The following is a 218,247-nucleotide window of genomic DNA, read 5'->3' on the forward strand; positions in this document are numbered from 1 at the left end:
AATTATGTATTCACATCCTTAATTGTTTTTTCAGGGCCATTTGTCTTTTTTACAGCTGATGATTTTAAGTCTCTTGAGTAGTAGGACTATTAATATTACACTCTTTATGAAGTGTCAATATTTTCTCATTGGCTCTTCATCTTTTGTCATACATGGTTTTCATTTTTGGTTAGTCAAACTTGTTAACGTTTTTCCTGGTGGTTTCTGGGTTTCAACTTGTTTAGGTCTTTCCAAGCCAGAAATATACAGATATTTTTTCTATGCTATTTCTTAGTATTTTTAATTCCTCCATTGTTAAGAGTTATACTTTTTACGGTGAAGAATTTACATGGTGTAATGATCTAACTTTGTTACTTTTCTAAATGGTTAGTCATTGTCCCAATATCATGTAGTAAAAATATCCATTCTTTATGTGTGGAATTGAAATGTGTCTTTATTGTATTTTAAATTTCCATATATGCTTGCACATACTTTGAACTCTCAGTTTTGTTCCATCAATTTATTTATTTACTCATGTGCCAGTATCATATTTTGATTGTAGTAGCTTTAGTGCAAGTTTTAATATGCAGTAAGGTAAGCGTCATACTCACTATTTTTCTAAGTTTTCTTGGTGACTTTTGTAATTTACCCTCCTTCACAAAATTGAAAAATGTTTTGTCTATTTCCAAAAGTAAAAATAAAATATTAGGGTTCTGTTTATATGACATAAAATACTTTTATTAATTTGAGAAAGATTGGCATTTTATTGCTTTGAAGTTTTCCCATTTAGGGTGTAATATTTCTCTTTCTTTATTCAAATCTTACTTTATGTCCTTTGATTAACATTTGCATTTTGCTTCATATATCTTTCACTTTTCTTATTAAAATTTATTCCTACGCATATCATTACTTTTGAAACTATTGTGAACAGAGTATTTTTCATTGGTAATCTGAAGTGATTTTTAGTAATTAATATATACCTGTGGTTTTTGCACATTTATCTTCTATTTGGCCATATTCCAAATTTCTCTTATTAATTTGTAAGACTCTTTGATATAGAATATCATCTGCCAGTAGTAATGCTTCCCTGAATCCATGCTTCTTATTTTGAGTTATTGGAGCACGTACCTTCAAAGCATTGTTGAACAATTAGTTCAGAACAATTATTCAATAGTTCTGAATAATGTTAAATAGTTGGTCCGGCCCATTTGATTTGAGGTTCAGTCACTGCAATTGATGAGGTCTTAAAAAATTCAAGAGTAAATTTCTGGTGAATACCTTGCAACTAAATCTGGATGAAGCATCTGGTGGCATGTTTCAGTTATAAATAATAATAATATTTATTAGGGACAAATGATACATTTTATCTACTGATCTGGCTGCTTACAAGGCTCAGTACATTTTGTAAAGTCTTATCTTGTCATATAGTGGGACTCTCGATTTTCCCCTTTGAACTAAGGAGTGGCTAGGAATGGATCACGCTCTCGGGAAGTCTGTGTTGTGGACATGCTGCTTATATAACTCAAGGCTACTCACAGCCTGAACCATGTGTAGCGAGGACAGCATTTTGTAAGGGGTCTCTGCTGACCTTGTCTCACCTACTACAGGCACCAGGATCTTCACATAGCTGAGGAAATTGTGCTCAGGTTAAGTACATACACACACCTAAATATAAAATTTAAGATGATAATGATGGGTTTATTTAGCATGACTGCAAGCAAATGAGAACCATGAATCTGTTGGCCTGTAGGATGTACAGACTTATATATATATATATACGTATACACAGCGTAGAAGTGAAGCGCAAGCCTTTAGCGTTTTCCTACATGCAGATGCTCGGAACAAATGCTGTAGTGGCTCTCACAGCTTACCACCTATCTGCGGGCTCACTTCATTTGCTGAAGGAACATCTGGACCTTCAACTGCTCTGCCCTTCCCTGGCTCCTCCTTTTGCTTTTTCCACACCTGCGACAGGTGTGTTTAGCTCTGAGAGGAAGAGCACCAGCTTCTCCTACAGGACACTCACATCATCAAGGTTGGAGGCACTGAGCACACTGCAGGGTTCTAGTCCCTTCTCATGGGTTTTAGCTCATCCTTGTGGGTCCCAGTTTGTCCTTGCTCTCCCCCACTTCACACCCACCCATGCTTTCTGAAGACACACCTTGCTGTCCTTAAGCTCCAGCATCAGAGTGATACAGAAATCCTGCAATTGGTTCCCACATAGTATTGGATCAAATCCCTGTAACAATTCCTTGACTATATGAACCTTTGGTGGCTTCACGTCTCTGATTGAACCCTGAATGGTGAGTGGTGGGGCTGTGGGAGAGTGATGCCTTGTACACTCCTTGATTTGAAATGCTAGGTGGATGGAAATATCATTACTGAGATGGAGAGCCTGGAAGAGAAAGAAGAACCCTGGAGGCAAATCAAGAGTTGCGTTTCAGATATACTAAATTTCAGTTCACTCTGCTCTGTGTGTACATACATATGTAAGCATTGAAAAAATAAATATATGTTAATGCATTTCAAATTTTGATATATAATTATTAAACATTTTTATTGCGACTGCAACTTTTAATGAGTAAGGTGAATAGTGGGTACCTTGACTCAGATTGTGACTCGTTGAAAGGGTTTTATGTTTCGATACATGCCCTAGAATAAAAAGGAGAGAGAGATGCTTGTCTTTGGTAAAGTGGGAGGAAGGGCAATTGGATTGGGCAAGGGGACACTTCCCCTCAAATGCTTTCTCAGGCCGATGGGTTCTAGAAGAGAGCAAACGGGAGATTGGGAAATGAAAATCCATCCACTTAGGACTGATGCTTCCCAAGGCTCAGTCTGGGGGAGAGGGGCACAGACCTCTCACACATCAATGCATCACCTAGGGAGCTTATTCTCATGCAGACTCTGAATCAGGGGGTTTGGTCTGGGACTCTACATTCTGCATTCCTGACAAAACCTCAGGTTATGCCTACACTGCTAGTCTCAGGAGCCCTCTGAGTTGCCATGGGCCAGGCCTGTGCTTTCTCCAGGGCAGCAGCCACTGGGTAGGTACTTGTGGTTATGGGCACTTGAAATGTGGCTCGTCCTGAGATGCACTGTAGTGTAAAATTCAGACCGCGTTTGGAAGACTTAGTATGAAAAAAGGAACGTGAAACATCTCATTTCTATTTGATCTCATGTTGAAATGATCACGTATTGCATAGATTGGGTTAAATAAAATATACTATTAAGTTAATTATACCTGTTTCTTTTGTTTTTTTACATGTGGCTAGTAAAAAACTTTAAACTATTTATGTAACTCCTGTTGTATATCTAGAGGACAATGCTGGATAGATGGTCGTACCCAGGGCTTTTGCATAGAACCTACTTATATGGTGATAGTTCTGACCCTTAACTGGTGTTGTTAGGGAAGGGACAGGCAGGGGCCCATGTCTGATTTTTATTTCACAGATCGGGGAACACCAGATTGATTGATTTACTGTCCAACCCCAAGATTCCTGATTCTGTGTTTGGGTGGATGTTTCTCTTCCTTTTGGGTGCTGCCCACAGGGAGTCTTCAGGAGGGCCTCCTGTCATGCAGAATGACACCTGTTGATGACCCCACACCCAGGGGCCGACATGAGCCAGAGACCTCACAGATGCAGTAATAGAGGTAAGCAGTAAAAACCTCACCAGAAAATAAAAACTATAAGCCATTCAGGAAGTACAGTTTCTTTTCTCCTGGGTGAATACCTAGGAATGGGAAGCCTTGGGCTGTGTGGCAGGTGTAGGTTTATGTTTGTAAGGAACTGCCAAACCACGGTAGGGTCTCACCAGCAGCAAATGAGTGCCCAGTCCTTCCAGAGAGTCACCCACGATGGGTGTGGTCTGTCTTTCACAATCAGCCATTCTAAGATGTGTGCTAATTAAATTGTAATTTTAACTTGACGTCTCTATGGAGCAATGATGTGGAGCACCTTGCACCTTTCCATGTGCCTGTTTCCCATCTCTGTTATCTTGAGGTGAAATGTCTGTTCAAGTCTTTAGTACTTAAGAAGTTTTTTCCCGGGATCCCTGGGTGGTGCAGCGGTTTGGCGCCTGCCTTTGGCCCAGGGCGTGATCCTGGAGACCCGGGATCAAATCCCACGTCAGGCTCCCGGTGCATGGAGCCTGCTTCTCCCTCTGTCTATGTCTCTCCCTCTCTCTCTCTCTCTCTCTCTCTCTCTCTGTGACTATCATAAATAAAAAAAAAAAAAGAAGTTTTTTCCCTTATTATTGAGATTCAAGAGTTCTTTAAATATTCTGTGCATGAGTTCTTTATCAGGTATATGCTGTAGAAATATTTCCTCACAGTCTGTAGATTCTTCTTTCTTTCTTTTTTTCTTTTCTTTCTTTTCTTTTCTTTTCTTTTCTTTTCTTTTCTTTTCTTTCTTCCTTCCTTCTTTCTTTTCTTTTCTTTTTTTCTTTTCTTTCTCTTTCATTGGGGTTTCTACAGAGATGATCACGTTATCTATGAATAAGGCAGTTAGAGTTTTCTTTCCAAACTGGATGCCTTTTATTTTTTCTGACTGACTGCATTGGTTAGAATTTCCAGAACTTCTATGAATAGGAGTGGTAGGATGGTCATCCTTGACTTGTATGTGATTAGGAGGAAGGCATTCAGTCATTCCTCATTAAGTATGTTGTTAGTTATGGGTTTTCATAGATACTTTTATTAGGTAGAGAGTGTTCCCTTCTTACCTTGTTTTCTGACAATTTTGATCAGGAATGGATGTTGGATTTTGTGAAATACTTTTTCTGTGCCTATGGAGATGATTATAGGGTTGTACTTTTTCAGTTTATTTTTATGGTGAATGCCCTTGATTGATTTTCTAATGTTAAATCATCCTTGTATTTGTGGGATAAGTTCCACTATCTTTTTGTTTATTATTATTATTATTATTATTATTATTATTATTATTATATACCTTTTATATTTTTACATACATTTATATTACTGAATTTGATTTGCTAAAATTCGATATAGAATTTTTGCATTATATTTATGGGGGGTATTGGTCTATAAATTTTTCTCTCTCTCTTATGATGTCTTTATCTAGTTTTGGTATGTGGCAATGCTGGTCTCATAGACAAATTCGGTTGTCTCATTGGAAGATTAGGAATTTCTCTGTTATTCAGTTCTCTGGAAATGACATTTCCTCGTTTTAGGATATATACTGGAATAATAATTGGTTTTATTTCCTCCAATGTTTGGTAGCTTGTATCAGTGACGTCATCTGGGTTTAAAGTTTTGTTTGTGAGAAAGCTGAATTCAAACTTCAACTTAAAACATACAAGGTATTTTTATTCAATGTATATTTCTTTACTGTTAAACTCTAGTAGTCTGCATCTTTTGAGGAATTTGTCCATTTCATCTAAGTCGTAGAATATATTGGCATACATTCGTTCTTGATATTCTTTATTATCCCTTTATCATCTGTGGGGTCTGTAGTGATGCCACCTTTCTTATTCCTGACATTGGTATTTTTTTCTTCTCTCTCTCTCTTTTTAAAAAATATTTTATTTATTTATTCATAATAGACCCAGAGAAAGAGGCAGAGACGTAGGCATAGGGAGAAGCCAGCTTCCCACCGGGAGCCTGATGTGGCACTCGATCCCAGGACCCTGGGATTATGACCTGAGCCAAAGGCAGATGCTCAACCATTGAGCCACCCAGGTCCCGTCTTCTCTATCTCTCTCTCTCTCTTTTTTTTTTCTGATCAGATTGGTTAGAGTTTATATGGTTAATTAATCTTTTCAAGAAACCAGCTTTTGGGTTCATTGATTTTCTCTATTGTTCTTCTACTTTCTATTTTATTGATATCTATTCTGAAGGATCCTCCTGGAAAGGTAGATCATTTGCCACCATTTTATTTTTTACACATTCATCTGAATGTCTCTCAGTCACTGAGGTAAATGATGATGACGCAAATGTCTAGTAATAGTTCAGATATCTCAGAAGGAGCCATGTAGGTTCCTAACAAATATTATGCCCCAAGGTGGCTATAGAATCCCTCACTAAATGATTCTTAGGTGTTATCTGACTGCACAACTGAGCTCACCCATAAAGGTGTCAATAAAACTTCTGTACTGCAATTCAGTCCAATGCATCAAAGGGTCCTTGTGTGCTTTCTCTGTGTGAGGCATAGCATGGATCCTGTAGAAGGAAAGTGCAACTATGGAGAAAATATATCTTCTGGCCTCAACAAGTGTGTGGTAGAGTTTGGGAAACAGATAAAGAGATTTCTGAAGGTGGGTAGCAGGCCCACTGAGGTTAGCCCACAGCAGAGAGGTCTAGATAGAGGAATGCAGAAGCCCAGAGGAAAGAGAGAGGATGCCTAGCAGAGTGCTTTTGGCAAGCTTCAGACAAGTGACCACCCACTGCATGTGATGCGTGTAGGGAAAGTGACTGAATATAGAGGACAGTCCTATTCCATCTGTCAATCCCTAGAATGGTCCATGGAGGCAGGATTTGGCACTCTTAACCTTTTGTAGCCCACAAAGGGTTTGGAAATGGAATAAACTGGTGGCAATGCCAGGCTTTTTAGAGGCTCTTGTGAATACAGTTCCATTGTCAATGAGGACGCTAGTGGTAGGTGACTTCATGTCCTCCTTGGAAACTGGGATGCCAATCTCTTTCTGGGCAAAATTGTCTTATGTATCCTGAAGATAACCCAAGCTTTCCTTGGAAAAAATTGGAAAAAATCACTTTAATTGATATTTACTTTCCTTTTTATCACTCTGAGTCCTCAAAACATTGCCTAATAATTCTGTTTCCAAAAGAGCATTGACATGCCATACAGTGCATGATCTTTGTCCAAGGCAAAGATCAAACGGTACTGCTGTCTGGAAAATTTACAAGCATGTTTGTCAGCAAATGCTACCCATTCATTATCGTTCTTAGGAGTGCATCACTGGCAATGAGTGTAGTTTTTTTTTTTTCATGACTGTGTAAATACACTCCCTCTGCTGGGGCGGGCTTTGTGCCTATACTTCTTCCACGGACTGACTCTATTACACCAGCTCAGAACCCAAGCAACTGGATTGCCCTGGGCTGCAGGTTTCCAATGGCTGCCACAATTTTGACCGGCTTTCCTCTGTTGTGTGTGTGTCTCCTGCTGACATCTGGCTTTGCTGAGGCAGGCAAGCTGCTGGTAGTACCCATGGATGGGAGCCACTGGTTTACCATGCGTTTGGTTGTGGAGCAACTCATCCAAAGAGGGCATGAGTTGGTTTTAATCATACCAGAGGTGAGTTGGCAACTGGGAAAATCCTCCAATTTTACGGTGAAGACTTATTCCACAACTTACAATCTGGAGGAGTTGAATCAGATGTTCAAGAATTTCTCTTATTCTCAGTGGAAAACTCAGCAGCAAAGCTCACTTTTTTTGGTCTTAAGTCCATTAAAAGACAGTCTTGAACACCTTTTTTTACATTGTAAGAATTTGTTTAGTGATCCAAAATTAGTAGAATACATAAAGGAGAGTTCTTTTGATGCAGTGTTTCTGGATCCTTTTGATGTGTGTGGCTTAATTGTAGCCAAGTATTTTTCACTCCCATCCGTGGGCTTCACAAGGAGATTGTATTGCCATTATCTTGAAGAAGCCACACAGTGCCCCAGTTCTCCTTCTTATGTTCCTAGACCTTTCTCCATATTGTCAGATGTCATGAGTTTCAGAGAGAGAGTGAGGAATCACATCTTCCACCTGGAGGAACATTTATTTTGCCACTATTTTTTAAAAACCGCTTTGGAAGTTGCATCTGAGATCCTCCAAAAGGCTGTCACACCTTATGATCTCTATAGCCATATGTCGATTTGGCTGTTAAGAACTGACTTTGTTTTTGACTATCCCAAACCTGTGATGCCCAACATGGTCTTCATTGGAGGCATCAACTGCCAGGAGGGAAAGCCATTGCCAAAGGTAAGTTACCTCTTTTTTGCCTAGTAAGAATAACCTGGTTTTGGACACACACACACACACACACACACACACACAAAAGGAAAAGAAAAAAAAGATTCCTACTAAACTCCAGATTTGACATTTACATTTCCCACATTTGGAAATTTTTCCTGGTAGAAAGAATTCTTTTTGTGCCAATTCATTGATTCGTGCTGTAGCAAATTATAAAGCTGCTCTGTTTGATACGTATATGTACACAATTGATATAATCGTATATAATTTCTAGGCTGGTTTTGTAGTACTATCCTTTGGAAACTACTGAAAAACACACTAAAACTGAAATTTCACTTTTTAAAATAACTAATGCCATCCTTTGAGGAAAAGGCCCTTAGAAGTTTCGTATGGTAGTTCTCCCATTTTTCTGAAATTATTTTTTCTATATGCATATATCTAATGTATATTCTCTCACATGTTTTATTAAAATAAAATCTAGTAATGGATTGGACTTAATGTTCTTTACCTTGCTTTTTTCATTTACTAATAAATAATGAATATCTTTATAGTCAATCCATAAAAATCTGTGGCCTTTTTTTTTTTTCAGATTTTATTTATTTACTTGAGTCAGAGAGAGAGAGAGAGAGAGAGAGAGAGAGAGAATAAGTACCAGGAGAGGGCAGCAGAAGGAGAGGGTGAAGCAGGCTCCTTGCTGAGCAGAAAGCCCAATGCAGGGCTACATCCCAGGACCCTGGGATTATGACCTGAGCCCAAGGCATAAAATTAACTGACCCAGAGATCCAGGCCCCCGTCACATTCTTTATAATAGTTGCATAAAATTCTTTACTTGGATGCACCATAGTTCTTTCAACTAAGCCATAGTGATAGATTTTTAAAGCTTTATCCCACTGTGTGCTTTATAAGCAAGACTTCACTAAATCTACTTAAATAATTGCTTTAGATTCTCACATTTCCACATTCTTGCTCTTCTCTCTGTAGGCTGAATGTCCTTGGGAGTAGGGGTTGTTTGGCCAAATGCATGCCCATGTTACCTTTTAAGTTAATTCAACAAGTTGCTTTCAAAAGATCAAACAATCTGGATGTTTCTGATTAGGGTAGGTCTCAGGTATTTTTGTCATATCATTTTTGAAATGATAGTGTAGAAGTGAAGCACAGCCATTAGTGTTTTCTTACACGCAGATGCTCAGGACAGATGATTTAGTTGGCTCAGACACATCGTCCCCTATCTGCAGGCTCAATTCACTTGCCTGAAATAGCATTTGGACCTTCAACTGCTCTGCCCTTCGCTGGCTCCTCCTTCAGCTTTCCCCACACCTGGGACATGTGTGTTTAGCTCTGAGAGGAAGAGCACCAGCTTCTCCTACAGGACACTCACATCATCAAGGTTGGAGGCATTGAGCACAACTGCAGGGGTCTAGTCCCTTCTCATGGGTTTTAGCTCATCCTTGTGGGTCCCAGCTTGTCCTTGCTCTCCCCCACTTCACACCCACCCATGCTTTCTGAAGACACACCTTGCTGTCCTTAAGCTCCAGCATCACACTGTTTCTAGAAATTGTGCAATCAGCTCCCACATAGTGTTGGATCAAATCCCTGTAACACGTCCTTGACTAAGGACACCTGGATGGCTCAGCAGTTGAGTGTCGGCCTTCAGCTCAGGATGTGATTTCGGGGTCCTGGGATTGAGTCCCACAGTGGGCATCCTGCACGGAGCCTGATTCTCCCTCTGCCTCTGTGTGTGTGTGTGTGTGTGTGTGTCTCATGAATAAATAAATAAAATCTTAACGAAAAAACCCCCAAATCCTTGAGTACATGAATCTTTGGTGGCCTCATGTCTCTGATTGAACCCTGAATAGTAAATGATGGGCTGTGGGAGCGTGATGCCTCGTACACTTTGTGACCTGAAATGCTAAGTAGATGGAAGTATCATTACCACATGGAAAGCCTAGAAGAGAAGGTGAGCTTCTGGAGGGAATTCAAGAGTTGTGTTTCAGATATATGAAATTTTAGAAGCTAGTAAGTTGGGATCCGAATGCCATTAGAATCCATTCTGTACTGTCAGAGTAAATAAATCAGGACCAGGGAGCAGCCGTTGAGTCGTTTTTATAAGAAAGAGCTTCCTCACAGTCTGGGATGTCTACAGATTGAACAGGTTGTCTCCAGGACAGGTTGAAGAGTGGGTGTGTTTGTTCGGTTTGCTCATTCTGACATTCAACCATCACTCCTTTATCTCTTTGAGCTTGTATTTCTATTCCACAATGCCATAGGTTTTTAACCTGCTTTTATGCCTGAATCTTTCATTGATCATCCTGTTGTGTGTGTGTGTATGCATACATATGCAAACATTGAAAATATTTCTTCCTGTTCCAGTTTTGGTAGTTTGTGGTTTTCCAGAAATGCGTCCATTTTTTTTCTAGATTGCCTAATTTATTGGCATATAGCTGATCATAATACGTTTTTAAAATTGTATTTCCTTGGTATTGGTTGTGATCTCTCCTTTTTCATTTGTGATTTTATTAATTAGAGTCTTTTCGCTTTTGTTTTTAAGAAGGCTGGCTAATAGTTTATCTATCTTAGTAATTCTTTCAAAGAACCAACTCCTGGTTTTGTTGATCTGTTCTATAGTTCTTCTGGTCTCTATTTCATTGAGTTCTGCTTGAATCTTTATTAACTCTCTTCTTCTGCTTGGTGTAGGTTTTATTTGCTGTTCTTTCTCCAGTTCCTTTAGGTGCAAGGTTAGCTTGTGTATTTGAGTTTTTTCCAATTTTTTGAGGGATGCTTGTATTGCAATGTATTTCCCTCTTAGGACTGCTTTTGCTGTATCCCAAAGATTTTGAATGGTTGTATCTTCATTCTCATTAGTTTCCATGAATCTTTTTAACTCTTCTCTAATTTCCTGGTTGACCTTTTCATCTTTTAGCAGGATGCTCTTTAACCTCCACATGTTTGAGTTTCTTCCAAATTCCTTCTTGTGATTGAGTTCAAGTTTCAAAGCATTGTGGTCTGAAAATATGCAGGGGACAATCCCAATCTTTTGGTATCGGTTGAGACCTGATTTGTGACCCAGTATGTGGTCTATTCTGGAGAAAGTTCCATGTGCACTTGAGAAGAATGTGTATTCAGTTGTGTTTGGATGTAAAGTTCTGTAAATATCTGTGAAATCCATCTGGTCCAGTGTATTATTTAAAGCTCTTGTTTCTTTGGAGATGTTGTGCTTAGAAAATCTGTCATTTGCAGAAAGTGCAGTGCTGAGGTCTCCCAGTGTTAGTGTATTATTATCTAAGTATGTCCGTACTTTGGTTATTAATTGATTGATATACTTGGCAGCTCCCACATTAGGGGCATAAATATTCATGATTGTTAGGTCCTCTTGTTGGATAGATCCTTTAAGTATGATATAGTGTCCCTCTTCATCTCTTACTACAGTCTTTGGGATAAACTTTAATTTATCTGATATGAGGATTGCTACCCCTGCTTTCTTTTGAGGACAATTTGAATGGTAAATGGTTCTTTAACCTTTCATTTTCAGGCTGTAGGTGTCCTTAGATCTAAAATGAGTCTCTTGTAAACAGCAAATAGATGGGTCTTGCTTTTTTATCCAGTCTGAACCCCTGTGTCTTTTGATGGGATCATCAAGCCCATTCACGTTCAGAGTTACTATTGAAAGATATGAATTTATTTTTTATTTTTTATTTTTTTAAAGATTTTATTTATTTATTCATGATAGTCACACAGAGAGAGAGAGAGAGAGGCAGAGACACAGGCAGAGGGAGAAGCAGTCTCCATGCACCGGGAGCCTGATGTGGGATTCGATCCCGGGTCTCCAGGATCGCGCCCTGGGCCAAAGGCAGGCGCCAAACCGCTGCGCCACCCAGGGATCCCGAAAGATATGAATTTAGTGTCATCATAATACCTATTCAGTCTCTGTTTTTGTGGGTTATTTCTTTGGGCTTCCTCTTTCTTTTACAGAGTCCCCTTAATATTTCTTGCAGAGCTGGTTTGGTGGTCACATATTCTTTCAGTTTCTGCCTATCTTGGAAGCTCTTTATCTCTCCTATTTTGAATGAGAGCCTTGCTGGATAGAGTATTCTTGGCTGCATGTTCTTCTCATCTAGGACCCTGAATATATCCTGCCAGCCATTTTTGGCCTGCCAGGTCTCTGTGGAGAGGTCTGCTGTTAATCTAATATTTCTCCCCATGTAAGTTAGGGATTTCTTGTCTCTTGCTGCTTTAAGGATCTTCTCTTTATCTTTGGAATTTGCAAGTTTCACTATTAAATGTCAAGCTGTTGAACGGTTCTTATTGATTTTAGGGGGGGACCTCTCTATCTCCTGGATCTGAATGTCTGCTTCCCTCCCCAAATTAGGGAAGTTCTCAGCTATGATTTGTTCAAATATGCTTTTTGGTCCTCTGTCCCTCTCTGCACCCTCTGGAACCCCAATTAAACAGATTTTTCCTTCTGAAGCTGTCATTTATTTCCCTTAACCTTTCCTCATGGTCTTTTGTTTTTCTCTTTTTTCCTCAGCTTCCTTCCTTGCCATCAACTTGTCTTCTATGTCACTCACTCTTTCTTCTATCTCATTAACCCTCGTCATTAGGACATCCAGTTTGGATTGCATCTCATGTAGTTGATTTTTAATTTTGGCCTGATTAGATCTACATTCCGCACTCATGAAGTCTCTTGAATCCTTTATGCTTTTTTCCAGAGCCACCAGTAGCTTTATAATTGTGCTTTGGAATTGGCTTTCTGACATTGAATTGTAATCCAAAATCTGTAACTCTGTGGCAGAGAGGACTGTTTCTGATTCTTACTTTTGTAGTGAGTTCTTCTTTCTCATTATTTTGCTCAGTGCACAGTGGCTAAAAACAAGTTGTACTGGAAAAAGGAAGAAAAAAAAAAGAAAAAAAAAAAAAAGGAGAGGTACCCTTTGGTTCTATATACTGTAATTCCCTCGACTTCCCCTGGAACTTTCCAGTGCTGCTCAGTCAAGAACTTGCTCTTCCCCTGTCCTTCCAGCTGGTCTTCTGGGGGAGGGGCCTGCTGTGCTGAAGCTCAGGTGTGTGCACCTGAGGGAGCTGCCCGGCCCCCTGCCAGGTGCACGGCTCAGTGGGAGCTGTTTACCCCATGAGGCCCCTGTCCCCGGGAAGCCCGCTCTGTCCCAGGCACAGGGTGACACCAGGAGGAACAACACCACTGGAGGCGGCCAGATCTCCAGCCCTGGAGTCAGCTCCTGCAGTGACTCCCACAGTCTCCCAGTCCACAAGGGCCTGGATGCTCCAGGGGGCAGGGGGCGCTGACCTGCACAGCTCGGGGCCATCCGGCAGCAGGAGCATCCTCACTGTCCTGTGCCCTCCCTGCCTCTGCCTGTGCCAAGGGCAGCGCAGGGTCCAGGGCTGTGTCCCCCGGTGCCCTGGGCTCCGGGCCCTGCGCTGCTGGGATCCTACTGCCGGCCGGCTGGCCCCTTCCACAGGGAGCCACCCCCTGAGCTGCTCCCGAGGCTCCACCGGGTGCGCACTCCAGGCCTTTACAGAGCTCAGCCCGCGTGGTGCAGCACTCTAACCAGGGTGCCCCTCCTCTTTAGTGACCCCAGGTACCTGGAGGCCCCAATGCCCCTCCTGCGGTTCTGCCCGGGTTCCCTGCTAAGCACCTTTCTGTCGGGGAAGAATCCGGTGCGGATTTTTAAAGTTCCCGCTTCTCCGGGGCAGGGCTCTCCTGCCCTGAGGCTGTCCCTGCCCCTCTTAGCCTGGCTTTTTGGGGAGGCCCTCCCCCACTTGATTCTTTTTTATCCCCACCCCACCACCTTCCTACCTTGTTAGAAACAAAACCTCTTCTCTCTGTAGCGTTCCAGCTATTCTCTCTTTAAATCTCAGGCCGAATTCATAGGTTTTCAGGATGATTTGAAGTTATCTGGGTAAGTTGGTGGGGACAGGTGACATGGGAACCCTACTCTTCTGCCATCTTGCCTCGCCCCCCCCCAGGGGTTTTATCTTCTGATATATCACCCCAGATTCACATCTCCAGCCTCCTATTTTGCAAAAAGTGGTCACTTTTCTATTTGTAGAGTTGCAGCTATTCTTTTCTTAGATCCGTGGTTGAGTTTGTGGGAGTTCAGGATGATTTAGGACTCTCTAGCTGAATTCCTGGGAGCAGATGAAACTAAGGCCTCCTTATCATCTGTCTTCTTGGACCCTCTCTTGATTGTTTTTTTATAAATGTGTACTTATTTAATTATTTTAGAGAGAGAAATAGAGAACATTAGCAATCAGGGGGAAGGGGGGCAGAAGAAGAAAGACCATCCTGAAGCAGACTCCCCATGATGAGCACAGAGCCTGACTTGGGGCTCCATCCCAGGACACTGAGATCAGGACTTGGGCTGAGATCAAGAGCTGATTGCTTAACCAACTGAGCCACCAGATGCCCTGAAATATGATTGATTATTGAGTATTTATCTTGTATCCTGCAACAATGCTAAACTAACTTATTTGTTCTAGGATATTTTGTAGATTACATTGGAATTTCTGCAGAGATGATCACGTTATCTGTGAGTAGCGCAGTTAGAGTTTTCTTTCCAAAGTGGAGGCCTTTTATTTTTCTTGACTGACTGCACTGGTTAGAATCTCCAGAACAAAAAAAAAGAAAAAAAAAAAAAAAAAAGAATCTCCAGAACAATAGGAAGAGAAGTGGTAGGATGGTCATCCTTGACTTGTATGTGATTAGGAATAAAGCATTCAGTCATTCATCATTAAGTATGTTGTTAGTTATGGGTTTTTCACAGATGCTCTTTATTAGGTTTAGTCCTTTCTCTTCCTATCCTAGAATTGTGAAAATTTTGATCAGGAATGGATGTTGGATTTTGTCAGATACCTTTTCAGTGCCTATGGAAATTATTATAAGCCATATAATCATTTTCATAGGAATGATTTATTTATATGGTTAATTACCTTGATTGATTTTCTAAAGATAAAACAGTCTTGTATTCCTGGAATAAGACCCACCACCTTTTGTATATTATTATTATATATATTTTATATACCATATATATATGGTATATATATATGCAAATATATAATTTTTTCTAAACCATATAATCATTTCTATAGGCATGATTTATTTCTATGGTGAATTGCCTTGATTGATTTTCTTTTTTTTTTTAGATTTTATTTATTCATGAGACACACACACACACACACACACACACACAGAAGCAGAGACACAGGCAGAGGGAGAAGCAGGTTCCATGCAGGGATCCCGATGTAGGACTCGATCCCAGGTCTCCAAGATCATGCCCTGCCCAAAGGCAGGCGCTAAACTGCTGAGCCACCCAGGGATTCCCCACCTTGATTGATTTTCTAAATATAAAACAGCCTTGTATTCCTGGGGTATAAAATATATTTTATATACATTTGTCATTTTAAATTTAGTTTGCTAAATCTGGTGTTGAATTTTTGCATTACATTTATGAGGTGTATTGGTCTTTGCATTTTTCTTTTTTTTTTTTTTTTGATGTCTTTATCTAGTTTTGGTATGTGGCAATGCTGTTCTCATAGACAAACTCTGTGGCCTCATAGAAAGGTTAGGAAGTTCTCTTTGGTATTGTTCTCTAGAATATATAATTTCCTGTTTTCAGGGTATATTCTGAATAATAATTTATTTATTTCTTCCTCCAATGTTTGGTAACTTGTATCAAGGAAGTTAGCTTGAAATTCTATTTGTAGGAACTTTGAATTCAAACTTAAATCAACTTATTTTTACTTAATTTATGTAATATTTCTCTGTTAAACTATAATAGTTTGCATCCTTGAGGAATTTATCCATTTCATCTAATTTGTAGATATACTGACATAAATTTGTTCTTGGTATTCTTTCTTATTATCCTTTTAACATCGGTGGAATCTGGAGTGATGCCACCTCTCTCATTCCTGATGTTGGTAATTTTTTCTTCTCTCTTTTTTTCTGATCAGTTTGGCTAGAGATTCATCAGGTTAATTCATCTTCTCAAAGAACCAGCTTTTGGGTTCATTGATTTTCTGCTATTTTATATCTTATTGATATCTATTCTGAAGTAAGCCATCCAGAAAGATTGATCATGTGCCTTCATTTTTGTTTCTTAGACATTCATCGGAAAGTCCATCAGTCCCTGATATAAATGGTGACTAAGCAAATATTATTATTTGTCTAGTATTAGTTTGGGCAACTCAGAAGAAGCCATGTTGGCCCCTAACAAAGATTATGCCCCCAGGTTGGCTTTAGAATCCCTCAGTAAATGTTTCTCAGGGTCTTATCTGACATGCACCACTTAAGCCACCCATAATTGCACTCACACAGTGCATCCAGTCCAGTGGAACAAAAAGTTTTGTGTGCTTTCCATGTGTGAGGCATAGCATGGGTCCTGTAGAAGGAAAGTGCAAATATGAAGAAGATATACCCTCTGGCGTCAACAAGTGCTCAGTAGAGTTTGGGAGACAGATACAAAGATTCCTGCAGGTGGGTAGCAGGCCAAATTAGGTCAGCCTTCAGCAGAGAGGTCTAGACAGAGGAATGCAGAAGCCCAGAGGAAAGAGAGAGGATGCCTAGCAGAGTGCTTCTGGCAAGCTTCAGGCAAGTGACCACCCACTGCATGTGATGTGTGTAGGGAAAGTGACTGAATATAGAGGACAGTCCTATTCCATCTATCAATCCCTAGAATGGTCCATGGAGGCAGGATTTGGCACTCTTAACCTTTTGTAGCCCACAAAGGGTTTGGAAGTGGAAAAACCGGTGGCAATGCCAGGCTTTTTAGAGGCTCTTGTGAATACAGTTCCATTGTCCATGAGGACGCTAGTGGTAAGTGACTTCATGTCCCCCTTGGAAACTGGGATGCCAATCTCTTTCTGGGCAAAATTGTCTTATGTATCCTGAGGATAACCCAAGCTTTCCTTGGAAAAAATTGGAAAAAATCACTTTAATTGATATTTACTTTCCTTTTTATCACTCTGAGTCCTCAACACGTTGTCTAATAATTCTGTTTCCAGAAGAGCATTGACATGCCATACAATGCATGATCTTTGTCCAAGGCAAAGATCAAATGGTACTGCTGTCTGGAAAATTTAGAAGCATGTTTGTCAGCAAATGCTACCCATTCATTATCGTTCTTAGGAGTGCATCACTGGCAATGAGTGTAGTTTTTTTTTTTCATGAATGTGTAAATACACGCCCTCTGCTGGGGCGGGCTTTGTGCCTGTACTTCTTCCACGGACTGACTCTATTACACCAGCTCAGAACCCAAGCAGCTGGATTGCCCTGGACTGCAGGTTTCCAATGGCTGCCACAATTTTGACCGGCTTTCCTCTGTTGTGTGTGTGTCTCCTGCTGACATCTGGCTTTGCTGAGGCAGGCAAGCTGCTGGTAGTACCCATGGATGGGAGCCACTGGTTTACCATGCGTTTGGTTGTGGAGCAACTCATCCAAAGAGGGCATGAGTTGGTTTTAATCATACCAGAGGTGAGTTGGCAACTGGGAAAATCCTCCAATTTTACGGTGAAGACTTATTCCGCTGCTTACAATCTGGAGGAGTTGAATCAGATGTTCAAGACTTTCTCTGACTCTCACTGGAATATCCGGCAACAAAGTTTACTTACTATGTTCTTCGATTCATCCAGTGACATTTTTGAACACCTTTTTTTACATTGTAAGAATTTGTTTAGGGACACAACATTAATAGAATACATAAAGGAGAGTTCTTTTGATGCAGTGTTTCTCGATCCTTTTGATATGTGTGGCTTAATTGTAGCCAAGTATTTTTCACTTCCATCTGTGGTCTTCACCAGGGGATTATTTTGCCATTTTCTTGAAGAAAGCACACAGTGCCCCAGTCCTCCTTCTTATGTTCCTAGAATTTTTTTAGGGTTTCCAGATGCCATGAGTTTCAGAGAGAGAGTGTGGAATCACATCTCCCACTTGGAGGAACATTTATTTTGCCACTATTTTTTTAAAACTCCTTTAGAAGTTGCATCTGAGATTCTCCAAACAGCTGTCACGCCTTATGATCTCTATAGCCATACGTCAATTTGGTTGTTAAGAGCTGACTTTGTTTTTGACTATCCCAAACCTGTGATGCCCAACATGGTCTTCATTGGAGGCATCAACTGCCAGGAGGGAAAGCCATTGCCAAAGGTAAGTTACCTCCTCTTTTGTGTAGTAAGAATAATCTGGCTTTGGACATTAAAAAAAAGATTCCTTATTGAACTGTCATTTCTCATTTACAATCATCACATCTGGAAATCTTTTTCTAATTAAATGAATTATATTTTGCCAATTCATTGCATCATGCGTCAAAATCTTATAAAGCTGTGCTCTTATATGCATATGTATATAATGGTATAACTTAATTACATAATTTCCAGCCTACGTTTTGTAGTACTATCCTTGGGAAACTCCCAAAGAACACAGTAGGAAATGAAATTTCCCTCTTTGTTAATCTAATGCCATCTTTTATAGGAAAATGCCCTTAGACGTTTAGTATGGTAATTGTCCCTTTTTTCTGAAATTATTTTATATATATGCATATATCTAATGTAAATTCTCACGTCTGTTTTATTAAAATAAAATCTAATAACGATTGGACCGTTGTTTTTTACCTTAGTTTTACACTTACTAATAAATTATGAGCATCTTTATCGTCAAGCCATAGAAATCTGTTGCATTTCTTTTTTTTAAGATGTTATTTATTTATTTATTCATTTGGGAGAGAGAGAGAGAGTGTGCAAGCACAAGCAGGGAGACAGCAGAGGGAGAGTGAGAAGCAGACTCTTCACTCAGCAGGGAGCTCAATGCAGGGCTAGATCCCAGGATGCACCACAATTCACTCAACTAAGCCATGCTGACATTGCAGCTTTTCCCCACTGTGTCCTTTATGAGCAAGACTGTAGTAAACATTCCTAAATAATTTGTTTGCATTCTCACATTTCCTCATTCTTGTTCTTCTCTCTGTAGGCTGAATGTCCTTAGGAGTAGGGGTTGCTGGGCCAAATGGTACACGCATATTACCTTTTAATTAATTTGATAAATTGCTTTCAAAACATTGAACAATCTGATACTTTGGTCAACAATAAATGAGAGCTCTAGTTTTTCCATACCCTCTCCAGCTTCAGATGTTGTCAGATTTTTAAAATTCTTTTAGCAAAAAGAAATTCTATATAGCCGCTTCAATTTTCAAAGATTGTCCACTTAATTTCATCTTATGGGAATTATGTATTCACATCCTTTAATCGTTTTTCTAGGGCCATTTGTCTTTTTTACGGCTAATGATTTTAAGTCTTTTGAGTAGAAGGACTATTATTATTACACTTTTTATGAAGTGTAAATATTTTTTCATTGGCTCTTCTTCATCTTTTGTCATATATGGTTTTCATTTTTGATTAGTCAAACTTGTTAACGTTTTTCCTGGTGGTTTCTGGGTTTCAACTTGTCTGGATCTTTCCAAGCCAGAAATATACAAATATCTTTCCATACTATTTCTTAGTATTTTTAATTCCTCCATTGTTAAGAGTTATACTTTTTACGGTGAAGAATTTACATGGTATAATGATCTAACTTTGTTACTTTTCTAAATGGTTAGTCATTGACCCAATATCATGTAATAAAAATATCCATTCTTTATGTGTGTAATAGATATGCGTCTTTATTGTATTTTAAATTTCCATATGTTTGCACGTACTTTGAACTCTCAGTTTTGTTCCATCAATTTATTTATTTACTCATGTGCCAGTATCATATTTTGATTGTAGTAGCTTTAGTGCAAGTTTTAATATGTAGTAAGGTAAGCGTCATACTCACTATTTTTCTAGTTTTTCTTGGTGACTTTTGTAATTTACCCTCCTTCACAAAATTGAAAAATGTTTTGTCTATTTCCAAAAGTAAAAATAAAATATTAGGGTTCTGTTTATATGACGTAAAATACTTTTATTAATTTGAGTCAGATTGGCATTCTTTTTTGCTTTGAAGTTTTCCCATTTAGGGTATAATATTTCTCTTTATTTATTCAGATCTTGCTTATGTCCTTTGATAAAAGATAGCATTTTACTTCATATATCTTTCACTTTTTTAATTGAAATTTTTTCCTGGGCATGTCATTACTTTTGAAATGTTGTGAACAGGGCATTTTTCATTGGTATTTTGAACTGATTATTAGTAATTAATGTATAGCTTTGGTTTTTTGCACATTTATCTTTTATCTAGCCACATTCCTAATTTCTGTCCTTAGTTCCAAGATTGTTATGTACACAATATCATCTGCCAGTAGTAATTCCTCCCCATATTCATGCCTCTTATTTTGTGTTATTGGAGCATGTACCTCTTAAACATTGCTGAACAATTAGTTCAGAACAATTTTTCAATAGTTCCTGAATAATGTTAAATAGTTGGTCCAGGCAGTTTGATTGGGGTTCAGTCATTGGGATTGATAAGCTCTTGAAAAGTTGAAGAGTAAGATTCCCAGGGAATGCATTGCATCCAATTCCAAATTAAGAACCTGGCGTCATGTTTCAGTTAATTACTTTATTGGGATGTATTATACATTTTATCTACTGATCAGGCATCTTAAGGCTAATTACGTTTTGTGAAGTCTTATCTTCTCATACACTGGGAGCCTGATTTTCCTCTTTGAACTAAGGAGTGGCTGGGAATGGATCATGCCCTCAGTGAGTCTGTGTTGTGGACATGTTGCTTATATAACTCAGACTACCCAGAGCTTGAACCACTTCTGGCTGGGATAGCATTTTGTAACGGGGGTCTGTTCACCATGTCTGGACTATTGCAGGCACCAAGGTCTTCACATAGCTGAGAAAATTGTGCTCAGATTATGTACACACACCCATGTATGAAACCTAAGAAGATAATGATGGGTTTATTTAGCATAACTGCAAGCAAATGAGAACCAAGGCATCTGTTGGCCTGTAGGATGTACAGACTTATATAATGCATGCCATTAGGTATCAGGATTTTGGGGAGGGGTATAAGAATAATTAAGCACTCCCATCATCCTTACATTAAAAGTGAATATAAGTGTTGTAAGAGGGAACATGTTAGTTTGTTTGTGTAAATTAACGATGCTGCACCAGAGATTGGCAAAGTTTTTTTTTTTTTTTTTTTTAAAGGGCAAGAGGGCAAATATTTTAGCTTTTGCAGGGTCACATACAATCTCTGTCTTGTAACTTTTTTGTTCATTGCTTTGTTTGTTTATAGTTCTTAAAAATTGTAAGCTCCATTCTTAGCTCATGAGCCATACAAAAATAGGTTGTTCAGATTTTTCCATCCCTTTGGAGATGGAGTACAAGTTCTCTGGGTTCCCCTAGGGGAAGGTCAGTAATAAGATGATTGAGGAAGAAGAGGGATAGTAAGAAAAGGTAAGTTTTAGAAATATGGTAATACACTACTCACCCTAAAAAAAGCCATTGCATCACCAGGTCATGAGAAGTTTTAATAAATGAGTGCTACTGGTACAAGACAGAGTTACTTAAAAGAGTAATACATTTGAATTTAAAACATTCGAGAGGTAACCAAAGTCCTGATTCACAATGGGCCCGTGGTTTGTGGTGCATTTAATTTTATGAAAAGTACTGTGATTGGACACAAAGGTCTTGTTTTCTGCTTCTGTATTTGGAATTCCAACGTCATCATCCATCCATCTTCACATCAATAACAAGAGCATTGGATGCAGGAAGGGCTACTTTTGTAATGCTCCTGACCCCCAGGCACCCCTATTTTAGGATTTGCACATGTCCCTGAACCCTTGTGGCTGATGGGGTCTCAGTCTTGGGCCATCTGAATCCCATTCTCCTGGCTTTTCCCTGGGCAGAGGCATAGAACTTGTCCCTCACTTCCAAAGGGATGGGACATTTCCTGGGTCACATCCCTGGTCTTGCTCTCCCCTGCACATCCCTGCAGGGCTTCCACTAGTGCTTTGCAAAGACAGACAACAAAAGGTTTTTCTTTCTTCCTGAAGACACTTCTTTCCATAGACTTTGTTGGGAAGCTATCAGGCATGTTACTAAGAGATGTTGCAGTGTGGTGATCCTACACTGACATTTTCCCGACAGACTTGCATTGAGGATACAATGGAACTAGGTCTGTGCTACAGCTGGGAGGGCCAGAGGAGCTCTGGTCCAGGGCACAGAGTCGGGAAGTAGAAGTGCCCATACAGTGCATGGATGTGCACAGAAAGGGGAACATGGAACCCCATGGCCAGGGAAATCTGGGAGGGCTCCAGAGATGAGATGATTCAGAGCTGGGATGGGAAGCCTATCTGGAAAAGTGGAAGGAGTGTCTGACCTTACAGATAGGCCTGCCTTACCCTTTTATGGTCTCTTGGACATAGGCCAATGGCCCCTTGAACACTCAGTCTCAGCCCAGCCTGGCCTCTCTTCAAGCTAGATCAGAACTGGGGCACACAGTAGCCTTGGAGAGGTGGGAAGAAGTAAGAGCTAACCTTTCTTTAGAGTGGCCGTCAGGTACCTGGGCCTGGAAACAGAGGGAGTCTGAGCACAGCCCAGGGGTGTCAGTGATGTCCTGAGTTGAGCTCATATTAACTTGGAATTGCTGCTGGTACACCCAGGCTGGTAGAAGCCAGGTAAAGGCTGCCCAGAGGCACCTGTTTGTGGCTGTTGTATGGTAATGGGGCTGCAGGCAGCTCTAAATCCTGCTGCCAGGCTCCTGAGGCAGTTGTTAGTAAGCCAGCTGGCAGAGCAGCGCTGCCCTCATCCTGTCTGGCATCATTTGCCTATCTGTCTTCTCTGCTGGAAGAGCTCTCCTGGAGGCCAGGGTTGAGCCTCCATCTTTTTGTTTTTTCCTTAATCTGTTTCCTTTTTAAAGAAGGTTTAGATTCACAGCAAAGTTGAGTGAAGAGGCAAACACATACCATATATCCTGGATCCTTATTGGTCCCTAGAGTCTAGTCCTGTGTTCTCGCTCCAGCACATTCTCAGCAGATGGTTGGTATATAAGTGACTTGTCAGCCACCAATGGGAAAGTGAAATCATGTTCTTTGTGAAATCTGGGTAATTAGACCTGTCAACTAATTAGCATGGTTTTCTGCTCTTGGAAGAACAGGCTATGGTTCTCTTGATGGCAAGGAGATCAAGTTGCATAATTCTGAGGCTGAGCCTTCCAGGTTTGCTCTGTGTTAGCAGAAGTGCCTGGTACCACCCGGTTACCACCTACCCTCTACCCAGGTGATATGTAGTAAAAAATCAGTGATAGCTACAATTGGGTGGTGCATGTACTATTCCAAGCACAGATTATTTCTAATTAAGAATTAATTCATAACTGTGTGGAGGTTCCTCAAACAGTTAAAAATATACCTGCCCTACGACCCAGCAATTGCACTGTTGGGGATTTACCCCAAAGATACAAATGCAATGAAACGCCGGGACACCTGCACCCCGATGTTTATAGCAGCAATGGCCACGATAGCCAAACTGTGGAAGGAGCCTCGGTGTCCAACGAAAGATGAATGGATAAAGAAGATGTGGTTTATGTATACAATGGAATATTACTCAGCCATTAGAAATGACAAATACCCACCATTTGCTTCAACGTGGATGGAACTGGAGGGTATTATGCTGAGTGAAGTAAGTCAGTCGGTGAAGGACAAACATTATATGTTCTCATTCATTTGGGAAATATAAATAATAGTGAAAGGGAATATAAGGGAAGGGAGAAGAAATGTGTGGGAAATATCAGAAAGGGAGACAGAACGTAAAGACTGCTAACTCTGGGAAACGAACTAGGGGTGGTGGAAGGGGAGAAGGGCGGGGGGTGGGAGTGAATGGGTGACGGGCACCGGGGGTTATTCTGTATGTTAGTAAATTGAACACCAATAAAAAATAAATAAAAAAAAAGAATTAATTCATATATCTTAAAGGTTGCCCTTAAAAAATATGTAGTTCAGCAGTGGTTAGTATTTTAAGAGATGAGAAACCATTAATTGTCTAATTCCAGGCCATTTGCTTGCCCCCAGAGGAGAGTCCCTGCCAGTTGGTCATCACTTCCATCCCTCCAGCACCTGGCAACCACTCACCTAATTCTGTCTCTATGTCTTTGCTGCTGCTGGACATTTCATAGAAATGGAATCACCCAATGTATGGTCCTTTGTAATAGGCTTCTTTCACTTTGGTTTCAAGGTTCGTCTATTTTGTGACACGAACATTTCAAGGCTTAAATATTCCATTGCTCAGACCTCACATCTTGTCCATTTATCAGTGGCTGGACCTTTGGTTGTTTCTACTTGATGGCTGTGATGAGTGCTGCTGCTGTGAACATTCGTGTACAATGAATCTGAGCCCAGATCTTCTGTGTTGGAGCCCACGAGCCTAACCTTGCTCAACTGCCTCCCTGTGCAGGCTGGAGACTTCTCAGGGCACATCGTGCCCCTAGTCTCTGGGGAACATTAGAGGAAGTTTAATTTGCTGAAGGTGGTCTTGACTTAAATTACACGGCTTCTAATCACTCAGTGGACATGACATTTGTTGGCTTTGTGGAGCTTTTGTTTGGCGGTGGGGAGATGGCTGAGTGTGTGGATGGGCTTAGGTTTTCATTCAGAATCACTGGGTCTTCTTCTGCTTTCCTAGGTTCCAGCATGCCTCCTGAGCCAACAGGCATAGGTTATGGCAAGACCTTGTGTGATAGTTCAGGTGTGCATGACTAGCTGTGGGCGAGTCTGTTCTAGCCACGCCAAGAACCACCTTTCACTTGCACAGCCCTGTATCCACACCCATAACCCTCTTTAACCTCCCTCAGTCATGTGGTATATCAGGCAGGAGAAACGTGATCTTCCATCTCTGGGTCTCAGTTGAGAAGCCTGAGAGTCAGGAGATGGGTCATGCCCCAGGCTGACAGGTGGCAGGGCTGGAAGGGGACTCCAGGCTGCTCCAGGGCTCTCACCACCTTCTGACTCCACTTAAACTTCTCAAATCTTAATTTCCTAAAGGGAAGTGATCAATCACATGCTCATAATGTCATTGATAAATTTCTTCTCAAAATAGAGCACCTGGTTCTTTAATTTCATATGTGCATTCTCACAACTTGGAAAGAAGCAGGCAGGTGAAATGTAGGAGAGGTGCCTGGGTGACTCGGTACGTTAAGCATCTAACCTGTGGTTTCAGCTCAGGTCTTCATCTCAGGCTTGTATTTTCAAGCTCCATGATGGGCTCCACACTGGGCAGGGAGCCTCTGTTAATAAAAGAAGGAAAGAAAATTCAATTAAGTGTAGGAATAAAACAGGCAAAACAAGGGCTTGTTCATTAGTCAGCAAACATTTTTGGAGAGCCTACTGTATGCTCAGCATTATTCTAGACACTGGGCATATAGCAGAGAACAAAATAAATATTGTCCCTGTCCATAGGGTGTCCCATTCTAGTGCAAGCGAGGAAGTGTTCTGCAGGTATCGGGGATGTGGATGTTAGAGCTTCCTTTTTGTTCTGAGTACTGGCTGGTCAGTTGCTGCCATCAAATGCTTGTCACGTGAATCCTTCGTATTGTTTGATATTTCTACAGTTCCTTCCCCTTTAATTTTTCCACCTCTTTTTCTGTCCCCCTTTATTCCTCCTATACTCTTGTGTTCACGGTGCAGAGCTGATTCTTTCACTCATTGAGAGATTTTAGGGTTTACTTTCTGACCACCAGGGTGCCCCTTAGTTCATATCACATAGGACCTAGCTTCCTGATGACAGCCAGAGGAAGCCCCTCCGTGGGACCTGTCCTGGGCATCCACAGATTACAGATTGACTCACTAATCTCACAGCCCCCTGAGGGAGGTACAGATGCAAGCCCCATTTGAGGGAATGAGAATCAGGCACAGAGGGTGGGGTTGTACAGCTTGGAAGGGATAGGCTGACTCCAAAATTTTTGCTTTTAATGGCAGTCAATGGGAATTGTGGTGTTAGAGCATATATTTTCAGGATTAGAGTCTGTGTTTTTTTTTTTTTTTGTTGTTGTTGTTTTGTTTTGTTTTGTTTTAGAGTCTGTCTTCTGATGGGACAGAAAATCCTAGTAACAGGAGTTCATCCATGAAAAGGGAGGGAACTAGATATTTTTTAAAAGGCGAGACTAATGAGAATGGAAAGACAACCTGCCTAAATACATGGGATGCAGCAAAGGTTGTCCTAAGAGGGAAGTTCATAACAATACACACTCACATTATGAAAAGAAATATCTTAAATAAACTATTTAACTTATACCTCAAGTAACTAGAAAAAGAACAAAGACCGACATTTGTAAAAAGAAGGAAATGATCAGACCAGAAAATAGGGGAAATTGAGGTTACAGAGGCAATTGTAAAGATTAATGAAACTTGAGTTGGTTTTTTAAAAAATAAATAAATTGACAAACTTTCAGCTGGATTTTTTTTTTAATTATTTATTTATTTATTTATTTATTTATTTATTTATTTATTTATTTATTTATTTATGATAGGCACACAGTGAGAGAGAGAGAGGCAGAGACACAGGCAGAGGGAGAAGCAGGCTCCATGCACCGGGAGCCCGATGTGGGATTCGATCCCGGGTCTCCAGGATCGCGCCCTGGGCCAAAGGCAGGCGCCAAACCCCTGCGCCACCCAGGGATCCCCTTTCAGCTGGATTAAGGAAGCAAACAGAGAAGGCTCAATTGAACAAAATAAAAAATGAAAGTGGAGATATCACAAGGGATGGCACAGAAATACAACAGTCCATAGGAGACTCCTATTCACCATTCCATACCAACACTACTGAACAACCTACAAGAAATTGATAAATTCCTAGGAACTTGCAACCTACCAAGACTGAATTATGAAGAAATATGAAATCTAAACAGCCAGTAATGAGTAAGGAGATTGAATCATTAAAAATATGACTAATTTGATTATTATTCAATCATTAATCAAATGAATCATTAATCAAAAATCTCCTAACAAGAGTGCCTTTTTGGCTTAGGTTTTAAGTATCCGACAATTGATGTCAGCTCAGGTTTTGATCTCAGGGTCACAGGCTTGAGCACGACATAACCCCAGGTTATGCCTACACTGCTAGTCTCAAGAGTCCTATGAATTGCCAGGGGCTGGGCCTGTGCTTTCTCCAGGGCAGCAGCCACTGGGTAGGTACTTGTGACCACGGGCACTTGAAATGTGGCTCATCCTGAGATGTACTGTAGTGTAAAATAGACCAGTTTTGGAAGACTTAGTATGAAAAAAGGAACCTGAAAATCTCATTTCTATTTGATTTCATGTTGAAATGATCACGTATTGCAAAGACTGGGTTACATAAAATATACTATTAAAATTAATTATAGCTGTTTATTTTGGTTTTTACATGTGGCTACCAAAATTTTTTAAAACGATGTATGTAACTCCTATTGTATATCTAGAGGACAATGCTGGATAAATGGTCGTACCCAGGGCTTTTGCATAGAACCTATTGATAAGTAATAGAGCTGACCCTTCACTGGTGTTATTAGGGAAAGGACAGGCAGAGACCCCTGTGTGATTCTTAATTCATGTATCAGGAACACCAGGTTAGTAGACTTGCATACCAACCCCAAATTACAGATTCTGGGCCTGGGTGGATGTTTCTCTTCCACTGGTTGCTCCCCAGAGGGATGCTCCAGAAGGGCCACCTGGATGCAGCCTCCTTTCGTGCAGAATGACACCTGTCATGCACCTGTTATGCAGAATGACATCTGTTAAAGACACCTGCCATGCAGAATGACACCACACCCAGAGGCCCACCTGAGCCAGAGACCCCACAGATGCAGTAATAGATGTAAGCAAGAATTGCTTAAGGCCAACTCTTCCAAGGCCTATAGTTTCTTTTTAAATATTCTGGGATTTTTGCCTCTATTGGCTTGGATGAGTTAAAAAAACCAAGACCCTGACCTGAAAAACTTGCAGTTAGTTTCCTTTGTACACTGTATCACTTATTATGCAATGTATGTGTTATGCAAAGCTCTGAATAAGAATCTTTCCAACTGAAGGTCCTGTCCTATTAAAGTGGGTTATAAAATGTATTCACAGGGGGGTTGGAATAAACATTTAGAGAGAGACAGAGAATAAAAGACAAGCAATAGCGTAGGATTGGATTGGGTGGAAAAAAGCAGAGTTGTGAAGACAAAGGCTGTCATGTGGAGTTTTGTTTCAGATACGTAGATCTATATTTGTGTATTGATTCAATGTTATATGTAAATTATCGCTACAAGGCCTCGGCCAAATTGTTTGAAAGCCACTCTCTTTGATCATTTATTGACCTTGTGCCAGCCTCTGCAAACCCATTTGTGCAAACTTTATACAGCGTGGGCCAGTGGTCGCCAATGTGCAGAACACTAGAATCAAAGAGAAGAACTTCTATTGATATACGTATTTAAGTAATGTGTAACAACGTCATTGATGTAAAGGGTATGTGATAAAGTGCACAGATCTGACATATAGGATTTAATGTGTTCTCACATATGTAAAGTCCAGCGAAATCATCACGACAATCAGGAGAATGATCAGCAGTATCAATATCCCGGGGCTACCGTGACAAAGTACCACCAACTCTGTGGCTTACGACAGTAGGCAATGGCCATCTTCTTAGGGGGACACCAGGAATATGCCATGAGGAGTGTGTTACACCTCAGGATGACCTCATCTTAACGAATTGTATCTGCCATGATCCCATTTCCAAATAAGACCATCTTCTAATTCTTCGGTTTAGGACATCAGTACATCTGTTCTGGGGAGGACACGATTTGACCCCTAACAACCTGCAAATGTTTCCTTGTGCCCATTTTTTTTTTTTTTAAGATTTTACGTATTTATTCAGGAGAGACACAGAAAGAGAGAGGCAGAGACACAGGCTAACAGAGAAGCATGCTCCATGCAGGGAGCCCGATGTGGGACTTGATCCCGGGACTCCGGGTTCTTGTCCTGAGCCAAAGGCAGACCAACTGCTGAGCCACTCAGGTGTCCCTCCCTGTGCCCATTTTTAATTCTCCCAGCTCCATCCCTCCCTGAAGCCTCCCCTTCTCAACCCGCCTCCCTGGACAACCAACCACTGATGTCCTTTATGTCACTGTAGAACTTATTGCATTTTCTTAATTTTGCATACATGAAATTATGCAATATGGACTCTCTTGTTTGACATAGCTTCTTTAGCAAAATTATTTTGAGATTCATCCTTGTTGTTTCATGTGTAGTAAGTAGTTCATTTCTATTTATTGTAGAGAAGCATTGTATTTGTGGATAACGCGCACTTTATCCAGTCACATGTTGATAAGTCTTTGTGCTGTTCCCAGTTTTCTGTGGCTCAAATAAAGTGGCTCTGAATATTCGTATCCCATACAAATGGTTTTTGGATGGAAGCATTCTGTGTCCTTTTATATGATGGTCCCTTAGGTGCGGCCATAAGAGGAGACACAGGAGAGGCTCAGGGAAACAAAGTTTATATTACTCACAAGTCCTAGAGAAAGGGGCTGCCACGCAGGGCTACATGGGGAAGCACCAGGGTTGGTCAGGAGGCAGAAGCAGCAGGAGCCAGGACAGGGCCTGGGTCACTGACTTCATTGGTGTTTTCATGGAAAGGCAAGTCAGGGCAGGGCAAATGGCCTAGGACTGGCTAGTGTGAAGAACTCTGGTGGGTTCTAAGCTATAGGGGTGTTCCCTGGTTGCCTGGTCCCTAGGCCTGGGATGATTAAGGCAGAGGAATATTGTCTCCTATGGCTCTGGATTGGTAGTTTGCATCTCAAAGGCTTACAGTGGGCTGGGCTTCTTGGGATCTCTAAGAATCAGGGCTGGGGAAGCATGTGTGTGTGTTGGTGTCTCCCCAGCCAGAAGGTTTTGTAAGATGTCAGAACTTCACCAGAAAATGAAAAGTATCAGCCACTCAGGAAGTGTACTTTCTTTTCTCCGGTGTGAATACCTAGGAATGGGAAGCCTTGGGCTGTATGGCAGGTGTAGGTTTCTAAGAAACTGCTGATCCAAAAAATAAATAAATAAATAAATAAATAAATAAATAAATAAAATAAAATAAAATAAAATAAAATAAAATAAAAAAGAAACTGCTGATCCACTGTAGGGTCTCACCAGCAGCAAATGAGTGCCCAGCCCTTCCAGAGAGTCACCAACAATGGGTGTGGTCTCTCTTTCACATTTCAGCCATTCTAAGATGTGTGCAAATTAAATTGTAGCTATAACTTGACGTCTCTATTGAGCAATGATGTGGAGCACCTTTCCATGTGCCTGTTTCCCATCTCTATTGTCTTGTGGTGAAATGTCTGTTCAAATCTTTGTGTATATAAAAAAAATGTTGGGCAGCCCCTGTGGCGCGGCAGTTTAGCGCCGCCTGCAGCCTGGGGTGTGATCCTGGAGGCCCGGGATCTAGTCCCGCGTCGGGCTCCCTGTATGGAGCCTGCTTCTCCCTCTGCCTGTGTCTCTGCCCCTCTCTCTCTGTCTCTATGAATAAATAAAATCTTAAAAAAAAATGTTTCCCTATTAATGAGATTCAAGAGTTCTTTATAGAGTCAGTACATAAGTTCTTAATCAGGTATATGCTGTACAAATATTTCCACCCAGTCTGTAGATTTTCTGTCTTTATATTCTTTTTCTATTCTATTGTTTTCTTTTCTTCTTTCTTTTCTTCTTTCTTTCTTTCTTTCTTTCTTTCTTTCTTTCTTTCTTTCTTTCTTTCTTTCTTGTCCTGAGCCAAATTTTCCACCCATTGGATTGGATTTTCTTTTTTAAGGATTTTATTTCTTTATTTAGAGAGAAAGTGTGAGTGTGGAGAAGAAGCAGAGGGGGAGGGACAAGCAAAGGGGAGAGGATCTCAAGGAGATTCCCTGCAGAGCATGGAGCCTGACTTGGGACTCCATCTCACCACCTCATGATCTGAGCAGAAACCAAGAGTTGGATGCTTACCTAAGTGAGCCATCTAGTTGCCCTGGATTCTCCTTTTTTAAAAGTAAAATTTTAATTTTAGAATAAACTTAGATTTACAGAAATGTTGCAAAATGCAGTTGAAAATATTCCCGTATACTCTGTACCTACCTTCCCCTATTGTTAACAGCTTATTTTACTACAGTGCCTTTGTCACTACTAATGAACAAATATTGATATGATCAAAGTCTATATTTTACTCAGATTTCATTTATTTTTACTTAATGTCCTTTTTCATTTCCTGGTTCCCATCCAGAATATCATATTATAGTGTCTCCTCTAAATTGTGATGGTTTCTCAGGCTTTCCTTGATTTCGATGATATTGGGAGTTCTGGGAAATATTGTTTGGGAATTTTGTAGAATGCCCCTTGATTTCAATTTGTTCTTTTTTTTTTAAAAAAAAAAAATCATGATGAAACCAGACTTCAGCTATTTTGGGAGGAAGACCACAGAGGTGATGTTTTTTCTTGCTTTCTGGCTGATAGATATTTGATTGTTGAAAAGGCTATTGTTTTCTGTACTGAATGGCCTTTGCATCTCCATAAAAGATCAGTTGTCCATATATCTATGGATTTATTCTGGACTTTCTAATCTGTTTCAACAATCTGTTTATGAAACACTTGATTACTCTAGCTTTACAAGAAGTCTTGAAATGTGTTAGGAAGTGTTAGTCCTCTGTCTCAGTCAATTGTTGGATAGACTCTTTAATTATGACATAGTATCTTTCCTCATCTCTTATTAGTGTCTTTAGTTTAAAATCTAGTTAGTCTGATGTAAGGCTTGCCACACCAGCTTTCTTTTGACATCCATTAGCATGATAAATATTTTCCACACCCTCATTTTAAATCTGGAGGTGTCTTTGGGTCTATAGTGAGTCCCTAGCAGACAGCATATAAATGGCTATTGGTTTTTTCTTCAATATGATACCCTGTGTCTTGATTGGGGCATCTAGCCCATTTACATTCAGAGTGATTATTGAAAGATATGGGTTTAGTGGCATTGTATTACCTGTAAAGTCACTGTTTCTGTAGATTGTCTCTGTTCCTTTCTGCTGTGTGTTACTTTTTGCTCTCACTTTGCTAAATGTTCCCTTTTAATATTTCTTGTAGGGCTATTTTGGTGATCCAAATTCTTTTAGTTCTATTTGTTCTGGAAGCTTTTTATCTCTCTTTCTATTTAGAATGACATCCTAGCTGGATAAAGTATGCTTAGCTGCATATTTTTTTCATTTATCACCCTGAATATATCGTCCCAGCCCTTTCTGGCCTGCCAGGTCGCTGTGGTTAGGTCTGCTGCCAGCCTAATGTTTCTACCTTGCAGGATATGGACTTCTCTTGAGCTGCATTCAAGATTTTCTCTTTGTCTCTGAGATTTGCAAGTTTCACAATGATATGTTGGGGTGTGATGGATCTTTATAAATTTTGAAGGGGGTTCTCTGTGCCTGGTGGACTTGGATGCCTCTTTCCTTCCCCAAATTAGGGAAGTTCTATGTAGAATTTGCTCCAATATACCTTCTGCACCCCTCTCTTCCTTTTTCTGGGATCCCATATTCTAATATTGTTTCCCTTTATGGTATCATTTATCTCTTGAATTCTCCTTTGGTGATCCAGTTTTGTTTTTCTCTCTTTTTCTCAACTTTATTCTCCATCATTCTGCCTTCTATATCACTAATTTCCTCTTGTACTTCATTTATCCTAGCAGTTAGAGCCTCCGTTTTTTATTGCATTTCATTAATCATCTTTTTGATTCTGACTTATTTAGATTTTTGTTCTTTTATTTCTCAGAAAGGGATTCTGTAGTCTTCTATGCTCTTTTTGAAGCCCAGCTAGTATCTTTATAATTGTTATTCTGAATTCTAGTTCTGACATATTACTTATGTACATACTGATTAGGTCCCTAGCAGCCAGTACTGCCTCTTGTTCTCTTTTTGGAAGTGAGTTTTTCCATCTTGTCATTTTCTCCTGAGAAGAATTGACGAATAGAACAAAATACTAAAATGGCAACAAGGACCCCAGAGAAATATACACTAAACAAATAAGAAGAGTCTTGAGACAACAAAAAACAAACAAGCAAACAAAAAAGGAATATAATCAGACAGGTGAACAGAATAGAGCAGTACCAGGATCTTGTGTGAATTTTAGTCTGTTTGTTAGAAAACGAGATCCCAAAATTGTGACCAAAGAAAAACTGATCAATGTACAAAAAATACAATGAAAAGATAGAATGTAACTGTAAAAATGAACATTAAAAGACAAAAAAAAAAATAAAGAGAAGGAATATAAACAGACAGGTGAACAGAACAGAGCAATACACTATATCCTGAATGTATTTTGGTTGGTTTGTTAGAAGAAACTACATCTCAAAATTGTAAAGAAACACACACACACACACACACAAATAAAATTAAAGACAAAGATGAAAATTAAAAAAGACTTTAATAAACAGAAAAGAACCAAAAAGAATGAAGAAAATCATAGCAAATATGATCAGACAGGTGACGAGAACAGAACAGAATAATCTATATACTAGATTCTGGGTGTATTTTGGTGCGTTAGAAGAAACTGCATCTGAAATTGTAAGAGAAATAAAAATTAGATATATACAAAAATAAAAGCAAATATAATGACAATAACTGTAAACATGAATATTAAAAAAGATTTTATAAAAAGACTTGATAAAATAAGATATGGAAAAAGGAAATAGAAAAATAGGGCAGCCCCGGTGGCGCAGAGGTTTAGCGGGGTGTGATCCTGGTTATCCGGAATCGAGTCCCACGTGGGGTTCCCTGCATGGAGCCTGCTTCTCCCTCTGCCTGTGTCTCTGCCTCTCTCTCTCTCTTTCTCTCTCTCTCTCTGTGTCTCAATAAATAAATAAAATCTTAAGAAAGAAAGAAAAAAAGAAAATGGAAAGACAAAGAATAATGGGATAAAACCCATGAATTCTATGTCTTATATTCCCTCAGCGCTGGGTGTTTGCAGTTCTCAGTGTTCAGTAATCAAAGTCTTGGCTGGATGTTCTTGCTGTTGTTCTGGGGGAGGGGCCTGTTGTGTTCATACTCAAGTGTCTGCCCTGGGGGGTGGGGGGGGATTGCAGCTCCCTTGCCAGGGGGCCAGGCTAAGTAACCAGCTCCCAATTGCTCCCTGTGGCTTTTGTTCCCTGAGGTCTTACCTCACCCTTGTAGAGGATGAGAGGTAAAAAGGCGGCCTTCTAATCTCCAGCAGACTTCTAAAAGTTCAGATTTTGTGCTCCACTGCTCTAGCACTTTCTGGTAGCCAGCTTATGGAGTCTCCCTCCTCCCAGGGTTTATCTTCTGATATATTGCCCCAGATTCACATCTCCAGCCTCCTGTTTTGTAAAAAGTGGTCACTTTTCTATTTGTAGAGTTGCAGCTATTCTTTTCTTAGATCCGTGATTGAGTTTGCAGGAGTTCAGGATGATTTAGGACTCTCTAGCTGAATTCCTGGGAGCAGTGAAACTAAGGTCTCCTTCTCATCTGTCTTCTTGGACTCTCTCCTGATTGTTTTTTAAAATTTTTATTTATTTATTTATTTTAGAGAGAGAAATAGAGAACATGAGCAATGAGGGGGAAGGGGGGCAGAAGAAGAAAGAGCATCCTGAAGCAGACTCCCCATGATGAGCACAGAGCCTGACTTGGGGCTCCATCCCAGGACACTGAGATCAGGACTTGGGCTGAGATCAAGAGCTGATTGCTTAACCAACTGAGCCACCAGATGCCCTGAAATATGATTGATTATTGAGTATTTATCTTGTATCCTGCAACAATGCTAAACTTATTTGTTCTAGGATATTTTGTAGATTCCCTTGGAATTTCTACAGAGATGATTATGTTGTCTGTGGAGAAGGCAGTTAGAGTTTTCTTTCCAAAGTGGAGGCCTTTTATTTTTCTTGACTGACTGCACTGGTTAGAATCTTCAGAACAATAGTAGAAGTGGTAGGATGGTCATCCTTGACTTGTATGTGATTAGGAGTAAAGCATTCAGTCATTCATCGTTAAGTGCGTTGTTAGTTATGGGTTTTTCCACAGATGCTCTTTATTAGGTATAGTACTTTCTCTTCTGATCCTAGTTTTCTGACAATTTTTATCAGGAATGGATGTTAGCTTTTGTCAAATACCTTTTCAATGCCTATGGAAATGATTATAAGCCATATAATCATTTTCATAAGGATGATTTATTTATATGATGAATTACCTTGGTTGATTTCTAGTGATAAAAGAGCCTTGTGTTTCTGAGATAAGACCCACTACTTTTTGTATATTATTATTATATATCTTTATATACCATATACATGGTATATATATGTGTGTATATATATATTTTTCTAAACCATATAATCATTTCTATAGGCATGATATATTTATATGGTGAATTGCCTTGACTGATTTTCTATTGATAAAACAACTTTGTATTCCTGGGATAAAATATATTTTATATAAGTTTATATTATTTAATTTGGTTTGCTAAATTTTGTGTCAAATTTTTGATTTATATTTATGAGGAGTACTGGTCTTTACATTTTTCTTTTTTTGATGTCTTTATCTAGTTTTAGTATGTGGCAATGCTGGTCTCATAGACAAACTCAGTGGCCTCCTAGAAAGATTAGGAAGTTCTCTTTGCTTCTGTTCTCTAGAATATATTATTTCTCTTTTCAGGATATATTCTGAATAATAATTTATTTCTTCCTCCAATGTTTGGTACCTTGTATCAATGAAGCCATCTGAGTTTGAAATTCTATTTGTAGGAACGTTTGGATTCAAAGTTAATTCAACTTAAAATATACAAATTATTTTTACTCAATTTATGTAATATTTCTCCGTTAAACTAATAGTTTGCATCTTTGGGGAATTTGTCCATTTCATCTAACTTGTAGATATACTGACATAAATTTGTTCTTGGTATTCTTTCTTATTATCCTTTTAACATCTGTGGAATATGTAGTGATGCCAACTCTCTCATCCCTGATATTGATAATTTTTTCTTCTCTTTTTTTTTTCTGATCAGTTTGGCTAGAGCTTCATCAGGTTAATTCATCTTCTCAAAGAACCAGCTTTTGGGTTCATTGATTTTCTGCTATTTTATATCTTATTGATATCTATTCTGAAGTAAGCCATCCAGAAAGATTGATCATGTGCCTTCATTTTTGTTTTTTAGACATTCATCTGAAAGTCCATCAGTCCCTGATATAAATGGTGACTAAGCAAATATTATTATTTGTCTAGTATTAGTTTGGGCAACTCAGAAGAAGCCATGTTGGCCCCTAACAAAGATTATGCCCCCAGGTTGGCTTTAGAATCCCTCAGTAAATGTTTCTCAGGGTCTTATCTGACATACACCACTTAAGCCACCCATAATTGCACTCACACAGTGCAATCCAGTCCAGTGGAACAAAAAGTTTTGTGTGCTTTCCATGTGTGAGGCATAGCATGGGTCCTGTAGAAGGAAAGTGCAAATATGAAGAAGATATACCCTCTGGCGTCAACAAGCGCTCAGTAGAGTTTGGGAGACAGATACAAAGATTCCTGCAGGTGAGTAGCAGGCCAAATTAGGTCAGCCTTCAGCAGAGAGGTCTAGACAGAGGAATGCAGAAGCCCAGAGGAAAGAGAGAGGATGCCTAGCAGAGTGCTTCTGGCAAGCTTCAGGCAAGTGACCACCCACTGCATGTAATGTGTGTAGGGAAAGTGACTGAATATAGAGGACAGTCCTATTCCATCTATCAATTCCTAGAATGGTCCATGGAGGCAGGATTTGGCACTCTTAACCTTTTGTAGCCCACAAAGGGTTTGGAAGTGGAAAAACCGGTGGCAATGCCAGGCTTTTTAGAGGCTCTTGTGAATACAGTTCCATTGTCAATGAGGACGCTAGTGGTAAGTGACTTCATGTCCTCCTTGGAAACTGGGATGCCAATCTCTTTCTGGGCAAAATTGTCTTATGTATCCTGAAGATAACCCAAGCTTTCCTTGGAAAAAATTGGAAAAAATCACTTTAATTGATATTTACTTTCCTTTTTATCACTCTGAGTCCTCAAAACATTGCCTAATAATTCTGTTTCCAAAAGAGCATTGACATGCCATACAGTGCATGATCTTTGTCCAAGGCAAAGATCAAACGGTACTGCTGTCTGGAAAATTTACAAGCATGTTTGTCAGCAAATGCTACCCATTCATTATCGTTCTTAGGAGTGCATCACTGGCAATGAGTGTAGTTTTTTTTTTTTTTCATGACTGTGTAAATACACGCCCTCTGCTGGGGCGGGCTTTGTGCCTGTACTTCTTCCACGGACTGACTCTATTACACCAGCTCAGAACCCAAGCAACTGATTGCCCTGGGCTGCAGTTTTCCAATGGCTGCCACAATTTTGACCGGCTTTCCTCTGTTGTGTGTGTGTCTCCTGCTGACATCTGGCTTTGCTGAGGCAGGCAAGCTGCTGGTAGTACCCATGGATGGGAGCCACTGGTTTACCATGCGTTTGGTTGTGGAGCAACTCATCCAAAGAGGGCATGAGTTGGTTTTAATCATACCAGAGGTGAGTTGGCAACTGGGAAAATCCTCCAATTTTACGGTGAAGACTTATTCCGCTGCTTACAATCTGGAGGAGTTGAATCAGATGTTCAAGAATTTCTCTTATTCTCAGTGGAAAACTCAGCAGCAAAGCTCACTTTTTTTGGTCTTAAGTCCATTAAAAGACAGTCTTGAACACCATTTTTTACATTGTAAGAATTTGTTTAGTGATCCAAAATTAGTAGAATACATAAAGGAGAGTTCTTTTGATGCAGTGTTTCTGGATCCTTTTGATGTGTGTGGCTTAATTGTAGCCAAGTATTTTTCACTCCCATCCGTGGTCTTCACCAGGGGATTATTTTGCCATTTTTTTGAGGAAAGCACACAATGCCCCAGTCCCCTTTCTTATGTTCCTAGACCTTTCTCCATGTTGTCAGATGCCATGAGTTTCAGAGAGAGAGTGAGGAATCACATCTTCCACCTGGAGGAACATTTATTTTGCCACTATTTTTTAAAAACTCCTTTAGAAGTTGCATCTGAGATTCTCCAAACAGCTGTCACGCCTTATGATCTCTATAGCCATACGTCAATTTGGTTGTTAAGAGCTGACTTTGTTTTGGACTATCCCAAACCTGTGATGCCCAACATGGTCTTCATTGGAGGCATCAACTGCCAGGAGGGAAAGCCATTGCCAAAGGTAAGTTACCTCGTCTTTTGTGTAGTAAGAATAATCTGGCTTTGGACATTAGAAAAAAAATAAGATTCCCACTGAACTCCAGATTTGACATTTACACTCCTGAACCCCAGATTTGACATTTACATTTGGAGATTTTTTTTCCTGGTTGAAAGAATTCTTTTGTGCCAATTCATTGATTCATGCATTAGCAAGTCTTATAAAGCTGCCCTCTTTGACATGTATTTGTATACAATTGATACAATTGTATATAATTTCTAGGGTGCATTTTGTAGTACTATCCTTTGGCAACTACTGAAAAACACACTAAGAATTGAAATTTCAGTTTTTTTAAAAAGAGATCTAATGCCATAGATTTTGCCATACAGGAATAATCCTTTTTTTTTTTTTTAAAGATTTTATTTATTTATTTATTTATTTATTTATTTATTTATTTATTTATGAGAGACAGAGAGAGAGAGAGGCAGAGACATAGGCAGAGGGAGAAACAGGTTCAGTGCAGGGAGTCCAATATTGGACTCGATCCTGGGACTCTGTGATCAGGCCCTGAGCCAAAGGCAGATAGTCAACTGCTGAGTACCCAGTTGTCCCATATAGGAATAATCGTATTGCCTTATAGAATTGCCCTTAGATATTTTGTATGGTATTTCTCCCATTTTTCTGAAATTATTTTATGTATATGCATATATTTAATGTAAATTGTCACACCTATTTTATTAAAATAAAATCTATAATGGATTGTACCTATTGTTCTTTACCTTGGTTTCTTCACTAACTAATAAATTATGAACATCTTTACAGTCAATCCATAAGAATCTGTTGCATCCCTTTTTTAAAAGATTTAATTTATTCATTTGAGACAGAGAGGGAGAGAGAGCACAAGGAGGGGGACAGCAGAGGGAAAAATAGAAGCAGTCTCCTCGCTGAGCAGGGATCCCAATGCAGGCCTACATCTCAGGACCCCGGGATCATGACTTGAGCCCAAGGCAGAGAGTTAACTGACTGAGACACCCAGGTGCCCCTGTTGCATTCTTTTTAATAGTTACATAAAATTCTTTACTTTGGATACACCATGGTTCATTCAACTCATCCATACCGATAGATTTTTAATCTTTTTCCCCACTGTGTCCTTTATAAGCAAGACTATACTACACATTTTTAAATAATTTGTTTGCATTCTCACATTTCAACAGTCTTGCTGTTCTGTCTGTATAGGCTGCATATCCTTAGGAGTAGGGGTTGTTGGGCCAAATGGTACACCCATATTATCTTATAACCAATTCAACAAATTGCTTTCAAAAGATTGAACAATCTGACACTTTGGTCAACAGTACATGAGAGCTCTAGTTTTTCCATACCCTCTCCAGCTTCAAATGTTGTCAGACTTCTAAAACTCTTTTAACCAAAAAAAAAAAAAAAAAAAAAAAAAAAGAAGAAGAAGAAAGAAAAGAAAAAAAAATATTCTACATAGATAAATTGGCCATTTGATTTCATCTTTTGGGAATTATGTATTCACCTTCTTTAGTCCTTTTTCTAGGGCCATTTGTCTTTTTTAGAGAAATGAGTGTAAGTCTTTTGAGTAGTAGGACTACTAATATTAACACTTTTTATGTACTGCAAATATTTTTTGACTATTCTTTATCTTCTGTCATATAGAGTTTTCATTTTTGGTTGGCGAAACTTGTTACCGTTTTTCCTGGTGATTTCTGGATTTCACCTTGTTTAGGTCTTTCCAAGCCTGAGATATATAAACACTTTTTCCATACTATGTCTTAGTATTTTTAATTCCTCCAGGGTTAATACATTTTTTACAGTGAAGAATTTATATGGTACAAGGATCCAACATCATGTAATGAAGAAACCATTCTTTATCTGTTGAAATGCATCTTTATCATATTTTAAATTTCCAGATTTATTTACTCTTTTGAACTCTATTTGTGAACTCTCAGTTTTGTTCCATCGATTTATTTATTTACTCATGTGCCAGTATCATATTTTTATTGTAGTAGCTCTATAGTCTGTTTTAATATGTCGGAAGGTAATGCTCATACTCACTGTTTTTCTAAATTTTCTTGGTGATTCTTGTTTTTGACTCTCCTTCACAAAATTGTGAATTGTTTTATCTAGTTTTAAATAAAATAAAGCAATAGGGTTCTGATTATATGACAAATGCTTTTATTAAATTGAGAGAGAATGACATCATTTTGCTTGGAACTTTTCCTATTTAGGATTGTAGTATTTCTCTTTATTTATTCAGATCTTACTTTATATGTATCAATAAACTTTTGCATTTTACTTTATATGCCTTTCACTTTTCTTGTAACATTTATTCCTAGGCATATTACTATTTTTGAAACTATTGTGAACAGGGCATTTTTCATTGCTATTTTGAAGTGATTATTAGTAATTAATGTATAGCTTTGGTTTTTGCACATTTATCTTCTATCTAGCCACATTCCTAATTTCTCTTCTTAGTTTCTAAGACTCTTAGGTATACAATATCATCTGCCAGTAATAATCCCTCCCCAAATTCATACATCTTATTTGCCTTATTGGAACATGTCCTTCAGAAACATTGTTGAACAATTAGTTCAGAACAATTATTCAATAGTTCTTATTGAATAATGTTAAATAGTTGGTCCAGCCAGTTTGATTTGGGGTTCAATCACTGGGATTGACATGGTCTTGAAAAATTCAAGAGTAAGATTTCTGATGAGTACATTGCATCCAAATCCAAATTAAGAACCTGGTGGCATGTTTCAGTTAATTATTTTATTAGAGACTTACTGAAGGCTCAGTAAATTTTGCAAAAGTCATGTTTTCTCATATAGTGGGAACCTGATTTTTCCCTTTGAATTAAGTAGTGGCTAGAAATGGATCATGCCCTCAGTGAATCAGTGTTGTGGGCATGCTGTTTATGTAACTCAGACTACCCACAGCCTGAAGCATATCTGGGAAGGATAGCATTTTGTAAGGGGGCTCTGCTCACCTTGAAATGAGCAGAGCCACCAGAATCTTCACATAGCTGAAGAAACTGCACTCATACTAGGTACACGTGCCCATATATGAAACTTAAGATAATGATGGGTTTATTTAGCATGACTGCAAGTAAATGAGAACCAAGGTATCTGTTGGCTTGTAGGATGTATAGACTTTTATAATACATGCCAGTGATATCAGGAAATTTGGGGGGGGGGATAAGAATAATTAAACTCTTTCCATCATCCTTACATTAAAAGTGAATTTTAGTGTTGTAAGAGGGAACATGTTAGTTTGTGTAAATTAACAATGCTGCCTCAGAGATTGGCAAACCTTTTTAAAGGGCAAATATTTTAGCCTTTGCAGGGTTATATATGATCTCTGTTTAATAACCTTTTTGTTTGTTGCTTTGTTTGTTTATAGTTCTTTAAAATTGTAAGTTCCATTCTTAGCTCATGAGCCATAAAAAAATAGTTTGTTCAGATTTTCCCATCCCTTTGGAGATGGAGTACAAGTTTTCTGGGTTCCCCTAGGGGATGGTCAGTAATAAGATGCTGAGGGAGAAGAGGGATCTAGTAAGAAAAGGTAAGTTTTAGGTATATGGTAATACAACACTCACCCTAAAAAAAGCCACCACTGCTCTCTTTTTTGTCACTCTATTTAATTTGCATTTTCTAGAATTTTGCATAATGGAATTATGCAATATGGACTCTCTTGTTTGACATAGCTTCTTTAGCAAAATTATTTTGAGATTCATCCTTGTTGTTTCATGTGTAGTAGTTCATTCCTATTTATTGTAGAGAAGCATTGTATTTGTGGATAACGCGCACTTTATCCAGTCACATGTTGATAAGTCTTTGTGCTGTTCCCAGTTTTCTGTGGCTCAAATAAAGTGGCTCTGAATATTCGTATCCCATACAAATGGTTTTTGGATGGAAACATTCTGTGTCCTTTTATATGATGGTCCCTTAGGTGCGGCCATAAGAGGAGACACAGGAGAGGCTCAGGGAAACAAAGTTTATATTACTCACAAGTCCTAGAGAAAGGGGCTGCCACGCAGGGCTACATGGGGAAGCACCAGGGTTGGTCAGGAGGCAGAAGCAGCAGGAGCCAGGACAGGGCCTGGGTCACTGACTTCATTGGTGTTTTCATGGAAAGGCAAGTCAGGGCAGGGCAAATGGCCTAGGACTGGCTAGTGTGAAGAACTCTGGTGGGTTCTAAGCTATAGGGGTGTTCCCTGGTTGCCTGGTCCCTAGGCCTGGGATGATTAAGGCAGAGGAATATTGTCTCCTATGGCTCTGGATTGGTAGTTTGCATCTCAAAGGCTTACAGTGGGCTGGGCTTCTTGGGATCTCTAAGAATCAGGGCTGGGGAAGCATGTGTGTGTGTGTTGGTGTCTCCCCAGTCAGAAGGTTTTGTAAGATGTCAGAACTTCACCAGAAAATGAAAAGTATCAGCCACTCAGGAAGTGTACTTTCTTTTCTCCGGTGTGAATACCTAGGAATGGGAAGCCTTGGGCTGTATGACAGGTGTAGGTTTCTAAGAAACTGCTGATCCACTGTAGGGTCTCACCAGCAGCAAATGAGTGCCCAGCCCTTCCAGAGAGTCACTAACAATGGGTGTGGTCTCTCTTTCACATTTCAGCCATTCTAAGATGTGTGCAAATTAAATTGTAGCTATAACTTGACATCTCTATTGAGCAATGATGTGAAGCACCTTTCCATGTGCCTGTTTCCCATCTCTATTGTCTTGTGGTGAAATGTCTGTTCAAATCTTTGTGTATATAAATAAATGTTTCCCTATTCATGAGATTCAAGAGTTCTTAATAGATTCAGTACATAAGTTCTTAATCAGGTATATGCTGTACAAATATTCCCTCCCAGTCTGTGGATTCTGTCTTTATTGTCTTCTTTCTTTCTTTCTTTCTTTCTTTCTTTCTTTCTTTCTTTCTTTCTTTCTTTCTTTCTTCTTTCGTTCTTCTTCTTTCTTCTTTCTTTTTCTTTCCCCTCTTTCTCTCTTTCATTCTCTTTCTTTTCTCCTTTTAAAGATTTTATTTCTTTATTTTAGAGAAAGAAAGAGAGAGTGTGTGTGAGTGTGGAGGAGAAGCAGAGGGGGAGGGACAAGCAAAGGGGAGAGGATCTCAAGGAGACTCCCTGCTGAGCATGGTGCTGGTCTTGGGACTCCTCACCACCCTGTTTTCATGATCTGAGCTTAACCACGAGTTGGCTGCTTACCTAAGTGAGCCATCTAGTTGCCCTGGATTCTCCTTTTTAAAAAATAAAATTTTAATTTAGAACAGACTTAGATTTACAGAAATATTGTAAAATGCAGTTGGAAATGTTCCCATATACTATGTACCTACCTTCCCTTATAGTTAACAGCTTATTTTACTACAGTGCCTTTGTCACATGAATGAACCAATATGATATGATTAAAGTCTATGTTTTACTCAGATTTCATTGATTTTTACCTAATGTCCTTTTTCATTTCCTGGATCCCATCCAGAATATCATATTATAGTGAGTGTCTCTTCTAAATTGTGATGATTTCTCAGACTTTCCTTGATTTTGATGACATTTGCAGTTCTGAGAATTATTGTTTAGGTATTTTGTGGAATGCCCCCAATTTCAGTTTGTCCTTTTTTTTATTTTTTATTTTTATTTTTATTTATGATAGTCACAGAGAGAGAGAGAGAGAGAGAGGCAGAGACATAGGCAGAGGGAGAAGCAGGCTCCATGCACTGGGAGCCCGATGTGGGATTCGATCCCGGGTCTCCAGGATCGTGCCCTGGGCCAAAGGCAGGCGCCAAACCACTGAGCCACCCAGGGATCCCCGGTTTGTCCTTTTTTAAAAAAAATCATGATGAAACCAGACTTCAGCTATTTTGGGAGGAAGACCACAGAGGTGATGTCTTTTCTTGCTTTCTGGCTGATGGATATCTGATTGTTGAAAAGGCTATTGTTTCCTCTACTGAATGGCCTTTGCATCTCCATAAAAGATCAGTTGTACATATATCTATGGATTTATTCTGGACTTTCTAATCTGTCTCAATGATCTGTTTATGAAACACTTGATTACTCTAGCTTTACAAGAAGTCTTGAAATGAAAAGTGTTAGCTTTCTGTCTCAGTCGGTTCAGCTGCTGTCACAGAATACTATAGAGAAGTTCGGAAGTTTGAAGTCCAAGATCAGGTTGGTTGCATTCTGGTGAGAGCCCTTTTCTGGGTTGCAGTCTGGTGACTTCTTGTATACTCACATGACAGAGAGAGAGAGAGAGAGAGAGAGAAAACATGGTCTCTGTTGACCCATAAAAGCACTGATCCCATTCATGGGGGCCCCACTACCTTATCTAAATCCTAATTAACCCCCAAAGCTCCACTTCCTTATACCATCATATCAGTATAGAGTTTCAAATATGAATGTTAGGGAGATATAAGTATACAGTGTATGCCATTTCCAAGTTTTTTAAAGTTATTTTGGTCATTTTAGATCTTTTACAGTCCCATATACATTTTTAAATCAGTTTTCCAATTTCTGCAAAAATGCCTGCTGGGATTTTGGTTGAGATTATATTGTATCTACAGATCAATTTGGGAGAGAATTGTCATCTTAACAACTCTGGATCTCCCAGTTCATGAACATGATTTATCCCTTCAGTTATTTATATTTTCTTTAATTTCTCTCACTAATGTTTTGTGGTTTTCAGGGTACAGTGTTTCACATCTTTTGTCAGAGTTATCCCATAAGTATTTCAAAATTTTGATGCTATTTAAATGGTATTTTGAAATTTTCATTTCTGATTGTTCATTGCTTGTATATAGAAATACAATTGTTTTTTTAGCTCCCTAGAACATTTTATTTATTTACTTTAATTTTTAAATTTTTCTTTAAATTCAATTAATTAATATAGAATATATTATTGGTTTCAGAGGTAGAAATCATTGATTCATCAGTCTTACATAATACCCAGTGCTCATTACATTCTGTGCCCTACTTAATGTCCATCATTCAGATGCCCCATCTCCCACCCCTCTCCTCTCCAGCAACCCTCAGTTTTTTCCCTAGGATTAAAAGTCTTTTATGGTTTGTCTCCCACTCTGATTTCATCCTGTTTTATTTTTTCCTCTCTTTCCCCATGATCCTCTGTTTTGTTTCTTAAATTGCACATATGAGCAAGATGACATATTATTGCCTTTCTCTGATTGAAATATTCCTCATAGCGTAATATCCTCTAGTTCCATCCATGACATTGCAAATGGCAGGATTTCATTGTTTTGATGGCCGAGTAGTATTCCATTGTATATATATCCCAAATCTTTATTCATTCATCTCTCGATGGACATCTGGGCTCCTTCCGTAGTTCACCTAATGTGGACAATGTTGCTATAAACATTGGGGTGCAGGTGCCCCTTTGGATCACTACATTTGTATCTTTGGAGTAAATACACCATAGTGCAATTGCCGTGTTGTAGGGTAGCTCTATTTTCAACTTTTTGAGGAACCTCCATACTGTTTTCCAGAATGGCTGTACCAGCTTGCATTCCCACCAACATTGACGAGGGTGCCCCCCTCTCTGCATCCTCACCAACATCTGCTGTTTCCTGACTTGTTAACTTTGTTGAATTGCTGTATGAGTTCTAGCAATGTTGGGGTGGAGTCTTTTGAGTTTTCCACATATAGTATCATGTCATGTGCAGAGTGAGATTTTAACTTATTTGCAGATTCTGATGCCTTCTATTTGTTTTTCTGACTTTTGATGCTAGGACTTCTAGTACTATGCTGAATAGCAGGGGTGAGATTAGACATCTCTGCATATTACTAACCTTAGGGGAAAAGCTCTCAGTTTTTCCCCATTGAGAATGATATTGACTGTGGGCTTTTCATAGATAGCTTTTATGATATTGAGGTATGTTCCCTCTATCCCTACCTGGAGAAGCGTTTTAATCAAGAAAGGATGTTATACTTTCTCAAATGCTTTTTCTGCATCTATTGAAAGGATCATATGGTTCTTCTCCTTTCTTTTATTAATGTAGTGTATCCCATTGATTGGTTTGTGGATGTTGAACCACCTTTGCAGCTCAGGGATAACTCCCACTTTGTTGTGGTGAATAATCCTTTCAATGTACTGTTAGATCCTATTGGCTAGCATTTTGCATTCATGTTCATCAGGGATAATGGTGTGTAATTTTCCTTTTGGGGGAATATTTGTCTGGTTTTAGGATCAAGGTAATGCTGTGCTCCTAGAAAGAGTTTGGAAGTTTTCAATCCGTTTTTTTTTCTTTTTTTTTTTTATGTTTTGAAACCGCTTCAGGAGTATAGGTATTAATTCTTCTTTAAATGTTTGGTAGAATTCCCCTGGGAAGCCATCCTGCTGTGGACTCTTGTTTGTTGGGAGGTTTTTGTTTACTGCTTCAATTTCCTTCCTGTTCAGGTTGTCTGTCTCTTCCTGTTTCAGTTTTGGTAGTTTACACATCTCTAGGAATGCATCTATTTCCTTCAGATTGCCTAATTTGTTGGCATACAGTTGTTCATAATATGTTCTTATAATTGTATGTATTTCTTTAGTGTTGGTTGTGATCTACCTTTTTCATTCATATTTTTATTTTTTGGGTCCTTTCTCTTCTTGATATGTCTGGCCAGGGGCTTATCAATCTTATTAATCCTTTTAAAGAGCCAGGCCAGGTCTTAGTGTTGTTGATCTGTTCTACTGTTCTTTTGGTTTCTATTTCATTGATTTCTGCTCTCATCTTAATTTTTGCTCCTCTCCTGCTGGGTTTAGGTTTTATTGGCTTCTATCATTGGCTGCTCCCATATTAAGGGCCTAAATATTTACAATTGTTAGATCTTCTTGTTGGATAGACCCTTTAATTATGACATAGTGTCCTTCCTCATCTCTTATTACAGTCTTTGGTTTAAATCTTATTTGTTTGATGTAAGGCTTGCCACCCCAGATTTCTTTTGACATCCATTAGCATGATAAATATTTTCCACACCCTCACTTTAAATCTAGATGTATCTCTGGGTCTATAGTGAGTCCCTAGCAGACAGCATATCAATAGCTATTGTTTTTTCTTCAATCTGATCACAGTGTCTTTTGATTGGAGCATTTAGTCTATTTACATTCAGAGTGATTATTGAAAGATATGGGTTTAGTGGCATTGTATTACCTGTAAAGTCACTGTTTCTGTAGATTGTCTCTGTTCCTTTCTGCTGTGTGTTACTATTGTGCTCTCTCTTTGCTTAAAGGGTCCCTTTTAATATTTCTTGTAGGGCTATTTTGGTGATCCAAATTCTTTTAGTTTCTATTTGTCCTGAAAGCTTTTTATCTCTCTTTCTATTTTGAATGACATCCTAGCTGGATAAAGTATGCTTGGCTGCATATTTTTTTTTTCATTTATCACCCTGAATATATCGTTCCAGCCCTTTCTGGCCTGCCAGGTCGCTGTGGTTTGGTATGCTGCCAACCTAATGTTTCTATCTTGTAGGATATGGACTTATTCTCCTGAGCTGCATTCAAGATTTTCTCTTTGTCTCTGAGATTTGCAAGTTTCACTATTATGTGTTGTGGTGTGATCTAATTAATTGATTTTGAAGGGGGTTCTCTGTGCCTGGTGGACTTGAATGCCTCTTTCCTTCCCCGGGTTAGGATAATTTTCTGCTTTAATTTGCTCCAATATACCTTCTGCACCCCTCCTTTCTCTTATTCTGGGATCCTAATTATTCTAATATTGTTTTCCTTTATGTTATCACTTGTCTCTCGAATTCTCCCCTTGTGATCCAGTATTTGTTTTTCTCTCTTTTTCTCAGCTTCTTTTTTCTCCATCATTTTATCTGCTATATCACTTATTTTTTCTTCTGCCTCATTATCCTAGCCTTCAGAGCCTCCATTTTTTATTGCATTTAATCATCAGATTTTGTGCTCCACTGCTCTAGCACTTCCTGGTAGCCAGCTTATGGAGTCTCCCTCCTCCCAGGGTTTATCTTCTGTTATATTGCCCCAGATTCACATCTCCAGCCTCCTATTTTGCAAAAAGTGGTCACTTTTCTATTTGTAGAGTTGCAGCTATTCTTTTCTTAGATCAGTGGTTGTTGAGTTTGCAGGAGTTCAGGATGATTAATACTATCTAGCTGAATTCCTGGGAGCAGATGAAACTAAGGTCTCCTTCTCATCTGCCTTCTTGGACTTCTCCTGATTGGTTTTTAAATATTTATTTATTTATTTATTTATTTACTTATTTATTTTAGAGAGAGAAATAGAGAACATGAGCAATCAGGGGGAAGTGGGGCAGAAGAAGAAAGAGCATCCTGAAGCAGACTCCCTGCAATGAGCACAGAGCCTGACTTGGGGCTCCATCCCAGGACACTGAGATCAGGACTTGGGCTGAAATCAAGAGCTGATTGTTTAACCAACTGAACCACCCAGATGCCCTGAAATATGATTGATTATTAAGTATTTATCTTGTATTCTGCAACAATGCTAAACTAACTTATTTGTTCTAGGATATTTTGTAGATTACATTGGAATTTCTACAGAGATGATCACGTTATCTGTGAGTAACGCAGTTAGAGTTTTCTTTCCAAAGTGGAGGCCTTTTATTTTTCTTGACTGATTGGATTGGTTAGAATCTCCAGAACAATAGGAATGGAAGTGGTAGGATGGTCAACCTTGACTTGTATGTGATTAGGAGTAAAGCATTCAGTCATTCATCGTTAAGTATTTTGTTAGTTATGGGTTTTCGTAGATATTTTCTATTAGGTAGAGAGCATTCCCTTCTTACCTTGTTTTCTGACAATTTTTATCACTAATGGATGTTGGATTTTGTCAAATACTTTTTCTGTGCCTATGGAGATGATCATATGGTTGTATTTTTCAGTCTATTTTTATGGTGAATTACCTTGAGTGATTCTCTAATGTTAAAAGAGCCTTTTTTGGTGTAAGTCCCACTATCTTTTTGTATATAATTATTATATAGATCTCATATTTTATATAGATTATATTATTGAATTTGATTTGCTAAAATTTGGGATAGAATTTTTGCATAATATTTATGAGGGTATTGGTCTATAAATTTTTCTTCCTTTCTTATGATGTCTTTATCTAGTTTTGGTATGTGGCAATGCTGGTCTCAGAGACAAATTCTGTGGTCTCATAGAAAGATTAGGAATTTCTCTATTTTTCTGTTCTCTTGAAATAATATTTGCTCATTTCGGGATGTATACTGGAATAATAAATGGTTTTATTTCTTCCTCCAATATTTGGTAGTTTGTATTAGTGAAGCCACCTGGGCTTGAAGTTTTATTAGTTGGAAAGTTTGAATTCAAACTTAATTCAACTTAAAACATACAAGGTACTTTTATTCAGCTTATGTATTATTTCTCTGTTAAACTCTAGTAGTTTGCATCTTTTGAGGAATTTGTTCATTTCATCTAAGTTGTAGAATATATTGGCATAAACTTGTTCTTGATAGTCTTTCTTATTATCCCTTTAGCATCTGTTGAATCTGTAGTGATGCCACCTTTCTCATTCCTGATATTGGTAATTTTTTTCTTCTCTCTTTTTTTCTGATCAGTTTGGTTAGAGCTTTATAAGTTTAGTTCATCTTTTTAATGCACAAATTTTTGGGTTCATTGATTTTTTTCTATTTTTCTTCTATTTTCTACTTTATTGATGTATATTCTAAAGGATCCTCCTGGAAAGGAAGATCATTTGCTACCATATTATTTTTCAGACATTAATCTCAAAGTTCCTCAGTCACCGAGGAAAAAGGTGACTAAACAAATATCTAGTAACCTAGTTCAGTCATCTCCGAAGGAACATGCTGGCTCCTAACAAAGATTATGCCCCCAACTTGACTGTAGAATTCCTCACTAAGACTCAGGGTCTTATCTGACATACACCACTGAGCTCACTGATAAAGGTGTGTAGAAAACTCACATAATGCAATTCAGTCCAATCCAACAAAGGGTCCTTGTGTGCTTTTTCTGTGTGAGACATAGCATGGGTCCTGTGGGAGGAGGGTGCAAATATGAAGAAAATACATCCTCTGGCCTCAATGAGTGCTTGGTAGAGTGTGGGAGACAGATACAAAGATTCCTGAAGGTAGGTAGCAGGCCGAGTGGGGCAGCCATCACAGAGAGGTCTATAGAGGAATGCAGAGAGGAATGCAGAAGCCCAGAGAAAAGAGAGAGAATGCCTAGCAGAGTGCTTTTGGTAAGCATTAGGCAGGTGATCACCCACTGCATGTGATGTGTCTAGGGAAAGTGACTGAATATAGATGACAGTCACATTCCATCAATCAATCCCTAGAATGGTCCATGGAGGCGGGATTTGACAGTCTTAGCATTTTGGAGCCTCAGAGAGTTTGGATATGGAACAAACACGTGGCAATGCGAGGCATCTAAGGGACTCATGTGAATACAGTTCCACTGCCCACGAGGAAGGTAGTGGTAGGTGACTTCAGGTCTTTCCTAGGAAACTTGGATGCCAATATCTTTCTGGGCAAAATTGTCTTATGTATCCTGAGAGTAAAAACCAAAATTTCCTTGGAACAAATTGCAAAGATATCACCTTTTTGAAGTTTATTTTTCTTTTGATCGCTCTGAGTCCTCAAAGGCATTGCTTAATAATTCTGTTTCCAAATGAGTTTTGCGTGACATACAGTGCATGATCTTTGTCCAAGGCAAAGATCAAAAGGTATTCTTATTTGGAAAGTGTACAAGTATGTGTGTCAGCAAATGCTACTCATTCATTATTGTTCTTACCAGTGCATTACTGGCAATGAGTGTAATTTCTTTTTTTTACGAATGTGTGGTTACATCCCCTTTCCTGGGACAGGCTTTGTGTCTGTACTTCTTCCCCCAATTCTATCACACCAACTCAGAACCCAAGCAACTGGATTGCCCTAGGCTGCATATTTCCAACGGCTGCCACAATTTTGACCGGCTTTCCTCTGTTGTGTGTGTGTCTCCTGCTGACATCTGCTTTGCTGAGGCAGGCAAGCTGCTGGTAGTACCCATGGATGGGAGCCACTGGTTTACCATGCGTTTGGTTGTGGAGCAACTCATCCAAAGAGGGCATGAGTTGGTTTTAATCATATCAGAGGTGAGTTGGCAACTGGGAAAATCCTCCAATTTTACGGTGAAGACTTATTCCACAACTTACACTATGGAGGAGTTGACTCAGATGTTCAAGACTTTCTCTGATTCTCAATGGAAAAACTCTGCAGCAAAGCTCACTTTTTTTCGTCTTAAGTCCATTAAAAGACAGTCTTCAATACCTTTTTTTGTTGTGCCCAAGATTACGTATCTGAGAAACCACCAAGGAGCCGACACCGATGCAAACACATGAGGGTTTATTTACAAGCTCGAGCTTGGGTCCAAGTATACCCAACACAGCGGAGCAGGGACTTGGACCCTGAGGGGGGTTCCAGCTTAGTTTTATGGGCTGGTCTAGGGGACCTCCAGAAGTAGGGGAGGAATTTCTCAAGTTCTGTTTATATTCTGATATGGGGCTTTCGAGGGCATTAAGCTCTGTTCTCATTCTGATATGGAGCTTTCTAGGGCGTTAAGCTGTAAGCTGTTTTTTCCTGTAACTGAAGCAAGGTAAATGTCAGCTCTTCTTCACAGGGGCCTGAGATGGCTGTACTTGTGCTAACGCTGAATTTAAGGTGGAATGGCCTAATTTTCTTGGCCTCCACATTTCCCCCTCTCAGAGGAACCTAAGGAAGGACCCTATCATGGGTCCAGGCTGCTCTCAGAGTGAGCCAGGGGGAATGATTAAACCACGATTTGAACCAACCTTGTTGCTCTTCTCGTTCCCATTTACATCTCAGCGAAGAAGCAACCTCCTATGTTTAAGGCAGCACATAACCCTACCCGCACCCCCTCCCCCCGTTGTAAGAAGACTAAGTCTAATCCCCTTCTATTTTGAAGGACAACCTCAGACTAGGGAGTCTTGGAGGTGGGAAAGAGGTGAGAACGGCGCAGTCTTAACTTTAGGGGATTGTCCTTGTCTGGTTGGCTTTTCCAGTCTGGAACAAAGTCCTTGAGAATGGCATGTGGATCAGCTGGTCGGATGTGGGTGTAGCAGACCCAGGGAGTAATCCTGTCGACCTTGAGAGTGGTGGGAGTGGTCAGGATCATGATGTAGAAGTGTTACTATTACTAAGCCTTGCAAGCTCTTCCCTCCCAGTCTCTCTACTCTTTGCAATTTCTTTTTAATGTCCGGAGCAGCCTGGTTAACAAAGGCCATGATAATTGCGGCCTTTGTTTCCGGGGTTTCTGGGCTCATAAGGGTGCACTGCCTAAAAGCCTCCATGACTCTCTCTAAGAAGGCTGCTGGACTGTCGTCCTTGCCCTGTCTCACATCATAGACCTTGACCAGATGGGTAGGCTTGTGCACGGCAGCCTGGTGACCTGCCAGCAGAGTCTGGTGGTAGAGCCGGAGCCTCTCATTACCTTCAGCCAAGTTGTGGTCCCAGGTGGGGCAGGATAAGGGGAAGACCGAGTTTAAGAGGTCTGGGTTTTGGGTGGGCTGTCTGTCTTCTCCCAGGACAGACTTCTGGGCTTCCACCTGAACTCATTCTCTCTCTTCCGTGGTGAAGAGAACCTACAAGAGCTGTTGGCAGTCCTCCCAAGTAGGCTGGTGGGTAAAGAGAACAGTATCTAAGAGCCCCGTTAGATCTCTCAGATTATCAGAGAATTTTGCACAGACAGTTATGACAGTTAACAAGGACACAGTAACGCAGACAAACGTTCCAGTGCGGCTGCGGAGACAAAGCAAAAAGTAAACTGAAGAGCTGCCAGCCGGCCCTCCTTACAGACGAGGACCCCGTCCTTCTTACAGACGAGGACCCCGTCCCCCTTACAGATGAGGACCTAAGTCCCCCTTATAGATGAGGACCTCTGCCTCTTACAGATGAGGACCCTGTCCTCCTTACAGATGAGGATCCAGTCCTCCCTACAGATGAGGACCTCCGTCCTCCTTACAGACGAGGACCCCGTCCTTCTTACAGACGAGGACCCCGTCCCCCTTACAGATGAGGACCTAACTCCCCCTTATAGATGAGGACCTCTGCCTCTTACAGATGAGGACCCTGTCCTCCTTACAGATGAGGATCCAGTCCTCCCTACAGACGAGGACCTCCGTCCTCCTTACAGACGAGGACCCTGTCCTCCCGGCAGGGTCAAGGGACGTCTCCTCAAGACCCCCGGTTGACAGCCCACCAGTGCGTCCACCTAAGCCAATGTCGACCCAATACAGATTGGAATTCCTACAGGTAAAAGTACAATTTAGAGCTCTCAGAGAATATGCACGCAAAAGGTGGAAAAAGTTGAGTGCGCTCACCATGCATGAAACCCTCCGGATGGGGTCCTGGGGGTCTCTCGGATCCCGGACAAGTCCCCAAATGTTGTGCCCAAGATTACATATCTGAGAAAACACCAAGGAGCCGACACCGATGCAAACACATGAGGGTTTATTAGCAAGCTCGAGCTTGGGTCCAAGTGGAACAGGGACTTGGACCCGGAGGGGGGGTTCCAGCTTAGTTTTATGGGCTGGTCCAGAAGTGGGGGAGGAATTTCTCAAGTTCTGTTTACATTCTGATATGGGGCTTTCGAGGGCATTAAGCTCTATTCTCATTCTGATATGGAGCTTTCTAGAGCATTAAGCTGTAAGTTGTTTTTTCCTGTAACCGAAGCAAGGTAAATGTCAGCTCTTCTTCGCAGGGGCCTGAGATGGCTGTACTTGTGCTAACGCTGAACTTAAAGTGGAATGGCCTTAATTTTCTCGGCTGCCACATTTTTAACATTGTAAGAATTTGTTTAGTGATACAAATTTTTTAAAAAAGATTTTATTTATTTATTCATGAGAGACAGAGAGAGAGAGAGGCGCAGAGACACAGGCAGAGGGAGAAGCAGGCTCCATGCAGGGAGCCGGATGTAGGACTCAATCCCAGGACTCCAGGATCATGCCCTGGGCTGAAGGCTGCCGTAAACGCTGAGCCACCGGGGCTGCCCTAGTGATACAAATAGAATTCCTAAAGGAGAGTTCTTTTGATGCAGTGTTTCTGGATCCTTTCGATGTGTGTGGCTTAATTGTAGCCAAGTATTTTTCACTCCCATCCGTGGTCTTCACCAGGGGATTATTTTGCCATTTTCTTGAAGAAAGCACACAGTACCCCAGTCCCCTTTCTTATGTTCCTAGACCTTTCTCCATGTTGTCAGATGCCATGAGTTTCAGAGAGAGAGAGAGTGAGGAATCATATCTCCCACTTGGAGGAACATTTATTTTCCCAGTATTTTTTAAAAACTCAAGAAGTTGCATCTGAGATTCTCCAAACAGCTGTCATACCTTATGATCTCTATAGCCTTACGTCAATTTGGTTAAGAACTGACTTTGTTTTGGACTATCCCAAACCTGTGATGCCCAACATGGTCTTCATTGCAGGCATCAACTGCCAGGAGGGAAAGACATTGCCAAAGGTAAGTTACCTCTTCTTTTGTGTAGTAAGAATAATCTGGCTTTGGACATTAGAAAAAAAATAAGATTCCCACTGAACTCCAGATTTGACATTTACACTCCTGAACCCCAGATTTGACATTTACATTTGGAGATTTTTTTTCCTGGTTGAAAGAATTCTTTTGTGCCAATTCATTGATTCATGCATTAGCAAGTCTTATAAAGCTGCCCTCTTTGACATGTATTTGTATACAATTGATATAATTGTATATAATTTCTAGGGTGCATTTTGTAGTACTATCCTTTGGCAACTACTGAAAAACACACTAAGAATTGAAATTTCAGTTTTTTATTTTTTTTATTTTTTTTTTTTTTTTTTTTTTTTTTTTTTTTTTTTTTTTTTTTTTTTTTTTTTTTTAAATTTCAGTTTTTTAAAAAGAGATCTAATGCCATAGATTTTGCCATACAGGAATAATCCTTTTTTTTTTTTTAAAGATTTTATTTATTTATATTTATTTATTTATTTATTTATTTATTTATTCATGAGAGACAGAGAGAGAGAGAGGCAGAGACATAGGCAGAGGGAGAAACAGGTTCAGTGCAGGGAGTCCAATATTGGACTCGATCCTGGGACTCTGTGATCAGGCCCTGAGCCAAAGGCAGATAGTCAACTGCTGAGTACCCAGTTGTCCCATATAGGAATAATCGTATTGCCTTATAGAATTGCCCTTAGATATTTTGTATGGTATTTCTCCCATTTTTCTGAAATTATTTTATGTATATGCATATATTTAATGTAAATTGTCACACCTATTTTATTAAAATAAAATCTATAATGGATTGTACCTATTGTTCTTTACCTTGGTTTCTTCACTAACTAATAAATTATGAACATCTTTACAGTCAATCCATAAGAATCTGTTGCATCCCTTTTTTAAAAGATTTAATTTATTCATTTGAGACAGAGAGAGAGAGAGAGAGCACAAGGAGGGGGACAGCAGAGGGAAAAATAGAAGCAGTCTCCTCGCTGAGCAGGGATCCCAATGCAGGCCTACATCTCAGGACCCCGGGATCATGACTTGAGCCCAAGGTAGAGAGTTAACTGACTGAGACACCCAGGTGCCCCTGTTGCATTCTTTTTAATAGTTACATAAAATTCTTTACTTTGGATACACCATGGTTCATTCAACTCATCCATACCGATAGATTTTTAATCTTTTTCCCCACTGTGTCCTTTATAAGCAAGACTATACTACACATTTTTAAATAATTTGTTTGCATTCTCACATTTCAACAGTCTTGCTGTTCTGTCTGTATAGGCTGCATATCCTTAGGAGTAGGGGTTGTTGGGCCAAATGGTACACCCATATTATCTTATAACCAATTCAACAAATTGCTTTCAAAAGATTGAACAATCTGACACTTTGGTCAACAGTACATGAGAGCTCTAGTTTTTCCATACCCTCTCCAGCTTCAAATGTTGTCAGACTTCTAAAACTCTTTTAACCAAAAAAAAAAAAAAAAAAAAAAAAAAAAGAAGAAGAAGAAGAAGAAGAAAGAAAAGAAAAAAAAATATTCTACATAGATAAATTGGCCATTTGATTTCATCTTTTGGGAATTATGTATTCACCTTCTTTAGTCCTTTTTCTAGGGCCATTTGTCTTTTTTAGAGAAATGAGTGTAAGTCTTTTGAGTAGTAGGACTACTAATATTGACACTTTTTATGTACTGCAAATATTTTTTGACTATTCTTTATCTTCTGTCATATAGAGTTTTCATTTTTGGTTGGCGAAACTTGTTACCGTTTTTCCTGGTGATTTCTGGATTTCACCTTGTTTAGGTCTTTCCAAGCCTGAGATATATAAACACTTTTTCCATACTATGTCTTAGTATTTTTAATTCCTCCAGGGTTAATACATTTTTTACAGTGAAGAATTTATATGGTACAAGGATCCAACATCATGTAATGAAGAAACCATTCTTTATCTGTTGAAATGCATCTTTATCATATTTTAAATTTCCAGATTTATTTACTCTTTTGAACTCTATTTGTGAACTCTCAGTTTTGTTCCATCGATTTATTTATTTACTCATGTGCCAGTATCATATTTTTATTGTAGTAGCTCTATAGTCTGTTTTAATATGTCGGAAGGTAATGCTCATACTCACTGTTTTTCTAAATTTTTTGGTGATTCTTGTTTTTGACTCTCCTTCACAAAATTGTGAATTGTTTTATCTAGTTTTAAATAAAATAAAGCAATAGGGTTCTGATTATATGACAAAATGCTTTTATTAAATTGAGAGAGAATGACATCATTTTGCTTGGAACTTTTCCTATTTAGGATTGTAGTATTTCTCTTTATTTATTCAGATCTTACTTTATATGTATCAATAAACTTTTGCATTTTACTTTATATGCCTTTCACTTTTCTTGTAACATTTATTCCTAGGCATATTACTATTTTTGAAACTATTGTGAACAGGGCATTTTTCATTGCTATTTTGAAGTGATTATTAGTAATTAATGTATAGCTTTGGTTTTTGCACATTTATCTTCTATCTAGCCACATTCCTAATTTCTCTTCTTAGTTTCTAAGACTCTTAGGTATACAATATCATCTGCCAGTAATAATCCCTCCCCAAATTCATACATCTTATTTGCCTTATTGGAGCATGTCCTTCAGAAACATTGTTGAACAATTAGTTCAGAACAATTATTCAATAGTTCTTATTGAATAATGTTAAATAGTTGGTCCAGCCAGTTTGATTTGGGGTTCAATCACTGGGATTGACATGGTCTTGAAAAATTCAAGAGTAAGATTTCTGATGAGTACATTGCATCCAAATCCAAATTAAGAACCTGGTGGCATGTTTCAGTTAATTATTTTATTAGAGACTTACTGAAGACTCAGTAAATTTTGCAAAAGTCATGTTTTCTCATATAGTGGGAACCTGATTTTTCCCTTTGAATTAAGTAGTGGCTAGAAATGGATCATGCCCTCAGTGAATCAGTGTTGTGGGCATGCTGTTTATGTAACTCAGACTACCCACAGCCTGAAGCATATCTGGGAAGGATAGCATTTTGTAAGGGGGCTCTGCTCACCTTGAAATGAGCAGAGCCACCAGAATCTTCACATAGAGAACCCGATGCAGGACTCGATCCCGGGTCTCCAGGATCACGCCCTGGGCTGCAGGCAGCGCTAAACCACTGCGCCACCGGGGCTGCCCTTATTTACTTTTTTGAACTCTACTTTTGAACTCTCAGTTTTGTTCTATCAATTTATTTATTTACTCATGTGGCAGTATCATATTTTTATTGTAGTAGCTCTATAGTCTGTTTTAATATATAATAAGGAAATCCCCATAGTCACTATTTTTTTCTATATTTTCTTGGTGATTCTTGTTTTTGCTTCTCTTTCACAAAATTGCAAATTCCTTTGTCTAGTTTCAAAAATAATAGGGTTGTGTTTATATGACAAAAAGGTCTTTGTTAATTTGAGAAAGATTGACATCTTTTTGCTTTGATGTTTTCCTACTTAGAGTTGTAATATTTGTCTTTATTCAGATCTTACTTTATGTGTATTAATAAAAGTTTGCAGTTTACTTTATATGCCTTTCACTTTTCTTGTAACGTTTATTCCTAGGCATATTACTATTTTTGAAACTATTGTGAATAGGGCATTTTTTCATTGCTATTTTGAAGTGATTTTTAGTAATCAATTTTTAGCATAAAAATTTTTAGTAATTTTTAGTATAAAGTAATGTATAGCTTTGGTTTTTGCACATTTATCTTCTATCTAACCACATTCTTAATTTCTCTTCTTAGTTTCTAAGACTCTTAGGTATACAATATCATCTGCCTGTAGTAATCCTTCCCCGTATTCATGCTTCTTATTTTGCTTTATTGGAGCATGTACCTTCAAAACATTGTTGAACAATTAGTTCAGAACAATTATTTGATAGTTCCTGAATAATGTTAAATAGTTGGTCTGGCCAGTTTGATTTGGGATTCAGTCCCTACAATTGACAAGGTCTTGACAAATACAAGAGTAAGATTCCTCGTGAATACATTGCAACTAAATCCAGATGAAATATCTTATGGTTAATTATTTTATTAGGGACGTATTGTACATTTTATCTACTGATCTGGCTATTGAAGGCTCAGCAAATTGTAAAAGTCATATTTTCCCATATAGTGGGAACCTGATTTTCCCTGTTGAACTAAACAGTGGCTAGGATTGGACCATGCCCTCCATGAATCTGTACTGTGGGCATGCTGTGTATGTAACTCAGACTACCCACAGCCTGAACCACTTCTGGAAAGACAGCATTTTGTAAGGGGACTCTGCTCACCTTGTCTTGCATACCACAGGCACCAGAATTTTCACATAGCTGGAGAAATTGTGCTCAGATTACACACACACACACACACACACACACATACATATATGAAAACTAAGATGATAATGATGGGTTTATTTAGCATGACTGCAGGCAAATGAGAATGAAGGTATCTGTTGACCTGTAGGATATGCAGACTTATGTAATGCATGACATTTACCTCAAGAAATTTGGGGGGGGGGCAAAATAATCATTAAGCAATTTCATCATCCATACATTAAGAGTGAATTTAAGTGTTGTAATAGGGATCATGTTAATTTGTGTAAATTAAAGATGTTGCATCAGAGATTGGTAAACTTTTTAAAAAATTTATTTTATTTATTTATTTTTTTAATTTTTAATTTTTTTATTTTTAAATTTATGATAGTCACACACAGAGAGAGAGAGAGAGAGAGGCAGAGACATAGGCAGAGGGAGAAGCAGGCTCCATGCACCGGGAGCCCGACATGGGATTTGATCCCGGGTCTCCCGGATCGCGCCCTGGGCCAAAGGCAGGCGCCAAACTGCTGCACCACCCAGGGATCCCCTAAAATTTATTTTATTTTTTTATTGGAGTTCAGTTTGCCAACATATAGCATATCACCCAGTGCTCATCCCATCAAGTGCCCCCCTCAGTGGTAAACTTTTTTGTAAAGGGCATGAAGGTAAATATTTTAGACTTTGTAGCATCATATTCCATCTGTGTCTTGTAAACTGTTTGTCTGTTTGTTGGCTTGTTTGTTTACTGCTCTTTAAAAATATAAAATCCATTCTTAGCTCATGAGCCATACAAAAATAGGTTGCTCAGATTTTTCTATCCCTTTGGAAGTGGAGAACAAGATTTCTGGGCTCCTTCGGGGAAAAGTCAGAAATGCGATGACTGAAGAAGGGGGATCTGATAAGAAAACATAAGTTTTAGATAAATGGTAATACTTTATTATCCCTGAAAAAAGTCATTGCACCACCAGGTCATGAAAATTTATTAGTAAATGAATGCTACTGATACAACGCAGGGTTACTGAATTTGAATTTAGAGCACTCAAGAGGTAACCGAAGTGCTTCTGATCAGCTGTGGGATCATGACTGGTGTTCGCAGTTTTTTTTTTTTAAGATTTTATTTATTTATTCATGAGAGACACACAGAGAGAGAGGCAGAGACACAGGCTCCATGCAGGGAGCCTGATGCAGGACTTGATCCCAAATCCTGGGATCATGCCCTGGGCCCAAGGCAGGCGCTTCACCACTGAGCCACCCAGGCGTCCTTGTGTTTGCAGTTATTTTTAAAGAAAAGTACTGTGATTGGATGCAGAGGTCATGTTTCTCCTAATACAATTGGGGTTGCAACATCCCCATTCATACATCTTTCCATCAATAACAAATACATGGAAGTAGGATAATTTTGTAATGCTCTTGACTCCCAGGTACCCCTATTTTAGGATTTGCACATGTCCCTGAACCCTTGTGGTTAATGGGGTCTTTGACTGGCTCATTTGACTCCCCTTCTCTTTGGTTTTTTACTTCTGGCTTTTCCCTGGGGGCAGGGACAGAGACCTTGTCCCTCACTCCAAAAGGATGGGACATTTCCTGGGTCACATCATTGGGCTTTCTGTCTGCTGCACATCCCAGCAGTGCTTCAACTAGTGCTTCCTGAAGGTAGAAAACAAAAGGCTTTTCTTTCTTCCTGAAAAGACACTCGTTTCCATAGACTTTGTTGGGAAGCTATCAGGCATGTTACTAAGAGATGTTGCAGTGTGATGATCCTACACTGACATTTTCCAGACAGACTTGCATTGGGGATGCAATGGAACTAGGTCTGTGCTACAGCTGGGAGGGCCAGAGGAGCTCTGGTCCAGGGCACAGAGTCGGGAAGTGGAAGTGCCCATACAGTGCGTGGATGTGCACAGAAAGGGGAACATGGAACCCCATGGCCAGGGAAATCTGGGAGGGCTCCAGAGACGAGATGATTCAGAGCTGCAACAGGAAGCCTATCTGGAAAAGTGGAAGGAGTGTCTGACCTTACAGATAGGCCTGCCTTACCCTTTTATGGTCTCTTGGACATAGGCCAGTGGCCCCTTGAACACTCAGTTTCAGCCCAGCCCGGCCCCTCTTCAGGCTAGATCAGAACTGGGGCACACAGTAGCCTTGGAGAGGTGGGAAGAAGTAAGAGCTAACCTTTCTTTAGAGTGGCTGTCAGGTACCTGGGCCTAGAAGCAGAGGGAGTCTGAGCACAGGGGTGTCAGTGGTGTCCTGAGTTGAGCTCATATTAACTTGGAATTGCTGCTGATACACTCAGGCTGGTAGAAGCCAGGTAAAGGCTGCTCAGAGGCACCTGTTTGTGGCTGTTGTACGGTAATGGGGCTGCAGGCGGCTCTAAATCCTGCTGCCATGGCTCCTTAGGCAGTTGTTAGTAAGCCAGCTGGCAGAGCAGCGCTGCCCTCATCCTGTCTGGCATCATTTGCCTATCTGTCTTCTCTACTGGAAGAGCTCTCCTGGAGGCCAGGGTTGAGCCTCCATCTTTTTGTTTTTCCCTTAATCTATTTCATTTTTAGGAGAAGTTTTAGATTCACAGCAAAGTTGAGTTGAAGAGGCAAAGGCACACCATATACCCTGGATCCTTATTGGCCCCTAAAGTCTAGTCCTATGCTCTCAACCCTACACATTCTCAGCAGATGGTTGGTATATAAGTGACTTGTCAGCCACCAATGGGAAAGGGAAATCATGCTCTTTAGGCCTGTCAACATTAGGCTTGGCTTTCTGCTCTTGGTAAGAACAGGCTGTGGTTCTCTTGATGGCAAGGAGATCAAGTTGCAGGATTCTGAGAGGCTGAGCCTCCCTGTTTGCTCTGTATCAGTGAAAGTGCCAAGCACCACCTGTTTACTACCTGCACCCTTCCCCTCTACCCTGGGGTAAGATCCCAAATGCTTCCCAAACCAGTCTATACTGGATCACTCAGAGGATTTTAGAGATGTGGAAAGCCATATATGATTTCATAGCTACCTACTATATAGAGATCCATAAAATATATTGAACCATATACAGTTTTGTATGTTTGGTTATTCATATCTTCAAATATTTTAAAATTTTATGGTTTTATATATCTATTAAAGGGTGTATATGTATGAAAGTCTTTAATATATGTAAAAGGTTATATATTTATAAATGTGCTTCTATTTTTGCAACATATATTTATAAATATAATTTTAAAGTAAGTATATTCTTTCTTTATACCCAATGTGGATTTTGAACCCATGACCCTGAGATCGAGTCACATGCTAAAAAAAAAAAAAAAAAAAAGAGTCACATGCTTTCCTGACAGAGCCAGCCAGGTGTCCCAAAGTAAGCATAATTATTTATGAGGAATTCTGATCCTAAAGAGGAATTCTGAAATTAAATAGACCTCCTTAACAAAAAACATTGGATACAGCATAACTGCAAAAGTACATTTCCATCAAAAGACCTATGGACATTGCATATTTCTCCTGCCTTGTTTCAGATGGGCAGGATGTCTCTTGGAAAAAGCACATAGTTTGTTGTACCGTGCTTGAGAACAGGAGTCATAGTCTGAATCTCATCTGTCTGATAGAAGAAAACATAGCCTGATAATAGTGTGTTTTGCTCATGTGCATTTTAGTGTGTGCATGTGTGTGTTTGTAGTCCTGTGTATCAAGTGCCATGAGGGAGATTTTCCTAAGAGTCTCCTACAACAAAATCTCCTTTAATCTGTCCAGGGGAGTTATATTCAGGGATGTAATTAAATACTTTCACATGGATGGCAGATTATCATTCAGGAAAACACTAAAGTAGTTTTAGTGGGGAAAAAAAAATCATTTCCAGAATTTTTCAATTTTTAGTGAGTTCTAACAGAATTGATTACTGGGTCCAGCTAGAAAGAATTCAGTCTGAGTCTATACAATTCAGGGCAGTTGCTCTAGCTCTGGAGAAATGGAAACAGGAAGAGTTTATGCATGCTTCTTCGTTTCTCTCAGCTTCTGGCGTCATCCCAAAAGTCAAATTCAAATTCAAATGTATCTGTTAGTGGGGAAACCCAGCACCTCTCACTAAGATTATTTATTTCAACTTTTTATTATCAAAGTCTTCAAACATGCACAAAAGGAGAGACTGTAGAATAATTAACACCCATATATTGATCCCTAGGTTAAATAATTTTCAATATTTTAAGTATTTTGCTGTACTAATTCATCTATCCCATTGTCTCTTTCTTAAATTTTTTGACTTCTTTACTTTTTAAATTAAATTTTTGTTTTATTTTTTAAAGTTTTATTTATTTGAGAGATAGAGAACAGGGTGGGGGGAGAAGGGCAGAGGGAGAGAGAGAATCTCAAGCAGACGCCCCACTGAGTGTGGAGCCCAATGCAGGGCTCCAGCTCATCATCCTTAGATCACGACCTGAGCTGAAATCAAGAGTTGGATACTTAACCAACTCAGCCACCCAGGAATCCCTCCTTGACTGTTATTTTTTAAAGGAAGTTCTTGACGTGTCATTCCATCCCCAGACTTCACTAAATATAAAAAATAAGGAAAACTTGTTATTACATAGCTGCAGTATATTGATCACACGTAACAAAATCAATAATTCTTTAACATTATCTAATTTCTAGACTATTTATTAAATTTCCCCCAGTTATCTCTGTATCTTTTAAATACAGATAAATGGAATAGAGTTACAAATTTAGAAATAAACCTATACATCTGTGGCCAATTGATTTTGACAAAATGTCAAAATTGTGCAGCAGTGGAAGAATAGTCTCTTCAACAAATGGTGCTGAGACAGCTGGATATCCACATACAAAGAAATGAATTTCAACCCTCACCTGACACCATATATAAAAATTAAAATGGATCAAAGACCTAAATATAAAAGGTAAAACTATTAAACTTTTAGAAGGAAATATTGAACTAAATCTTCATGACCTTACATTTGGCAATGGTTTCTTAAGTATAACACCAAAAGTACAAGAAACAGACAAGGAAATTGATAAACTGGACTTTATCAAGATGAATGACTTTTATGCATACACAATTAAGAGCATGAAAAGACGACCCATAGAATGGGAGAAAATATTCACAAGTCACATATTTGATAAGATTCTGGTATCCAAAATAGGTAAAGAGCTCTAATGAGCATAAAAACAAAGACTTGGAATATAGACATTTTTCCAAAGAGGATGTATGAATGGCCAAAAAGTACAGGAAAAGATGCTCATCATTAGGTACTAGAGAAATGCAAATCAATATCGCAATGAGATACCAATTCATGCCTGATATGAATATATTTAAAAAAAAGGGGGGGGGGTGGAATAAGAATTGACAAGAATGTGGAGAAGCTAGAACCCTCATCCATTGTTGGTGGGAACATAAAACGATGTAGCTCCTGTAGAAAACAGTTTGGTAGTTCCTCCAAAAGTTAAACATAGAACTACCGTATGACCCAGCAATTCTGCTCCCAGGTATGTATCTAAAGAATTGAAAACAGGTACTGATACCAAAGCTTCTATAGGCATGTTCGTAGCAGCACTGTTCATAATAGTCAAAAGGCAGAAACAACCCAAATGTCTTTTGAGTGGTGAATGGATAAACATAATGCTGTCTATTCATATAGTGGAATATCACTCAGCTGTAAGAGTGGATGAAGACCTGATATCTGCTATGTAATATGAATAAACACTGAAAATGCAACGCTCAGTGAAGGAACCCAGACACGAAGGGCCATATGTGCTGTGATTCCATTTTGGTGAAGTACCCAGAATAGACAAGCCCACAGATAGAACACAGATGAAGGGTCGCCAAAGGCTCAGGAGAGGGGGAAATGGGGAACGGCTGCTTAATGGGGAACAGATTTCCTTTAGGGCGATGAAAACGTCCTGGAACTAAACAGTGGTGATGGTTACATGGCGCTGTGGCTGAACTAAATGCTACCAAATTGTATGCTTCAAAATGATTATGATGAATTTCATGTCATGTGAATTTGACCACAATTTTCTTAAAAAGGGAAATGATGTCTTTCAGCAGCTGGTTTGTTTGAACAGAATACAAACACGCTTCCCATGTTGCATCATTTCTTCTAACACTCCATTAATCTGTAACAGTTCCCTCCCCTTTCATAACGGCTGTACCTTTTTGTAGTTAACTGGGTCAGGTGTCCTGGAGGATACTCCCTCTTCCAGTCTGTGTCATTGCTCTCTGGCGGCAGTGTGGAAGCTGTTCTTGGAAACTGGAAGGCGGTGTGGGTTTGACGGATCCAGGTTCCACTGTTTGACAGGCACACTTCATCCACAGTGCGGTGTACTTCGTATTGCATCATGCCGGAAGGTACCTGGCTCTTCGAGTGGAGAGTCACATTGTCGTGTGTCTGCTTAGGCTTCCTGGCGGTCCTGAGGGACCCAAGACCGGGTGACCAAGCCTGGGTCAGACTGGACAAGTGTGAGCCAATGATCTTTTGGTTTGGACTTGGGCCCCCAGGGCATGGTTGGCACAGTTGACGAAGCTTTGTGCCATCTAGCCTCCGCCCACCCCTCCATTGCGTCTTTTCCCCTGTTCCTGTTCCAGCCACACTGCGTGCTTCTGGTCTCTCACCCACCACGTTCCGCCGGGCCTCAGGCCTGCTATCACCTTTCCTTCCAGCACTTACCACAATGGCAATTAATGAAGTCTTCAACAACACTGTGTGGTGTCTGTTATACTCCTGTGTGCTATCAGCTCCACGAGGGCAGGAACCACATCTGGCTTTTCCGTTGCCCTGTCCCTCGGTGCTGGTGCTGAAGGATCGAGGCCTTGGGAGATTGTTGAAAGAGGAAGAAAGGCAGGTGTCCCGAGTCAGACTCCTTAGCCTGTGGATTTTACCCTCCTGTTAGGAGCACAAAGCACCTTGCAGGACAGAACAGGTGGAAATGCTGGCCTGTGTTTTATGTTTCTGTCAAACCGCTTTCCAAAAATTCGCATCTACTCTTCGAGGCCTCCCATTGTGAGGGAGGAGGGCAGAGCAGATTGGTCACCTCGGGGAGCCACCTGGTAAGTGAGAAATTGCCAGTGGCTGGGAGGACTTTTAGGAACAAGAGAGTCTACCTGTGCTTGTAAGTTGTTATCTCTGTGCTGCATTGATACAGCTCCCTCCTTAGGGACCCTTGACCTTCATGAAAGTTTTGCTTTGAGAAACAGCCTGGCATTGAGAATTGCTTTGGGGGTGGCATCAAGGGGCTGGGTCCTTTGATTTGAAATAAAAGGATATTTGGAAGACAGAGAAGAGAAGACCAGGAATCAGCAAGAGCTTCACTCAGGAGTCAGAAGTTTAGGGGGAGAGCCTGGGACTCTTGGCAGGGTGTGTCATCTAGACCATGAGGAGCAAGATGATCTCAGCTGATAAGCGCATAGAACCGACTCTGGATTTCAGAAAATCCCTCTGCATAACATTTCTCCTTTGCCATCTCCTCCACCCTTTTTACTTTTCCTCTCTATTCTGTTCCTCTTCTCCATCTTCTTTCCCACCCACGTCTTTCCTCTCTGTGTCATCTCCTCACCTTGAGCCCTGCCACCAGGGCTCCGAAAGGAAGGATGTGCATGGGCCGGCTCATGCCTGGAGGCTGTGGGGGGTTAATAAGGAAGCAGTAAAGCTGAACCTCCAGTCCTGGTTTAGACGCCGGAGGACTTGGAGGACGTATATTATAGGGTTTGAGCATGAGCTCTGGAGCCATCCCAGCCTGGGTTCATAAACACACCAGCTCTTTCACGTAGCAGCAACCGGAGTTCCTAAGTGGGTGAAATAGGGATAACGTAGTACCACCACGCAGAGCTCTTTTCCAGACTAAATGCAACAGTGCATGGGATGCGGTAAAGAATTGGTGATAGCCATAATTGGCTGGGGCACAGATCATTTCCAACCTCCATGATATTAGGCACGTGATCAGATATCAATAATCCCCTCTTGTTGGGAGGCTTTCATGAATTAACTTAACCCTCTGATGGGTGGACTATCCCCTTAGGGAGAGTTTGCAAATTAAATATACCAAAAGCTAAGGAATGTTAATATTACTAGCAGCCCCATTCCACACACAGATAATGAAACTGAGGCAGAGAGAGGTTAAGAGGCCTGCCCGTGGTCACATCTCTAAAATGCAAGGAAGCCAGGACTTGAACACAGACAGATGTTCTTTTTCTCTTTTAATTGAGATACAATTCATGTATCATAAAGTTTGTGAGTTTAAAAAAGGTGCAGTTAGGTGGTCTTTAGTATTTTCAAGGTATGAGCAACCATCATCATTCATTCCAGGCCATTTCGTTGCCCTCAAATGAAAGCCCCTGCCCACTGGCAGTCACTGCCATCCCTCCAGCCCCTAGAAACCACTCACCTGCCTTCTGTCTTCATGGATTTGCCTATTCTGAACATTTCATGGAAACAGAATCACCCAGTATGTGGACCTCTGTGATTGGCTTCTTTCACTTTGTTTTCAAGATTCATCTGTTTTATAGCACAAAAGCAGTACTTCGTTTCTTTTTATGGCCGAATACTATTCCCTTGTATGGACCTCACATTTTGCTCATTCATCAGTGTCTGGACATTTGGGTTGTTTCTATTTGATGGCCATGATGAGCAATGCTGCTGTGAACATTCAGGTACACACGAACCTGAGCCCGGACCTTCTGATGTTGGAGCCCAGGTGCCTAACCTTGCTCGACTGCCTCCCTGTGTAGACTTGAAACTTCTCAGAGAACATCATGCCCCTGGTCTCTAGGGAATATTAGATGCAGGGAAATTTACTGAGGGTGATCTTGACTTACATCACATGGTTTCTAATCACTCAGTGGACATGGCATTTGTTTGCTTTGTGTTGTTACAGACAAACAGGCAGGTGCCTCCTTCCTTCTTTTTTGATTATTTAACTATCACAAAAGGTCTGTCATTGAACAAATATCTGTGTGTGAGCCTTGCTGTCCAGTAGGGGAGGCAGATGTTCATCAATTACAAATCATGAAACATACTTTGAAGGAAAAGGAAGGTTTTTTTTTAAGGATTTATTTATTTACTTAAGAGAAAGAGAGAGAGAGAAAGAGTTAGGATGAGTGGGAGAGGCAAAGGGAGAGAGAGAGAGAGAGAGAGAGAGAGAGAGAGAGAGAGAGACACTTTCAAGCAGACTCCCCACTGAGCATAAAGCCTGATCCTGAGGCCTCATGACCCTGAGATCTTGACCAGAGCTGAAATCAAGAGTTGGATGCTCAACCAACTGCACCACCCAGGTACCCCCAAAAGTAAAGGGTTTATTTATTTATTTATTTATTTATTTATTTATTTATTCATGAGAGACAGACAGAGAGAGAGAGAGAGAGAGAGAGAGGCAGAGACACAGGCAGAGGGAGAAGGAGGCTCCATGGAGGCAAATTTGGGACTCAATCCCAGGACCCCAGCATCACAACCTGAGTCAAAGGCAGATGCTCAATCACTGAGCCACTCAGGCATCCCAAGGAAAGAGTTTAAGGAGAACTGATAATAGCAGACTTGCAGGCTGAGGAGGAGCAATCTTGGGTGAAGTTGGGGAAGGGTGTGCCAAGCAGAGGAGCAGGTGAGACACGAAGCCTCATAGCGCAAGGTCTTTAATGTTTGGAACCCGGGCATGTTCTTCCCCCTTTACCCCGTGTTTGTGGGTCTCTTTACTCTAGTAAATACAAGCAAGTGGAAATCTTATTGACTACGTCCTTTAAGTAGTCCCTTTGTCATGGCTAGTGGCCATGACACTCCTCACTGCTCCAGGCTTCTGGAACCACCACCCATGTCAATGCAAACCTCCCTGAGTGGGGATAGACACAGTCCTTACAGTAGGACAAGTGCCCATTGGGGATGTCTGGCCAGGTAAGCCATCCTTCTCTGGACTGCCATGTCCCAGCCATGGATGATCCAGACTTGACCATGTTGGACTTGCACTAGGACCTGGGCCCAGAGCACAGAGCACAGAGCACTGATTTCTGCAGCCTACCCAATGGATTAAACTGCCCCAGGATCCCACATTACATACGCCGTTGCATCACTTGATGAGCTGAACCATAGCGGACCATTCAGACATAGACATATTTGTGTAGTTATTTAATAAAACATTTATTAATTTGATTGTGCCATTTTTGGTACTCTGCATTTAGCAAATGTCCTTTATTCAGGTCCCAAGCACTTCTCAGATGCTTTTAAATCTTGTAGGTCCAGGCTCCATTATCATAGGTTGTGGGTGATTGGAGGGCCAACCTTTCTAAACACCTCCTGCTCCTATTATGTCATCACCTCCATTCACACCTATGATTCCCCCTCTATGCAAAATGCCAGGTGTCCTCCACTGACTTTTTGGGAAATCCCAGGATCTACCTCCTTCTCCCCACTAATACATGGCCATGTCCCAAGGGGGTCTGCAGGAATCCCCGAGAAGAGACTGGCCTTTGCCCAGACTCTTCATGATGCCTGAAGACAGGTCAAGCTCCACATGCCCAGGGCAGGTCCTAACAGCTTATGTTTAGGATCTCTGCAACCACTGGGACTGACAGACCCACTGGATTCACACACACACACACACACACACACACACACACACACACACACACACCATTCTTAGGAATAGCCCAAATAGCCCAATCTCAGGAGGAGGATTAGAAATGTTTTCTCTTTTTTTTAAGATTTTATTTATTCATGAGACACACACACACACACACACACACACAGAGAGAGAGAGAGAGAGAGAGAGAGAGGCAGAAGGAGAAGCAGGCTCCATGCAGGGAGCCAGGATCATGCCCTGGGCCGAAGGCAGGCGCTAAACTGCTGAGCCACCCAGGGATCCCCTAGAAATGTTTTCTAAAGCTCTCTTAATTTGCAAGACATCTCTCTAGTGATGTTTTGCAAAGTGAGGTTAGTTCCTTTCCTTCATCTCCTTTCCCCAATGTATTGTGGGCCTGCTAGGAATGAGAATGGACCACCCGCCCCCCCCATCCCCTGGAAGTCATGTGCTTCTCCCAGGCTTCTTGTTTAACAACACAAAGACCAGAGCAAGGCTTTGCTAGGAAGAGCCCAGGCCAAGGTCCTCAGCAGAATGGGGGTCTGGTGTGAAGCAGTTGAGGTTTATAGCACATCTGGCTTCTCCTATGTCTACATATTTGTGTAAGTCTTTCTGCCTCCCCATGTACTGCTCTTAGAAAGGACCTGTTTAATTCATCCCTGCCCTGGAGGGATGGATCTGCTCTGTGCTCACTTTGTAACCATCTTGGGGTCTTATTGCGATCTAGATGGACTCAAACCAGAATGCTGCCCTCCTCTTGGCTCTGATCATTGTGAATGGAAATCCTGCTGGTGTCCCTCCCTGTAGGAGGTTGCAATGAATTTGCATCTTGGCTGCAAATTCCCGGGGCCAGCCCTGTGCTTGAGATAATCCCTTCCATGCCACTCCTCAGGCTCCTCCTGCTTTCCAAGATCCCAGCATGCCTCCAGAGTCATTGGGCATGGGTTATGACAAGACCTTGTGTGACAGTTCAGTTGTGAGTGACTAGCTGTGGGCGAGTCTGTTCTAGCCAGGAACCACCTTTCACTTGCACAGCCCCATATCCACATCTATCACCCTCTTGGACCTCCCTCAATCATGTGGTATATCAGGCAGGAGAAACGTGATCTTCTCTCTGGATCTCAGTTGAGTAACCTGAGAGTCAGGAGATGGGTCATGTCCCAGGCTGACAGGTGGCAGGGCTGGAAGGGGACTCCAGGCCCATTTGTTTAGTCTTCTATCTGGGCGCTCACTGGCACAATTGCCTTTGAAAAAAAAAAATCCCCTGATCTAGAACAGTGATTCTCAAAGTGTAAAAATGGGGGGATTCCTGAGGGCCTTTCAGGGGATCCCTGAAGTCAAACGATTTCATAATACTGCTGAGATGTTACTTGCTTTTTCTACTTCATCTTCTCACCATGGTACTGTGGAGTCTTCCAAAGGCACCGTGACACATGGTATTGCAAAGGCATAGTGCGGAGGTGGGTAGCAGAGTCCCTCCGTCATGGACAAAGTCAGACATTAAAGGGGCTTGCTTGCAGAACGTGTAAAACAGTGTTCCGCCTCCGACTAATTTTTTGTTTGTTTGGGGAAATATAGTACTTTTTCCCTTAAGTTGTCAGTCATGTTAACTTGTCTTGGGTTTAGTCTTGTTACCGTAAATGTATGAGGAAGTTCCTTTTTATATGTGTTGATTTCAGTTTCTAAAACGGTTCATCTGAGTAGACATGACCCACACAAACAAAAGTTTTCTAGGGTCTTCTATCATTGCTAAGAGTGTTAAGGAGGCCTGAGACGGTAAAGGTTTGGGAATGGCGGATCTAGAAGGGGCCAATTCTGTACTTCCTTTTGAGCTGCGGAAGTTCCCTAAAAATGCCCTTTCCATAGGTGGCAAGCTCAGTTTCTCCCCGTGCAAGGATAATCAGACCTGTACTTTGGGGTTTGAATTGGGTGAGATGATAGATGGGTGCTATGGGTTAACTCGTGTCCCTGGAAAGACATACACAGGGCGAAGGGTGAACGTGAAGGTAGAGCTGAAGTGATGCCTGTCTACCCCCTGTAATGCCAAAGATCACCGGCAAACCACCAGAAGCTAGGAGAGAGGAACAGATGCTGCCTCAGAACCTCCAGAATGATTCAACTCTGCTGATGTCTTGGCCTCAGACTCTGGCCTCCAGAGCTATGGGAAGAAATTTCCCTTGTTGGGCCAGCCACTGTGTGATACTTTGTTGCAGAGACCCTAGGACCGAGACAATGGGAAACTGTTCTGCAAACCAGAAAGTGTTCTGTAGGTGTCAGAGGTCCTGATGTTAGAGCCTCCTTTTTGTTCTGGGTACAGGCTGGTCAGTTGCTACCGTTAAATGCTTTGGCATCTGAAGCCTTCGCATTGTTTGATGTTTCTACATTTCCTTCCCTTTTGATTTTTCCACCTCCTCTTCTCTCGCACTTTATTCCTCCTATACTCTTGTGTTTACAGTGCAGAATTGGTTCTTTCACTTGTTGAGACTTCTTAGGGGCTACTTTCCAATCACCAGGGTGCCTCTTAGTCTGTAGCATATAGATCCCGGCTGCCTGATGACAGCCAGAGGGAGCCTCTTGGTGGGACCTGTCCCGGGCACCCACAGGTTACAGATTGACTCACTAATCTCACACCCTCCCCTCCCACCCCGGGCAGGGGGAGGTACAGACGCGACCCCTGTTTGAGGGATGGGGAGTTCAGGTAGAGAGCGGTGGGGGTTGCACAGCTTGGAAGGGCTAGGCTGACTCCAGAATCTTTGCTTTTAATTACAGTCAATGTGGGAATTTGGTGTTAGAGTGACTATCTTCAGGATTAGAGTCTGGCTTCTGATGGAACAGGAAACTCCCAGTAACAGTGGTTGACCCAAGAGAAGCGGGGAGCTAGATCGGACTCCCCTCTGCCCCTTCAGCTTCATGCTGCCCACCTTTTAATCCAGCTATCGCTGTGGTAACCAGATCACCGGAGTGTGGAGTCGCCAGCTCCATCGTGTTGTTTCAAGTCTTGAATTTGGCATCTGTTGACACATGCTTTCTGAGATACGTCGAGGAAGTGGCGACGTGCTAAGAGCTATTCGTCTGCGGGCATCGTGACCATGCAGGGGATCCAGGAAGCTCAGGGCAGGGGACTGCCGCCAGCCTCCAGGGGCCTCCCAAGCTGTCCTCAAAATGTGACTGAGTTTGGGGTGGAGAGACAGAACGGTGGAGAAAAAGAGAAAGATAAACCCAAAAGCTCAGCCGAAAGCTGATAAGGGACCTCATTGGCTCGAGATGGCTATGTGTATAAAAATGGTTAAATATTAATTTAGGTTCTTTTAAAACAAAGGGCAAAATTCAGAGCAAGGTGAGGTAGGCAGGGGCTGTGAAGAGAACTAGTTAGTTTAGGGAAAATAGCCAGGAGTCCCGAGAATTATTTAGAGAGAGAAACTGTTGATTCTCGCGGCTACCTGTCCTCTCCCCCAGATGGCTCGCCTCCTTCATTTGTTTCAAAAGGTGTTCTTCCTAATGCTCTGGGGGGAGGCTGTAGGTGACAAGCTTCTGGTGGTCCCTCAGGACGGAAGCCACTGGCTCAGTATGGAGAACATAGTTGAGCTCCTCAGTGAGAAGGGGCATGACATTGTGGTGCTGGTGCCAGAAGTCAATTTGCTTCTGAAGGAATCCAAACACTACACGAGACAAATCTACTCAGTGCCATTTGGCCAGGAAGAGTTGGAGAACCGTTACCGCTCTTTTGGAAAGAATCACTTTGCTGAGAGATGGCTCCTGAACGCTGCTCAGATGGAGTACAGAAATAGCATGATTGTTATTGACATGTACTTCACCAACTGCCAGAGCCTTCTGGAGGACTCGGCCACGCTCAGTGTCCTCAGGCAGAGCAAGTTCGATGCCCTTTTCACAGACCCAGCTCTGCCCTGTGGGGTGATCCTGGCCGAGTACCTGGGCCTGCCCTCCGTGTACCTCTTCAGGGGCTTCCCATGCTCCCTGGAGCATACTATCAGCAGGAGCCCAAACCCTGTGTCCTACATTCCCAGGTGCTATACTCAGTTCTCAGACAAGATGACATTTCCCCAACGGGTGGGCAACTACCTCGTTAATTACCTGGAGACCTACCTGTTCTACTGTCTGTATTCAAAGTACGAAGACCTTGCATCCAATATCCTCAAGAGAGATGTGCACTTACCCACCTTGTATCGGAACGGCTCCATTTGGCTGTTAAGATATGACTTTGTGTTTGAGTATCCCAGACCAGTCATGCCCAACATGGTTTTCATTGGAGGGACCAACTGCAAGATGAAGGGAGTCCTGCCTCAGGTTAGTGGTTTTTTTTTTTTTTTTTTTTTGGTTGCTCTGTTTCTTCATGGGCAGATATTATTCTGATGTGCTCAGTCTTCTCTCATCACTTGGCTCTTTGAGCCAACTCTCACTTGGGAGGGCTTCCTCAATGAGGAGATGCCAGGATCAGAGTAGAGGGGCGTGGTGGGGGTATGAGGTCGAGGTTCTTTTTCTTTTCTTCTTTTTAAAGATTTTATTTATTTATTTATTTATTTATTTATTTATTTATTTATTCATTCATTCATTCATTCATTCATGAGAGACACTGAGAGGAGGCAGAGACACAGGCAGAGGGAGAAGCAGGCTCCCTAGGGAAGCCTGATATGGGACTCAATCCCAGGAACCCAAGATCACGACCTGAACCAAAGGCAGGTACTCAACCACTGAGCCACCCAGGTGCCCCAAGGCTGAGGTTCTGAATGAAGCTGAGGCTTTGGGGGAAGACAGGGTGTATGCCTGACAACAAGAGGAGGTACCTTTAGCTGGGTCATCTGAGGACAGTCATGGAGCATAGAAGGAGCCTTGGAAATTTCCAATCTAATCCTACACCCACCCATTGAGGAAACAGGTGAGGGCTTGACTAGGAGGACACAGAGCTGTAAGGACAGTCCAGGTGGAAACCCATTCTCCCACTTAGGTACCATGCTTTTTCCCGGGGTCCTGAACCAGAGATCAGCAAACAATAGCCAGTGGACCAAATCTGCCCAGAGCTAAGAATGGTTTTTATTTATTTTATTTTTTTTTTAAGTTTTTTTTAAAATATTTTATTTTTTTATTTATGAGAGACATGCACACAGAGAGAGACAGAGACAGAGACATAGACAGAGGGAGAAGCAGGTTCCATGCAGGGAGCCTGATGTGGGACTCGATCCCTGGTCTCCAGGATCAGGCCCTGGGCCAAAGGCAGGCATTAAACCACTGAGCCATCCAGGGATCCCCCTGGTTTTTATATTTTTAAAGGAATGTTAAAAACAGCAACCACAAAGAATACGGGATGGAGATGTATGTGACTCACTACCTGACCCTTTACAGAAAAAGTATGTTGACCTCTGAACTAAGGCAAATGGTTTTAGATGCCTTCCTGACATATGGGAAGAGAGCCCAGAGTTCCTTTGGAAATTAAAAACTTGTGAGGTTTTTGTATTTGTATTTATACCTCTGAAAGGCTTCAGATCACACTTTCCCAGCAGAATTCTCTTTTTCAATGCATTTTTCATCAGAAAGAAAATCCCAAGCAGGTCCCAAAGACCCTTATCCCTCTTCTTGAATATCTGCCAATTTCTTTGTTGGCACGTTGCACAATTGGCCATGCCTATAGGAGCTGGTAGGAGCAGGGGCAATGGGCATAATCAGACTGGTTCCAGGAAGCATGGGGCACAGAATGCAAATCCCACATGCCAGGGACTTTTAACCCAGTAGTCAGTCAATAAGCAAAAATATCATAAGAAATATATGGCATAAGAAGGAAACAATCGCATTTTTGCAAAAAGAATTGCATGTAGTCATATTGAAAACCAGACTGTAGGGAATGTGTTTTTTGAGCATCATGAATTTACATGGGATTCTCAGCTATTACCCAAATATTACCACAGAGAACATTCTGTATTACACAGTATATAATTATCAACTTGTATTTGTATATTGAAAATTAAAGTGATCAAAATCAGAGTTTTTTTTTGGCTTAAATGATCTAACCATTTCAACACTCTGGGAAAAAAAAGTGTATTTTGCAATGATGGAAATGTTTTGGAATCATGTAGATGTGGTGGTTGCACCACATGGTGAGTGTACTAAATGCCTCTGAACTGTTCGCTTTAATATCGTTGATGATGTTATGTGACTTCATCGAAAAAAATTGCTTAAAAAAAAGAAGATACATCATAGATCAGGAAAAACAAAGGCCTAATTTATAGCTGAAAACAAACCACCATCAACAAAAAACCCCGCATACTCCTTAGTAGGCAAATAACTTTATCAGGTAATACTAACCACAATACAAGTGTCCATTTAAGTTTGGAGACATATTTGGCTTCAGAAATAATCCAAGAAATTCAGACTATAAGCAATGAAATTCAATTTTGCTGAGCAAGTCAGCAAGCACGTTTTATAAGTAGCTATGGGCTTAATTATAAAACCAGTATAATTAAGTTTCTTATTATGCTTCTGCTACTGTGCAGAGCCTTTTGAAAACCAGAGCTTTGTGAACACTCTGCATAAATAATGCTATGATTCACCATCTGGGGAGGTGTGCTTATTCTCAGGGTAACTTGTGTGCTCCCAGGCTTGCATGTATGACAGAGCATAAGATCACTCCCCAATGCCCAAGGTAGCGTGACTGACTACGGCTCCTCCTGCCTCCTCTGCCTAGGAAAGGACTGGGGACCTCAGAGGGTTCCCTGGTTGGTTTGGCCCAAGATGCTCTTGGAGAAGCTGCTCAGGTGCCTGGTTCCCAATGGGAGACCCCAGATGTCCTGAACCCAAGGCCTCCTCTCCAACCCTGAGTTGAGACTCATCTGTCCCATGGCTAACTTCTTTTCCTTAGGTTTCCAATATCTCCATTAAATTAAAAAAAAAAGTTTTATTAATTTAAGAGATCTCTACACTCAATATGGAGCTCAGACTCAAGCCCCTGAGATCAAAAGTAGGATGCTCTACTGACTGAGCCACCCAGGTGCCCTCCAACATCTCCATTTTAGAAGAGAGTTTGGTGTTACATTTCACTATTAGAAGGGCCATTGAAGTGTTTTTCTTAGAACAAAGGATTTCAGGGGTAAATCCCAGTCTCTTCCAATTGCAAAGCAGAGAACTGCTCAAAGCTTCAGGAACAGGTTTCCAATCTCCCTTTTAGGGGCTACACAAACCCAGGGAGCTCAGGCTCCCATAACAGCACCACCTCTCTGCCCAGGCTGCTCTGTGGGAGGGAATGCATCAGAGCCCAGCCCTAGCTTATACCTGGGTGGAAAAGGGCTAGCTTTCCCTCCCCATTGGCTCCAGAGATTCCACCCTCGTCCCCCTTATGTTGGTGGAGTAAAAGTGATAAGACTTGGATTCAAGCCCAGCTTTGTGGCTGAGGCAGGTGGCTTATCTCTGGCATTGTTCATGTCTCCATCTGTGAAATGGGAACACTCTAAAGGTCAGGGTTTGGGGCAGGCAAGATGGAGTTCATTGGAGAATTTTGAAAACCACAAATGCAACACACGTAGGACAGGCTTCTTTAGGCTGGAATAACAGGACAGAGCCCCCCCCATGCAAGAGAGAGTCCTATTCTCCTGTACACGAGCAAACCAAAGTTACCAGGCAAGACAGATGAGCTGCCTAAGGCCACGGGGTGCAGCGAGGAGATGAGGCAGGATGAGAACCCACCTCCTTGTCACTCTCCCATCCCAAGGCCACATGTTTGCCCAGCACTCATTTTCCAAAGATATAAGACCTGGAGCGTAGCAGACTCATGAAGGGAAGAAATGAGGTTGGACAATGAGTCAGCAGATTTGAAGAGCTTCCTCCTGGCCAAGTGACCTTAGATTTCAGTCTTCTTATCTCAGAATGGGGTGGAGATCATGTGCCTTGCTCCTCACAGGGCTGTTTGAGGATGACTTGGGCAGCATGTGGAGGTGCCTGCCTGATAGACTAGTAGGGAAGCCATGGTCTCTGGCCCTCCCTTCTCTGGACCTTTGTGCAATGCTGACTGAGCTGATACAAACAGCTTGGCTTTCTTGCAGCATCTTAGGGGGAATGTTTTCGCAGAAAGCTAGATCCCAATTCCCAAGGACTAGCTCTTTTGTTCCCGGGTGTCCCCTTCTGGAATCATCTAGATAGCATTTCTCAAACGGGAAATTTTGCACCCCTAGAGGGCAACTTTTGGAGACATTTTTGGTGTCACAATTAGGGGGTGAAACTGACATGTAGTAGATAGAAGCCAGGGATGCTGGTAAAAGTCCTACAAAGCACAAGACATAGCGACCCACCCACTCCTAACAAAGAATTAATTATCTGTTCCCCAATAGTGCTGAAGTTGAGAAATACTGGTGATCTAAATCAGTTCCATGTGAGTATCAGTGACTTCTACCCAGGACCATAGCTGAGTGATGGGGGGCCACAAGAATCCTCTGCCCATTCCCTGAGCCATGTGGTCTCCCTTCAGGGGTCTCTACAAGCAATAGTCACCCAAGCTGGGGCTTCCACGTTTTTTGGTTGATCTGAGGACTGAATTCCAGTCAAGTCAAAGCAACAAAACGCCAAAATGCCAAGTCATTCTTAATAGGTACTTTTTAAAGTACATAATTAAGGTCAATGTCTACAATACTTTTTGTGGTTTGCTTTTCTTTCAAAAAGGATTTTGAAATGTGTTTGTATTTATGACTGATTGGACATGTAGAACATTTTGATAGTATTTTTTCTGTTAATAATTATCCAGAGTAGCACAATGCTAGCATGAGTCAGCCTTTTTAAAAAAGTATCCTACATGAGTATCTGAAAAATTTCAACCTTGGTTGATTGATTTGTGTAATTCTAAGAGAATGAGATTAAACGGGTTTAAAAAACAAACAACATTCCTGAGATATAAGTCATAGATCATACAATTCATTCTAGGAAGGTTTACAGTTCGATGGTTTTTAGCATATTCTGAGCAACCATCACCACAATTGGTTTTGAAATGTTTGCAATCACCCCTAAAAAACCCCTGCCCAGTGAGTAGTCACTCTACAGCCCCTGCCAACCACTGAAATACTCTTCGGTCTTTATGGATTTCCCTATTCAGATCATCTCAAACAAATGGGATCACAGAATATGTGGCTGGCCTTTGTATTTTTATTTAATTATTTATTTAAAAAGATTTTATTTATTCATGAGAGATGCAAGGAGAGAGGCAGAGATATAGGCAGAGGGAGGAGCAGCATACCAGTAGGAGCGTGATGCAAACTCAATCCCAGGACCCCAGAAACATGATCAGAGCCGAAGTCAGACACTCAGCCACTGAGCCACCCAGGTGGCTGAGCACCCAGGTGCCCCTCGACAGGCTTTTTAAATATAGCAGAATATTTTCAGGATTCATCCAGATTGTGGTATTGTTTTTTTATTGCTGAATAATATTTCCTTCTATAGATATACCACACTTCATGTACCTACTCATCAGTTGAGGACTTTTGTGTTTTTTCTATTTCTTGGCCGTTATGAATACTGCAGCTGTGAACATTCCTGTACAAGTTTTATGCGGACATATGTTCCAATCTCTTGCATATGTACTGAGGAGCGGAATTGCTGGGTTCTGTGATAAACCTTTGAGGAACGGCTGCATTGTTGTTCAGAGTGCCTGCTCCTTTGTTTTATTGTGATAAAATACACATAAAGTAAAACTGACCATTTAATTTATTTATTATTTATTTATTTATTTATTTATTTATTTATTTATTTATATTAATTCTTTAAATTTATTTATGATAGGCACACAGTGAGAGAGAGAGGCAGAGACACAGGCAGAGGGAGAAGCAGGCTCCATGCACCGGGAGCCTGACGTGGGATTCGATCCCGTGTCTCCAGGATCCCGCCCTGGGACAAAGGCAGGCGCTAAACCGCTGCGCCACCCAGGGATCCCACTGACTATTTTAAAGTGTGCTCTCCAGCGGTGATTGATACACCCGTGATGTACATCATCACCATTATCTAGTTTCAGAACATTCTTATCACACCAAAAGGACATGCACGTGCCTTTCTAAGTAGTCACTCTGATTCTACCCTCCCCAGCCCCTGGCAACCACGAATCTGTTTTCTGTCTATAGATTTGCCTATTCTGGCGATTTGATGGAAATGAAATCATACAGGATGTGGCCTTTTGTATCTGGCTCCTTTACTTAGCTTAATGTTCAAGGTTCTCCATATAATAACACATGTTGGTACTTAATTTATTTTTTAAAGATTTATCTATTTGTGGAGGGAGGGATAGAAGGAAAGAGTGAGAGAGAGAGTAGAGTCGTTAAGCAGACTCTTCACTGAGTACGGAGCCTGAAGCGAGGTTCGATCCTGGGACCCGAGACCAGGACCTGAGCCAAAATGGAGTGAGATGCTTAAGTGACTGAGCCATGCAGGTGCCCTGATACCTCATGTCTTTATGGCTAAATAATATTCCTTTCTGTTGATGGACCACTGTTTGTACATTTATCAGTTGACAGACATTTTCTTTAAAGTCTTATTGAAGTAATCTCTGCACTCGATGTGGGGCTCAAACTCACGACCCTGAGCTAAGAGTCGCATGTTCTTCTGACGGATTGAGCCAGGCACCCCTGCTGATGGACAACATTTCTATTACCAGTTGATGGGTTTCTACTCTTTGCCGTTGTCTATCCTCCTGCTATGAGCATTTCTGTAAAGGTTTTGTTTAACAGTTGTTTTCAGTTACTTTTTATTATAGCCACCCTAGGTGGCAAGAAGTGATATCTTATTTTTATTTGCATTTCCTTAGTGACTATTGATGTTGAGTATATTTTCATAGGCTTGTTGACTGTTCTTCTATCTTCTTCAACAGTAATCTATTCTGATCCCTTGTGTATTTTAAAAAACTATTTCTGTTGATGTTGTTGAGTGTTGGAGGGAGTTATTGTGAGGATGTTGATGCAGGTTTACAAGGGGGCTGGTTCCAGGCATTTGGAGGCTTCTCAACTCCTCCTCGGAAGGAGGAGTCCTCGGAATGTATGTTTTGCCCACCATTCTTTCAGTTGGACTGGTTTCCAAGATGTGGCCTTGAGAGAGTCAGGTGTTGTGGACAGTATACTATCCAGATGGTATACATAAGCGAACCCAGTTAATGTGTCTATATAGCCTTCTAGATTTGGCAGGCAGGGGCAGAGATCTACTGGTCTTGTGGCCATTCAAGACAAGCCTTGTGAGGAACATCCCTTGCTTCTGACCCCTGCCACCACCCATCCAGATCAGCCTGCCTTGTTTTCAGTGTGCCCTTGCCTCCATATCCAGTGGCCAGTTTGTGAGCCAACAATTGGTGAACTAGCCATTTTTATAGGATGAGGGGCACCTATATCAGATGCTTATGGACTGCCATGTGAGTATGGGGACACATGAAAACACTGGCTGGTTCGATGGGCGTGTTGGCGGGGCTGCTCAGGGCAGCCTGTGGCAGAGAGTGGAAACAGATGTCTGTGTGCTGGGCCAGCTGCTGTGGGGGGCAGGTCAGCAGACCACTGAAATTCAACTAGAGGCTAAAGCCTGAATGACAAGGTTGGAAGAGGGCTGAGGTTGCAGAAGGATGTGCGATGCCCACTGGTCTGGTGGCTTCAAGGCGGATCAACAAGGTATGGGTTGGACCCCATGATAGAGACCACAGAAGGAGAATGCCCCTTGAACTTTGGTCCAAGCTCTGGAAGGGGGTGAAACCCGATGATGAGTAGTGGATTGACTGAGGTGCTGGCCATTTCCTGGCCACGTGGGTACAATGGCATTAAGACAATCTCCCTGTTAATAGGGAGAAGCTGTGCAGTGGGTGGGGCTAGAGGTAGGAGAGGTGGCTGCTAAGAAGTGTAAGGAACCTCTACCCTCCCTCCTGGTTACCCTTGAGGTCCTGTGCCATCATCCTGTCCCCTTTGTCTCTTCCATTTCTGCCCTCATTTGTTTGCTGCCCAAGGCCTTCAGACAGCATTATTTAGAAAAACATTTTGCAAGAGTTTATAATCATTATCTGTGGGACCAGCGACTGAGAGGAGCTACTCCTGTATTAGCAGAAGCCCCAAAGGCTTCTAGGTGATTTTGAAAACGTTGTTTGGTCATGTTAAAAATCCCAGTGAGATTTTGTTTGGCTTTCATGCTTATGAAATGAATCTATTGCTTCACTGGGGACAAAATCAGGAGCATTACAAAGTGAAATCTTCCCATCCAGCATGTTGCAGTCTCTTTATTTATTCTATCTAGATTGATATCTTAGTGTTGTTAAAGAACGAAAGTCCAACCTGTAAATTTGCAGATCAAGTGGCCTTATTAGGGATTCATGAACTGAGCAGCATCCCATCTAGGAAGCAGAGGGGAGCTCTGAGGCCTTGTATGAAATGGGTGGTTTTCATGGGAAGGAGGGCCAGGAAGTTATTAGTGAAAGACCCCAGTCCCTAAACAAGGTAGCAGGAGACAGGAGAAGAGGAGTGGAGTCAGGGCCTGATTGGAGGCTTTGTGACAGCTCTCCTTGTTCCAAGGTGACCAGGCTCCGGGGGGAGGGTGCTCTCTGGTCCCTTATGTCATCCATAAGGGTTATCTTGCCCATATATGCTTTAGATAACAAAAGATCTTATTCTGAGAAGTAAGTATGGAATGCTCAACAACTCTTGCAGTGTGTTCACATGTGCACTGCAGGATCCTTCACGGTATTTCCTTATTTGACAGGCGCTTCAAGTAGATTCTTTCCTGACCATTGCAAGAGATGTCCTGGTGTGGAAAAGGAGCAAAACCTAAGAGCTAGTGTCCCCCTCCCTGTTTAGAGAAAGCTGCCTTAGCAGTGTTATATATTTTTCTGGGTGTGTTCCATGTTCCCCACAAACGAGAGGAAAGCGCTTCAACAGTTTGCAGCTAAGTTTCCATCCCACAGAGAGGTTATGCTTGAGGCTGGGGCATTGGTGACTCCCCAGAGCTCAGTCACAGCTCTTGGCACAGGACAAACCAGGAACTAGGAGGAGATCCAGTGAATTGGGCATCCACAGCCCTGTTTTGGGAATTGGATAGAAGGCAACAGAGTCAATTAGAATGTTCTCTGGAGAGAGCACAGAGGCAGGTGAGATGTTTCCTAGATAAGGGGGATTGATTTCTCCTTGTGTGGAAGCAGAGAGTGGGGCCAGTGGTGGAAGAGTGGGACAGGTCTAGTCTGTAATGATTAACACAAGGAGGGCATGCTGCCTGCCAGTTACCTGCCCTGCGAAGTGGCTCAGTGATAAGGTAAAGTCAAAGAAAATAAATGTAGGAGGCATAGCCTGATCTGCAAAGCCGGCTGCTTTGGGCTTCTACAGACATGGCTGCAGGGTTCCTGGCTCCCCTGCCAGTGCTCACGGGGCTGTTGCTCATCCTGTGTGTTGGACGCTGGGTTGAAGGTGGGAAGGTACTGGTGGTGCCTATGGATGGCAGCCACTGGCTTAGCATGAAGAAGGCTGTGCAGAAGCTCCATGCCAGAGGCCACCAGATGGTGGTGGTTTCCCCAGAGTCGAATATGCATATCAAAGAAGAGGATTTTTTCACCCTGACAACCTATGCCACACCTTACACCCAGGAAGAATTTGATCGCATCCTGTTGGGCCAGAGTTACCTGGTTTTTGAAAGAATGCCTTTTCTAAAAACATTTTTGAAAACTATGGAAGCTTTAAAAGCTGCTGCTTTGATTTTTCAAAGATCTTGTGAGTCGCTGATGCATAACAAGAACCTGATCAGGCACCTGAATGCCAGTTCCTTTGATGTGCTTTTAACTGATCCTGTTTATCCCTGTGGGGCAATACTGGCTAGGTACCTGTCCCTTCCCTCTGTGTTTTTTTTGCGGAACATTCCATGTGATTTAGATTCTGAGGGCACACAGTGCCCAAACCCTTCCTCATATATTCCCAGATTATTAACAAGGAATTCAGACCACATGACGTTCCTGCAAAGGGTCAAGAACATGCTCTACCCCCTGGCTCTGAAGTACATTTGCCACGTTTCTTTCACTCCTTATGCAAGCCTTGCCTCTGAGCTTCTTCAGCGAGAGGTATCCCTGGTGGACATCCTCAGCTCGGGATCTGTGTGGCTGTTCAGAGGGGACTTTGTTCTGGACTACCCCAGGCCAATCATGCCCAACATGTTCTTCATTGGAGGCATAAACTGTGCCAACAGGAAGCCATTGTCTCAGGTCTGTATTGCATCCTATGTGCGATTAGTGTTCCAGGTGGAACACTTATGTTTTTTTAAAGCTTACTTCCAGGTGCTTACTTATCTGCCAGTCTTTCTGAGATGTCTTCTACCTCTTGTTCTCCTGTGAGTTCTGTGAAATAAGTGTTAAAGTACTTCCACTCATGCATTAAAGGTTTGCAATGGTCACAAAGAGAATTGAGAGGCAGGGGTGCAGGTCTGTGATGAGATCAACAAGCGTCAGCATGGTCAAACAAGACTTTCCTTTCTTTCTTTTTTTAAATTTATTTATTCATGAGAGACACAGAGAGAGGCAGAGATATAGGCAGAGGGAGTAGCAGGGTCCGTGCAGGGAGCCCAACGTGGGACTCGATCCCGGGACTCCAGGATCAGGCCCTGGGCTGACAGCAGTGAAACCGCTGAGCCACCCGGGCTGCCCTAACAGGCTTTTTAAATATAGCATGATACTTCCGGATTCATCCAGGTTGTAGTATTGTTTTTATTGCTTAATAATATTTCCTTCTATGGATATACCACACTTCATGTACCTACTCATCAGTCGATCGACTTTTGTGTTTTTACTGTTTCTTAGCCATTGTGAATACTGCAGCTGTGAACATTCCTGTGCAAGTTTTATGCGGACATATGTTCCAATCTCTTGCATATGTACTGAGGAGTGGAATATCTGGGTTGTGTGATAAACCTTTGAGGAATGGCCAGATTGTTGTTCAGAGTGCCTGCTCCCTTTGTTTTATTGTGATAAAATACACATAAAGTAAAACTGACCATTTTAAAGTGTGCTCTCCAGTGGTGATTGATACACCCGTGATGTACATCATCACCATTATCTAGTTTCAGAACATTCTTATCACCCCAAAAGGACATGCACGTGCTTTTCTAAGTAGTCACTCTGATTCTAACCTCCCCAACTCCTGGCAACCACGAATCTGTTTTCTGTCTATAGATTTGCCTATTCTGGCGATTTGATGGAAATGAAATCATACAGGATGTGGCCTTTTGTATCTGGCTCCTTTACTTAGTTTAATGTTCAAGTTCATCCATATAATAACACATGTTGGTACTTAATTTCTTTTTTAAAGATTTATTTATTTGTGGAACGAGGGACAGAGGGAAAGAGTGAGAGAGAGAGTAGAGTCCTTGAGCAGACTCTTCACTGAGTACGGAGCCTGAAGCGAGGTTCGATCCTGGGACCTGAGACCAGGACCTGAGCCAAAATGGAGTGAGATGCTTAAGTGACTGAGCCATGCAGGTGCCCTGATACCTCATGTCTTTATGGCTAAATAATATTCCTTTCTGTGGATGGACCACTGTTTGTACATTTATCAGTTGACAGACATTTTCTTTAAAGTCTTATTGAAGTAAACTCTGCACTCGATGTGGGGCTCAAACTCACGACCCTGAGCTAAGAGTCGCATGTTCTTCTGACGGATTGAGCCAGGCACCCCTGCTGATGGACAACATTTCTATTACCAGTTGATGGGTTTCTACTCTTTGCCGTTGTCTATCCTCCTGCTATGAGCATTTCTGTAAAGGTTTTGTTTAACAGTTGTTTTCAGTTACTTTTTATTATAGCCACCCTAGGTGGCAAGAAGTGATATCTTATTTTTATTTGCATTTCCTTAGTGACTATTGATGTTGAGTATATTTTCATAGGCTTGTTGACTGTTCTTCTATCTTCTTCAACAGTAATCTATTCTGATCCCTTGTGTATTTTAAAAAACTATTTCTGTTGATGTTGTTGAGTGTTGGAGGGAGTTATTGTGAGGATGTTGATGCAGGTTTACAAGGGGGCTGGTTCCAGGCATTTGGAGGCTTCTCAACTCCTCCTCGGAAGGAGGAGTCCTCGGAATGTATGTTTTGCCCACCATTCTTTCAGTTGGACTGGTTTCCAAGATGTGGCCTTGAGAGAGTCAGGTGTTGTGGACAGTATACTATCCAGATGGTATACATAAGCGAACCCAGTTAATGTGTCTATATAGCCTTCTAGATTTGGCAGGCAGGGGCAGAGATCTACTGGTCTTGTGGCCATTCAAGACAAGCCTTGTGAGGAACATCCCTTGCTTCTGACCCCTGCCACCACCCATCCAGATCAGCCTGCCTTGTTTTCAGTGTGCCCTTGCCTCCATATCCAGTGGCCAGTTTGTGAGCCAACAATTGGTGAACTAGCCATTTTTATAGGATGAGGGGCACCTATATCAGATGCTTATGGACTGCCATGTGAGTATGGGGACACATGAAAACACTGGCTGGTTCGATGGGCGTGTTGGCGGGGCTGCTCAGGGCAGCCTGTGGCAGAGAGTGGAAACAGATGTCTGTGTGCTGGGCCAGCTGCTGTGGGGGGCAGGTCAGCAGACCACTGAAATTCAACTAGAGGCTAAAGCCTGAATGACAAGGTTGGAAGAGGGCTGAGGTTGCAGAAGGATGTGCGATGCCCACTGGTCTGGTGGCTTCAAGGCGGATCAACAAGGTATGGGTTGGACCCCATGATAGAGACCACAGAAGGAGAATGCCCCTTGAACTTTGGTCCAAGCTCTGGAAGGGGGTGAAACCCGATGATGAGTAGTGGATTGACTGAGGTGCTGGCCATTTCCTGGCCACGTGGGTACAATGGCATTAAGACAATCTCCCTGTTAATAGGGAGAAGCTGTGCAGTGGGTGGGGCTAGAGGTAGGAGAGGTGGCTGCTAAGAAGTGTAAGGAACCTCTACCCTCCCTCCTGGTTACCCTTGAGGTCCTGTGCCATCATCCTGTCCCCTTTGTCTCTTCCATTTCTGCCCTCATTTGTTTGCTGCCCAAGGCCTTCAGACAGCATTATTTAGAAAAACATTTTGCAAGAGTTTATAATCATTATCTGTGGGACCAGCGACTGAGAGGAGCTACTCCTGTATTAGCAGAAGCCCCAAAGGCTTCTAGGTGATTTTGAAAACGTTGTTTGGTCATGTTAAAAATCCCAGTGAGATTTTGTTTGGCTTTCATGCTTATGAAATGAATCTATTGCTTCACTGGGGACAAAATCAGGAGCATTACAAAGTGAAATCTTCCCATCCAGCATGTTGCAGTCTCTTTATTTATTCTATCTAGATTGATATCTTAGTGTTGTTAAAGAACGAAAGTCCAACCTGTAAATTTGCAGATCAAGTGGCCTTATTAGGGATTCATGAACTGAGCAGCATCCCATCTAGGAAGCAGAGGGGAGCTCTGAGGCCTTGTATGAAATGGGTGGTTTTCATGGGAAGGAGGGCCAGGAAGTTATTAGTGAAAGACCCCAGTCCCTAAACAAGGTAGCAGGAGACAGGAGAAGAGGAGTGGAGTCAGGGCCTGATTGGAGGCTTTGTGACAGCTCTCCTTGTTCCAAGGTGACCAGGCTCCGGGGGGAGGGTGCTCTCTGGTCCCTTATGTCATCCATAAGGGTTATCTTGCCCATATATGCTTTAGATAACAAAAGATCTTATTCTGAGAAGTAAGTATGGAATGCTCAACAACTCTTGCAGTGTGTTCACATGTGCACTGCAGGATCCTTCACGGTATTTCCTTATTTGACAGGCGCTTCAAGTAGATTCTTTCCTGACCATTGCAAGAGATGTCCTGGTGTGGAAAAGGAGCAAAACCTAAGAGCTAGTGTCCCCCTCCCTGTTTAGAGAAAGCTGCCTTAGCAGTGTTATATATTTTTCTGGGTGTGTTCCATGTTCCCCACAAACGAGAGGAAAGCGCTTCAACAGTTTGCAGCTAAGTTTCCATCCCACAGAGAGGTTATGCTTGAGGCTGGGGCATTGGTGACTCCCCAGAGCTCAGTCACAGCTCTTGGCACAGGACAAACCAGGAACTAGGAGGAGATCCAGTGAATTGGGCATCCACAGCCCTGTTTTGGGAATTGGATAGAAGGCAACAGAGTCAATTAGAATGTTCTCTGGAGAGAGCACAGAGGCAGGTGAGATGTTTCCTAGATAAGGGGGATTGATTTCTCCTTGTGTGGAAGCAGAGAGTGGGGCCAGTGGTGGAAGAGTGGGACAGGTCTAGTCTGTAATGATTAACACAAGGAGGGCATGCTGCCTGCCAGTTACCTGCCCTGCGAAGTGGCTCAGTGATAAGGTAAAGTCAAAGAAAATAAATGTAGGAGGCATAGCCTGATCTGCAAAGCCGGCTGCTTTGGGCTTCTACAGACATGGCTGCAGGGTTCCTGGCTCCCCTGCCAGTGCTCACGGGGCTGTTGCTCATCCTGTGTGTTGGACGCTGGGTTGAAGGTGGGAAGGTACTGGTGGTGCCTATGGATGGCAGCCACTGGCTTAGCATGAAGAAGGCTGTGCAGAAGCTCCATGCCAGAGGCCACCAGATGGTGGTGGTTTCCCCAGAGTCGAATATGCATATCAAAGAAGAGGATTTTTTCACCCTGACAACCTATGCCACACCTTACACCCAGGAAGAATTTGATCGCATCCTGTTGGGCCAGAGTTACCTGGTTTTTGAAAGAATGCCTTTTCTAAAAACATTTTTGAAAACTATGGAAGCTTTAAAAGCTGCTGCTTTGATTTTTCAAAGATCTTGTGAGTCGCTGATGCATAACAAGAACCTGATCAGGCACCTGAATGCCAGTTCCTTTGATGTGCTTTTAACTGATCCTGTTTATCCCTGTGGGGCAATACTGGCTAGGTACCTGTCCCTTCCCTCTGTGTTTTTTTTGCGGAACATTCCATGTGATTTAGATTCTGAGGGCACACAGTGCCCAAACCCTTCCTCATATATTCCCAGATTATTAACAAGGAATTCAGACCACATGACGTTCCTGCAAAGGGTCAAGAACATGCTCTACCCCCTGGCTCTGAAGTACATTTGCCACGTTTCTTTCACTCCTTATGCAAGCCTTGCCTCTGAGCTTCTTCAGCGAGAGGTATCCCTGGTGGACATCCTCAGCTCGGGATCTGTGTGGCTGTTCAGAGGGGACTTTGTTCTGGACTACCCCAGGCCAATCATGCCCAACATGTTCTTCATTGGAGGCATAAACTGTGCCAACAGGAAGCCATTGTCTCAGGTCTGTATTGCATCCTATGTGCGATTAGTGTTCCAGGTGGAACACTTATGTTTTTTTAAAGCTTACTTCCAGGTGCTTACTTATCTGCCAGTCTTTCTGAGATGTCTTCTACCTCTTGTTCTCCTGTGAGTTCTGTGAAATAAGTGTTAAAGTACTTCCACTCATGCATTAAAGGTTTGCAATGGTCACAAAGAGAATTGAGAGGCAGGGGTGCAGGTCTGTGATGAGATCAACAAGCGTCAGCATGGTCAAACAAGACTTTCCTTTCTTTCTTTTTTTAAATTTATTTATTCATGAGAGACACAGAGAGAGGCAGAGATATAGGCAGAGGGAGTAGCAGGGTCCGTGCAGGGAGCCCAACGTGGGACTCGATCCCGGGACTCCAGGATCAGGCCCTGGGCTGACAGCAGTGAAACCGCTGAGCCACCCGGGCTGCCCTAACAGGCTTTTTAAATATAGCATGATACTTCCGGATTCATCCAGGTTGTAGTATTGTTTTTATTGCTTAATAATATTTCCTTCTATGGATATACCACACTTCATGTACCTACTCATCAGTCGATCGACTTTTGTGTTTTTACTGTTTCTTAGCCATTGTGAATACTGCAGCTGTGAACATTCCTGTGCAAGTTTTATGCGGACATATGTTCCAATCTCTTGCATATGTACTGAGGAGTGGAATATCTGGGTTGTGTGATAAACCTTTGAGGAATGGCCAGATTGTTGTTCAGAGTGCCTGCTCCCTTTGTTTTATTGTGATAAAATACACATAAAGTAAAACTGACCATTTTAAAGTGTGCTCTCCAGTGGTGATTGATACACCCGTGATGTACATCATCACCATTATCTAGTTTCAGAACATTCTTATCACCCCAAAAGGACATGCACGTGCTTTTCTAAGTAGTCACTCTGATTCTAACCTCCCCAACTCCTGGCAACCACGAATCTGTTTTCTGTCTATAGATTTGCCTATTCTGGCGATTTGATGGAAATGAAATCATACAGGATGTGGCCTTTTGTATCTGGCTCCTTTACTTAGTTTAATGTTCAAGTTCATCCATATAATAACACATGTTGGTACTTAATTTCTTTTTTAAAGATTTATTTATTTGTGGAACGAGGGACAGAGGGAAAGAGTGAGAGAGAGAGTAGAGTCCTTGAGCAGACTCTTCACTGAGTACGGAGCCTGAAGCGAGGTTCGATCCTGGGACCTGAGACCAGGACCTGAGCCAAAATGGAGTGAGATGCTTAAGTGACTGAGCCATGCAGGTGCCCTGATACCTCATGTCTTTATGGCTAAATAATATTCCTTTCTGTGGATGGACCACTGTTTGTACATTTATCAGTTGACAGACATTTTCTTTAAAGTCTTATTGAAGTAAACTCTGCACTCGATGTGGGGCTCAAACTCACGACCCTGAGCTAAGAGTCGCATGTTCTTCTGACGGATTGAGCCAGGCACCCCTGCTGATGGACAACATTTCTATTACCAGTTGATGGGTTTCTACTCTTTGCCGTTGTCTATCCTCCTGCTATGAGCATTTCTGTAAAGGTTTTGTTTAACAGTTGTTTTCAGTTACTTTTTATTATAGCCACCCTAGGTGGCAAGAAGTGATATCTTATTTTTATTTGCATTTCCTTAGTGACTATTGATGTTGAGTATATTTTCATAGGCTTGTTGACTGTTCTTCTATCTTCTTCAACAGTAATCTATTCTGATCCCTTGTGTATTTTAAAAAACTATTTCTGTTGATGTTGTTGAGTGTTGGAGGGAGTTATTGTGAGGATGTTGATGCAGGTTTACAAGGGGGCTGGTTCCAGGCATTTGGAGGCTTCTCAACTCCTCCTCGGAAGGAGGAGTCCTCGGAATGTATGTTTTGCCCACCATTCTTTCAGTTGGACTGGTTTCCAAGATGTGGCCTTGAGAGAGTCAGGTGTTGTGGACAGTATACTATCCAGATGGTATACATAAGCGAACCCAGTTAATGTGTCTATATAGCCTTCTAGATTTGGCAGGCAGGGGCAGAGATCTACTGGTCTTGTGGCCATTCAAGACAAGCCTTGTGAGGAACATCCCTTGCTTCTGACCCCTGCCACCACCCATCCAGATCAGCCTGCCTTGTTTTCAGTGTGCCCTTGCCTCCATATCCAGTGGCCAGTTTGTGAGCCAACAATTGGTGAACTAGCCATTTTTATAGGATGAGGGGCACCTATATCAGATGCTTATGGACTGCCATGTGAGTATGGGGACACATGAAAACACTGGCTGGTTCGATGGGCGTGTTGGCGGGGCTGCTCAGGGCAGCCTGTGGCAGAGAGTGGAAACAGATGTCTGTGTGCTGGGCCAGCTGCTGTGGGGGGCAGGTCAGCAGACCACTGAAATTCAACTAGAGGCTAAAGCCTGAATGACAAGGTTGGAAGAGGGCTGAGGTTGCAGAAGGATGTGCGATGCCCACTGGTCTGGTGGCTTCAAGGCGGATCAACAAGGTATGGGTTGGACCCCATGATAGAGACCACAGAAGGAGAATGCCCCTTGAACTTTGGTCCAAGCTCTGGAAGGGGGTGAAACCCGATGATGAGTAGTGGATTGACTGAGGTGCTGGCCATTTCCTGGCCACGTGGGTACAATGGCATTAAGACAATCTCCCTGTTAATAGGGAGAAGCTGTGCAGTGGGTGGGGCTAGAGGTAGGAGAGGTGGCTGCTAAGAAGTGTAAGGAACCTCTACCCTCCCTCCTGGTTACCCTTGAGGTCCTGTGCCATCATCCTGTCCCCTTTGTCTCTTCCATTTCTGCCCTCATTTGTTTGCTGCCCAAGGCCTTCAGACAGCATTATTTAGAAAAACATTTTGCAAGAGTTTATAATCATTATCTGTGGGACCAGCGACTGAGAGGAGCTACTCCTGTATTAGCAGAAGCCCCAAAGGCTTCTAGGTGATTTTGAAAACGTTGTTTGGTCATGTTAAAAATCCCAGTGAGATTTTGTTTGGCTTTCATGCTTATGAAATGAATCTATTGCTTCACTGGGGACAAAATCAGGAGCATTACAAAGTGAAATCTTCCCATCCAGCATGTTGCAGTCTCTTTATTTATTCTATCTAGATTGATATCTTAGTGTTGTTAAAGAACGAAAGTCCAACCTGTAAATTTGCAGATCAAGTGGCCTTATTAGGGATTCATGAACTGAGCAGCATCCCATCTAGGAAGCAGAGGGGAGCTCTGAGGCCTTGTATGAAATGGGTGGTTTTCATGGGAAGGAGGGCCAGGAAGTTATTAGTGAAAGACCCCAGTCCCTAAACAAGGTAGCAGGAGACAGGAGAAGAGGAGTGGAGTCAGGGCCTGATTGGAGGCTTTGTGACAGCTCTCCTTGTTCCAAGGTGACCAGGCTCCGGGGGGAGGGTGCTCTCTGGTCCCTTATGTCATCCATAAGGGTTATCTTGCCCATATATGCTTTAGATAACAAAAGATCTTATTCTGAGAAGTAAGTATGGAATGCTCAACAACTCTTGCAGTGTGTTCACATGTGCACTGCAGGATCCTTCACGGTATTTCCTTATTTGACAGGCGCTTCAAGTAGATTCTTTCCTGACCATTGCAAGAGATGTCCTGGTGTGGAAAAGGAGCAAAACCTAAGAGCTAGTGTCCCCCTCCCTGTTTAGAGAAAGCTGCCTTAGCAGTGTTATATATTTTTCTGGGTGTGTTCCATGTTCCCCACAAACGAGAGGAAAGCGCTTCAACAGTTTGCAGCTAAGTTTCCATCCCACAGAGAGGTTATGCTTGAGGCTGGGGCATTGGTGACTCCCCAGAGCTCAGTCACAGCTCTTGGCACAGGACAAACCAGGAACTAGGAGGAGATCCAGTGAATTGGGCATCCACAGCCCTGTTTTGGGAATTGGATAGAAGGCAACAGAGTCAATTAGAATGTTCCCTGGAGAGAGCATAGAGGCAGGTGAGATATTTCCTAGATAAGGGGGATTGATTTCTCCTTGCGTGGAAGCAGAAGAGTGGGGCCAGTGGTGGAAGAGTGGGACAGGTCTAGTCTAATGATTAACACAAGGAGGGCATGCTGCCTGCCAGTTACCTGCCCTGCGAAGTGGCTTAGTGATAAGATAAAGTCAAAGAAAATAAATGTAGGAGAAATAGCCTGATCTGCAAAGCCGGTGCTTTGGGCTTCTACAGACATGGCTGCAGGGTTCCTGGCTCCCCTGCCAGTGCTCACGGGGCTGTTGCTCATCCTGTGTGATGGACGCTGGGTTGAAGGTGGGAGGGTACTGGTGGTGCCTATGGATGGCAGCCACTGGCTTAGCATGAAGAAGGCTGTGCAGAAGCTCCATGCCAGAGGCCACCAGATGGTGGTGGTTTCCCCAGAGTCGAATATGCATATCAAAGAAGAGGATTTTTTCACCCTGACAACCTATGCCACACCTTACACCCAGGAAGAATTTGATAACTTTATGTTGGGCCAGAGTTACCTGGTTTTTCAAAGGATGTCTTTTCTAAAAACATTTTTGAAAACTATGGAAGGTTTGAAAACTGCTACTTTGATTTTTCAAAGATCTTGTGAGTCGCTGATGCATAACAAGAACCTGATCAGGCACCTGAATGCCAGTTCCTTTGATGTGCTTTTAACTGATCCTGTTTATCCCTGTGGGGCAATACTGGCTAGGTACCTGTCCCTTCCCTCTGTGTTTTTTTTGCGGAACATTCCATGTGATTTAGAATCTGAGAGCACGCAGTGCCCAAACCCTTCCTCATATATTCCCAGATTATTAACAAGGAATTCAGACCACATGACGTTCCTGCAAAGGGTCAAGAACATGCTCTACCCCCTGGCCCTGAAGTACTTTTGCCACTTTTCTTTCACTCCTTATGCAAGCCTTGCCTCTGAGCTTCTTCAGCGAGAGGTATCCCTGGTGGACATCCTCAGCTCTGGATCTGTGTGGCTGTTCAGAGGGGACTTTGTTCTGGACTACCCCAGGCCAATCATGCCCAACATGTTCTTCATTGGAGGCATAAACTGTGCCAACAGGAAGCCATTGTCTCAGGTTTGTATTGGATCCTATGTGCGATCAGTTTTACAGGTGGAAGTTTACTTCCAGCTCCTTTTTTGTCTACCAGTCGTTCTGTGATTTCTTCATCTCCTTCTGCTGACAGTTTGGTAAGATAAATATTAAAGTACTTCCACTAGTGTTGTAAATGTTTGCAATCGTCACCAAGAGAAATGAGAGGTAGAGGTGAGAGTCTGTGCTGGGCTGAACCAGCTCTGGCATGAGCAACCAACACTGTCCTTTTGGAAATGCACTGTCTTCATGTTTGTGCAAGTTTCTTTGTGCAGGAACAGGGATGCTGATTTGTGAGCCGATCTATCAGGAATTGTTGTGTGTGTGTGTGTGTGTGTATGTTTTTTAAGATTGTATTTATCTACTTGAGAGAGAGAGCGAGAGAGAGCGATTATGAGTATGGTAAGGGGCAGAGGGAGAAACAGGCTCCTTGCTGAGCAGGGAGCCCGATGCAGGGCTGGATCCCAGGACCCTGTGATTTCGACCTGAGCGGAAGGCAAATGTTTAACCACTTAACCCATGATCTGCTCAGGTGACTCCCGTCAGGAGTTTTTGCTTATTCAATAGAAGGAAAAAGGAACTGCAGATTGAGTTTGTTAACATGATAGCTTTTAGTGGCCCTGTCTTGGAAAGAATTAGAGTGTGATCTGATCACAGGGGACCTAACCTCCACAAGGAAGTAGAAGTGTCAGAGAACTTGAGTAAATAATGTGGGAGCGAGACAATGCAGATAAGAGAAGAAGGGGTCCGTGCGATCCATAAGAAAAAGAAAGGAGTTCAGCTTTTCAGAGGTGGAGCTGTGCTGACTAGTTTTCTGACCCGGGGTTGAGATCTGGTGTATGGCATGGGCACAATCAGAGTTGGACTGCAGGTTGGCTAGGTCTTTTACTTGTGATGCTGAAGTCATTAGAGGACGGTGGGAGGGACTAGGATGGAGATCAAGCTTTGAGGGCATAAACCCAGTGAAGGGGGTGGGCAGTGATGAACATCTAAAAGGGGAAGGGGATGTTCAGAGGGGTGACTGCATCACCAAGCCCACCCCACCCCACATTTCCATGTTAGGAACTACTGCTTTACTAATAGTTTCACAGGCAACTTACATTAATCCTAGATATTTGGGTTTAATTGAAGTAGGACTCATGGGAGCTATTTGTTTCTTAGTTCACTGAGTTAGCCTTTTTTTTTTTTTTTTTTTTTTTTTACCATTTATGCCATATTCACTTCGTTTATGTTAACTTCCATGACTTTAGATCTTTTCATAGTTTTTGTATTCTTATTCCTGCAGCTCTTTTTATGTATATATTATTGCACAGGACTCTAATGTCATTTCTGTTTTTGCCGATACCAAAAGGGATTTATCCTACTTGGCTTTCTTTTTCCCTCACATAATGCATTTATTCACTTATAAAAAATATATATATACTTAATAGATTTTTAAAAGTTGAAAAATAGAAAGGCATTTAAGAAGTCATTGTTGGGGAATCCCTGGGTGGCACAGCGGTTTGGCGCCTGCCTTTGGCCCAGGGCACGATCCTGGAGACCCGGGATCGAATCCCACATCGGGCTCCCAGTGCATGGAGCCTGCTTCTCCCTCTGCCTATGTCTTTGCCTCTTTCTCTCTCTCTATCATAAAAAAAAACAACAAAAACCAAACAATCCAACATTTGTTGCTTTGCATATACACCACACAAAACAAGAAAAAAAAAAAAAAGAAGTCATTGTTGGTTTTTTGCTTTAAAATTTTTTTTAGGGCAGCCTGGGTGGCTCAGTGATTTAGTTGCCCTTGGCCCAGGGTGTGATCCTGGCAACCTGGGATCGAGTCCCATGTCGAGCTCCCTGCATGGAGCCTGCTTCTCCCTCTGCCTGTGTCTCTGCCCCTCCCCCTCTCTCTCTTACTGTCTCTCATGAATAAATAAATAAAATCTTAAAAAAATATTTTAAAAAAATTTTTAAATTCCAGTTAATTAACATATAGTATAATATTAGTTTCAGGTGTAGAATTTAGTGGTTCAGGACTTCCATAAAACACCTGGTGCTCATCCCCAACAAGTGGGCTCCTTCATCCCCATCTCCTAGTTCTCCCATCCCTCCACCCACCACCCCTCACATAACCACCAGTTTGTTCTCTGTATTGAGTATGTTTCTTGATTTTTCTTTTTCTTCCCCCATGTTTGTTTTGTTTCTTAAATTCCACATACAAGTAAGATCATATGGTATGTGTCTTTCTTTGACTGACTTATTTAACTAGCATTATAGCTAAATAAGTCAGCTCCATCCATATGTTGCAAATGGCAAGATTTCATTCCTTCCTATGACTGAGCAAAATTCCATTATATATCTAAATATATATTGCATTTTTTTTTTTTTTTTGAGAGAGAGAGGGACAGAGAGAGTGTCTGCAGGGGTGGGGAGGAGGAGAGGTGCAGAAAGAAGGTAAGAGAACCTCAAGCAGGCTCCATGCCCAGCATGGAACCCTATGTGGGGCTCAATTCCATGCCCCTGAGATCATGACCTTAGCCGGAATTAAGAGTTGGATGCTTAACTGACTGAGCCACCCAGCTGTTCCTATACCACATCTTTATCCATTAACTTATTATTTTTTTTTAACCACCCATTCTTTTGATGGACATTTGGGCTCTTTCCATAATTTGGCTATTGTAGATGCTGCTGCTATAAACAGGGTGTGTGTATCCCTTCCAACTAGTACTTTTGTATTCTTTGGGTAAATATCTAGTAGTGCAATTGCTATATCATAAAGTATTTCTATTTTTAACTTTTTGAGAAACCACCATACTATTTTCCGTAGTGACTACATCTTTTAGTTTTTCTGTGAATATATTCTTTGGAGTTAAGCACACTGGTTCAAATTTTTCCTCCCATTTTTCTAGCTGAATGGGCTGGTGGACAGCCTCACTATTGTCACAATGAGCACACAATAAATATTTTCTATTATCATTATTTAAAAGGTGCCCAGCAGGACAAAGTATGTCATCTGAAGACCTTTAGATGTTTGTGCCAATTTCTTTGGTACATGAAAGATAATTTACACTGAAATTCTCAAGTGTTTTATGTGATAGGTGCACTGTTCCCACTTTTGTTCCACTAAATTTCTTTTTTACTTTGAGATCTTGTCACTCTTGTTTGGTTTGGTTTACCCTGAGATGTGACTTCTTTAACTAGTTTATGGAAACTTTTTCCAAGTATGAAAGATCAATATATAAGTCTTTCATATTTTTGCTCCTTTCTTCTTTAAGATTTATGATGGGTGAGGGGCACAGGGGTGGCTCAGTCAGTTAAGCACTCGACTTTTTTTTTTAAGATTTTATTTATTTATTTGACAGAGAGAGAGAGTACAAGCAGGGGGAGCAGTAGGCAGAGGGAGAGAGAGAAGCAGGCTCCTTGCTGAGCAGAGAGCCCAATGTGGGGCTCCTAGGGTCCTGGGATCATGACCTGAGCTGAAGGCAGACAATTAACTGATTGAGCCACCCAGGTGGCCAAGCACCCAACTCTTGAGCTCAGCTCAGGTCTTGATGTCAGGGTTCTGAGTTCAGGCCCCACATTGGGCTCTACGCTGGGCATGGAGTCTACTTAAAAAGACTTAAGATGGGTGAACTTATTTTATTGGTTTTCTCAAAGAAATAATTTTGGGAATTGCTTATTATTATTTTTTTACTATTTTTTTTCTATTTCATTAATGCCAGCTTGCTTTTTATTAATAATGGTCAGTCTTGTCTTTTGGTTTATTTTATAGTTATTTTTCTAATTTTCCTTAGGTAAACATTAAGTTCCTTTCTGTTAGCATTTTCTTAATGATGAAGCATTGAAGGTAACAGAACATATTCTAGGTCTCGTAGGTTTTGGCATAAATCGTTCATACGTTTTGTTTTGTTTTTGCTCGTTTAATTTTCTGGTTTGAGTTTCCTCTTTAAGTCCATGGCTATCTTCAAAGCTGTTTATTCCCATATAGTTAAGATTTATTTTAACTATCTTTCTCTTATTTTTTTCTAATCATTTTAGATATTAATTAGATAATATTTCTTATGAAGTCCCTACATTAAATAATTTGATAGGTTTTCTTTATGGTCAGAATTGCCTAATGGAAGAATAATGCAGGCCACATACATAATTTAAAAAAATTAGTAGGCATGCTATGAAAAAGGCAAAATGAGGGTTAAAATTATACTTCATTTCATCAAATATGTATAAACATACTTTCAACATACTAAATATAAAATTATTAATGAGATATTTTACATTCTTTTGCCTTCATACTAAGTCTTCAAAATCTGGTATTTTACACTTATAGCGTATCTCAATTTGGACTGGCCACATTTCAAGTGCTCAGTAGTCACATGTAGCTAGTGGCTATTATTTTGGGCAAGATGTGATTAACATTTGTAAATGTTCCAAAGATACACTTAAAAATGTGTGTTTAAAATTTTTCTATTTAAAAAACCTCAATATGCCCAATTATTAAAATGTCTTAAAGTACTTCCTTATTTAATTGGTGTGCTCCATGGGATGGTGCTTGTGAGTCCTTGTAGAGAATCCACTACAGGGTCCTTGAGATGGTCATCTCTGTACCAGACAAAGTGCTGTTTTCTCTACCGTGTTTTCCCTACTCTGGTCTTTCCATAGATAAGGAATACTGAGTGGTATACAGGACAGTGATTTTGGCGCTGACATTTTTTAAAAGAGGTTTTCAGTTTTGAAAATTCTTTAAATATTTTACATTTATGTAAAAGGGAAACTTTCCACTTAGCAGCACTAATCCAGATCTATAACTAAATGTTGTGTGCCTTCAACAAATGCTGTTAAAACCCCTGGCAACCACCATTCTACTTTGTCTTCATGAACTTGACCACTCTAGGTACCTTATATAAATGGAATCATATAGTATTTGTCTTTTTTCAACTGACTTATTTCACTTCACCTAATATCCTCAAGGCGCATTCATGTTGCAGCGTGTCAGAATTTCCTTACTTTTTAAGGCTGAATAATATTCCATCATACGGATTGAGCACATTTTGCTTATACAGTCATCCACTGACTTGTGGGTTGCTTCCACTAGAGCCGTTAAATCCATGACCTGTGTGTAGCCCGATTGCCACTCTTACTGGACCCAACTAAAGACTTTTCTGACCAATGGAGACATGCTAACTGATTGTATAGGCACAAATGCACTTGGTCTGTCCTATACAAAGTGGCATTTTTTAACCCTTAATTGGCATAACCATCATGAAAACGTGCACCCTTTTCTATGACTTCAAAACTCTTGACATCTCTTCTCTCCCTGCTCCTCCTTCCCTCTCCACCAACAACTCTTGAGTATCTTCACTGGTATAAGTTCCCTAGCCTGGCAAGCAAATGAACTCATTTTTTAAAAGCCCTGGTGTAGTCTGTTTTATTGTTACTTCTTGTACAGTTAGTGGGCGAGAAGCACTGCCTGGGTACCTCAGTGACCATTTGATTTAGTTTTAACAGACTGTGTACCCTGTGGGACAGTAGTGGCTGAATCCTACGTTCCTGCTGTGAATTGTTCACATGCCATTCCATGGGGACTGGGCTCTACTGGGACCAAACTCAACATCATACATTCCTAGTTACTGCTGTGCTCAGGTCACATGACCTTCCTGTAAAGAATTACAACTATGCTGCATTTTTAGTCTGTTCAGTTCAGTTGCTTTTTTGCTCCCATGCCTCATGCAAACTTCTCCTTAGACATGACCAAGGAGGATGGCACACTTTGTGATGGACTATCCCAAGGCAACCATGGCCAAAATGGTTTTCACTGTGGGTATAAACTGTGCCAACAGAAATTTACTCTTTCAGACGTATATTGCCTCACCCAATCAGTAATCCAAGCTTTCCAATATTCTTAGCTTTTGTCAACTTAATTTGAGACAAGAAACATCCTGTGCATGGCGATGGGATAGTTTCGTGTAGCCTCAGGGAAACACTTCCCACACTTCCATCAATAGTCATACAACTAAGTTGGGTATGGGCTAGCAACTGGATTTGTATTGTTTTGAGTCATCACTACCACTGTTTGTTTCTTAAGTGACCTGAATAAAATCCTCAGGATGCTATTAACTAATCGTGTAACCGTGAGGGATTCACTTAAGCATTTTGCCTAAGCCTTTAGAGGAAACATGTTCCTGCTTACACCGACTTCAGTCCACTGGATGGGGATTTCAGACTTCTGACGTCCAGATCATCAAGAGAATAAATCTGCATTGATTTAAGCCACCGAATCTGTGGTAATTCGTTACAGGAGCCATAGGAAATGAATACACCCACTTTGCCAGGTTTCCCTGTTTTTAAAAAAGGTGTAGGCTTAATATTATATTTCAACGGAAAACTCTCAGTAGTCACCAGCATTTATGTGGGGCTAAAAACCATCCTGAAGCCAGAAATATTACTATATTCATACCTTTTACCACCATGTGTTGGAGAAGAAAAACTGAAGTAAGACCATTTATCTTGGCAATGTTACCTTCAGAGCAAATTACCTGGCTCTCATTTCAAACACGATGGAAAGACAAGGTTCAAGGTGCTGGAAACATTCTGTCCTAATACTAGGAAACAGTCACCGTCTGCCTCGGGATTATGTTTAATATATAGCAAAGTGCCTACAGGTATTTGCAACCGTCTTAGAGACAAACAAACGGAGGTCCTATTCGTGTGGTCCCAACAATAATGACAAATAGGCACTGGCACGAACTGTTTATAAATTCTTGAGTACAGCTGTTCTGAAAGTAGAGTTCACTTGAAATCTTCCAGAAAAAAAAAAAAAAAGCCAACAAAACAAAACCGAACCAAACAAAAAACCAAAGTCCTGCTATTCCACACAACGTGCTCTAAAATGAAACGTGGACTGGAAATCACTTGGTGTCAAGGCGCAGCAACTGCTCTTTGCCATTTATCACCAGGGACTTCAACTCTCCGTCTTCCTCCACCTCCACCCGTTCTTGGCCATTCTCGACGGTTCTCTTGGTGGTGATCTTCTTGCCATTAACGATTTCGGTGGAAGTCGACACGGATTTGAAGTTGCCCGTCCCGCCGCTACCGTAGGACATGGAGAAGGAAGACAGGCCTCCGTTCCCCAGGGAACTGAATCCCGTATCCAAAGAGGAAAAACCTCCCCCGAATGCTGGAAATTCACTGAAGGCGGAGAAGAAGGGGACGGTCCCCCTGCCGCCGCCACCGCCCCGGGAGCTCCTCCGCCCGCCCACGACGCTCTCCAGCGGGTCTCCGAAGAAGTCGAAGGCAGAAAACGGGTCTTGGCCCCCGAAGAACTCCCTGAAGACCTCGGCCGGGTCGCGGAAGGTGAAGACGTACTCGAAGGGGTCGTGGCAGGGCCCGCTGCCGCCGCCGCCCTCCACTCCCGCCTCGCCGTACCGGTCGTACACGTCCCTCTTCCGGGCGTCCGACAGCACCTCGTAGGCCTGGGCCACTTGCTTGAACCGCCTCTCCGCCTCCTCCTTGTTCTCAGGGTTTTTGTCGGGGTGCCACCTGAGCGCCAGCTTGCGGTACGCCTTCTTGATGGCCTCGGCCGACGCCCGGCGGGGCACGCCCAGCACCTCGTAGTAGTCCACCATGTCGGACGGCCCCCGGCTCGGCCCGCGGGCCACCCGCACGACACGCGGCGCCCCCGGTGGCTCCTCCGTGGCGCGGGCCCGACTGCGGGGCGACACCCGGAGCGGGCGCCTTTGTGACGTAGCTCGCATCTCATTGGTCGACGCCTTACCCAGAATGCACTGCGGGCGAGGCTCGCCGCTCCTCTGGGCTCTCTGTCACGTGTCTCGCACGGCCGCGGACGCCCCGCCCACTGAGGCCCCGCCTTCTCTCTGGCCCCGCCCACCCGGCCCTCGCGCGCTGTGGGGAATGGGGGGGGTGGGCTGCGATCTGCAAATCCCCCGCAGAAAAAAGAGGAAATTAGCAGGGACTAGGGCCCCGCTCCCGCGCTGGGCCCTGGCATGGAGGGAGACCGATTTTGCTAAAGCAGGCTTTCCTCAGGCTCACCCTCAGCCCGTGGGGCAGAGTGATGGGGCGCGTTTCTTCTGGACAGCCCACCCCATCATTTGTCCAGAACAGCAGTTCTCTGGGTTTTTGGCTTCAGGACCCTTTTGCTTTTTTTTTTTTTTTTTTTTTTTTAAGATTATTTATTTATTAGAGATACAGAGAGACAGAGAGAGAAGCAGTCTCCATGCGGGGAGCCTGATGTGGGACTCGATCCCGAGTGTCCAGGATCACACCCTGGGCTGAAGGTGGCGCTAAACCGCTAAGCCACCGGGGCTGCCCTTTCTTTTTTTTTCTTTTTCTTTTTTTTTTAGTGTAGGTTGTATCTGTCAGTACTTCTTATTCCATTAGAAATGAAAGCAATCGAAAAATCCATAAGTTTAAAAGCAATGAAGCCATTAGATGCTAACAGGACTCCTATTTTTATGGGAAAATAACTTTTTCCAAAAAAAAAAAAAAAGATTTATTTATTTATTTTAGAGAGCGTGCATGTGCAAGGGAGCAAGGGATGGGGAAGAGTATACGATGAGGGAGAGGGAAAGAATCCCAAGCAGACTCCTCTCTGATTGTGGAGCCTGCATGGGGCTAGGTCTCAGGCCTCTGACCTCATGACCCCAGCAGGAATCAAGAATCCTGTGCTTCGTTGACTAAGCCACACAGGTGCCCCCAAATCACTTTTCCAAAACAAAAAAATCGGTGAAGGATGGCATCATATTACGTTTTTTCTTCCTCATCTCTGTGGTTTAAGACAAGAGAACGGGATTCTTCTCTTTGCTTCTGCAGTCAATCTATCATGGGTGATGAGGCCACTGAGAAACTCCACTGCACCTGTAAGAGAGCATGTGAGTGAAAAAGCCAAATATCATTATGGAAATAGTTTTGACTTTGCAAAATTCCCCTAAAAAATTTCTTGGGTATACCAAGGGTGTCCTGGCCCAGAGTTTGAGAACTCCTGGTCTAGTGTATCAAAATGACCAAGACTTGATGGCCATGTTTATAGTGCTGTGGGTCAACCTGGGTGCAGTGATTATTTCCACTAAAACTGCTATACCATGATCTTTCTTTTTGGTGTGTTTGGACATCTGACCTCTCTCTACTTTCTTCTTATTCTCTGACACTATATTTTTTGCTTTGGTATATGGCAAGGCAATACCAATAAAGGTCATTTAGTTCTAGGAGGAAAATGATTAACCAGTGAACTCTGTAATATTTCATCATAAAGGGTAGTAGATTTAGTAAGGCACTCTATGTCACCAGAGCGAACTTTATGTTACCTTGAGGGACGGAGTTCAATCCTGGAGCTGGCACCTTATAATCACGCAATAAACAGTAATAGGGAGTAGATTGGGAGTAGGGTCTAGCGTGAATAAAGCAACGTGGGAAGGGCATGTTTGGGGAAGGTCAAGTGATTCAGAATGAGTGGAGGGAAAGTTGGAAGCATGGGTCGCGGTGAAAGGACTGAAGAGGAGGAATGAGCTCAGACAGGTGGGCCGAAAGTCCATCCTAAGGAATTTTGCGGGCAAGGCTACGTCTTATTCTGGGTCCTAGGAAGCTGTTGACCAATGCTTCATGGATGGTGATGGGGTGGGATAGTGCAGGGCGCAGCTGATGCTGGAACTTAGCAAGGATAGATGGGAGTTGGAGGCCCTGGGAGTCTGAGGCCCGGAAACAAGACTATGGCAGCTGGGTTTCAGAGACAGTGGATTAAGCACTCGCTTGCCTGGATATGGGGTCCACAGCAAAGGAGAAGGGAAGTCATATAGATACAAAAACATTTACTGAGTGCTTACTGTCTTCAAAACCATGGACTGGCATCTGTGCTGAAAGCCTGCTTTGTAAGGGCAGAGTCGTGTCCCAAACCGTCCAGGTATGCAGAAGCCTCATAAAGTCCTGAGGCTCTATGTGATACAGGAAAATAAAAAAAAATCATCGTGGTGGTGATTGTCTGTGTTTACCGCCCTTTTGCTCTGGGTAATTTACAGATGAACTCTTATGACATTGAGAGTTCAGAAGAATTATTGCCCTTAATGTTTAAACTGGACTATGAATTTCAGAATTGCAGATAGGGGCATACCAGTGAGTCAAAGCATTGCTGCCTCCTTTTCTACCCACCCAGAATCTTAGTCCAGGAGAATGGAACATGCTTAGAGTGGAGAGGGGGTGCTGTGGGTGGGGAGCTTCAGAGTGCATGTGTGTTTGACCATGTGTGTGTGCGTGCACCCATATATAAGCACATACAAGACTGGAGGTCTGTGGAGGAAGGGGTGGTATGGGGAAAAGGGACTGTCAGTACCAGAATGAAGGAGGCCCTGTGAACATGCGTCACAGGACATTAAAACCTTAAAGTTAGCAGTTTCTCCATGATCTTCCTAACAGGTCCCCAAATATGGGTGGCCAGCGATGTCCATGATCAAAATCTTGGGATCTGTGCTCTCATCTGTCTATGCTCACATTTGCCTTTTCTTTGGGAGGGGTATTCCTGTTTGTGACTACCATACTCGCTCCCTGGCCCTTCACTTGATCTTTTGGGGCACCAGCCAGGGCTGGGTATTACTGTGTGAGCACATTCTACTTGGTCCCAAAGTCCCACCATCTCTCCCCATTTAGTTTGGGTAGTGACTGTGAGGGTCACTGTTTTACTTCTGGTTCCTAGTTGGCTGTAAATTTCAAACCTGGCCATAAGAGCTGGATACTGCTAGAGGCCATGGGGAATTGTGGTCAAGAGCAGGGTCATCACGCTCTGACACTTAGGGCCTGCATCTTGGCTCTGTCACTTAGTAAATGCAGGACTCTGGCAGGTCGTATTGTCTCTCTCAGCCTCAGTGTCTTCCTTTGTAATGTGGGAATAACGTTATCTGCCTTTAGGGGATTCCATAAGATGTGTTGTAAAGCGCTTAGCACCATGCTTGGCTCCTAGGACATACTCAAGACATATATGTTCTTATTGGTTTTGTTCAATTTTCCCCTTTGCTTCAACCGGGTCATCAGAATTTCTCAGTGTCTGCTCTCTCTGTTGCCGGTCTGAGAGAATGCACCTGTTCTGCTAGAGGCCTTCTGTGCATGCGCGCTCAAGTGGGGTTCCCTTCCCGCAATTTACTAGCCAGCAGCGTTCATCTCCTTCTTGGCATGTTCCACAGCCTCTGACACGCCTTTATCTGTTTACATTGTCAGTCTGTCTCTTCTGATGGAGCTTGAGTTCTGGGGAGGCGGGAGGCTCATCTGTGGCAGTCTTTGTTGGCATCCCCAGGGCCGGCGCCATCTCAATAAGTATTTTGTTGGATGAATGCATCAAAATGATGCAGCGTTGGGCAGAGTCCTTGGTGGCGACCGGTGGAGAAGGACATCCTGCAAGGCTGCCATGGGCCAAAAGTAGGCTTACAGCGGCATGTTGTTCTCTTTCTAAACGGTATATTCTGCTTTCTATTTCATATCCTGAAAAAGAAGTTGAATTTATCACCACATAGCTTTTTTTCTCCCCTCTTGGTCCATGGAAATACTCATTTCATGCATTCAAAGGTGCTAGAGCTGTTTTCCCTTCTCTGGCCCATCAAGAATGTGATTTCAGTGGTTGGTAAAGAATTCCCCCAGTTAAACTGTGGTTGCCTGTCAAGAACGCTAGTACGCTTGTCGGGATGCGCACCAAGTGATGTACGGGAGTGGTGAATCATCATACTGTACACTTGCAACTAATATTACACTGTGTGTTAAACTAACTGGAGTTAAAAACTTCAGAGTAAATAAATAAAACATAAAAATACTTGGGGGACAAAAAAAGGAACCTAGTAAAGCTCTGCCCTGGTTAGCTAGCTCTAAAGGTGAACTTCCTACTTATCTTCAGCTGGCGAATAACTATGGTCATGTGACACGATCAACCATTAACTTTGAGTATGGATTGGTTCTTGCAACACGAAGTAGGAGAGGGCAAACTCTTGGTAGGAGAGAGTCTTGGTAGCAAAGACAAGGGCACCATGGCAGCAGGGGCCCCGGGGCCACGTCCGCTGGTCCTGGGCCTGCTGCTGTGCGCCTTGAGTGCCCCCGTGTCCCAGGGTGGGAAGCTGCTGTTGATCCCCGTGGATGGCAGCCACTGGCTGAGCATGCTCGGGGTCGTCAAGCAGTTGCACCAGAGGGGACATGAGGTAGTGGTGATAGCTTCCGAGGCTTCTGTGTACATCAAAGGAGCAGCATTTTACACCCTGAAGAGGTACCCTGTGCCATTCCGAAGGGAGGACGTGGAAGCCACTTTTACCAGCCTCGGGCGCGGTGTTTTTGAGAATGTGCCTTTGCTGCGGCGTGTGATCAAAACGTACAAGAAGGTCAAGGAGGACTCGGCTCTGCTTTTGTCTGCTTGCTCCCATTTACTGCATAACAAGGAGCTGATGGCCTCGCTGGCAGAGAGCAGCTTCGATGCTGTGTTGACGGACCCCTTCCTTCCTTGCGGTCCCATCGTGGCCCTGTACCTGGCCCTCCCTGCTGTGTTCTTCTTGCACGCACTGCCATGCAGCCTAGATTTTCAAGGTACCCAGTGCCCCAACCCACCATCCTATGTGCCCAGGGCTCTGTCCCTTAACTCAGATCACATGACCTTCCTACAGCGGGTGAAGAACATGCTCATTTTCTTGTCCGAGAGCTTTTTGTGCAATGTTGTTTACTCCCCATATGAACCACTTGCCTCGGAAGTCCTTCAGAAAGATGTGACAGTCCAGGAACTTATGGGCTCTGCATCCATCTGGCTTCTCAAAGGTGACTTTGTCAAGGATTACTCCAGGCCCATCATGCCCAGCATGGTTTTTGTTGGTGGGATCAACTGTGCCAGCAAAAACCCACTATCCAAGGTGTGTATTTGAGGGGGAACTTTACAAGCCTATATCCTCGCAAGTACTTTGGATGGATGAACTTGCCCCCGATACATGCTGAACTAGTCTCAAATGCCCTCTTTCGTTAGTTTCTACATTACAAATCTCCTGAGTCTGGGTTGTAATTTATATCCTTTTTTTTAAAAAAAGATTTTATTTATTTATTCATGAGACATACAGAGAGAGAGACAGAGACATAGGCAGAGGGAGAACCAGGCTCCTCACAGGGAGCCCGATGTAGGACTCAATCCCGGGATTCTGGGATCACGCCCTGAACCGAAGACAGACGCTCAACCACTGAGCCACCTAAGTGTTCCTATATCTGTCTTTGGCATCCTCTTCTGGGTTTATTTCTTTGTATAGGACACTTTAGGAAAGTATACTTTGGGCATTTTATTCTGTGTGTTCCAGTGAATAGTAATCAGTTAGATGAAGCAAAGGATAATTGCCATAAGCACAGAACAATGATTGTAGGGATCCTTGCAGAGAACACAAATCTGTAGTATGCACCTTACGCTTGATTGGGTCAGGCACACAAGGGTCAAGATTGCTGAAATAAAAAAAAAAAAAAAAAAGATTGCTGAAATAATTCTTCGACATCTATGGGTCCTGGTGGGGAAAGTAACCTTTATGTTTCTGGTTAAAGATACAGTTGCTAGATATTCTGATAGGAAGCTGGCTTCTACGGTCTTTTCTCTTCTAATAAGCAAACATTAGACAGTCAGATTCTGGCATTGGGCAGAAAGGTCCTGAGTTTCATTCCCTGCAATGCTTTTAAGTTAAGTTTTTCCCATACAGAATTTGAGATATGCAAAAAAGTAGCATTCACATCCTTTTCCGAGTCGCAATGGAGGGAATAGAGAATAACAGGAGGATCTCTGTCAGATGGGGAGTTGGAAAGGATTCTCCAAGGAGGTGACATATCAGTGGGCATTCATTCATTTATTTTTCAAATATCAGTTGAGGATCCACTGGTAGCCTAGGCACTTTGCAGGTGCTGAGTCTGGCTCCTAATAAGGGATTGTCATCACCCTCAGAGAGTACTGAATCTTATTCCCAGAGTGACTCCAATGTGATTCACATTTTATTTTATTTTTTATTTTTTATTTTTTTCACATTTTAAATGATCACGTCATTGCCATGGCAAGGAGAAACTTTGAAGGGCAGGAAAAACACCCTGTGAGAAATCCAGTGTTGTGTGGGTGCTTCCACCCCATTACCGCATGACTAGATCCCCTTTGTGGGGCTCTGATTCCTCCCTCATAATGTGAAGAGAGATCTAGTGACCCCAGCAGATCTCCCACCAATAAGATTCTGATAATCCATGGCCTGTTGGAGAAGTATATGTCTGATGGAGAGATCAGGTTAAGAAAGGAGATGGTGTTGATTTTTTAGAAAGCCAAATGAGAGAACCTCACGTTATAGAATACCAGTAATAATCAACTTTCCAATGTAGGAGAAGGTGAAATATTACCAAACCAGTGATCACATCATAGATCAAAGGAAAGAGAGCTAGTCAGCATGTCCCAGTTAGAGCGGAATTAAAGAGAAATACTTTTTGGCATCATTATTATAGGATCCAAGTGAAAACAATTGTGTTTCATATTTACTTTGAAATTTAAAACTTTGGAGATGTGCATGCATGATAGAAATTCCATTCGAAATAGGAGGGCTTGCTTATAAATCTGCACGATACCCTCGGCGACACTGGCCTTGTTTCTATTCCTGGGACATTCCAAACTGTTTCCCAGTTCAGGACCCTTGATGTTCCATCCTTCTGAGATGCTGTGCCTGAATTTGTGAGGTGGCTATCTTCTTATTTTCCAGATCAGCTGCAATGTCACTTCCTCAGGGAGTCCTCTCTAAGATAGGATCCTGTGCTCTTTCCTTCCTAGCACATCAAGTACTGTGATCATCTCATTTAAAAGATCATTGTTTATTGACCGTCTCTTTCATAGATGTGGGGGCAGGGACCACTGCTGCCTGTTGCTTCACCCTTAAGGCCCGGCGATGGGTCTGCTCGTGATTGGTGCCTCGTAAACGTCAGCGTCTTGGGCATATAATCGGTACTTACCAAATATTTGTTAAAGGAATGAACAAAAACCACAAAAGGGTATGAACTGAGGGCTAGTCACCAGATAGGCGGTAACCACCTTTTACAATTACAATCGCCTTATACTTTTACAACATGTAATTGTATAGAAGTTTTTGCTGTCTGCTTTACAAAAAAAGGTAATAATGTATCCCCATTGCTCACCTATCAATATGTCATGGATGTGGTTTCGGTTCTAAATATTATATCTATTTTTTTAACTGTTCCATGTTGCATGGCATTTATGTGCCACAGGGCATTCTGTTAGCCACATGATCTAGTTCCCTGGGAAGAACACTGAAGTTTGTGTACCGGGTCTTGCTCTTTTTGTTGTTACTTCAAATATTACCTTATCAGAGGTTAAGTCCTTTGTAGTTTTCTTCATATTTGTTCTGTTCCTTTCTTGTTTGGTTTTTCTTAAGTATTTTACACTTTTTTTCTTTTTGTTACTAATGTGAATGTGATAGATTTCCATTTCTGTTCGTAGCTGGTTATCTTCTCCCTATTCAGTCCCAAATCAAAATTCGGCCTAATCAAAATATTGATTTCATCCTTTAAAAAAAACCAAATTAACATGTAGACTTTCATCCATAAAGAAAATATGGTTTCTTCTGTTCTAAACTCCATGCCAGGTATTGGTCTTATTGAAGTCACTGGAATCTCTAAAAACAATTGAATAATTTTGGCAGTCGCAAGGATTCTTGTCTTGCTCCTGATTGTAATGAAGATTGATTTTTGGGACACCTGGGTAGCTCAGTAGTTGAGCATCTACCTTCAGCTCAGGGTGTGATCCTGGGTCCGTGTCGGGCTCCCTGAGAGGAGCCTGCTTCTCCCTCTGCCTGTGTCTCTGCCTCTCTCTCTGTCTCTCATGAATAAATAAATAAAATCTTTAAAAAAAAGATTGATTTTCATTTCATCATTTTGTATTATGTTTGCCATTGTTTTTTGGCAAGTAGTCTTCATTTATTTCCATGATTTTCTTCTTTATTTTAGTTTACTTACTGGGAGGGACTACAGAACTTTATCAATGGTCTTCCTCAATTTTATAGTTTTGGCATGATTTATTAATATATTTCCCCCCCCCTGGAATTTGTCTAAGTGGTGAGTTGTCATGATTATGTATTGGTTGCTGCCTTACTTGGTGCAAGCAAGCCTGGGAGTGGGAATGTCTTTATAAACCTTACTGGACAATAACCCTCTTTGCCCTACTTAATATTTTTAATTTGAAATTCCAGTTTTTTTTATATTAACATTACCATTCCTGCACTATCTTGTTTACATTTCTCTAGTGCCTCTTTGGTACCCCTTTGTCTTCAAGCTTTTTTTTTTTTTTTTCTTTTTAAACAACATGGAGTTGATATTTTTAACCTTGGGAGAATTTTGCCTGTTTGCAATTAATTTAACAATTCAGAGATTTGATTCTAACTTTTCCAGTTTATTTTTATTTTACTTGGCCATTTTCCCTTTTCCTAATTTTTGCTGTTTTGGCTAGTTGTTGATTATCTTTTTTCCCCTTTTTGAAATGCATGAGAGACTCCTAACTCTGGGAAACGAACCAGGGGTCATGGAAGGGGAGGTGGACGGGGGTTGGGGGTGACTGGGTGACGGGCACTGACGGGGGCACTTGATGGGATGAGCACTGGGTGTTATTCTATATGTTGGCAAATTGAACACCAACAAAAAAAATAAATTTATTAAAAAAAATAAATAAATGCTCTTCTATACTTCCATTCCTCTAGTGGAGACCAGCCTGGTCCCAATGCTTTTGGTCAAAATCCTGAACTTCAAGAATAGAGATACAATAGTTAGTTAATAAGGAGAGTCCATATGGAAAGCACACCTGGTGTGGGGCATGTCTGGGATGCCTGACAGACAAAAGATAGAATAACACTGAGAGCAAAGGAATGAAACTCGGGAACTCCAAGATGTCCTTCCCTGCTCAGGGTGAGAGACCAGCTTGGTGGACATGCTGGGATTTGGAGATGGATATCATCTTGACTTGACGATGGTGAGGAGAAGAAAGACTGGTGAGCAGGGAAGCTTGCAGTCTTTGTTGGTGGCTCTAAATGTGTAGTAATAAAGCAATAGTTTTCCAACATGCTAAGTGCTTACCAAGGATTTTGAAAAACAAAAGACATTTGGGAAGAGAAAATCTAATAAAAGCCTGGAACTCAAAATACTAAATTCTCAGCAAAAGTTAGGACCTGTGTTAAAGGTTTCAATGGGGTGGGCAAGTGATTTCACTTCAGAGGGGAGGCCTTGTTCTTTTTGGAAGGGGGTAAGAGGTGGGGGAATTGAGGGCATTAACCTATCGCTTCACTCTTTGGCTACTCTAGAGTCTGTGAAGTCAGGGCCAGGCTTAGGGACATTGTGCCAAGTATAGTGTGGACTTCGCTGTTATTGAATACCAGAAGAGGCGTTGGCTATGACAACACAGTCTCTGCAGTTTGCCCTCCTGTAATCTGTAGATGAACTTTCATGACATTTAAACTTTAATCTTGCCATGTAACTTTGGGTATTTATTGACCTGTGGTTTCCATTTTATGATAATCACACCCTGCTGGGTGCTGACTAGGTGTGGGAGAGTGTGCAAGGAGGGGAAATCAGACGTGATGCTTTGTAGACATGGTAAAAGTAAGAGTGGGTTTCATGAAGGAGGGAAGGTCCTAGGAAGTGAGGTAAGCTGTTTACCTTCACTCAGGAGAAAGAACTCAAAAGGTACTTGGAGATGAGCTGTCCTTTCGCAGGAGAGAAGGATGTGGTATGGAATCCCAGGGAGGAAGGACTTCAGAAAAACCATCCTTAGGATATTTTTGCCATAGACCAAAAATGCAGTGTGGTGATGGGGAGGATGATGCTGGCTGCCCTGACCTTTCAGACGAGCCCAGTGGAGAAGGCTGGGACACAGCTGCTGGGAGCCAGAAGGCCTCGAAGAGAGCTGGTGGGAGTGGACCAGGCAGGGCACTCATTCCTGAAGAGGGCTGGGCAGTATTTGGGCTCTGATGGTCATGCTCTGAACCAAACTTAAAAGAAGTCTCTTAAAATCATGCGTGCTGAGCCCTGGGGGAAGTCCTCTGCATCTCACACCTGGGGTGGCCAGCGTTCTGGTTTGAACAGGACTGAAAGTCTCATATCTCAGGAAACTGCTCCGTTCTGGGCAAACCCCACCACATCCCACAGTCCCATGAATGTCCTTGGCATTCTTGGGAAACGTATAAAACCATTTGGGAGACTCTAGGGGAGTTAATTAGATCATTAATAACCTACAGTTGGGGGAAAATGGCCACACTCACACCATGCTCTATTTCCTCTGCGTGGAATTGCCACTCTGTGTGTGCATGCCAGCGTGTGCCTGTGTGTGTATGTGTGAGTGTGTATGTATGTTTCCTGAAGACCATAGTATTCTGGAGTTGGCTTTGAAGGCCAGATCAGGCTGGGCTGAGATTATTGCTGAGGGTTGAGTCTGGCGGCTTCCTTCCTCTCTTCCTGGGGACACAGCCACCACTTTTGCCTTCAGATTCTCCTGTTTCTACACTGCAGCTAATGCTGCTGTTCTTCTAATTGCATTATCTTTTTGTTGCTTCCTCTCAGAGCTTTTGTCCGACATCCATCTCTAACGTCTCTTCCTCATTACTTTAGGGGTAGAGGCTTGATAGGTCATAATCTGTGATCTGTACTTACTAGTGGGGTCCCTGCCATCACTATCTCTCAGCCTTTATATACAGACACTTCCAAAGATCCCATCCTCCTGCTTCATCCGAGGGAAACACGGGTTGTCCATTTTCTAGTAGTTGTTTCATTATTGAGTAGAAAAGCACTCACAGTTCGTTCCTTATTTCTTGGGTCATCTGGCCCAGAAGTTTCTTCAGAAACAAGCCCCATTGCTTTGTCTTGAGCTTACCTAGCCAAAGCTATAATGCCCAGTGGTGGTCTTGGTTGGAGGAGTCAGAGTGGCCTCATACTTGCAGTCTTCCTTTGGTGATGCTGATGGGTATATTGCTAGAGGGGATCAGCTTCTGGAATGGGACAGGAATATTCTGTGGGGATCATGTGCTGGGTGGGTTGAGACTCACTGCTTGCGTTTATCCTTCCCGCTGGTGGCTTTGGTACTCAGGGTTTGCTGGCGTGCCCTTTGTCCCCTCTCTGAGCTCTGCAGAAGGGGCTCAGATCCTGGAGCACCCTTGGCAAGGTTTTCGGTCCAGTTTTATATCTCTCATACCTAGGGAGAAATATTTTGCTTTTTGCAGTGCATTATGAAGCCAGCAAAGAAAGATTCAGTTATCTTTCTGCATGTTCTTGCTAAGGCAGGCAAGTTGACGTACACTCTTCAGAAAGCTCTTCTCCAGGCAAGGTAGGCAATTTCCAGGTTGACTGGTTAAGTTTCAGCACTGAGTTGAGATGAATATGATCCCTAATCACCCCAATGTATTGGCTGCCATATGGAAGACTCTGCTATAGGCTGTGGGGAAGCAAGAATTGTTACAGGCTGTCTTGGCTATTTTGAGGTTTCTCCTTTTTTGTTGTTGTTGTTGTTGTTTTTTTTTTTTTTTTTTTTTTTGAGGTTCCTCCTTAACCATGAGCCTCATCCACAACATTATTTGCAGCTTTCTGCTTAGGCTCCATCTGTTCTTTCCACATAAAAGGAATATTCCAGAAGCCTTGGAAAGTAATACACATCTTTACTATAGATTTTCCTAAATGGGCAGTGCAAGAGTTTTAGAGTCTGCAGAAAGCTTTCTGAAATCCTCCTTGGACACCTTTCCTCCCTCTCAGGGTCTCTCTTCATCGATCTGCTAAATAGCACTCTCCCTTCTCTGTGATGCTCATTCATCTTTCCCCCTTCCTTCTGTACTACCTTCTGCTCTCTCCTTTAGTCTCCCCGAAAGCCTGCTTTATCCCAAGACCCTCCCAGCAGCTTGAAGCCCCTGAGAAGTGGATCTGGTTTTATCTCTGCTTTTCCTTGGAAAATTAGCCTGCTACCTGGATTCTGAGTCTCAAAAAAGGACCCAGGAGACAACCCAATATGCAAGAAGCCTTCCCCCTTTGGAAGGAAGTAAGGAAGGGTGTAATATGAACTAATATTTTATGCCTCTAACACACACACACACACACACACACACACACACACACCTTTAATCACATTCTTAAGATGAAGAGATCTGATTTATAGCTGAATGTATGCAGTTCCCAAAGAAGAGGAGAAAAAACTTAACTGGAAATTTCTCTTATGGTTCTAGGAATTTGAAGCCTATGTTAATGCTTCTGGAGAACATGGAATTGTGGTTTTCTCTTTGGGCTCCATGGTATCAGATATTCCTGAGAAGAAAGCTGTGGAGATTGCTGATGCTTTGGGCAAAATACCTCAGACGGTAAGAAGCTTCCATATGATTCTATCTTCACAAGGGTTGGAACACCAGACTTCTAGTATCAATGCTAAATCCTACTAGTTGGACTTTAGGTTTCCCTGCCACTTCTCAATTATTAATCTAAAGTTCTGTTTGCCATGTCACTCTCAACTACTCTGTGAAACTTGTCTACTTCACTTGGAGGTCTTATTTTCTCTAAGAAATTCAAAAGTGTACTAAGGAGAATTAATTTCATTTCATTTCATTGATTTATTTTTAAAGATTTTATTTTTTTAAGCTGTCTCTGTACCCAGTCTGGAGCTTGAATTTACAATCCTGAGATCAAGAGCTGCATGCTCTACTGACTGAGCTAGCCAGGCCCCTCCAAGGGGAATTTATTTTAAAGATAAAATGAATAGGATAGTGAACAGGATAGTGTTTCTTTGTATTACATAGGAGTACTTCTGCAAAAAGCTACTGGTCAGGACACTGGATTCATTTCTTATATTTCTGCTTCTGTAATTCTACATTCATTCACTTTATTAAGTAAACTTCCCCTTGAAGTGCAGAAAATCACAAAAATCATAAATGTACAGTTTGATGAATTTGCACAAATACACAGAATGTTACCAGTCCCCAGAGGCCTTCCCAGCTGCTACACTTTCCACCCTTGCCCAGTTTATGTTCATTCAGAGGACTCCACATTCTAGCTATCACTATCACGGCAGATGTTTTTGAATTATTGTGTTCTTTAAATTCTGTTTTTGTCTCTTCAAGGTCCTGTGGCGTTATACTGGCACTCCACCACCGAATCTTTCAAAGAATACAATACTTGTCAAGTGGCTGCCCCAGAATGATCTGCTTGGTATGTGGGCAGGATTTGGTGCATAGGTCAAACCCAAGTGAAATTAAGAAAGTGGCTTGCGTATGGCTGTTCTCAAGGACTGTTTAGCTGGAAACTATTATGGCCAAAGTATCCTACATAGCTTTTTACCCAGTGGGGCATCTCAGCCCACAGTCTCCTCTGCAGACTTCTGCAGGAGCCACGCGTGGGTGGCACTGGGTCCTTAGAGTGCTTTCAGAACCTAGATGGTGTCAGACTGTGAAACTCGGTGGCTTGACCACTCTCATCCCTCCCTGCTTTGCCTCTCAGGTCACCCGAAGGCTCGCGCCTTTATCACACATTCTGGCTCCCATGGCATATATGAGGGAATATGCAACGGCGTTCCAATGGTGATGCTGCCCTTGTTTGGTGATCAGATGGACAATGCGAAGCGCATGGAGACTCGGGGGGCTGGAGTGACCTTGAATGTCCTGGAAATGACTTCTGAAGATTTAGCAAATGCCCTAAAAGCTGTCATCAATGACAAAAGGTAAGAGAAAAGATACAGAGGAATACTACCCATATTTTGCCCATCTCATTCGCAACAAATATTCAAATGTGAAAACAAGTACATAAAAACCGAATTTATAAGTAAGATGATTTGGGGATTATTATTGTTCAGTTTATAAAAGGATATTTTAATTCCTATGGGACTTATCAGTGAAATGATTTTAAATACTATTTCCCTTGGTAGGATTAAAACTTCAATTTATTAAGAAAATATTGTCACCAGATAGACATCTGATCTATAAGTTCCTGCAAAGAGAGAAATATTTCCTTACAAGAAGCATAGTGTCCATAAGATAAAAAATAAACCAGGTGCTTTGAAGTGCAGCTCTGCCTACCACTGAAGCCCGTGAGAAATTTTGTTCATGGGGATTTCTAAATCGGGATGGGGTCTTGTGGATATCACAGACAAAGCCTTATAATAAAAGTAAAGATAAGTTTGCTCAAATGTGACTCTGAAAACAATTCAAGAGGCAAAAGCCATCAGATCAAATGATCTCTGCACATGAAATTTATCACATTGCTGTCAAGTTCACTAGTAAGAGGCTGGCCAAGACCTTCCGGGAAGAAGTGATGGCCCGGGCTAGACTTCGTCCAACAATTAATAATGTGTGTACACGCATGAGTGTGCATGCACGTGTGAATGCCTGTGCATGTGTGTGTGTCTACGAGAGTGTCAGGAGTCTTCACCCATAGTTGCTTCATTTTGAAAGAGACATCAATCAGAAGGACAGATGTGAAAAGGCTGCAGTGTTTTCAGATGGGAGGAGACATTGCACAGGGTGACACAGTGAACCTGGGCAAGGAGAAATGGGGGGGACATGGGGTGCTCACGGATGTGGTGCCAATGGATGAGAAAGAAAAGTCCACAGAACCCCTGGGGTAAATGCCCAGCGCGCCCAGAGCAGCGGGTGGCATCCCTCCATTCTGATGGGCGTCTCCTGGCAGCCCAGGTTGGCGTCAGGCCACGCTGCTCCAAAGTCCATGCAGTGAAAACCTGACTTGTCTCCAACTGCTGACAAAACTCCTTCTGGAGGTTCATATTAGTAGCACAATTTTGACCTTCTGTCGAGTGGTATTGATGACTACCTGGAACCTAAAAATGACCTGGTAAAAGTTCTCTTATTTTTTTTAAAAAACATTCATCAACCAGCTTACATTACCAGCAAACTTCATTTATTTACCTGGGAGTCATCTCTGCCTAGTTATGAATCTCCATGTTCCCAACACTCCAAACTGGGGCATAAAACGAAGACAAAAGGAAAGATTTCGAACATCAGGTGATGCAACCAGGCCATAACAGGTGCTCAATGAATAGTGGATGAAGGAATGAAAGTTCTAGAAAATCTCTCTTGTTTAAGAGAAGATTTCTATGAAAGGAAGATGTTTAATGTGACTTATGGCCAAATATTATTATCACATAAAATAATGTCTTGAACTATAATGACAGGTTTGTTTAAAGACAGCAGTTATAATTACTCCTGAATAAGAGTGTCTTACTCTGGTCTTTCTTCTCCTTTTCCTTTTAATCCCTCTCCCCCTCCTTCTGTTTCTTTTCCTAGCGCGCCCCCACTAAGAGTCAAAGCATCCAATCCAGTTTGGATTTGGATGTTCCGATGCAGCTGTCAACACTGTCCAAAATCAACAAAAATCTGTTTTGTTGAACAGGCTGCGTAGACACAGCCTCCCACTAACGTTAGTACTTGGATAGTGTGAGGTGTCACCAAAGCCACGTATGCCACCACCTTGGAGATGGCACTTAGAAATCGCTTTTGCTTTGACTAGATGTGAGTGTTTAAAATCCTGAAAGGAAAACACACTAATTTCTGACACAACCTTTTCTTTTATTTCTATCTCTTACTGTAAAGAAAGTATCTAATTTCCTACAAAAATACCAAGAAAAAAGAAAGAAGAGGAAAGGAAGCAAGGTTCAAATAATTTAATATTATAATTTTGGCTTCTAGTTTTCTTTCTACATTTTTTTTTTAAATTTCAGAGGTGAAGACCATTTAGCATGTGTGTGTGTGTACATGCATGTGTGTGTGTTTCTTTTCTGTCTATAATGGAAACACATTTCCTCTACCAAGTTTGCAAAATCTGGTAGCCTGCTTAACTACAGCAAGCCTAAAGGGAGAGTGTTCCGCTGAGACCACCATTCCAGACATTCACACAACTGTCTTTGTGTTTAGCTATAAGGAGAACATCATGCACCTCTCCAGGCTGCACAAGGACCGCCCCATCGAGCCCCTGGACCTGGCTGTGTTCTGGGTGGAGTTCGTCATGAGGCACAAGGGGGCTCCCCACCTGCGTCCCGCAGCCCACGACCTCACCTGGTACCAGTACCACTCTTTGGACGTGATCGGCTTCCTCCTGGCCGTGGTGCTGGGGGTTGTCTTCATCACTTACAAATGTTGTGCCTTTGGCTGCCGGAAGTGCTTTGGGAAAAAAGGACGGGTTAAGAAACCTCACAAATCCAAGGCACACTGACAAGTGGGTGGGAAATGACGTGGCCTGAGGTTGCAACCAGAGGCGATGTTAAATTCCTGTTCTGCTTATTAGAGAACACTTAACTCTGAGTGAGATGCCCCAGAGTGTTTTTTTTTTTTTTTTTTTTTAATAAAAACAATCTAATTGCTGATCACGCCCTAACAGGTAGAGACACTGGAATGTTTTCTGGCCCCTCTAGTGTGTTTAATCTGGACTACAGTTGTCATCCTTCAAAGGACTTGCCAAGAGGGTTGGACGGGTCCGTCTTGCACTTTGCATTACTTTTTTTTACTTGGAAGTGAGGCCTGTTTGGGGGCACAGGTTTCAGAGGTGCTCCACCCCAAGCCCCCACCTGGAAGCATGGTTCTAACATCATCATCTGGCTTCTGTAGACTTGTGATCAATTCCCTCACCAGAGACGGCAGGTCCTAACGTATGCTTCACAGATGTCACTTTGTGAATTTAAAGAAGGAGATGTTTATTCCCTTAGGGCATAGTGCCTTGTACATGAAATAAATGAATGACAGAGGGTCTTTTGAGAACAGTGATTTCTGACTTTAGGGAAAAAGAATGATGTACAGAATTGATGAGTGATGTGTTCAAGAGGATAATCGTGGCTTGTGCCAAATGGATCTCAATTTGAGAAAAGCCCAGACTGTCTCACAAGTGTATTTTCTCTGATGTTTTTCACAACTGGAAACATTAATAAATTCATACAAATCATATTGCTTAGGTGTTCTTCTCTTCATTGTTGTTGCATTTATTGGTTGTTAAACGATGTGTGCTAATTACAAAAATAATACATGCTTATGACAGAAATTAGAAAAATACAGAGGTGCACACACACACACAGGAATATAAAAGTCTGGTAGTCATATTCCCCAGAAATAACCACAGTTACTATTTTGGAAAATGCATATACTTAGAAAATACTGCATCTATACTAAATATATATGGTATATTTTAACACTCTTTTTCACATCACTTTGCCAGGACTGTCCTCCCCCACTTTTCTTCTTCTTCTTTTTTTTTTTTTTTGTTAAGATTTTATTTACTCCTTCATGAAAGACACAGAGAGAGGCAGAGACAGAGGCAGAGGGAGAAGCAGGCTCCCTGCAAGGAGCCTGATGCAGGCCTCGATCCCGGGACCCCGGGATCATGAGCTGAGCCAAAGGCAGATGTTCAACCGCTGAGCCACCCAGGTGCCCCATCTCCACACTTTTCTATAACATTTAATTTGTTTTTAGTGGCCAGGAAGTAATCATTGCATGGATATGGAAGGATTTGTTTAACCAAGACTTCTGGGTGGATTCACTTTTATTTTCTCCTATAAAAGAGCCCAAATGGACCAGCTCAATAGCTAGATCTTTGCACGTCTTCATGACTGTTTCCATCAACTCCATGGTTGTCTAAGCTTGGGTTCCCTTGAGGCAAGGATTCCAGGGCAAGTAGCTTATTTGGTAAGTGAAGGAAGCCCTGACATGGGGTTGGGGAGTGGGACCTGGAGTGAGGGCCTCCAAGAAGCTGTTGTCCTGTGAGAGGCTGGAGCTGAATCTCTACATTGATGCTGGGAGACAATGTAAGATGCCAGACTTATCCCACCTTAGTGAGAAGCAAAGTCCTGGCCTCTCTGAGCACTTGCCCTGTCCATGACCGGCTGCTCCCAGGTCGTGTTAATATCCCTTTGCCTCCAGACAACCACAAAGACAGGCAAGGGGACCCTAAAAGCCAGAGAGAGCCCCCAGGGAGAGAAACTGCGGTGTAGTGTTGGAGGTGGGCCCTTGGGTACTCATACAGAAGGACAGGGATCTGGGTGGGGCACCACAGCTTTGCTCCCCTGGGGAAATGTAGATCAAAGGGGAATCTTGTTTCAAAATTTTTAAAAAATTATTTATTTTAGAGTGAGCACGTGCACGCGCGCGCAAGAGAGAGTGCAAGAGCGGAGGGTAGGGTAGGGGAGAGGGAGAGAGAGAATCACAAACAGACTCCCCACTGAGTGCAGAGCCTGATGCAGGACTCAGTCTCACAACTCTGAGATCATGACCTGAGCCGAAACCAAGAGTTGGACACTCAATGACCTGAGCCACCCAGGCGCCGTGGGATCTTGTTTTAAATGTGCTTTTATTACTATTTATTACTTTGAAGGTTGATTTTTTTTTAAGCTTATGAGCCATTTGTGTTTCCTTTTTGGAGAATATCCTCAGCCTGTTTTCCTATGGGGTGTTGAACAATTCTGAGGATTTGTTTGGAGAGTTTACTGCATCAATGAGAAAATCTTTCTGGCCTATTTATTCCTTCCCCTGGCTGCTTTTGGCACACAAGCTGTTCATGCCAGATCCCTCCCCACATCTTTGAGCCCTGCAGTGACTCATGGACTACGTTCGCCATCCTTCAAGACCCTCTAAGTCCATCCAGGGATCATCTCCCGGCCTCACTGCCCCTGGCTCCCTACCCCCACCTCTTAGGACCTGAGCTGCTTTGCCCTCCACCAGCTCATGCTCCTTCATACTTTCATTTTTCTGGCCTTAACGTCCTCTTGTTGGGATATCCTAAGCACAAAAGGGGTCTTTTTTGTAAGGAGGAGGCTTCCTAAGGACATGGGGCTCATGTCCCGGCCTCGGTGCTGCCTGGTAGAGCCTCTTTTGTCCTGCCCAGTCCCTACGTGCTCTGGGTGCTAGCGCTAGCTACGCTTCCTTCTCCTCTTGGCCTTATCTGCTTCTCAATCCCCAAGATCCCATAGGCCCATGGAAAACTTGACCAGATTCTCTCTTACCCAGAGTCTGAAATTCCAGGGAGGAAGAAACTGACTGGTCCAATCAAGTGTCCACTCCTGGTCATCCAATCAGAAGTGTTGAGGGAGGGATTGCACAGGGAAAACATGGCCACGGGGAACCATAACTGACCCCAAGGGTCAAGGAAGAGGGAGTCTAGTGAGCTGGGGAGATGCTCCCAAACATGTCCACTACCCATGTATGTTGTGTCCATTTTTTCTACTCCGGGCCTTGGCACTTCCATGCATTTAAGCTCACAGGTTTCTACAATTCAGTGCTCTCTTATTTTCAAGTTAATTCCCATAGAAGCAGAGGTGGGAAGCTCAGTGGAGTGACAGCACATAAGAGTGACTGATTTCGTCAATGAATTGTATGGGAGTCAAATATTATTGTCCTAATCTGAAGAAAAAAAAAACCCTGAAAAATATTTTTGTTTCAGAAAACCAAGGAGAGCCCACTTCTTTCTCCTTGATCTCATTGTCTTAGTGTCCTCTCTGGAGAGTGTGTTCAGGGCCATCCCAGTTTTCGCCATGGCTTACACACTCATTGGGTGTGCAACAAAAAAATGGCCCCTTTGTCTACCCCTCCTGATAGCCATGCCCTTCACAATGTGGCTTTGCAGCTCTTCCCATGGAGAGGAGGGACCGATTTCCCACTGCCTTGAGATTGGCTGGCCTGTGACTTACTTTGGCTGGTAGCATGTAGAAGAGGGAGCTGGAACCAGTTCCAAGTCTAGGCCCCAAGAGGCCTTCATGTTCCTGCCCACTCTCTCAGAAGCCCGCCTACCTGCTGTGAGAATGGCTTGGGCTAGCCCTGTCGTGTGAGAGACAGGTGTCCCAATCTCCCTAACTGCTTCAGCCCATAGCTAGCCAACCACCAGACTTAACAATCTGTGGGAGGCTGTCCTAGACCAGCCAGCCCTCACCGAGCCCACCAGCTGACTGCAGATGTCTGAGTGACTCCATGGTTGGATTGGCCCAGATCAACAAAACTGCCCAGCTGACCTGTAGGTTTATGAAGAATAATAAATGGTTGTTCTCAATCGTTAAGCTTTGAGGTGGTTTGTTATACAGCACTGGCTAACTGATACATTCAGTCCTAGCCCTAAATCCCTGATCTTTCATGTATTAGGTCTTTAGACTGTCAGAGAACAAAGGTATCCTACCCATCTCTATATTCACTGCTACATGGAGAACCATGTTAGCTGCACACAACAGGCAGGCAGGTATGGTCTGCATAATGGAATGGCAACCACGTCACCTTATTTTACTAGCATGTAAAGACTGGAGAAGTCTCCATCCACCCCCATCTCCCACACACTGTAATCTCCTCCCCAACCTCTAACTCATCCTAACTGCCCCCTGATCCTAGCAATTAAAGCAAAGTCTCGGGAAGGAATTATTGATCACCTGAGGGATCTTTGGAGGAGGAGAGCAGGCCCAGAGGGAGTGGGAGGAGGTAGGGCAGAGGTAGCTATGAAAGAGCAGCAGGTGATAACTGTCTTCTTATGCCTGTTCGATATTGGTCAGGATGTCATCAAGGGCAGAGCGAGGAACAGTGCATGAATTTTACGGGAAAGAAGTGCTTGGTGCTATGCTGGGGAAGCTTGTTTTCCAAGCATCCAGCTTCAGTGGGCTAGGAAGGGTAATGAGCACCCTGGTATCAGAGGTGTCCAAGCAGAGATTGAGGAACTTACTCTAGGGAGGGTGGGCGAACTTTGAGTGGGAATTTTAACTAAGCAGGCTTGGACCTACGTGGCTCTGAGTCTGTTTGTTTGTTTCTTTTTTTTTAAAGATTATTTATTTATTTATTCATGAGAGACAGAGAGAGAGAGAGAGAGAGAGGCAGAGACACAGGCAGAGGGAGAAGCAGGCTCCATGCAGGGAGCCTGACGTGGGACTCGATCCCAGGTCTCCAGGATCAGGCCCTGGGCTGAAGGCGGTGCTAAACCACTGAGCCACCTGGGCTGCCCTCTGAGTCTGTTTTTGTTGCCCTTTAATGCACAGAAAGGTTTCCAAAGGCCAATATTTTATTGCTCAAACTCTTGATCTGGCCGGTCACACAGCTACAACTGACAGGGAAATCCTTGGACCTCACTTTTGGTTCAGGGAAACTGGGTCTTTCCTTCTAAGTATTCCGTAATCTGTCCAGTCCTTGGGGTGGAAAGGTCCTCTTCCTAGGTCTCTTCCATCATCCACCCCACTCCAGCAGGCCTGATCATACCTTTCCACCCTGAGGCCCTATGACCGCATGTTGGAAGAGGTCACTGAAAAGATGCGTCTGCCAGTTGACTCATGAGCTGGACCTGGGAAATTGGAGGCTCCCCAGCCCCTCTCCTATCCTTGGAATGAGGGCTCTGCTTGCCTTTCCCAATCTCAGGGGGCTGCTACAGGGGCCAGTTTCAGATTTCATCCAGGAAACTCCTGCAGAGCTTGCAAACCAACAGTGCATCCCCAAGGGACATGGTAGTGAATTGCACCCACTAACACCATGTCCCTTTCCCAAACAGGCCACCGTACATTGCCACACATGTTGGTAACAGAAATGTTTAGTGACAACATAATGTGGCATTTTGATCACAGGGCCCTGTGCACTCCTCAAAGCCCTCACTTGATAAAGACTCAGGAAGTCAGTTAGATCTCAAAGTTCCAAGGGTCTGCGGCCTAACGGTGTTGATTCTCATGAAACCCTTCCACCCGCCAAGGGACCCATTTCTCATCCACATTACGACTGAGAAGCCAACTATCCCATTGCTTTGACAACCCATCCTGCTATTGTCCACCTTACCGTTGATGTGTATTAGGCAAAGAACGGGGCCTTTTCTTGTGGTATATTTTTGTTCCATCCAGGAGAGGACTCTGCGGAAAGGTCAGTATTTGGGTCCCAGAGTAGCTCTTTAAGGATTCCCAGGAGGGAAAGAGCACAGGATGGATCTGGGAGTGTTCAGCCCTCCATTTTGACATCTGTGTTGTTTGCCAACCCTTAGGAAGCTGCTGATGTTGCATGAGACCCTTGAGAAGAGGAATGAAGGCAGTTGAGGTAGATTTCTCATTAATCTTTAGTTTCAGTATCAAGAGACGGGAGAGGAGGGCCCTTCTTAATGAAGTGTATTAGCTACTGCTGTGTAATAAATGACATTGACTTAGTGGCTTAAAACAACACCCATCTATTGTCACACAGTTTCTATGGGCCAGGATTCGGGGTAGGGGGGCATCTCACAGGCTGCATTCAAGGTAATGGTGCGGCCGCATCCTTTCTGGAGTTTGGTCTCTTCTAAGCTTATGCGGTTGTTGGCAGGATCCAGTTCCTTGTGGTTGTAGGCCTGGAGCCCCCACTTCTTTGCCAGGTGGCCCCTTCCATAGGCGGCTTACACTGTTTCCATTTCAAGGCTAGTATGAGAATCCCCTTCCAGTCTGCTAAGACAGAGACTGTGTGATCATGCAAGTGGCTTCCCATCATCTACAACATGGTCTAATGGCTAGAACGCGGGTCTAACCAAGTCGCAGTTCTGCCCACACTCAAGGGGAGAGGATTATACAGGCCATGACTCACTGGGGGTCATCTTAGGATGTGTTGACACTAACTCATAAGTCTTGTTTATCTTAGAGGAGCTTGAGGAAGAGATGACAGAAGCAGCCGCAGACTCAAATGAGGACCCGTTGGAGGAAACGGAGGACCTGGAACCTCTGGAGCCAGACGATGGGGGTAAGAAAGCTGGCCCCACCCCTGCACTGCATTCCTGCCCCTGCCTCTCCGTCCTGACCACCAACTCCTTGGGGCGGGTCCCAGCCTCGGTCTCAGTGTCTCCTTCCACACGGTGGTCAGGGAGGCCCGGCTCAATCATGGTGCAGGGGGAGCTGCCGCTGTGCCGTGTTGGGAAGGCCTGGCCACGGGAGCACCTCCCGTGGTGGCCCCCTCAGCACCACACCTGTGCCACCTTGTCTCAGGTACATTCCAACAAGTCACAAACCTCCTCAACATCATGGACAGTGGGGCAGCAAAGACGGATGCTGCCGGGGCAGGTCCTGACATGCGGAAGACGCTGGCCTCGGTGATAATCACAGAGAAGGCCACCAGCGAGCCGTCCGTGGTGATGAACGCCCTCATCCGCTGCCTGCAGGTGCCCAAGGTAGGGCCTGCTCACCCTCGGCTGCCCCTCTGAGCTCAGCCTGTGGCTGCTTGGGGGTCCAGCCGCCGCTCAGCACACATTACTGACTGTGGCGGGCCCGGGGCCAGGTGCTGGGGCCCAGGGGTGGGCAAGAAGACAGTGAGGTCCTTAACTCTGACGACCAACGGGGGCCTGGGGCTTTCATAACTTTCAAAAGCTGCCTTATTCGGACACAGTGGGTTTGGGAACCGTTGTCCTAGGGCACATGAACTTGGTTACAAAGATGTTGAGCAGGATTGAAGCAGGTGGACGCAGGGCAGCGAAGACACACCAGACGTGGATGCAGGGACGCCTGGCCAGTGGGGAGACCGTGTAGCTGGAGTCGGGGCTGGGATGGGGGATGTTGGGGGAACTGATGGGATGTGTGATGGGCAATCGTGGTAGGCCTCTAACACAGGACAGAGTGGATCCAGAGTGCCGGAAGCCCCTGGAGAGCTTGTTAAAAACCTAGATTATTGAGCCCCAGCCTGAGATTTACTGATTCAGTAAGGTCCGTGGGCATGGCCCGAGAACCAGCATTTCTAACGCCTTCCCCCATGACGCTGAGGCTGCTGGTCTGGAGACCACACTTTGAGAACTGCTGGATTTTAGACTCTCCTGTAGCCTTTGGGGGTGGGAAGCACATGAGTTCTTTGTAGAGGTTCTTTATGGAAAGCCTCATTTTATAGAAAGATGTGTTGCAGCTGAGAAGGTGTGCCAGAGTCCGGGAGCATGGGCAGAGGGTTTCTATAACAGACTTCTAAAATGTAGGTTTTATTATTACGCCGATGCCAACACTCAGGAGATGAGGGCAGGCCATATGGTGCCGGGCCATGGGAGCAAGCACCGGGGTTGGCCAGGAGGCAGAGGGAGCGAGGAGAAAATGTGGAAAAGAGTCTGTATTGTGGTCTCTGTCGGGGAGGATGGGGCAATTTGAATAACTGAATAATAATGGCTCTAGGTATGGGGATCCCCATTGTCTGGCACCTGGTCCCCGAGTTAGAGCCTGATACAAAAGGTGGTTGGGGTGCAGGCCCTGGATTGGTTGCCTGGCATTTGAAAAGCATAGCTCCAAGCTGAGTTATTTGCTCTCTGTAGCAATAATTGCGTCGCCCTTGGAGGGGCCGTCTCCCCCGGGTCAGTGAGGCCCCAAGATGTCAGGAAATATAAACAAATTTAAGAACATGATTAATCCCCGGGCCATCAGGAGTGATAAGTGGCAATAAATAGACAATAAGCAAGCAGGCATGTTTTAAAAATTGACGTGTTTCAAAGATTTCAGTTATTCATCAAACAGTGAGGGAACCAGCAAAATGTTAGCAACTGTTAAGATGAAAAATTTTACTTCTAGAGATTTATATTCTTTACCAGGCAAAACTCATTTACATTGCCACGCAGAGGAATAATTTTTGTCGCTATGGGGGAAACATTGTCTGCGTTGTTATCAGTTTCCTACAAATGAGCTTCTATGCCCATGGAGCCGTAACCTAGCCTAGACCATCACCATCAGGAGGTCAAGGACACGCTTTCCTTGAGGTCTGATAAACCCGTGAGCGGCTGCAGACGGCACCCACACCTCCTCTGGTGCCTGTTCTATACTAGTGTCCAAGTCTTGGACAGTTTTTGTCTTGTGACCATAAATACTCTCCAGAGATTCCTCTTGATCACAAACAAAGCTGGTCTTATAATTTACCTGGCTGTTTATGCAGGTGCTGCAAGAGCACTAATTGCAGCTCTCTTGGAACTGCCTCCTTGAGTTCTCTTGGAAAATCTAGAGCACGTATTGTCAATGGGGGTGATACCATCCTGAGGTGGGTAAATTGGGTTCTCGGGGTGGGGGCTGAAAAAACCTTACTTTTTTATGTATAAAGCTCAGAGATGCCTATAGCACATAAATAGATGGTATTAAGGTTTCATGGTTGGGGGGGGATTAGGAAAAATGTGTAAGAAAGCTCTTTTGGGGGGTGCCTGGGTGGCTCAGTTGGTTAAGTGTCTGCCTTCGGCTCAGGTCACGTGCCTGCGGTCCTGGGATCAAGCCCTGGTCAGGCTCCCTACTTGGCAGGGAGCCTGCTTCTCCCTCTTCCTCTGTCTCTCCCCCCTCCCTATGCCCTTTCTCTCTCTCTCTCAAATAAGCAAATAAAAACTTAAAAAAAATAAGAAGGCTCTTTACGGACCAGTAAAAAATAAGATTGAGGGACGTTGGTCCAGGCCAGGCGGTATTGGATAGCCAAGGTCCCACAATTTTCTTTCTTCCTGGGATTTTCATGAGGAACCTTCAATTAGAGTTTAGAAACTTTAGTTATAGGCTATGCTAAGACCAGGCAAGCAAAGCCAAAACTTTCTGGAACAGATTTCACTAGGAAAACATAGAAATTTGGGTGAATTCTTTTCTTCTTGAGGTGCCCAAATTTTCCAAGGTCTCTGAGCCACTGGGGAGTGACCACCCTACTACCTGAGGGAGGAGGCCTTTGCCCAGGGCTTTGCAGGCCATGGCGCACACTCATTCTTCAAGAGCGGCTCCTCAGACCTGATCAAATCTGATTCTCGAATGTGGCCTTTCCAGGCGTGGTCTGGGTTGTACCATTTATCCGTCCAATTCTATCCTAAACCAGGCCATTTAGAAATGGTGATAAGGTGATATAGGAACCAAAGTACAGTAAGAGGCACACCTGCTGGCCTCGGGTGCTCCGTCACCAGGGCAGACTGATTTCTTGGACTTTCAAGTGGGGCAATGCCAAGTTCCTGGAGGAGCTTGCGTGCTGACCGTTTGACACTTGCCTTGCTGAATATGCCAGCCTGGACACAGAGAAGAGAGGACAGACTTGCAGGCCACACCGACAGGGCCAGTTGGATGAGTTGAATGGGGAAGGGCAGGGAAAGGTGTTGGAGGTGGAAGAGTAGGGCCTGACTCTTGGGCAGTTTGAGGATGGTGGGCACAGCTGCCGGATGGGAGATTAATCATCCTGCAACCAGGCCCAGCGTTGGGCGGGGAGGCTTTCCCCACACCACCAAGCAATTCTCAAACGCCAGCTGGGTGTCCTACAGTTCCACTCAATTCCGACGTCTCCACCTGGAGACAGCATGAGATCCCACAAGTTAAGGGCTGAGTCCCACAAGACTGTCTCCGCGCCCTACCCCCGTGCTTGTCACCTGTGCCTCTGATCAATTGGCTACAGAACCCACTCCTGGGGTTCAATTAATTCGCTAGAGTGGCTCACGGAACTCAGGGGAATAGGCTCCTTACTAGAGTACTAGTTTGTTATAAAAGGATATAACGGGATCCCTGGGTGGCGCAGCGGTTTGGCGCCTGCCTTTGGCCCAGGGCGCGATCCTGGAGACCCGGGATCGAATCCCACATCGGGCTCCCGGTGCATGGAGCCTGCTTCTCCCTCTGCCTATGTCTCTGCCTCTCTCTCTCTCTCTCTCTCTCTCTCTGTGACTATCATAAATAAATAAAAAAAATTGAAAAAAAAAAATAAAAGGATATAACTCGGGAAGACCCAGACGGAGGAGATGCAGAGAGGAAGAGGCTGGGGAGAGGGTGTGGAGTGTATGTGCTTTCTTGGGAATCTCGCCCAGAATCTCCACGTGGTCACCAGCCCAGAAGCTCCCTGAGCCCCGTCCTACAGAGGCCTCCTACAGAGGCGCGGTTGATGAAGCCATTGGCTACGGTTCCTCCATTCAGATTCTAGCTCCCCTTCCCTCCGAAGACTGAAAGGTCCAACCCTCCCATTGAAGGGTTGGTTCTCCAGGCAACCAGCTCCCATCTTTAGGTGCTAGCTAGGTCACCTCGTTAACATAACAGAGGACACTTTAAATCGCTCTCCTCACTTAGGAAACTCCAAGAGTTTTAGGAGCTCTGTGCCAGAAGTGGGACAGAGATCCAATACATGCATCTTATAAATCACAGGTGCATTGCAGGAGGGAGATGATGGCAGACTGTACTGGGCGGGTGGGGGCTGGGTCTGTCCCTGGTGCCACGGCCCAGCCCAGGATCTTCCCTCTTGCACTACTTGTTTCCCAGATTTCTACCCAGCGCAAAGTCAACATTTACAACATCCTCCAGGAGATCATCCAGCAGGAGGGGGAACTGGAGGAGCAGGGAGTCCAGAGGTTGGTCGCCATCGCCTCCAAAGAGATGAGGGAGACCCTGGAGGTAGGAGAGCCCCGTCCCCCATCCCCTTCCAACCAACCCAGGGGCTGGGCCATTGGTAGGCATGGCGTGGTGTGCACAAGGCTCTTGTCCGGTGACCTCGGTGGAAGGGGTTGGGGGGATAAGAAGAGGCTGAGCCCAAGAAACACATGGGCTGGAGCAGATGTGGGGCAGGAGGGTTTGCATGAGGGTCCAGCGGATGGTGGGGCCCCACATCCCTCTCCCGTCCCCTGCAGGCAGAGGGCTATGTGAAGGCTGAGGTGGCCAGTGACACGCTGGCGGCTCTGTCCCGAAACCACTTCAGCTTGGTGATGTACGAGCTGCAGCACCACCTCAAGCCCCTCAACCTCACGGATGAGTTTGTCATCATCACCTTGGCGAAGCTGGCCAATGGCAATGGTAGGTTCCCCACGCGGGTCCCCAGCCTGGCATCTGGTCCTGCAGGCCAGCCTGGCGCCCCCTCCTGGTCTCTGCCTCTCTCTTCTCTGACCACCCCCGTCCCTTTCTTTTCTACTTTTAAAATTTTTATTACATTTTATTTTTTTAAAAGATTTTATTTATTTATTCATTAGAGACAGAGAAGTAGAGACATAGGCAGAGGGGAAGCAGGCTCCCCACAGGGACTCGGTCCCAGGACCCCAGGATCATGACCTGAGCTGAAGGCAGATGCTCAAACATGGAGCCACCCAGTTGCCCCCCTTACATTCTTATTTTAATTCCAGTTAGTTGCCATGCAGTGTTATAACTAGTGTTATACTAGTTTTGGGTGTGCAGTGTAGTCACTTAGCAATTCCATACATCACCCGCTGTGCATCACGACAAGTGCGCGCCTCACTCCCTGCCTCCTATCCCACCCATCCCTCCCTGTTTTCTTATCTTTCTCTGGCATTCCTACTTTCTGTTTCCATGTGTCTCCCTCTGCTAAGGTTCTCCGTGTCCCTGCCTCTCATCTCTATCTCTTCATTCCTCTCATTTTTTCTCCAAACTTTTCTCACTCTCAGGCCCCCTCCTCATTCTACCAGTAGGTGTTGGGCTCCGGCTCTGCGCAGGGCTGTGGTAGGTGCTGGGCCATGCAGTGAATACGAGGTGCTGGGTTCTGTCCTATAAAGGACCGTAAACAAGTCAACAAGTCATCATATGTGATGAGGGGTAGGAAGAGAACAGCCTGGTGGCTATTTGAGGTCAAGAGGGAGGGGACCTCAGGTTTGTGGGGCCCTCAGTGAGGTAGTGACATTTCAGCTGTGGCCCGAAGGGATGAGAAATGATGGTAACTGTGTGAAGAACCAGATGTGCATCACGTGCAAAGGGCCTGAGGCAGCAAAAGGCTTGGTTTCTCGGAAGAACTGAGGGGTTACCGTGGCTGTAGTCAGGATGAGGGGGAGATGGTGTAAAGGGGGTTGGAGAGGCTAGCAGGGCCTGGGGAAGGCATGGTGGAGAATGGACTTCACTCGAGGGCACAAGAAAGCCGTTGAAGGATGCAAAGCTGCAGCTGCCTTGTGGAACGTATGTTCCAGGAAAACCATCCTAGCTGTTGTGTGGACAGAGAAGGGCTAAGAGGCGTGTAGTGAGAGGTGCTGGTGGCTCACGCTGAGGCACATTCCGTGAGCGGGGGACACATGGGAGACACAGATGAGGCTCCAGTGGATGGGACTTGTTGATGAATTGTGTGCTGGGGGTGAAGGAGTAAATAGGAGGAGCCGAGGATGATGCCGGCTTCAGGTCTGAGCAGCGGGCCAGCGGCAGGTGCACTGAGTCCACATGCATGCGGGACGTCGGAGGGGGGAGGGCAAGCGGCCAGCTGATGTGTGGTTGCAGAGCTCGAGGGCAGGGGTGGGGCCTTCCTCGCAGGGTCCTCAGTACACCCACACCTGCAGAATGGGTACAGGGAGAGGAAAGGAGAGGAGAGGGGAGGGGAGATGGGAGGGGAGGGCAGAGGACAGAGAGAGGGGAGGGGAGAGGGGAGAGGAGAGAAGAGAGAAGAGGGGGGAGAGGAGGGGGGAGGAGAGGCGAGGAGAGGAGAAGAGAGGGGGAGAAGGGAGGAGGGGAGATGGGAGGGGAGGAGAGAAGAGAGAACAGGGGAGGAGAGGGGAGGGAAGGGAAAGAGGAGAGAAGAAGGGAGGGGAGGGGAGACGTGAGGCAAGGTGAGAGGAGGCCACACGGGTGGAGCAGCCCAGTGCAGGAAGACAGCTGGCAGGCATCTGGGGACAGTAAGGTGGTGTGCGTGGAGGCTGCAAGGACAGGAACTCAGGAAGGGCCCAGGGGCCAGTGTGTCCCCTCGTGCACGGGTTCTGGTCACATGGGGCCGGTGGAAGCAGACAGACGGCAGAGAGGCCTTGGGGGCGGGAGGACTAGCCTGCTGAGGTGGCAGCTGTGCTGAGGTGGCAGCTGGAGGGCCCGATGGAGGGGGTCGGTCCTGGGTGGGGAGGGTGGCTCTGTGTCCCAAGAACCCGTCCTCTGTCCCCCTCCCCACCTCTGGGTTGCCTTCCTTTCTCTGCCTGCCTGTTGCCTGCCTCTGGTCCCCCCCACCCAACCCGGGCTGTCTCCCTGTTTCATCCAAGGACATTCCTGGGACACCTCGGAGCCGGGCATCTACCCATGAGCCCCACTGAGTCTCTCCCCCCACAACTTCCCGCACTTCCCTGCGGCTCTTCGTCGTCCTCCTCCTTTTTTTAAAATTAGAAAAAAAGGTTTTATAGACTTATTCATGAGAGACCCAGAGAGAGGCAGCGACCCAGGCAGAGGGAGGCCCGCGGGGGGCCCGATGCGGGACTCGATCCCGGGACCCCGGGGTCCACACCGAGCCCAGGGCAGGCGCTCAGCCACCGAGCCAGCCAGGCGCCCCACCTGTCCTCCGTCTCCTTCTGTGTCCTGGGCCCCGGCTCCTCCCCCGTCACTTGTTTCTAGCTCCGTCCTTTCAGGCCGCCCTGACTCCCACGCGGCCCGCGGGCTGGAGGCGCAGGCCAGGGGCTCGTCCTCCCTGCCCCGCCCCGAGCCCACCGCGCCTCTCGCCCGCCCAGTGTTCGAGTTCATGCCCTACATGGGCATCACGCTGGCCACCATATTCACGATGCTGCGACTCGCCAACGAAGCCAAGATGCGCCAGGTGATCTGCAGCGGTACGTGCCGCCGGGCTGGGCGGCCAGGTGCAGGGGCCTCGCCCGGGAGGGGCTTGTTCGTCTGCCCGGACATTGCCCCCCCCCACCTGCCTCTGGGTTTGGCTCTCGGGGGGCTGAGCTGTGGAGCGTGCGTCCAGGAGGACGTGGCCTGGCGGGAGGGAGTTGTCACGGTGACTCGGATCCACAGGAGAGGGGCCCAGGGAAAGCGGCTCTGACGTGGCCTGACCTGGGCAGGTCTTTGGTGCCGTTTACATCTGATCTCCTGGGCCTGGGTTTTGATTTCTTGAGCGTTTTTGGGGGGCTCCGAATCTCTGATACCTGAGAACAATGAGGCAAAATGCGTTCACCGGCCTCCGCAGTATGACCCTCGGGGTGTGACTAGGGCCACAGCCCAGGCTCCACTCTTGACCCCTGCACCTGAACCTCAAGGATGGGGCCCGGACGCCCCTGTATGTGTAACACCGGGGTCCCTGCACGGATATCCAGCTGATAAGGGTCGGAAGGGCAGAGATTAAGGGCGGAAGAAAGGGTTTTCTAGGCCTCGGCCTGAGGCCACGTGGGTCACCCGCTGGGTCCCCAAGTGTGCAGCGCTCCCCCTGCAGGAGGTGCGTGGGGAGGCCTGTCCGGCCCCTGCCCCTCGGGGCTCACTGCATCCCCCCCCAAACCCGCAGCCACAGAGACCTTCTGTGAGACGGTGCAGTTTTACCTGAGGCATCTGGAGGACAGCGTGTACCCCGTGATGACCGAAGATCAGTTTGCCGTGAAGCTGTTCCCCCTGTATCGCTACTTCGTGACCGTGTGGCTGAGGAACCAGAACCCCGAGGTGAGAAGCCCCTTTCTTGGTGGGGGGAGGGGGGTCCCGTGGTCCCCCCAGGTCACGCCTGTGTGGCTAGGAGGGCTCAGAGACCCCTGGGCCCTGCGTCATTCCTGGGACGCCGGAGAGACAGCGGCGTGACAGAGGAGCTGGACGGCAGGGCACCTGGAGCCTCAGGAGGCCGGCTTGAGAACGGGCCCCCGGGGTGCTGGGTGAGGGCCCCGTTACAGTGCATTCGACCTGAGGGAGCTATTTCCGCATCAACTCTATGCTGCAGGACTGCTCTGCACACCAGGACACTGAGGCCCTCAGAGAGGTTCTGCTGAGTGACCGAGCTGGGACTCGCAGGGACGGTCTGGCCTCGTCGCCTGCTATTGGGGTCTTGGGGGGGGGCCCTCTGTCACGTGTCCTTGACTCTCTGGGTGCGGTGACGGCCCTGGTGGGCCAGCATGGGGCCCCTGCAGGTACGCGACTGCCGGGGTCCCGGGCTCCTGGGGTAGGTGAAGCTGGGGGTCATCAAATCCCTGAAGCCCATGCTGAACCTGCTCCTGCCCAACGATGACCTGCGGGACCAGGTGTATGACTACATCCCGCTGCTGCTGGCGGAGTACCGGGGCAGCCTGGAGGCGCTCTTCATCACGCAGGTCAGAGCTCGCTGGGCCTCAGCCCGGCGGGACGCTTGCTTCCAGGGCGGGGGGGGGGGGGGGGGGGGGTGCTAGGGACGTGTCACCTGGGTAGAAGCTGGGGCCTGGCACTTGTTGGATTTTTGAGAAAACTGTTGTTCCAGGCAGAAGGGACAGATCCCAAAGTGTCTTGGAGGCCACAGTGAGGTGGTGCATTAGTTTCCTGGGGCGGCTGCCATAAGGCCCTGAAGGACGGCCTGGGGAAGGATCCTTTCTTGCCTCTTCCAGCTTCTGGTGGCCCCAGGCATTGCGCAGCTGGCGGCCCCACCATTCCAGGGTCCCTCTCCCTCTTCACGCGGCCTCTTCTCCGTGTCTGCCTCTGTGTCCTCTCCTTTTCTTACAAGGACACCGATGGTTGGACATAAGCTCCACCCTAAATCCAGGATGGTCTCATCTGAGACCCTTAACTATGTCTGGAAAGCCTTGTTTTCAAATAAGGTCACATTCAGGGGTTCCCGGTGTACGTGAATTTTGGGGGGACCCTTTAACCCACGACAGCCCCTAAGCCACATGAGATGGAGTCTTGGCAGCGTTCGGAGTGGAGGTGTGACCCAGGCTGAAGACACTGTAAGGGGATCACTCATCTGTCTGCAGATGAGGCATGGTCCTCAACTCTAAAAGCAAGGAGCAGGAATTAATGTGATAGATCCAGAGGCCCGCTGCTGGGTCACTCTGGCGAAAGAATGGGCTTCACCTCCAGGTGGATCTGAGAGAAAGGGGAAGAGGGCCTTGAATGCCATGCTCGGTGGCCGAGCACAGCCCTTTGCAAGCTTCACTGTGCTAGGCCCTGCCTGGGGGCTGGCTGAAATGCAGGGTCAGATTCAGCGGGGCTGGAGCAGGGCCTGAGAGGCTGCGCTTCTAACTAGCTCCCGGCGGGAGATGGGAGATGCGGATGCGGCCTGCCGGCTGCTGGGCCACGCTGCTGGCTGAGTAGCAAGAGTCTAGGGTTAAGTGACCTGGATCGGCAGGAGGTCATCTCCCACCATTTGCCTGTCTGTTGTAGGTCTTAAGGCAGATCCTGGAAATGTCCGTCACCACCAACACCCCAGTCCCCGAAATGCAACTGCACACCATTTTCACAGAACTGCACGTCCAGGTGAGGCCGGCAAGCTTGGCTGGGGCACCAGCATCCTCAGGGTGGATCAGTGGGAAGTGGGCTGCGGCAGGCGGCGTGCCCGACCTGGGGAGGACAGGGTGTGATGGTGGTGGAGTCCCGGTCTTGCTCACGGGCTCCCGTACCCCCAGGGTGGGTGTGGCAGGGTGCAAGGTGTTGATGCCCACGTGCTGCTGGCACGGCCCGGCTGGGCTGGCCCTGCACTTGCGTCCCCTTTCTGGTTGTGATCTCACCACCCTCCCTGCACGCCCCCTTCCCAGGTGTGTGCCAAGGTTCCTGCCCAGCAGCAATATAGCAGCCAAAACCTGGTGGAGATCGTACAGTGCTTCATAGCCCTCGGTGAGCACCCCCCTGTCCGCTGTGAGTGAGCCTGGGGAGTCCCAGCCCCGGGACTAAAGCAGCCTTCTCCCTGCAGCCCGGTCCTATCCCAAGGAGTTGATGAAATTCTTCTTCAGTCAGATAGAGATGAGCAAGGAGGCCATCCGCGTGGGGACCCTGACCCTGATTAGGGCCGTGGTGAGCGCAGATGGTGAGCAAGGACGGAACTGGACCGCGCAGGAGGCCGGGGAGGCAGGTCTCACCCATGTCTGGACCCTCGTCATTTCCTCTTTCATAGACCCCACGGGTTGGACATGGAGTCACAGCTCCCGGTTGCTTCCTATTTTCTACCCTTGGGCCTAACCAGCACCGTGACCCACACTCCCCACCCTCAGTGGTCTCCTCAAACTCTGAATCCCAGCTTCCCTCTGAGTCTGAATTCCAAACTGGTAACCTGAACCCCCCCACCCCCGACCCCAAAGTGAAATCAAAGGCTTTAAATAAGGCCGCATCCCACCGTGTAGGTGTAGGGCTAAAGCCCCACTGTCCCTCATTGCAGTTAAACACCCTGATTCTAAATCCCTAGGCCCAAACTCTAAACCTGGCCTTGCAATCAAAAGGGGGGAAACCTGTCCCCAACTGGGACACTAGCTCAGACGGCACCTTTGTGTGAGTTGGAGCAAGGCACCCTTTGCTGGCAGCCTGTGGCCCTGCAGGTACACGATTTATTTAGAGGAGCCCGGGCCACTCCTGTTCAGCCCTTCAACTGGGTGCCCTCGAGCACTGCACAAACTGGGCAACTGTCTATGAAGCACATTCTGCTGCCAGTAAAGCCTTCTCTGAAAAACAAAATAAAATACAAATTTAAGCAACAATGAGACCATCTTGAGTTGTCTGGTGGCCAGAGATGATCACGACTAGGGTTGGCCTGGCTATTTTTCTGTCAAAGGCCTGCTAGTAAAAATATGTTTGGCTTTACAGGCCATACGGCCTCTGCGACGACGACTCAACTGTGCAAAAGCCGTCACACACTGCAGAGGGTGGCTGTGTTCCGATGAGACTTTGTTTACCAAAATGGGCTTTGGGCCGGATTTAGCCCGCGGGTTCTACTTTGCTAAGCCCAGAGCTGGAACAACAAGCAACTAGCTTCTTGCGCTTTGTGGACAGGGGGTGTGAACTGATAAAGCATTCTGGGCGCTCAATTGGATAGGGACCAAAACCTGGGCTTAACCATCCCGACTTTTTGACCAGTGACCGTTGTCTGAAGGGAATCCTTCCCCTAAAGGTAACCGGACAAGGATGTTGGTGAGCGTGTCTTGTGTAAAAGCAAAACCCTGCAAACAGCCTAACCGGTTTTCTATAGGGGGGGATTCCTGAAGTGAATGAGAGTTTATCCACTTAGTGGGATATTACTCAACCATAAAGGGTGTAGTCCGTCTGTACCTTTTTGTGGACAAGATGCCCTCTCTGGGTGAAGGGCAGCAGGACACGCAGCACCACCTTGGTCACCTGCGGGAAATCCACATGCTTATTGCTGCGTGAGTTTAGGGGACACACCAGGACTGTTGAGTGGGTACCTTTTATTTTAATTCTGCAAAAAAAAAAAATAATAATAATAATTCTGCAAGGAGCATATGCTATTTTTAAAATAGGGGACGGGGGTGGGGTGTAAGGCTTCTACTTTGCAGGTGCAAACTTGGAACTGTAACATGCTACCTCAGTGCCTGGTTATCTGCTACCTCCATCCTGTCCTGCGCGCCTCTCCTTCTTCCACCAGCCATGACCCGTAGTAACATGGGGCCTTGAGTGTAGCGTCAGGTTGAGCACCCAACCGTAATTCTATCCATACTTGGCCTCCCCAGAACCTTCTCGTGGCTCTATCTTATGTCTCCTAGTCTTCCTCTTCCCCGAATCGCCCGTCAGCGGTGCTATGACTCATAAGCACTTACAAAGCACTCTTTACTGCTCGCAGAAGCTCTGTGACAGAGGTGCTATTATCATCCACATTTCAAAAGTAGGGAGACTGAGGCCTAGGGGGCGGCGCTGAGGAGTTCACCTGAGATCACGTAGCTAGGATGGGGCAGACACAGGATTTGAACCCAGGCAGCCCGGCCCCAGCGCCCCGGCTCTGCAGCGCTGTGCCTTGTGACCAGTGCGTGCCCACTGTGTGCCTGGCCCTGCGTGTCCACCGGGAGGCACTAACGACGTAGGAGGTGGGGACCCTGCTGGCAAGCAGAGTCCACTGGGTTCCAAAGGGAATCACAAAGCAGAGAGGCCAAGGGAGTGAGGTGTAGAAACACCGTCCCCTGGCCGGGCGGGGTGGGACAGGTGTTGAGGGGACAAGGAGGTGGCCAGTGAGGCTCCTGAGGGAAGTGTCCCCGAGCTGTGGTGGGAGTCAGAGGCTCCCAGGAGGCGTGATGTGGATGAGCCACCTGACGCCTGGCTCCCGGTGGAGGGTGGCGGGCAGGCCTGGTGCTCTGGGACTCTCGCTTCCCCCCGGGCCCAGCTCGGAGGCTGGTGGCCCTCCAGGCTGGTTTTCCTCTTTCAGAGCCCAGAATGAATATCAGGACCATCTCCTTGGCCATCCGGGTGGTCAAGAACACCCTCTCTGACACCCGCTTCAAGGTAACAGGGCAGAGACCTGGAAGGGGATGGTGTTCAGGGCACCTGTGGGGGACCCAGAGAGAGGCCCGGCAGGTGGCCTTTGCTCATCTCCTACTCTGTGGGTGGGGGCTGCCTGCCCAAGGCCCTTTGATGGGAAACCTAGCTTCCTGGGTGGCACGGAGTAGGGGTAGAGGAGAGAGGCCCACTGGAGCTGCGGTCCTGCTCCTGAGACACTTACTGTCATCGGGTGAAGGGGCTCAGACACCGCCCTGGGCAGAGGGGAGGCTGAGTGAATCCTGAGGGTTTTATAAAATCTTTACTACATTTGAAAACAGCAACTGAGGAATTCACCCTCACCCTCCAAATAGAGGATAAAATAAAAAAAAAAATAACCACAGCCCAGGTCCACTGTAGCCACAGCCACCTTGGAATGTAGCTTCAGTTCTGGCCGGAGGCCCTGGAGGTCGCTGCATGTCCCCTGGGAAGGCCCAGGGGGGTGAGGGTCTGCACAAACGTGAGAGGGCATGGGGCTGGGGAGGAGCTAGGGCTGGAGATTTAGGCAGAGCCATTCTCAAGATGTGGAGGCCGTCAAGGGGGGAGAGAATAGGCGTGTTCTGGGCTGGCCAAGCCTGGGGAGCCCAGGATAAGAGTCAGGCTGTCCCCACAGGACGGCCCGAGGATGGAGCACCCCATCTGGAAGGGACAGGTGTGCTCCGTGTCTCTGAAGGGCTCAGATAACGGCCCTGGGTGGGCATGCTGCTGCAGAGTTTGATTCCTTGGATGGATGAGTCAAGGGGTGGCGGACAGAGAGGGCAGTAGCCCCCGACCCCTCCCCACCCAGAGCACCCCCGATTCCTCGCTGTCTCATGGGACAAGATTGGGTCTTAGATGCCAAGCCCCCCAACCGGGGAGCCCACCCCAATTCCGGCTTGTCCACTGCCCTGTGCCCTCAGGTGAGGATGGCTATTCTCCGCATCATCGGCCAATTGGCTCTATCCGGCTACCAGGACAGGATCAAAGGCTGGGGCCTGAAGTATGTGTCCGTGCAGCTGACCCTGTCCACCTACAAGCTGGTGAGTGGCCCGGATATGCAGACCATGGTGCTGCAGGTCCTTGGAAGGGGTTTCCAAAGCGTTGAGGAAAGAATCTGCTTGCTGCACCTGTGCTTGAACCCGCACGAATCTACATCCATGACACGAGTGCCCACGTGCACGGCAAGCTGTAGGTAGAGGTGTGTGCAGTCGCCCAGGCAGGAATCTAGAAAACTCTGGAGACCCAGTATCTGGGCATGGAGCCCCATGGGGGTGAGGAGACCACACCTGAGACCACAGCAAGCCCCTGCCGGCCCACGAGCAGGGACCCCTGGGTTCTGGCTTCCAGACAAATCACCGAGAGAGCTTTTATCAGAGGGATCTGGAGGAGAAGATGGTCCATAAAGTCACCATGGACACCGTGAGGATCATAACCTCCTCTGTCAGTGGGATGACCAATGTGAGTGTGTCCCCCACCCCCTGGGCCAGGGCCCTGCAGGTGACAGCTTCACCTGTGTGCGTCCTGCACCAGCTCGGGGCGAATGGCACATGCCCAGAATCCTGTCCTGTTGCTATCTGGGATGCCGGGAAGGCCCTGATCCTCCCACTGCCTGAGCTCTTGCCCTTGAAGATGCAATTCCAGAGGCTGTACCCTCGATGGGAACCTGGTCCCCCAGAGCCTCAGGCAGTTGCTGGCACACAGCGGGCCTCGATACATACCCATTGACTTCTAGCCAGAAATGTGTCCCTTCCACCCAGGTGTGTGTGTGCGCGTGTATGTGTGTGTGTGTGAAGAGATGATTCGAATGGATTAATGGATTAATTCCACAAACATCCAGGGAGCTCCTACTATGTGAAGACATGAAGGCATGTGCTGGGAAGGCTCAGGATACGCCCCAGGACGTCACAGGCTTAAGGGGGAAACGAATGTGCCAACTTTTCATTGCGACACAGGGTGACCTAGCAAAGAGTAGGAAAAATTTATAAGGAGGGGATCCTTGTCCTTTAAGTGAGGCCTTGGGCTAGATGCTCCCCGTCCTGGGGCAGTTTCTCGTAATAACAGAGATACTGAGAATGGTGGGAGCTACCATCCGTGGAGCTGCTGCTTAGGGCAGGTACCAGAATGTGGGGCGGGTGTGGGGCGAGCTGGACGGGTCGGCTACGGCTGCCCTCCGCTAATGCTGCCTCTACCCACCCCACCCCCCGCCCACCCCCGCCCGATCCAGGAGTTTTGGGTGAGGCTCCTGTGCTACATCATGGAGACGGATTACACGGAGGCCTTGACCCCCATCTGCATCAGCCTCACTAACCTGGCCGAACGCCAGCTCCACACCAAGGACGCGGCGGCCGGTGTGGCCAGCAAGAGCAAGCACGGTGGGCAGCCTCCCTGCGCCAGCTGCTGGCATCGGGCAGGGGGGCCGCTCGCTCTCTTGGAATAATTCCCCTCCCCATCTTCCAGGGAGCGTCCAGAAATCCAGACAGCCAGGCCAAAGGCCTGCCCTTATCATACCTGAGGAGGTCCTAAAGTTGTGCAAACTTCCTTTGGCAGGTTCATTCCTCATGTCCCCTCCCCCTGCACCCTGTCCCAGGACCCCGCCCTGTGGAGATTCAGCTGTTCTCCAGGTGTGGCTTGTCTGGGTCTCTGTGAGCCAGCAGGTCCCATCCGGTGGGTGCTCTGTAAACCACCCTACCATGCCTCCCCCTACCCCCGCCCCCAACTCGGCACCCTTGACAGCAGACATTCAAAAAATGACTGGCACGATCTAAGGGGCAGGATGACGCTGCTTGTTCCAAGGGGGCTGTTCTCACCGACCTGGAGCTTTCTTTGCTGGATGGGCGTCACTGGGGATGGGCCTGATTTTAGGAGCCCTTTAGGACCAAGGGATAGCCAATGGTGAGGGGTCTTCTTGACCTCATCTGGACCCTGGGCCAGCTCCCCCACCCCCACGACATCTATGCTTTAGCCCAAAGCATGGTCCTCCCCTCTTCTCAGGATAAGCCACTTAAAATAATGTTCCTTATGGACATATCACTGGTCCCTGTGCCAACCTATTCTCTGTTCTGGGGGCAATGGGATGGTGTTGGGGAAGTACCTTCCAGGGCAAAGCCCTTCTCAGAGTAACGGGGGCATGGGAGCAGGGACGGGCATGTCCTGGTTCAAGCTACACAACTGGAGCAGGTTCCCATTTCCTTCTTCCTCAGTGGACCTTCCTGCACCCCAGAAACTGTTGGCCCGTCTCCTGGTGAGTGGCTCACCCAGGCTCTGCCCTGGCCTGAGCAGGCCATGGCCTGTGGCACCTCTTTCTTGAGTTCCTAATTCCCAAAGCCCTCAGTGGGAGGAGGGAACTAGACACTCGGCTGGACAGAGTGTTCTGGGTCCCTTCCATTCCTCTTGGGTAGATGGGGCAGGGGCAGTGTGTTCAGATGCCCAGGGACCCGGTGAGGACATGTTACCAGATTCTTCTGTTCAGCCTTTGAGCAGCTCTACAGCATCCCCATGACACTTCCAAAGGCCTGCCTTCACCTGGAGGTCTTGCATCTATTCTTTCTTTCTTTCTTTCTTTCTTTCTTTCTTTCTTTCTTTCTTTCTTTCTTTCTTCCTTTCTTTTTTTAGAGAGAGTGGGGAGGGGGAGGGACAGAGGGAGAGGGAGAGAATCCCAAGCAGGCTCCATGCCCAGCACAGAGTTGGATCCGGGGCTCAATCTCACAACCCTGAGACCCCCCCTCACAACTTGAGCCCAAATCAAGAGCCAGATGTCTGACTGACTAAGCCACCCAGGTGCCCCCCTTCTCCTCCTTGTGTTGACTCTGGGCATTAATCCACATTCCACGGAAGCCTCAGGTGGGGAGAAAGCCCACTATCTTACCCTTCCTCTCCTTTCTGGGAACAAAATGCCTGGCACTGCCCAGCCTGGGACAGGGCCCCACTGGAGTGTTGGTGCTCCCCAGGTGCTGATGTCATCCCCCTACAAGGGGGAGGGCCGTGGGATAGCCATGCTCAACCTCCTGAGGACCCTGAGCCAGAGCATTGCGCCCTCCATGGCTGACATGTGGGAGGTGGAGATCCCACTGCTGGTCAAGTACTTGGAAGGTGAGGCATCCGGGTCACCGACCCCAAGTCAACTCTCTACTTTGTGCACATACTGAGAGTCCTAATCCTGTGGCTTGAACAACAGGAACCAAAGCTCAAGGTGGACCAGTATGGCTTATTTAGGTCCTTGGGGGCGTGGGGAGGGACATGCAGTGTGTGCTGAGCCCAACTATGGAGGGCTTTAAATGCCTGACTAAGGAGGCTGATCCAGAGGGGAGCAGCAGAAGAAAGTAGCATATGTGGACCTTCTTTCTGCAGAACATACCGAGTTTACTTGGAATCAGAAGACCTGGGAGGACAAGCTAATTCAAGTAAAGATATGATCCAGCTTGCTGAGGTTGGGTAGGGAGAAAGGGGAGGGGTGCATGGGAGGATGCTTGGTGGGGTTGGCATGTGGAGAGTTTAGGAGTCCCTAAAGGACACTTCTCCTTCTGTCAGAGAAGACTTGGGGAGTACCAGGCATGTCCACAGCTATATCTGTCAGCAGGGGAGAACAGAGAGCCTTCTATCCTGGGGAACCAAGTGTTCAGGAAAGCAGCACAGCAGGGACTCTCCTGCCTCCAGCCCAAAAGCCACAGCTGCTCCCCGGTCCACAGAATGTTAGCTCTGGGTCAGGGTTCAGTGGGTCGAGCAATTTAGGAATTGGGGAAGGGGGTTGGAGAGGGTGAGTCACAGCTCAAGGTCACACAACACTCCTGGAGCCTGGGAGAGAACAGGACTGGGGGCCTTTGGCATTGCCCACCGACGTCTTTTGCCTCCTCAGTTTCTGAGAAACTCCCTTAAGAAGACCCGAGGTTCCAACTGGAGCTTGCGTCTGAGCAAAGAGCTGAACAACCAGATCGAAAGCTTCAATAGCCCCTCCCTGGAGAAGGTTTGTGTTCACAGTGTCAGGGCAACTCAGACAGGGAGAGGACTCCAGGGATGGTGGAATGGAGGCTCAGACTGTGTGAGACCAGCTGCACCTGTGGCTGTCTACAGGGTCCTGGGAGGAGAAGTGGGTGATTTAGGCCAGTGGGTTTTTGTGTCTTGTTTTGTTCTTCTCTAAGAACCTGCCTTGTTGAAGCTGGGGTGGAGGGTGGGGTGGTCCTTTCTTCAGTCTTCCTGATTCTCTCACTTCACTCTCCACCTGAACTGGTCTCCTAGCAGAGTGCAACAGACAAGGATCCAGATGTCTGAACAGGTTTTGGCAAATAGTGAAAATGATGAGGATGACATTGAATTACAGAAGGGGGCTGAGGGGTTGTTGAGTTCTAGCTCACCAGTGAAGACGATGAAGCCAGGAGGGGGCAAAGAAAGAGTAGGCAAGCTAAGATTTGGAGCAGCACCTTCAACTGTCCCCACCCCCACTGGCAGGTTGTTGGATGTCATTGTGTACACCTGACCCATCTAGCTACTGGCTCATGACCATGTGTGTCTTTATGACCTAAAGACCTTTAAGACCTAAAAAGGTCTTTATGAAACTTGGAACATTGTTGAGAGAAGTCAGAGGTCTCAATTAACAGAAAGGATCCCATATTCACAAATTGGAATATGATATGGTCAAGATGGCACAACTCCCCAAATCTCTCTACAGATTCATTTTGACCCCTGTCATAAACCATAGCCGGCCTTTCCCTCTTTGTCTTTTTTTTTTAAAGATATTTGTTATTTATTTATTTATTTATTTATTTATTTATTTATTTATTTATTTATTTTTTAATGAGAGACACACACAGAGAGAGGCAGAGACACAGGTAGAAAGAGAAGCAGGCTCCATGCAGGGAGCCCAATGTGGGACTTGATCCCAGGACTCTGGGATCATGCCCTGGGCCAAAGGCAGGCGCTAAACGGCTGAGCCACCCAGGGATCCCCCTCTTTGTCTTTTTTTAGAGGTTGACAATCTGATCCTAAAATTCATGTGGGAATACAAGAATATAAAGTCTTGCAATATCAAGACTTCTTACACACAACTACAGTAAACAAGACAATGTAGTACTGGCATAAGGATGGGTAGACAGATTGATGCAATAGAATCGAGAGTGCAGAAATAAACCTCACATTTACTGTCAGCTGCTTTTGGGCAAAGTCTTCTTGGATATGACACCAAAAGCACAAGTGAGGAAAGAGAAAATAGATAAATTAGACATCATCAAAACTAAAAATTCTTATGCTGAAAATCATGCCATCAAGAAAGTGAAAAGACAACTCCTAGGATGCGAGAAAATATTTGTAAATTAAGTCCTTGATAAGGGACTTGTATCTAGAGTATACAAAGAATTCTTATCACTCAATAACAAAAAGTCAAGTCAGTTTAGAAATGGGCAAACGATATGAACAGACATTTCTTCAAAGAAAGTACACACATGGTGAGTAAGCATATGAAAAAAATGTTAAAGATTATCACCATTAGGGAAAATGCAAATCAAAGCCCCCAAGGACATATTACCTCATACCCACTAGGATGGCTGTGATAAAAAAAGCAGATAATAACAAATATTGGCCAGAATGTGGAGAAATTCAAACACTCATCTATTGCTGGTGTGAATGGAAAACCAGTTTCTTGAAGTATTAAATACAGAGTTACCATATGATCTGGGAATTCCACTCTGAGTTGTATATGCCTAGGGGAAACAGAAACATAAACCCACACAAAAATGTGTACATAAATGTTCACAGTAGGAGTGTTCACATAGCCAAAAAGTAGAAGTAGCCCAAATGCCCACCAATGGATGAAAAGACAAACAAAAAGCACAAAATATGGTCTATTCATACAATGGAATATTATTCAACCATTAAAGGGAATGAAGTACAGAAAGGATGACCCTTGAGGACATCATGCTAAATGATAGAAGCCAGACTCAAAGGAATGCAAACCACCACATACTTATTATAACATTCCATTTACTTGAAATGTCCAGAATAGGCATCTTCTTAAGCATCTACAGTAAGTAGATCAGTGGTTGCCAGAGGCTATGGGAAATGTGCAGTGACTGCCAACAGGTATGAGATTTCTTTGTGTGTTTGGAGGAGTGATAAAAATGTTCTAAGTTTAAATTGTGCTGATGGTTGCACAACTCTGTGACTAGACTGTTGAATTTGTAGACCTTAAATGGGTTAATTTTATGGTATGTAAATTATATCTCAATGAGATGTCTAAGAAAAGGTTTTTACAGGTGTCAACCAAAAATTGTGTTTGCTCAAAGAGATAGATAGCCTTTATAGCCTGTATGTAAAATAACAAAAAGCAGGGCTATCTTACAGATAATCTTCTTTGTGGGTATAAGATCTTATCCAATGTCAATTTAAGGACAATGACCATTCACAAGAATGTTGTATGCAGGATGTGAGGGCAATCTGGCTGTGACAAGTGTCACCTCATTGATTGCCAGAGTTGATTTGGCTGATCTGGCTGGCTAGCTGGGTATCTCCATCCTCCCTCACTGCTTCATGTGCGTCTCCCTCGAAGCTGCATGCCTGGTCAAGGAGGATGACCTTCCCCAGTAGAGGAGGACTGTTTCTTGGTCATGGGTATACAAATACCTGTGCTCCCCTGCTAGAACTTCCAAACAAGCTCTCAACGTCCTTTTTAAGGAGAACATAGGGCAGTCAAGCTTCCAAGACTCCAGACACATCCAAACAAAGCGATACATGTGGCAGTCGCCTTTCTTTTAAAAGGACACAAAATGAGATGCCTAGTGGCTCAGTGGTTGAGCATCTTCCTTTGGCTCAGGTTGTGATCACGGGATCCAGGGATGGAGTCCCCCACTGGGCTCCCTGCGAGGAGTCTGCTTCTCCCTCTGCCTGTGTCTCTGCCTCTCTCTCTGTGTCTCTCATGAATAAATAAATAAAATCTTTTTTAAAAAAAGGAAGTTGTATATGATATTCAATAAGCAAATGTGTGGAATTCAACCTTATTTCAATAGATCACCTAGCCTAGGGAAAGTATATCAATAAGTAGGATTTTACTGGCTTAGAAAACTTAAGGAGGCACAGTTGGATACAGAACTTCACCAGGACTGTCCTATCTCTTCTTGGCTCAGCTGGCACCCTCCAGGTAGGAGCAGGGTGGCCACCAGGAGCCTCCAGACTTACAGTCCCAGGTGTAGGATCCAGTCTTCTCCCAAAATTGATATGCAGAAATCATTATCTTTCCCACATTCAAATAAAACAAAAATACAATATAATGAGAAAAGATCCCATTCCGAGTAGCAACACAATGTAAATACGTAATTGAATAAATTATTGCCTATATGATATGTGTGGAACCAGTGTGAGGAACAAAAAATGACAAGGAGGGGCAGGAACACTGAGAGAAATGGGATGACATTGACACAATCTTTGTTGTTGGCTGGGAAGTCTCAACGTTGGAAAGCCGTCCATGTTTCTCAAATTAATCTGCCATACAACATACTCCCCGTCAAATTCCCAAAAGGAGCTTTTGTGGAAATTGGGTAATTTTATGGAATTTGACTAGATTGTGTCCAAGTTCATCTGAATGACCGAGTGGAAGAGAATAGCTAGGAACATATCGACAATAAAGTTCACGAAGGAAGGATTTACTCTCTCGGAACAGATCAAAGATTTAAGTGTACAAAATGAAAGAAAACCGTGGAACAACTAGGAGAATATATCAATGAATATTTTTTTAAAATCTTGATGTGGAGTAGGCCTTCATATGCATGAAAGACAGCCAAGAAAGGCAAAGGAAGTGAAAGACACTTTCCTCTGTGAAAATGAACAATTTCTGTGTGACAAAGTCACAATATAAAATCAAAAGAGAATGAAGACCTTAGGGGGAAACAAAGCAGTAGAGTGATCTGCTGGTTGAGGCTTCTGGTATGCGAGCCTCAAGAAAGGAGCCTCAGATCATGCTCGATTTTTTTTTTTTTTAAGATTTTATTTATTTAGAGTGAGTGGGGGTGGGTGGGGAAGGGGCAGAGGGAGAGAATCCTCAAGCCGACTCTGAGTTGAGTGCAGAGCCAGATGCCGGCCTTGATCTCATGACCCCAAGACCATGACCTGAGCTGAAACCAAGAGTCAGGTGCTTGGCCAGCCTGGCTACCCAGGCACCCCAGATTTTATTTTATTTTATTTTGCAGATTTTAAATCCTGCTTCTATCGCCTCCTCCTTGCATTTTCATCTCCCAAAACGGCAACCATATTTACCATCTGGAGTTGCCATGTGGGTTAAATGAAATAAGACGTGTTTGTTCTTGTTGTTTTTCCAAACCTACACATGAGGCTCTTATGGATAAAAGAGAAGACAGGGGAAATAAGCCAACAGGAAATGGGGCAAGAATACAGGCAGGGAAAACTATGGAAAGAGCTCAGATGTCCATAGATAGATGAATGGATAAAGAAGATGTGGGATATGTTTACAATGGAATACTACCCAGCCATCAAAAAAAAATGAAATCTTGCCATTTGCAATGTCATGGATGGAACCAGAGTGTCTTATGTTAAGTGAAATAAGTCAACCAGAGAAAGACAATCATCATACGATCTCACTCATATGTGGACTTTAAGAAACAAAACAGAGGATCATAGGAGAAGAGAGGGAAAAATAAGACAAAAATCAGAGACGGAGACAAACCATAGGAGACTCTTAGCCATAGGAAACAAACTGAGGGTCACTGGAGGGAAGGTGGGTGGGGAGATGGGGTAACTGGGTGATGGGCATGAAGCAGGGCACAGGATGTAATGAGCACGGGGTGTTATATAAGACCGATGAACCACTGACCTCTACCCTCAAAACCAATAATACACTATATGTTAATCAGTTGAATTTAAATTAAAAAAATAAATAAAAGGAATACATGCAGGGATTCGGAGACTGGATCGTGAGAACGTGCGAAGGTGTTCAGCATGGCTAATCGGCAGGTGCTCTTAGATTGGTTAGTGTGAGTGAAAATTGGTTCAACCTCTATAGGGATGAATAATTTGGCCACTATTTATAATACACTTCCCTGCACGCAGTCCAGCCCTCCACAATAACCTGCACATTTAAAGACTCGACGAAATGCACAGATATCTGTGCACCAAAACAAAAAGCCTCGAGTGTGAGGCAGGGGAATCCCCATGACGGCAAGCCCTGGAGGGTGGAGCAGAGAGGCCTGAAGCTCCCCTGCCCCTCTGCCTCTCCAGGGCTTTCTGTATCGGGCCCTGGGCTTCACGCTGGCCATGGGCCTGGAGGCCGACAAGGTGGAGGTGCTGCTGCTGGAGCTGCTGTACAAGACAGACTACAGCAACGACTTTGACCGGGAGGTGAGGGTGCCCGGCAGCCCCCTCCTACCCACCGGACCCCTCTGGACCCTCGGGGTTATGGGCATGTGCTTACTTGTGAGTGCATGAGTGCCTGCATGCTTATGCGTGTACTGGAGTGTGTGTGTGCATGTGTGTGCACAGGTGCGTCCGTGTGCATGCCTGTGTGTATGTGTACCTGTGCGGGCTCCTCCTCTGGCCCCTGCCCGCCGCCCTCAGCCCAGCTGGCTGGGTCTCTCCCTGCAGGGCGTGATTCTGTGCTTTGGCCTTTGTGCCCGTGGCCAGGTGAAGACTGTGCTGAACGTGCTCCATGACTTCGAGGAGAGGATCCAGGAGTCGGAGCAGTCCTGGCAGATCGGCGCTTGGCGGGTAAGCGTCAGGGCTCCGGGGGCCTCGTAGACCAGTGCTTTCAGCACCCAGTCGAGGTCCTCGCTAGATCTCAACAGCAAACTCCCCTCAGTGTCACCCGGAGGCCTCCTCCACCAAAGCTTTTGCTGTTGGATGATCTCAAGAACACAGAGTGGGCCTTTCCAGGACCCAGATATTACAAAGGAGTGCCCACCGGGGGCTCCTCAGAGCAGCGGCAGCAGCGCCCCTGGGTGCTGGTGAGAATGCAGCGTCCCAGGCCTCACCCCCACCCAGGTGAAGAAGCTGCTCAGGGAGCGCTCAGTGGGTACTTCCCACGTGTCGGGAGCTCTGCCTCAGTGGATCAATGGGAGTGGGGTGGAGAGGCTACCCTGCCCTCTGCCCCATAGAGGAGAATGCTGCAGCTTGTCCCAAGGTGTGCAGCTGGCCAGCGGTGAAGCCAGGAGCTGGACCTCTGGAGGCTGCCCCTCTCTGCCACAGGACACAGAGCCGCAGGCTGGCTGAGGCCCCAGTGGGCAACCATCCAGAGTCATTGGTGCCCCGGACTTTGGCCTTGACCTGGAACCCTTGCCCTGGGGGTCTGGCAGTCTGGATGGAGAAAGTCAAGTGCATCTCAGGCTTTTACCCCAGCTTCTCCACAAAGCAGGACCTGAGGCAGGGATTTCTATAGAGGCCTGGCAGGGCATGGGCATGGGCACCCCTGCCCGCCCTGCATGGGGGTTTGGTGGCCCGCAACACCGCATCTCGGGCTGCTTATTCCCACTGGATTCCCAGTATCAGGAGAGCCCCGGGCCGGAGCAGGTGGCTGGCATGTGAAGGTATGGAGGAGTGTATGGGTGGCCTCGTTTAGGGGTGTCCACACAAACCACCTGCTCACAGCTAACAGGTGCTGCGGGCATCAGCCGCTGGACTGGAGCCTCCCTGGGCTGGGCCCTCGTGTGAGTTGCTCACCACTGTGTACCCGGCACCTGGCAAGTAGTAGGTGCTCAAGAAAGATATGTTGAATGAATGAATAAATGAATGAGGATCTGAGGCACCCAGAAAACTCTCAGTTGAAGCACCTTCTGCTGACTCTATGGCTCCTTCGGCCATGCGCCCAGAGACTGTCCACGCGCAGTTGGGGCGGCCTTGCTCCCTCTCAGAGAGGCAAGTTGAGCAAGACCCCTCTTCCTACACACACATCCAGTGGTTCTTCCTCTCCTCGTTGGGCTCACAGAAGGACCATCCCTGGAGGCGGGAGACAGTGAAGAGTGCCCTCATGGTGATATACAGCTGCGTGGCCTCGTACTGCCACCCCCAGATGCTCCTCACCCACGTGGACAACCCCATCACGGCCAAGATCATTCACCACTACTCCAGCAGCTGCCAGGTAACCCCAGATGCCACAGCGCCACATCCAGAGCCAGGCTGGCAGAGTCACAGTCACCTGCCTCACTATCTGAGCACCCCAACCCCGCCCAGCAGACAGCCAGGACTCCTACCCGACGCTCAGCGTTTGGGAAGCCCATTGCCTCAGGCTGGTGCTCTCTGCTGCAGAGGGGAGAAGGGGGACAGCCTTTCCCCCACGGTGCTGGGGGGGGTGAGGGCAGGTCCCAGAAATCACAAGAGGAGCACCCCCTCTTCCCAGCCTCACTCCCTCCCTCCCTCTGCCCTTGCCTCCACTCCCTCCCCTCCTGACATCTGACCCAAGCCCTTTACCAAGGGACAAGAAGTGGGGCTGTCCTCAGGGATGCAAAGGGACTTGCTACTTTCTTGGAATGGCAAGGAAGAAGAAATACAGGATAAAGCAAAAATTATTTTAAATAATTAATAATTGAGTACATGTGACTTGTGCCACCGTCCCCACCGGTGGTCTCCAGTTCTCTTTGTCTTCTAGGCCTAGACTGTGCAGCCACCGGCCGATATGCCCACGCCCCCTGTCCCCAGCCCCTGCAAGCCCCACTCTACCCTTGGCCTCTAATGAATTTGACTCACAGAGCATTTGTCTTTTTATGACTGGCTTGCTTCATTTAGCATAATGTCCTCAAGGCTCCTCCATGTTGTCAAAGCAAAAACAATAAAAAAAAAAAAAGGATTTTATTTATTTATTCATGAGAAACACAGAAAGAGAGGGGCAGAGACACAGGCAGAGGGAGAAGCAGGCTCCCTGTGGGAGCCCGACGCGGGACTCGATCCCAGGACCCCAGGATCACAACCTGGGCCAAAGGCAGATGCTCAACCACTGGGCCACCCAGGCGCCCCAACAAAAATGATTTTATCTCAACTTATTCGGTCCCTTTGGCGACCCACGGGGCTTGGTGTCCTGGCATTGCTGTCGTCAGGCACAGGTGTGGGGGGGCTGGAAGGAGGTGGCGTTTTCAGAGGGGCGCCAGAGCAGTCCGCCTTGTCCAGCCCCCCGCTGGCACCCTGGCCATGTGGCAGACGCCCGGCCCAGGGGCTGAAGGACAGAAGGAGGCCTGCCATCTCGCGGAGCGCCCCTGGCACTGCCTCTCCTTGGGCGTGGAGGACCGGTCCTTACGCAGCAGCAGGGTGCTGACCAGGGCTGCGGCCTGGGGGCTTCGGGCCCACTCACGACGTGCTCCTGCTATTCCCTCTTCTTGGTTTGGGTTCAGGACATCTGTCTCAAGATGGCCTTCATGAAGAGTGTGATGCAAGTCACCAAAGCCATCAAAAACATCAAGGACCTGGAGGATTTCCAATTTGCCCAAAAGATGACTCTAACGGGCATTATAACGGTAGGCTGGGTGGGGGCTTCCTTGGTCCTGGGCGGTCTGGGGGTCTCATGCCTGCCGGCTTCTCCTTGATCAGAGGTTTCCAGAGGTTCTGAGGGCATCTGAGGGGACATGGAGGTGCCGTGGGGGGGCAGGGGGGTGTCACAGGAGTCCCTCCCTATCTCAATTCTGCTTCGGTCCAACTGTAGGATTTCTGAGTATGAGATTTGTCCATCTGACAAAGGGTTTGATGGGCCAGGGATGCGCTAGTGCCTGGAGGTGGCTGGTTCAGGGTGGGCAGAAGGAAGCCCACCGGGCCGCCCCTCTGTTGCCTGGTGTTTCTCCACAGCAGGGATCTAGGGGGTGGGCTCCGTGGCAGGAGGGTCTGAAAGCTCTTTGTGCACAGAGCTTCAGTAAGGTCTAAGAAGCGTCAGCTGCCTGAGGGTAAGAAGCCATGGCAGAGGCAGTGGAGTTCTGGGCAGCTACTGTCCTTTGTCCCCAGACACACCCCCCCACCCCCCCGCCCCGCCAATGCCTTCTAAAGCTGTGGTCCCTGGAAAGCATTGGAGGCTGTCCCCGAGGGAGGTGAGGTTTGGAGAAGGAAATGAACCCTTTTTCCAGCCCAGGGACATAGGCTGTCCGTGTGCAATCTCATGCTACACGAGGGGCACAATCTGGTGAAACAGGCCTTGTCTGACACGTGATGGCTCAGGCAGGGGAAGGGGTTTGCCCAAGGACACACAGCAAGCAGGCGCAGGCCTGAGTGAGCAGCCCTGGCCTGTCTGGAGCCCTGCTGCTTCCCACACCAGATTTTGCTGCTTCCCCTACAATGCTAAAGGCCAAGTGATCCTAAAAACAGAGAATGTGGTATGGGGTGACAGCACCCCATGCAGTGCCAGGCCCTGGGCACTAGCCCTGGGGGTGCCGCTGTCTCCAAGCTCACTGGCCTCACTGGCGGGCCCTGGATGGCTCATTCTCTGCTGTGCCGGGCAGGCCACCATCAAGGAAGAACCCACCGACAGCCTGGTTTCTCCCGTGCGGACGATGGCGATGGAGGCCCTCTCACACCTGAGGTGAGCTGGGCCCCTGTTTGGGCCCCAAGTATCTCTGAGAGTTGGGGCAGAGTCTGAGACCACCCCTCAGTGCTCCTTGGTCGGTGGGGGGGTGGTCACCTACTTTGCCTCCCCATCTCTGTAGCAGGGGCCCTGGGTGGCCGCTCTTGGGGCAGTGGGCCACCCGGGGAGGTGGGGTCTGCTTCCGCCAGGTCTTTTCCATAATTTTCAGCAATATTTCCAGTTGGGCTCTTCTGGGTTGGGAGGTGACTGGCAGGTGGGTAGGCTGTTCTTTGGTCCATTAGGGGATATTTTGAGCAAGAAATCATATGGCACTGGATAGGGTAGCAGGGGGATGGCATCCTTCTAGTTGGGTTGGGCAGGGATCAAAGAATTTAATTGTTGATGCTTTATGATACAGTTAATATAAAGTAATATAATACCCCAGGCTTGCCTTCCTGGAGCCGTCCATTCACTGGGGCGAAATGGGGGAGGGAGGAAGAAGTTATGAACATTAGTATCTGAAGTGGTTGGGTGTTGGGTGGTCTCTGGGAATTCTTCACCTGTGGGGTAAAACGAATGCCTACAGAAGGAATAATAGGGCAGAGCTGTGTATTAATGCATGAATAAGCAGGAAAAAAATCTAGGACCAGAGAAAGGGGGTCCACTAACAAGTTATAATTTTGTCGATACAAGAGGGGCGATCAGAAGGTGCTGGCATCTGACACAAAATAACAGGATTTAGGTAGGAATTGGAAGCTCCAGGCAGGGCAAAATACAGGATATCTTTGGGGGGCAGGTGTTTAAAGTTAAGTAGAATGGTAGCTGATACCCTGGCTCCACCCCACATCTTTATATAAGGATCCCTGGAGTCTGGATGTGGCCCCTGGGCACCTCGGAGCTTCTCTAGGTGATGCTAGAATGCACCTAGGCTTGAGAACTATTGATGAAGAAATAGGAGAAGAATGAGTTAGCAGGCATCAAGCAGCCAGCTTCCACCCCTGAGAGTTCATTAAATCTCAGATGGCTGAGCTCCACTCCGAGTTTTTGATTCAGTAGCTCTGAGGTAGGGCCAGAGAATTTGCATTTCTCGGAAGTGCCAAAAACCCTTGGGTCAGGGCCAGCCTGGGAGGCGGAGTCTATGGTTATGGCCGGGGAGGAGTCATGGAATGTTTCCAAGCAGCAGAGGGACAGGCTCAGAGTAGGCAACAAGGAGGAGAGCTGCCTGTGGGCCCCTGCGTCTCCCCATCAGTCACAGACACAGTCACTGGAGGGGAGCCAGGGCCCCTGGGGAGGGAGGGATGCATGCCTGCACCCGCCGCCGGGGAAGCTGTCTTCTCCCTCATTCTGTGCCATGCCTCTGCACCCTGGACTGGGCAGTGGGGTGGCAGGGTCTCAACTCCCTTCTGACCCTTCCTCTTGTCCCTTCTTCTTTCCTTAGCAATCTGAAGCCTTTCTACTCCATGGAGGAAAACAATGAGCTGATGGATATCAGTATTCACTCTGTAATTTCTCTCCAACCCCCAGCAGAGGACAATGAGTCCATTCAGGTAGGTCCCTCTGGGCTGCCTCATTTTCCGGGTCAGGACTTGGAAGCTTACAACAACTTGGGCAGTGCTGAGAGCACGCCGCCTTGAACCACCTGTGAGTGGTTAAGGGCAGCAAAGTGCAGTAGGCCCTATTAGTTAGTGTAAGGTAACGTTAGCTGCTGTAACAGCTAAACCCTGAAATCTCCATGGCTTAATAAGGAGACAGTTTATTTCTCACTCAAGTGAAGTCCAGCTGGCAATAGGGGTGGAGATGGAGCTGCTGCATGCAGTTATTTGGGAACCAGGCTGACAGAGGCCCTACTATCTTTAGTGCATGGCCTAAGGTCCCTTGGGATACTGATATCCAGCCTAGAGTGGAAGAGAAAGAGTATGGATGGAGGCTTTATGAGCCACTCTGCACCTTTCACTGGCCAGAACTCAGTCAAATGCCATGCCCAAATGCAAGGGGTGCTGGGAAATGTAGTTCCTGACTAGTTGCCTGTTTCCCAGCAACAATGTGGAAAAGGAGGACAAACCTTTTGTGAACAGGTAGCCATCTCTGCTTCAGTGTCCTAGTCCCAGATGAGGAGTCAGAAGAACTGGGTGGTGGGGGTTCATTTTCTTTCTTTGTAAAATGGGTTCCTCTTTAGAGGTGGTCTCGTATGTCACATGAGAATATAGGTATTAAGAACCCAGTCTGAGCTGAAGTAAAGGGGTGAGTTTCAAACCATCTCATACTTCTCAACCCTGACATGGATCCTTGCAGCGTCCTGGTGGGTGGCTGTGCATGTCCCCTCATTGCTGCTGGGTACTCTCCTCTCTTGGCCACAGACCCTGTATGCGAATGCGATGCATGCCCTGGAGCAGCTGATGGAGGGTCTCATGCAGAGGCAGCTGGACCCCAAGGGGCTGCAGGAGATGGTACACGTGAGTTCCCTGGTGGAGGGCCAGGAGCCAGGGATGGCCACCCCTCCCAGAAAGCTGGCCTCATGGTCAGATTCTATGGAAAACAAGGGTATGCATTAAAAATTGTTTCACTAATTTTATTTTTTTATTTTTCATTCTTTTTAAAAGATTTTATTTTTTTATTCATGAGAGACACAGAGGCAGAGACACAGGCAGAGGGAGAAGCAGGCTCCATGTAGGGAGCCCGATGTGGGACTCAATCCTGGGACTCCAGGATCACACCCTGGGCTGAAGGCAGGTGCTAAACCACTGAGCCACCCAGGGATCCCACAGTAATTTTATTTTGATAAAATTTCAGATTCACTGAAAACTTGCAAGGAACTCCTGTATACCCTTCACCCAGATTCACAATTGTTAATCGTTTGCCACATTTCCTTTTTTTTCCTCTTTGTCTTCCCTTCTCTTGTTTTACACACCACCACACTTTTGAACCATGAAAGTTGGTTGCAGACGTCGAAAACAAAAACACCTGGTATAACAACAGTACAATGAGCAAAATGGGGAATAATGATGTTGACACAATGCTGTATTCTAATCTATGGCCAATATTCAAATTCCATGAATTATCCCAATAATACCCTTTATAGCTCTTTTCCTTGATCCAGGATCTAAGCTGGATTACACAGTGCATTTATTTACCACATCTCTTTAATCTCCCTTAATCCAGAACAATTCCTCAATCTTCCATAATCTTGGCATTTTTTGAGGGGTATTGTCTAGTTTTTATTTTTTTAAAGATTTTATTTATTTACTCATGAGAGACAAAGAGAGAGGCAGAGACACAGGCAGAGGGAGAAGCAGGCTCCATGCGGGGAGTCCAACATGTGACTCGATCCTGGATCTCCAGGATCACACCCCAGGCTGCAGGCAGCACTAAACTGCAGTGTCACCAGGGCTGCCCCACAGTGTCTTTTAAAGAACAGAAGTATTACAATGTTAATGAAGTCTAATTTGCCTTTTGTTTTCTTTTTTTAAAAAAAGATTTTATTTATTTATTCATGAGAGACACAGAGAGGCAGAGACACAGGCAGGAGGAGAAGCAGGCTCCAGGCAGGAAGCCCGATGTGGGACTCATCCCAGGACTCTGGGATCAGGCCTTGAAGCTGAAGGCAGATGCTCAACCGCTGAGCCACTCAGGCGCCCCTGGTTTCGATGTTTTATGTAAGAAATCTTTGCCTGGTCACAGAAGTCACAAAGATTTTCTTTAGGAGTTTGTAGTTTCAGGTTTCACAAGTAAGTCTAGGATATAGTTTAAGTTTTATATGTGGTGTGAAGTATGGATCCAAGTTTGTTTGTTTGCTTGTGCACAGACAACCAGCTGTTCCAGTTCCATTTGTTGGAAAGACTTTTCTCCATTGAATTATCTTTGCATTTTTGTCAAAAATCAACTGACCACGTATGCATGGACCTGTCTCTGGCACCTCTTCTGCTTTGTTGACCTATTTCTTTATCTTTGCACCAATGCCATCCCATCCTGATTACTGTAACATAATAAACCTTGGAAACAGGAGCAGATAGTATGAGTCCACTGACTTTGTTTTGTTTTTGCTGCTGTATCCCATAAATATCCATATGTTGTGTTCTCATTTTGTTTCAATACAGAGTACATTTTAATCTCTCTTCTGATTTCTTCTTTCACCCAAATGTTTGAAGATTTTCCAGAGATCTTCCTGTTTTTCATCCCTAATTTAAATCCATTGTGGTCTGAGGACACCCTCTGTATAATTGGAGTCCTTTTAAATCAACCCAGACTTACCTTGTTGCACAGAGTGGTCTATCTTGGTGAGTGTTCTGTGTGCACTTGCCTACTGTTTCAGGTCAAGGGTTCCTAAGTATTAGGCCAAGCTGGCTGGTCGGGTTGTTCAAGTTTTCCCTGTCCTTCCTGATTTTCTGTCTTCTTGTTCCACCAGTTTCTAAGAAAGAGGTACTGAAATCTCTGACTCTCACTATGGATTTATATTTTCTTCAGTTGTGGTAGTTTTGCTTCATACATTGTTAAGCTCTGTCACTGTGTGTGTGAACATTTAGGCCCTGGAGCGCAAGGCAGGCTAAGCTTCTGGACCTTTCACCCACAGACAGACATTTGGAATAAGGCCAAACCCGTCAGCCAAGCGCCATCTTGGTCAGGATAATGGGGACACAGTCTCTGCCCTCTGCCTCATCTCCCTCATGGAGGTGCCTGGAAAGAGAATGAGAGGCTTCCAGAACCACCCAACACCTCTGAAATTCAGACTCTGAGTGGAGAGACGAGGCGGACAATAGCTGGCCAGGAAAGGCTGGCCTTGGGATTTTAATGGTGTCTTCTGTGTTCTGGCCTCTACCCATAGCTCCTGGAAAAGTGGATCTTGTCGGAGAAAGAAGGGGAGCGGGAGAAGGCCACAAACCTCCATCTCCATCTCATGCAGATCTACGTGCAAAGCATCGGTGTCTGCGTGAGTCCTGGAGCCCCCAATCCCCCAGCCTGCTTCTCTGGCACCCACAGAAGAGTTCCTGCCTCTATTCATGAGAAGAGGGCACACTTTCAAAATCAAGTTCTGCCCCCTGAAGAGTCCCTTGGGAAGAGGCTGTCTCATTTGGGAATGGCAGAGGAGGCCCCACTAGGAGCTAGCCCTGAGGCTCTGGGGATGCTGAGAGAGGGGTGGGCCATGGCTCAGCATGGATCCAGGCTCACATAGCAGTGAGGGCCCTCTTTAAGAAAAAGAGCACACACTTAGGAAATACCACATTGGTTAGGAGAGTAAATATCTACTTAGAACAAGAAAATAAACCACTACAAAATTACAAATTTTATAAAACTTGACAAGCACTTGAACATCACAAAATCTGGGAAAGCAATGAGGTATTTTTGTTGATTAACAATCTGACCCGGCTTGATGAGACCTCTCTTTGTACATTTGTTGGCCTCATGCTCTTTGACTTCCTAGTCTTCAGTGATGGTGTTGGGAGGATGGTCTCCCTGGGATGTGGGGGCCGGTGTGTGGTGAGAAAAAGATGAGCAGTATTCCTGGTGGTCTGGGAGTGCCATTCAGGTGGAGACCCAGGCCCAGCAAAGTGAAGCCAGAGCCTAGCCTCATGCTAGCTTTGAGGTCAGATACTGTACAGAATATATCATCTGGATTCTTGGACACAATTCTCAACATCCCCCTGGAGGAGGAGGCACCATGGTTATCTCCCCTTTACAGATGAGGAACATAAGGGCGCAAGTCTAAGTACCCTGCCCAGGTCACACATCTAGTGAGCAGGGGAGGCCAGATTTAATCCCAGGGCTCAGTTACAGGAACAAGGCAGGTGCCCTGATTATAAAACCTGGGCCTGTGGACAGAAAGGCAAGTCCTGAGCCAGACTCCTGGGATCCTGGCTACTGAGCCTCCAGGGTCTCTGCTGGGGTGCTTTCGAGCAGGGCTCACTCTCTCTGGTTGCCTGCTACACTGTCCCTGGACAGCACCAGGTGTGCATGAGTGGACAGAGGGTGTGAGCCTTGAGGTCTCCTGTCCCTCAGATCCCCCTGAAGCTGGGGCAGTTTGGCATGCTGGTGGGACTCATGGCCCCTTGTACCTGTGACTCCCACAGAAGAACTCGCATAGCCTCAATGGATGTCCTGTCCAGCCTGCTGGATCTCCATGGTATGGGGAAGGCGAGACCCAGGACATGGATGTTGGGAGGGAGGTCTGACAGCAGGGGTGTCAGCTGTGGGGCTATCCTGGGGGGAACATGACCTCTTTGTATAGACAAATAAGGGTGGCCAGCAGAGATGGTGGAGAGGGTGCAGAGCTTGCTCAGAGGCCATGGAAGTTTCCAGAAGGACAAGCTCACTGGTTTGGCACAACTCATTGAGGGCATGTCCTGGGTACTAAGGGGCTCCCTGGGAAAAGATCAGCTCACAGATACCCAGGACACAGTAGAAGGAACCAGAGATGAGCTCAGGGGCTAATGCAAGGTGATGATTTTCAGAGGGGGAGACTTTGCCTCCGGCTTGGCGGCTGGAGGCCTCCTAGAAAGCAGGTATCTGAGCTGTGTGTAGAGGTGGTGTGGGGGGAATAGGACAATGAGAGCAAAGGCAAGAATGGGTGAGATGCCCAGAGACTGAAGGGTGGTCCAGGCCGGTGAAGCCAGGGAGTCCTGTGGGCCAGGCCAGGAGGCCACCCTGATGTGGCCTGTGGATGGACCCTTTATCCTTCTGATCGTGTCTAAAATCATGTTCCTAACAGCAAGCCAGACCTGCTCCTCATGGGGCCCTTCCAAGGAGCTGGAGCTTGCAAAATGTAAGGAGGATCTCCAGGGCCCAGATGTGGAGAAGATTTTCAGTGCATCTTCCAGAATTGCCAAGGTGACAAGCTGGAAAGGTGGGGAGGCTCCTGGGCTGGACTCTGGCACCTGGACTGTCTCTGGGGCATGGGATGTTGCTCAGCCTGGCCAGGCAGCCTTCCTTTTCTTCCAGATGTCGAAGTTCCCATGGCTTTTGGTCTAACTCATGCCCTCTGTGCTTAAATGGCCTGCAGTATGTAAGATCCTCACTGTGGTGCCTGGCACGTAGTAGGTGCTCAATAGTCTCCATCCCTGCGGTGTGCCGCACTGAAGGTGGAGAGCCCCAGAGAGAGTTAAACATGGGGTCCCGCGGAGAGGTGTCGGTACACGGGCACACTGATGGCCGAATGCCCGGAGTCACCCGAACTCTGCAGAGGGGACAAGGCCCTGCTGCCTCAGGGGGCAGAGGCGGCTTTCTGGAGCGGGGAGTGGGGGGTGGCAGGATGAGGTGGCAGGGCAGCCGGGCTCAGGGTACACCCTGAGTGAAGGCTGCAGGGCAGTACAGACAGGATGGGGAACGTGTGGGTGGGGCTTCCTGAGTGGAATTCAGGTGCGGTGGGCGGTGTCAGGTACGTGAGGTGCAGCAGAGGTTGGGGGCACATGTCCTAAGCCTTGGAAAGCAGGGCTGAGCTTTGGGTCTCCGTGGTGGAGGAGGAGTAACAGCCCAGGGCCGGGCAGGGAGGCGGGGCGGGGGGAGGCCCTGGCGGTGGTTTGAGGGAGGATGGGGGCCTGGGCCGGGGCCGGGGTGTCGGATGGAAGAGGAAGGGGACGTTAGTGGTGGCAGGTGGGGGCAGGGAGTTGGCCTGCAACTTGGCTGTTGGAGCCCAGGGGTGGTTGCTCTGGTCCTAGGTGGCTTGCGTGCAATTCAACTGCGATGAGGTGGTCTCGCTCATCCAGAAGCTCTGTGAGAACATCGGGGCCATGGACCTACAGCACGATAAGGCCTCCGTCACCTGGATAGGCACCTTCCTCCAGATGCGGGCCAAGGAGCTGGAAGACAAGGTGGCTGAGCCGTGGCTGGGCTGCTTCGGGGCTGGGGCTGTCCAGTGCGCCCAGGGACAAGCAAGGGCCCAGCTGTGCTTACGGAGAAGGTCTCCTCAAACCCTTGATTGTAAAAAGGACAGGGAGTAGAGTTCTAGAATGAGAAAGGAACACGTTGAAGCTAGTAAGTAAGAGGACAGTGGACTGGAGGCCCTTGGCTCGCTCTCCCAGAGCGTCCTGCCTCCCACACAGAAAACCTGATAAATCCAGGAAGAGGCCAAAGGAGGCGCAGGTGGTTTAACCTCCCCAACATCTAGTTGGGCAAGGTCCCCTGGAGGAGGGGTGCACAGCGGTCACAGGGGCCCAGGCTGTGCTGGTGATGCCTGCCCTTCCCCAGGTGGCCGAGATCCTGGGCGCCATCCTGGTCCACCTGCCCGTGGTGGACCACTTGGAGGTGCGACGCTGCCTCATCGAGGGCATCCTCCTGCTGGCGCACTACCACCAGGAGACAGTCCTCACATCGCTCCTGAGGCAGCCCCTGCCCATGGAGAGGTGGGTGCCCTGGACAGGGAGCCACAGCGCCCCTGGCAGCCCAGACCTCGCCCATCTCACCAGCCCGACGTGTCCGGGAGGACAGGGCCCCTGAGCAGTGGCTCGTCCAAACCTGGGGTGGGTCAAGCCCTGTCCCTGCATCTCCTGTGGGAGGAACAGGCTCTGGGAACCACGGACCTGGAGCCCCAGCGTCACCGTTCCATCCTACGGAGCTGGAGTCCGGATCCCGCAGCTTCTCAGGTGTCCTGTCATCCCCTCTGGCCTCTGCCCACAGCAGCCCTTTCATTTCCCCTGGAGGACAGGGCTCCGGGCCCCCTCCGAGGTTGGGCTTCTCCAGGACACGCCTGAGGACGTGGTCACCAAGGCCTATGCAGGCCTCTGGACACGCTCCACTGTGTCCCTCTCCCTTCCAAACGCGGCCCTGAGAGGGGAGGTCCAGGTGCCCGAGGATCGAGCTAATAGACCCTCAAACCCTCAGGTGGCCTCATGGTAATGTAGCCCCGGCCCTGCCTCTCCGTGTTCCCTGCTGCCTGCTGGGTCCCTGTGTCCCCATCACGGTGGCATGCGGGCTGGCGGCAGGGTCTCCCGGGCGGGGGGAGTGCGTCTGGGATGGTGCCAGGACCCACCGGGGAGTGCATAGAAAGGGGTGGGCAGCCAAGAGCCTTGAGACTGTGGGCGACGGAGGGGTGGCCGATGTCACTCAACATGCTGTGACACGAACAGAGCGGGCTGCCCCGTGAGAAACACAGGCCTGGCTCCGCCGTGGGGCTGCTCCTCATCGGGCGGGAGGCCCGTGAGGACTGCTTGATTTGCTGGGGGTTAGTGGCTCGCGGAGCAGGGCTGGGGTGGGGGACAGTGCAGTGTGGCCTCCGTCAGGCTGGTGGTCTCGGTGGCCGCCGCCCGCTGGCTTTCACTGCACTGGCGCCCTTTCGCTGGGCACAAATTGCCACGAGCTTGGAGGCTCCGAACAGCCCCGTCGCCACCCAACAGCTTCCATGGCCGGGGGTCCGGGGCCGGCTGAGCTGGGGCCTTTGCTCCCTCCAGGGCACGCGGCGGTTTCTGGCTGTCGCGGGCTGAGGTCCTGCTTTCTTGTTTCCTCACACCCCGATGGCTTCTTTATGAGCAGCGGTTGCCCGTGAGCTCATGGCCCACCCCTCCACTCCGTCCGACCACCAGGCGCCCGGCGCGTGTCCTCCCGAACTCACGTCTGTGGATTTGGTTCTGTGGATTCACGCGGGAGGGGGCACCTCTCCTGGTTGCATTTGATCTTGGTAGACTTGCCCCCTTAGTGCTTTAAAGCCCCCTGCAACCCCCCCACCCCCCCGCACCTACGCACTCTGGGCCCATGACACCACTGCCCCCGGGTCCTTCCCTTCTCAGCAGAGCTGTGGGCTCGACTTGGGGATGCGGAGCCGCTTCGGACTGTCGTCTGGAAGGTTGCCTAACCTCCGCAGGCCCCCTTCCTCTCCTGTGGGCCACGGAGCTGAAAGCATCTTCCTCAAAGATGTGTTGGGAGGAGGAGATGCTGTGCGTTGAGGCAGCTGCTTTCGACCAGCCTGACCAGCTGGGGCCTTGGCAGCTGTTGCTGGAAGTACCTATAAAGTCATCAGATGGGAGGCCCCGTGGGCACCTCTAAGGTCACCTGGCACTGGGGCCACGGCAGAGAAAGGGAGCTGAGCATGGGGTCACGGACCGGGTTCTGGTTATGTGACCTTTGGCAACTCAGCCCACCTCCCTGAGGTTCAGCCTTCGGGGTTCAGCCCCTATTCAGGGGGTTGCCTGCGGAGCCAAAGAGGCTCTTACCTGCCAGGGCCCAGGGCGGGAGACCCACGGTCCTTGTGTCCTGTCTTTGGCTAGGCACCTGACGGAGGTGTGGCTGGCTGTGGCAGAGAACGTGCCCTTTGCCCGGACGATGCTCCATGGGCTGATGGGCCGGCTGCAGTCGAGGTTCACCCCCAAGGCCAACGCCACCTCCAAAGCTGACATCTGGCGCCTGGCCGCAGTGGATCCTCTGATGGTGAGTCCCAGGGGCAGGCTCCGGGCTCCTTTGAGGCTCAGAGTAGGAGCCCTGACACCTCAGCGCGTCTCTCTGCAGACCCTGTGCACCATCCACCTTCTCATCCAGAAGATAGATGTGAATGACAAGCTCCTGGACCTCTTCCCGGACCTCATCTACACCCTCCTGCTGCAGCTCAGCAGCAGCCAGGGGCCAGAGGCCATGTCGCCTGTCCTAAAGACGTGGAGACTGGTCCATGCAGGGATGCTGCCAGAGGAGATCAACCTGCAGAGGTGCTCTTGGGGGTGGCTTGCGGAGCAGGGCTGGGGTGGGGGTGTAAGGCAGTGGGCCTGACCTGGACCCGGCCTCTTAGAAGTCAAGGATCCCAAGAGCCATCTCCACCAAGAGGCCTTGTGGTCCTCTCGTGTTGCAGAGAAGTTTCTGGAAGCAGATCTTAACAACCCTCCCTCGCATGAGTCCAGGGCAGTGTAGTTTTCACTGTTTGCAGACCCACTCCCTCACGTGATCGCCCTTAGCCCCCTGAGCGAGGCCCAGCAGGCATGGGGACCCCTGTTTCTCCGACCCGGGTGCAGTGTTTGCCCGGCGGTGGGTGCTCCTTTTCGTCGTGTTACAGTCCCACCTTCTTCCAGGATCACGATCCAGTCCATGCAGCTTTTGTTCAGAAGACTCAACAGCGAGCAGCTGGTTCACACTCTGGAGGAGCAGGGCGTGTGGGCCCTCCTGCAGAGCAGCTCCACGTTCCTGCAGGGCGTGGGCCTGCTGGCCAGGTGGGCACCCAGCCTCCAGGCCCGGGCAGCGGGACACGCAGGGTGGCCTCCTTGCTGGACGGTCTAGGTCACGGCTGAGTGCCTGGCTTCTGAGGGATTGCCAAGTCGACCTGTGTTCCAGACTCTGGGACGGCAGCGTGTAGGGCAGGGGGAATCTTTTATCCTAACCCGTCCTGCTCCAAGGTGGGAGCTGTGAGGGGCTCACCCAAGTCCACATGGGGCTTCCAAGCTGGGCCAGGTCAGAGAGCTATTTCCTGGGTCCTGGTCACTCATTCTGGTCCCTTTTGATGAAAAGGAAATGAAAAGTAGGTACTCCAGTGACACCCCGACCAAATCCCCCCGGTGAAGGAGGGAGAGGCCCAGAGAGGTTAAGAGATATGCCCCCGGGTGCCCAGCCCCAGAGCGGCTCTGCAGGCAGCAGCTGAGAAGCCCTCCCTGCCCTGGGCTGCAACTCCCCCCCACCCCCCCACCGCAGGCTGTGCATGCGGAGCATGGAGGGGTACAGGCAGCGACTCTCGGAGCTGGTGCTCAGAGGCATGGACTCCGATGTCCTCAGCTGTCGCATCAGCAGCACGGCCGTCTGCGTGGAGGTGAGGCTCGGGGCGCGGAGGGCTGGGGGAGCTGGGGCGGGGCTGCTGGGTGCACCCTCCCCATTCCACCCCCCAGGACCCGGCTCTGAGGGGCATCTGAGTCAAGGGGCAGGCAACTGTCCCACCTCCCTGGGGATGTGAGTGATTTGGGGTGTACGCCGTGGGGAAAGGGGGCCCCAGACCCAGGGTGCACAGCTAAATGAGCGGTGCTGTGCTGAGTGCCGGCAACACCCAAGGGCCCGGAGGAGGGCACCTGGGCTCTCGCCAGGATTGATGGGCTGGGGAAGGCCTTGTAGGAAGGCTATCAGGGGCCAATAGGGCCTGGCCAGGCAGGAAGGCCAGGGAAGGGGGTGACACCCACTGGGGCCCGGCCACCCTCCTGAGCTCTTACCAGGTCCCAAGGGAATTGGCCAGAAAACTTTTAGGAGAAATTGGGTTGGCTGCGTGATTCCCGATATGCCTTAGGAGCCCCACATCCGCCTGGTGTAGGGTCAGCAAACATTTTCTATAAAGGGCTGGATGGCAAATTTCCTGCTTTGGGGTCACCAGTTTGGTGTTTACTTTTTTCAGGTTTATTTATAATCTGTGTACGTGTGCGTGCACACACACACACACACACACACACACAAACCAGGGGGGCCCCATTGGCCTGAGGTCCTGGCGCTCTGAGTGCTGAGCCGGATGTGGTTCTCTGAGTCCCGGGGGAGGGAAGTTCATGTATCTGTTGAGGCCCACGGGGGCGCCTGGGTGGCTCAGTCTGTTTAGATTCTGTCTTTGGCTCTGGTCGGGATCCGGGGGTCCTGGGATCGAGTTTCGTGTGGGGCTCCCTGCTCAGTGGGGAGTCTGCTTCTCCCTCTCCCCTCTGCTATTCCCCCTGCTTGTGTTCTCTCTCTCTCTTTCTCTCTCTCTCTCAAATAATTAAAACTTTAAAAACAAAAGCAAGCAAGCCAGCAAGCCCGTGGGCCCGGCTCCTGCACACGGGAGCTGCTCGGTCAGCTTAACTGAACAGGTGTATTCCTATAGGCCACACTCACGAGGCTTTCCCCACGGTCTCCTTAGGAAGCCTCACAACAGCCCCATGAGCCAGGTCTTGCAGATGGGGGAAGCTGAGGTTCGGGGGGTTCTGAGGGACTGGCCAGGGGCCCCAGCTGGTGGATGGAGGAGCCAAGAGTTGGTCCTGGGGAGCCGGGGCTTGGTGTCCACTCTCTTCACGGAGACCCTCTGTGCATGGGATCTCGTCACACACTGGCCTTGTGGCTGATGAGAAAGGGGCCCGCATGGGGCCAAATTGCCAGAAAGTTCTCTTTTCTAGTTCATGAGCGACCCGGTTCTGTACCAGGAGAAACTGCTGAAACCCACGGTGTTGTTGCTGGAGAAAGGGGCCGACCAGGAGGACGAGGCCCTGCGGGTGCTTTCCCTGCGAGCCCTGGGCAACATGGCCCTCGGTGCCCCCAAGAAGGTGCGGCGCCCGGCCCAGAGCCTAGGGACCCAGCGAGCAGGGGCTGGGGGACGGGGGGTCAGGGCTGGCCTGTTCTGGCCGCGTGCAGAGGGGAACCAGCTGGGGAGCTGGCTGGGGAGCCCGGTGGGGAACCAGGTGGGGACTGCAGCTCCTCGTTGTCCCCCCCACCCCCTTCAGGTGAGGCAGTACCGGAAGCTGTTGCTGGAGAAGTGCCTGGACTCCCTGAGGGGGCCCGTCAGCACCAGCGTGACCTCCGAGGGCATGGAGGCCCTGGCCAAGATCCTGGCTGAGCTCCGGGAGGGAGACGTGGGGTCCTCGTTCAGCGTCCTCTGCGAGCAGTGCAGGGCCTTCTTCGACAGCGTGAGCCCAGAGTGCAGCCTCGCCGGGCCCTGGCCCTATGACGGGGTGGCAGGGGGTTTCTCCAATGCCCCCTCAGCCACTGGGTCAGCACTTCTCATCCCCTAAAGAAAAGGCAGGCTCTGGATGAGAGGGGGCCGCAGGCCTGACTGGGCGCCGATGCACCCATTGGCTGATCGTGGGCCCCCTGCCCTGCTGTTAGGGTGGAGCTTCCCCTAATCCCTTGCGGCCTAGGGATGCTCTTTGGGCTTCGGCCCTGTGAGGTACTGGGCGGGCTGTCTGCTGGGCGGTGGTGTGCCCCCCAGGGAAGAGAAGGGGCCCGGTACGGAGAGCCCTGCAGGAGAGCCTCCCACCTGACGGAGCGATCCAGAAGCCTCTGCAGGGGCCAAGGCAGCTAGAAAGGTCCACGGAGAGCGGATGGGGCTTTGTGGGGGCCTCTGGCTTCCTGAGCGTCACCGGTGCATCTGGGCCGCAGGAGAGCGAGCTGCTGCGTTTGAAAGCCTTCGTCCTGTTCGGGCGGCTGGCGAAGGTGGTCGGGATTTCCAAGAAGCACTTCTTCAAGGAGGAAGTGAAAAAAGCCTGGATCCCGCTCCTGCTGCACTGCCAGGACCCCTGCCCGGATGCAGCCCAGGTGGGACACCCCCTCCGCTCTGTGTCCCCAAGTGGGGGGACTGCTGGCCCCGAAAGGAGACTGCGCGGGGGTCCTCCCCCTGCCTCTCCCCATCGGCCCCGTTCCTCATGCAGGGCTGGGGAGGGGCCGTGCCCGCCCCCGCCCCCCAGGCTTACTGAGGCGTCTGGCGTAGCTTTCTCCTCCGGTTGCTGCCTGTGGGCATCCTCTGCCCAACCTCCTTTTCTTCCAGTGGGTTCTACAGCTTGCCACCACTCTTGGGCGTTAGGACTCGGTCACACTCAAAACTCACCTTAAATCCCTTGTCAGGGCTCCGGGTGGGGCAGGCCTGTGTTGGGGCTGCAGGGGGGTAGTGAGGGGGTGGCCGCCGGGCCTGGCCCTGCACCCCGAGGTTCTCCTCCCTCTGGACGCCCAGCTCCTCTGCTGCTGGGAGCTCCCACCGCAGCTCCCGCCTGTGCGACGGCGGCCCCTCACCCCGCGCAGGCCGTGACCCTGACCTCTGTCTCCCTGCCGTGGACTGGGGTGCTCATGCTCAGCTAGTACCATGGTCTCCGGCCCTGGGGTCCCAAGAATCCTGCCGTTGTGAGGACTGCAGGTGTCCACCTGGCGTGGGGGTGCTGGGGGCTCCCCTAGGTCAGTGAGGGGCATCCTGCGGTACGCTCCGACACCTGCTCTCCCTTGGAGACACTGGAGAACCCGGCTGGGAACTGTCACCTCTCAGAGATGCTTTCCTCACAAATCCATCAGTGGCTCACACTGTTCTTTCACGCTGTATGGCGACTGCCCTGTGGGGCGTACTTCTGGAAGGTGATGGAAGGAGCAGCCAGGAGGGGCCAGGGCAGGGCCACCAAGGGGAGGTGAACCCCGGGGCTGGTCCCAGCCACACTGCTGCCACTCCTGTCCCTGGGAATGGATAGCCCAGCCTCTCCCACCCCGCAGCCTCCTGTCGTCCCCTCCTGTGGCCTACACCCGCTGGAGGCCAGAGGCCAGGGGCCCTGGTGGCTCGGAGCTCAGCGAGGGTCTAGGGATGAGAAAGCTCCGCCTGGTCCTACCAGTCCCGGCCAGGCTCCTGACCCTGATGTCCCCGACGTCCCAGATGGCAGGTCCCAGGCAGGGCTGCCCAGGGCACGGAGGTGCTGGCTGAGGGTGCAAGTGGGCTGCATCTGCCTCCAATGGGTTTTCCATAAATGCACACGGAGGGCTCCGGTCCCGGGTACCCTTCCATGAGGCTTTCCCGGGGCTGCCCTCTGGCCCACGGGTGGAATGTCAGCCCTGCCACCCCCACCCCCGGGCCCCGAGAGCCCCTCGAGCCCCTGGGTCTGCCTGACGCCCTCCCTCCATCCTGTGCCGCGTGGCCCCCCAGGCCTGCGTGGCTACCGTGTTTCAGTGTGCACACTTCTGGGGCTGGAAGGCGCCGGAGAGCAGCTCAGGCCGCAGTGACAGCAGCACGGCCGACGAGATGACCGTCCTCCAGACAACGCTCTGCTCCATCCTGGTGAGGAAGCCGAGGGCCCTGGGCCTGCTGGAGGTGGGAGCCCTGGGGTTGGGGCTTATGGTCGCGGCCGCCACAGGCTTCCGTCCGGTGACCCGGTGCTCACCTGTCGGACCTGAAGCCTCCAGAGCAGCCCCGTCCAACAGACACAGGATGCAAGCCTCGTGCCCGTACGTTTTCTGGTAGCCACGTTAGGAAAAGTGAAAGACGTGACACCAGATTGAATAAGAGAGTTTACTTAACCCAGTGGACCCAAACCGTTGTCATATCAACATGTAATCAATGTGCACATTTTTATTTTTATTTATTTATTTATTTTTTTTAATGTGCACATTTTTAATGTGATATTTTCCTTTTTTGAGTTTCTGTCCTCAAAATGCAGGAGGCTCTTTATACTTAATTCAGACTAGTCACATTTCAAGTGCTCGAGGGCCACACGTGGCCAGAGGGCCACAGTATTGGACGGCCACGCAGTTTGTAGACAATGTCATCTCTTCTCTGGGTCAGACGATGCACCAGGGTCCGAAGGTCCCTCAGTTGTCCAGCTATTTGCTGTGTGATGCTGGGATGGGCACTAGCCCCTCCCGCGTCAGACAGATGGGAACGCGCTCCGTGAGCAGCCGATCGCTAGGGCCTCATCCCCATGGCTCCGTTCATCCTTTGTCTTTTGCAGACTCAGAAAAAACCCGCTGTGCTCTACAGCTTCTTGCTAGAAACAATGACCTATGTTAGTAGCAACTTGCCAAGGATCAGAAGCGCTGCGTGCGACCTGGCAGGTGGGCGAGCGAGCAGAGGTCTCCGGCCGCGGGAGGGCCCGAACCCCGGGGCCTGGAGCAGGAGGGGGGCAGGCAGCAGAGTAGGGGCCAGCCCCCCTTCTCGGTGTCCGATTCCACCGCATCTGGCTGATTCTCACTTCAGCATCTTCAGCGGAGCCCTACACAGATTGTCTCAAAAGGTGAAAGGGAATCTCTCGCTGCCCTAATATTTGTGAGCTGGGCATTTCCCCTCGCTCTCGTTCCAGGCGTTATTATGAAGCAGATGTCTGCACATCATCTGAAAAAACTGGACTTTCCGGCTTTGCGGGACTGTGAGTAGTAGAGACGGCTAACCTCATCTGGGGAAACTTCGAGAGACCCCTGGGGGAAGAGCCAGCCGACCCTTCCTTGTGTAATCAGGGCCTGCACGGGGGCTTCCCAGGAAGACAACTATTTGGGCGTGGAGTCCTTCCGTACCCCAGGCCTTCTGCCCGGCTCCCCATCACGAATATTTGCGAAATGCATCCTCCCTGATTCCTTCAACTGATCCGCATGGAGCTCGGGTTCTGTGGGTGATCTTTGTGTCCCCCCTAGAGGCTAGCAGAAGGCCCAGATGGGGGGACGTGTGTGCAGACACAGCTCCACCTGCTGTCTCCTGGCTGCAAACACAGGGGTTCCCCTTCCTCAGCCCGCGGGAGCCCCGCGCTGTGCCGATGGTGGCTTGGGGGGAGCAGGGGGCCTTCCACTGGCTCAGCGGCCCCCGGGGCGGAGCGGACGGCCGAGCTGGGTCCTGATTGTGTCCCGTGTCTGCTCACTCTCAGCTCTCCAGGAGCTGCAGCTGGACTCGGATCCCGGGGTCCGGAGGGCAGCCCTGGAGACTCTCAAAATCTTGGATACGTGTAGTCAGCACCTGCTTTTGGCTTCATCCGGAGGATTTTGCTAGGTGGTTCGAGTGTAAAGTGTAAACTGCGTCCTTGGAGGGCCAGGCTGCAGCTGGAGCACGGCAATGCAAAAATATTTTTAATTTAGTTAAGAAAAGCATCATTCTAAAATAATCAGTGTCCCTTTCTTTCCTCCCCCTTGAAATAAACCCCCATTGTCATTGCGAGTGCAGATTCCTGACTGTCAGGTGACAACATCCCAGAGCCCAGACAGAGGGGTTTAGTCCCAAGAGAGCGGTTTTATTCCCGCTTCCCGGGAGCGTGCGGGTGTCAGACTGCCCCTTCAGCCCAGGGGGTCAGAATCCACCTTTGTTCAGTGCCACCCAGCCCTGTGCCAACCAGCGAGGAGAGGCAGGCTGCCGCAGTCTCTGCCCCTCAGGACCCCATTCTTGAAGGGAAAAGAGGCGTCTGATGCCGGGGACTGTGACCCAAGTAAGGAGGGCCCAGCCAGGGTGTTAGTGCCCTAGTGGTGCGGGCGTGGGGAGGAATGGCCACTGGCCGGGGATGATGCTGGGGTGCTTCTTTCCAGGGCCTGATCCTGGAAACCTGGGATCGAGTTGCACATCGGGTTTCCTGTATGGAGCCTGCTCTCTGCCTCTCTCTCTCTCTCTGTCTCTTATGAATAAATAAATAAAATATTTTAAAAAAAGGAGAGAGTCCTGAGAGGACCCTTGAAAAGGCAGTACCTCAGAAATGTAACGTGCAAGGTGTTTCGCACACACTCCCCACCTCCACCGGCCTGGCACCGACTGGTGGCAGCAGGGGGGTCATGGGATCTCTTCTGTTGCTGGACAAACTGGAAGAGCTATTTGGGAGGGCGAGTTGGCGATCATTAGGGGAAGCTGAAGACACACATATCCACGACACCGGTATCCACGACCAACTCACCGCTAGAGGTCTGCTGCAGGGGAGCCCATGCCCGTGCTCAAGGATCACGGCTGCGTGCGTCCGTAGCAGCAGACACCCAGCAGGAGCGTGGAGGAAACCAGCTGCCTAGACTCTTGAAATACGAGACACCCACATCCATCAGCTCCTGTCAAGGGCAAACACCTCTTGGTGAAACCAAGCTGCAGAGAATACACAGACCATCCCACGCATCGCCTGTAGTGTCCTGTGTGCGTGTGCATGCGTGCTCAGGGATGGTGGTGGTGGTGTGACAAGGATCAGTTGTGGGTAAGGATATTTTTTCTGACCAAGAGCAAAGGATGGGTCATGCTCCTTTTAGCAAGGTGCAGGCACGAAGGAAAGGTCTAGCATCCCAGGGGTCTGTGCCAAGGAAGGATAAGCTGCCTGCGAGGGGTAAGGCTCCTGGCAGGTTCTCAGCGCAGGTCTTGATTCACGGCTCTCAGGACTGAATGCAAACCCCCAAAATTCATACATGGAGGCCCTAACCCTGATGTGATGGTACCTAAAGTAGGGCCTTTGGGGGGTGATCAAGTTCAGGTGAGGTCCTGAGGGCGGGGCCTGCACGAGGAGGGCCCTCAGCAGAGCCAACTGTCCGGGCACCCACTTCTGGCCTCCAGAACTGTGCAAAATACATTTCTGCTGCTTGGGCACCCGGTCTGTGGATTTATTCTGTTAAGGCAGCTTGAGCTGATTCATGCAGAGGTGATGTCCTGGCATGAAGGCGTCGGTGGAAAGGGAACCATCAGAATCAGAAGGGAGCAGGGAGGAAAGGCGTGCAGAATTTAATCTCATTTTTGACCTTTTATTTAAAAGTCTGCCACACATGGCAATGCATGGGCTGACACTGTGCTCCTAATGTGAAATATTTTATTTAAAAAGTCACCGTGGTACCTGATTATAAGCAGCGCCAATGAAAATCTGAGATGTCAGGGACGCCACGTGGCTGTGAGGTTGGGGACCATCCCAGGAGTGTCTGAGCACACTTTCAGCTAACGTTATGATGTTAGGAATTACTTTTCAGGGTTACTGTTTCAATTTGCTACCTGCTAATGTGGAAGAGACCAAGCCTTTGGCTCTGAATTTAAACCTTAAACCATCGTCTCTGTGGCTTACAGGAGTTTCAGAGCAAAGGAGGTTGTCTAACCAAACAGGAATGAAGAGCATCCCGAGGACGTGTCTATATTTTAAAAAGAACACAGGAGGAACACAGGCCTATAAAGGTCACGTGAAAAATTTTAATCGAGTAACTTTATTCAAATAACTTCTATACCAAGAACTCAAAGAGTCATTTCAATGGGATCAGTTTCACTGACATTTGCTTTGAAGGGCAGTTAAGTGAAGCCAGTTCTCACATATTCTTGAGGATTAAACACACACACACACACACACACACACACACACACACAGGAAGGGGGAAGATAGACAACTCTCTAAAATAACTCGGCTATATGTCTTCAGCTTTCAATTTCTCTAATACAAAGTCACTTTTCTCTTCCATCTTGAAAGAGGTGTTCTTTCCTTTAGAAAAAAAAGAATGAAAATAGTTTCAGTAAAATTCCATTAGAATTCCCAAGCCATCAAAAGCATAAATAACTGTTTTGTATCGCATATGTTTGTGCGTCCACTACAGACAGTAAAGGGGCAGGGATGTGAAAGCCCACCTGATGGTAAACCCCTCCCGGGCACCTGGGCAAGCGGGCGGTTACACCCACGGCTTTCGAATCCTGGCCTGGCCCCGACACCCGGGTGAACCCAGGACTTAGGAGGCTTCAGCTACATTCCCTTATTTGTAAAATAAGAGACAGAACCCGCCTGTTGGATGAAACCCATCTCATCAACGGGTTCATGCGTGGATTAAGAACGTTCTCTACAGCCTGGCACCCAGAAAGGCACCCAGACGTTAGCCATTAAAATCCCTTCTGTAGTCACAGCTCATGAAGCTTTGGTCCCTTTCCTCAAGACATTTGTAATTTAAGTAGGAAAACAAGGAAAAATGTGGAAAATGGTTAAGGATGTTTGTATCACAGTTCTAAGACGAAACTGCAAAAGGCGTCCAGGGGGTGGCCACCATGACTTATCAAATTCCAGGGGCGCACCAAGGGCCCCACAGAGGGCTGAGTCCTCCTCCAGGTGCTCCAATGCCAGGCAGAAGGCACTGCTCACGGCTGTGACCTTGGTGGGCCGTCCCTGCTCCAGGCACCCTCGCTGGGCAGGTGAACGAGAGAGCCAGGCATCCAGAAGGGGGATCTCCTGAGGTGGGAAGGTGGGTCGGGTGCTGGTGAGCCAGAAGAGGGCTGGGGAGCGACCCGCTGAGCTCCAGGGGCTGAGCCAGCAGGCGGTGTGACCTGCCAGCAAATCTGGGGACGAGGTGGGAAAAGCCAGAGTTGAGCCTGAGGAGCAGGACAGACACTGCAGGAGCAGGTGCAGGCTTGGACGAGCGGGGCCAGCGGACAAGGGAGCCCTGACATCTGACGGGTCAGGGGCTGGGGGACCCCGGGAATGGCTCTCACTAGAGGCGCTGCCTTCGTGACAACCCTTCTCAACTGAGAAGGGAGGTCATTCTGTAGGGTCACTGGTACCCACCCTCAAGTCTCCTTGGAGTCCCTGCCATGGTCCCTGAAAGCCTCGGCCCCACAGGACTCCCTGTGGCTCCCACTTACCCTGCTGAGGGCCTGGTGTGAGGTGGGTGCAGGCAAAGAGCACAAGGCCCAGAAGAAAGGGAAAGGACCTCGTGCTATCGGGGGAGGGCCTCCTGGGGCGTGGGCAGTCCCCTCCCTTTCTGCTCCAGCTCCATGTCTGGCCTCGCCAAGGCCCCGGACCTCAATCCTTGACCAGAAAGATCAATCACAATGCAGGTCTGGTTAATCTGACAAAGGCTACCACCCACCTGGCTAAGGCCACGGGACGTGCTGGTGGCGGGAGCGGCTTCGGGGAGCACAAGCCAGATGGTAGGTGGAGAAAACAGGAGCAGCCCAAGAAGTAGAAGAAGGAATAAAGACCAGACCACGATTCTGACCCTGACCTTGACGGAGCCGCAGGAGCTGGGGTGGCCACTTACACGTTGTGCTCACTCGGAGGCAGCTGGCTCCTGCACCCAGCCTCTGCTGTGGCCAAGGCACTGCAAGGTTTTTGCAAATATTCTCTGAGGGGAGCCATGTGGGTCTGAATGCTGAGAAGTGTAAGCAAAGGCAGAGAAGGACCTGTGGGGTCTGAGGGGTGGTGACAGTGACAACTTGGGGCTTATCTCTGAGAGAAACGCACCTGCCCCTGGGATGGGATCACGGCACAAAGAGAACACGGGGCGTCCAGGGCACACGGGGTCCATCTGAACGACCGCCGAGGAGGGAGCAGGAAGTGGTCTACGCGGCCTCGCCTGTCCACCCACCAACGCACAAACCCCCAAACGTACACTCGAGGAGTCACGTGTCTGAATCCTGGCCTGGGGATACACTGAAGTGCACGCTGGAAAGCCTGGCGCTCATGTGAAACAGGTGAACAACCCGCCGTGATGTGCAATGCTCCCCCCCCCCCCCGCCAAGCTTCTCTGGAGAAAAGAGAGTGGCACACGTGTATCACTGAGGGGTCCACACAAACCCAAGCGGAGGGCGAGGTAGGACAGCAGACGGACCTCCCCGTGGAGCACGGAGATCGTGGGCAGGGCAGGAGCGCGGGGCCGAGCAGGCCGCTCCCGCTGTCCCCAGGAAGGAATCCAGAAATAGAAGGAAAGTCACTATTTCCAGATCAGCTTTGTGGCAGCTGCTGCCTGAGACCAGGAGAGGCTGGGAGGACAGCCTGACGAGGACACCAGTGAGGCTTTTCAGAGAAGACCCCTGAACGCACCCCGGCAGGAAAGGTGTAAGACATTCCCAGTCGGAACATTCTCGGCTCCACCTCGATGCGTCTTACACATGAACATGCTCTTGGTATAAATGCTCGTTTCAGAGGAAGGAAAAGAATTTGGGAGAAAGCTTGGAAACTGAATGCAGAAGAATCCTATTGCAAAACACCCACATTCAACCAACAGAAACGCACCTTCTTTTCCCAGGGGGGCTGGCGAGGGCTGGGCTCTCGCCCGGCCTCAGGGTGGCCTGGCCCGCCACACGCGACGAATCCGGGGAACTGGCCCACTGTCCATACAGCAGGGAGTCTGATAACTGGCGTCTCTTTGGAGGGGACTGGTGGGCCCTCCTGGCCGTGAGCATGAAGCACTCGAGTGTGGTTGAGCCCGGCGTGCTTTCTCTGCTCCGCTGGGGTGATGCTGACAGCTTTGGGGGACCCTGGAAGCCAGAGTCTGGGTTTAATTTTTCTAAGATGCCTCCTTTTGGATATGGGGCTTCCACACTTGATCTCTCTGGAGGTGCTCCGATACATAAAGGCGCCTGGGTCCGCTTCAGCGATTTCTGGCAATACTCTCGATGAAGCTTGTCAAATTTTTCTTTAATTTCACTGTAACGATCCCTTCCGCAGCTTAGAGGCAGTACCCCTGCTACTGAGCTAGTTCTGCTGGGGGATAGTGACTTTCCAAGTATTCCAAGATTGTTTCCTTGAGAAAGAAGGTCCAGCGTCTGCTCAGAGCGGCTGAGACTCTGCGTGGAGCTGGTCTCTGGAAGCGAGGGAGGGGAGCTCCTCCTCTGCAGGCGTCTCCCTGCTCCAATAGCTCCTTCACCCAGGTCCTCAAAAGCCTCATTTGACCTCTTGGCTTCGGCTCTGCAGAAAAGCCCGCTGAGACTGCGGATTTCTAAGGCCTGGGGGCCGCGAGGGCTCGCTGGGTCACCCCTGTACATGGCCACAGCCGAGGGTCCTGGGGGGGCAGTCAGGCAGGGCTGCTTCCCGGGGCTGGGGCAATATTCCTGATGAAGCTTATCAAATTTGATTTCAATTTGCCTGTAATGATTCCCTCCCTTGCCTGGCAGTACTCCTGGTCTGGAAAGGATTTTTACAGGAGAAATTAACCATTTTAATGCCATGAATCTATTTTCCTGATCAAGACGACGCACTGCCCTGGCATCTCTGTAAGTCATCGAAGAACTCCTCTGGGACATTAAACTCCTTAGCCCCTTAAACTCCCTCCAACTTGGATCTAATTTGCAGACCTTGAGTTTGTTTACTTTAGGAAAAGCTTTTTCCATTTTTAAATCTGCTTTCTGGCCAGAAGCATCTAGTACGTTCTCACAATCTCTTAACACTTCCCTATTCTTCCCTGGCTCAGAACAGGGAGGGAGTCTGTCCTGGGGACCCCTCCGAGAGGGCCCGGCTCCCCGGCAACGCGTCCTGTTCATTCTGCTCTTACACTTGTGCCTCCGCCTGGAGTTCCAGCTGTGAGCGATGAACGAGGTTTTGGTGGAGATGATGCACGACGGCTTTGTGCTCAGCAGCCGGCTCATGGAGTGCAGCATGCCTGCGTACAGGTCGCTGATCGTCACGTCACAGATGTTGTCAGCCTCAAGGGGTGGGCTGCTTGAGAAGCTGCTCCCCCCGGCCCCGTGTAGCCAGAGACTGTCGCTTCTAGGCACTAGGGCCAGGTCTGCCGAGCAGGGGCGTGAAGGATCACACTCTCTGGGACATGAAGCTGGCTCAACTGGGTTGCCAGGACTCTCTCCAGACACGTCACAGCACCCTGGAGGAAAACATACACAAAGTGATGTGCGTGCGTGTCATCTGCAGAGACCACGCAAGTAAAGGAGGGTGGATCATGACCATGACGCTGTTTTTAAGCAATACAAAAACCAAGACAGAAAGTCCAGGAGAATGTGGGAATAGATTCTTCTCAAACTTAAACCCAAACTTCCCTAGAGGGGCCTTCCTTCCCCAGGTGATGGTTTACACACTGGATGCCTTTTCAAAGTCTCACTAGAAACAATACAGTGACACTGTTTACCTGCGGGGCTGGGGAAGCAGGGGAAGGCACAGGGCTCCCGAGACAGATCTTCATGCAGACTTAACTTTCACATCATGTTAAATGTGTTATGTATTTAAGAAATAATTTTAAGGGACGCCTGGGTGGCTCAGTGGTTGAGTGTCTGCCTTCATCTCAGGTCGTGATCCTGGGGTCCTGGGATCGAGTCTCACATCGGGCTCCCCACAGGGAGCCTCCTTCTCCCCCTGCCTGTGTCTCTGCCTCTGTGTCTCTCATGAATAAAAAAATAAAATCTTAAAAAAAAAAAAAAAAAAGAAAGAAAGAAAGAAAGAAAATTAAACCAAAGATAAGGAGAACCCTAAAAGCAAAAACAGACGCAGAAAGGACCCAGGGGCATATCAAATAAATAACGGAAAGAGGAAAAAGAATCCAAATGACTTTGAACACAATATTCTGAACGCGTACCCTCAGAGGGATACGGTCTGAGGATCAAAGAGCTGCTTGGAACTCCAGAACCTTCCTTAGCAGGTTGTCGGCAAGTGGTGGCAGGGGCCGTGACTCCAAACGGCTCCATGCTGCACGACCAACCAGATGAACACAGGGTTTTGGTGCTGGGGATCAGCGGGGCTGGAGCCGGGGTGAGGGGATGACGTGCTCAAAATTGACGGGTCGGGCCACAGGACATGGAAGTCAGCGTGAAGGGCTCCTGCAGCCTGCATCTGGGACAACTCGAGCATTAGTGGTTTCTAACATGTGAATTAAAAATAAAAGTCTAGTTCTTCTTGGTTCTAGAAAAAAATTTTTTTTTTTTTTAAATAAAAAGCATGTAGAGATAAACGAAGAAACAGAATTCAGCAAAGAAGTGAGACGGCTAAGCTTATATATATATGCAACAACACCAACAGGTGCACATGGGAGGAATGGCAGGACCAGAAAAATGTGACTTTGCAGCAGGACTCAGGTAGGAGTTGTGGTCTGACGCCCAAACCATGGGATGTGAGGATTGTGGGGACCCAGGTGATCTCAAGGGGAAACCCAGACAACTCTGGGGGAGGGAGAAACCTGGGGGATCCTTCCTTGGCTAAGTGCCCAGGCTTATGCATCTCCAACAACGGGACAGAGAGACGAGTAGTATTTGTGCCAAAAATGTTTAACCTGAACTTAACCTTGAGAATGTCCAGAGAAGTCCAAATTGAGGGACATTCTGGAAAATTATCAGTGGACAGGACTATTCAGGGAAGTCGTGATAGGAAAAGTGCCGACGGTGACAGCACACACGGCCCAGGGGCCTCCTGGCCTGTGCCGGGCCTACCGCGGCTGTGGGGGCTCCCTGTTCTTAGGAGACCAGCAGCACATATGTGAGTGCAGGCCGATGCACATCGCGTGTGAGCGTGGGTGCAGCACGGGTACGCAAATGCCACAAAATGTGGATTGTTACGTGTCAGCAAAGGAGGTTCACTGTGGGAGTCCTGTGTTTCTGGAAAATCAAAAAGTTTCACAGCAGCAATTAGCATGCTGGAATCCCAGAGGAAAAAAAGCAGTTCATTGGTTAAATATGAATAATTTGCTGTCTCTAACAGTTTATGTCCATGAAACATGAACGAGAGCAAAAGGGTGCCCAGTGTTAAGGGCGCTGCTCTGAGGGGCGCCGTGGCTCTGAATGAGGGACACAGTTCATGCAAAGGTTCTATGTCACACTCACCATGGGCAGGTGTGGCAGGTAAGGCTGATGAAGGGATCAGCGTCACATGGGCGTCCTCTCCATCTCCATCAGTGCGCTGAAATCAAAGCACAGGGTTCTAACATAATCACCACATGGAGGCGCCCTAAGATGCCCCCCATGGCCAGTGCCGTGCGGGGAGGGATGGTGTGAGGAGCCACTCCTCGCCAACCACAGGCTGTGCATCTGAGCGCGGCCGCAGAGGTGACAAGCATGACTGCACTCACAGTGGCCACTGCCTCCAACGGTGGTGGGAAGTGTCTTAGTACAATCAGGGAGCTTGGTCGACGTGGTCCCCAGGGAGCCCCCAGGGAACCACTGCTACCACGCACCTGCCAGGACGCCCCCGCTGCCCTGGGATAAAGGGAAGGCCTTTTCCAGTACATTCGCCAAGTCAGTGGTCCTCAGACACAGCCTCCTCACTGGTCAGCAGCACAGTGAGAAAAAGTCTTATGTTCCTGTGAGGTTTGCTGCCTTTGAGATAAATTACTCATCCCATGACACGTGCCTCCTAGTTATTTGGTATGAAAACGTCCTTTATCAGAACTTAGAAAACAGAGCTGGCCTTCTTGCTCTTTGTCAGGCCAAGCTCTGACAGACGGCTGCAGTGGAGTGTGGCGGGCATCCACGCTGCGAGGGCCCGGCGGGGCTGCCCACACCGCACACCAGGTGCAGTGGGGACCCTGCTGCCAGTGCCAGCCCCGGTCACACCAGAGCAGCAGGGGGTGGGAGCTGTCACTCCCCCGTCACTGCCCCCAAGGGGGGGTGGGGCCCTCTACATTTCTGTGAGCTGCCCCAGAACAGTGGGCCATGAGGGCGCATCCCACGAGCTTCCCTGATAGCCGCTGCCCCGGAGGACCCAGAGCGCTTCCTCAAGACCGGAAGTCTGCAAGGCCACGAATGAAATGGGTTAAAAACTTGCTCGCAAGGCTCCTTACAGGCTCCATGAAGAGTGAACAAGCTCCATGAAGAGTGAACAAAAAAACCTGATTAGTGGACCTTGATGTGTCTTAGGGATTCGATTATATGAAGATACATCCCGGGAAGCACGTTACCTCTGACCAGCCTTCGTCCTGCAGCAGTATATCCACTTGGGTCAAGTATTTCCTCCTTAACTCATTTTTCGAAGGGCTCCAAGGCGCTGCAGGCTGATAGAAAAGACAATCAGTATTCTTAAGAGCTCTGGGGTCTGGATGTGCTCTTGGATTCTAGAACAAACCAGCAAGTTGGTTCATCACGCATCAGTAAATGAAGTTCCACAGATGGCACCGCAAAGTGGTCCAGGCCCTCTGAAAAGCCACCTGACCCAGAAATGGAACTTTAGATAATGTACCCAGTGGCAACAATCCCCAAGAAAGTAAAAAAAAAAAAAAAAAAAAAAGACCAAAAAGAAAAAAGAAAAGAAAATAATTGAAAACAATCTGAATGTTCTTAGGTGAGTCCAGGGCTCAACTATTAGAATTAGACTCCATCAGTATGTTTCTAAGACAAGATGCTCAGCAGTTTGGGTCGGGAGGCAGGAGGCACCAGCTCTCCGTCCCCTCCCCCGCCCGCCGCCCCAGGTACCCGGGGTCTTGACCTTTGTTCTGCAGCTGAGTGGGATGCAGGTGGGGGATCTCTCTCTCTCTCTCACAGACACACAGACACACACACAGACACACACACACACACACACACACACACACACACACACACACGTGGTTCAGGATGCTCCTTATTGCTGGGGCCACTCTGTGTCCTACTTCAGAAGGCACCCCCTCCAATCCCCCAGGGTCACTACCTTATTCTAGTTAGACACTAGAAGTCACACATTGGGTAAATGGGCCAACTCTGCACAAAAAGAGCAGTTTGAGAGAAAAACCTCACACCGGCTATCGCAGCGTCTGATTTGGGCCAGGAAAGGCGCCCGCTAGACGAAGTTCTGTATTCTGATGGAGGGAAGGTGAGATCAGATCCTGACAGGTGGGGAGGACAGGTGGTTTCTGGGACCACGGGGGCATTCTGGGAGGCAGAGCAGTGGCCTGATTACAGGACCTCACATGGGCCCACATGGGCTTCCAAGGGCTGAGCTGGAAATATTTCCCAGAAACAACCTCCTCCTGACATTGCCTGTCCGGACAAAGACCAACGTAGAACCTAACTTTCAGGACGGTGTGCTCGGTCAAGGGTAAGGGCACACTGCAAATTGTGACTGTTCCATCCCAACATGTATGCATGTTCAGGAAACTGGGCTTGGACTGGAGGCAGTAATGGCTGTTGCACGCTAGACAGGAGGAGGACCAGAGACGTGAGGGGTGCTATTAGCCAAAGAGCGAGCCTCCAAAGAGGACAAGACAGACATTGGAAATGAGAATGTGCGTCTGCACCCCGATCTCCAGCTCGGTTCCTTCATTCCAACAGGCAGGGCTTACCATGAAGGACCCAGCAATCACATCTTCCTGATAGAAAGACGCATCATCATTGTTGTTTGAATCTAAAAGCGAAAAAAGGAAATCTCAGTGAGAATTTTAAAGAAAGCTAGCATTTTCCTCTTAAGGATACTTTTTGCACCACTAGAGAATGTTCTAGAGTTCTCCCTTTAATTAGGACATAGCCATCTGTTGCTCTGATTACTAGTAATGCAACAAACTCATCAGAACGGGACTATGCCTCAAGTGGTGGAAACCAGAGAAGCAGGTTGATTGATTAGATTTTATTTATTTATTTATTCACGAAAGACACAGAGAGAGAGGCAAAGACAGGAGAAGCAGGGTCCATGCAAGGAGCCCGATATGGGACTTGATCCCGGCACCCTGGGATCACGCCCCAAGCCGACAGCAGACGCTCAACCACTGAGCCACCCAGGCATCCCTATTTATTTATTTTAAAAATGTATTTATTCATTTGAGAGAGAGGGGACAAGCAGGGGAAGGGCAGAGGGAAAGGGAGAAGCAGGCTCCCTGGCGAGCAGGGAGCCCAATGTGGGACTTGAACCCAGGACCCTGAGATCATGACCTGAGCTGAAGGCAGATGCTTAACCAACTGAGCCACCCAGGTGCCCCCGGAGAAGCACTGTGTCCCCTTGAGCTCCTTCAACGGCTCTGATACCAGGAGCTGAGTCGCTACCACCACACAGACCTATCCTGTGATGATGTAAAGTTCCCCGCCTGTTGCCTGGTAGGCCAACCGCTGGCCACGGGCTGGTGAACACTTGGAATGTGGCTTGTGAGGCTGGGGAACTTAATTTTTAATTTTCAATTAATTTGAACAGCCACAGGTGACTAGTGCCCCCATGCACCCATGGCAGGGATCAGCAGGTTCCCCCAGAACAGGCTGGGTGGGGGTCTGGGCAGCGAGACTGGCCTGGGGCAGGAGGGGAGGCCCCTCTGAGAACAAGGAAGAGGGAAAGAAGACATCGCACGGAAGTCAGCAGTTCAAACACCGCCCTGTGGGGCAAATCTGAAGTCTTGTGAAATTCCTGAGATTTTTTTTTTGAGATTAATTTTTTTTAAAGAGGGGGGCAATAAGTTAAGAAACTAATTAATGGGAGAGTGTGTGTCCGTTATTCAGGAATGTCTGAGTGCTGTTCAGGTGTCAAGTACCATGGGGGTAACGGAGCAAGACGGCCGTTTTGAGGAGCACAGAAGGAAGGGGCAGGCACTTTAAGATGCTCTTGCTTTTAATATAGCCTCGGGGAGAAGCCAGAGTGGGGGGATCTGGGATTTAAATGCTGGGACCGGGATGCAAGCCCCCACCCCCGACCCCGCGGCCTGGCTCAGGGACACTCACCCGCTCCCAGGCCTTGTGCGCAGGACACGGGAAGCCTCGGGCATTGGGCGCTGGCTCCCTCGGGGCTGCTGCCGCTCCGGCTGACCCACTCCACCAGGGAGTCCTCAAAATCAGGAAGTGGATAAAGACAGGCCCGATTCAGTCACAACACACTCCGAGGCCACTGTGCAGTACCAACCCTACAATCCTTCCTTTAGGGTCTGAGAGCACAGGGTTTCACAGGCTTCTCTCCTAGCACTTTCCCGCATAAAGGGCCCCGAGGCGGGTGCACAGGTTCCCCTCAGGGGGAACAGCTTTCTTCCTCTGGCTGTGGCCTGGGCTGCTCCTCCCAGAGCCCCTCGGGTGGTGAGGGGCAGAGCAGGGGAAGCAGAAGCAAGGGCAGGAATGCAGGGGCCAGACCCCGGCTCAGGGGGGCGACAACACAAACCAAAAGGCCACAGGCCAGCCTTGGCACTAGGTCTGCAAGTAGAACCCGGAAATCTGAGAGGCCCTGGGGGACTTTCTGTGACCCTGTGCAGGAGGAAGCCAGTTCTCAGGGGCAGTCAGCCCTCATGATGGGACGCACCCTGCGGGGGTGGCGGGAGGGCCGTGTTCCGCTCTCCACACCAGGCCTGTACCCCTGGCCTCCCTGACAATCCTGATGAATGCCCTCAATGGGTTCTCGTTAGTGCAACTTGAATATTCGAGACACCAGGTTGGCCAAAGGATCTCAGGAACCGTGTCACCTTGTAGGGACAGGAATGAGAACACGGTGAGGCCTGTCCCTTCAGGGATGATCCCTGGGTGTCACCTCAGGATCAGGGGAATTTGTGCCTGTCTGTGAACACCAGGAGGTAGAGGAACCTTGCCTTGGGAATGTCGCCCCCTTTGGCTCAGGTAAGGAGGGACTGGGTCACCTAGGACAACACACAGGAGGGACCTGTGGAGTCTGCAGGGCTGCTCCGTGGGCTGCTGTGTCTGGAAGTGAGGCGGAACTTGATTTGAGAATTGTGGGGAGGCGGCCCATGGGGGATGACCCCTGATGACCAGAAGCTCTGGGGGCTTCAAAGAGAACTCGGGCCTTGTGTCAGGACCAAACTGGCAGGTCGACACATGCGCAGCCCACTGTGGCTGACGACCTCCTACAGCCTCCAGGCAGGCATCTCAAGGGTGTGTGTGGGAGGGGGGATGGGCAGCGGACTATCTGGGTGTCTGGGAAAAGAAGGCAGATTCGGGCACAGTCACTCCTAGTAACTTCCGGGGGCTGCAGACGTCTGACTGGTCAGCACAGGTGACGTCCAGTTTCCTATCCTAGGAGCTTAAAATTCTATAGACCCCAGGCAGGGACGCTCCTACATTTTAAGCAAAAACCTTAAATAAATGTCCAGATGGAAGCACCTTGCTACCTGGGCCATTCAAGCACCAGTCTGATCGGTGGGCATCATTATTACACGAAATTTAGGATGCAAATCCTTTGACCTAATAATCCTACCTCCTGGCACCTATTAATAAGGCGTAATATCAGCAATGGGAAGAGACAAGGATGGTCCTCTGAGGAGTATCTGTAACAGGTGTCTTATAAATAAGGTTTCACGGGAACACAGCCATGCCTGCCCGGTTACGTAGGGCTTATAGCAGCCTTCCCCTCACAATACAGAGCAGAGCAGCTGTGACCACATGGCCCCCAAAGCCTGAAATACTTATCACCTGGCCCTTCATCTGAAGTGTGCCCATCTTGATTAATAAGAAAGGAAGGGGCAAACAGCTAACTATCTACAAGAGCTGTTTTTTAAAAAAGGTAATTGAATTATTTTGTGGATGATGAAAAAGAAAGGTTCACAATGTATATGTGAACACGTATGTGGAGAAAAAGAGGGTAAATAAACACGTGTATTATAAACAGTTATTACATTATACTAAAATATCATTAGTGACGAAGGAAGTCGGGTTGATTCTAATAGTTACGTGTATTTCTAAGATTTCTACAACTAAATGCATTATGTGTGTGATGAGACTAATCGGGAAGAAATTTTATTTCAGAATTGCTGTTAAAAAAAAAAGGCTTGGGGAATTCTAACCCTGACGTTTTCATTCTGGGGTACTGGCTTCCTGGCTGGGAAGCAGTCAGTAAGGGAACACCGGACATCCTTGCAAAAATTACTGCAGCAAGACTCTGTGGGTCTCCCCGGGGAAAGGTAAGCTGTACTGGCTCCTCCTGTGAATGTAACAGGCCACCTCGCCAGTGTCCATGGCCAGATTCGGGAAAAACCACCCTTGGCTTTTGGAAGGTAGCTTAGGGGGGGAAAGAAGTGCGTGACTCTGAACCCTCTTCCTAATCTCTTCCCCTAGCAGAAGAGAAAAGAGGCAGGTTTCTTTCCTCAGTGAAACTGGGTTGGGTCTTTTCTGTAAGAATCCAACAAAGTAAGCTCCTGCTGGCCAGCCCTGCAAGGGTGGGGGGAGGCACCCTGTTGTCAAGAGCTCCTCAGTCCACAGCAGAGGAAACAGGGTCAGCTCCTCCTGGTACCTGACAAGCCAGAGATCAGCACCCCCGGGGACCTCCAAAGGCTCCTGGTGCAGCCACAGCTGACCCACACCTTAATTCACATCCATATGCCTGCACAGCAGCGCGTGTGGGAGGTATGATTTGACGTCAAGTACCTGGATTTGTCCTTTGTTTGTCTCCTTTACCAGTCCTCCTCCCCAAATTCTCAATCCTTCAGAAAAGAAATAAAATAAAAATTACCACCTAAGTAATCATGACTGTGGAATTTCCCTCCAATCTGCATTCAAAGAGAACCAAAGGGAAGGGGAAAAAAAAAAAAAAGAAAAAGGTGTAACACTGAAAGCAAGCCACACTTGTGATGATATTCTGCTGTTTTTCATCTTTGTGAGGTTGAAGGTTTTTTTTTTTTTTTTTTTTTTTGAAATTAAGGTTGGACAAAAATCTGTTAATGAAATTTTCCTACCTAGTAGGCAGTTCATTCAATTCTATCGTTAAGCCAGAGTCAAACGGGAACAAGGAACATACAACTGCCGAGTACCGTCCTCACAGTATGTAACTTGAGAGCAATCTACGTACTACATATAGACCGGGAGCACTTTTTGAGGGCAATCTCTCTACCCCATACCCGGCACAGGGAGTGCTTTCTGAGGACAATCTGTATGTACGGAGCAAGACCTAAGCACGGGGGTGAACACTGAGATGTGGGCGTCCCGCCACTTACTAGCTAGCAGAACCTGGGCAAGAATGCTTAGTCAGTCCCTCCCTAAACCTCCACTTGCCCCCAGCTAAATTCAAAGTGAGTAAGAAGGGATCCCTGGGTTGAGATGGTTGCTAACACGATACCAGCAGCAAGCGTTGACAGGGTGCTTGCAGTATTCCAGGCTCTAAACACTTTGCATGTAGACTGTATTTAGTATTGACAACTCACGTTTATGGACCGTGTAGAGTACTCCTAACTCCCTAGGGTGTAGGCACTCACCAAGTTCATGTGCAGATGGAGACACAATGGCAAGAAGTAGGTTAAGTAACCAAGCCCAGGCTGCTCAGCTAAGTGGTGGGACCAGGCTGCGAACCCAGGGGAGTGGCTCTCTGTGCTCCTGACCACTAAGCCATGTGGCCTTTCCGGGACAGAGTGACGCTGAGCCAATGTGCTAAGTCCAGTCAAGGCTTTGCCAGTTTGGCTGAGTGACATGGGGCTAGTTCCCGAACCTCTTTCTGCTGCATCTCTGCTATAAAACAACGACCCTAAGAACAGTACCTGCCTCAACGGGTTGTTGAGAATCAAACACATGAGATTCTCAGAAGCATAGGACACACGGTTAGCTGTCAACACATGTGAACAACTGTTCATTACTCCCCAACGGTCTTCATAATAATCAGCGTGGGAGTGTTAGCTACATGCTACAGCCTATGGTCAACAATTCCTGACAAGTGGGGGTGGCTCAGTTAATACTCCAAGTCAAATGGAAGTTACTGGATGCATTTACTAGGGCCGGGCCCTGTTCCAAGAGCTCCACAAGCACATTCATGCAACTTAAAACATCCCCGTCAAGCAGATGGTATCATCTTCCCATTTGACAGCCGAAGAAAGGCCGCCACCCCCGCACTGTTAAAGCAACCAGCCCATGACTGGACACGTGGTCAGGCAGGGGCATTTCCAGCCAGCAGGCAACTATGCACCTGCGGAATTCTGTTTTAGTAAGTAATTCTGCCGGAAAGAAGTAATTTAAGTCATTTCTAGGTTCAAGGAACTAGTCAGATTTTAGTTCCTTACTAGGAGAACCAAGTTTACTTTCCTAAGAGAGCAAGGAGAGCACTGCAAACTCTGGAAAGGTGCTACTCTGTTCACATTGTAAATATGCAGGAGGAGGGGATGACTCCGTACCCTGGGGTGTCTCATAGGTCAGCGTGGACATCTGCACCAGCGGGGCATCCTCGAAGGGCTGGTTGTACTGCGGGAGAGAAAGGGGCGTCCCTCAGGTTCGAGGGGCCGCAGCCGAGGAGCACGGGACTGGCCTCCCTCCCTCTCGCCCACCAACCACCTCCCCCCAGCACCCCCAGGCCCGCCTCCTCCTCTCCACTCCTGTCTGCCCCCCCTTCCACCCCTCCACCCCCCTCCCTCCCCCTGCCCCTTCTGCCCCCTCAACCTCCCCCCTGCTCCCTCCGCCCCCCTCCTTACCCCAGCCCCCCCAACCTCCCCCTGCCCCCTCTGCCCCCCTTACCCCAGCCCCCCAACCTCCCCCTGCCCCTTCCGCCCCTCCTTACCCCACCCCAACCTCCCCCCTGCCCCTTCTGCCCCCTCCTTACCCCAGCCCCCCCAACCTCCCCCTGCCCCTTCCGCCCCTCCTTACCCCAGCCCCCCAACCTCCCCCCTGCCCCCCTCCTTACCCCACCCCCCCAACCTCCCCCCTGCCCCTTCTGCCCCCTCCTTACCTCAGCCCCCACAACCTCCCCCCTGCTCCCTCCGCCCCCCTCCTTACCCCAGCCCCCCCAACCTCCCCCCTGCCCCTTCTGCCCCCTCCTTACCTCAGCCCCCCCAACCTCCCCCCTGCTCCCTCCGCCCCCCTCCTTACCCCAGTCCCCCCAACCTCCCCCCTCGGCCCCCCTCCTTACCCCAGCCCCCTCAACCTCCCCCTGCCCCTTCCGCCCCCTCCTTACCCCAGCCCTCCCAACCTCCCCCCTGCCCCCTCAGCCCCCTCCTTACCCCAGCCCCCCCAACCTCCCCCCTGCCCCCTCTGCCCCCTCCTGACCCCACCCCCCCAACCTCCCCCCTGCCCCCTCCGCCCTCCTCCTTACCCCAGCCCTCCCAACCTCCCTCCTGCCCCCTCCGCCCCCCTTCTTACCCCACCCCCCCAACCTCCCCCCTGCCCCTTCCGCCCCCTCCTTACCCCAGCCCTCCCAACCTCCCCCCTGCCTCCTCCGCCCCCTCCTTACCCCAGCCCCCCCAACCTCCCCCCTGCCCCCTCGACCCCACCCCCCCAACCTCCCCCCTGCCCCCTCCGCCCTCCTCCTTACCCCAGCCCCCCCAACCTCCCCCCTGCCCCCTCCGCCCCCCTTACCTCAGCCCCCACAACCTACCCCCTGCCCCCTCCGCCCCCTCCTTACCCCAGCCCCCCCCACCTCCCCCCTGCCCCCTCCGCCCCCCTTCTTACCTCAGCCCCCACAACCTCCCCCCTGCTCCCTCCGCCCCCCTCCTTACCCCAGCCCTCCCAACCTCCCCCCTGCCTCCTCCGCCCCCTCCTTACCCCAGCCCCCCCAACCTCCCCCCTGCCCCCTCGACCCCACCCCCCCAACCTCCCCCTGCCCCCTCCGCCCTCCTCCTTACCCCAGCCCCCCCAACCTCCCCCCTGCCCCCTCCGCCCCCCTTCTTACCTCAGCCCCCACAACCTACCCCCTGGCCCCTCCGCCCCCTCCTTACCCCAGCCCCCCCCACCTCCCCCCTGCCCCCTCCGCCCCCCTTCTTACCTCAGCCCCCACAACCTCCCCCCTGCTCCCTCCGCCCCCCTCCTTACCCCAGCCCCCCCAACCTCCCCCCTGCCCCCTCGGCCCCCCTCCTTAGCCCAGCCCCCCCAACCTCCCCCCTGCCCCTTCCGCCCCTCCTTACCCCAGCCCCCAACTTCCCCCCTGTCCCCTCCGCCCCCCTCCTTACCCCAGCCCCCCAACCTCCTCCTGCCCCCTTCCTTACCCCACCCCCCCAACATCCCCCCTGCCCCCTCCTTACCCCAGCCCCCCCAACCTCCCCCCGCCCCTTCTGCCCCCTCCTTACCTCAGCCCCCCAACCTCCCCCCTGCTCCCTCCGCCCCCCTTCTTACCCCAGCCCCCCCAACCTCCTCCCTGCCCCTTCCGCCCTCTCCTTACCCCAGCCCCCCAACCTCCCCCCTGCCCCCTCCTTACCCCAGCCCCCCCGGGCCCGCGTCCTCCTCTCCACTCCCGTCCCCCCTTCCCCTTCCGCCCCGCCGCCCCCGCGCTCGGGCTCCCCCAACCCCGTTTCCCCCAACGGCCTGGCGCCCCGCCGCCCCTCCTCCACTGGGCCGGGTAGGGGGGGGGCCCACCTTCTCTATCAGCTGCTGCATGTGCCTCTGGAAGCGGCAGCGGCTGTCCCGGAGCTGCCGCAGCAGCCTGTCCTCCGCGCGGAGCTGGCCCTCCATGGCCCGCCGACACCCGCCGCCCAATGCAGCGGGAAGCGGGACCGTGGCTCCTCCCGCGCCCCCGGTTCAAATAGCGACTCCCGCCCCCTCTGCCTGCCTTCCGACTGCCTATTGGCTGGCGCAGAGAGGCCGGGCGCTGATTGGGCCTTTCAAACGCGTTTGCGTATCTTTCTTCCGGCCAATCCGCTGCCGAGTTTTCGGCCCCGCCCCGCCCGCGCAGGGGCGAAAAGGAGGGGCTGGGGTCCGCCACTGCGCCTGCGCCGGATGCGGGCTGTGCTGGCGCTGCAGGTGCAGGGTCTTCTAAACCGAGAATCCTGCGAAATACGGATGATTCTTAGTTGTGCACTTGAGATGTCTGGGTGATTGCGGGGCGGGAAGGGGGTGGCCCCCGGGCCGTGCGCACTTAGGACCCCGGGGATCCAAGAGGACACCACCAAATTACCGTTACAGAAGGAGGAAAGCGAACGTATATTTAAGAAGAAATACCGTAAATGTGGCAGGATCCTGGAAAATAATATTTTTATTAACCTTCTGGCGCACCTTTTTTTTTTTTTTTTCCTACATAGTTTTTGAGTGCTTACTTAAAGACTGGAGGTGGCTATACTTAATTCTGGACAAAATCAACTTTATTATTATTTTTTAAAAAAGATTTTATTTATTTATTCATGAGAGACACAGAGAGGCAGAGGGAGAAGCAGGCTCCCTGCAGGACTCAATCCCAGGCCCCAGGGGTCACGGCCTGAGCCAAAGGCAGATGCTCGACCACTGAGCCACCCAGGTGCCCCTGGACAAAGTCAACTTTAAAGCAAAGACTAATAAGAGACAAAGAAAGGTGTTACATGAGATAAGGAAGTCAATCTAATAAGACGATGTAACATGTAAATATGTATGCACACAACATAGCACCTAAATCCATAAAGCAAATATTAACAGGCCTGAAGAGAGAAATAGCAGTACAGTAATAGTAGGGGACTTTAGTATTCCACTTACATCAACGGAGATATATCATCCAGACACAAATCAATAAGGAAACATCAGCCTTGCGTGATATGTTAGATCAGATGGATTTGGGTATATATGGAGCCTTTCATCCAAAAGCAACAACACACATTCTTCTCAAGGGCACGTGGAACATTCACCAGGACAGACTGTGTGTTAGGCCACAAAACAAGTCTTAATGAATTAAAGAAGATTGAAATTATCAACCATCTTTTCTAGAAGGCCATTGAAACTAAAAATCAATCACACGAAGAATGCTATAAAATGTCATAACTTTGAGCACTGTTAGGTCCCCTAGATGGAGCTCTTCACATCCTCTCAGCCTGTACCCTAATCCTCTTAGGCCATCAGGAAGAAATTAAGGGAGAAGTAGCAGGTGAGAACTTTGGGGCGCATGGAGTGTAAGTGTCCAGGAAATGTATTGTGATGGGCACAGAGTGTGCTGGATGGATCTGCCTTCAAGACGCCCCAGCTGCTGGCAGGGCTATCTGCAGGTGCTGTCAGGGGTTACCTCTCGGTTGCAGGGGAGCCCCTTGCCCATGGTGTGCAGCCTGAGGGTGGCCCAAATTCACTGACAAATCCGGGTGGGAATAGGAGGGCTTGGCCACTTTACTCCAAAGGGGGACAGCTCTGATGGTTCATTCCAGCTCCTGACCTCTCCCTGGAATGAATGGAGAAACCCGTCCTGTTTTGATTCTTTCCCTCCCTTCCACAGGGGTCAAGCTGAAAGGTACTTCCCAGCAGACACCCTACCCTGCACAATAACTCAGTCTGATCTCTGGAGGACCCAACCTGTAACAAGGGTCTCGCTGCAGTGGCCACTGAATCTACACATTTAATTTCTTGCTTTTGGAATTTTTGCAGATAGGCTGTTTTCTTCCTTCCCCTCCCTTGGGGGTGTTCAGAAGTTTAACCTGATGTTCCTTCAATTCTGTGTTTCCACACAAGTTAGTTTCAAACATTTAACTCACCATGTTTAGAGATTTGAGACTTCAAAATTGGCCTCTCCTAGGGCGTGGGCCCACTCCTAGGTTCCAGGGCTAATCACCCTCATTTCATTGATTGTCCAAGGATCTGCCTCCACCCCAGGGATTCATGGACAGCTTCAGGGGAACAATTTCTCAATCTCAAGTGCATGTCTTTAATTGAAATTCCCAAAACACACCCACTTTGGCCAATCCCCTGCGAACCAGCCAAAGCCAGTGCATTGGCTCTTGTCCTTCTGGCCAGCTGGTATCCCAGTCCTCTTTGACTGAATTTTAACCATCCCATGGCCCAAAGTGATGGCTCAGCAAAGGAAGGAGCCCTACAAGGCGCTTCTTATTTGACCCCGTTCCCTATAAACAACCTGCCCCTATGTAGCGGTCTAAACATGTGACTTCAGTACCCCAGAGCTCCAAACTCCTCTTGCACTGCTCCCATGTAACAGGGGAGGATCACAAGTCAGTTCTTTCCCTGGCAGCAGAATTGGTTAGGTGCATCACCTAGGGTCTCACAGGGTTTCCATAGCAACAGAGATGAAGGCTGCTCAGCCCTGCCTTAGGATCTCCACCTCTGGTTGCACCTGCACAGCTCCCTCTGCTGGCCTGGCCAGAATTTTCAACCCTCTAGTGTTACTTAAAAGTATGAGCATAGGAAATAATTCTCACTGGAATTTTTTTTATGACTGCTCTCATAAAGTGTGCCTAAATTTTATCAGAATTTTACATAATTGATGGGTATTTGTTCTGCAGAGTTTCCATGTAAATAATTCTGTGTTGGAAAGGTGAGGAAACGTCACCACCATTTGTGGTTGGAGAAGCATAGTTTTGGGCTGGTCCCACAGTTGACATAGCAACTGCCACACAACAGTGAAAACGTCCATCTGAGATGAATTATCAACCACAAGCATTAAAGCCCCATCCGTTTGGCTGCCAAGAAAAGGGTACATTCTCTTCCGTGGGTCTGGAGCTGATGGTAAGAGACTGTAGGGACTGACAAGTTGGCTTTCCAAAAGTATCAAAGTTCACAAAAGGTTTTTATTCTTTGATTTAACGAGCCCACTTTTTGAAATCTTTTTTAAGTAGTTAAGGATGTCGTCAAAGGTTTAGCTGTAGGACTTTAGTGAAGCACTGTTTATAAAGTCCAATACTAGAAGTGTGATTGGATAAATGGTCTTGGATGTGCAGCGTGCTCCATTCACAACAATTTTGAGAAACTATATGTTGGCATCTGAAATGTATGTGACATTTTTAGTATAAAAGGTTATAGGCCTATTATAGGTCTGCAATTAAAATATACATTGTATGTTTAAAAAATTTGACTAGATATGTATCAAAATGTTTCTACTGTTATTTCCGGATGATGATATTATGGATTATTTTTAGTATTAGTTTTCCTTAGCTGCATTTTCTAGAACAAACAAGTCTTCTGCAATTATGAGTGCGCACGTAACGGAAAATACAGCAGTTTCAATCCTATGTTTTTACCTTGGCTCTACAAAATCAGGGACCACTTATCCAAACTAGACATGCAAGGCACCAAGCGTTCTAAAACTGCTGTCAAACAGCTGGACAATGTTTTATCATAATGATACCTCACCTCCCAGCTTTTGCCCAGAAATGTTTTTTTTTTTTTTTTCCCTTGGAAAAGTAGGGCTCCATCTCTCTTTGGTGATGTTCCCACCTCAGCTTCATGTGGTGGGAAATTGCTTTTTATTCTTCACCTTAGGCTTTTTGCAATACAAGTACACTTTTAGGGTCATGATTAATGTGTTTTAATGGACTGCCCATTTTAAAAATCAATGAAACGAATTTATATTAAAAATAGAAAGCAATTAGATTTGGATGACCTATTTTTAATCAACCCCATTATTTATGGACCTGAAAACTCTGAGGACATCTTTCTCTGAAGCATTCAAGGATCAGCTCTTCTGCTATTCTGTATGAATAGTTTGAGAACAGAAGGCACCAGGTTAATTGATAATTTGCTAGATACTTAAAAAAAATGACTTACCTTAGAAGTGTCCCAGGATTACCTCTCCTCTTTGACAACTCATTGCAGTTCTATCTTTCCTCCCAGGGTCAACCGTGGTCTGTTTGAAAGGAACAGAAGACACTCTGTTCTGGGTTTTGTGAAGTTTTGGTACATCCAGACCTTACGTAAAGTTAACTTTTACTCTCATAGTGTTAGCTCTTCTCTCAACTACCTTTATCTTTTTATATTCAACTACCGTCGCCATTCTTGTAAAGTTATTTCTTGCAGGAGATAAGAATTTCTGTCTTTTTCATTTACCACAATGATTTCTTAACATGGTTATGAAATGTACAGAATGTGGGCTTTTTAGGATTCTCACTTCTCACCTGTTTTCTCATCTTCTGTATTCTGGATGTCTTGCTTATATCCCAGGTTTTTTTTTTTCTTCTTCTTCTTCTTCTTCTTCTTCTTCTTCTTCTATTGCTGAGTGGGCTGTGTATTTTGGAACTCTTTACAAATTTTTCCGAATTCTATTGTTCTGTAAGTATTTGACGAAAGCAATAAAAACTCCCATTTCTGTATCTACTCCTTTCCATGCCCATGAGTAGTGTTTTTACCACACATTGTATTTATTATGAAAATATTATGTTCTTCATTTTCAGTCATTCCCTCTGAAATTGATGATATAATCTGCTAGTATTCAGAGGAGAAACTATAGAAACCAATGTCTCCTTTATCTGGAATATTCTTTAGTTTGCAGTGAGTGTCCTTGAGCCTGATTGTTTACCTCTGGAGGACCTGTGAATTCCTCATACCCTGAAGGTATCGACACAAAATGAACAAACCTTTTAGAATCTCTAAAAGTAGGAAAGAGATTTTTATTTGAGGCCAAGTTAGGACAGCTGCCCGGGGAAACATGCTCTTCACCAGGAAGAAAGTGTTCCAAGAGAATGAACAGTTTTTATAGTGCTATATACTTTTTACGTCTTGTAAAATTGCAAAAGATTACAGATTAACACTTAGGAATCAGCAGTTTTATTCTCAAGGAATGCAGAGAGTGGGAGCATTGATCCATATCTCAAGGACAGGATGGGTAAAGGCTACTTATTCACAGAGCAGGTTTACAAGGCACAAATCAGGCCTTGTATTGAACAAAGTTTATCTAAGTCATGTTGACTTGGAAAGGAATCTAAAATGACTTCCCTTTTATATCAGCCCTTTAGAGAGTTTTCCTGTTACCATTATTTGAAAAATTTTAGTCAGTTTTGATTAGGAATAATTTATAGAAATTAGCATTTATTGATTCAGTGTAGGGTCTATGAGTTTTGACAAATACAGTCAGGCAATAGCCCCCATGGCCAAGATATAGAAGAGTTTCATCAAACCCCCAAATTCCCTTCTGCTTCTGTTGTCAAACCCTTACCCACCCCCAGATCTGGGCCACCACCTTAGGATTACTGTTTTCAAGTGTAATTCTGTAATGGTCAGAGAATCCCCCTTGGTGTGATTACGGTTCTTTTAAATCTGTTGAGGATTTTTTTTTTTTTATGGTCCAAGATAGGGTCAATCTTGGGGACTGCACAACTTGAAAAGAATATATATCCTGCTCTTGTCATGTGTCAATTAAGTCGAGTGTGATTGTGTTATTCAGGTCCTTCATACCCTTACTGATTTTCTGTCTACTTGTCTTTATCAATTATGGAGAGGAGAATTTTTAATTTTTCAACTGAAATTGTGGATTTGTTTCTTAATTCAGTTCTATCAGTGTTCACTCCATGTATTTTGAAACTCTGCTGCTAACTACGTTTAGGATGGTTATGTCTTTTTAGTGCACTGTCAGTTTACCCTTTTATAATGTCCCTCTTTATTTGTGGCACATTCTTGCCCTGAAATCTAACTTGTCTGTTCTTGATATAACCATTCCATCTTAGTTTTAATTACTGTTTGAATGGTGTATCTGTTGTGCCCAAGATTGCGAATCTGAGAAACCACCAAGGAGCTGACACCGATGCAAGTGCACAAGGGTTTATTAGCAAGCTCGAGCCTGGGTCCAAGTATACCCGACACAGCGGAGCAGGGACTTGGACCCCGAAGTGGGTTACAGCTGGGTTTTTTATAGGCTGGCCTAGGGGATTTTCAGAAAGGGTGGAGGAATTTCTCAAGTTCTGTTTACATTCTGATATGGGGCTTTAAAGGGCATTGAGCTCGGTTCTCATTTTAATATGGGACCCTCTACCACGGGTGTGGGCTCTGTTGTCTTTCCAATATAGGATTCCCTGCCGAGGACATTCTGCAGTTTTTCCTGTAAAGTACAGCTCTTATTCACAGGGGCCTAAATGGCTGTACTTGTGCTAATGCTAAACTTGAGGTGGAATGGCCTTGATTTTTCTCGGCCTCCACAATATCCTTTTCCATTCATTTTCTTTTAATTTATGTCTTTATGTTTAAAATAGACTTCTTATAGACAGCCTATAGTAGGGTATTGCATCAAAGAAATTCAATCTGGGGGATCCCTGGGTGGCTCAGCGGTTTGGCGCCTGCCTTTGGCCCAGGGCGCAATCCTGCTTCTCCCTCTGCCTGTGTCTCTGCCTTTTTCTCTCTCTCTCTATGTCTATCATAAATAAATAAATAAATAAATAAATAAATAAATAAATAAATCTTAAAAAAATAAAGAAATTCAATCTGGTATCTCTGCTTATTATTTAGTGTAGATCATGTACATTTTGCTTAATTATCGATATGGTTGGAATGCAATCTGCTTGAATCCTGCATGTTTTCTCTTGTCCCACCTTCTTTTTGTTCTTGTTTCCTCTAACTGAGCTTACTTTCAGATTAATTATTTTCTATGATTCCATTTTATCTCCCAGTTATTGACTTAAACGTGTTTAAATGGTTGTCCTATGGTTTAAAACTTAATTTTTGATTTCTCAGTCTACCTTCGAATGATATCATATTACTTCAAATATAGTGTAAGAGCCTTGAAACAGTACAACTCCAATTCCTATATCCCTTCCTTTGTGCTATTCTTATCACACATTTTACTTTTACACATTATAAATCCTGTAACACATTGTTTCTATTTTTGCTTCAGATAGTTATTTTTTAGAGTAAATGAGAATATGCAATTTTTTATATGTACTCTCATTTTTACCATTTCTGGATATCTTCATTTTTTTTTTATAAAAAATCTGTTATCATTGTCCTTCTCCCTAAAGAATTTTCCTTAACATTTCTTTTAATATGATTGCTGGCAATAACAGTTCTTGGCATTAAAAAGTATATTTTTTTTCATGGCTTTTTTTTTTTTTTTTGTCTGAAAAGCTCTTCATTTGGTCTTCAGTGTGAAAAGTAATTTTTAAAAGTTTTACATATTTATTCATGAGAGACACAGAGAGAGAGGCAGAGACATAGGCAGAGGGAGAAGCAGGCTCCCTGAGGGGAGCCTAATGTGAGACTTGATCCCAGGACTCTGGGACCATGACCTAAGCCAAAGGCAGACGCTCAACCACTGAGCCACCCCAGGTGTCCCTGAAAAATAATTTTTTAAAAGATTTTATTTATTTATTCATGAAAGACACACACAGAGAGAGAGGCAGAGACACAGGCAGAGAGAAAAGCAGGCTCCATGCCGGAAGCCTGATGTGGGACTCGATCCCGGGACTCCAGGATCACGCCCTGGGCCAAAGGTAGGTGCTAAACCGCTAAGCCACCCAGGCATCCCCTGAAAAATAATTTTGATGGTGTCTGCAGCATAGTGTTGCAAGTGCAGGACTCTGGGCCAGACTGCCTAGTTCAGAGCTTGCTTCTGTCACTTCTTAGTTGTGTGATCTTGGTAAAGTATTTACCTTTTTGGTGCTTCTGCTTTCTCATCTGGGGATAGGTAAAGCATCCTTTTCCTGGGTTCTGATGAAGATTGCAGTTCTACTACATAGTGAGTGGGCCTTAAACCTTTGTTTAGTAAATTAATTCTTTAATAGCTGCTGAGGATGGCACAGCTTGCAGGTATCATCCTTTGTCTAACTGACTCACTACTGATGAGTAGATGGTTCTCATCTTTGATCTCTAACTATTGAAAAAACCAGAGTTCTTCATTTCCTTGTGCCTGCATGCCACAGATTGAGAAGGATGTGGAAGTGAGCAGAGATAACTCAGAATTGGTAATTGCAATGAAATGGTAATTACATGTAGAATTTGATAAACTTTGCCAAACTGCCTCCTTTGGGGTCTACCAGTTTATAGTCGGACAAGAAATGTCCTCCTTAGTGTCATGTGCTATCAGAATCTTTGACCTTTGCTTTTCTGATCTGCTAATCTAGATAAACTTTAGCTTGTGTTAGTTTTCCTTATTATGTTGAGCATATTTTTATAGGTTGAATGGGCATTTTTTTTTCTTTTTTTCTGTAAACTATCCTTTTTTGGTCCTTTGCCCATGATAGGCTCTGCTTAGGGGGGTCGATGGGCCTCAAGGATGGCCTTGATTGAATGACTCTTTGAAAGGGTAATGTAAGGGGATGGGGGTGGGTGGGTCCTGGGGCAATTCACTTCTTATAAGTGGTAGTAACAATAACTCTGTTCATGGAGCAGACTGTGCTAAGCAACTTACACATATTGTGTCTTTCAATCATTTGAGCAAAGGAGGGGGACAACTCATGTAAAATCACAACTCTGCAGCTTGTGACTAAGGCCACCTTGGGTGATTCATCTGAATGTCAGATCCATCAGCTGGAAAATGGGAATAGTGTTTACTTCATAGAGTTGTGGAAATTCAATCAGACAAGCTGTGTAAAAACACCTGGTCCAGTGCTTGACTTGAACTGTGACGGCCGCTAAGGAACATAATTCGCTGACTTGCAAACATGGGGCTGGGGAGCAGGCTGATGAGAGGGGTTACTTCTAAGTGTCCTTGAAATGCCCTGAGTGGCAGTGAGGGGAGCCTGTCAATCCAGAGTATGTAGTTAGAATGGAATCTGGGTGGAGGCACCATTTTCCAATTAGCATCCCAAATCTCCAAGCCTGGAAAGAACTACCAAGTGATTTCAGAGAATAGCTCTTGGATCTAGCTTTAAAGTTTTAAAGAGCCAAATGGAAACCAAATAAGTATTAGTGCAAATATAATACTTACAGAGATTTCTAAGTGGCTCTGCAACAGGGGCTTTAGCTAAATTACTTTCCCCCTCCTCTTTTTGGAGGGCAGCACTTTTGCATTTTCCAGGTATCTACTTTGTGCTTACTTTCTTGGCTTTTACAGGACACCTACCGTGTTGTGGATGGAGCCTAATGGACCATTTTGCCCCAGAAAGGTCTGACAATATCACACTTCTTTGCCACAACCTTGAACGGCGGCAGGCGGGCAATAATGTTGCCTTTCAGGCTGTGGCTCTCCTTCTCACCAGATCATGAGGCTTGTGGTTACCCTTCTGATGGCTTTGAGGACAAAGGAAATTTCTAAGCCATGGTGTTTTTTTGGGCTGCCTTCCTTTGAACAGCTTGTCTGTTGGAAAGATGAGGTTCAATTCCACTCCATTCATTGGGGATTATTACATCCATCTTGGTGTCTATTTGTTCTTTAATTGAGTACAAGTCTCAGCAAGGGGAGAATGCCCATTAATGTCACAGACAGGGTCAGATGTGAAACCAACGTCCTGGAAGTTGGGCTCATGCAACCCACTGCTGGGAAGAGCAGGTAACAAGGGACCAGGTCTCATCATTCATGGAAGCAGGTCAAGAAGGCAGGCATGACTTTTTCAGGCTATGTGAAAAAGCCCTCATTGCTACTCATCTACACCGATAGTACTTATGTTTCCTCTCTGCTGGGGAACCTGGATGCCAACATTTGGGAACACAGTTGTACACAGCCATGGCTATACATTATATTTACACGGAAGCCGGAATATATGGTCTTTCTTTCTTCCTGCCTATTGGAGGGGAATCCAGAATCCAGAACAGTGGACAGCGCCGCCACTAAACCGTAACAGTGAGAGTAATGACGACAATAAATATACTTTCTTGGTTGTTGTTAAAACCCTTCTTTTTAAAATGCATTTAGCATTATAGAAGACTGCATAAAAACATCCATGTAAAAAAAAAAAAAAACATCCATGTACAGCAGAAAGGACACTTGTAAAGCAAACACCACTGGAACTTCACGAAGATCAAGAAATGAGACGTTGCCAGCCCCCCTGACCCCCGCCGGGAAACTCACTGCATGCCCCCTCCCACTGAAGAGACCTCTGTTCTGACTTTGTGATGATAGCACCCTCACTCTCCTGCAGTTTTGCCCCTGTGAATGCACCCCTTAAACGATAGGTTCTTTTGGCCTGTTTCTGAGCCAAGAATGTACAATATGGTTTCCTTTGTAATGTGCTGCTCTATCAGGTTGGGAGGAGGACTTTGAGATGGAATCTTAGGCAGGAGGTTTATTTGGGGGCACTTGGGACCCCTGTGGGAGGGAGGGGATGGAAATAGGTGTGGGCCCAGGGAGAAGTCGGCTGCCCCCATGGTGGTTGTGGTGCTAGATGGCTCTTTGAATTGCCCCAAGTTGGACCAAGATGGCCAAGCCTGGATCTAGGCCCCCCAGGAGGGAGCACAACCTTAGGCCAGGTGCCCTCTCTCTACAGCTGAGGCAAGCCCAGAAGAGGCTGCGGCTAAAGGCATCTGCACGCCAAGGAACTTGAGGGTTGTCTTCTCTATCGACATGGGAAGATGGTGCTTACAGTCACCATACTTTCAAGGGCCACAAAATTGTTTTAACTTTTTTTAAATTAAAAGAAAAAATGGATATAGTCACCTTGGATTATATTAGTCTTTATACCAATGCAATCATAAAAATATAAATTTTAACATATATGTATTTTTTTTAATGAAGGAAGAGATTCATAAAAGCAACATTACTATGGCACATGAACGTCATACTGCTGTCTTGTTGGGTCCTGTGTCACAGGGGTCCAGGTGGCACAGCACAGCATCCCCTACAGTCAGTGAGTGTGGCATTTGCTTTTGGCATCAGATAATACTTTTTTATTTTATTAAGACATTACCTCACTGCCTCACTCCCCAATTTTGCTGAACATTTTGATCATTAATTGTATCAACTGCCATTTTGGCATCTATCAATATGATTGTGTTGGTTTTCACCTTCACCCATCTAGTATTGTGACTTGCCTTCATTAGTTTCCCAATGTTATGTAATCCCAGAATATACCCATCCCACTTGGTCAAAGAGCTTTGTTCCTTCTCCTGCTGCTGGACTGTATTTTTATCCATCATTATAAGTGAGTGTGATCCATAATTTTCTTCCTTTGTCTTATCCTATTCAGGTTTTTCTTGTCTTAGCAACTGCTTGTTTGGTTGAGCAAATTGGGAACCTTTCCATATTTCATGTATGTGTTGAAAAGTATAAATGACATGAGGATTATTTGTTTAGCAAAATTGGTAAAACCTTATGACAAAGCTCTGTGAGATTTGAGACATGTTTAGTGTGCAATAAATGTCTCCTGCCTAGTTTTTTTAAATTATAAATCCCAAATGGTGCCTCATGGAAAACTTGTTTTGTAAGATCTTAAAATATTTCCCTGGTTGAAAATGTTGGTTTAAGCCCCCAATCTTCCTTTGCACAGATATTGGTTCCAAGGACAGTCTTCAATAAATATTCTGTGTTCTAAACTCCATCACAAAGTCTGCTTCCTAGGGAACCCAACTGGAGACAGTTATTTCCAAGAGTGGTTTTAGAAAGAAGATTATAGTAGTTTCCTAGGGCTGCCCTGACAAATGACCAGGAACTGGGTGACTTAAAACAAGTCTGGAAATTAGAACTCTAAATTGATGTGTCAGCAGGGTTGGCTCCTTCTCTAGGCTCTGGGGGAGGATTTGGTGGCTACTGACAATCCTTGGTATTCTTGGCTTCTAGATGCTTGGCTCAGCTCTAGTCTCTGTCTCCATCTTCATTTCACCTTCTCCTCTGTCTTCTTGCCTTCTCTGATAAAGACATTTGTCATTGGACCTAGGGTCCACTCTAATCCAGGATGATCTCATTTCAAGGTCTTCACTTTAAAGACAACTGCAAAGATTTTTTTCCAATACAATTCCATTTACAGGTTCCGAGAGACATATCTTTTTGATATGCTCAGCCCGCTACATAGGGGATAAGATGGGGTTTTGGATCCTGTCCTGATGGGAGCCAGGTACCAAGCAGAGGTCTAATTGTTGCCTCTTTCCCTGGTGGTGGATGGGGATGGTGGAGTGTTGGAAGGGATTGTGTTAGCTGCTGTAGTGTTTCAGGCAGTGGGACATGGAGGGGAAGTAGCAGCTCTAAGAGCCATGGAATAAGATGGACTGATGTTCTGGGTATAGCTAATAAAAAGCTGAAAGCAGAGGTCTCCTTGGTAGCATAGAAAGAGGCACATCTCCTGCAGAAGAGAGGCAGAGTATGCTGAGGTTCAGGCCCAAGACCGAATGCTCAGTGTGGCTGAGCTCTGGAAAAGGTGAAATCCCCAAACAAGGCAGGTGTGCTGTGCCCAGGCAGGGTCCTGGTTGGGAAAGAAGAGGAAGTTCAGACTGGTGTCTCCAGCAACCTGGCATTTCCCAGAGCCTTGGAAAGACTTTGCTGGTTCTTATGAGTGAGCACCTCCTCCGCTTTCACTTGGAGACAGTGCAGAGGCTTCATCCTCTCCAGACAGCATATGCATCTCTTGCCAGCCTCTTGGCTATAACTAGAGCTATGTCAAAACAAAACTTAGCAAGGGCTGTGCTGGGGTCTGCCCCAGACAGAAACACCAAGGTGGTATGTTCCAGAAGGAGCCAGGAGCCCACAGCTGTAACTATGACAAAATTATAGGGGTATTTCTTTTTAGATCAAGAAGAAGACAAGGATGTGTGTTAGTAACATTATAATTATATCTCTGCAGTATATAATTATATTAGTATTAATAAAAAGAACTACCACTGTATTATGTGTAAAAAAAGGAAAGAGGTTAAACATTAGGAAAAAATAAACAGATGATTTGCAGGTGATATAATTGTCTATTGAGAAAATTTGAGAGAATAAATCAACTGAGAAACATGTAGAATTAATTAAGGCTTTCATCAGGTGACTGAAATTTTTTCCCCTAGCATCGCTCCCTTTCTAGGTAACTGAAATTAAAAAAAAAAAAGTAAATAAAATTCTCTAGTTTTTCCACATATCAACAACTAACTATAATATATAGTAGAAAAATAGAAAAGTTGGAATTTAAATAATAAGGAATATATGGGGCCTATGTGATTGTAACTGCAAAATTTTTTTGAGGGAGGCAAAATATTTCTTAAAATTGAGTGATATGTCCTTAAATGGCTAAACAAAGTGTTGTATAGTACAAATGTTAATTCAGGATTTATGAATTAATTGGTCAATTAGATATTTAACTGTATAACCTTTTTTTTTTAAAAATGGCTAATTATAAAAAATTAGTCAAGTAATGTAGGAAATGCAAAAAAAAGAGGAAGAAACTGAAGAGAATCATGTAAGAATAATCATTGTCACTGGTTTTAGGCAGGTGTCTCTGAACATGATATATATAGATCTATGTATACAAGTTCACATTAAGAGAATATTACTAAACTTCATATTTCAGAACTTGTCCTTTTCATTCAATAATATATCATGGATATCTTTCCAGGTAAAATAAGTATACAACCACATCATCACAGCATAAACTTGGGGTGGAGCAAGAGTTACACAAGGGATTCTCTATTCTTGGGCATTGTTGTTATTCTTTTCTGTTATTAAAAATGCTACATACTAAATAGTTCATATATTTATCATAATTCCAATAAATATCCTAATGGATTTTTGTTGTTGTTGTCTATGAAAGGGATAGAAAGTGCATCTGGAATTACACATGTACAAGTTTAGGAAGGAGATACTTGAAAGAGAAAACCAATGTGGGATATTTGTCCTAAAAGATGTTAAAATACCTTCTAAAGCTATAATGATTAGACTATGAATAGACCAGCAAAGTTTCGGAAACAAAACAAAATAACTAGAAAAGAATTAAAGTTAGATTCTAATCTCTTATGATGAGCAAAAAAAAGCATTTCATATTAAGTAATTATTTAATTATTTATTTAAAGATTTTATTTATTTATTCATGAGAAACAGAGAGAGAGAGAGAGAGAGGCAGAGACACAGGCAGAGGGAGAAGCAGGCTCCATGCAGGGAGACTGACATGGGACTTGATCCTGGGTCTCCAGGATCATGCCGTGAACTGAAGGCAGCACTAAACTGCTGAGCCACCCAGGCTGCCCTCATATTAAGTAATTATTTATATGTTAAATGTATTAGGACAAATTATATGCAATCACTAATATAATTGTGGGGTGTGGAGTATATAAGCCTGATACTGAAAGCCAAAACCATAAAGGAAACACCAGATAGATTTTACTTTAGCAAGAAAATGAAGAACTTACACAAAACATTACATCTTTATGATATAGAATGGTTCTGTTGAAAAGAAACATGATTTGAGCCACATATGTAATTGTAAGCTTACTATAGTTAGATATATTAAGAAAGTGAAAAACAGGTAACATTATTTCAATGACAAATTTCATTTAATTCAATGTCCCTAAAATATTACCATTTCAACATGTAATCAATGTTATTTCACTCCTATGTGGAATTTAAGAAACAAAACAGATGAACACAAGGGAAGGGAAGAAAAAATAAAATAAGATAAAGATAGGGAGGCAAACCATAAGAGACTCTTTTTTTAAAAAAAGATTTTATTTATTTATTCATGAGCAACGCAGAGAGACAGAGACATAGGCAGAGGGAGAACAGGCTCCATGCAGGGAGCCCGATGTGGGACTCGATCCCAGGTCTCCAGGATCATGCCCTGGGCTGAAGGTAGACACTCAACCACTGAAACACCCAGGTGTCCCCCATAAGAGACTCTTAGCTCTAGGGAACAAACTGAGGGTTTCCAGAAGGGGGTTCGGGAATGGGGTAACTGAGGGATGGGTATTCAGGAGGGCACGTGATGTAACGAGCACTGGGTGTTATATGCAACTGATGAAGCACTAAATTCTACCCCTGAGATGACTAATACTACCAAATTATGTGTTAACTAAGTTGAATTTAAATTAAAATTTTTTTAAATTAATGGAATATTTTATGTTCTTGTTTTCATGATACGTCCTCAAAATCTGGTATGTATTTTATCCTAACAGCATATCTCAAGTAGGACCATGATTTGTGGTCTCACTAGCCACCCGCAGCTAGAGGTTACTGTAATAGATAGCCAAATGCAGGGGCGCCTGGCTAGTTCAGTTGGTAGAGTGTGCTACTCTTGATCTTGGGGTTGTGAGTTTGAGCTCCACATTGAGTGTAGAGATTACTTAAAAATAAAATCTTAAGGCACCTGGGTGGCTCAGTGGTTGAGCATCTGCCTTTGGGTCAGGTCGTAACCCTGGGATCCTGGGATCAAGTCCCACATCAGGCTCCCAGCAAGGAGTCTGCTTCTCCCTGTGCCTATGTCTCTATGTGTCTCTTGTGAATAAATAAATAAAATCTTAAAAAAAAATCTTAACAAAAAGACAGCACAAGTATACACTGTTAAAAAGTAAAAGCCAAATGAAAACTTGAAAAGATGCTTTCTTTGTGTGTGTATGAGTCAGTAAGGATGGGCAAGTAGATCCAAAGAAAAACAGGCGAAGGATGGGAACGAGTAATTCACAAAAGAATCAGTGAACATAGAAGAATGTCCAAGTACTAGTTATCAAAGAACGCAGATTAAAACAGAATAAGGTAGTTTTACCTACCGTACTGTGACGTGTCACAAAACAAATTCTAATTTCCTGGGTTAGTAAGAATATGATAACATGGACCCCTGTAGATGCTGCAGTTGGAAATGTAAATAGATACAACCCTTTGCAATAGAAATATGTATCAAAAACCTTAATATTGGATTTCCTATGAAGTAGCAATTCTGTTGTAGGAATCTATCCTAGGGAGGCGTTATTAGTCTTTATTTTTTTTTTAAATCTTTTCTCTATTTTTTTTTAATTTTTATTTATTTATGATAGTCACACAGAGAGAGAGAGAGAGGCAGAGACACAGGCAGAGGGAGAAGCAGGCTCCACGCACCGGGAGCCCGACGTGGGATTCGATCCCGGGTCTCCAGGATCGCGCCCTGGGCCAAAGGCAGGCGCTAAACCGCTGCGCCACCCAGGGATCCCGTTATTAGTCTTTATTAGTCGGCTAGGGCTGCTGTTCCACAAATGAGGTGCCTGGAACAGCAGAAATGTGTTGTCTCACAGTTCTGGAGGTCAGAAAGTCCAAGGTCGGGACACCTGGGTGGCTCAGTGCTTGAGCGCCTGCCTTCCGCCCAGGGAGTGATCATGGAGTCCCAGGTTCCAGTCCCACATCAGGCTCCCTGCAGGGAGCCTGCTTCTCCCTCTACCTGTGTCTCTGCTTCTCTCTCTGTGTCTCTCATGAATAAATAAATAAATCTTAAAAAAAAAAAAGAAAGAAAGAAAGTCCAAGATCAAGGTGTCAGCAAGGTTGGTTCCTTCCGGAGGATCTGAAGGAAAAACCTGTTCCACACCTCTCTCCTAGCATCCAGGGATTTGCTAGCAGTCTTTTTCTTGGCTTATAGAAGCATCACCTGCTCTGTGTCTTCATCCTTGCATGGTGTCCTTCCTTGTGCACGTCTGTCCCTAGGTTTTCCCCTTTTATGGGACATCAGTCATACTGATTTAGGGACCTACCTTACTCCAGGATGACCTCATCTTAACTAATTATATCTGCACTGACCCTATTTCCAAATAAGGTCACATTTTAAGGTCTGGGAAACCAGGACTTCAGCATATGAATCTAGTGGGGGCAGGGCACAATTCAGCCCATAACAGAAGGTAAAGATGTGAACAAAGATTTGGTTGTAAGTAGACTTCTCTCCATGTCCACTTTCCTAACCTTGGCTAAGCCACCACCATTCTCGTTTGGATTTTTGCAATCGCCTTCCCACTGATGATTATGTTTTTAATCTCTGCCTTCCTATGGCTCATTCTCCACAAGCAGCAGTTGGGAGGACCACAAGTCCTGTCCCTCCTCTTCTGTTAGGAACCCTCGGTGGCTCCCCTCTTACTTGGGGTAAAATCCCAAGGACTGACCCATGTTCTCCAATGTCCTGTGTCATCTACTTCTCCTTCCCTCTGGGCCTTGCCTCCCCCAGGCTCAGGGGCTCTCTTGGTGTAATTTGGGCACCTCATTTGTCTGGATGCACTTTCCCTGGGTATCTGCTTGGCTCACTCCTTCATCTCATGTGCTTCTCTGCTCAATATAAGTTCCTCATCTGGTTACCGAGTTAACCTACCAACCTCCCCCTTGCTCTCATTCGATTTTACGTATAGCCCTTATCACACTGTCCACAGATCATATGTTTATTTGTTTGTTTACCGTCATTCTTCCCCCTTTGGAAGGGTTGGAAGGGAATTCTTCTTACCCCCTTGCTGTGTCCTTACTGCTTTGAACAATGCTTGGCATAAGGCAGACGCTTACTAATATTTCTTACACGAAAGAATGAAGAAATACATGAATGAATGTTTACTTCCATGCTTTATAGAAACTGGAAACAGCTTATTTGTTTTAAAAAAAGAAGAAGGGGCATGGCTAAAAATATTATGGTCATTTCTAGATTAGAATAAGTCTTAGAAATATATTTATCAACATGAAAATATTCCTAAAATGTGAAAATGCACATTTTAAAGCAGTATACCTCAAATAATCTACTTTTTTTAAAATTTGAGGGAGACACACACACACACACACACAGAGAGAGAGAGAGAGAGAGAGAGAGAGAATGCACGCGAGTGCCTACAAGAGAGAATGGGGAAGGGGCAGAGGGAGAGAATCCTGAAGCAGACTCCCTGCTGAGTGGAGGACCCCCACCCCCGCCCGCCGCTGCAGGGCCATCCCAGGACCCTGAGATCATGACCTGAGCTGAAACCAAGAGCCAGCTGCTCAACTGACTGAACCATCCAGGTGCTCCTTGAGTGATCTACTTTTGGAACATATACCTGGTTACTAAAATCTGGAGAAGCATTATACAACCTGTGAATAGTAGTTCTCTCTAGTGTGGAATTATAGGAGATTTAAATGCGTTTTTATGTACTGCTTTTTTCCAATTTCTAATTACCTATGTGAATTTTAAAAAGTTATTAACAGAAAAAAGAATAAGGGAAAGTATGCAGCACATTTTAAAGAGCTTTCCTGCAAGAATAACTAAAAGGCAAGGAAAATCAGTAAAGTGGAAATCAAAAGTCATCCATAGCCCCATGCCACAATGATATAGGTAAACCCGCTGGTGATTGCATGCATCAAGAATGGCCACGTGTTGGGGCACCTGGGGGGCTCAGTGGTTAAGCACCTGCCTTTGGCTCAGGTCATGATTCTGGGGTCCTAGGATCAAGTCCCACGTTGGGCTCCCTGCATGGAGCCTGCTTCTCCCTCTGCCTATGTCTCTGCCTCTCTCTGTGTCTCTCATGAATAAATAAACTCTTTAAAAACAAAAGAAAGAAAGGGCACGCATACTAAACATTACGTAATGTTTGCCAGGCATGGTGCTAGGTGATTCCCAACATTTAACTTGTAGGGAAGGGGTGTCTCAATGAAGTTTGTGTATTAGAATTACCTTGAGGAACTTTTAAAATACTGATGTCTGGATGGCCAGGCTTCACCCCAGATATTCTGCTCTCATTGGTCCAATGTGGCCTGGGCATCAGTATTTTTAAAAAACCCTCCTGATGGGGGCATGTGGGTGGCTGAGTCAGGTAAGCAGCTGCCTCTGATTTTGGCTCAGGTCATGTTCTTAGGGTCATGGGATTGGGCCCTGCACTGGCCTTCATGCTTAGTGGGGAGTCTGTTTGAGAGCCTCTCTCCCTCTCCCTCCACTCCTCGCCCACATGCTATTTCTATTTCAAACAATTAAACAAATCTTAAAAAAAAAAAAAAAGCCCTCCTGATAGCTCTAATATGCAGCCCAGGTTGAGAAGCATAGCATTAACTATTTTATATCGCACAACAACCCTCAAAAGAAGGTTCAACCATTACCTTCACTTTACAGGTGAAGAAGCTAGGGCTCAGAGAGATTATGCAACTTGCCCGAGGTCACACAGCTTGTCTGTGATGAATGTGATTGGAACATAGGCAGCCTGGCTCTAAAGTGACCCTCTTAAGCAAATAATGTATATGGCCCATGTGCTATGTTGAAATGCCAGATACCTGGGTTTCATTTCATCCAGGCTATGCTTAGCTGAAATATGGGTAAACAAAAAGGCACAGCATATTCAGAAATTCTTCATAGCTGATAAGGAACTATTTAAATATGACAAATTATTGTTTCAGGTCATATAATTTCCCATTTGAAACCTTATTCTTTTACTGAATGAGATCTCTGATTTGACCAATTTCAGGTTCTTCATCCTTTCTTCAGGAATAAGGCCTTCAAAGCTACTCTTTTTTAGTAGATTACTTTTATCAACTTTCTAAATTTAAGATGAAACCACAATGGTGAGAATGTTTGGGGATGGAATCTAGCGTGTGAATTATAGAGAAGGAAAGAATCCAAATCCTAAAGATTTGAAACTGATGAGGCCCTTCAAGGTTTGTCAACAAAATCATTTCCAACCCCCCTCCCCCCCCCGTACATCCAGAACTGGTTTGTTCGCTCATTTTTGGCATGGTTCATTAATTACACAATGTATTCCAAGCACTCTCTCTCTCTCTCTGACTGTTCTGGACATCCCAGGGTGCCTTGAGAACTCCAGGAGACATTAGCCCTGTCCTCACAGAAGTCACAACACAGTGAGGGACCAACGTAGCAGCAGTGATGGTCACATGAGGTATGACTCAGGGAAAAAAAGGGCAGAAACGGAGAACAGGGTTCTTGAAATGGAAATGCTCGAATTGGGCCCTTCAAGGCTGAGCAAAGGCTTTAAGCCAGGCAGAGAAGGTGGGAGAGAAAATATCCCAGCGAGGGAGCAAGCCAACATGCAAAGCATGGAGGAGAGAGAGTGTCAGGCATGGTTGTTCAGCCGGATGGAGGCATGAGATCAAAGTCAGTCATGAAAATAGAGAAGGGATGCAATGGCCAGCCAGCTTGCTGGTATTTAAATACCACCAGAAGGTGAGTTGGACTTTAGTGGTTGATCCAGGCTGGCATATGGTTTTCCCAATGAGTGGGCACCTGCAGTTGAGCTCGTCTTGGAGTGAAAGAGTCTTCCCCACCACTGCTACTACTTCTATCTTGAGTCATCTTCACCACTTTTCCTACTTCTTCTCTGACACTCCAGGAGTTTCTGTTCTGTATTAGCAGGCACTGTTGTTACTACTAGAGATCCAAGAAGAGGAAACAGCACAAAGATAGAAAAAGGCTAGAACAGCCATCTGTTAAACACCATCCTGGACTTGAATTCTGAGTTCATGTTCCCTGGGTGCAGTGGGGGGTTGACCAGATGTCATAAAGTAACTTGGGACAAGTCTGATCTCATACTTGTGGGTGTGGCCAGGACATCCAATGGGACATCTAATCAGGATCATATCTGAGCCAGGATAATGCCTAAGATGCCCATTGTGTTGGGTCACCAAGAATGTTCTTAAGAAGAGCATCATCTTTATAATCAAGGAAACTATTGGTCCCCTTTCCTCCCCCGTCAAAAAAAAAAAATCGTTGTAGAAATTCTCACCATAACTTTAGGAGGCAGAAGGTAGGAGAAGTAACTTCCTTATAAGGATGAGGTTGTTTCTGATCCCAACAGCTTATTCTTTCTTTCCATGCCAGTCGCAGGAGAGAAAGCACATCGTGAAGTGGAATCTATAGTCTGTCCCTTTAAAGAACACATTAAAGCACCCAGTCCTAAGTGGTTTTAAGCACACAGCATCACAGGACTTGATAAATAATTGATATAAATTAATGGCCAATGAAAGAAACATATCCGTACTGATCTATAATTACTGGAAGCAACCTCATCTATTTTTCATAAAAGTGTCGTTTCATTGCAGTTTTTTTTTCTAAAATTCAGTGTATTTAGAATTTAAATTGTTTTCAATAATTGCTTTCAACCGCTTTCAAATGGCTGACTGTCTCTGTCAAAATGGGGATCAGAGAAGCCTGTGATTTGGATGTTCCTTTCTTATCTTCTGATCCTGCCTGACTCTCACCTGGAGCAGTGGTGCCAAAGAAGGAACTTGGGATGCGCAGGCACACCTGTGGCACGCTTCAGCCTCCTGTCGCTCTGAATCCAGATCCCACTGAGCCTTGGGGGGGAATGTCGTTGCTTCAGAAATTTGTGGGAGCAGGAGCCGAGTCTGGGGTTGGCATGAGAGCAAGTTCATAGCCCGACTGTCGGTTCCATTGGGTCCAGCGCAGACATATGATTTCACAGTGAAATGAACCTTTTACGCAGTGATGGAGATTTCAGCTAGTGTTCTAAATTAACTGCGCCAAAACAATCATTCAGATAAAATAATAACAACCAACACCCGGGGCCTGATGTGGAAATTGACTTTTGTTATTAAGGGCACGGTCTCTGGAGCTAGACAGACTGCGGTTCGATTTCTGGCTCTGACACTTGTAGCTGAACGTGGGTGAATTACTTCATATTTTTCAGCCTCAATCTCCTCATCTGTGAAATGGAATAATGCCGCCCACTCCATGGGGTGATTCAGAGACTGAATGAGCTGAGGTAGCCAAAGTTTTTGGAACAAGGACTAAAAGCTGGTATTTGACAACCGATCAGGACAATTGAAATCACTCATTCGGAGAAGACTTGTCTCCGAAGTGTGCAGGTAAAGCATTAAGTGTCATCTCGAGGGATGTCTGGGTGGCTCGACTTGGTTTCGCCTCAGGTCGTGATCTCAGGGTTGTGGGATCGAGCCCTGCATTGGGCTCCATGCTTAGCAGGAAGTCTGCTCAAGATTCTATATTCCTCCCCTTCCCACTCACGCTCTCTCTCAAATAAATAAATAAACAAATAAATAAATAAAAGCTTTTTTTTTTTTAAAGTGTCATCTTGAGGCCGTAGGGATAAGGATGTGAAGACTATGATCCAAGTGAATGAGACCCTTCATTTACATTCAATTTTGATTCAATTTGATTCAACTTTAAGACTTCTGTTTATGTGGTCTGGGAAGTGGGCACTCTTTCCCCCATGTTCTTTGCACAAGAGATGATGTAGACCCAGCTGTGTGGCCATCCTAGAATCATGAGTAGAAAAACATATCTGAGAATAAAGCGTGGATAGAGAAATACACAGACAAAGGCCAGATCCTGGTGATGTTCCCTGAGCCCATGACCAAGCTGATCCTTAAGATGGTATGACCCTGTCACATTCAGGTCCTGAGCTGATAAGTCCCATACTTGACCTAACTTGAGTTTGGGTTGGATTTTCATTTACTTGCAGCAGAGAGTCAAACTGATAGGCTGATCTCTTTAAAAGATCTGATGAATAAAATTTCTCCAAGTCTCTAATATAATAGATATGCCACAGAGGATAGAGAAAGGGGCTAGAGAAAGATCTAGCAACTTTCAAGTGTGAGTATCAGTGGTTGGGCTCAGAGTGATACTGGAATTGCCAAGAGTCCTGATGCACTGGTGAAAGAGAGGGTACAACATGAGGAGTGAAAAAGGCAGAGAGAGAGAGAGACAGACAGACAGACAGAAGGAAATGTCCTTCACAGAAAAAGAATCATGGTGGGTAGAAAAGTCCTGGTATGTGTTTCCGTTCTGTTTTGCAGCCTATATAGGGTGCACTTGTTCTTAGTCCACAACTGATGGCTTTATATGACTTGAGCCCAGAAGTAGAGTTGTTTGCAAACGAGTCTCACGATGGAGACTTAAAAAAAATATTTCTTTATTTGAGAGAGAGAGAGAGAGAGAGAATGGGGGAGAGGGGCAGAAGGAGAGAAAGTCTTAAGCAGAGACTGTGACCTGAGCGCAGAGCCTGGCATTGGGCTTGATCTCAGTGTGGCCTGGGATCACAGTCTGAGCAGAAATTACGAGTCGGCTGCTAAACTAACTGAGCCACCCAGGTGTCCTGAGACTTCTTATCTTCAAACAAAGTAGAAAAGGAGCCCATCTTCTGGGGAGGTGGGAGTACAGGCAGGGAGCCTATTGGGCTTTAGTTTCTCTTTAGAGAAATGCCATTTGGAGGAGCTCTGGTGACGTGCTGATGACTCAAAGAACCAATATTTATTGGGAACTGGCCGTACCGGGAGCCATGGGAGGCAGAGTTATTATGCTGTTGTCACCCTCTCTAAACCTGAGCTATAGCATCACACAGCAACTAATTTTCCATTTGTTTGTAGTCTACAAGAAAATGAACAAGAAAGCACTGGACGTATTTGAATGTTAAATATTTTATCTTGTTCTAGGATTAGGAAAAAGTTAGGAGACAAAAAAGGCAGAAACACCCACCAATGCACCTATAGCTCTCAGGGCTCCATGTTAATGTGTGTCCAGTCTTGGTTGTCGTCAGAGTTGTAATCTTCTTTGTGTAAAGACTAATGATGTATACTTTGGTGCTGATCCTCCATCCACAACTTGCAATTGATTAAAGGTGACATGTTCAAAAGGAGGTTCAAGGCTTTCTTCTACTGTGTTTCATGGTGAAAAAGCTAATGTAAGTAGTGGTCAACACGAAGATGACAAACAAGACAGGCGGTGTGATGAGTGTTGGGGGTAGGAGATCAGGGTGGGCTTCTTGAATGAGGGGATGGTTTGTGAATGCTTACTGTGTGCCAAGTACTACTTTGAACACTTTACATGTATTAACTAATGAAATCCTCACAAAATATCTACAAGGATGTTGTAATTATTACCTCCTTCTTACAAATGGGAAAAATGGCCACTGAGAGGTCCAGTAACTTGCCCAGGTTCACACAGGTGAAATGGTAGAGTTGGGGTTTTCACCTGGGCAGTCCCCTTCTGAAGCCTGAGCTCTTAACCTCTGCTCTAGGCATCCTCAAAGCAGCCATGTGCTAGGAGACCTGGGGGAAGAGAGTTCTAGACATGGCAAATGGAACACGCCAACAGCCCGGGGAGGGACAATAGGGAGGATGCTGAGGTCAGCAGATTGCTAACCACTGTGGGCCACTGTTTGGCCATTATTTTATCCTGCCTATTATGGGAAGCCACCTGAAGACTCCATAATAGGGACTGATGTGATCTGATAGGGGCTTTGAGGAGATGGCTTTGGAAGAGGGGTAGAGAATGGGTCGTGGGAGCATGAGTGGAAGGGGACAGAGCAGCTAGATGCCATATAGGCTTCCAGGAAAGAGACAGTGGTGCCTTGGATGGAGGAGGTGGCAGTGGCGACCCCTGGAATGGTTGGATTTGGGGTACACCAAACTGGGACTGGCAGCAGAGCCCCCAGGAGCTACTGATGGGTTGGGTCATGGAGGGAGACACCCAAGAACGACTCTGGGATGGTGACAGTCACCAGCTGCCATGGGGAGGTGCAGATTAGGGCTGGGGTGTGGTGTGGATGCAAGTGATCTGATTGGCACTGGTAAGTCTGAGACACCTCCGAAACACAGAGGTAAGACATTAAGCAAGATTCCTTGGAAATTCCTGAAAACATAATGTGTCCCACAAAAGTGTGGCTGAAGAGGGCAGCTGAACAGCCTTGCCTTTCTTTGAGTTTTATTAGGGCCGACCTGCTCCCCTGTGCGTCCTCTCTGATTGTGTGTATATGTAGGTATGTGCATGTCTGTGTGCATCTGTGTGTGTGTGTGTGTGTGTGTGTGTGTGTATGTGTATGGTGTGAGCCTGTCACACAGAAGTTACACAAAAGGACGCTGGAAATCACCAGCCTGGATCTCAAACCTGGCTCTTCCACTTGCTAGTTATATACTTCGAGCAAGTTACTTACCCTGTCTGTGCCTCAGTTATACTACCTGTAAAACGGGGCTGATGATACTAGCGGCATCTGCCTGCACATTTGTTGGGGGGTTCCATGAGTCAGCACATGGAAAGCCCTTGGAACCGTGCTTGGCATACAACAGGCGCTCAACAAATGGCAGCTACTGTCGCAGGTGGTTGTGGACACATTCCCACGACAGGAGGAAATTTCTGATTGCACACTTGTTAAAAATAGGACTAGTTTATCGGGTGAATGGTCTAGTACTTTCCTCTTTGAGACTCCGTCGTTATAGGATGGATATAAGGAAAGGAGCTTCACAGAAAGCCCATCCTTGGTCTCTGGCTGGGAAGCCTCATGAAACAGACCAGAACCCACGATAGACTCCCATTTCATTATCTACCACGATTTTTCCTGGACTGGATGCCTCGAGTGCTGGGCTTTGCCTTCAGGGTGTTTGAATCTGCAGCTCCAGCCCAGGAAAACATCTTTCCAGTCACGTTACTTTCAGGGTAACTGCTCAGTTATCATCTGGGGTCTCTTGGCTATTTTTGTTTCTGACATTTGAACCCTCTTCTACTCAGGGTCCACTCTGGGGGGATGGCAGTACTTCTAATAATCCGAAGTGTCCACCACTTTTCACGCTGTCTTTTCCATTATCCCCCAACGGCCATAGCCGCCGTGCTTTTAAGTAGCGTCCAAGTGTCCTTCCTGTCTTGGGATGGGTTTCTCATGCCCTGGTGCAGAAGGAAGGTGGAATGGTTCTTCTAACCCCAGTGGGTCTGCTGCCCTTCTCATGCCATCCGTGACCACATAAAAGTGGTCAGAAATCACTCAGAACTTATTTTGTCTCCTTAAGCAAAGTTTCGGTAATTTGGATAAAAGGGAAGAAATGGGTTCTTATTGCCTTGAGCTCTAAAATGGGCAAGAGCGAGGTCAGATAGGCCACAGTGACTACCATGTGAATTTTCAATATGCAGAGTGGTCTCATTTTCTCTGGCACTCAGAGGCTGAAGCACTTCTTGGGCAGGAATCGAGGCAAAAGTAGTTCCTCAAAAGACTCAACCTCCCACCTCCCCTCCTCATCACCCCGCTTGCTTTATCTGCTTGAATCACAGATTTTGTTTCAATGCGATTTCCTCTGAGGCTCTTTGAGATGATCTGCTTTATGTCTCAAATCCTCTAATTCCTTGCTCACCGGTGTCGGGGGCAAGCTTGTCTGTCGGGAAATGTCACACCTGTGCCACAGGGTACACAGCCGCATGCACACTCCCCGGTGCTACACTCCCGTCCTGCCGACCGAGCCGAGAGCTTTACAGGTGGTGTCCTGAGACGTGAGGACGCCGGGCTCAGAGAGGTCAGGGACCTGGCCCAAGGTTGCCCTGGAGCCTGACCCTAGTCCAGACCTGTCTTCCAGACCTATCTTCCAGGGATGGAGTGCTCAGGGCCGTTGGTTGTCTGCCTTATTCTTTTATTATTTTTTTTTAAAGTTTGATTGATTGATTGATTTAACAGAGAGAGAGAGAGAGCGAGAGAGAGAGAGCGAAAGAGAGCGCACAAGCAGGGGGAGCAGCAGAGGCAGAGGGAGAAGCAGACTCACTACTGAATAGAGAGCCCCATGGGGGACTCGATCCCAGGACCCCGGGATCATGACCTGAGCTGAAGTCAGATGCTTAACCGACTGAACCACTCAGGTGCCCCAAAAGTTATTTATCATTGTGGCAAAGCATACGTAATGTGGCATTTGCCATCCCACCCATTTCTAATTGTTCAGTTTGGTGGCATTAGGTATGTTTCCACTGTGATGGACCCAGCACCCCTCCCACACCCCCCCCCCCCCCCCCCGCCCACATCTCTGGTTCATTCTGTTTCGACGTGTTTTCTCACAGTGCAGAAAATAGGAAAGCAAAGCTGACTATCCAGCCTCCAGATTTGGCAGGGATTGTGCTTACAGGCTTTGCTTCTCTGATGGGGCCAAGAAAGGTCTGGGGCAACATGCCTGGCCCGTGTCATTATTCACCTGTGAAACCCGCTTTGAAGATCCACGTGCATGAGCACATCCCTGAGGCAGCCGCCGATTTTGCTCAGAGAAGCCACCTTCTGGCACTTGAAAGATAATGCAACCACCTAGCATTTAAAAAGTCATTAAAAAAATCCCTCACACTTGCCTTGGTAGAGGAATTTGGGCATTTTGTTAAGTCTTGGATAAAATGGCGAATCTGCGGGTTTTATGTCTGTACCTGTCCTATACCTATAACCACACATCTATACTACACCTGGATGTCCATACCTATATATCTCTACCTGTGCGTCTATCTCCATCCCTCCCGTACATGACGGCATTGACTAACAGCACGGATCCATTCACTTAAGACATTCAAGATTAAAAAAAAAAAAGGACATTCAAGATATAAAGAAGACATTTGACTAGAACTTGTTTAGGCTGGATGGTACTTTGTTATGGATACAAGTTTGCAATTAGGGTGAAAATTGGGACACAAAGAATCCGTTGGTTTAGGAATCAGGAAACGAAGGAGGAAAGTCCACACTAACTTAATTCATCTCACTCTGAGGGCAGGACAGGCCCAGTTGGCTCCCGACATTACAGGAAAAGCCCATCTGTCACCCCTCAGGGGAACGTGCTGGGCTGGGCAGTGCTGAAGATGGGAGCCAGGTGGGAATGGGAGCACCACAGGCTCCCATGGGAACTCTCTGTTCTTCCTGGGGCATCCATGGTGGTCCCGGGGTGCTCCTGGCTGTTCCTAGGGGGACCGGCTGACAACTCCCTCCGCACCTGACCTCGGGGGCTCTATTCGTCTGCAAGGGCTGCTGTAACAAAATACAGACTGGGTGATTTAAGTAATCAAACCTTTCATCCTCACCGTCCTGGAGGCTGAATTTCAAGATCGAGTTGGCAGGTTTGGTTTCTTCAGAGGCCTCCCTTGCCTTGCAGATGGCTGGCTTCTTGTGTCCTCACATGGTCTTCCCTGTGTGTGTCTGCGTCCTGGTCTCATCTCCTTATAAGGACACCAGGCATATGGAACCAGGTCCCACCCTGAAGACCTCATTGTGCTTGGTCACCTCTGTAAGAAGAACCCTGTCTCTAAATATGGTCACATTCTGAGGGATGGGGGTGAGGCACACAATTCAGCCCAGAACAGGGGCTCAATCCAGCATTCTGGGACATGAAGCATGCAGTAGGCACAGCTTCCAGGCCTGGAGTTTGGACCTGTCCGCATCATTCTCAGGAGGCACCTGCTTTCCCTGGACCTCACAGGGACTGTGTCCACCTAGGGACTCTCCTCCTTGCAAACCCTCAAGTTTAGGCTCTGTGTGACCTTCAGCATGGCTGTGACTCTTGCTGTCACTATGAACTCACCTACAAGAGACTGTCCATCAGATCAAAGCTGAGCCCCCAGCTGTGTACTCAAAGCCTCACCTTTCTTTATTCCTCGGTGTCATGACACCTTTGCATGGATTCTCCCAAACACCACCCGTCCCCTTCCATCTCTACCCCAGCCTCCTTATCCTTTGGTCCTTCCCTCAAAGCATATCTTAAACCCAAGATGAAACCATACACTCAGTTTTGCAACCTACACCGATCAGTTGACAGAATGAATTTTGAGTCTTTCCCTATAAATATGCTCTAAGTCAAGGTGCTCTCTGGCTCTGTAGGGTTTCATCTGATGAAAGGCCATGCTTCACCCCCGTCATGCTCTTCCCCTCTGCTATCAGCTTCCTCTCTGTCGGCCTGGGATGGTGGCCTCACCCCTCACACCAGTATCCCTGCATAGCGTATCGTGGTCCACTTTGTCTATAATTTTCTAGCTTTCTAGTCCTTTCCAGTTCATTTTCTGGTTTTCAAACTAGATTTCTCGTCCCACCTTCTGATGCCTTTATCTCTGAGAATACCTGGAGGGATGCTGTGTGGGCTGCAGGCTCATGAAAGAGAGGACGGAATCCAGGGGCTCTGGGTATGTGTGTGGGGGCGGGGAAGGAGATGGTAGGTGTGCCGGAATTTTAGTCCTAGGATCCACTTTAAGAGTAATTTTGAGATTTCTCTGATTCTGTCCTCATTCCCTGCTAGATCTCTTCTCACATGGGTCCTTTTCACACATAGCACCTGTCATTCTCAATTTTCCACAGCCCCGCCTCTTCACCATTGCCTTGCACTTGGTCACTCCATTCATTTCCATGACTTTCCTGAGCCTTGGACTATTTGGGTTTGTGGCCTATCTTAACATTTTTGTCTTTCTTTGTCAAAGGGATTTTCTCCCTTTGAACTGAATATGCTCTCCATAGGTGCGGCCACTCTCACGAATTGCATCTTGTCTCTCCTTTCAGATCTTCTTCAGATCCTTCTGCCTTTAAGAAATTGCCCCTTGACTTTCCTTATGTTTAACCTCTAACCCTTTTGCATTTGTTTGTACTGTGTAGTCAAATTTTATGTTTTATCAATTATTTTTTAAAAAAGATTTTATTTATTTATTTGAGAGAGAAAATGAGCATGAGCAGGGGGAGGAGCAGAGGGAGAGGGAGAAGCAGACTCCCCTGCGGATCACAGAGCCCCACAAGGTGCTGGATCCCAGGACCCTGACATCATGACCTGAGCCGACGTCAGACGCTTAACCCACTGAGCCACCCACGTGTCCCTATATAATCGATTTTTAAATGGCACTATCCTCTTTCTTCTTGCCGATAGCATACACTTCATATATAAATACATAATAGAAAGAGAAGGCAGGGTGCCTGGCTGGCTCCATTGGGAGAGTGTGTCACTCTCGATCTCAGGGTTGTGAGTTCGAGCTCCACGTTGGGTATAGAGATTACCTAAAAATAAAATCTTAAAAAAAAAAAAAAGAATAGCCAATACTCCAGGAGCATTGATTATGACAAAACTATTGAAATGGTATTTGTGCTACATCATTTAAAGAAAATGAATGAAGGTTGCCTCCTGGCGATTAGTACTTCATCTCTGCTAGTGGAGTATTCATAAAGACAAAGTAAGGAAATCATGGAAATTACTATAAATTAGGCTTCCTGCCATCCCTGCCGACCCCTGCCCAGTTAGCCCAGTGCTGAATACACGTCGGTGT

General features: G+C 46.0%; 5 protein-coding genes, 1 long non-coding RNA gene and 3 pseudogenes across 17 annotated transcripts; 6 read left to right on the plus strand and 3 right to left on the minus strand.

Moving 5' to 3' along the window:
• Window positions 1-6,956: 6,956 nt before the first annotated feature.
• LOC144296546 (UDP-glucuronosyltransferase 1A9-like) lies at window positions 6,957-7,958 on the plus strand. Its single transcript, XM_077869671.1, has one exon. It carries the CDS (start codon window positions 7,065-7,067, stop codon window positions 7,941-7,943), a length of 879 nt encoding a protein of 292 aa, XP_077725797.1. The 5' UTR covers window positions 6,957-7,064; the 3' UTR covers window positions 7,944-7,958.
• Window positions 7,959-17,150: 9,192 nt separating this feature from the next.
• Window positions 17,151-18,186, plus strand: LOC144296408 (UDP-glucuronosyltransferase 1A8 pseudogene; annotated as a pseudogene).
• A 54,537-nt stretch (window positions 18,187-72,723) lies between these two features.
• On the plus strand, window positions 72,724-118,599 carry LOC144296245 (UDP-glucuronosyltransferase 1A6-like). 3 transcript variants are annotated; one of them, XM_077869303.1, is made up of 5 exons: window positions 72,724-73,702; window positions 113,890-114,021; window positions 114,775-114,862; window positions 115,151-115,370; window positions 117,577-118,599. In XM_077869303.1, exons 1-5 carry the CDS (start codon window positions 72,854-72,856, stop codon window positions 117,872-117,874), a joined length of 1,587 nt encoding a protein of 528 aa, XP_077725429.1. In that variant the 5' UTR covers window positions 72,724-72,853; the 3' UTR covers window positions 117,875-118,599. The 3 variants fall into 3 exon arrangements, with proteins under 3 accessions (XP_077725429.1, XP_077725428.1, XP_077725427.1); XM_077869302.1 differs by lacking the exon at window positions 72,724-73,702 and adding an exon at window positions 92,780-93,670; XM_077869301.1 differs by lacking the exon at window positions 72,724-73,702 and adding an exon at window positions 105,614-106,539.
• Window positions 81,457-83,726, plus strand: LOC144296247 (UDP-glucuronosyltransferase 1A3 pseudogene; annotated as a pseudogene).
• LOC144296246 (UDP-glucuronosyltransferase 1A3 pseudogene) lies at window positions 86,502-88,771 on the plus strand (annotated as a pseudogene).
• LOC144296248 (dnaJ homolog subfamily B member 3-like) lies at window positions 100,016-101,374 on the minus strand. Its single transcript, XM_077869304.1, has one exon. The coding sequence runs from the start codon at window positions 101,284-101,286 to the stop codon at window positions 100,570-100,572; it is 717 nt and encodes a 238-aa protein (XP_077725430.1). The 5' UTR covers window positions 101,287-101,374; the 3' UTR covers window positions 100,016-100,569.
• Window positions 118,600-123,216: 4,617 nt separating the features above from the next.
• On the plus strand, window positions 123,217-170,048 carry MROH2A (maestro heat like repeat family member 2A). 10 transcript variants are annotated; one of them, XR_013363413.1, is made up of 45 exons: window positions 123,217-123,513; window positions 123,632-123,684; window positions 124,254-124,350; window positions 124,593-124,774; window positions 128,817-128,948; window positions 129,182-129,344; window positions 131,963-132,061; window positions 132,733-132,884; window positions 133,376-133,519; window positions 134,562-134,654; window positions 134,933-135,011; window positions 135,088-135,201; window positions 137,539-137,615; window positions 138,548-138,667; window positions 138,975-139,085; window positions 139,852-139,999; window positions 140,085-140,291; window positions 140,828-140,868; window positions 141,575-141,716; window positions 141,975-142,027; window positions 142,480-142,587; window positions 147,840-147,959; window positions 148,203-148,325; window positions 149,539-149,691; window positions 150,935-151,057; window positions 152,027-152,106; window positions 153,527-153,635; window positions 154,446-154,541; window positions 156,908-157,012; window positions 158,080-158,203; window positions 158,789-158,907; window positions 159,735-159,887; window positions 160,264-160,418; window positions 162,276-162,435; window positions 162,514-162,707; window positions 163,065-163,202; window positions 163,678-163,792; window positions 165,105-165,251; window positions 165,429-165,611; window positions 166,084-166,239; window positions 167,600-167,731; window positions 168,402-168,504; window positions 168,750-168,815; window positions 168,904-169,856; window positions 169,954-170,029. XR_013363413.1 is itself a non-coding variant. In XM_077869305.1 (44 exons), the coding sequence occupies exons 2-44, from the start codon at window positions 123,649-123,651 to the stop codon at window positions 169,275-169,277; spliced, it is 5,526 nt and encodes a 1,841-aa protein (XP_077725431.1). In that variant the 5' UTR covers window positions 123,217-123,513; window positions 123,632-123,648; the 3' UTR covers window positions 169,278-170,046. The 10 variants fall into 10 exon arrangements, 9 of the variants coding, with proteins under 9 accessions (XP_077725431.1, XP_077725432.1, XP_077725433.1 ...); XM_077869305.1 differs by having other exon boundaries at window positions 168,904-170,046; XM_077869306.1 differs by having other exon boundaries at window positions 165,132-165,251; window positions 168,904-170,046.
• A 1,497-nt stretch (window positions 170,049-171,545) lies between these two features.
• HJURP (Holliday junction recognition protein) lies at window positions 171,546-188,368 on the minus strand. The gene is made up of 9 exons (XM_077869314.1): window positions 188,210-188,368; window positions 186,043-186,109; window positions 184,313-184,368; window positions 181,676-181,778; window positions 180,319-180,380; window positions 178,963-179,055; window positions 177,890-177,965; window positions 174,363-175,947; window positions 171,546-171,848 (listed from the first exon to the last, which is right to left on the minus strand). The coding sequence occupies exons 1-9, from the start codon at window positions 188,303-188,305 to the stop codon at window positions 171,812-171,814; spliced, it is 2,175 nt and encodes a 724-aa protein (XP_077725440.1). The 5' UTR covers window positions 188,306-188,368; the 3' UTR covers window positions 171,546-171,811.
• Window positions 188,369-188,936: 568 nt separating this feature from the next.
• LOC144296547 (uncharacterized) lies at window positions 188,937-193,176 on the minus strand. The gene is made up of 3 exons (XR_013363640.1): window positions 192,646-193,176; window positions 192,299-192,377; window positions 188,937-189,965 (listed from the first exon to the last, which is right to left on the minus strand). It is a non-coding gene; the product is annotated as an uncharacterized LOC144296547 (long non-coding RNA).
• Window positions 193,177-218,247: the final 25,071 nt, after the last annotated feature.

This window comes from Canis aureus, chromosome 24, assembly GCF_053574225.1.
Source record: "Canis aureus isolate CA01 chromosome 24, VMU_Caureus_v.1.0, whole genome shotgun sequence".
NCBI lineage: Eukaryota > Metazoa > Chordata > Mammalia > Carnivora > Canidae > Canis > Canis aureus.

Bases quoted from the DNA above. Each gene is read 5' to 3' on its own strand.
- LOC144296546 (XM_077869671.1), top strand. From the start codon at position 7,065: ATGGCTGCCACAATTTTGACCGGCTTTCCTCTGTTGTGTGTGTGTCTC.
- LOC144296248 (XM_077869304.1), bottom strand. From the start codon at position 101,286: ATGGTGGACTACTACGAGGTGCTGGGCGTGCCCCGCCGGGCGTCGGCC.
- LOC144296245 (XM_077869302.1), top strand. From the start codon at position 92,807: ATGGCTGCAGGGTTCCTGGCTCCCCTGCCAGTGCTCACGGGGCTGTTG. The intron at 114,022-114,774 runs GTAAGAAGCTTC...TGTCTCTTCAAG, and splicing joins TGGGCAAAATACCTCAGACG to GTCCTGTGGCGTTATACTGG. The intron at 115,371-117,576 runs GTAAGAGAAAAG...CTTTGTGTTTAG, and splicing joins GCTGTCATCAATGACAAAAG to CTATAAGGAGAACATCATGC.
- MROH2A (XM_077869305.1), top strand. From the start codon at position 123,649: ATGAGACCCTTGAGAAGAGGAATGAAGGCAGTTGAG. The intron at 129,345-131,962 runs GTAGGTTCCCCA...TCGCCCGCCCAG, and splicing joins GAAGCTGGCCAATGGCAATG to TGTTCGAGTTCATGCCCTAC. The intron at 140,000-140,084 runs GTGGGCAGCCTC...CCCATCTTCCAG, and splicing joins GGCCAGCAAGAGCAAGCACG to GGAGCGTCCAGAAATCCAGA.
- HJURP (XM_077869314.1), bottom strand. From the start codon at position 188,305: ATGGAGGGCCAGCTCCGCGCGGAGGACAGGCTGCTGCGGCAGCTCCGG. The intron at 179,056-180,318 runs GTAAGCCCTGCC...CTTTTCTATCAG, and splicing joins TGATTGCTGGGTCCTTCATG to CCTGCAGCGCCTTGGAGCCC. The intron at 171,849-174,362 runs GTGCGTTTCTGT...TTTTTTCTAAAG, and splicing joins AGCCCCCCTGGGAAAAGAAG to GAAAGAACACCTCTTTCAAG.